This window comes from Cygnus atratus, chromosome 1, assembly GCF_013377495.2.
Source record: "Cygnus atratus isolate AKBS03 ecotype Queensland, Australia chromosome 1, CAtr_DNAZoo_HiC_assembly, whole genome shotgun sequence".
NCBI lineage: Eukaryota > Metazoa > Chordata > Aves > Anseriformes > Anatidae > Cygnus > Cygnus atratus.
The window spans coordinates 89,431,878-89,720,235 of NC_066362.1; the positions used below are offsets into that span (position 1 = coordinate 89,431,878).

At 41.3% G+C, this 288,358-nt stretch overlaps 8 protein-coding genes across 49 annotated transcripts in view; all 8 read right to left on the reverse strand.

The window, feature by feature from the left end:
* Nucleotides 1-4,159: 4,159 nt before the first annotated feature.
* C1H3orf52 (chromosome 1 C3orf52 homolog) lies at nucleotides 4,160-16,550 on the reverse strand. Of its 3 annotated transcripts, none has more exons than XM_035540490.2 (7): nucleotides 15,937-16,165; nucleotides 14,873-15,100; nucleotides 11,742-11,865; nucleotides 11,038-11,171; nucleotides 10,053-10,123; nucleotides 8,061-8,260; nucleotides 4,160-6,965 (listed from the first exon to the last, which is right to left on the reverse strand). In XM_035540490.2, coding segments are annotated over exons 2-7 (708 nt in total). In that variant the 5' UTR covers nucleotides 15,050-15,100; nucleotides 15,937-16,165; the 3' UTR covers nucleotides 4,160-6,963. The 3 variants fall into 3 exon arrangements, with proteins under 3 accessions (XP_035396383.1, XP_035396382.1, XP_050569307.1); XM_035540489.2 differs by lacking the exon at nucleotides 15,937-16,165 and adding an exon at nucleotides 16,365-16,550 and having other exon boundaries at nucleotides 4,562-6,965; XM_050713350.1 differs by lacking the exon at nucleotides 15,937-16,165 and having other exon boundaries at nucleotides 4,562-6,965; nucleotides 14,873-15,876.
* A 1,398-nt stretch (nucleotides 16,551-17,948) lies between these two features.
* Nucleotides 17,949-43,591, reverse strand: LOC118244969 (suppressor of tumorigenicity 14 protein homolog). Its single transcript, XM_050713346.1, has 17 exons — nucleotides 43,498-43,591; nucleotides 43,001-43,166; nucleotides 42,202-42,326; nucleotides 41,215-41,282; nucleotides 40,018-40,199; nucleotides 39,883-39,921; nucleotides 38,912-39,131; nucleotides 36,860-36,999; nucleotides 34,318-34,415; nucleotides 32,922-33,034; nucleotides 31,886-32,019; nucleotides 29,016-29,123; nucleotides 26,917-27,036; nucleotides 26,095-26,305; nucleotides 23,689-23,960; nucleotides 21,959-22,095; nucleotides 17,949-19,626 (listed from the first exon to the last, which is right to left on the reverse strand). The coding sequence occupies exons 1-17, from the start codon at nucleotides 43,576-43,578 to the stop codon at nucleotides 19,468-19,470; spliced, it is 2,373 nt and encodes a 790-aa protein (XP_050569303.1). The 5' UTR covers nucleotides 43,579-43,591; the 3' UTR covers nucleotides 17,949-19,467.
* Nucleotides 43,592-45,408: 1,817 nt separating this feature from the next.
* On the reverse strand, nucleotides 45,409-77,275 carry TMPRSS7 (transmembrane serine protease 7). Its single transcript, XM_035540487.2, has 18 exons — nucleotides 77,225-77,275; nucleotides 73,204-73,396; nucleotides 72,323-72,453; nucleotides 68,372-68,439; nucleotides 67,256-67,449; nucleotides 66,341-66,379; nucleotides 63,744-63,972; nucleotides 62,632-62,762; nucleotides 61,105-61,217; nucleotides 58,969-59,075; nucleotides 54,991-55,127; nucleotides 53,907-54,014; nucleotides 53,172-53,282; nucleotides 51,931-52,047; nucleotides 50,186-50,363; nucleotides 49,712-49,980; nucleotides 47,558-47,694; nucleotides 45,409-45,579 (listed from the first exon to the last, which is right to left on the reverse strand). The coding sequence occupies exons 1-18, from the start codon at nucleotides 77,273-77,275 to the stop codon at nucleotides 45,409-45,411; spliced, it is 2,484 nt and encodes an 827-aa protein (XP_035396380.2).
* Nucleotides 77,276-98,191: 20,916 nt separating this feature from the next.
* Nucleotides 98,192-110,938, reverse strand: TAGLN3 (transgelin 3). Of its 2 annotated transcripts, none has more exons than XM_035540565.2 (6): nucleotides 110,328-110,938; nucleotides 109,118-109,233; nucleotides 108,490-108,671; nucleotides 107,441-107,615; nucleotides 102,490-102,592; nucleotides 98,192-98,333 (listed from the first exon to the last, which is right to left on the reverse strand). In XM_035540565.2, exons 3-6 carry the CDS (start codon nucleotides 108,667-108,669, stop codon nucleotides 98,192-98,194), a joined length of 600 nt encoding a protein of 199 aa, XP_035396458.1. In that variant the 5' UTR covers nucleotides 108,670-108,671; nucleotides 109,118-109,233; nucleotides 110,328-110,938. The 2 variants fall into 2 exon arrangements, with proteins under 2 accessions (XP_035396458.1, XP_035396459.1); XM_035540566.1 differs by lacking the exon at nucleotides 98,192-98,333 and adding an exon at nucleotides 102,249-102,336.
* Nucleotides 110,939-118,034: 7,096 nt separating this feature from the next.
* ABHD10 (abhydrolase domain containing 10, depalmitoylase) lies at nucleotides 118,035-124,581 on the reverse strand. 2 transcript variants are annotated; one of them, XM_035540569.2, is made up of 5 exons: nucleotides 124,427-124,581; nucleotides 121,332-121,515; nucleotides 120,396-120,507; nucleotides 119,325-119,462; nucleotides 118,035-118,884 (listed from the first exon to the last, which is right to left on the reverse strand). In XM_035540569.2, the coding sequence occupies exons 1-5, from the start codon at nucleotides 124,506-124,508 to the stop codon at nucleotides 118,543-118,545; spliced, it is 858 nt and encodes a 285-aa protein (XP_035396462.1). In that variant the 5' UTR covers nucleotides 124,509-124,581; the 3' UTR covers nucleotides 118,035-118,542. The 2 variants fall into 2 exon arrangements, with proteins under 2 accessions (XP_035396462.1, XP_035396463.1); XM_035540570.2 differs by lacking the exon at nucleotides 119,325-119,462 and having other exon boundaries at nucleotides 124,427-124,579.
* A 555-nt stretch (nucleotides 124,582-125,136) lies between these two features.
* PHLDB2 (pleckstrin homology like domain family B member 2) lies at nucleotides 125,137-238,312 on the reverse strand. Of its 38 annotated transcripts, none has more exons than XM_050708324.1 (20): nucleotides 211,999-212,013; nucleotides 206,003-206,150; nucleotides 181,922-182,031; nucleotides 177,298-178,646; nucleotides 169,174-169,557; nucleotides 166,753-166,902; nucleotides 165,753-165,890; nucleotides 155,455-155,583; nucleotides 150,796-150,951; nucleotides 149,926-150,036; nucleotides 149,101-149,190; nucleotides 146,473-146,616; nucleotides 144,681-144,821; nucleotides 143,978-144,077; nucleotides 137,973-138,180; nucleotides 134,603-134,693; nucleotides 134,012-134,158; nucleotides 131,236-131,455; nucleotides 127,809-127,894; nucleotides 125,137-127,090 (listed from the first exon to the last, which is right to left on the reverse strand). In XM_050708324.1, the coding sequence occupies exons 3-20, from the start codon at nucleotides 181,968-181,970 to the stop codon at nucleotides 126,950-126,952; spliced, it is 3,834 nt and encodes a 1,277-aa protein (XP_050564281.1). In that variant the 5' UTR covers nucleotides 181,971-182,031; nucleotides 206,003-206,150; nucleotides 211,999-212,013; the 3' UTR covers nucleotides 125,137-126,949. The 38 variants fall into 38 exon arrangements, with proteins under 38 accessions (XP_050564281.1, XP_035396621.1, XP_035396620.1 ...); XM_035540728.2 differs by lacking the exon at nucleotides 211,999-212,013 and adding an exon at nucleotides 208,780-208,970 and having other exon boundaries at nucleotides 206,003-206,147; XM_035540727.2 differs by lacking the exon at nucleotides 211,999-212,013 and adding an exon at nucleotides 208,780-208,970.
* Nucleotides 238,313-250,422: 12,110 nt separating this feature from the next.
* Nucleotides 250,423-269,313, reverse strand: PLCXD2 (phosphatidylinositol specific phospholipase C X domain containing 2). Its single transcript, XM_035540568.1, has 4 exons — nucleotides 269,163-269,313; nucleotides 254,715-255,175; nucleotides 253,319-253,560; nucleotides 250,423-250,585 (listed from the first exon to the last, which is right to left on the reverse strand). The coding sequence occupies exons 1-4, from the start codon at nucleotides 269,311-269,313 to the stop codon at nucleotides 250,423-250,425; spliced, it is 1,017 nt and encodes a 338-aa protein (XP_035396461.1).
* Nucleotides 269,314-278,654: 9,341 nt separating this feature from the next.
* The window catches only part of CD96 (CD96 molecule), a 22,543-nt gene continuing 12,839 nt past the window's right edge, over nucleotides 278,655-288,358 (reverse strand). Inside the window, exons 7-12 of the mRNA XM_050710911.1 lie at nucleotides 287,396-287,449; nucleotides 283,163-283,237; nucleotides 281,106-281,186; nucleotides 280,345-280,434; nucleotides 279,835-279,958; nucleotides 278,655-278,763 (exon numbers count right to left, since the gene is read on the reverse strand). Of these exons, the coding sequence (XP_050566868.1) occupies nucleotides 278,655-278,763; nucleotides 279,835-279,958; nucleotides 280,345-280,434; nucleotides 281,106-281,186; nucleotides 283,163-283,237; nucleotides 287,396-287,449 (533 nt within the window). The remainder of the gene's footprint in view (nucleotides 278,764-279,834; nucleotides 279,959-280,344; nucleotides 280,435-281,105; nucleotides 281,187-283,162; nucleotides 283,238-287,395; nucleotides 287,450-288,358) is intronic.

A 288,358-nucleotide genomic window follows, 5' to 3' on the forward strand; every position in this document is an offset into this window, starting at 1 on the left:
CCTCAGTTGCCTGCTAGCCAGAGCGACCTCTCTTGCCTGCAGCTGAACCAAAATTGGCATGTTCTCCAAAAGAAAAAAAAAATAATAGTTTCGGTTTCAGCATGACATCTTTTAATAAAAAGCTGTTTATCTGGACTATTGCCAATGCAATTTAGTAACAAAAGAAGTCTTAGGTTGAAAGACTAAGGGAGATTTAATACTTGGAAAGTTAAAAGGCTTTGGTTAATCTTTCCATTGTAAAAAAATAGTGATGAATGGCTAAATCACTGCTGGAACAGAATAAGGTTCCTCTCGCCAATGTCTCCCTGCCTCTAGGAAAAAAGCCTCAAAGCACACACTGTCAAGCTGACCGTTCAGTTTCAGTTTCTTATAAACCAGAAGGGATCAAATGGCTGCACTGTAGGAGAGGGCATGCAGGAAGGACTGGCATGATGCCACATGGCTCAGTCCATCTTGCTTCACCATTCTGGGGTCAGATTCAGGAGCTGTGGTAAGGCACCCTGAGGTAGTTTGAGAGGCAACCGTCCCTTGGTGCATGCCTACTCATCTGCCCAAATTCAGCTCTCTGGAGGCAAAAGGCAGAGGAGCAGCCTCCTGTCAGCTGAGGCACTTGACTGTCTCATGCATTCATGTTTTGGGGGTCATACACCAGGCTCCGAGCACAGCACCTGAGTACCTGTGGTCTGCTACCTCTGCTAAGAAAACAATTAATCTTAGCAGAGGGTAACTGATGTTGTGCCTTAAACCACTGATCATGACCAATCACCAAAAGCCCGGTGTACTGCAGAGCAAAGCGCTGCCATTTAGCAGCCCACCCTATTTTCATACATTAAAAAAAAAAAAATGACAGCACTAAAGCAAAAGTTGTTGCCCTGCAGATACGTGGGTGTTTAACAGAAAATTTTAAGGAGGTGGTTGGGAAAGATGACAGAAAAGAGTGTGATTAAATGAGCTCATCATTTGTGCGAACGTGGGGTGAGCTGTGGGGGCAGAGATGAGGAGGGGTGGAACTCTAATGGGGAACCAGGCAAGGAGCTGTCTCGTTTTGAGACTCCGGCCCCAAGTGAAAGCCACAGAGCAAGGTTTGGAGACAGTCTTGGTAGGGTCTTCAGAACAATACGAAAGTAGTTTCTTCCCTGTTTAAACTCAGTGTGCAGATAGTGAAAGACTCAAACAAAATCCCAGGAGTCTTCACGCTTGCTCCTTCTGCACCATCAGCGCGTGGGACAAATCTCCCCACCTCAGTACTTTGGTCCCCACTGAGAAGAGGTGGGTGACAACAGCCTGTCAAAACACGTAGGCTGGAAGCACTCTGGAAAGTGTAGACACAAGTAAGGCTTGGGTAGCCCAGTGCGTTGGAAAGGACAAGAGGCACCCCAGCCTTCACTTGCTGGATTTGGAGCCACTTAGTCATGAAAATAAAGAGCCTACCTGTTCTCATTTTGCAGGCACGTGAAGAGAAATGCCTGCTGCCCTCCCAGTTCTTTGTAATACTGGCTAGGGGAAGGGAGAGCCTGTCCTCTGCAGGTAGATAGGGAAGATAGGGCCTTTTCTTAAGCAAGTCTTTCATGATTCCTCCACTCTTTAAAACTTCTGTAATTTCTGAATTTCAAAAATTCTATAAAGCCTCAACAATAAACTCAGGAATTATTTTCAAAATGCTGTTTCCTGAAGGTCAGGAAATCTTTCACACCAAGCTGAATCCAAATAGACAACATGATTCATACAAGCTGGGAAAATCTGAGACAGATTCCACAGAAATGATGTCCTAATGACAATTTCTCACTTCTAGGTTTGAAAAACAAAAGATAACCCCTTGGGTTTATTAGCCCATGAAGCAGAGACCTCTGTTCTGCTTAGAGAACATGAAAGGTAGCTGCAAATGTCAACATGAACTCAGCAACCCCCACTTAAAAGTACTGCTATTACTCCAGACAATAGTGGGTGCCACTATAAAGGCAGTATTTACTCACTGTCTTTATTACCCAATTCAAATCAAGAGCATCAGAGCAAGAAACATTTTAACTTCCGGCCCCAAATACTTTATCAGTTCACATCATCCCTTCAGATTTCATGAGCCATCCTACACCCTATTTAGATGCACAGTCACCCAAAGCACATTAGTGAACAAAATGAGGAGGCAAAAGGAGGGATAAGTCTAAACAGAGCTGGGAACGCATTTACTCATGCAATCTTACCTTCTTCTTTGTTAGTGAATGGTTCTTCCTTCTCCTCCTCCTGTTTTCAAGGAGCTTGTCAGATGAGGGCCACCAGGGGTTGGGCAGCCCACACTGCATCTCTGATGTTGCTGCCTTCTGCTCGGCAGGTGCCTGGCTGTATGAGCCATGGTCTCCAACCCCTCCAGGGCAAGCTGGCAGGGGATGGATGAAGGCCTCACGTGTGTTAGGTTTCAGTCAGTCAGTCTGCGTATGTATGGCAAGGTGTCTACAAGCGTGAGATGGAGAGGGCAAGTTCCCAAGGGGAAGCTCACTGTCTCTGAGTATGTCCCTCTCAGCCCACAGCACTACTTCTATAGCCTTCAAATGCAGCCAGCTCTGAAGCACAGCTTGCCTCTTCTTCTGCGCATGGTGACAGAGCACGGTGGCTCAAGGGGAGGTAAAACAAATGCTTTGATTTCTATTTAAAATCAAGAGTCAAAAACAGAAATGCTGGAGCTAGAAACCATCCAGGCCAAAGGAGTTAAAAGTCTCCTTTAAGTGTTAGGGAGCTGCCAAATCCAGCAGGTAAATGGAGGTGACGTCGTTGTGTGTACACGGAATAGTGAGCCCCTCACCCAAGAAAAAGAGTTAGAGATTGAGTTTAAGGAGAAGGCTGGGCAGAACATGTTATTCAGATGCCAGGTATGGCCAGACAAAGGTACTGACCTGTTTACATGTAAGCAGCCCCATTTATCCCCTTATCCACCTATATCCACCATGCTTTTTCCTCCACAAATCCCCCTGCTCTCCCCCCCTTCTGGTTCCTCCCGTGAACACCCCATGACAAGCCTAGCACAGGTCACCAGAAGCTCTTCCCCTCACACACCGATTCCCTCAGGCAGTAGCTCCCTCCTGCAACCCGACCAGCCAGGAGAGCTGGAGCTGCTCCCTTTGACACACTGCGTGGGTGCCACCCCCAGCCCACGGGGCTGGTGGCTTTCCTGGGACAGCCCTGGGAGCAGCCAGGGATGGGGATGATTGGGGATCCCCCCACCTGTGTGGGGTGATGAACTTTTTGTCACATAACCTACTGGCAGCAGTAACAGCCTCGGGACAAGAGCCAGGCCTTGGCCCGCCAGCCACACAGCACAGGTGCTCCTGGCGTGCAGCTACAGCCTACGTAACCAGGGAAATAGCAGGATTTACCAACCCTTCACAATACTATGTGGGTTAACACCACTGCCTGAGCACACAGGCTATGCGGACTGCCAGGTCTGTTCACCATGCAAGCTTCTTCAGCAAGAGAGTATAACGGTGTTGGAGCTGATCTGTCTCTTTTTCTCTCTCTCCCTCTACTAGGAACATTGTGCCAGAAGAGACTCTATGAATGCCAGTGGGCTTTGGTATTCCACTGTCACCCACAGCGTCAAACATGAGTCCTTTGCGACTGACACCAAGAATCAGACAGACTATGATCAGACAGAATATGCAATCGTCAACGTGCCTACGAATAAGCGAAATACCACCTATTCTGAAGAGCACAGTGCATATGATTATGTCCTGATGAACTAGAGAGTGACTCTTTCTGCTCCCAAGAAGGCCTACACAAATATTCACTTGAATATTTAAGCCAGCCTTCCTAGCCATTTCACCTCTCAACTCTTCAAACAAACCAGAGAGCATCTCTCTTAAATTACAAAGCTTTAGGACATGTCTGCCAGTCAGTTCCAATGAGACAAATCTGTCCATGAAAAGGTGATCACAGGAAGAGGCATGGACAGGGTACAGGGCTCAACAAGTGAAACAAGAGGAATCAGCAGTAACTACCATTGTAAAGCAGGGTTCCTCTATAGAAAACTAGGTGCTTCTATACTAGAAGAAACTGAGGCTGCACAATTTCTCTGAATAATTACAGTATTTTAAGGGGTTATAGCAGAACTAATAATGGAAATCTCAAAAATGCAATAATAATTACCCCCCCCCCCCTTTTTTTTTTTTTTATAAATAAATAAAAAGCATAGACTTTGTGTTAGGTGTACTTACTTTTTTTTTTTTTCCAACATTTCTCTGGCCAGCTTGATATAGACCAATATATATACCATGATGCAGCATACAATCTGGATGAAGAACTCATTTCTCAAATTTTCCCCCCTGCCACCCCTTAACAGAATACTCCTTGTCTCAGAGTAAAGTCTTAACAAAGTTGGATGCAATTAAAAAAAAAAAAAAAAAAGGCAAGAAACTGCATACAAAACAACAACAAAGTCCACTCACTGCAAACAACTGCCACCTAGAAGACCATGAAACCTACAAAGACCCCTGTGATGCACAGGTGGTAACTGCACAGCTCTCAGTGGAGAAACCTTCTCCACTCAATGCTTCCAGCTCATTTCTGCTGGAGTCTCGAGTTTGGCTCTCCACAATGCCGGAACATAACCTCCTCATAGCCCATCAACCTGCTGCAAACAATTTTTGGACGTGCACGTAGGACTGAAGCTGGTTATTTGACTGTTCACCAGAGCTCATGAAATGATTGTGTGACCGTGTTCTTCCTTAAGCATTTTTTTTTCTGTATTTTTGTATTAAAACAATTTGAAAGAAAACATTGAGCGGTTTTCCTGATTTTAAATATCCCCTTGTATCTGATCTCTGGCTACAGCCCTAGCTTTATAGCATGGCTCCTTTGCACATCCCACCTGCAGTTTCTGTGCCAGAGGGTCCCACAATGCAAGTGGTTGCACACAGCAGAGGACAGATGTTGCAAGCATGGTGTAGGCACTGCTGCAGTGACAGGCAACTGAATCTGCCCAGAATTCGTGCTTTGCTACACAAGCTGCTTACCATGGGATTTTAAAGGGCTGGCTGTACAGTCCATAAGCTGAATTACCAGAACAATCTTTATTTTCTTTTTTGAACCATAGCTTAGTTTCCTCAGTCATGTCCATGTTATCCACGCTCCTATTAAAATGAACATTATGCATTCTCAAATTACCTAAACAGATAAAATATGTTCTCATACTGCTCTAACCCTAATGGATGAAGTCATAATTATTTTATCTGGCTATCTTCTTTTGCATTATCAATTTACCTCAAAGATATAAAAACAGATATGACTGTCTTTTTTGGACATTTCCTTCAATTAGATTTCAAAGCATGGGTGGAGATGGACTGTAAAGTCAAATGTTTTCTGTTTAAAATAAATGTATAGAAACTATAGCATTAACTATATAATCATAGTGTTTCATCAAATGAGAACTGAGGCATGAAAAGAGAAATTATGGTTTTTATAGTCACTGCTACATCTTACAAATTAAGATGTGGTCAGAATTAGTCACAAATGACAGCCATGTGATACTGTAATTTGGTCTACACTGTTTCAAAAGCTCTCTTAAAATTCAGGCAACAACAAACGTGGTTTTGAGTGTACGTCTTTGTCAGACAGGCAATTTATACTACTCTCAGCAGTTAGAATTCCCATTGTTATTTTTCAACTCAAACTGCTGAAAGACAGGAGCTGCTGAAGAATGAAAACAATCACTTTAAGAGTAAAAATAAATAATTTAATGTACAATATAGTCATCAGATTCCTTAAATAAACATTAGAAAAAAACAATTCATCATATTTCTCCCAGTACAAAAAGTTTCTAAAAATAATTTTTCCTATACAACATTAACATTTATACAGGCTACAAACGTTTCTAAGTGAGAAGTTGTTACGCTTCACTAACATGGTAGTGAAGCTTTCATGTTCCTCAAAAAATTAATGCTTAATTTTTAGTTTTAATATTATAACCAGTTACTGGCTGTAACTTTCATGCCACACTGGCCTACATGATCTGCTTCAGCACCTTTTTCTTGGCATTGGTCTGTCCCATATGCTTTATTGTCAACAACTGTTTGCTGCCTTATTAAGGCAAGAATTTTGCATTTGTTCATTCCTTTTTTTTTCCCCCCACTGCCAGGGGAGGGGGTATTAGAAGGGTGTAGACCCGTTTTCCTTTGAATTTAGAGATGTGGGTCTAATAGGTGTCTTTTCACAAGCACCAGTAGCCAATTACTGAAGTACACAGCTAATTTGACCCTTGAAAGATTTCTGCAGCATTCAGATGCATTAGTGAACAAGTCATGTTTCTTCCTGATGTTTCTTCCTTCTTCATTTTTATTTCACATTACAGAAGAGGAAAAACAGTGCTGATGAGACCTTCTCTAGGAAGAGTATAGAATGAACAAGGGGATGATGAGAGTTCCAGCTTACTTAAGAAGGAAGTGCAAAGGTTTTGCATACAATTAAAGGAAACAAAAGACTATTTAAGTTTTAAGGTTGTTTTGAGAGGAAAGAACACCAGGAAGGATATGTCAGATGAAGTTGGTGGGGGAAAAAAAGTAAAAGACATGAGCATGGGTGAACATGAAAATTAAGGATGAAGTTGTATGGATAATTTTGCATAAGCCAAGAGCAAAAGAGAGGAGACACACAGGACTGTTTTTAAAGCTCGAGCAGGGAATCTAGATTTCATCATAAGACAAATTAGAGTTTTCCAAGTCAGTAGAGCACTTTATCAAGCAAGGTATATGATTTTCACAAGACTGAAATGGGTTACTCATAAGTCAGGACAAAAATGAAGAAGGAGGTAGCAATGTTCTAGGAGTACAATACTGTTAGCAATACACCACATTTTCATTTGAAGAAAACCATCTTTAGAAGTGTTTCAACCTAACGAATAGCTCCCTAACCTGGGATTACCAACAGACAGTAGAAGCCCATCTCTTCTAGAAGGTGAGAAAGATGAGGGGTCCATTATTTCTCTGAAAGTAAAAACAGTACATTATTAACTATAAAATGAAACCTTAATATTTCAGAATATTCTTTCCGGATCTTTTTGTATTTTTTTTTCTATGAATGCTGCCAATATATAAGGAACAAAACAATACTGATATTTAGAACTTTTGACTCGTTAATCTCTTGTCCCTTGTTAAGAGTACCAAGGACATAAAATACAAGTTAAGCACAAATCTTACTTATATACACTGTACTGTGAAGTGTTAGCCTAGGATCATAGGATATCCTGAATTGGGAGGGACCCACAAGGATCACTGAATCCAACTTTTGACTCCACACAGGACTACTTACAAATTAGACCCTATGTCTGAGAGCATTGTCTGAACGCTTTTTGAACTCCAGCAGGCTTGGTTCTGTGATCACTTCAAGGATTATTCTGAAGGCACTTAGCTGTGGAGCTCAGTAAACTGGAGGAGGGGGAAAAGGGGGGAAGCAGCTCCATGCATTGTTTTCAGCAAAACTTCAAAGCTCATATAGCTTTTATACTGACATTTCCATCAAGACAAGCTTAAATGTACTGGAATCACTACCTAGTCACAAGAAAACCTGGAAGTGTGAACGTTTGTTTCGTTTAAAAGGTATCTTGATGCATAATAAATTTTCTCAGAAAACTCTGAAAAGATAAAAATTAGGAGGCTTTTTCAATCCTTGACTGTGAAAACATCAGAAACTCACTCCCTAATTACACAGCCTTTTCACTTGGATTTAAATTGGTGAGGAAAAATAATTTTAATTATTTTGCTCCCTGTTATAGTACACATACACGAGGAGATTTTCTTTTTAACTGTATGCATTAAATCTGGGGATCTGAAAACTCTGGTTGGACTCTGTAGCTCAGCATTATCGTCACTACTCAATCACTCATCACAGGACCAAATAAAGAATTCCAGGTTATAAGTTAAGTATAACCAGACTTTCTTGAAACCTAAATATTTAACAATTTTTTTAATAGAGTTGTGCAAAACATGAACTAATAAATCTCAACATCTTCCCAGAAAGATTTTCCTTTTTTCCTCCCTCCTTTTCCTAGAGAAATAGTTCCTGTAACGTACACCACTTACATGTTGATGTGAGAGAAGCTGGGTCAAGCTTTAACGTGTTACATTCAGATGTCCCAGGATAAAAAGTATCTTCTTCATCATAAATATTCTGACGTAGAATGTTTCTTATAAAATCTGGGTCCATTAAATTTTCCATAAACCCCTCTGCTGATGGCGGTACAGAGAACTCTAGCTGGTAAAATACAGTGGAGCTTTCATTGCTGAAAAACAAAGTCACCACTGAATCTTTCCTTTTTTTGAGACTGACTTTTCACAAAGTTGGCATGGATTATTTATTTTTTAATGTGTTCTAAAGAAAAGCATCAAGAAAGGAAAGAAAAGAAAAACCTGCCATCAAAGATTCTAGTTTCATTTTTCCCTCTCTCTTCTCAGAGCAGCTCTTGACATTAACAGAAACTAGGCACATTACCCGAGACATGTTTTCAAATGCACAAAGGGCAATTAGGCATGTGAGGGTGAGGTTTTCAGCACTCATGCCTAACAAGTACATAAGCGTAGAGGTGCTGCAACATATTGCACATAGCTTAGCTGAGAACCTGCAGAAAGATTTGCTCTCCTGATAGCAGTACCTGGCACAACCCAGCTGTGTTCCTAACCCAAGCTGTGGAGTGGATTAACCAAACCACTGAACCGGAGTCCGTCTCTGGAGATTTCAATATTTGTGATCTACCAAACCCACAATGTACAATGAGACAGCTACATTTTATACAAACAGAATTCAAAGCATCAAAAAATAAGTTGGATGGCAGAGAGAAAAAGGTGGAGAGATGGATCAGCTAGTCAGTACATACAAAATGCAACAGATTTGTACTTGGTCTAAATCGTGATTTATACCTGAAAGGCTAAAGAGCTGCAACTCGCTCCTTGAGCACAGCCAGTGTGCCCAAGGCTGATGGCGAACATTCCCCAGAGTGCCCTCAGGTCTGCCTCTTGCTCCAGGAGGCTCTTCCTCCACCCTTTCTCTCTCAAGAATCTTAGGCTTTTGCTAATCTACTTCCCAAGTTTTTCTCATGTAGTCTTAATCCACTTGTAACGTTGCTTTTTCAGAAATCCTTCACAAGTCCTTTCCGACTGCCCTTGCCAATCTGCTACACCTCCATGACAGGACCACACTACAGCTGATCTTTCCAGCCCACTTCTCCTGCTGATTCTCAGTCTCACTCCTATTTCAGGACTATGTTATCTTCATAGCTTGAAACATTTATGTCTCAAACACAGTGAACTCCTTAGCCCTCCTTCAGTGCCAGTTTCTGCTGACAGTAACATCTTCCCTGTATTCCAGCTTGAAATTTTCTTCTGCCTCTGCAAGGCAGGTCTGGATGCTTTTCTCCTTTCCCCGACACTACTCCCCAGGGCCCATCAGCCTTTGGTGGCTGAGTTTCTCCTTTGTGTGTACCCAGCCATTGCAGGGACTAGCCTACCCTCCGTTATGCTGCCTGCTCTGCCTCTTGCTCCTGCTCCACCAGGCTCTCTAACACGCTGCTGCTTTGAGATTTGCTCCGACTGCCCAAAATAAAATGTGGGGGGAAAATGGTCCAAACAAAGCAGGAACGTGATATTATTGGTTTGGCTCTCACTGATGCTCTTGTTGCCTTTAGCTTTTAGGGGGAACAAAGAAGTTCTTCCTTTCCATAGGCCCCGTTGTATTTATTTAAGGTTATTTAACCCATGTTGTTCTCAGGTGGTCCCAGTAGCTCATTTTCTTCTTAAAACATTTTCTTGAATAAGCTTACTAAGGCCTTCACTTGGGACCAAAGACAACAAAGGAGATACTAAACAGCAACAAAATGCTATTGTCATTGTATATTAGCAGCACTTACCCTTTACATCAGAGAATCCTTCAACCAGTTTCCACTACCTATATTTGTTACTCTCCCCCAAGCATCTTATTTTTCATAGTGCATATTTTTCATTGTGCATATTTACATAGACATGTATGTCTCATCAAAAGTTTGTGAATTTGTGATAATTTTGGTGATAGAAATTGCTTACCTGAAATGAACCACTTGAGCTGACCTAAAGTAGCGTCCTAGAGCTGGAGATGAACTGTAGACATCTGTTAACTTGGAGAGAAAAAAAAAAAAAAAAGGAAAGAAGAAAAAAACATATTTCTTCCATTCACTCTCTCTCTTCCCCATAAAAGAAAGGACAACAAATCATTCTTAAAAAGGCTTTTTAAGGGGCATAAACACAGGTGCTGAAAGTCACTTATCAGCACAGGAAAAAAATACACATTCCCTTTAAGCTTGACAGACAAGTTAATCTGTGTGTTTGAGTGATTACTATATTACCTTAACACATGGGAAGGCATTCAGGGTGAACTAAAAGTATGTGCTCAGGTTGCGCTGTGCAATTTATGTTTGGCTTGGGTTTTTATTAGTGGCAAAAAGCCATTCTATTCTTACTTGGTAGAGGGAAAGATGTCTCTACTGAGACTCCCTTCACACAGTAAGTCTAAATCAGTACTGCCATGCCTGCTGAGCTTACTTCATCCGCAACAAGGAGCGGTGATGGTTCAATGGAAATGGCAGCTATAAACCAAGACTGACATCAGGTACTTACAGGGGAACACAAAACAAAAGCCTTTTAATTGGCATTGGGCTAGAAGTCCCCCATAGATCCTTTCTAAATTAAATCATTCAATGGCTCAATGATAAAGGTGAAAGCTATGTCCCAGTTATTACTCAAATGTAAAGGGTATATATATATATTTTTTTTTTTTAATAAAAGTGTTGTTGTTGCTTTTTCCCCTTCCCTGGATCAATGCAACTGCTTGTGTGCTTAAAATCATCAATTTCTTTGCTTGGATCAGGACTTAAAATTGTACGACAAAAAATACAACTCAGAATTTAGTGAATTACATGGACTTGCAAAGGACTGAGTTGCTACACAGAGCAACAGGAATTTCTTTAAAGGAAAACACTGAATCTATGTAACAAGATGAATCAACTCGGCCAAGAACAGTGTCAACACATACCTTCTTAGTAATGTCATCAGCAAAAAGGTGTGGAAGACCACACATTAACTTGAACTTTCCAGAAAAATTGTGATAATTTCCACTATGTAGTAGTGCATCAGCATCCCAATAGTCATCCTCATCTGTGTAAACATCTAATATTCAAAAGAAAATGGAAAGAGTAGGAAAAGTTCCAGTTAGCAGAAGTATTGGGAAAACAAAACAAAACAACAACCCTTTGGCCTTCTCCAGGGTGGCTTTCTCACAGACTTCCTAGGTAAGGATTGTCTGGGAGTGACAGAAAAGTGGGAGTCACCTGAAGAAAAGCAACAGCGCACAGATGTCAATATCCCACCCCCTCAGTAAGGGTCTGCTGCTCTGGGAGCCTGGCAGACAGTGACACCACACAGGGGGAGATGAGCAATCCATTGCACTTGCTGAGGTGTTACAAGCATCATTTATTTGCACTCTCATTCTTTTTTAGGAACATTTTCTCACTCAGCTACAAGAATTGCCATCTGATCAGGATACAGGTTACCAGTTGCCTGCAAAACTAAAAGCCTTACATCCACTACTCAACACACCACCTTCTGCAGTCGGCATCCCAGTCTCCTCAGCAGTTTACAGAAAGAGTTTAAAGGATTCTACTGTTCAATACGTGTTTTTGTTAGATTGTACATATTGTACACTCTTATTAGAAGATGAACCAAGAGTAAGATACTTACTAGAATATAGAACTAGGCTGATGAGAATGACCAGGAACAATACTACAAAAATTGTAGTTAAAACCATCCATAGTTTACACTTCCAAAAAATGACTTTCCTGCATGATTTCCAGTGATCTCTCTCCTAGATACAAAAAAAAGAGAGAATGATGATTAATAAAATAAGGTGGGAAAAATATTTAAGAATGCCTCTACTGTCACATTTAGAAATACAAAAAACAACACATAAACGAGAGAATGTCTCATTGACAAGCAATGCTCTATTTTAAGGGTTCCCACCCTTGAGTACTGCCAAAAGTGGGAAAGTAAACATGCAGAAGGCAAAGGACATTCAAAGGCAGTCTATTACGCAAGAGATGTAGCATTTCCCATTTGCACAGTCTTCAACTCTTGAATTGCCTAGAAAGCTGAGGTGCTACAAAGGTGCTTTCATTGCCTTTTTTTTTTTTCTTTAACTGCATCAATTTGATTTGCTTGTACCACAAGCTGTCCGTTTGAAGTATGCCATCTCTCCCAGACAGAAATGTGTCTGGAACAACTTCCAGAATCATTCACCTCTGTGATGTTAATGATATCAGCCTGCATAGATCCTGGATGCCAGCAACCAAAGCAAATGGACCACTATTTATTAGATATTGTTGCATTAAAGACCACTAGAGTAATTAGGACTTTTTTAGCTAACTGCATTTTTCTTCAGAAGACTGAATACTGGAAGGCTATTGAGTAAATTTAACAAAGTTTACTACAAATCTCACCTGTTCTATATGACAAGGAAGTAATCTTCAAAAAATATGTGTATGCGTGCATGTTCATGTAGGAGAGAAAAGACAATACCCACCTTTCATTTAACTTTTAATATGATTCAAGATTTGAGGTTATTAGTTAGCCCAGCATTACTAATATTTAAAAAAAAAGGCTTAGGTGACATAGTAAAACACGTGAACAACTCCAACTAATTTCTTCCACAGACAGAAGACCGAATGAAGTACAAGAATACATAAGGAAATAGACCACGTTGCTTTTTTAATTCATCATCCTCCCCACCCACTGTAAACCCAGCTGTAAACTCCATGTCCTTTTTGACTTCAGTACCAGGTGAGGAAAATCACATGCTGTGGGTAGTCTGGGACATGCACGTGCAGGTAGGCAGGAACCAGCTGCTAGCTGGAGGCAATAATCCAGGTTACTTTCCTTTACCTTTTGAACTTTCCAAGAACCTAGCATAATAGAAAACTTTTCACTGTGTTTAAATGACATCCACCAGCTGGCTTAAAGCTTCTTGGGGAGTAGCAGTTGCACAGGGAAAGTGAAGAAACACCCACAGAAAGAGTTTACATGAGTCATTTCTCCAGGAGCAGGGGGCAAACTAATAGAAAGTGTCCTCTACTGACATCCCTGCAATGGGGAACTTCCTTTTGTGGAGAAGGAAGGGCAGCAAGGTTAAAATATTTTCCCTCACACCATGCATTCAAGTTATCATTTATATTTAACAGGTGGGTTATTTTATACATATATATATATATATATATATATATACACACACACACATATATATAATGCATTAGAAGAATGAACCTTCGGTTTAATACCTGACACTGGCATATAATTTTGTATTTGAAAAAAACAAAACAACAACAAAGAAACAGTAACTACTGTCTAGAGTATAATTATGAAATTCGCTTTGTTCTCTCAGTTATAAATATTATAGACAGTTATACATATTCCACGTTTTCAGACTATCACAGAAGTGTAATTGCTAATCAAGCATAGTAAACTGGGATGATCTTGAGCAAACATTCAACTCTGCACCTATTCCTCACTGGTTGGGCCAACACCCTCTGGACATTGCCCATATAACATCACAAGAGCACCAGGAAGGGGCGACAGAGAAAATCTCTCCCCGATGGGCAGAGCAGTTGTGATTAATTTGCTGGCCGAGCAGGAAGCAGAGTATAATAATTTTTCAGCAGTCCCTATAGGATAGGAAGCCAAACACCAGAATCAGCAGAAACAGAGCCCAAACGATAATTCACAGTTCTGGGAAGGGGAAGGCTGAACCGAAACTCACGGGTAAAGTTTCTCAAGGCAGCTCAGCTGATCTAGCTCCCCCCTATCTCTCCTCCACCCTTTCTCCTGTTCCTCTTTGAACCACCCTAGAATTTGTCTGACCCTGCAGCAAGCTGATTCAACTCACAACAGAAGAGAAGTAACTGGCCCCCAGTATAGTATAGGAAATAGGGCTTTTGCCTGTTTAATGGGATAGATCAGCTCACTGAGGTGATGAGTGGGGCTCACACAAGGAAGCAGGCACTGTTGCTTGCCCAGGAGGAGGAAGGCAGAGATGGCATGACTAATGCTGCTGGGCTCCCAGGTGGGCTTGGCCATCCCGGAAGATCTGCCCCCACATAAAAGTGGGAATATTCCTTTTTCTGCCACAGATTTTCCCTCTGCTCTTCAGTGAGTAATGAAAATCTTTGTACCACAGCGACCCATGAGTAAATACTACTCTTCCGTCAGCTTTACACTATCCCATAGCTTTAAGCTAAATGTTAGGTGCTGACTGCCTCAGGATTCACATGCTGGTCTTAACTGAGGCTTTGGGGCACTTTAGTCATACACATTCCTGACTGTTAGCGACTACAAATTGCTCAAAGATAAACAGATGAACAATCCAGCACGCTTTACAAAGTTTGCTGCAAGACATCCTATTCTTGTTTTGGCAGTGCCATTTTCTGATTAATTTGTTCTTAAAGAAAGACTGGTTTTAATATGCATTCCACTATTTCTCCTTTCTAGTTTTGAGCCTAATCCCGCTGGCAGCACATGAAAAGAGAAAGCAAAACTTAGTATACCAAGTACAATTTTTATTTGTTAAACTAAAGTTCACAAACAGCCAGCACCAAAAAATAACAGTGCTCAAAATCTGACTCCAACATTAGAAATCTTCATTAAACAAAATAAAATAAATACACTTAACATGCTTTCAGCCTTTACTTTCACGTGAGTGCTCTTTCCCCCTCCCTCAAACAAATCAATCCCTACAAGATGTTCCTGCAAAGTGTCACTTCTCTTACTGTTTGGTATTTCCCCGAGAGCTCCACAAGCATCAAATGAGCAACTGAAATTCCTACCTTGCTCATCGCAGCTGCTGGAGAATTTAGAGGCTTCTTGTGATCGACTTCGCTTTCTTCTCCATTAACTTGTTGTAATTCAATAACTTCATGCTCCTGATCAGAGCTTTGCCTTTTCATAGCTTCAGTCTCAGTACGAGAACCTCTGTCTATGAAGCAAGCACGGAGCCAACTCATTTCCTTCTGGTTTCAGCTGCAGTTACGGCCAGCGGCAGTTCTGGTATGAAGCTGGAGATGGTAACAGTGAGAGAGCTGGGACAGTTTTCACAGGAGTGATATCAAAACATTGATAAGTAAGGGGAAATCCTTGGAAAGGCAAATATCATCTGAACAAGCCACACAGGAAAGGGAGGGCGAGGAAGCATTGATTCGCCTGTCTCTCAAACTTCAGCCCTCAGCTGTGCAATACCAGGCTTTCCAGTTCATCTGCTTTACCGTGCCGGCCTTTGACAAGAACAAGCAGGTGACTAAACCTTCAGCAATGCTGGCACTTGCTGAGGTGGTTTTGAAAGTAACTGGATTGCTATTCCTGCTGCTTTCAGCTGAAACAGTAAAATGCTTTTGCTGCTATCGGCACAGATAAACAAACGTGTTTCGCGACAGTATAAACCAAGTAAAGGATCACATTGCTTGTGGTTCAGTTGGGATCTGAAGGGAACTTATAATTTCCATCAGTGCTTCTAATTTTAGTCTCCCACTATAGTCTATTAAGAACTGAACGCTGCTGACCTTTGTGCTGGCAATTTGCTCTCTCTAGCTATTCTGTAGTCTGAAATCACGCCTGGTGCTAAAGAAGCATTTATGTCTATTCACATACTATCAAGCGGAAATCTGAATAGTCACTTCCATGTAAAAATGAACAAATCTGAAGAGAGAGGTGGGTGACCTTCAATTTTATCCCATGTTCTCCAGGGTATACTTTCATAAAGCAAACCATCCTGTGAATTGAGATCTGATCTGCACTAGATTGCCACATGAACTCTCCCATGCTACATGAGTCACACAACAGCTTACTGCTGCCGGGGGCTGACTTATCCCCTCCCTCCCAGTATACTTTATCCTACCTCTCATTTCTCTTGTTCTAACTCCATCCTTGGGTTTCTCCTTCCTCCCCGCAGAGCACTTCTTTTAATCCTCTGGATCAAAAGGGTTGGGCCAGTAACTGCACTCCTTCGCATTCTCTTGCCTCAGAAGAGAGGACAGGGAAAAGGAAGCATTAAGAAGGGAACAAAGCCTCCTTCTTCAACTCTCTCCTCTGCTGTATGAACACCCACTCACAGCACTGCTCCTTCTTTTCCCTGCCAAATGCTACAGACGCTTTCCCCCAGATTTCCTCATTGTGCAATTCTTCTGGCTACCGATGCCTAGAGCATTCCCAGCGGGGTCGATTGCTGATGTCCTGTGGTATTCATCCAGGCAAAGGCAATCCATCAGGCTGAGCACAGAGCTTGTTTTCATTCAGCAAATAAAAAAGAAAAAATCCATGCCCCACCTTTTGCTGAATCCTTAAAAGGTTGGAGGACTGAGAACGAAGCTGAGCAGTCATCAAGATCAAAACAGGTGTCCAGATCCACAAGGATTCGCTGGGGACTTCTTGACTAGAGTAGTCTTTACCTGCTTGTTCTCACTACTCCTGCTGGAGATTAAGTTCATTTATTTCATTTCCACTCACATCAAAGACCTCACCTTCCTAGTGAACCGTCTGAAACCAAAACTTTTTTTTAATAAGTCTAACAAGTTAATGATTATGGATCTCACTCCATAAAAGCCAAAGTCCATTTGCTCACCTTTCTTAATGAGCTCTGTACAAACTCTTGAATTTCTGTTGTCTGGGTGATCTAACTTCCATACTTGGTACTTTTCTTGCCTGTGATGCAACTGACCCTTCTGATTCATGGAGCTGCAGAACTCTTAAAAAGGGAAATTGAGAACTGATCTGAACTTTGTGGCCTAGGCTCTTATCTAAAACAGAACAGCAGGAAAACTGCTTTGTTCTGTTGTGAAGACATCTTTGGTTTCAATATCAGGAAAAGAAACGTGACCTTAAATATGTGCTTTAGTACAACAGGCAGGTCTGGCTCAGTTTTATAAGAAGTGTAAACTCCAAGGTACAACTGCAGTTCTGATCACATCTGGGGCTTGCAGTTTCAGAGGCACTGAAAATGAAATGAAACATAGCCACTTAGATTTTTATCATGTGTTTATTGGAAGGGAAAAAGTGAATGGCTGAGTAGCCTTTAAAGATACTAAAACCCCTACAGAATATCATTTGAGCATAGTTTAGGTAGGAAGCAGTGCCAGGCAAGTAGCAGGGGGGAACGCCCAACACTAGTGCAAGGAAGGAGAGGGAAGCCTATCATACACCAGAAACCTACTGTGAAAAAATTACAGTACTAACTCATTGCCGTGTTTTCCCCACAGTTCTAATGCTAAACAAGAATCACATACTTATGTGCAGTAGAAAAAAACATGCTGTGAACAGCAAGGACCGGTACTCAAGTTGCCTGCTTCATCTTTTTATTTTTATTTTTTTTTACCTTAAAGATGAAAGCTAAACACTTTCAAATACTCGGCACAATTTTAAGACCATTTAGAAAGTACAGGTAGACCTTTTATTCAACTAAATACCAGAATTCTTAAGTCTCATAAAGAGCTTTGGAAACTTTAAATCAGCTATACTTGGGCTCATCAACAGGTTATAATTTCTAAGCTAGGTTTACTTCTAGGGTTAAAAGATTGACCTTATGACAGGAGTGTGGCTGTCATTTTCTCCTCTGCTTTCTTTGAGACCAAAAATGCACCCAATCACATAAGTCCCTTTTCCTTTTAAGTCTGTTCCAGTGCAGTGTGGCCATACGGGCACAACCCTTTCTTCTGGCCAGGAAGAGAGACAAAACACAGAACCTGACCTCGAAACTCTGCTCACTGCAGACTAAGGACATCAAAGAAAGCAGCGTGAACCCACAAGAAGCATGCCAAAGTTCACAGAGCACTCTGCAGCCAGACATGAGGAATTCCCTTGTAACACACGGCAAACATTAGGCTCTACAGCTATGTAAAACTAAGTGTAAAGAGACTGGAAGAAAGCGCTAAGTGCTGGGCAAGATGTCCAGGTACATCAAGAAAGTCTCAGAGCTGCAAAATTTTGCTTGTGTTTATGAAAAGACTGGGTTCAACATGAAGGCCTTCCTGACAGAGCAATAATCCTGATACAGACAGCTTGCAGGTGCCCCAGGAGAAATCCCACTGTGCTGTGTTTTACCTAGTCCTGCATACGTGGTACCTTCTCTCTTCAGACAGCAGCAGCAATGTACCCCCTTACTTTAGCCAGGTGTACGTGCAGTTTCTGGCACCCGGTGAAGCCACTGACGCATTGGCTTTCTATCACCCAGGCACCATGCTCATGCTGGTTTGAAGACTGATATACCATAACACAATGCCACTACAATTGCTACACGCTGCTTACAACATGAGAACCAGCTGAGTCCTCAGCTGTTTGGAGGAGGAGAAGAAAAAGAAGAAAAAATAGTCATCTTGAAGTCTGGATACATACAAACTCATGTTCTAGGGTACAGATCTGAGTCCTGTTGAGATATGACTCCCACTTCCTTTTATAAAGGAAATCATTCTGGTTTTGGTGATTTCATCACAATCTAATATCAAAGAAGGCGATTAACTCAAATATACAATATTATCTTGATCAGCTACATCCACAAATATGTCTAATAAAGCCTGTAAAAGTGATAAGAACGGACAGTATTCTAAATCCCTGACATTTTGCTAAGGAACTGGTAGTTTGTGAGGTCTTGTAGGACTTTTTCTTGGGAACTTAATTAAAACATAATTCTCAATGCATTTTGACATGCAGTTTCCTGTTGTTTCATTAGAATTCAGTATTTCTTTCCTCTTTAAATATTATGCCAAGAAAATAAATGATGCTCTTACCGCTTAATAACTTTTATTTTTCATCCTAATGTTGGTGAGCTATACATTTGGTGGTTTTAGTAAAAGCACAGGAGACAGCCTAAAAGTTAGAGCCCAGAAAACAACAGTCATGCAGCATAACTACAGAATGAATTAATCTCAGATTTGTCTACTATGCTTATTATAGTAATTGTATTTTGAAGAAACATGAAATAATTATTCGTGTTTAGAATCCTGTAACATCACTAAGCGAATGTATGTGAGTATTCGTGGCCACATCCCAAATATATCCACATACGTCTATGCAGAGACACATACAGATAGCAGGAGAAATACACGTGCATCTCAGAGATGGAAGGAGGGGAGAAAATCTGCAAAAATGATTTGGCTTTTTTTTTTCTCCTTTCTCCAGATTCTAACCCATTTTATTTGTATTTTTTAAGGCCGTGCTGCTGGGGATAAGGAAGATGAATCCATAAGGAACCTAAAGTTATCTGAAGTTGCTCTGAATCCAAACAGTTCCTGCTAGATGAATAACAAATGATAGTTTCTGCGTTATGAAAGTGCATTCTTTCACAATGAAACAGCCAACTGCATTTTCACGTCCGTGACAGACTACTGTAGGAATCAGCTTTCATAATGGAGATGATCTGCATTTTCTCCTTGGCACATCAGTTTGTATTCTGATGAATCCAGTCATAAAGTGCTGTCACCTTAGTGTATACACCAGGACGATTGCGCCGAGCACATCCTTCACCCCAGCTCACAATGCCAGCAAGGTACCATCTATTTCCCTTTCCTGTGCAGGCCAAGGGACCTCCAGAGTCTCCCTAAAATGAAGGGAGTTCAGCCATTAGCACCAAACATAGAGCACTGTAGCAAAAGTTAGTTATTTAGGGACAGTAAATACCTGTCCCTCTTCTTTCTCAAATTACAGTTTAATATTGGCATCTACTTTCTGGATAGAGTGTACCCGGCTAAAATATCAAATTTACTCATTTTGTTTTAACTTACGGAAGTAACACACCAATTAATACAACAGAAAGGCAAGAAGGTGAAAAATTGCTCATTGCTAATGTCCCATTACAGGATTTAAAGCAAGTGATCACAGACTGAACGGGGAGAGGTAAAGACAGGGATGGAAAAGGGGAATGCTGCTAACATTTGACCATAAACTGTTCAGACTGAAGGCAGAATTCTCTATGAAGTTAAACAGGAACAGAAAGATACCAAGGAAAGGCACATTTAGGTATTAGCAGCTTCATACTCAAGACTGCAGCTACATTCATAGAAGAAGGGGAAGAAAAAAGACTTGAAGGGATATGCAAATAAGAACTGGCTTCTCAAAGGGAACATGCAGATCTGTACAGCAATGTAGAAAAGTAAAAAATCCAATTTAGATCAGTTCAAAGAATCAAAACATATTTGGGCTCAAAAATGATTTGTGACCTTTTCTGTTTTAACTGTCCATGCTTTCAGTGAACAGATCAGTTCACTCTGAAAGGTTTATAAATGCAGCTCATCTCTGCAGATTCTCTTTATGAATACAAGGCAATCAGCAGCCTGGGGTTTGTCTGGTGCCCCCAGTTGGAGCTAAAACATGGAAGCGGTCAGAAGTAAGCCATGTGTTCAGAAGAGCAACAACAGAAAGCCTTCAGTATCCAACCAACCCAAGTTATCTAGCGATAAAAGAGAAGCCAGAACAGTTATTCTCTCTGTCAGGCTGCTGTCATACTGGCATTTTTGATCATCCCAAGAGGCTGATCCTGAGGTGATTTGAGAAAGGAGGCTGGCCAATATTCTGTCCAATTACACAGACTGTTCCGAAAGACTGAAGGGGCTGTATGCAGTGGAAAGAGGAAGGATTCTGAAAAGAGGAACCATGAAAACCCAGCCTAACATGATAACTAAGTCTGAAAGAACACACTATTTCCTCACTGAACTAAGTATCACCATCTAAAGATGAAAGTTGTTTGGAAAATTCACATAAATCGGGAATGTACTGCACAAGTTATATGTCCATAAAAAAATGAAACAAATAAGGATGCCTACAAGGCTTGATCTGTAGTAAAAGGGTTTCCTAAACTGCCAACATCATTATTCTCCAGCATTGCACAGGATATATACTGGAGGCAGAAAAAAAAAAAAAAAAAAGCAAAGATGCTACCCAGACTAAGAAGTTAAAGGTCCAGAGGGCCAGCATACTTGTGCACAAACACAGCATATTCTGATGAAAACTGGATTGACCAGTATGGCATATGGCAAAACTGGTTAAAATGTCCATTTAAAAAAACTTAACAGTACTTTTTAAGCAACACGTATTTTGGAGGAATAACAAGCATTAGGTATATTACAACATGTTTTAAGCAAAACAATTCCAAGGCTTAAGGTTATAAACAAACCACACACAAAACTAGCAAAAATAATACTCCATTGAATTAGAACTTACAGACTACAGGAGGATCCTACAAATAGCCCATTGTGTATAAAGAAGTTTGACCCATTAAGAGCTATGTTCTTGCAAAAATTTTCCCACTACAGTAAAGCACTAAACTTTACATATTACACAAAAGTTCTGTCAAATTACCACAGTCTAAAATCAGTAACATGTTTTTCTCCCTTTACACAGTATCTGGTAAAATGACCATGTTTGTAACTTGGAAAGAGGATATTCATCTTAGAACATTTAAATCATGAAAAAGTGCACAACTAGTTTAACAACTGGGAAGAAAAAAGAAGGCAGAACCAACACAGTTCAAGTGTGTCCAAAGAGCAGTTTCTGATTGCGCATGCAAATAAACTAGGTCATGTAACTCGTGATAGCATGATGTAATCAAAACTCGTCATTATACACATGAATGAACACATGAAACTAAGAGGCAGCACTGCAATTGCATTTACCAAATTTATCTTACCTTTGCATCTTGTATTTCTTTGCAAAGTAACTTTTCTCAAGAAATTCAGATATTATCTGTACCAAATTTCCTTTCTTATTTTTGAGAGCCTTTAATTACCATATTAAATTATCCGTACATTCAAAACATTTCAATCTACTAGTAAGGGGAAGAAAAAAAAACAACAAAAACACTATCCCTAAACTGTGAACAGTTTTCCAATGAAAGCAAACCTTTCTTTGCAGTTGCTTGCCAAGTCCCACATTACCTGGCATGCATCAATGCCACCATTAAGATTCCCAGCACAGAGCATACGTGATGTAATGAGATCATCATAGAGCTTGGTGCAAATACTTTGATTAATTATTCTCACTCTAGCTTCCTGAAGTGTTCTGGCAAGATGACCTAGAAAAATACAAATGTTGCAGAGGTTATGGCAGCTCTACCACAGAGATCGCTTGTCTAAACAAAGAGTGATCTAAATTCAAAATCTACCCAACTGGAAGCAGGAAACTAATTCCCCTCCCTTCAAATGTGGTCTGCATTCAGCTTTAGAACACTGCTGTCTACATGGACAACTCTAGACATAGACAACCCTATGCACCACCACTGTACCTCTTCCATTTCCTCAGCCTTTATTATGAGCTTTTTCTGCCAGAAAGTAGTAAAAAAGAAAAAGCCGTGTACATTATAATACAAGATTACACACAATGTAACTTTTGAATGCCATCTCAAATTGTGTCCAAAGCTTTGTTATTTGCATTATGGGTGTGCTCCAAACATGTTCTAAGTCCTAGTAAATGAAATTTACGTTTTCTCTTACATCTTTTCACTTCTACGTAAGGAACTGAGGAATGAAGCTGAGGGGTTGGGGTGGGGAAATAGAGTCTGTAAGTCACAATTGATACTAAAAGTTTGATTCTGTACTGTAGCATTGTCGTAGGGTGTCATTGTTAACTACATATGCTCAGTCGTGTTTTGACCCAACAGTGAAAATAACCTTTTCAATACCTGGATGATCAGAAGTACTGGGTTTTGGTTTGTTTGTTCATTTGTGGGTGGGATAGAAATGAAATAAGCAAATCAGAAAAATATGTTCTTTCCCTCTCCCCCCCCCATACTTTTAGGTTGATTTTAAATATTACCTGCATTATTTTGTTAAATTACAAGAAGGCATCATTTGAAAAAATCTTTGCACTTTATTAGGCTATTATGTGGTTATCTTAGATTTATTTTTTTAATGCATATTAAGAAAGCCAGTATTACCATATAGATGGCTTCTAATCAAACATGAAGGATTAATGAAGGATTAGGTCTCCATGCAACACTGGGGACTACTGCAATGCTGAGGAGCTGTCTAGGAGGAGCTGCCCAGGTCTCAGAGCTGGCTCCAGTTTGATGCTGAGATAGGGCCAAGATCCTGCATGCTACCCCACCGCCCCCCTCCAACTCTGCTTGCTTTTTTTCTGCCTCCCCACTTCAACATGCTGCTCTGCTCTGAGCTGTGCAGGCAGAACTCTTCATGGGGCATACGTGAAATTACCTTTAGTTGAGACAGAAGGAAAAAAAACACTATATTTTTGCAATTATTTCTGCTCATGGCCCCATATTGTCGACCACAGTCTTAGAAACAAAGTCTCGCTCCTCTGCGATTCCAAGTTCCTGTTTTCTTGACCTGAAGGTTCCTTATAACCTATTCACCAGATAAATTGAACCATGAGGATGAAAGGGGGCTTGTGTTTGTTAATCTATGATCATGTGCTTTTCAACAATCTGTGACACCATCTCTGATCCCCATACAGAGTATGGGTATTTGCACTTTTTACCTAATATACAACCATTCAGAATTTACAGACTAGCTACAGGAACATTTTAAAGCTTTTTATTAACCTACTAAGTTAACCACAGGTATTTTTCTCTTAGGACAATAAATATTTCATTGTTAGAGTATAAAATTAAGCTAAACTTGCAAGAAGTATATCCAGGAAATGAACATACTATTTTCTTTTATGGCTCCCCAGCCAGTTACATAGCAGACAGCTCCATCAAGAAATACTCTAGAGGTGCTTGGTAAACAAATGGGCTGTACCAGCTCGCTGAAGAATACAGGCGTCTCCATTTCCAACAGGGCTATATCATAGTCTGAGATAGATTGGTCATACTGTGGGTGAACAATAATCCTTTTGATTGGTCTCATATCTACATGATTGCTTTTTTCATTAATAGTGCGTAAGCCCATATATGCTCTCCACCCTGAAGGAGCTGAGTATCTGTAAAGAGAGTGTTTTTAGAACAGCCCATTGCAAAGTAATGCAGCGTCAGTTCACTCTGCTTTATATACACTTTGGTATTTGATGAGATTCATCAAAACAGTGAATGGAGTAGAATACCACTTAGGAGGATAGATGTACTATAGTCTGTGTCTCCTAAAACATTAACTAACGGTACAAAATTCTATTTTGAAAATAATAACCTCCTGGAGCTATAAGATCAGTTCCTTGCAATGCAGATTTTTCACCCATCTTTACAGTAAGCAAAGCACTCTGTATACTCCGCAATACTTACAAAGCTGGCTTTCATTCAGGTATAATGAAAATGGAATGGTACATGTTATGTTGTTATCAACCATGCAGTTTCACTCTGTAACAAAGATGACTGTATGGTTTTCTGTTGGCACAGAAACCAACTGCAGCTGATCTACCAGAAGTCCGTTGAGTACAAAGGTCAAATCTTAATCAGGTTTAAAAAAAAAAAAAAAAAAAGAGAGGTACAGATGCACGGGTAGATCATCTGTCTTGACATTGGCCCACGTGCTAGCCAAAGCAGAACCACACCGAGCAATTAGCAACAGGTTTCTTGGTGTTCTGTCATAACTGCATTTAAACTTTCAACTAGAGTTGATGTACCACTTGTCTCAAGTAAGAACCAGTAGTGGTCTTAAGTCAAACCTTTGTCTTAGTAGGCCAAAGTCAACTGTTCTGACATATGAGCCACAAAAGCTCATGTCCATCTCACATTAGCAATGGTTCTTCAGGGTCTTGGTCATACTTGTGCTAAGTAACATGCCTGTTTCAATCATAAAATTACTTTGTGCAGATTGGATAATTAAACTTGAAAGTGGCTGTTCAGATATAGCGATGTTCTATTTCTGCACGTCACTGCAGTCTTCAAATATTTATGGTCCAGAGCACAAGAATCAAAACTGTACTCAAAGTACAAATGGCCAGTTATTCTGAGAATTCTTTAACAGCCATGCTGCCACTTGGTAATGGAGCAAAACTGTTAGGCCTCTGATACCAGGATTCAAGTTAAATAGTGTTGCACCAGGACACACAGAACTGGAAATAAATAGCTTGTTTTTTATCCTACTAGGACATAAACGTTTCTGTCCTCTGGAGAAAAGAGAGGACATCTACTCATTTAAGAATAACTAGGATATATTTACAGCTCAGGAAAATTATGTGTACAAATCCCTCTATGCTGAATAAAAGCTAGATTATATCTCAGACACAAGCTCTGCATTGCTATGTCTCAAATGTATCAACGACCTTTATTCAGTGTAATTACTCTCCTGTAAATGCACATTCTCCCACTGTATGCAACACTAGTGCTAGTGGGTTAGTAACAAGTATTAGCACGAGAGCATTTGTTTTGCCTAGAATGTAAAGCACAGGCATATGACACTTTCTTCATCAACTCAAAAACTTATGTGCAATCATATTACACGTACACATTGCAACAAGAGAACTGTGATGTGCTTGACAAGCAAAAACGTGATCTCAATCTTGTATGAGCATGTGCAAACGTACGATATAATTTAGAGTAATAGATTGTCTTAGACAAAGGCTACAAAATCTTTATGGTAAATGATGTCTAGTGTACTGCCATGAATCCAATCTTAGTCTCAGCAATTGCCTTTTATGTCCAGAATACAGTCAATCGCTGAAATTGAAATGCATGGTTTTCTATGCATTTTGAAACGTAAACACGATGATTTAGAAGCCTTCTCAATTTACACTACGTGAACTGAACACTGGTGAGCTTTACTTGCTCCTTATCAATAAATAGTTCTTTTCTTGTGAGAAAAAGGCCATAGACTCTAAAGGGGAGGAAAAAACAAACAAAACAAAAGAAACACCAAGAACATTTACCCTAAATCAAAAACAAAATAGTGTGTTTTGTCATGCAGGATTCACTATCAATGGAGGCAGAATAATTGCTTCCGATATTTGAGACTTTCAAAGCCTGCATAATATGTCAAGGGTTCATGTACTGATATGTCAGAGTTATATGCTGATTCAATTTATCTACACCTGGAATACCTACTGCAAATTTTTGAATGCAACATTTTGAGGTTATAAACATCAAACTGCAAAACACTATGACAGCATAACCACTCCATACCTTACAGAATCAGAATCCAAGAAGCAATGGGCAGCAGACACGAGCCACCTCTTGGAAATAACAGATGCACCACAAACATGGCCACGTGCTCCCATTTGTAAACTTGCCTGCCAGGGCCACTTTCCAGATCTTGCATCTTCACCTCCAACAATCCTATTTTTCTTAAGCAGGTGTCTTCCACAAGCCAATAGAAAAATAAGAGAATAAATTACTAAAGGAAAATGCGAGGTCATTTTACTTTGTCATGCTTAATACATAAACTAACATTTACCTATACACCACAAAGCCACTGAAAAAGAAAATAAATAAAAAAACAACCAACCAATCAAAAACAAACAAAAACCCATATCTTCTTAGTGTGCAATTGGAACAAAGGTAAGGGTACTTGCCCATTTTCACTCAATGGGTAGGTTAGGAATAAACCGAACATTGCCTATCCTCCCTTACAGATCCCTTAGGAGGTTAGTAACTCAGAAAGACTCAATCCTAAACTGGGTTATTTCCAAAACATTACTTGAATAAGATCTTCTATTCTCTCTCTCCTTACACAGATCCTTAATTATTTCATTCAGCTCAAATGAACGCTAAGACCTACTAATTTAATAACCTGTAAATGTGCATTGCTTGTATTAAGTCATCACAGACAGATCAGTTAGTTTAAAAAAAAAAGGAAGTACAAAATTCAAGACAGACATTTTCATACAGATGTTACCAGCAATTTTTTTTAATTCAGGTCTGATGTTATCAACTTTTACTTGACCATAGCATCAATTCCTTAGTTTCCCACATCATTAACTAATCTTCGAACAAATGTTACCACACCACAGTTCACTTCATCAGATCCATCTGCACAGTCTCTTTTCCCATCACACTCAGGATTTGGTTTCAACAAACATTTACCATTAAGGCATTTGTATGTATAAGGGAAGCAACTTTTGTAGGCTGAAATGAGAGAGAAGACACAGTGTCACATGTTTGAAGCCATGGTTTCAAATGATTAAAAAAAACATGCACATTCAACCTACTCATCTATCGTGAAAGTTGTTCAAAGCCACACATTCCAACGTGCCTGAAGTCATAGTCTGTGCGGGTGTAAACTGATCCCTGTATGGAGTAGGACAGTGGGAACCTTCTACTCAGATTAATGATCGCACTAATTTAAGTCTCCACCATCTCTGAGGAAAGACAGCAGAGCCTTGAGCTCCCCTCATTCCCATTTTATTTAACTCTAAACTGAGTGAACTGGCCTCGTCAGATCTGTTGTTTTATCTTCACCGACAGTACTTGCATTGCAAATTATACATCTATGTAGCAGATGTCATCTAGAAGTCAGCTCTTTGTTTTCAAGAGAAAGTTGAGCACATATCATGGAAGAGCTTTATACCTTCCTCCAAGAAAATTTAGGTTAAGAGTTATCATAGTTTACTACGTAGGAATCCTGACAGATCTCAGCAGTGGGCATCCATTGCTATCATTCTTATTACCAGTTGTTTACAGTGACCTCTAAACAGTGGCAGGGATTTTTCCAGCAAACAAGGACATACTGCTGGCTACTTCAAGGACCTTAGATTCAAAGCAAGGCAAATATTAGAGGCAAAATGCAGCAAGTCCTTAGGGAGGCATTATTAGTACCAGCAATATCAGTAACGGTGGCGTAAAGAACATGCACATGGCAAAAAAGAGCAGAATTCCCCAAATGTATGTCTCTCTCCCTTACATTATTTGGTACTGATCTGGCAGTAGCTGGGGAAAAATTGCTATTTTAACAGGATCACCATCAAGCTGTGGTTAGGTCATCCAAATAAAATCTTTGTTATCCTGGATTTAGCTTTATTAATTTGTCTGGGCTATCCCAAAAACTAGTTATACGCTGCATGTTATGTTTCCTTTATTATGAAACTTGCACTTTGTGCTATGACAAAATACACAGAAATACTAAATTCAGTAATAATGCAGAATCATTTCCATTCACATTCTATGAATAGGCAATGTGAAGTAGGATGACTGTAACAATAGGTCCACATCAGAAGAGAATTGAATTTGAAGTTCTTTTGCAAATTAGATAGTATTGAGAAGGATTCTTAGATAACAATACTGTTATTACATTTAGTCATTGAGTTTGTAGGTCAGAGGACATCTCTAAGGATTCATTTATAACCTCAGTGGATCTCTGTGGTTACACCTTATGTTTCATTTGCACAGGGATCAGTAGTAGAAGATAGATTAAAATAGAACAGGTTTTTACTGCAGCCATAGGTCCTTATCAGGAAGCTGAGCATATCGTTTGTATTAAACAGTGACAACCAGTTGTGACAGCAGCATGAATCATTCCTGCTGCAAAAACAGAGCAGGGAATACTTAGCAGTTAAACCACAGCAGAGTGTAGCTAAAGGTGCATTCTTTCATTAAGTTAGGAAATGAGCTTCTAGATTTTGTGTACTTAATTTTATTATTGATAGGTATTTGGAGATACCATTTGCTTTCCTTGCACTTCTCCAAACTTTTCTTAAGTATGGACAGAAAAACCTGAAGAATTCACTCATGCTTGCACCGTATACTTAGACAAGTAGAACCCACAAAAAGGAAGGGGGAGCCCTTTAAAAATATATATATTTTCTTTTGTAGGAGGAAGAAGATGGTATAGGCTGGCCATCAAAACTAACAATAGCTGCCTGAAGTCTTTTTCAACAAGTTAATGGACATTTACTACAAGAGTACTTCTTGAAAGGGAAAAAAAAGGCTTGGCTTTGTTTCTTATACACAGAATTCAACTCTATTTCTAATCAGCATGTCTACTGGAAGATTCACAAACTTAAAGATACAGTTTATCTGTGAAAAAAATGAAAATGAGCATATTCCTGGTTCTGCCTTGCACCACCTCTCACACAATAACTAAAAATATTATAAAAATATATACTTACAGCAGTTGTTCTCATCACTGTCCTCCCCACAGCTATCATCACCTTCACAGATCTTATACTGATGCTTACATTTCCCATCACCACAGTTCAACTGTTCTGGATCACAACCTGAAGAAGAAAGGTCTGTAAATTCTTTATATTCCTCATATCTGGCTAGTGGCCGTGTGCTGCCTTCCCTGCTACAGGTCAGATTGATGTTACTGTGCCATCTCTGTCAGACATAAATCTACCTTCTTGATAGCTTCAAGGGATGGGAAGATTCACCACATTATTTAACTTGTGCTCTGCTCTCTAACACTGGATTACCTTATAGTCACTTTCTGGAACCTCTTCATTGCTTCCCATCTTCTTTGATGTGCAATTTGGATACAGTACTCTAGCTGAGGCCTTCCCACAGGCAGCTAGGAAGATCCCTTCAAACTTCTGTCTTACATCCTAGTGTGATGCTTTTGTTTTTTGTTTGTTTTAAAGAAAAAAAAGAAAACAACTGTATGACTTTGTGACTCTCAAGTCAGATTTTGAGCCACCTAAGTATTTAATTACCTATTTTCAAACCTATACTTTTTTGAATGTAATATTTTCTCTACGCATGTTGTCCAGCTCATGAGATACATTTAAAAATCCATCCCTCTTCGCATTGTGTGGCACTTTTTCTATTTTCTAGTTTGCTTTCACCTTGGTTCCCTTCCTAAGTTTCTGACATAAGACATTGTCAAAGTACAATTTTTTCTGTATTTACCTTCTCACAGCAGAGAGCTAAAACAGAATCAAAAACTCCATGCTTGCTCTTAACAATTTCTTTGATACATTTTTTCAGTATTTACAAATAGTTTAGTTCAACTACTTGTTGCTTTACTTACTTTTTCTTTTTTCTTTTTTTTTTCTGGAAGCTTAACTTGTAAAGACTGTTATAAAATTCTCATTTTTCCCTGTTCTTCCACTCTTTATAGGGATACATTACATGTCCTCTCCTCCAGACCTTTCAGTTTTCACCCGTATCCTTCATGTCACCTTACAGATAGCCACCAGTATCTTACACATTTCAGTATTTCCTAACTTCATACAACAAACTGATTACAGGACACAAACAAGAAATAATTGCCCTACCACTAATTAATCACTACCATCTGAACAGCCTTTCCAGCCATCAGACTGATTGCTTGAAGAAATGCATATTCCATCTGTACATCTAAATTGTCAAAGACAAGCTAGAAAAACAAGAAATTAATGGCACTAACATGTTGTCACAGACTAAATTCATTAAGGCAGGACTGTGTCATGAAGAAATGTTAAAATGGCTATTAAAAAACAAGGCTAATTCATTTACAAACTCAACTGAAAGTTAAAAGACTAAATACTATGTCACTTGGCATAACCTGCCAAAGATTTTTATTAAGCAGTCTGAATTAAATGGATCAATATTTATTAAATGGATGTAGAAAATTAAATTCATATTAACTTCCTTAAATTAAGATCAACTTTGAGGGTTGAAAGTGATGCAGCAGAGATACATACTACAATTGATAGTAAACATATGTGTTCTTTCACATGTCTTTTTTTTTTTTTTTTTAAGGTAATACATTTGACACACAAGGATCCAAGGAAAACAGTCACAAGTAGGCTTAGCATCACAAATTTCCTAATATTAAAAGGTTTTAGCAATTCATCTCTGTCCCACTACACTCCAAATTTTCTGATGTAAATGCTTTATGGAACACTTTTCAGATCTAGAAATTTCATTATGAAACAGCCTTTCAACTAGAAATTCTTTCACTTTCACTTAAACTAACTAGTAATATCTAGGCAAAGGTATGTCTTGGCAATATATCAAAAATGTTTGTTCTCTTCCACTTCTTCAGACTTGCCACCAAAAAAAAAAAAGTCTTGGGATTTGGCTTCTACACACAGATACACAAATATCTGTAGAAGAATAAGTAGACAAAAAGTTCCTGTTTCTCCCCAGGTCAAGGGGACTTAATTTTTTTCCCCTCTAGCACTAAAGGCAAATTAGCAGCTAAATCAGTTTGAAGGGCCAAACACATTTGTCCCACATTCATCTAATCAATTCCGATCTGGAGTCATTTAGTCCTGTTCAATGCCTAGCACATGATGCTGGCAGGAGGAAAATGCACGCTATTCGGCCAGCACTAGCTCAAAGCAGGAGTCACTCTGCCCTTATTTCTGATGAGATGCAAGAAAAAAATGTATATCAAACATAAATACTTCTACGACAACGACAAACAGAAGTACACTTGGTAAAAGCAAACCGAGGATCTGAGGTTTCACAATCAGATCTTTTGAAGTCACGGTGAACTTAGCTCCCTAGAGGTTAACTGGGAAAAGGAAGTTGGTCTGCTTAGATACAAAGAGAGAGAATGTATCTAGAAATTAGTAAAAAGCAAGCATTTACAAAGAATATACTGCATATACATCTTGTCTAATTAAAAACACAAGTAAATGTTTCCATCTTCTTAAAATCCCTGTTTCAACCTCTGGATGTCTTGAAAAAGAAAAACAACTCACGTTGGCAAAATAGTTGTGCTTAGAGTATCTCTGCCATACTATTTGCAGCTTGGCTATTTTAAGGTGTTGGAAAAATACCAAATAATTAGTTCTACAGAGAGTAAAAAAAATCGTATTTTCACTTTCCATTTTACAGAAATTTTGTGAATAGTTAGAAACTAAAAGCATAATTTACCCAACTTTCTACATCTAGTTGTTCAGTAAAATGCACAATAACATTTTAAGCATTCCTCTTGGAAAATAAATTAAGGAAAAAAAAGGCACGTGGTCTTCTTGTGTGTTGTTTGTCTGTCAAACACGGTTTCTTAAAGCTCCTTAAAAACCCAAATGCATGCTTATTCACTTACGGTCTGTGTGACTGAAAGCTTTGTATTCAATATAAAACCCTTTATGGGTGACCAGTTCATCAGAATGGAAGTTGATTGCAACAGAATAGCCATATTCTCTGTTTCTGATGTCTTCTGAATTATCTTTACAGTATCTGACAGGCAAAAGTGAGAACAATGAATTTCTAATCAAAATGACCATTACCACCCAGTTACTTCTGCTGCTACTGAAGGGTACAAATGCCAAAAAGTAGTAAAGATAAGGTTTTGTTGTAACTTTTTTTTTTTTCTGGGGGGTGGGGGTGGGGGGAGGGTTAAGTGTTAAAAGCTTTTCAGCCCAACAGAAATATTAGAAAGCCTATTTACAAATGCTGTCCACTCCATTCCACCCCACCATACCCACAGCTTTCCTGGGACAGCAAGATAATCAGCTTCAGAATCTACCTTATAAATACCAACCACTTCTCAGCATGCTTGACTTCAGATTTCCCATTTAGGCTAGCAAACTCCAGAAGTTACAAATCCAGCAATGGTATCATACAACCAAACCCAAAAGCTGTTGCCATTTCAGTACATTCCTTCCAAGAGACAAATCACTCCGAATATTCCCCCTTCTCCCTCCTCAACCCTCCCCCCCCCCCCCCCCCACTTCTAATTTGCTTTATTTACTGAAAACAGTTACAATCAGTAAAGAGTAACTGGCAAAGAAAAAGAAATTTCAGATGACAAAAGCGCTTCACCCATGTCAATAGCCAGGAATTCACAGTTCCACTGCAGCTGTATAAAATCCTGGAATTTTCTATGTTGTTGCTCTCAAGCAGAACAACAAAGTAAATATTTACCACTGCAGGAAAAGCAGGATGCTTAAATTATCATAAAGACAAATGCTTAGTGCTAGTGCAGGTTTAAGAATATTATTCTGCTGTAATTCAATGAAAGTATGCCTTTATTTTTTGAAATGTATCTTTCTACACTGATGTTTTTCCTTAAGGTGTCTCATGTTGCATAGAACATCAAAGTACACATTAGTATGTCAGTAAATAGTGTATTTACTCACCTAACTCCTTCAATTTCTAGCCAATCTTTATCACATTTACTGGACCCTGGCGATTTCTCTTGAATTTGTATTACAAGGATTTTTAAGGAGAGCTTGTAGGCTGGCAATGGTGCCTAAAAATCAAAGGAGAAGTATCCCAACATACACAACCATAAACCATAAAAGGCCTAAGCTTCTGAGATAGTAAATCTTGTTTACTAATTATCAAGTAGAAAATATTGCCTTTTTTTCTTCTTTATGATGCACTGCAGCACCTTTGAAGAACCAAAAACTTTCTAATTTAAACATATATAGAGAAACATTTTTAGGCCAACCTTTGGCCATGTCCTGGTTTCAGGTAGGACAGAGTTAATTTTCCTCCTGGTAGCTGGCAGGGTGTTATGTTTTGGATTAGGATGAGAAGAGCGCTGGTAACATGCTGATGTTTTAATTGTTGTAGAGCAATGCTTACACCAAGCCAAGGACTTTTCAGCTTCTCGCTCTGTCCTGCTAGCGAGCAGGCTGGGGGTGCAGCAGGAGCTGGGAGGGGACAGACCCAGGACAGCTGACCCAAACTGGCCAAAGGGGTATTCCATACCATCTGACGTCATGCTGAACAATATATAGGGGTGGCTAGCTGGGGTGGGGGCGCGGCTGCTCGGGGATAGGCTGGGCATCGGTCAACGGGTGGTGAGCAATTGCATTGTGCATCACTTATTTTGTACACATTATTACTATTATTATTATTATTATTATTATTATTATTATTATTTTTCCTGTCTTAATAAACTGTCGTTATCTCAACTCACAGGCTTCACTTTCCCGTTTCTCTCCCCCATCCCGGAGAGGGAGGGGGGAGGGTGAGCGAACGGCTGTGTGGTGTTTGGCTGCCAGACGGGCTAAACCACAACAGGCCAGAATGTGCCAGATAAAGAAGCATAAGCCTTCCTGCAGCCAGCACAAAGGACTATATCTTGAGGTTCATGCTATGTTTGCATTATCATGTGTTCCAGTATGTCAAATAAAATAATTAAGAAGGTCCTGCTTCTACACAATTCAGTGAAATAGTGTTTTGTGTATTATATAAGACATGATTTACATGACCTTATTTTCTTTTTCTGATATAGAAGCAAAGCACGGACTATTAGCCATTTACTCTGGCTGTTACGAATTGTCATCCACCATTTTGCTTTCGTCACTAGTAACACAACCTTTTGGAAGCTGGAAATCTCTCTCTCCCATAGATGGCACTTGTACATAAGAAAGAAAAAACAGGGTACACTACAATAAGTCAGGTTCAGTGGTCTTAGCATGTTCTCCCTTCATTTCGCCCACATTAAAAGACATTTCGGGCAGTTTTATGCTTATATCGCATAAAGCAAAGTCACCACAACTCAGAATAGTTCCCAGTACTTACTCGGATGATCCAGCTGCAGTCAATATTTGGAGGGTAGTAACTCGGGTAATAAGGAGAGCTCAGAGTTCCATTCCAGGATATATAATGACCACCACACACTGGGGGAGAAATACATCAACAATGAACACAGTTAGCTCAAATGGGCTAAACTTGAGAGTCCACTTCACTTGCTAGGATCCTTCTCTATGCAGAGTTGGAATAATGGCTTGTAACATGATTAAACTCAGTTCTTGCCTGTATTAACTGAGAATCATGTAATTTCCACTTCCTCATCGTTCTGAATTTCTCTTTTTTTTTTAATCAAATTACAATTGAGAATATGTATAGAACACCTCTGACTGGAGTATTAAGAAAATATCCTTTGACATTAAATGGAAGAATGAATCAAATGCGTACACAATAGAACATCCCTCCCCCTGCTTCCAGTTTCCTTCTGACCTTTCTGTGGACATTTTCAGAAATTAAAAAGCATTCAATCCAATGAGTGAAATCTCTGATTAACTTCATGTAAACCAGGAAGTTTCAGTGTGTCAGTTCTCGGTCTGAAAATGCATACCACTTCTGAGCACAACCTCTAAGGTTTTAGTTTCTATCAAAAATTCTCCTAGATATCCATCCCCTACTGCTTTTGCTTTTCCTTTAGCTAACAAAAGGAATGCAAACATGTATATTAGTAAAACTAAAGAAATTTTTAAAGTAGCATAATTCTGATGCACAGACTGGGTGTTACATAATTCTGAGCACACATCTTCAGAACAAAGTATTTCTAATTTGCAATGCCCATAGGAAGAGTATTTGATTAAACACCCACAGAAGCATAAGTTCAAATGGATAACCTTCTCAGAAGCTTACAGATGTGCTATCCCCTATGATTTGTTCCACATGTTAAAAAAAATAACTTCTTAATTGTCAAAAACTTTCCTTTGGACTGTATCAAATAACCGTGGGTTAACTTTCACTTGTGAATCTTTTCTATCTCCCATAAAGCATTAGGGCTTACCCAAAATATTTCACTAATCACCCAAAACATCTGCAAAATTCATAGTACTCCATAGGTTTGGAATGTATTTCTTGGGACTTGGATCCACTTTTCTTATACCATCAACTACATTGAAAAGTGCTTCAAAGATCAAAGACTAACATTAGAAATGTTTGCTCTCATTAAAAATGTTTGCTCTCATTTTCCATTTTTCATCAACATACTTCTCCTGAGCTGGGGAGCAGTTAAAAAAAACTCATAAAAGTGCTACTCTGCCACTGGGGCCTTTGTCTAGACATAAAGTGCCTGTAGTGTTGTTATCTGATTGCCTACTCTGCTACCGTTACTTGTGGACAACAGCATTATCTATATAGTGTGAGTAATTTCTGGGAAATATGGCTTGGGTAATAATCAGGAAGAGAAAGTCTTCCATACCAAAGGATACGCATACTAAGTAAATTTACAAATGATACTAAATTAGGGGGAGTTGTCAACTCCCTCAAGGGTAGAGACGTCTTGCAGAGAGTTCTTGACAGATTAGAGGGACAGACAATCATCAACTGTATGAAGTTTAACAAGAGCAAGTGCCAGATTCTGTACCTGGGATGAGGCAACCCTGGCTATACATACAGACTGGGGGACAAGGGGCTGGAGAGCAGTCCTGTGGAAAGAGATCTGGGCGTTCTGGTTGTCAGCAAGTTGAATATAAGTCAACAATATGCCTCTGCAGCCAAAAGGGCTAACCATATCCTGGGGTTCACCAGGCACAGCATCACTACCTGATCAAGAAAAGTGATTGCCCCCACTCTGCTCTGTACTGGTTTGGGTACTCATCTCGAGTACCCTGTGCAGTTTGGAGCACCACAGCATAAGACAAACATAAAACTAATAGAGAGTGTCCAAAGGAGGGCTACAAATATGGTCAAAGGTCTAGAGGACAAGACATATGAGGAGCAGCTGAAGCCACTTGGTTTGTTCAGCCCAGAGCAGAGCAGGCTGAGGGGAGGCCTCATGGCGGCCTGCAGCTCCCTCACGAGGGGAGCGGAGGGGCAGGCGCTGAGCTCTGCTCTCTGGGGACAGCAACAGGACCTGAGGGAACGGCGTGGAGCTGGGACAGGGAAGGGTCAGGCTGGGTGTTAGGTACAGGTTCTGCGCTCAGAGGGTGGTCGGACACTGGGACAGGCTCCTCAGGGCAGTGGTCACAGCACTGAGCCTGCCAGAGCTCAACAAGTGTTTGCACAATGCTCTCAGGTAACGGGTCTGATTTTTGGGTGGTCCTGTGTGGCCTTGGGCTCGATTAACCTTGGGGGTCCCTTCCAGCTTTAGATATTCAGTGATTCTATGATATTCTCTATTCCTTGTTCAGTTTTCAGGTATTTCTTTTAAGTGTTAAGTTTTAAGAATGACAATTGCCTGACTTACATACCAACATTCACTCCCCCAGATACAAGATACATTCAGGCATTCAGGCAATGTCAGCTTTTTTTTTTTTTTTTTTTTTTTTTGGAGATAACTAGGAATAAGTGTGCTTATGTAAGACATTTGTTTGGATTAGTCACTTACTGATTTTAGGGATTGCTTGAAAGTGAGCTTTTAGTATGTTCCTTTCTTCTCTTTTGTCCAGTGAGAAGGTAAGCAACATTACATTACTTGACGAAGTTAAACGTATAACAGGAGGAGTCCAGGCTCCAGATCCACACCACCTGGAATATTACAAAGATTGCATTAAAAACAAACAAACAAAAAATTCTCACATTCCTGTCATCTTTGCTGAGAAACAGGGCAAAAAACACTGATCTGGTCAACTGTGTTTCAGAAGTGTTCCCCTGGCTACCACTTTGCTTTTATTCTTCCACTCCATTGATACTACGTGAAATGCTAGAGTTTCCTTACATCAAGGCTGAGTCACTCAGAGTAAGCATCATGGATATTCTTGCCTAACAGATGCCTTGGATTTTTCAGACCTAAAGAAGTATCAGAAATTATGTTCTAGATTAGGTTACTAATGCTGGATTAATTACTTCAGTAGCAGCAATAGTACTGAAAAGTGGGTAGTGCTGAAAAGGCCACAAGTGCTCAGTGTAGAAGTGTCGTGCAGCACCTATGCAACAGATAACAAGCCCCAAAACTTTTGAACCTATTAGCATTTAGCTTGGTTTCATGTCCCAAGAGCTGTTTCAAGAGATGTGGAGCTCCATGCACAGCAACTATTTCTTTTTGTTCTTCTTCTTTCATTTAAATGATGAAGAGTTAATTTATATCCTGAAGCTTGAATACTTACTATCCCTTTTAAAGTGATATACTATTTACTGCATCTTGAAATTAAATATATTAATTCCATTTTGAAATCTACAGCATATTTTCAATTTTTTTCATTAATTTACAAACCTGTGTGTGAAAGATGTCAAGTAGAAAACTAACAGGCATATGCAAAAATGCAAAATTGTTAGGCTGGCAATAGAAATGCCATAGGGCATTCATCATTTCAGTCACTACATTCTTTTCTCCATTGTTTAAATCCAATTCTTTGATAGGCAGGTATCAATACACGCATTCAGTCTTGAACTTTGTCTTACAACTTATTGCATTGATGTTTTCTGAACACATTGCATCATATACCCGCATTGCTTTTGTTATTTTCCTGGAGCTTTCAGGGATGCAATTGACTTTACATTTCTATTTCCTAAAAAGCTGAGCCACTGCACAATGAAGACGTAATCAGGTAATAACCCATAGTCAGAAGCAGGGCAGATGAAGCCCAGTATCAGACATGGAATTCTCTGTGCTACACTACCTGCATGCAGTGCTGTTCATTTCAAGACACTTTGAGACGAATTCCTTACGAAAGCTCTGTCCTCACCACAAACCTAACAGTCTACCAACGTGGGTGAGCTATAGGACTTGCTGCACAAGGATAGAGATGAAAGTCTGTTAACAGAGCTAAGAGGACTACCTACTCATTTCAAGTAAGCTAAACCACTACTAAGTAGGTACCTTTCAGACACTGCTAACTGAATCTGCATGTGCAGCTAATTTCTACGTAAAGGTTCTTCAAAAAAAAATTTTTTTTTCTTCCTCAAAACCATCCATTTTCAGATTCTAAAACTTGTTAGGTTATTTTATTAATGAAGACAGATTCATGGTGGATAACGTCCATACTTAAAATCATAAAATTAGTCTCTGAAAGAATAGTAACAGTGTGGTAGCTGAAGATTACAAGATCATCTGATATCATTTATGTGAGTGGACTACAAAGGGACTTTGGGGATGAAGTCTTCTGTAGATAAAAGCCTGTTTTGAACAGAGGTTTGCCTGTGACTGGACGTATTTTCTGAAAGTAACAGAAAAAAATAACAAAAAATACCTTTGTATCAATGATTGTATGAAATCAAACACTGTAAAAAAAATAGAATGTAAAAAAAAATGCTGGAGTTATAAATCATTAGGGGGTGGATAACATGGAAGATCTTTTGATTACCTTATTAAAGATTTTTAATTAAGCTGTACTTGGAGGCTTTTACATTTTAGAAGCCTGTTTAACATCAATTTTAAACTCTGCAGTTTCAGAGAATTTCTGTACAGCTCAAAAAACATCTTTGTCCTGTACTACCATACCTTGCAATGATCTTGTTCTGTAGAGGAAGAAGGAAATCATATGCAGATAAGTGGTGTGATGCACAGTTCTCTGGAGCAACACCATGCAAAGTGGTAACTACCAGTCTCACCACATAGTTAGAAGGAACTCGCAACCTCCATTGATAAAAAGACTTCTTGGGATTCATCAGAGTTAGAGTTCTGTTGTTACCTGGCTTGGCATACAGGTCAAAGGATACCGCTACACAAAAGAATTTAGATTAGTGTCTGAAAAACTGTTAAGTTGAAATATAAATTATTGGCAAAAATTTCAGAAGAGGTGGCAATCATCTACCTGTACTTCTTGACTATTCTAATCTCTTTGTCACTTACTTCCACAAATCTACCCCTTTCCCTTCCAGGCTGCTCCCCTGCTCTGAACAAGGAAGCACAGTGCTTCACAACCACCACTGGTTCATCACACACTCAGCAAGGAGGAGGGGACCTGGCTGCAACTGCTGTCATCTCTGATGGAAATCTACTGCTTCCTTTGACATTTCTTCATCCATCTTCATGCAATGCAAACACTAAGTATAGGAAGCTAATCTTGAGGCTTGCTTGGTATGGAAAAATCAGGCAAAGCTAACTGAAGTTCTACAGTATTTGACTGAATGCTAAATATGAATAAACAAAATTATCTAGTCATAAGACAAATAAATTCTGTATAATTTTATGCAGTAGCTTTCTTGAAGATGCCAAGGAGCCACAGCTCACTGCAATTCAAAGGGGACTACTCAACTTCAACCACTCTAGTTAGAACATCAGATTAAAAGCTGTAAGGCATTTTCAAACCAGCCTTTATTTAGAGCAAAAATAGGCCAAGGAAATCCGTACTCTGGTTTGTTTCATAGGCCCTACACCCATATAAGAATAATTGGGAAAATGTCTTTTTCCTTTTACAGGATATATATTTTCCCCCAAAGCGATACTGCTTTGAACTGAAAAATAATTACCTGATTTTAGCATCACATCATATTCTGTGGAATCTGAAACTGAAATTTAATAACTGTCAGCTACACAAGCCAAAGACACAAACTGAAGAAAGCAAAATAGGCAGAATAGATATTAAATGACAAGTACATTGTTACCAAAAAGCTCCATTGTAACAAGATCAAAATCTTCCTCCCCAGAAGTACTGAACATGTGAGGGATTTGTTTACTACTGATTTCTTTTTGTTCCAATGGGGTTAACTTTTTAAGAGAATCAACAATATCTTGTGGTGCCCAGAACATATTCCAGTAGTAAGCTCGAAGTCCATACTCTCCTTCACTGTGTGTGGGGGGGGGGGAAAAAATCATAAATACACTGTAATTAGTATTTTGGACATGCTTTCCACTAGTCTGCATTTCTGGCTTGCATAGTTTTATACTCAGTTGTAACTGCCATGCAAAGGGTTGCAGCTTAACGTGGTGGCAAAAAGCTCTCTTGTTCAACATTTTATTTATTTTTTTTTAATACATTAGAAATACTTGGAAAATATACTGCTTAAACAGTAACACACAGACTGAAAACGACACCTAACAGAAAATCCTTGAAATAGTTATATGGAATTGGATGTTTCCATCCCTGCTGTGTACTTATACACTTTAAAGGTCATATTACAGTTCTAGATGCATTTTACTTGATATATTTTAACTGAGGCTATACACTATACAACAATATAATTTTATGCCCATACTTTGGTTCAACACTTCTTGTTGCACACAATTCTTGTTAAAACAAATAATCTGCATAGGTACAAACGCAAAGTAATGTTCCAGTGATTCAAAGAGACTGTTCATCGCAAACCTCCTTCCAAAATGGCTTACGGACTGACCTTTCAGAAGTTTGCAGAGACTTTTTCAGAGACTTGGGACAGCAATACATCTGCTTAACGTATTTGCATTTCTCAGCAGGAGCTTAAATAGAGTGCCCTGCCCACAATTGCACATTTAAATTTTGTTTGGAGGGGTTAAAAAGGAGCTTCATTTAAATAGACAAAACCAAAATAAGTAGTAGAGAAAAACAAACAAACAACAACACGCCGGACTGTGATTTCAAAAATCAGAAGTAGGTGAATAGGTTACAGAACCATCCATAAACCAAGGCTTCATTTCACTCACCAGTTCTACAGAGATCATAAATCACACTGTTAGTTTAGTTCACATCTTTATTACGTGTCTTTCATTCCCTGTTATAAAGATCTGCATATTATCTCAAAATAACTCATTTAAAATCAACCAAAAAGACAAGAGTAACATAATTAAATATCTCATATGTAAACCACATGCTGGAAAGTACCTACCTGAATGCAGCCACTACAGATTTCAAGTAGTACTTTCCCAAGGTGGAATACTCATAGGATTCTGCAAACTGACAATTAAAAAAAAATTGTAAAAGAAAATGAAGTTACATTTTACTGTTGATATAATCTGTTATGTTACAAAGTATTTATCTTATTTCTTCCTTTACCAAACACCCTACATATGACAGACACTATTCATAATTTTCACAAAACGTGTCAAATAAGGATTGTAAATGTGCATTCATTTTCCATTAAAAAAATAAGCCATCACATTTACAAGAACACTGAGAAAACTCTTGATAATTACCCATGAAAAAGAAGCATTTATAAATACAGCTATGGTTTTTTTTTCAGAGTTTATATAGTTATCTAAAATTTGTGGCAAATTTCTGTCATGCAATCTGGACATGAAAACTTGTACTGGCTATGCACAAAGCAGCTTTGAGACACTCAATTAGCCCTTTTGGAAAATACAGGCTAACAGAGAACTGCTTTGTGTTTAAGCCTTCTGTTTGCAAGTACCAAAGAAACAGCACTGATCTAAAAAATACGAACCTGCATGAGAAATGTCAGAAAGCAAGCATTGTTGTGGGAATAAAGGAAAACAAAACAAAAGGTTATGAATCAAATTCAAGCTATAATAAATAAGTAAATAAGTAACAGATCAAAGAGAAAATAAGTAGCAAGGAAAAGCATTCAACTATACCAAAACAAAACAGACTTCTAGACTTCTTTAAGAATAATTCATCCATAACCTTAAAACCCTCAGATTTTTATTTATTTTTTTTTTTTTTTTTACTATGAGAGACAGATACATCTGTCTAGCTGCATTCCTAAAGCAGTACACCTCCAAGCCACTTGTTTATTTTAAATTTATATACTTTGAAAGAAAAAAAAAATGTGTCAAACTGGAATCTTCTCCTCAATCTCAATTTGATTCTGTAACAAATATTTTTAAATAATTACTATACTTACATGGGAACTTACATAATTTTGGATTGCTTCTGCTTGCAAGAGGAATTTCTGTGATTTTGGATCATTGAGGTCATTTGTGTAAGTCAGATTAGGAATTTCTACACTTCCACCAATATATATAAAAGAGGAAGCTGGAGCTGAGAAAAAAGCATCAAAAATTACCACATCTAATAACATTATGGAAAAGACTCCAGAACAAGAGGCTTGCAGAAACATGTATTTGTCCTAGCATCAACAGGCATTAGTTCTTAAGAGAAACAAATACTAACAGCCAGAGCGCTGAGTCAGTTCCACCACTAGAATAACAGAAAGGATTGAGGTATAGGTTCAGATAAAAGCATTTCCAGCAAAGCTTTCAGACGAGCATTACTACTAAAGCTTTAATTGTTAAACTTCCATTTTTTTGCATTGCAATCCTCCTCGAGGAAGACTATTTTAATGTCTGTAAGTTGAGATTTGGGAAGAACTGTACAAAAATCAGGTATCCATTCTGTCTTGAAAAAGTGAATAGAAGTTAGACAGTTAATTCCTATAGGTTCTTAGAAGAGATGATAGTTATAATAATGATAGTATTCAAAAGCAGAGACCAACAATTAGGAATAAAATATATACCTTCATTATTCTTGTGCAACTATCAACCACTAATTATCATGCATTTTGTTGCCTTAGCAAAGATGTTAAGGAGAAGGGAAAGTCAGTAATTACACACACATTACGTGTCTAGGTACTTAGTGCAGAGCTTTTCGTACTAACTGTTCACACAGTGCAAAACACCCATCCCATTCACACCATGCTAGGCAGTAACACTTACAGAACGAGTAGTGCAGGAATAACACAATTACTGTAACCATTAAAGAAACCGAAGACAATATTCCCAGAAACCATCTTCTCCAGAAACACAGCCTCATCCATTTGAAAAAACAGTATTTCTGACACAAGCCCTCTTGGTAGGACAGGTAGTGAGGAATATATGGATCCTAAAAATAGACACAGGAACGCATCAGTTAGTAGAGCTCTACAAGAAGAGCCACTATATCAATTTTTTTTTAATGTATTTGCTCTTTTAGCTTTTAACAGAGGTTTAAATTAAGATAATGCCTTTCACGTTATCAGTTATGTCACACGTGAAACCCACATATTTATGGGTCACCTTGCAATCATCGTTTCAAATTATAGAAGGGGAGGGAAATTGCTATCACTTCAGTTATAAGCAATTGCATATGAAGAACGGAGGTCAATACACGCCAGAAGCTGGCAGAGAGATCATTAACTATGTTCCTGCTGTAAAGCATAATTGGTATCTCTTACCTGCCCAGCAGTCTGCTCAGAGTGGTATGGAGCTGGTATGTTGTACACAGAAACCTGTCTGGAGGAAAAAGCCCGTATCATGATGCCTTGACAAATACCTTCCAACAAACCTAATAACAAAATCCTAGATGAACCTCATTTCTTAAATATAACCCAGAAGAAAGTACTGCTCTCCCCTCAACACAGACCAGGCTTCTCTCATTTCACCTTTGCCATACTGCTCAAAGCTGGAGCCAGCTGATCTGCAATCAAAGAAGGTGGGGAGGAAAAGTAACCATCACTGTAACTCTTTGTTTTCCTAACTGGCTAGGGTAAGATATGGATCCCATAATTTGAAAACAGACTGGTTACACCCTCCTTCTTTTAGAAATGCAACGGAGTAAGGTAATTTATGTCACAATGCAAAAGATATACAAGCAATTTATATGTAAAAAGTCACAGATCAAAGCAAATGATGTGATTTCTAAACAGCATATGATATAATCCACAGGAATATTTATAAGAAAAAAAAAAAAACCCACAATTTTAAAGACCACCTGAATTTTTCAGTTGTAAATGTGATAGCCTCAAGCCTATACCACAGAACAAACATTAACTGCAGAGCAATTAATTATCATATTACCTGTTTGGAGTTAATAACAGTATCAAGTCCGCAAGCCAACAACTTCAGGGAATTTATATATGTATATATACACGCACCTGTGTATAGAGTAAAGAACAAAACCGGGGCCGTACCACAGAACTGGCCCAAGAAACCTGTCCTCCAGAAAACAAATGGAAACAAAGGAAACACAGGTCACATAGAGACTACAGAAGGGATTTACTGGAAGGCAATCCTCACAGCTCAGGAATGCAAAATACAGCTGTAGACAGACTGCTTTGTTCAAGTCCTCCTCTTTCTTCAATAGCCTGTCTCCACTACACACACAACCTGCTGATTGACTGATACTTTGCCTTCTCCTTTAGGAAAAAGAAACCTACAGGAAAAGCCTAGAGTAAATAAAACCTCTTTCACATCATCTCCAAAAATGAAATCAGGATTTATTCTTTTTTAAAAGGACATATATTCAGAGAACCCAATTTTATAGAGGTTTAAGATACCTCTCAGAAGGTAGAAGCATTGGTTTTGTTTCGGTAAGGGCAAGATCATTGCAATAACACACATCAGCATATTTACTCATCTTGTCAAGGTTGCCTCAGGTAAAGAATTCAAATTCTGAGGTGGATGAAGTATGAACAATCTTGAATAGGGAGAAATTAAGGTAGGGAATAATGAGTTAGCAGCTCCAAACCATGCAGTCAATTAAAAACAGAAAGTGAAGAAGATATACTGCTAATGCTTTGTGTTCCATGCTTATCTGCAGAACTTCTGATCTCCAAAAACATGTGCCCTGCACATTTGAGAGGATTGAGCTCACTTGCTGCAATTCCTTCTCTTCCTCTGTCAGCTGTTCTCACTCTAGGAGGCAGGAAATGTAGGATTAGCAGGAGTACTAATGGTCAATTGCTATTTCACTGTTACTGCTATGTTGAGCCATGCACACCTCAGAGGAGATACCTGTCTCCAGCTGCTAAGTTGACTCTTCCATTTCCTGACAGATGATTGCATGTGTATAATTTGTGCTAACAAAAAGAGTGAAAGTTGCCATACATTCATTATCACTTCTCCTGTGTCAGACACCTGTACAGAACAACCACCACAAGATCAGTCTTCCTCTGATACTTGTTTCACCAAGGTTTGAACTAAGGGTGCTTGTTACTCCCATATGTGTACTCCAAAATTAAATATTGTGTCAGCAGTATTGTGTCTTGTGACATGGAAAGAAACTCCAACACTGAATAGTTTTTAACCAAACATGTTTTAATGAAGATATTCAGTACATATTTTATTTCAGCAAAACAGTTTTCAAGTTACATGACTGAAGGCACATATTTGTGAATCCATGGTGCAAAATTTGACACTCTTGTGTAGACACCAGGGAAATTTGGTCTTCCACATCCATAACCCCAGCTAACAATGCCAGTCAAAAACCATTTTCCATCTCCATTGCTTTGACATGACAATGGTCCACCAGAATCACCCTAAAAAGAAAATATTAAGTTGTATGCAGTTATAATCTGGAAAATAAAAACTGGGACAAAATTCAACGGGAGACATTTTGCACAAATAATTGAAGTAGTGCTTATATTTTCCTCACTCACATACTTCAAACCAGAGTCAATAGTTCTATGGGTTTTCTGTTTGTTTAATTGAAGCAGATGGGATCACACAGTTGTACCAAAGTTTACTCTTTCACATGAGAGAGGACTAGCTGTCATTCTTCAAATGAATTAATATACTACTTTTTGTGAGTTGTATTTCAAAACGACAAATAACTTCGTAGCCTCAAACTAAAAGTTAAACCCCACATCTGCTACTTAATATGTATGTTCATTTAGAGGCTACACACCTGAGGACTCCCAACAGCAAGCTTTTCTAAAAAACTCAAAATTGTTTTAATATTTTTTAATATTAGAATATTTAATAGTCAATACAACTTTCTTCAAATTAAGAGCACATGGAAATGGACTGTGATCCATCAATATTTTTTCTTAAAAAACAAACAAAAACAAACAAACAAAAAAAAAAAACACTGTTGTCCTATAGTAGACACTAGCTAGCAGATAATGCTTAGGGGTACCACAATGCTTTTAGAATCAAGGCAGTTGAAACAAAGTTTGTAATAGACTTCAAAGTTTTATATAGAATAATAATGCTACAGGACAATGCAAACAGTACTCTTCCTTTACAGGGTAATTCTTCTGGAATAATATTGGCAGAAGTTCAAGCAAAAGATTTGGATCACTCTTTTACTTCCTTGTAAGACTCTGTTGTAGACAACTCCTCTGAAACAGCTGTTAGTAAACTGAGCTTTACCAAAGCATTGAATGTAAAAAAAAATATTTACAAAAGCAAAAACTGAGTTGGTAAGATTTAGATGTTTGCAAAGGAAATGCTTTCCTTCTACACATTTTCTGCTATAGCCAGTGAACTATTTTGCTTTAACTTTTATAGGATTGTAGGACATTCCATGATCATCCTGAATTCTCATAAAATTATTAAAGATTAAACATAGATCTTTTTTTCATGTTTGACAATTGACAATTTTGCATTTAGAGTCAAGCATTCAATTTATTCTTTAGTTACTCGGACAAAAAGAAACTGGAACAGCAGCATTTTTCACAAAACAGAAATCTCACAAATCTATCAGCTCTAATAACTGCCAGACATATTCAGACATCATTTTTCCTTACAGAAATGCAGACAAACAACCTCTGAATTATGCCTTTCATTGGCTGTCTTGAGTGCCCAAAAAGACAACTGAAGAAACAGATTCTCCAGTTAATGAAAATGATGCTTGCTGTCAAGTCTCATGAGCTGCTAATAAACAGCCAGTGCATTACACTCTTAGAAAACACTAAGATATTACTTGCCATGAGAACCATTGTGATCCGTCTCACTTTTATATAGAGCAGTGAAAGCTAGAACACCTTGAAGATACCAGATCTCCATTATAAAAAAAAAGACAATTTTACCCAGCAAAACAAACAAGAAGTAAATTCAGAATTTCACATTTATTATCTCAAAGAATTGCCAGATCAGAAGACATATTATACATTTGAAATTTTATGTCTAGTTGTCTGCAACTCATCAGACAGCCCTGTATTTCCACACTAGGGGGGATGAATCCTGAAAAGAGACAAGCTAGCTTCTCAATTTCTTTTTTCAGTTTAGAGACCCTCTTGCCAGAAACAGCCTACCTTCATCATGCTTTTAGGACTTGCAAATCCATTGGACCTTGGCCTGCAATTGAAACTTCACCAAGCCATTCATTCACACAAAACAGGAAATCTCTGAGAATACCCAAATGACAGACTGGCTGTTGAACAGCTCTTTTACATAGTTGTGTTTCAGAACCAAACCGTACATACCACATGGTGGTTTGCCACTAAGTTCTAACATCTCGTCATGCAACAATGAAAGACAAAAACTCTATGTGAGGAGTGATAAGATACATACTTTGCACCCATCTCTTTTTCCAGACATTAGTCCTGCACAAAACATCCTAGCTGTGATAATCCCATATGTGGAATGACATAGTGATTGGTCAATAATTTCTACTTCTGCTTTCTGAAGAATCGCAGCACCTTCCTCCCCTGGAAAACAAAATGAAAGAAGGATGATTCAACAGAGCTTAACATATTACTTGTCTACTGAAGGCAAAACCAAGAAGTCTTCAGAAAATATCCCCACATACTTTTGAACTCCAAGCCGTTTCGTATTGCAAACAACTAACTCCCAAAAGTACAGAAATCTTCTTCCAGCAGGCATTTGTGTAACATGATCATGGTTCCTTGGCCACGCCAAAGGCAATGGCCTAATCATTAAGGTTGTCCAAAAAGCCTTTTGCAATGCCTTTTGCAAAATGTCTCAAGATTTACTAATTTGGGAAGATTCTACTTTAGGAAAAAAAATAGAATCTTATAAAGGTATTTGGATTTTAACAAGACAGATCTGCAGTTAGGGTGGTGTGTTTGAAGAGGCTAGATCCAAAACTAAAATCACAGATCAGTGTTACACATCGGAAATCTCTTTTGGCAGCTTAAAAGTTTAGACATATCTCAAATTCTGCCCTCTCTATCCAAATGTTTTGTTAAAAGACATCTTTTCTGCAAAATATACATTTTTGGTAAAGCAGAATTAAACTGAACTGTTCTGTCTTTTCAGCACAAAAGCTGTAATAATATCATGAGGTCCTCTCAAAAAAGGGTATAGCCAAAGAAATTTCACCAACATAGTCAAATGTGCAAATTTCAGGTTTGTTTCATGTTTAGATAAAGGTAGTGTATACTAAAATATACACTTATTTAAAAGACTGATTTGACAAATTATGTAAACTGATGAAAAAAAGGAAAAAGACGAAAACAAAGAGGGAAATGAAAGAGGAGCAAAGGGAAAAGAACACTTCTTCCTCTCCTTTTTGAGGTATTGAGTTCATTTTTCAAATCATCATGTTTTAAAATTTCATAGATGACTAATCAATAGGTCAAGGAGACATCATACTACACATTTGTATCAAAATCATGACATGGTAGGATGGTTGTACTTGGTTCACAACCATACATTCTCACAGCTACTTGCAGAGCCCAAACGTAATTTGGAAGATGTTGATTCTGGCTGAGAGCATCAAGTCAAAATACTGGAGGCTGCCTCCTTGCTGCTACACTTCACCACGTGTTTGCTTCTCGCACTGTCATCTGAGAGTGGAGGGACAGGATGGAGACAGCCACCCTGAGATGGCAGGCAAAGCCAAGCCAGGGCAGCCCTGGAGGTGCAGGCAAACTGCCTAAGTCAGGTCCATCCCAGCAGACTGGAGGTTTGGAGTGGTGGTGGTGATGTGACTGATGCTGGAAGAAGTGTTCACACCTGCGTTTCCTCATCTGGGGGCATTTCAAAGGCAGATCTTGGCTTTCAGACATAGACTGCCTGGGCTGCCGCCACCACAGAGCCTACCCAACAGCACACAGGTGCTGGCAGCCACTATACCATCACCCAGTCCTTTCCTAAGCCCTGCTTTCTGTTACTGGATGGCTACAACAAGGGACAAAAGGTACTAGCACTTGTGCAAAAGAAAAGGCAGCCTGGGACAAGGTGTGGGAGAGGACCAGCCCACCATTACAGGTGCAGCCATTTTGTCAATAGGGTGTCCATTTTGTCACGCCACACCCTGAGGGTACAGCTGGTGGTGTCTTGCAGGCGGCTCCTGAGGCTGCAGGCCTCAGGGCTCATCCTGAAGAGGTTGAAGGCAGGAGTAGGGAAAATTAGGTTCAATTCCCCTGCAGCAGGCAAGGAAGAGTCTATTTAGGCAGGTTAATGAAACTCTAACAAAGAGGAGAAACATCACTGTATGACATAAGAAAGAGTGCAGCTCCCTGCCAATCTTACCCAACAGAAGCACGGAGTACTTCCAGATCCGCAGGACTGGCAGCTAATTTTCCTAAGTGTATAAAGTTACGTACATATAAGAACCGACTTCCAGAGGAAACTAGATTCAAAACATTACAATTTTCTGCATGCTTCAGGCATGCAAGAACAGCAGGTGTCCTGCACACAAACCTGCAGCTGATCACCTGGGGAAGAAAAAGTTAACTCAACTGATGGTATTAAACTCACCCACTTCCTGCTTTTGGCCCCAACCTGTTATCCAACATTTGTCACCACTGCGGACTTTGTGTGAAAATGGAGGTACGCAGATTGGCTGAATGACGTGGCTCATTGTTTCTGGCCATGGTTTGCTCAGCTGTAGCAATGCAATGTCATAGTCATAGTTCCTGCTGTTGTAGTATTCATGGACGATGATCCGTCTCACTGAAGATACAAACTTTGCACGGCCTTGTGTTTGCATCCCCAAGTGAGCATGCCACGCTCTGGGGTCAGCCAGCCTGGTTGGGAACACAAACACATGCCATCTCTTCAAAAAGTACCCCATAATGCACCACCCTCCCCAACAGTGGGCCAAGGAAATAAGGGCACATCACACCTTAGTACAGTTCAAACTCTGGAAGTTAAAAGTGTTCCAGAACACTAGTGATATTTGGGATAGGGTTGGGGGGGGGGGGGGGGGGGGGGGAGGGGAAGACTGCTTACTTGCTCCCTTGAAAGCAGTGAGCTGCAGATACAAGCCATTCTTTTGATATCACTGATGCCCCACAGTAAGCAGCTCCCATAAAATGGAGGCTGACCTGCCATGGCCATTCGCCTTCCTTTGTATTTGTACCACCTACAATCCGAGAGATGAGATTGCTGCTCTTGCTGCTGCCACAACCTGAAAGGGATATTTCAAGTTACTACCTCTGTCCTGTGTGCTTTCCTTTAGTGAGAGTGCTTCCCACATAGTGCTTGAAAGAATCTTGCACTTTAAAATGTTTTTAAATTCATTTCCTTGCCCTGATCAGAAAACTTGTCTGTCCATCTAGTCTGTTCCTGAAATGAGATGACACCATAAAAAAAGTCACTGGCCTGGGAAATAAAACTTTCTATTGTAGCTCTGCCACAGAAATTGGCCTCTAAATCTTTCTTGCGTCAGAAATGTCAGAGGATCCATTGATTTAACAAGCATCACAATTAATATGTAAAAACAGACAATCCGTCATCTCTTTTTACTACTCATTTCAGTTAGTCCTGAACTGAAAGGAGTGCTTCTGGAGGGAAGGAAGTTCAGGAGCATCTGCATACTTATTTCCAAATTATTGCCAAAAATGAGTATGAGAAAGATACTTATAGCTATGTATGCAGAGTTTGGTCATTTATTACTTCAGAAACCAGGTAATCCAATCACTAATTTGCAATGGAAGCAACTGAAAGTCTGAAAGCATTGTATATTGCTAACTCAGAAGTGAGTAAGTCATGCCTCATCACAAAAAGCTTCACACTATTTTGAAGAAGGATTGTGCTATAGGACCTTGTATCCTTCTCTTACAGGCATATAAAGCCTCGGCTCAGGAGTTTTGGTCCCATGCTCCCATAGACAGGTGCTAACACTTCCCAGCACCCAACCAAAGAGTCAAAAACAGCATTAGCATTTCCGAACTCAAGTAGGCATATAATTCATCTTTTAAGATGTCATACTTAATCCAAGGCAGGTGCTGGCAGGTTTAACATATAGGTAACATTGCAGGAACAGCTGAAGGCCAGACAAAATACCCTAGGACATTCAGTTTAAGCAAATGAATTCTAACCCATTTTTTTAATTCCTACTGCAGTAACAATCGTGTTTATTTATATATGTGTATTTACGCTGTATAATATATATTATTTTACATATATATGTAATGTATTATAATAATATAACACATTCAGATATTATAATGTTATATATATATAACAATATAAAAGAGCCAAAAAAAGTTGTGCAGAGGTTACTTTAGGAAGGTTTAAGATTATAACCTAGACTGATGTTATGGGATGTTGAGATCTTCACCATCAAGAGACAGAAATGAAGCGTGTTTCTCAACGCAGATACAGCACTCCAGCAGTATAAATACTGTCCGACTCCAACTAAAGTACTCAACTCTGCTGGAAACTGTAAGAACACTGCCTTTCCAGCTGGCCAAGTTAATTCTGTAGTTACCCCAGGTTCTCTGTTCCTTAACCTAGCTGCAATAAACATTATAACTAAGACTCCTCATAGCGGTAAGCCCAATCTCCCACAAACACTGCAACCAGACCCGACATAAGCTGGTAGCAGACTGTTATCCTACTATCACTGAGCAGATACAATAAAAACCTCACTACGTGCTGCTGTATGAGTTATACAAGCTCCGAAAGAGGAAGAAATAAAAAGGCTTTCAAGTGTGAAATGTTTGAAGTTCAAACAAGTGGGAGGGACTTACTGCAGCTGCTTTCATCACTTCCATCGGTACAGTCCATGGTCCCATCGCATTTTGCATTTTGTTTCTTAATGCATATGTTGTTCCTGCACTTAAATGTGTGATTGGTGCAAGGAATACCTGAAATAGTTGTGTGGAAAAAAAAGGAAGAATATTGGACCAGGTTTACTTGTCTACACATCTGCATACATGAAATTCATACATGTATCAACAGGCAGTAGGGAATGTAGCAAGAAAGCACTTGGTCTGAGATGGCTTAAGCCAGCCTTTAAGTTGAACAAGCTATTCAAGTAGAGCTGCATCTAAACTAGTGCCTGTATCAAGCTGGCAGAGTTTTTGAACATGGATTTCCTCTCATCTGTTCTCAAAGCACTAGTGAGCATAGGTATACTATCAAAAACTTGCCAGTAGAGTAAGTGCTAGGCAAGAAAGAAAAGAACATCCAGTACTCTGGAAATAAACCCTCTTTATATCTCAGCATTACCTGTGAAACAAAAGATGGCAGTGAAAGCCATCTTACTAATTGTAGCCAGTTAAACTGCATTCCCAAGCCTGGTGTTTTCCTATTTCTCTGTGGCTTGCAATAAAGGATTCCACTGAAAAGCAATCTGTTTTTCTTCTTCACATAAAGAAATATCCTGTAACCATTTACAGACTGTCAAAGTTAAAAAGGTCATACGTATTAACATTTCTTTTAAAACGTTTATTTAAAAACTTGCAGCACTTCTTGGTTGGTCTCCCTCTCACATGCTATGGTGTCCATTGGTTCTAAGTTAAAGAAATGGCAGATTGAAAACTTTCCTGTGCCTACTGCCAGACTTACATTTACATTGCATTTTAAAAGACATTAGCCTTATAAGCCTGAAAACTGTTCCAAAGAAACAGTCCTCTGTCCTCTTTATAGTTATTTTACAGATGGTAAAACAGATCCAGGAAATCATTTGCAAAGATTTTGCTTTAGGGAGATAAAATTTGGGAATCAAACTTTAGGTTTCTAGATCCCCATTTGCGGTAGTATTTCAACAGAAATAGATGTTCATGATCTCCTTGAAAAAAATTAAATCAATAACTCTTTGTTTACAGGCATATCAGAAAACTGAACAGAATTATATATCCTGTGTTAGATTTGATAGTGCCTCTTAGCTCTTTGAATACTGCATCAAGTATTTAAATCAAGATTGAATAAATGATAGAAGGGGGAGGAAGAAAAAAAACACCACCAACAAAAAAAAGAGTAGCCTTACTGTTGGTACAGTTCTGCTCATCGTTTCCATTCTCACAATCACTTACTCCATTGCAGACAAGCAAGTTATCCTGTATCGCAAAGCTGGAGTTACAGTTCCACTCAGGGACAACTTTAAAACATGAATCAAATCAGTTTCAGAAGCATACTTATAATGTTAACACTACTCTTCTGACCATGTCCAGGTATCACTTTCATAGCTCATTGCACTCTACAAGGATGAGTATGAGTGCTGCATTATGCATAGAGAAAATAAAGTGCAAAAAGACTTCAGTAACCCATTCCAGTTCACACATTGCCCCAAGTGGAGTGGCTCATGCTCTTTCAACCATTGACATTTATCATCACTCTCATCTATTCTATCCACAATTTCTCATTTCCTCATGAAAATAATTCATCTCAAAAATAGGATGTAACTTTATAAGCATATATCACAGAAAGAAAACCTGAATTCCAACCTCTTACAATTATTCTTGCACATTAATTCTCTTCCTCTTGCTTTTCTATGTCATACCTTCTTCATTCTTAGTTCTTTCCTGTGCTGATTAATTATGAATTAAACATGCAAGACACCAACTGATAGTCTGAACCTGGAAACTCAAAGAAAGCTAGAAACATCTTCTCTTTTTTCCTCCCCTCTAAAAGTTTCACCTTTTTTTAGCTGCCTTTTAAGACTTCAGACTAGAGAATACATTTAGGGGTTTTGCATCCAGATCTCTAGTAAATAAATACAAACCACAAAAGAGTTCATCACTTTCGTCGAAGCAATTGTTTATCCCATCACAGCGCTGCATCTGCTGGATGCATAAGCCAGTGGAGCACTTGAAATATCCAGGTGGACATGCTGGAGGTTTAACAAAAAGCAAACAAACAAAAAAGCAGCTTAGAATGCCTTCCTCTAAAGGACACTCTCACTATCAATAGCCAGTAAGTTAGTATACTGTATTAAGGTGACTTATGAATTACAGAAATGTTAGCCTTTTAACATAAAGTCATGAAGTTAGCATCTTTTTACATACTCCACAGATATCCAATGCATAAAAGAGCTCTGGTGTGGTAAATAGCTATGGCTAGAAAACACTGTTTCTCTACTGCTTTAACATCAATGTTTATAAGACTAACATAGGAAAAAGTTTCAGTAAATAGTTGTCTGTTTCAGGACTTGAAAAATCTGATAGTTGGAAAACAGTTTTGGAAACTCTTTGAGATGTTTTTTAGCTCAGATTTCTGCTTACACACGAAGCATTTAAACCAATGGAAACGCTGGAATAAGCGGTTGGTTATTCAGTACAGTTCATTATTGTGTTCATTACCTGGAGCTTTTTATGGTAATAGGAAGATTGTTTTCATTGCCAAAGTTTTGTTTGCAAATAGGAATAACAGGCTTCAGTTGACTGACGCACATCATCTGACAGATTCCAGTGTATGACATGAAATTTTTTCAGGTTTTACTAAATAGGAAGTAAATAGCTAGCAGAGCTATTGGCACAGGTAGAAGCTAGTGTGGGGCTTGAGGAGTTCACCAGGCCCATGCATGCTCTGGCCACACAGGAAGCTTTAAGAGCTGTGCAGAAGAGAAAAGACTGTATATGCACAGGAAACCAGAGCATGCTGCACATGCCCACAAACCTTTGCCACATAGCCTTGATGTGCTATAAAAGGCTCTTTTCTAGTCACCTAAAAAAGTAAAATCAGCAAATAAACAACACAACATCACAATTTCCTGCATAAAGATAGTTAAGTCCCACTGAACCTGAAGTGTTCAGCTTTACAGGGCTGAAATACAAAGATGGGTTGAAAAAAATAAAAATCCATCTTACGCTGGCTGATGTTATAGCTGCCATACTCCACCAGAAGTGGCTTCTCTGACACCTTTGAACTGCACTGAAGCTCAACATTAACAGCAGAGCTTGCAATATGAAAGACTGTTTGGTGATCGACATAGTAACCACAGTACCTAAAAGAAATCAAAAGTTCTAAAGCAGCCTTCACATCAGGATTGCCTTACATACAATTTTAACATCAACATTACAATACAGTCAGCTAGCACGCTTTAATTAAGAACCAACATCTAAAACAGTACCCAAGTTCTGAAAAACATTACTCATGATCCACCATTCCTCAGTACAATATCCCACACACGTTCAAGCAGAATGTTTCACCAGAAAGTTGAGAAGACTGTCAAACACGGTACTTTTGTCAACACTGCTGATAATTACCTTCAAAAGATTTGAATTTTGGCAAAGGCAGAAGCAATTTGGTGGGAAGGGAAACATCAGCATAGTTTAGCTGCTCTCATTTTGAGGAGTACTCCTAACAAAGAGCACACAGGGCATTGGTCTGACTGCATTGGAGGCAGAGGGAAAAAGATTTGGGGAAACTAGAAATATTTCTAGGTAGCTACCCAGCTTAATACCATTAAGATCGCAAAGTTTAACCTTTGAAAGACGTCTTCAAATAACTAGTCTAGATGAAAAGATTCCTTGGATGTGCATCTATGTTAAGCAGCCATTTTGGCAAAGAGCTTCCTTGAACTTCTGCCTGGGTGCCACTTAACTTGGAGAAACCTAAAAGAACCTTCATCAGAGATACCAAAGACATTGCAACTGGCATTTATATGCTACTCCAGCTAAGGAAAACCAACAAACAAACTCCAACCTCTTTAAAAGGATACGGTTGCCGTATGATGGTTTGAAAAGTAGAGACCATTTCAAGTGTAGGAAAACTTCGAAGATTGACAGTTTAGGTTGCACAAGAAGTAGAAATAAAAGCCCGTCTCCTCTGCCCCACCAAACCAACCCAAAAACTCAACACTTATAAGGAAGACATGTGGCTTCAAGACTCCTGTCAAGAGAAGTACTTACTAGGCTAAATAGATGTAAGAGCAGAAGCAGCTGTATTGATTCTTGGCACATTTAGCATATACATTTCCTTGACAGCAGTGCAAAGGAACACAGTGCAGTTCAAGTGATCTTGAACAACAAAATGAGTTATTTTATTGTTAAATGTATTACTGCAGTATTATCCTGAGATAAATATTTTTCTCATTTATTTTGGCAACACCAAAAGGATAGCTGAGAATGAAGGGGAGCCATTGCATTGCTTCAGTGCTGCTCTTCATATCAATGAATGCAGGAAAATTGGGCAGTGATTTCCATGGGGATGGATGTTGTCTGATGTCCTGTGCACCCTACTGAAGCATGCCATAGGGAGCGGCCACCCTTGCTCATACATTTTCCCTAAGTGCTTTGTTTCACTCTGCGAAAATGAAACATCCTTTTAACAGGCCTAGGAGGTAACTCCAACAATGTCAAAAAGAAGTGAACATAACAGGAGACCGCTCTCACACATCCTGAAGACAGTGTCAAGGAATGTTTTACAGCTTTCTACTATAATAAAGTTAACTGTCGAGGGAACAACAACAAAATCTGTCAAAGCTGAGAGTGAAGACCTTCCTGCTACAGAAAGTCTTCTTCTCGCTCATTTTAGTGTCTGTCATGTCATCACTGTCCCCAGCCTAAAACAGCCCGCCTAAGCGCATAGCATAAGGTTTGCAAGCCATCTGATTCTCCTTAACTAACCCACAGATGTTTTCTCTTTCTCCTTCTGTCAGTTACATAGACACAACTTCCCTTGACACCCTCTCAAAAAAAAAAAAAAAAAGTCACAGACTGCTTTATGTGGGTGAGAAGCGGTCAATTCAATCTCATCTCACCAGCAATCGAGGAAGCTCCTGACCATCTGTGAAAGAGCTGAGACAGCTAGATGAAGGAAGCTGTGTCCTGTACACAGTAAGAAATGTCATATGCTTTGGAGGGTTGTAGGAGAGCTGCATATCCTTGTGAGCCTTCTACTAATGCTTTACTAGCCCTTTTTCCAGGTCCAGGGCCAATAGAAGTTGCAAAGCACCATCTGTAACTCTGCAGCAGAACTAAAGAAAGAAAATAAAGAAGGTGATCGTGTCCCATACACTGAAGCAGGGAATGGGTTGCCTTTTCAGGGGATGAATAGATGTGTGCACCCTGTTGCAGGGTAAGTGGGACATTGCACCAAGGCATTTAAAAACAAAACAAAACACTGGCTATTTCTTAGCTCCCATACATCTCTAATGTTCTGCTCACAAGGGACTAGCTGATCTCTCTGCCAATGAGAATTTTAGCTAAAGCAGTTACTCAGCTGAAACTCTTCCAACTGGGCAGATCAACACACACCCATCCTCTGGAATAACGACAAGAACAAACTGAATGGTCATGTTCACTGCCTCTGGTTAGATAAAGCTGACCCTAGAAGGTTGAAAAAAACCTTATCTGCACCATATTCATGGTCACAGTCTTAGTGTACAAAAATCAACTTTCTGAATCTTCCTAACCTTTTTGACACAAGGTAGCAGAATGTGCATGCTCTAAGTTGCAATTGCAGGGAGCTGAAAAACTGGTGTGTTCTGCCGTTTGCTTCCCTCCACATCCCAATTTCATTAACCCTTAAAGTTTGGAGGGAAAAATGCAAATATCAAAACATTTCATACTTTGTCATTATTTTCCATGGAAAGTAAGCATAGAAATGAAGATCACTGAGTTCAGTTCTGTGAAAAAGATATTTTCTAAAGAAAATTCATATTGGCCTACTTACATCAGCAGCAACTAGCAACAGAAATTAGAAGCATGCATTCTTCTGCAGTACTTTAAAACTAGCCACAAATGCATTTCAGAAGATCATACTGCAACATTTGATTCTGTGAAATGTTTAATCGGTAAGCTTATTTAAAAGCTGGTCATTCAAAGAGAGAATCTTTGTAATACGAACCCATCATCAGTTTTTTCTTCAGATTTTACCTTTATTTGATGCATCTCTCAGCAACCTCTAACATCTCAAATCCTTCCAATTATGACATAAAAAGAAGACCAAAAGAAACACACAAATGCTCCATGTTGTCTGTTCTGACTGGCTTTTTTCATGCCCATGTTGTCCAGCCACCAATTGCTATCAAGACAATGTTGGTAACATCACGAAAACTGACTTTTCTCTATATATAAGTACAATATAGCTTAGTTTCAGTGACGAGTTCAGAAATTCAGTTTCAAGTCTGATCTTATTGATGTTTCCGTTTGAACAAAATTTTTAAAAATAGAGTCCCACTTCCCAAATCTAGCCTCGCTTCATCATCCAGTGACTGAAAGACGATTTTTAAAATTGCAGAAAAAAATTGGTAGAAAAAAGTATATGAAAAAGCAGCAGTAGCAGCAGTATTTAAATACAAACCACTTAAATATGGTGTGTCTTGGCAATCAATCTGTGCAGCGTCTCTTTCAAGAGCCCATGACTGGAAAACAGAAGCGGTTACTCTTCTACTCCCAATAATCTCATTGTAATACCTTTTCACTGAAAAGTTAATTAGGTTCAGTGTCCTCATTAGCAATCATAGAATTAAGTTACACCTAAAAGTAGTTGTTTTTTTTGTTTGTTTTTTTTGTTTTTTTTTTTTTTTCAGTGATCACAGAAAACCCAAAACTACGTTAGGGTTTACTGGACATCCATTTTCACCCACTCTTCCCATTTCTTTCCCTTAAGAGAGCACCAAGGGCCCTTATTTTCATCTTTTCGGTACTTTTCATTAGAATTTTTTTTTTTATTCTATTTATGAAGATTGAGTTACATTATCAGCCAAAGTGAAACAAGAATTATAAGAGGCACCAGTGAAGTATCTCTGTCTTTGTGTAAACTTTCCAAGTGAACTGCAGTAGTGATGGGAAAGTCTGTTTTGATAATGTTAGTTTAGTAACTCATGCAGAAGTACTTACATGTGTTCGTTAATTTTCCACCATCCTCGTTCACAGCCTTTAATATTCTTCTCACTGATGGTATAGTTATGAAACTTCAGAGCTATACCAAGGTTCTTCTGTGGAGTCTGTTGTGAGTAAGAAGGACAGCGCATGCAGGCTTCCTTTTCCTTTTGTGGATATAGCACATGAAAGTCTTTAGGCTTATCTCAGCAATTATAGTGCTTGGCAGTGCCAAGCTCTGGGAGCTGTGCTGACTTCTCCAGCTCAACAGCCAGCACCTGAGACACCCGCCAGCTATTCAGTCCTCAGCAAAAGGAAAGGTTGGCAAAGGGCCACCACAGCTGCAGGCTCTCTTCCCCTCTGGCCAATAGCCCTTTCATCTTCAAAAAGCCACTGGCTGTAGACAGAAGGCAGCTTTTGTGTCAAGATCAAAGCATTCAGACATATCTAAATTTACTTGTGCAGGGACAGACAGCCCCAGCAGATTGTTAGCTAAGATACTGTACCGAATACCTGTACTGCCTTGGGAATGCGGGGAGTTATTTCTACCACAATATTGTAGTCTTTGCTAGCACCTGTTCAGCCAAGGACTTGCTAGTATTTTACAGAATGTTTTCACTGGCAGTATCTTGAAGATTCATGATCAATTATAGCTTCCTTTATTAAAAGGAACAGAACCTTTTAAAAAGAACATGGCCATGTCTTGCAAAAGCAAGGGCTGATTCAGGGCAAGAATCCAGAAATGAAGACTCTTCTCCTTCTTTCTCACAGGAAATATATAATACGGGAAATGAGGGAAATTTCAACATTGAACTATGGGGAAATTAAACAGTTTTAGGAAATAGTATGGGCAACTTCCAAGACTAAACTGGGCAACCTTTCCCTGAGAAGTCCAGGCTGAATTGAGGACATGAAGTTAAGCAAAAAAAATCATTGACTTAGTTTTCTAAAGGGAGAAAAGGATGTAGGTCCTAGTTAACTAGACTTCATTCAAATTGTTATAATTCTACTTGGGCAACCAGTAACTTAAGAAGGAAAATGGACAAAGAGTAGACTGTATTGTATCCACTGCCTTGTTCTTTAGAGATAAAAACCCTTGGATACCAACCAGGTACCAGAAGAGTTCCCAAAAATATCAATCTTTCAGTTTGTTTTATTTGTTGTTTTGGAGACTGATCATGCTATAAAAGAGGATGTACTAATCAATTTTGTTCAGACACCACACCACACAGGGAAGAAGGGCAACACTTAACAGAAAGAACAAGCTCTTAAGGCCATCCAGAAAACAAAAGAGAGCTAAGGCAGTGCATAAGGTTATGCATTTGAAGGCTGACTGATGAGAAACACTACAATAAATTGTGAGCTTGGGAATTTGAACCAGTAAAGAAGGATAGAGATTTTGTATAGTCAATCACAGTATGACTTTAATGCACTAATATAACTTGACTGTGATGGGGAAACCATAAATCAAAGATCATCAGGTGCTACATTTCTGATAGCAGAAAACCTACTATCAGATTTTCTGGAATAACTGGAAGAGACAACAAGGTGTGACAAAATTAACCAGAAATTTAAATTTATTTAAGATATTTGTTTTCAGGAAAGTACCTGAAAAGACACAGAGAAAGGATACTAGGGAAAAAAAAAAAAAAAGAGACCAAGAAAAAGGTCTGTGGGGTTGTGCTGATTGGACAGACCATCTCTGAAGACAAAAATTCAATTTATTTTGCATAACATAGGAGTTATCAGAGAAGCAGCAGTACTAACTAGGTTAGAGGACAAAAGTTTATTTTTGGTCTCCCCCCCCAAATTTTGGGGGTTGGAAGGAGGGGAAGAAAAAACATTTAAGTCTTGCATTCTCTTCAGTGAAGCAATTCTGTAAGCTGAACATCAAAATGTATTTCATCTCAGCTCTTTACCTTTGTAACAAATAGGACAGCTTAGGAATTATGTTCTGTTTGTTAAGAATAAGGGCAAAGAAAACAAAATAACTGTGCACAACGACTATTCAGCTGTGCTATTTCTATAAAGTACCACATCTATGAGGATGCAGATTACTCCCTACTCAATTGTTCCTTCTATGCGCACAGGCACTGTATGCTCAAAAAAAAAAAAAAAAGTAACAGCGCTTAGAGAGAAAGAAATCTGTATTACCTGGAAGTTCCATGCACAAAGACATTTTGGAGGGTAATAGCTTGGATAATAGGGACTTGTGATTCTCCCTTCATAGCCAATCTTCTCTTTTGTTGCTATTGCTTTTCCACACCCTGGGCGGGGGGGGAAGGAGGCAAGAGTTGGTAAACCTTAATCTATTTCCAACAAAGCTATTCAGTGGTCTAGGCATTCAATTTTATCACAAGTGTTTCACTGTAAAACAGGACAGCTACAGAGTTATGTTTATCTAGGTTAGGGTTGTAATAAATTCACTGTAAATCCAATGCTGCAGACAGATAAGGCTCATAAAAGTCTAGGAACGCTTGCTGAAATACTCTGCTTAGTGTGCCTCTCACAAAACAGAAAGTTCATATTGTCTGTTAGATGCTTTAAGACTGTCAGAAATTACCCTAACCTCTTGTTTCAGCTCAAAGGTTTGGGAATGACAAAATGATTTTTCGTTCTTTAAATAAAGCCCTTTACAGGGCTGTTGACTTTTATTTTGTCTATACAGGACCAGAAGAAAACATTGTCAAGCTTTCTGTCAGCTATTTCACTACAGGCTGTTCTGTGAACAAGTCTTAGTGAGCAGTGTTGCACATCAAGGCATCCGCATCACAGTAGTACATGAGGATCTCTAGTCTTAAAATGCAACCAGTTAGAACAAGAATGGACGTGCTAATCTAATCAGCCTCCCAGAAGCCAAAATGTCTTTTTATTAAGGATTAAGACAACTCATTAAAGCAAACAAAACAAACAGTAAAAATATAGCCCTGAATTTAAAGTTAATTATGATGCAGAATTCATCACATGCTTTTATGAGGGCATTTCAGTGCTTAGTTATTCTCACCTTCTGCTTACCTTATGTAGCACCTTTCTGAGCAGCTTAATTACAGCCTAATTTCCTTGTATTGGATTGTGTTATACTTGTGTCTTTGTGTTGCTAGGGTGACAATCCTTGTACTATTTGTGATTATGATCAAACCATTTCTTAAAGCTTTGAGCAATAAGAAGCAGAAAAGAGACTTGATGACCAAACATCACTGAATCCTATGTGTTAATGAGGCAGAGACCAATAGCAAAAGGCAGACAGAGCTACTGAAGCTTTGTACTCTGAAAGTAGTTTTCAGTGCTAAGCAATTTCCACCTTTAACATCATCACCATGTCCCAAAGTAGGAGAAAGAGCACAGCCACACCTGGAATAACAACTCCATCTACTGGCACATTGGAGTCCTGACCAATTGAATTCAGTCAGGGTTGGTTTCAGCCTTCTATATGTTTGTATTTCATATAGACAGCTAATCCAAACAGCTGAAATTACTCAAGAAGAAGGCAGCCACTTAGTAATGCAGAGAAGTTGAAAAAGAGAGACAGGGATGTGGGAGGAAAAAACAAACAAACAAAAAACCACAGAGATACAGATTTGCAAGGAGTCATTTATCTATAGTTAGGACCATGCTAGCCACGTGGGGCTTTGAGATAGAAACAATACAACAAATGCATTCCCAAACACATTACAAACCTACTTTCTTGTGTAATGACCTCAAAATAGCCATGGAATTCCTTCCGTTCATTTATCTGTGCTGCCTTAAACATTACCAGCATGAGGTTATTTGTGGACACAAGTGACACCAATGAATCGGCTGGCTCGCACGCTCTGAGGAGGAATAATGGAGAGTACATATCTAAGCCATTTGTATCAACAATACATTGCTCTCATTCTTTGCTTTCCACTGCTACAGTACTCATGTACTTCAAAGCCTAGTGGGGGGAAAAAACAAAAAGCCATGCTCTTATGCACTGGCCTTTTAAGAAAAAGGCCAGTTAGAAACACCTGAAACCTCTACAGGTACTAGTAAGTGAATGTCATCTGCTGCTTTACAGAGAAGTCAGTGAATGTTTCAGGTCACTGGAGAACAGATCTCTAAGATGACTGGAAGGCTCTCTTTTGAGGCTTATATACACACCGACAGGCCAGAGAAAAGGCTTTCAATGGTCAAAACACTGAGCTCTTCATCCACTTGATGGAGATGCTCCCCTCACCTTTCAGTCTGACAGAGTCCTATGGAATTAGTTACCAGGAATTTCATTCAAAAATTCCCAAACAAAAATTCTAGATCATAAAAGATAAAAATAAGTAGTAGTTCACATGCCTTGATACATCAGTTTCAACTCTAGATTTTAATAACAGTCTGAACAACTCAAATAAAGCAGCTTAAAAAGGCACTAAAGAAAAAAATAAAGTATACAAAGAATCAGGATACTTAGTTTTACAACTTCAGTCTTCCTAAGAACACTAGTCTTCATAGGGAAGTAAAGTTCACTTATAGGATGGAATTTTGACTATTTGTTTTAGTTAACATGTTTCCTGACAAGAAAAATTCCACCCACCAATGTATGAACTTTTCATATTTTGATATGTAGGTGAGGATACGGTCTATCTGAAGAATAACAAAGCATCTGAAGAATATTTAGCTATCTCTTTAATTACTTTTCCACTTTTTGGGGGGAAGTAATTTTGGTGTTCTGTATATAACATGAAGATGAGAGTACTTTAAGCAAAGCAAAAAAAAAAACAGATGACAAATCTTCAGGAAAAAAAGAATGTCAATGACTTCTCAATTAAAATTTTACTCACCGGTACAGTATCTTATGTTTGATTGGCATCAGAGAGTCATAAATGGTTAGCGAGTCAGTGATGCAGTTATCTGCTCCAATCTGAAGGGATACTATTGAAAGACGAATAAGATGACCCACTAATGCAATCAGTTTAAGATAGCAGATCGTTCCCCCTGAGGTAGCATGGATATCCAAAGGAAAGTGCTCATGTAGACGATCAGCATGCAGATCGTACATACAATTTGTTCCTGTGAAACATATTTCCAACACTGAACACCTGCTCTGAAACTGGTAAATCCATTTATGGGAGTACAAAAAAATCCTATATATAATTATGAAGTAAAGCAACCTACAAAAGCATATCCAAACAGAAAAAACAAAGTAGCCTATGCTGCTCACTGTTTTCATCTCAGTTACAAGTCTCTGGTCAAGGAAATGTCTATTCATAAAGCTGCAGAGCTTGGCAAACAGCACTGTAAATAAAAACTTGTAGGGGTACTGGTACCAAAGCACTCCCATTTTGTACAACACACATTTGCTGTTAACAAATCTCTGTGGAACCTCCAGAGGATAAATGACTTAAACAGTTGTTTCCTGGGAAACATTCATCTACTGTCAGGATAGAAATCAGCTGCTCTCCTCTACAAGTATTTGGATATTTATTTAAAAAATATAAACATACATTTTCATACTACTCTAGGTTTTATAGATTAGTGCTCAAAAATCAAGCTACTCAATGTTTTATGTGAAATGAGCTGGACATGCTACAACAGATTCACCTATTAATTCAGGTTGTAAGGGATGCTAGGACCTTCGTTGTTCAACTTCCTACTCAAAGCAAGGTCAAAAGGAATTTGAACCAGGATTTTCTTATGTCAGATCCTGAAAACTTTTGCAGCATTAGAAGTCACTGATAGAAATGGAAGTACTGTGAAATATACGCAGTACAGACTAGCCTACACAACCTAGTTTTACTAAAAAAATAAGAAGTAAAATAAAATCAAAATCCCATTTGTGTCATAACTTAGACAAGAGTCACCAGAAAATTACCCTACTTCCATCCAATTTTCTAATTAAGCTAATACAATTGTGGCTTTCAAGTCAAATATATTAACGTCTTTGTTTCAATTTGATGTTCCAGTTCCCATTCAACAAAAAGCTTAGGGATTTTTTTTGTTTGGTCATACTTAGAGCTCTTAACATAGCTCTTTGAAAGGTGAGAAGAAACAAAAGAACAAATTAGGGACAATAAGACCCACAGTGAATATTTGCATGAATCTCTGCCTATTACAGAAACAAGTCTCTGAAATAGTTACCGTAGTGGAACATCAGTTAGAGCACTGTGGAATTTTGCCATCAATTGTTAACTAGCAGTTAAAAGGCCAACGTTTACTTTGAGTCAACCAAGACAGGAAATAGCAGGCTTTGTCTGACTTCCACTTCTAATTTATAGCCTTCAAACAAACGTTATAAATGCTTATGAACAGTTTGTAAGAGTCACATGCTCTCCGAGTTCAGTTACGGTTATAACTATTTAAAGCTTTGGTTGACCCATTGTTCTTCCTTCTTCTTTTGTATCTTCCCTGTAATTTTTTTTTCTTTTAATAATAGTTTTTTGCTGCTTGTTTACTCAGCCTTAACGAAGCCAGTTTTGATCATATGAAACTCTGTAGAATTATGTGACTGCCTTTATTGCTACTACGCAATTAACAATGTGACTAGCTTGCTGCTGGTGAAGCATGGTGCATTTAAGTCAGAGCTAACCCTAAATCAAGGAGCAATGTAAGCATACCAGTTTGAAACCGAAGCTAGGTACAATCATTATCCAAAGAGACCCTGCTCAGCCATACAGCGTGGCAATGCAAGTCAGTTGCACCAGCTGAATCTGTACAAGTCCTTTATCCAACCCATCCTTTAAGAAACCTCCATCCCAGTACTGAGTCTAAACCAATTACTAGCTACATCTTCATTAAAAAGTTACTCTATTGCCCTCAAAATACAACACAGTGATCTATTCCACATAGTGGTGAACACAACTGGGATGTACTTTTAGACTGTGCATGTCTTCTTGTAAAGTCTCTGCACACCACCGAAGAACCCCACTGGGAGATGTAGAACACAAAACCAAGGAGGTATATGAATAGTGTCTCCCATTACCCTGGAAAAATTGAACTACTTAGACTAACTTCTGCTAGGGAACCCATTCAAAAGAAAAACACAACATTAATCTTGGAGAAAAGGGAGTAAAGGAGGATAAAGGATGGATAAAAGTATTACTGTTGTTTAGGGTGAAACCCAAAAAATAAATTCAAATTCAGTGCTGCCCAGGTTAGCAAAAGTTAGAGTGAATAGCAAAAAAGTGAGTGAATGAATTTATTTCTTACCCTGCCACGAGGTACAGCCAAAGTTTACCAGTCAAAATAAAGGCAGATAGTTTATGTATTTGCCAAAAGCAGGACTCTTGGTCCCTCTTACAGCAAGTCAGGACATAAATACCAAGGCTGAATTTAACCCTTTTAAATTAACACTAAGCAATATCTTTGAGTCTGAAGACATGAATGAGAAGCTTCATTGTCCACCATTCTTCTGCCACAAAGCTGCCAAGTGGTGAATTACCTGTTCCCGTTGTTGACCAATAATCTGACCGAAGACCTGCTGCATAGAAAAAAAGGTTTTGAGAGTCTTCTAATATGCACAACATCAAGAATTCAGTGTTTGATTCAATCATGTTTCCTTAATCTTATCACTAAGCACACAGAATAAAACAGCTCTCGATGCAGGAGACTGCCCAAGCCCACACCTTCTCCACAAATTCTGCTACCATCCTTGGAAGCAGCAGTCATGTCCCCAGGCAGAACCTCAGTGCCTGAGGGATGAGGGGACTGCTGGTCAATTAAGCAGTCCAATTCAATTGAAGGCCTGAGGCAGAGGGACCCAGGGAGTGATTTCCCCACCCTTGGCCACAAACTCTTTTTCAGCTTTCAGCTGGGCAGAGCTGTTCAAATGAAGCTTGTTCCATCCTTTGTTCGTAGAGCTGAAAATCATACACTACTTTGTAACTAGTTAGATTAAACAGGTTCTTGAACCTGTCTTGCTAATTTCTTCCACAGACAGCACAGGATATAGAAATTGTTTAATGAATAGGCAGCTTTATGTTTTTTGTTTTTTTGTTTTAATCTAACAAATGTAACAACAATCCCATTTTCCATGGAAATGCTGAAGTTTGGTCCTTGTATAGAATAAAACGCTTCATCTTTTGATAAATTTTATAATGCAGCCTAACCCAAATCTGGGCTGGCTATGAGTTGTCAGGCTTAGTTCCTGAGTTAGAACATAAGCTTTGCATCAGTGACAAGGCCATTTTGTACCTTAATGTGACCTCCAGTCTGTTCCTTTCTTTTCTTCCACCAGACCCACCACTAGAGGCATGGGATAAAGATTTTGGTATATCTATGAAGTCTGCTACTCCAAGATAAAGACTTGTTCTTAATAAGTGTTTCTTCAATGGTAAGGGCACATGCTTTTACTAACCACTTAGTACAATCGAGTCCATGTCAACCGCGAGGCCCTGAAGACTTCCCACTGAGGTGCGGTTAATGACACTTGTCTGAATGGAGTCCTTTAAAATGGCAGCCACACAGTCGTCACACAGCACTTGGCCTTTTGGCTGTGGTACCACGAATACGATCCAGAAGTGAATAAGAAGGCCTCCATTATTGTTGTTACTGAAATAAAAAAAGATCCCACAGGTTACCATCACTCGGAAAGCTTTCTGAAGACTAGACTCTTAACACAAGCATCTGAAACACAAATTTAGAATAACATGGCTCATTTACATCTTGCCCCGTTTCTTTGACATACTTAATACTCATGCCTAGCACCCAGTTGGGGATCTTCACTGTCTGTGAAAATCATCCTATCTACTTGAGTTAGAGCTGGACTACCTCCTAAAGATGAGATAGTAATTCTAACAGAAATGGTAGAATTACTATCTCCAGAAATGGAGAAAAAAAAAAAAAAAAGCATCTCGCTGCATCTCACCCTGCACAATGCACTGCAATATGCAAGAACCAATTTCTAGACTGTTTAGGTAACATATCAGAAACTGAATATGGTCACCCAATCTTTGTCTTCCTGGTGGGGAGAAAGACCTTTCTATCAGACATAATCCATAAACTTCTGTTCCAAAACTTTATTTTTTTCATGAAAATTGGGATATTTGATCCTCTAACATCAATTGCATGCTTAATACTAAAACAAACGTACTTTATTGCAGCACAGAGATCTCCCTTCCCCTATGTAAAGACCCCTATTGGTATAAAACAGTTATATCAGTAACATTATCTATAAAATATATCCAATGCTGACAATAGTATAGAGCTGTGCTCTAGCAGCATGCTAAAGTGGCTAAATTTATTACTTCTGTTTACCTTAAATTTACCTTAATTTCTGTTTATCTGACAAAGAACTGCTTATATGACTTTAGTTTGCCCTTACTTACACGAAAGGAATTGGGACAGGTTACAGGTGGACTTTGCTATCAGTACATACCAAAGAGATCAAATCCTAACCACAAAAACGTGCTTCTCCTGTGGGCTCGTTACACTATCCAGCAAAAACACAGACACGTTAACCACAGGTTTTTACCTGACTTCTGAAACAGTGGCCTGCTTATAAAACTTGGAGAAAGAGGAGGTTCTGTAAACCAAGTTCATCTGAAAGAGAAAGTATAGAGCTGGTGAAGACTAAGCACTGTTGAAAATCAGGCATACTTTGAGATATCCCGTGCCTGGGATGTCCCAGGAACATGCTCTCTTGCACCAGGAGGAAGCCATGAACCCACCTGTCCAGACAGACAGCAGACACGATGGGGCCAGCTCTGCCACACACCCCTACCGGCTCCAGTACCCCCAGCAAACACCAAGCCTTCTGCATGGGGCCAGCTGATGTGTACAGCGAACGCTGCTCCCAAATAAATGAGTTTTGGAAAGGGTGCGCGTTCTTCTTCCAGAAAATCTCAAATGCAGGGGCCTGCCCTCTTTCAGTGCCAAACCTTCTGAGCCAGTCTTCGGGAAAAGACGACGAGCCCCTGATGTGCCATGCAGTGACTGCCACTAAGGTGCAGGTAAGGGCACATCCGAGCTCTTCTGCAAAGCCATGGCATGACTGGGGCTGGAGGGGGCCTCTGGAAATCCAAAACACTGACCCCTCCTCTCAGAGTGACAAGGGACAGCTACAGCTCCCAGAGGGGGCCGCAGCCAGGTGGTTGCATGGGGTTGGGCTTGCTTTGCCATTTTTTTTTTTAACTTTTGTTGCTAATTTTGTTGTTGTTTTGGTTTTGTTTTATTTCTGTTTTGTGTGTATTTTTGTAGTTTGTGTGTGTGTGTGTGTGTTCTTTATTATTTTCTTTTAACTTTTTGAGGGTGTTATTCTTTGGGGATGCTTTTTTATTTATTGTTTTTTTTTAATGCTCTGCTTTTTTTTTGCCTTTCTTTGTTTTTCTTTTCCCTGTTTCTTTCTTATATTGTCTTTCATTTGTTTCTTTCATTTATTGACAGTATTTTTCTGTGTTTTTTTTTCTCCCCCCCCCGCCCTCCTTAGGAGGGGCTCTTTTTTGTTTAAGATTTTCTTGTTTCTTGGGAAGGTTGTGAGGTTTTTTTTTTGTAGGTTTATTAATTTATTTTTATTATTATTTTTTAGCTTGGGGAGTTGATCATGTTTTCTTGTTCTATTTTTATGGGGTTATGTATTTTGTCTTTTTTTAAAAAATTTTCTGTATTTTTATTTTATTTTACGTTGGAGCATTGTTAGGCTATTTTTTGTTGCTTTTTAGCTTTCTTTAATTTAGTTATTTTCTTTTGATAGGATGGAGATTTTTAGGGGGTTGTCCTGTTTTTCTGAGGGAGTTTTAAAGGTTTTTAAGATTCTTTTCTTCTTTTTATTTGTTCTGGTTTTTGCCTTCTCTTGTTTTTGGAAGAGATGGGGATTTTGTTTGCTTTGTCTTTTTTTTTTTTGTTCTGTGTCTTGTCATTTTGTACTGTTTTATGTGTATTTTTTTTGTCACTATAATTTGGGATTTGTTTCTATTTTATTCTGAGGGGTGTTTTGACTTTTTTTCTTTCTTGTTTTGTGTTTTATGGATTTTTCTTTTGTTCTTCCCCCCCCTTTTCTGTTTTTGTTTTGTTTTTACTTTCTTCTGTTTTTTGTTATTTTTTCTTTACTGTCTTTTTTGTAGTTGGATTTTTTGATTTTATTTGTTGGTTTGATGATTTAATTTGCCTCTTTTTTTTTTTTTTTGCTTTTGAGGCAGTTGTTTTTATTGCTTCTGTTTTTTGGGGGAAATTCTTTGTTCTTTTTGTTGTGTTTTTCTTTTTTTGCAATTTTGATTATTTTTTGTATATTTTTATTTTGCTTTCTTGTTTTCAGGTTATTTTATTATTTTGGGGGGGTGTTTTTTTTGATATCTTTTCTTCACTTTGTTTTTTATTTTTATGCTCTTTTTTCTGTTTTGTTTTTTTTTTCATTTTCTATTTGATTTTTGATGTTTTTTTCTTTGTTTTTTGTTTTGTTTTCTTGTGGGGCTTTTGCTTTTCTTTGTTTAGGGGTGTGTTTGTTTTTTCGCTTTTGGGAGTTGTTTTGGGGAGGTTTGCTTTGTTCTCTTCTGTTTTTTGCATGTTTTTGTTTTGGGGGTTTTCTATTTCTTGCTTCTGTTTTGTTGGGGGGCTGAGTTTTTTTGTTTTTGATGTTTTTTTGATGTCCTCGTGCTTTTTTTTTTTCTTTTGGGGGGTTTGTTTTTTTGAGGGTGTCTTTTTTGTTTAGTTTTGGAGGATGTTTTTGCATGCCTTTTTTTTTTTGAGGGGGCACTTTTGGGTTGCTTTAAGGGGCGTGGTTTTTTGCTTGTTGGGGGGGGGGGGGAGCTGTTTTTCGGGGGCTTATGTATGTTTTAGGTTTTTGTTTTCCTCCAATGTTTATGAGGAATTTCCTGCCTTTTCATTCTATTTGTGTCTATTTTTTTCCCCAGTAGCAGCTTAGCATTAATATATTTATTTCCAATACACAGTATAAAATATGTGGAGAGGGGAAAACCCTGCCCCTTTCTTGACGTGGGACAGCCTTTGGGGAAAGCATGCTCCCAATTTCACCAGTTCTTTAGATAAGCACACAATGGTAACCTTCCTTATTCTTGTTGAAGGAGGCACACCACTAGCACCACCAGGTGGCACGTACCTCAAGCTGTTCAGACCCCCCTCTTGCTGCTTAATTAATGCCCAAGGGACTGTAACTGGGATTCTTTTGAAGCCAAGGCTGTGAAAGTCATATGGATGTTAGTCCGTAACTTTAATCATTTGACACAAAATTGAAACAATCAGTTTAAGGGCCTAAATAAAATGAGCAGAGCTCAATCTGTCTCCAGATTAGGCTATGAGGGATTCTATCTATATATTGCTTTTACTGTCAAAGGGGGAATGAGTCTATCTTGAGAGGTTCTTCAGCTACTGTTCTGGAGACCTCTGAGACAGAAGTCATGAACAAAAGAGTTTTACTGAGAAAAAAAAAAAAAAAAAAAGAGAGACAAAAACCTCACAAACCCAGATCCCCAACATTCCTGCTAGCCTTTTTAGCCAATAGTCATGTAATCAAGATGCACATTATCAGCAGTGCGAAATCTATTGGTGAGAATTGGCTGAGTTTAGAGAAAAAATCATTTCCAAGTTATGTCCAAGTAGAAGACGGTGGCACTGGCACTTCACATGTTCTTGTCTGTCACCTCTCTCTGCTGTGCAAGAAGATGGCAGGATACTCTGGGACAAGAACAAGACAAATGGCCCACAGCAGGTTGAAGCTGCTCCCTGGTAAATTGGGAGGGACAATACCTGCACTGCTCCCACCCCTTGCCTGAAAGCACTTCAGGTCATCAGGAAATCTTCCCTCTGATCAAAGAGCTGGTAAACAGGAGCATGAGTTCATGCTATAAGATGACCAAAACTTAGTAATTGTTCAAGAATCTCTGGTTGCATTGAGACAGCCACCTCTGCCTGCTGTAGAGCAGCCGTATCTGCCTACGACTGAATGCTGTTTCTGCTGTGACTGTTGCAAGGTGTTTGGGAGGAATAATGGTCTTCGGAATATCTGGCATCAGAAGGAAACGTAAGTGTAAAAGCATATGAGAGCTCTAGTGTAATTATAGATGCTCTAAGGCATAAGACTGGCAGCAGATACCACTTTGAATGCAAAAGATTTCATCAATGTCTCAAAAATGGCAATTATATTTTGAAGGGTTTTTGTAGAGCTCTATTCATAGACTGGTTTGTGGGGGAAAACATGTAAAATTTTAGTCAATGTATATGTCAAACAGACCTTTCCAAAATTTAGTTTGTGGTTAACAAACTAAAAGCACCCAGTTCCTTCCTGCCTTCAGCTAGCCACCCTTTGCACAGTCTTCTGAAAGGGAATGAGGAAAATAAAAACAGCAGAATGCCACAGGAGACTCGATGGCACCTGAAATTCACACTTATTGATCACAGCTCTGTTTTTTTTTTTTTTTTTTTTGCTACTTTTTACTTTTTTTTTGTTAACCAAGCAGCCCACTCATCTTACCACATGCTGCACATTCTGCGCCACAGAGAGAAATTCTTTCGATTCCTTCTGCCTATATTCTGGGAGAAATTCTATGTTGGCAACACGAAACAGCCCAACGAAGTACAACACATCTTTGTTTTCTGCCTGAACTGCAAGAAACAAAGACAGACCCCAATTATTTTTAAGTAACAACGAAATGTTTTTTTCTGATCAAATTTTAAACCAAGTTAATCTATTCAACCTTGAAGTGGCGAAGGCTACCAAATCAACCTTATATATTCACAGACATTTTTTTCTGGATGAGTACCAGAATATGAAGGTTCATCAAGCACCTGCTTCCTACACACAACCTAAGATACTACAGTAGAAACGAACTGTAGCAAAAGTAATGTCAACATCCAAATTCGAGAATATCCCTAAGGAATCTTAGGCAGTACTTTTTTTCCCTCCTTTTTTATTTTTTATAAAGAGACTACAGATAAAGTATTTGCCTTCTATATTTTACTCCCCTTCAGCCTTTTTAAATCTATTCTGCCTAAGGCACAAAAATCTTACCCAGCCTCTAGCAGGCCAAGAAATGCAGTGGAGGTCAGAATTTGCGTGGAATCAAGTTATAGGAATTGTCTACAAAATTAACTAGCACACAAGAAAATGCTTTGCATAAGTCTTGGGGGGGGGGGGGGGAAATCACACTTCCTAAAACAGCAGTTGTGCCTGCTGTTATAATTCCTTGTTCATTGAACCCTGTGAAGTGTAACAAAGGTATTCCAGGTTTTATGCTTATCTTAGAAAGAGCCTTCAGGACAAGTGAGATCCTACAAACAACTGCTACCTACATAAAACAAAGTGCTACTAGGAATAGTGATATTTTAAATTGGTATGTGCTTTCAGCAACTCACCAATGAAGAGCCAGAGTAAAGTCCAGGTTACAACTCCTAAAATAAATAGAATGAGGGAAAAAATAATTATTTTGTTTTGAAAATTCCACAGCAATTTCTCTTTTTTCTTCAATTTGCCATGTTTTTTCCTTGCCAGAATCCTCTTTGCCAACTTATCTTCTGCGGATACCATTTGGACCGAGATGTTGGCTACCTAAAACAAGGTAAAAGACAACAAGCAGATGTGGAACTTAGCAAACAGCAGCTGACTGACCAACAGCTAGAACAGAATCCCACATGTTTTTCTGTTATTGACATAGAAAACTATTGTTAATGCAGTAGCAGTTTAAAACTGCAGACATGAAGTAAGGTCCAGACACTTGCAGGTACAAAACAGAGCCAAACCCCAAGGCACAGGGATGTAAAAGCACAGCGTACTCACGGAGAACAGCTCACCATGCAACAGCAATATAACATTAACTATCATAACAAATACTTATATCCTTGGGCATCTTTCATTAGCATAAATTACCCCTATTTTGTACAAAGGGCAGGTAGCCTTGAATTACCTTGCACTGGCTGCAGCTGAGATGTATGTACACACACAAGTGCTGCAGAACAGCAACTTTTCACTGGTGGCTTGCTGACATGACTCAGCAAGCCATCTCACTACCCAAACATTTACTGTTTTGATGCAAGTTTGGTGCACAGGCAGACACATGTCCAGTCAGTCATTCCTCTGTTTGTGTGAAGCTGGAGGAAGGTGATAGTATGATATTCAAATAGTCAATCCTTTTCCATATATAATGGCTTGTCCTTTCTCTGCGAAGTAACTAGGAAACACGTGGATGCACACTATTCATACTTCTTCCCAGCCCATGGTCAAAACATGACTGCTGTTCCAAAAATAAAACCACTTTCTCCTCAGGCCATGGCTGTCCCAATAGTATCGTACTCAGCTTCCTTCCAGGAAGGGGAGCAGTGGGTATGAACAGCCTCCTCCTGTGTGTCCAGCTCTCTTTAATAAACTCCCTCTGTTGAACACGAAGACATCACAACTCTTGCTGGGATTAGATCTGGACAAGGTCTACTTTGAACTACAGTCTCAGATTGTCTAAAAACACTCAAAAATATTACCTGACTGTCTTAACTAGGTACAAAAGACTACTAAGTGACCATTTCTGCATTTGTAGGAGAAGCTTTTACTTCCTGTAAGCAACTTACCTGTTCAGTTTTGTCTGTTTTGCAGATGAAAATGCCTGGGAGAGTCTCTGATACAAACAAATACCCAGCTATACCAGAACTATGACCACAAGAAAAAGTTACGTTTCCTTCTTGTACCAAAACCACTTCTTTTTGGTTTTGGTCTTAGGGACAGCTTAATTCATTTTAATGACATTTTCAACGTGGATCTCACCTGTGGGCTGGGACCTACTCAGAGCTACATCATCTCCCAGGAACACAAAACAGAAGTCTTTGACACAGCCTGGTGATAACCAGTGCATTGTTTGTTCAAGGTGCAGGTGGGCTCACTCTGCTGAGGGACAGACTCCTGCCCCATCATCCCGCCACTTCAGTGCTCAGACAGAAACACATGGAAGAGCTCACAACCAGAAGAGAACAGATGCACATACAACAGCACAGGGCTCATCTAGGGCAGATCTGGCTGTTCCCTGTGATGAACAGGCCTCTTTAGCATCTACAGAGCTACAAGGGGTAGACAGTGAGGAGGCAGACTACAACAAGTTGCCAGGCTATTTGCCAGCATCTTGTCTTCAAAGCCTCTCAGAAGGTACACTGCAAGAACATGTGGCCTGCTGTAGAACATAAGATGTGAGCACAAGACTCATTCTTCATCCCTGTTTTTCACTGGAGGAGGGAGAACACTATGAAACTCAGGAAGCACCTAGCTAAGAAATGTGCTCTGAATTACCAATGTGGGATGGTACGTTAATTCACTGACTATAAAAAAATGCCTGGAGCTTGACACCCAGGAAATGCCAGGCATAAGTACTAGTCATTTGCCAAAGCAGTGCTGTGAAATCATCTGAAATAAGCTGTTGTTTCCTCCTGCCCAGCACTATTGGAGCCACTTCTGAAATACTGCGTCCAGTTTTGAGCCTATCAGTACAACAGAGACATTGATAAACTGGAGTGATTCCAAGGAACAGCCACTGAGAAGTGAGGGGGTAGGGTATGTATTGCACAGTGAGAAGCTGAGCACTCCAGGGATGTTTAGCTGGAGTTGAGAAGGCAAAATCAACGTAGTAAAGCTAGTCATAGATTTCCCTGCTTACTGTGGGTTATGGAGAACACAGAGCCATGCTTTTCTCTGATACACAGTGAAGAGAAAGCTACAACATTCACATGTGGGAGCAAGGGAAATTCCATCCGGGCACATAGAAAATAAAGTATTTCACCACGAGGGCCATGCACCTGGGCTATACCCAGAGAGGTCAGGGAATCTGCGTCCCTACAGATACAAAAAACTCAGTGGGACAAGGCCCCAGGAGATCTTGTCTGACCTTGATGTTAGCTCCGTTTGGAACAAAAGTGTTTGGTAGATCCCCTTCAGAAGCTTCCACTAGCCTAAGTTTTTCTATGATTCTCTAATATTATGCCCTAGTAATGCTTTTGGTAAGAGAGCTCTGTATATCCTCCCAGAGAGGACATAAGCTCCATCATCAAAGATCCTCCTGCAAGGCCCATAGTCAAAAACAACAGATAGCAACCTTTCGCTTCAGTGTTGAGAGTGTACAAAGGTGAGTTGAAGAATGAGTAAGTTGAATACTAGAATAATAAGATGCAGTAGAACACTTCACAATTTCCTCAAACTAAATGGGAGAATACACAACTGAAAGATTCCAGACTCATATCTTCTGTCTAGGTAACTACCAGCACTTATTTTCCATAAGTGCTCTGAAAAAGGACTAAGTTTGCGTGTCTTCCAAATTTTTTTTTTTTTTAACCTTAAGTACAATTCTGTGTAAGGATCAAAACCAAATTGCCTGTTTGTTTAAAGCTATAATGTGTCCTGTTAAGTTCCTCTATACTCTCAGGTGTTCACTAGAGCAACTTGAGACAGCTTGATGAGCTCTCAGCTCTGACATCTGAGCTTAGGGCTGCTTTATGGATCAGTGGGGACACTTGCTGCTTTTATCAAGATTCACCCAAGAATAACATATTTAAGTCGTTATATGTCATTCTCATTGATGTCTGTAGAGCTAACCAGACAGATTTATTCTTAAAAATTAGGTACAGAGATCTCTGTCAAGGATCAATAAAGACTGCTCAGGATTGACACCACTGGAATATAAATGTATGCTGGGAACAGTTAATATCTTCATTTCATCTACTGCAACTGTAATCTTTTGAAAAAATGCACTTCATGTATCAAAGCTTGCAAAGTAGACTTCTCTGCTACATGGGATTCAGAGCAATACTGAATGTTGTGCTCCACATTATAAATATTTCCCCAAGTTAGTAAACACTTTGTATTAAGGAAAACAATAGCAAAGTTATGCTGTTCCCTTCCCTGAATAAAGATCACAATTCTTAATTCAGTTTTCTCTCTGCTGCAATTTATTTCCTGTATTCTAGAAGTGGTTTCCAGCTAAAATTGCAATTTGACTATCACTAAATACTAAATTATTTAACAACTTTGTTGTCGTGAGTTAACAGTCATGCAGTAATCCTCTTCTGTGTCTTTTCAGGGATAAACAAAACACTTCACCTACTCTAATGTTGACTTTCTTGCCTAGAAATTGATTTCTTTTTGGAAAAAAACATGCTGCCATGACACCAACATTACCCTTTCATATTGTCACTCTGGCAATCCCATTATTTCAGCCTGAAAATACATGTCATTAGAAATCTGAAGATACACTAACAAGCATTGACATTTTCAGATTGAGCTGTAAAATAGAAAGGTATAACAAATCCAACTGGAATGTCAAAGTTAATACTTGGTAATTAGATCATAGAAGATCTAATAGGGTGAAGAAGTGTATGAAATCAAGAACGCCTAAGCCAGCCTACTTACACTTAGTTCATCTTCAGGTTTAGCTGCTGGGTGATCATTTTTTTCATCCATTCTAGCAGAATTAATTTTACTGCTTGTCCCAGGAAAAAAAAAAAAAAAAGTCTTACACTTTTCCCCCAGGCACTGCTCCTGCTTCTGAAGCTGAAAACAGCTAACAGCAAAGACCAGGACCAAAAGAAGCATCAATTTACTTTGATGAGTTTCCAATTGTAATCTCATCTGCCCTGTTGCTCATTTGTGAATATTAGAAGATGCTATCAAGTAACTTTAGACATCAAAGTCAGTCTGAATAAAATAGGCTTTTCATAGTCTTTTCTTTTAAGCTGAAATAGACTCCAGCTTGTTAACACATCAAATCACAGTGCTAAAATCTATGTATCATTAAAACCCAATCAAATTAGTTGCCATGAACAAGAAAAAAGTAGCAAGTAAAAGAAATAGAACAAAATTATACAACTATAAAGAAGGAAAATAAATGTAAGCATCTTGAGCAAGAGTGCTGCAAGTAGCAAACGACCATTTCAAACAAAAATAGCATTTTGACTCTTATATGATTTTGTGAGGTACCTTTTGAAAACTCAAATTTGGTTATCACAACCTAGAAATAAGCTGCTCCAGACAACGTATTTTGAGTTGTTAAAATAGAACAGGCTTTCAACTGAGACTCCTTTTTGCAACCAAATGGAGGAAGTCACTTGTACCATAACAGTCCCATCCTACTTTCTTTGGTAATTAAATATTTATAGAGGATGTAAAACAGTACTTTCCTCAATGGATGCTAACTTTAGAGCTGTCTTTACTTTGAAGTGATTAACAATTTCAATTACTTCCTTGGGACAAGTTCAGAAGTGGCACTGGAAAAAGGCCAAGTTTTTATTATTAAAAATGTGCACATCCTGAGTTTATCTTCAAAGATACCAAACCTAGACTAAAAACCTTAACAAATTTAGCAACATAATAATGCAGAGGTATAGAATAGAAAAGATGCTTGGAACTCACCTGTTATAGGTCTGGCTGCAAGACCTATGCTCCATAGGCATAACCAGCAATAGAATTTTTTGACTATGGGGCAAAGAAATCCTAGAGTTACATAACGTACTTATAAACTAAGATACTTCTTGTCTGCATGTTTGTCTTTGGCTTATGCCCTGAAGCACCTCAGTCATTTTTTATTATTTCTGCTAGAACTACAAAGTATTTTATCCATATAGCATGATACCATAAGCTCTGGGCCTTTTTTAACTCTTTAGTACTGTAAGAGGGGAAAAAAATACCACTACTGACTTATCCTACATTACTATAAGTCTTTCATCTCCCAGTTAAAAACAAAACAAAACAAAAAAAAAAAGCACACCACTTTATTTTGCCAGAACTAAAATAGAAGAACAGAATGTAGTTGCAGAAAGCAGCGCTCTGAGCACTCTGTTCTCCAGACTGGACAGCCCAAGTGCCCTCAGCCTCTCTTCACAGGACATGCCTTCCTCTTGCCAACTCCATTGCCCTCTGGAGGCCTTCAAGGACCTTAACATCCTTTTTATATTTTGGAGACCAGAACAGCACACAGTATTCAAAGTGAGACTGCACCAACACTATATACAGTGAGAGAACCATCTCTTTTGGCCAGCTGACTATGTTTCATGAATCCTAAAATGTGGTTTGCCCTCTTGGCTGCCAGGGAACACTGCTGGCTCATGTTAAGCCTGCTGCTGACCAGCACCCTCAAATCCCTTTCTGCTGAGCTGCTCTCCAGTCGCTCACCTCCCAGTGCGTACATGTGTCCAACATTACTTCGCCCCAAATGCAGAACCAGGCATTTTCCTTTATTGAATTTCACACTGTTGATTATTGCCCTATGCTCCAATCTATTTGGATAGATTCCCTCTGCAAGTTCTATTGTAGCCCCAAGAGAGCAAACAGCACCTCCCAGTTTAGTATCATCAGCAAACTTGATGGGGATGCACTCCACTCATGCATCCAGACCATTGATAAAAAACATTGAACAGAACCATCCCTAAAACTGAGCCCTGGGAAACACTGCTAGTGACCAGCTGCACGTAGCCCCATTTACTACAACCCTTTGAGCTCCGCCATCAAGCCAGTTCATCACCCAGCATAGTGTGAACCTGCTTATCTCGTAGCTGGACAATTTACCCAGAAGGATGCCATGAGGGATAGTATTAACAGCCCCATTGAAATCCAGAAAGATTACATCCACTGCCTTCTCTTCATCCACCTTATCATAGAAGGAGATCAAATTACTAAGGCAGGAGTCACCCTTCATGAGCCTGCGTTGACTATGCCTGGTAATAGCTTCGTTCTTTAAATATCTTTCAATATCTTCCAGGACAATCTTCTCCACAACTTTTCCAGGACTGAGGTTATACTAACAGGCCTGTAGTTTCCTTGGTCTTCTCTCATGCCTCATTTGTGGGCAGATATAATATTGGCTTTCCATCAGCAAGGACCTCCCCAGACTACCATGATCTTCAGTAAATTGCTTATAGGGGTTCAGCTATAACATCTGCTAATTCCTTCAGCACTCTGTGGTGAACTCCATCAGGCCCCATGGACTTGTGAATGTTGAGCTGATACAGCTGGTTACTCACAGAGAGAGACACTGCTCCCCAGTCACGGTCCTCCAATTCTGAGGTCCAGGTAACCCGTGATCTGTCATTACTGTTAAATACAAAGCAAAGAAGCATTAAATGCCTCTGCCTTTTCCTTCTCCCCGTATCAGCCCAATGTTTTCCTTTGACCTCTTCTTGCTGTCGGCGTACTTGAAAAAGCCTTTTTGTTGTCTGACACCACACTGGTCAGCGTCAACACAAGTTGGACTTTGGCTTTTCTCCCTGCAGCTCTGTATTCTCCCTGTGAAGCAAGGCCTTGCTTCCAGAGGTCACATATATTCTTGTTCTGCCCTAGTTCCAGGCGGAGTTACTATTCAATCAGGCTGGTCTTCCGCCCTGCTTGCCTGACTTGCAGCACAACGGATTGCTGCAACTGCTCCTGGGCTTTCTGCAACTGCTCCTGGGCTTTTGACAGGTGGGTCTAGAGAAGCAACCAGCTCTTATGGACCCCTAAACCCCTAGAGCAGATCCCAGGGGATGCTGCTAACTAGCTCCCTGAGAAGCTTAAAATCTGCTGTCTGAAAGTCCAGAGTGGCAACTCTGCTGACCTTTTTTCTCCTTACACCAAAAATCTTGAACTCAGCTTATTCATGATCACTGTAGCCAAGACACTTACTGTCACCTCTCTCACAAGGCCTTCCCCTGTTCTCAAACAACAGATCCAGGAGGTCTCCTTCCCTTGATGACTTCCTGTCACAAGTACAGGAGTGAGCCAACTTCAACATGCTTTGGAACTTTCCCAGCCTTACTTGCCACAGCAGTATGATAACCCCAGTTTATGTCTGGGAAGTTGAAGTCTCCCATTATCAAGAGGGCAACCAATGCCAAGATTTTCCCCTGTTGCCCATAGAATAGCTCATCTATGCCATTGTCTCTCCCCATTATGGGGGGGGGGGGGGGGGATTGAGGAAAACATTATCTGGGCTCCCGAGTCTTTTAGATTTCTCCCCAGGGCCCTGAAATCTGTCACAAGACCAACACAAGGCATCAGGACTCAGAAGCCCCCCTCAGACAACTCACAAGCCTTACACTCCTCTCAGCACACAACAACTGCCGCTGCCACCACTGCCACTCAGACATCACAGTAGCCACCTGTAAGAGTGTTCACCTAATGCTGAAAACCTTCCACTAAACTGAGCACAGGGAGTTACTACCATACAAACAATATTTCAGAAGCTGATCCACAGATTAATAGTGTTGTACAGATAAACCCTTTACCTTTGTCAGCATCAGTGTCTTCTGCATGATTATTCTGTAAGTTTATATGCTCTGGAGAAGTACAAATATGATCCCCAGATTTCACTGTGCCTTATGTGATTTAACTTCAAATATTTTTTCCCTGAGAAGATAAAAATAACCGTGATGCTTGTTATCAAGTTAGCAATAAAAATCGATCAAAAGCTATAGTGCTAAATGTATGCTTTAAATCTGGTAAGAAAATTAGATGCTATTTTCTCCAGATGACAAAGACAAGCTCAGGTAAAAATTATTCCCCTTCCTTCACAGAGGTAAATAACATTGTAATGCACCTTCCACATACCTGAGCTGTATCTGAGCCAGCTCTATGAAATAAATGAAGCATAAAATAGAATTTATCCCTAACCACATCTAATTGAATGTTTGTATTGGGTGTAGGAGGCAGGTTGTTGGCTGTAGGGAGCTGCAGGGATGGTCTCTAAAAAAAACACAAGCACTGCACCATGCTGAATAAAGCCAGTGCCAGCTGGCTCCAGTGTACCCACACAGGACACAGCTGAGCCCATCAGCCAAGCTTGTGGCACCAAGCCCATCAGCCAAGCCAGTGACTTGGTGTGTAAATATGTTGGAAAACATATTTAAGAAAGGGCAAAAACAACTAATGAAGAGAAGATGAGGAAACAAAAGGAACAAGAAACAATCGAGGGAAAACCAAGGTCAGAAGAGGATAAAGAGGTATTCCAGGTGCTGGAGCATATATCCATGACAAAGCCCACAGAGACGACTATGCCAAAGCGGATGGATTTTCCTGAAGGACTGCAGCCTGTGCAGAGCCTACATTGGAAAAGGAAGGAGTGGCAGAGGAAAATTATAACCCCCCATCCCCACTGAACTGCTCAGGGCTGTGGGGGAAGTAACAAGTAGATAAGTCAGGAGTGAAGATGAACCTGGGAAGCGGGTTGAGGGGAAGGTGTTGTTTCCAAGTTTGTCTTTTTGTTTCCCACTACCCAAATTAGTAGCTGTGTTTTTAATTGTCAACAAATTAAATCAATTTTCCCCAAGTAGAATCTGTTTTGCCTGAAAATGATCTAATTGTCTTCATCTCAACCCACAAACTTTTTCCTCTTTCCTATTCTTCCTGTTTTCTCTCCACTTCCAGTTGAGGAGGGGAGTGAGTGAGTGGCTGAGTAGTAATCCACCTGTTAGCCAAGACTAGCCCAAATCATTGCTGTGTTGCATGGTATTTTCCTTCCCCTCCTCTTTTTAAAAATCAAAAGCAGGGTTTGAGGGCTCCCTCCCCCAGGATAAGTGTATTCTGTTTCCAATTAACAGAGGTTAGCAAATATATGTCATAAAACACATGAGAAATAAAATTGTTTTATGAAACGGAGTATCACTGCTTTTTCAAATTCATTAGCCATTAAATGCATGTTCCCTATATAAGAAAGTCTGAAGGTTTAACAAAAAAATATCTTAACACAACAAAAATGATAGCTTTACTTTCGGGTTTCCTTGAGAGGTACCCCAGATTCCAGGTCAGCAAAGGTTAATGAGACAATTACTCCACTTCTGAACTCTGTGGAGAAATGTACTTTCGCATATGTCCACCAGAAGTGACCATTGGCTCTGAGCCATCACTTTGCATGCATGAACTGCTTTTAAGCAGCTTCATCTCCTTCAAGTAACGTGTTAAAACATGCATGTTACTTCTTTCTGACCCAAGTTAACATAATACCTACATTGATTAGTTTCAGGACATTCTATTTCTTGCCCTTGCCATGGCTTTCAGACCAGTTCCACCTTCTCATTTTTCCCACTACTACAAAAACCACTGTCACAAATCACAGCCTTCTCCATTTATTGACAAACTGTCTGTGACACTTGGTTTTACTCACATCATTGTCTCTCAGGGCTGTGGCTTCCTCTTGCACATTTGTTTGACAGCCTAACTTTGCTTCCCCTCTCTCCAAGACCCTCACAAAACCAGGGGCAGCCCAACCTTATCTATGACACCTCCCTCTTATCCCCCCACCCCAGCCCACTGGATCTCAGATTAATGGAAAGACTGCAGAAGATGTACACAACAGCCTCAAGTCACAGCTGAGCTGCTTACCTCTATTACAGAGATTGCATGGAGAAAGACAAGATACCAGCAATTCAGCTTCCTGGAAAAAAATGAAAATAAAAAATCATGTTGTACCACACAAACCTAATGCTAAGCTAGATGAGAGGTAGGGAATAGCTTACTTACTTCAGGCTGCCTAAAAGTTAGGCATATAAAACCAACCTTATTTTCCAGACTTAGACTATAATCAACAATGAAAGAAAAGCATTCAACACAGAAGATGAATCATAATTTCACCTTTGACTACGGACAGGAGAGAGGCAATTATTTTAGATTTGAACAATCTTCTACAAAATCCTCTTTATAACAGAAATCTTTCCTTTCTGACCATGATCAGTTCAGAACCAATCTCTCTTCCTTCTTTAACTGATAGGATCCTAGATGCAACTTGCAATTATCAGCCCACTGACTTATTAGGTTGTTCTAGAGAGCTACAAACCTCAACATGTCTCCCCCCTCAACTGAAAATAAAAACTGACACCGTTTGCCCTTATTTCAGGATCCCCCTTTACTAACAAACACCTAACAAACTGCACAAAAACACAGAAGAAATAAGAATCCACACACAAAGCAAGGTTAGTTCTACTAAAACCTGTTTTTGGTACCTATAAGAGTTCTCTTGCATGCTGCTTTTAACTACTTTTCTTTAAATCAAAACCCATGCAAAACAAAGTCTTAATATGTCTGCAAAGATTAAAGAATGGTTTAAATGATTTATGATAACACTTGAGAAGGCAGTCATAAAGCTTCTTGAATCAATTTTCATCAGAGCTGATACGGACTAACACCGTAAAATTGCACATTTTGTCCTTTGAATAATTTCTTCAAATTACAGCCAAGATTACCTCCAAGAGAAGAAAACATTTTGACTGTCCTTTTAAATTTCTGATTCAACTTCAGTTATTCAGCTAGGCTTGAACCTAGAGAATGTCTAATACCTATGCTTTCGATAAACATGTACTGATAATAACTAGTATGGTATTTGTACTCTACAAAGATCTGCATACACACAGGTGAATCATTAACATTTTGGATAGATCTCTTCCCTCACAGGAGAGGGAACATGCACAGATGTCTCTTGAATGTTCTGGGAAGTTTAAATTGTGAGCAAGTTGAAATTAAGCTTTTACAAAAGTACGGAAGTGGATGACAATTGCTTACTAAATAGTAAGTGATTAATAGTCATCTGCTAACTTATGTTTTAGCATCATCTTTGCACCTCCTTCACTGAATGAAAACCATGCTGCTTACTTGTGACATCTTGGCCATCCAGACATGCACATTCAAATCATAATGCTCATACTTATTTTTCTTCTCCTTGAACTTTTCCTTAATTTCTCATTCTTACCAACGCTCAACTATGCACTAGAGGCCTCTGATGTAACAAAAATAGTTTCCAACAGACAAAATCATCTTGGAAATCAGAGGCAATTGAACTCTCCCTTCAAAGATCCAGACACAATACATAATCGCCATTGACAGAGCATATAATCTGAAAGGAAGCAGCTGACTGCCTTGCATATCAGCTTCCCTGAGCACTAATAGAGCTCTTTTGCCTCGCCTGTGCAGTCTGAGAACAGCTCAGTTATTCATATCTCCATCAATTTCAATTAAAGCAAAAAGGCTAAGTGAGCATATCTTTCAGCCACAGCATCCATTTATCAGTCTGTGGCATTTTAAGGACTGACAAGCCATGCTATTCCATCAGTTAATGGTCTTGCACCACTCGCCTCTTCCTGGGGCCACCAGCTAATTTTACTCTCAATTTCTCTTTTGCTTGCATGAGACTGGACAGCGAAGTGTGGCAGGGAGCAAGACAAGGAACATTGATGCAGAATACATCATTCTACTAGATTACCCTAGTGCTAGAATATGTTGTCCCTCTAAAAAATAAAACCATGGGATTTCTCCAATATTAAGGTTAACCTGGTACACCTAGAGCCGAAGCCAGTGATAGCACCTTCTACAGAAGTCAAGCTGTGGCAGCACTTCAGCCAAGCACAAACAACATTTGTAGCTTGGAGGTGATGGTATGTGCTGATGTGCAAGCTCCCATCTATCCGAGTGCTCAGTCTCATGTTCTTGTATAGGCCAGGACTGAGGAGAATTTGACTGGTGAAGTCAAAGTACCATCATCAAAACCTATGTGCCACATGAAAGGTAAGTATCACTCTTCCCAGACTTTTATAGCTAGCAGTCAGTTGCCTTAATGCATGCCCAGCTGAAAAGAGGTAATTGTTTAGTGTAAGAGAATGAAAGAAGTATCACTTACTAGGACTGCAGCATCTCCCCCAGTGAGCACTAGGCCCAAAGCCTCCACAATCCTCCTGCCAGCCTAGTTACCCGTTAGCCACAAATCAAGTTCGCCATTAAATGGCAATGTAACCTGCTGTTGTGCCTTTCCACAGTTGTGTTTTCCTTGCAATTAAGCAGGGAATATATTCGATGACCCATAAGAAAAACACAGCATGAGAAATTTAACTCATCTTCCTCCGTCTTTCAGAAACATGTCCAAGCCCCTTGCTTTCAGTCTTGGCCTTTCACCTCGTTTCTATTTCTCTGATTATATTACAAATAGGAGGATGGAACAAAACGGGGGGTGACTTTTTCTGGCTCCATTTTTTCCACCTAAAAGAATTCAGCATGGCATTTGGGTTACCTACACCACCTTTTCTCCCCACTCTATCTGGTCTCAGTGTCTTGTGACACTTATCATCCAGACAGTAACAGCCTACAGCAAGCACTTGCTATTTTAAGCCGTTTTGGTTTTAAAGCAACTAACGCAAATTTACCTGCTATTAAACAGATTTTCTCTTCCAAGTTTTAAACAAGCAATTTCACTCAGTTTCAACCTCTTTATTCAGGGATTATGGGGCAGCTCAACTTACAGCCCCTTAGAAGTGACTCGGGGGTCACTGACACTGCTGGTGTCATCCCTCATCCACCAGAGGTTTGATAGCTATCATTACTTATCAAAGAGACCTACTGAGGTTAAGTATGTTTTTCAGTCCTTTAGTTAATAGGGATGGACACCAGGAAGTTGGCATCATCAATTTGGCTAGGAAAAGTTTAGGCAAAGGTGGTTTTAGTGTTTGATTTGTACCTAACCAAGAATTGCACCGACTCCAATTCACTAAATCACGCATTCTAGGTTCAAACTTGTTTTTTCCCCAGAGATGTTCCTGATGTTCTATCTAGATCAGTGCAATCCCCCCTGACCTTGACATCTTTGAGTACTTGCAGGCAACAGCTCTGAGCTGCAGGAGCAGTAATCTTCATTAAGGGCTCTTAAACTCACCAGCTTGGCTGACTGCAGTGTGATAACAGGCAGAAGTTAAGAGGATCTGGACTAATACAAACAAAAATGCAAGTCTAAATACCAAACTTGTTACTGAGATCCCTATGAGCTGTATTTGTTTCTCCTCCGTCTGCTTCTAGGTTCTACATTATAGAGAAGACCATTGGTACGTTGCTTACAGCAGAAAGGATTCAAAACATCAGATTTGGTCATGACCTACCTATGACAGTGTCCTTAGGCACTCATGGTTGAATGACAAAGTTGCAAGAATTGAAGAGCTGTTTGCACAAGGGAGAGCTACAGCCCTGTTGGCTCTGTTTGAGATGCCATCACATTCCTGCCTAAAAACTGATACCATGTTTTGAACTACAGCTCTGGGCTTTTTTGTTTTGTTTTTACCTTTAGAGCCTGCTGTGTGGAAGTTTAGGAGAGAGAAGGCCTTGGGCTTCCATACAGCCTAAACTCAAGGTAGCTGCGTGCCTTCCTCCAGCACTGTTGATTGATGGAGCTGTGTAACACAACGTCTCTCAGCAACGCTGCTTGAGACAGCGCTGTGGACAGAAGGTCTACCTGAAGTTAAAACACTTCGTATTTCCTTTTCCGAAGCAATCCCTACTCCGTATTCCATCTTCTTTCAGATAAAGAGCCTGAGGTTCAGCCCTGTCAGTATTAGAGCTGATACATCACAAAAGGTAAAGTGGAGCTATAGAAGACCATTAGGGAAACAAGTCTGATCAGCAGTTTGCCAAACTGGGGGAGCCACCTGAAATTTCTTTAAGGATCAGTACTTGAGGATCAAAAGGTTAACCACAAAACAGACATAAATCATGTGTCTATGAGCACAGTGCCTAGTTGGTCACAAACTACATTTGCCTGCTGCAGCAAAATTTCATTGTTTTTTGCTGTCTGAAAAGCAAAGGTCCCCATGTTGAATCCTTTGTGTACTATAATACACAAACCCAACGAGACTCTGGTGTTCCTACCTTGCTACAGAACAGATTTGAGCTTCTGTGCTTTGGCCTCCAGACACAGGGAGCATCTTATACACACTTCCAGGTTGATTAGTCATCTTCCTACTTTTTGTCTCTCCAAATCTGTAGGGGATTTATTTTAACAGGCAAGATAGATTCCTCGTGCTGTTTTATGAAGTCAAAAGAAAGGGAGAAACAATTTAGGATCATCTGAGATGCTGAGAGAGCCACCCTCCTAACAGCTTTTACTGCCATGGCCACATAACAACCCAAGTAAGGCAAGAAGTGCATATGCTTTTACATGGACAGCCTTGACCCATCCTTGCAGAGCTTAAGAGCTTGCATAGCCTAATGGCACCTCGTCTCTCAGTCTTGTCAGTAAGAAGTAACATGTAGGGCTGTCCAAAGATCCTCCTGCAGAACCGTTACCAGAAGGCAGCTGTAAGGGCCCCACTACACTCGCATGCCTATGCTGAAGTGATTGTTTTATTGGTTTCATGTTCAAGAGACCATATGTCTGAATTTGTCCTGGACTTTCCTTCATATCCACAAATGCTCCATATCCACATGTTTTAAGAAGAAAAGATTTAGACTCCAATTTCCCTGCGTTTCTTGGGGGAGATTGGGGAAATTTTCATTTTGTTGGAAAAATGAAGGTTTTTTTTTCTTCAAAAAAAATCTTCATAATACATTTCATTTTCTCCTCCTAATGATTTTAAAGGACTCCCAGACACCACAGTGCATCTCAGAAGTGACTTCCATTTTTAAAGAATCCCAAAGGAGAAAACACAATTCATTCTGTAAAACACCAAGCAATAGCCACAACCTTTATCTCAAAGGAGAAAGTGTAGTTACAAGCACCCAGCTCATAAGTAATGTTCTATAAGGAGCTATTTTTGGAGTTAATTTTCCTCACCTCAAGGAGCAAAATGGTTTCAGGGAAGAAAAAAAAGACAACCCCACACTGTTCTTTTGGAGGTTCTGGTTTCCTTTTGATTGATAGACACTCATGAATGAGGTAAATCTCAGAATAAAGACGCTCTGATGGGCTCTTGCTGTCTGCTGTTTCTTCAGATCAGTAGCTCCCACCAAACATGGGGACAGCTCACACAGCAGAGCAGCTTTGCCTGCACAGAGGTGAGGCTCTGGAAAGAGCACATTCATTTTGCTGTGCTTTCAGTCTTATTTTTAGACAGCCAAGTAAACAAACAAGTGCCAGTTCTCTTCAAGCAAGGTACATTACCGGTCTCTGCTATGAGCAACTTCCCACTAATGCACACCAAGATCCGCCCTCCCTCATTGCCAGCCAAGATGACAGAACCTTCACCCTCACTTGCTAAACATAGGCTTAAATCAGCAATATTAACTGGAAATATACAAGCGTTGGCCAAAGGGACAAATCAAATTCAAGACCCTTGATGATCTGCAATGACAGAAGGAGTGGTATTGACGACATTAAGTCTGACTGTTTTATGTTTCCATCTGCAGAGGTCATTCATCTCCACCTCGCAAAGGTGAGGATCCTCCTTTTTTCATAAAGGGCATCTGGTTCCCGCTCCTAGCAATCCCCTCCACTCTAGTCTTATTTCCCCTGAAACATATTTTCCTCTGCCCATCTTTCCCTGTATTTCAAAGTCTCTTTCAAGCCTCCTCACTGGAAAGGTAAATTTAAATCCATCTGTTCTTCTAATTAATTTACTTTCTAATTTGACTTTTTTTTTTTTCTTCTTCCTCTTCCCAAAAAAGCCCCAACGCTTATAAAACAGGCATTTCAGTAGCAGGTATGAAGTGTTTGCTTTCAGGTTTTTCTTTCCTGTCAGACCATTCTCCCCATTGCCCTTTTCAAATCTAAAACAAGGAGTCTAGGAATCAAAATAATGCCTTGGTTTTATTTGCCCATTATGGGGTGTTGCATGCGTCACCCCTCATATATGGGAGTCACAACCACTGCAGTCCATGCTCTGCCATCCACAGTGTTTTCCTTGGGGTTCACAGCTCACCTTGTCACTGCAAGCAAAGAAATCCAGCTGTTCCCATCCTCCATTTTCAGATTCTGAGACTCCAAAAATAGCACTGCAAAGAAAGGTTTTTAAGCTTAAAGCATGCTAATGGCTCTCAGATGGCTTCAACTGTGAATCTTATACCTAGAGTACAGATGAAACTAGCAATATCATTTTAAGAAAATTGTCCTAAAATACAAGAACAAATCACTGCTTTTATTTTAAAATTACTATGAAGTAGCTAACATTTGCCAAAACTGTCTTCGAAACTAAAGATTGATTCTAGATGAACCCTAAGGTTTATGATTCATCCCATTACAGCTAGCACACAGCCACTTAAAGAAAGCAGAAAACATTCAAAACTGAAACCTCCTTCCTCCATACCTCCCACTTTTATAGAGGACAGTGTTTGCACTCAGTTGAAGGACACAAACATCATCATTCCTCCAATTAAGTGTTCCCTGGGCCCATTTATCTCCTTGTAATAATCCAATTTGGCTAGATGTACTTGACTCTGGTGGGAGAGCAAATTCACAAAGCAACTGCAGAAGGTAGTTCTTAAGGGACTCATCATGTTACACAGAGGCAGACATTTTAAATACAGAACACATTCTGCTAAAGTGAAGTTCACATATGCAGCCTGCTCCAGTGACACTGCAGTCCTATGGCTTGCTTTTATTTTACAACTCCCACTTCAAAAAAAGCAAACAACACAGAAACAGTTTAATCATTCACGGCTTCATTTTACAGGACACAGACACTGCTGAATTTTATTGTCAACATTATTTTTCTTGTTTTTTTGTCCTCATCCTACACCAAGTAGATAAAGGAAAAAGGAGTAGTATAAAAAGAAAAATAGCCACTTACTACAAATGCATTACTTTTTTTTTTCCCCTCTTCTGACTTCTAGTCAACTGGTAACATGTGGGGGTATCCAGAAAACATAGAAACCTACCCCAACAGTCACCTTCATATAATACTTCTCTTTGTTTGCAGAAAGGTTATAGCAATAAGTTGACTTATTAATACAAAAAGAAAAAATTCTCTCTGTTTTCATTGTACTTGGCACCTCACCACAAAACAGCTCAGACTACGGTAACAGGTCCGGGGGAACGATGAAAATAGCTAAACATTTCACAGCAGGAAAGTAACGTGTTTTATACAAAAAATAACTTTTATTTTCAAGTAAGACCTCCAGAGCTACACAAATCACTTCCAAAACACGCACTAGGATTTCAGTTTCAAGCAAAAACACTTCTTAGTTACATTAAAAATATCTTAAAGAATAGATCCCTTTGATACAAATGATAGGGACCTAGACTGAACACATAGGCACCTGAAAAATAATTGCTGTGACTTAGGAACCACAGATCTGTTCCTTAAAACTCACTCTGCTGACCTTGATGGTGGCAGTCAGCACACCCTGGTGCGAGCCTTGCCCCAGGGACCAGCTGTCCTCTGCCACCAGCAGTTCCCACAAGGACCAGAGGAACTCAGGAGACAGATGTCTACACACAGGCTCACTCCTACTTGCTTCATTTTCAGCAGCAGCCATGCTGCTCCTGGTTAATAGCTATTCCATCAACTTCCAGCAATAAAATGCACTTAATAACAAACAGCCAAGAAGGATTAGCAGCTGCTTTGCTGCATTCCCAGCAGCTCCTGCCCGTGCTGTGCCACCCAAGGAAAACTGTCTTTACACTACAGGAAAAAAGAAATACAGTTCAGGAGATGCACAAGACCCTGAATGTTACTTACCTTGCCTTATCTTTGTTAAGATGAGGCCTAAACCTTTCACTGTATTTTCTTCATATGATCTAGCAAGCAACTCCACCAAACTACAGATTTTTTTAAACTCTGACTTTTCACCAGCTAAACCTTCTCCAGCTGCTACTAATGTGGGGGCCCAGCTGTAGACAGTTTTCCCAAATACACATCTGAGGCAGGTGGGAATACAAGAAATGCTGCTTTGATTTAATACTACCGCCGCAATAGTAACATACTGTTTGATTTATCTGTTCTGTTGTGGCAGTTGAGGGGAAAAGGTCTCTCCAGAGGGTATCAGGAAATGACAATCACTCCCGGCACACAGACAATATTTGACATCCCTCTTATGCCTTCCAAGGCTCTACCTGAAGTACTGATTTTCTATTTGTCTCAAAACAGAGGCTGCACTAGCATCCAAGCACTTTAATGCCAGACCTGTATGGATGTGACACTTCCCCAAAAGATGGAGAGGTGTTCTTGTCCCCTTAAACCAAGGGCTGAACCCACAAAGACTGGTCAGATGCTCAGCAACCCTTTGCAGTTAAGGCACATCCATGGAGCGAGGCGCGTGAGCGTCTTTAAGAACTGATCGCATCTACAGGGATGTGTGTTGGAAGGAACTGGAAGTGGCAGAGCTACCTTTTATCTGTTATGTGTGGGAGCTAATACAAAGATACTCAGCACGAAACGTTGACTCATAATAACACTAATGCAAAACCTGCTCCTATCAACAATCACTGCACATGTTTTTCCTTCTCTCTTTCTGTGCCTTCATAAAAAAAATGAGAGAAATGAAATATTTAGATGATTGTGCAAACACACAAGCTCTCATGCACCTGGCATCTTTATTGACAAGACAAAAACACATACCCTTTATTAAAATTGGGTTTGGAGATGTCCATTTTTCTGTCTCTGACAGGCTGCAGCCAGGTACCTGGCCATGCCTGCTTACTCTTCCAGTGCTGCCTCCTTGGGCCAGGGCAGAGCGGGGCACTCACTTGTGATGCTGAGCATCGCTCCTGAGCCTGGGCACATGCTTCAGCCCCGCCACGCAGGCTGCAGAGCACCGACCCACTGGGGCATGGGATTTAGTCATGCCAAATAACCGAGTAACGTTTCTAGCAAAGTGAGCCATTTCATAGAAATTTCATTAGGGAGAAAGGTCACCACTCTAATTTCCTTTATAAATCCAGCAGGACCACAGATAAATTTATTTCTGTATCCGAGAAACAGCATTATATCTTCACTTGAATGTCACAGCATCATGCGCTCTGTTGTCACATGAGCACTGCAGGATGAGAGCAGAAGAATTACCTCCCATCCAAGGCTGTGATTTTCCCCCACTGTAATAGTTAATACTTTCCTCCCATTTTACCTCATGAATTTCTATTGCTCGGGCTTAGTCACAGAGCTGTAGTGTTTTTATTTGAGATTTGGGTGGGAGGAACGATCTCAGTGAAGTTTAAGTAGTTAAATGTACTTTTTCGAGTGGGGAGAGCTGGTCACTGTGCTTCTTTCCTTAATAATCACCTGTGCTGTCCTTGTGGCCATATAACTGGCCTTTTCTGCAGAGCAGCAAGACCCACTGAGAGGCAAACCACAGGTTTCCTGTCAAAAACATACAGATTTCCAGAGATAAATGCCAACAGGATTGCCAATTCCTCTCCCTGTGTGTTTGGGGATGGGGGTTTGGGGATTTGCTTTGCCCACCCGGAGACCCTCACTGCCTGCCTCAGGAAACACCACGGCAGCCACAGGGTGGGCTCGGTGCAAGTGGCTGAACTTCTTTCATCACTCAAGGTGCTCACTGCCCTTCTCAGCACATATAAAGCTCGTTTCTGTTAGGATATACTTGCGTACCACCGATCCTGTTAGTGCCTGAGCTGCTCAGAGCGTCAGCATTAAGTGCTTTCATACAAGAGAGGCCCAGGCAGCGACTTCAGACAGTGCAGCTGGAGCCAAACGCAATCGATTACAGCCATGGAAATGAAACTGATGCACTGAGCCCTTGTCCTTCCTTCCTGGTGGCTCTGTTTTAGCTTCAGCAGCCAGGAAGGCAAGTGGCCTTCACCTGGACTGGCGGTGGACAGACTGTGAACCCCTGGCGAGGGCAGCTGCCTGCTGGCAGCCAGTTCTCCTCACGGAGCACGGGGGTGCTGCTCAGCACAGGCACGTGCAAAGCAATGCCACGGGCAGGTTTACTGAAAAGTCTCTTCATGCCATTCACCCTCACTGGTTTCTATTTAAAACATGCCACATTGTGTTAGCCTAATAGTCCTCAAGCTCCAGCTTAATTGAGCCAACTGAACTTAATATTGACTTTATTTGTTGCATTTTCTTTCTGCTCTCATTCCAAATGGGGATAAACTTGGATTCCACACTCAGGTGTGTGGCTTTCCTCACTCACATGCCTGTGGAGCATTCTTTCAGGAGGCCATTAGATGCCACCTTAACATTAAAAAGAAATTACCGAGCAATTGTCTTTAATGAGGTCACAGTCATGAAACCTTCATGAAGGCAGATAAATGCCTAAAGCACAGAGGCAGCAATGCTTCAGGTGTTACTGGTCCTGCCTGCTGCTGGGGGGGGATGACATTTAAAGCACTTGCTCACAAAAATATTTTGTGTTTCTTTTAACCGGGGTAGCTGTTCAAGATACAGCCAGGCTTCACAAAGGGTTATAGGCAGTGTGTGAGAGGGTCTACCTTTGCTCATACTTGCTGTTAAATTGAGTACACAGCCTGAAGTGAGGTGTTGCTCGGCTGATATATAACAGAGCTAAACACACACCCCCAGGCACACCGTCACACCGCTCCCTTCAGTACATGCTCAAAGCTCTTGCTCTTCTTTTCCTCCCTTTGTGAAACCAAGTTCACATTTCATTCACATTTCAGCCCCCCGCCCCATACCATGCCGTCTGAGAGCTTTCAGTTCTCTGTGATTTATGAATTGCTGAACATGAGCATAATTATAACCAGTGCGTGTGCAGCATTTGACATTTCTTGAGTGCATCTCTACCACTGACAACATGAATGCATTGCTAATGCATATGCAGGCTTTTAGTAGGAATAATGCAGAAGGTTGTCATAGAGACTAATTAGGCTTGTGGGAGACCCGCCTAAGTGTTTTTGATGCAATAGAAGCAAGCTTACAGTGATTTATTGTTAATATAAGAAAAGCCATAATGTTTCCTGTCATCTTTGTTACTAAACTAGCCTTGTGCTATATTAATTTACTTCTTAGCTTAAGATGTTCGTAAACTTGGTGGCAAGGATGTTTTACTAGGGAGACATAAAATCCAGACCATGTTAATATTTAATTAATAATAATGTTAGTATTTCTGTATCGTCATATGGGAACATGGAAAGATAAGGTTAACCTTCGGAGCACCTCCTGCCAGATATTAATAGCTAGATAGCCAGATTAGTTTGATGGTTTTAGGTGATGAAAGTGGTTGTTGTGAGCTGGGGTAAAGGCCAGATTCCAGGTATCACTCGATAGCATTGTTCCCATACTAAACAGGTCCTGTGTGTGCAGCCACAGCTTGCAGATTTTCTTTCCTGGAGCCCTAGTTCTTGTTGCTTATATGGGGTGTTAAACTTGCTGTCTTTTCACTGTGCAAGCATACAATGTTTTCTATAACCTCAGTGAGGCCATCAGACTGCCAAACCTAATGAAAGCACATTTAATTAGGGAACATAGCTTTGATGACAGGACATTTCATTGGTGCACGGTCTTTCTTTTGCTGGGCCGTGCCTTATTGCAACAACTGCAGATGCAGATGGAGAGCAAAGGACAGTGGCCAGAGAAAGCAGCCGGGCTTCAGCGATCTCTCTAAGTAGCCTCTGTTTTTGCCACTGCCAGAGGCAGAGCACTGGGATAAGTTGTCTGCTGCTCTGCCAGGAGGTCTGCCTGCTGTGTTGAGGTGGGAGCTGCATTTGGTCCCATCCCCTCTGCTGGCTGCGAGCTCAGGAAGAAAATCTGACAAAGAAGAGCCAACCAGGGATGCCATAGTGTGGTGTCAGGAAGGCAGAAAGCCAGTGGTGTGCCCTTGTGAATGCAATTGGCACGTGACACTTAAAATGGTGCTTCCAGAGAGAAGGACATACAGGATGACAATTCTTTAGCCAAATGGAGGGGAGGGACCCAAGCTGGCAAACTCAAAGATGGCTTCTGCAGGTTGTGTTCCCTGTGGGGATGGTGTGGGGCAGAGGGGTCAGGCTGTGAGCCTCTCTTACCCACATGGCAAGTCTTCCAGCTCCTCTCATCCATCTGATGACAATACAGCCGTTTTGTCTGTCACAGCTGTGACTTTCTAGTCTCTGTGAGGGGAGGATAGCTGCTTTTCATGTTTGCGTTCTCCAAGGTGAGGTTGTCTTGTCAGCCTAGAGAAGTTCAGTGAATTTTGTTTTTTCTTAATCATTTTATTTGCTTTCAGTAAGAAAATTTTTATCCTATTCACATTACACCTAAAGTAGTATATAGGGAGAACGTACGTGTTATACTTTGTGCTGAGCTAACCTCCCACCACAGCTGCAGGGTGAGCTCCTAGCCCCAGATACATTATCTCAGGTTGTCATCTGCTCCTGGACTGAGCTAATTCACCTCAGTAACAGAAAAGTAGCCCTAAGCCAGTAGCAAACGTCCAAAAACGTGCTTGACAAGAGCACAGTGGAAAAGCCAAGATGCCCTAGCAGGTTTAAGAGGAGGTACAAGTGTGGGCAGGGCCTTTTCATAAGCAGCTGCTATAGATTAGCTTGGCCCCAAGCACATGATGTGACCTTTACATCACTTCTCACTTGCTATGCTCCATAGTGCATCAAAGCTTGCATTAAGTGGGTAGGTATTAATCCCACGCTCCTGACAGGGAGACCAGAGCTTAATCTGAGATAGGAGAATGAAGTCTTCAGTTTATGTGCTGGTAGAAACTTTTGAAGTCATGTCAATCTGTGTGTCATCAGCTCCAGGACTGCTTAGTGGACAACTAGATATCACTGTGTGCCACTAGGTTCAGACCTAAGGCAGCAACAAATGGGCAGAAGTCACCCCTATGTATGCACTTAGGCACTCAGATAGCGGTCAGAACAAATGCCCGTTCATTTGTTATCTTTCCAGAGATTGTGCCTTCAGGCCTTCTTGGAATTCTGTTATGAGTAAAAAATCCCACAAAGTTTGATTATCATATTTCCTTTCCTACTTGCCTGGAGGGAAGAAGTGATAGGACTTTGCAAGTGAAGCTGACAGAGATAGTTATCAATAGGAAAAAAAAAACTACAGAGAAAATATTGTGTCCCCTGAGTATATGTGTCATGTACCTGCAAGGCAACCTGCACTAATGAGCAGGTGAACTTCTCTGGTGAGCTCCTGTGGCCAGATGACCATGCCAGAAAGCAGTCCCTACTGGTTCTCCAGCAAACTGCCCCAAAATGAATGACCAGACAAATTTACAACAGGTGAGCACACCAAACTCTTTGAATTTGAACTACAAATGACTTTAAAGTCTGAAGCCTTCTGGCACATCTCTTCTGTTTCTTCCTTTGTGTTTAAAACACTCCTTAGTTTGCAGCATTTTGTTTGATACAACATCAATTACCACAAAGTAAAATCTGTTCTCACCTCCAACAGAGTTTCCTTTCAGAGTGAAGAACTCGCCGGGGATTGCGTTGCATTCATGAAGACTCATCTGTTGCTGGCTGAACCAGCTCTGTCTGGGACGGAGTTGACGTTCTTCGCAGCAGCCCTTATGGTGGTGTGTTTGGGATTGGTGACTAAAACAGTGTTGATAACACACCTGTGCTTTGGCTGTTGTTGAACAGTGCTTGTACAATGTCAAGTACAAGTGCCTCTTTCTCTTTTTCTTATTCTACTCCCACAGCTGGGGATGGACAAGTAGTTGGGATGGGACACAGGTAGGACAGCAGACCCAACTTGGCCGAGGGGATTTTCTGTATCAAAAGGTCCTGTGCTCAGCAACAAAAGCTCAGGAAAAGGAGGAGGAAGTGGGGATGTCTGTAGTTATAGCATCTGTCTTTCCAAATAACCGTCACATGTTCTGAGGGCCAACTTTCCAGGAAGTGGCTAAATAGCTGCCTGCTGATGGGAAGTAGTGAATAAAATTCTTATTTTGCTTTGCTTTCACACTCAGAATCAGTTTAATAGGGGAAGAAAAAGCTAGCTTGATTCACCAGTTTTCTTGCCTTTTATTTTCTCCCCATCCTGCGGGAAAGGGGTCTGGGTGTGCTTGGCTGCTGGCTGGAGTCAACCCATCACTCTAGGTGAAGGTAAATCCAAGCTAAATTGGGAGGGACTACACGTTTCAGACTCAACAGGTAATATATCTTTTTTGTGAGCGTTTCTAGGAAAACATAGTGGGTGTGCCTTTAGATAAACACCAGATTGAACATATAACAGATTGTAAACGCATAGCAAGGAGTCACACAGAGAAGGTATTTGGTTAGCGGCAAGACACACTGAGCAATCAAAACATTTAACTTCTCAGCACTGTACCACGTGGTGGTTGGTTTGCATTGCTTTTACTTCCTTTAAAGAACGAGTCTGAGATGTGTTTTAATGTCTTTATTCTTAGGTCAAACAATATCATCACTGAATTGAAGAACGAGGTTACTGGTTGAGATACAAGAGTGGTGTGAGACAAACATGGAAGATAACACTGCAAATAAATTAATACAGAATAATTGTCTTTGCATAGTTCAGAAGTGAAAAGTAGGAGGCAGCAGTGCGCACGTGCTGTGAACTGACACACAACACCACGAAAACTCAAGTTCCTAGATGAACTCTTGCGGCTGCAAATAAAACAAACCAAACCAAAAATACCTCAAATCTTAGAGAGCGTTAAATATGAAAAACCAGGCAGAAAGAGAACTAATGAGCTTTTTTTTTTCTCTTTTTTTTTTCTTTTTTGTTTTTCTGTTAAACAGACCATGCTGCAGAAGGAGTGTTTTCTCTACAGACAGAGGTGCTTTTAGATAATCTGCCTTGGCATGCCATAGCCTGTCATACCCGACTGTGAAGCTCCTTTGTTGCTGCCCATCTGAAGGCCTATTACGTTCTGTCCCTGACGAAGCTGCTCTTCTGAAAATCCTCGTCGATTCTGCTGTGCTTTCCTGTCCAGATGCACACAAAAAAGCAACACACACACACATGCGGTCATTCTGCAGATGCCCAGATGATCGTGAAAAGCAATCTGAAATTGGCTCGTGTTAACAGATGTTCCCCTTGTAATGCAATACTTCATTTGCACCATCCCACAGGGCAGACAATACTGGCTGCGCTAATTGCTTTCCTGCAGTTAGAAGCAATACTCTAGTCAAACCCACACTACTTCAGAATTTCACTGTACCTCTTACTCAAGACCCCCAGGGTTATAGCTTCCCCAGCAGCTGTGACAGGTAAAATATTTATGTAATGCTGTATAAAACACTCATAATAGGCTTAAGTTTGTGTTATGCCCTGTTGCTCTTAAAAGCTGTGGTCTGTGGGATCTGATCACTGAGACACTTATCTGTGCAGTAATACAGTCTGATATCCATCCAGAGCAACAGTATACATTGGCATAATTCACTTCAGTGCAGTAAATGCGAGCTGGATGTACACAAAGAAACAATGGGGCAGACAAGTGACTTGCTCATTTTCACAAGAGTGGATGATGGTTGCCTGCAGGACAGAACAATTGCCCTGTTGCCATTTCCAGATCTCTCTCCTCTAAAGACTTTGGCCTTTGCACCTGTGTCTTAACTGTATGCCAGTCCTTTATCTTCTGTCAAAATGCACTGACCACATTTGTTTGGTCCTAGTGGTCTCAAAAGCCTTTTAGATCAATGAACATTTGTTGGACCTTAAAAGGAGTCTCTTTTCCCTCAAAATAGTTCTGGGGACAGAAGTGGCTGTCAAGCCTCTGTTAAGCACAAAAGTTTGTACTTGATTAATCTTTCTTTTAAGCAAGGTGGGGAAAACAAGCCACTTAGACAAGAGGAGGATCAGTCTGTTGCTGCGGCCGAGGCCCAAAGGGAGGGAGGCTTTCAGTCAGCTCCCACCCAGGTACAATCTGTCTGCCTGCTGTGTCTGTTTATCTTGGGATCACCTTGCCCCGCAATACGGCATTGCATTGCAATTCCCCTCCTCTCCCCACCCCATCACTAGATGGGAATGCTAGATTAGGTGTCTGCTGTGATTGCAAGCCATCAACGCCATCCTCCGTGAGGGTCTGTCCAGTACTGTGCTGAGCGCCATGGCTTGTGTCCAGAAGAGCACTTAAGCTCTCTGCTGGGCTCAGGGCGTTCAGGACATCGCAGGAGAGGAACCCACGTTCATGAAAGCAAAGCAGAAAGTTAAGGAACAGCCACAGACAACCAGCCAACTGGTTGTTGTTCTTCATTGCATCTCTGATGTTAATGCACAGACTAATACGAGGGTTTATAGAGGCCCACCACAGGATCTCAGGCCCAGAGCTCTTCCCAGAAAGCATGCCACTCTGGAGAGAGGCATGCAGGACTTGGTGCACCTCAGAAAGCCACCCTGTCTCCCTGCTGCTAAATGTCTTTTCCAGAATCCTTACACAGGCAGTGAAGCACTGCCAGGATCTCCGAGAGAGGATGTTTTTGGAACTACTCCTATGACTTAACTCAATCTCAGGTTTGCTGCGTCTGCCTTTATTTAATTAAAATCCCAGGAACACTTTCTATTTTTTTTCCCCTCACAGACTTTTCAGCTGTGCCAAGGAGTAATTCCCCAGAAAGTTGATATGTAACTATCTATGATCAGGAAATGAGAATTGCAAATAAGATATCAGAGAGAGAGAGAGAACCAAAAGGAAGTCTGGATAGGCTAATAAAAGATGATTATTTGTACAGTTTGTATCATCTAGTGTTATTTTTATGATCATAAGCACCACCCTTAGTCTACTATGACCTTACAGATAACAACATGTACTTAATATTTGCTTTTAAGTTAATAGAAATGGCCTTAAATGACACTGTAGAAAAGCAGGTGAGGGCAAGCCTACTCCCCTCAAAGCCTCACACTACTACAAGCTGTGTTTGGCCTCTCTGCCGTCACCCTTACCACCACGTGAGCACATGATACCACCACACAGACTTGTTAACTTCTTATGCCAGCTTTGCATCAGCGCTCAAGGCTGCCAACCCACAAGATAAACAGCTGTGGATCCACAAAGCTCACCAGGACACACAAGGAAAGGACAACCAGGCCCAATGGAAGTGGGCATGAGAGACACTGGCAATGGAAATTTAAAAGCTTAGCCCAAGTGTGGGGGTATCTTGATCACTGCAGATTCATGCGTGGATATTCTTATTTCACTTCATCTTGACATCTTTCAATTCAGTTTAAGGTGATTAAGGATCAGCCTGACAGCCCTGACTCATGACTAACACTGGGTGGTAGTGAGGGTCTTGGTCTGCCTGAAGGGGTGGTTAAGCTACTCAGAAAACAGCTCCTGACCTGCCATATGTTATTTCCTTATAGAAATAACACCAGTTTTCCTGAAGGCAGCAGCTACAAAACAGTCTTTCAGGGACTGCAGTACATATGCGTTGGTTATCCATACAGCACAGGCAGGGCAGACAGCTAGGGGAGGAGGGAGGTGATCGTGTCTCCAATTACGCCAAAAAAAACTCTTCCCACCCACAATTAAGAGCCCAGATTAAAATTAATTTTTCCATGTAGGAATTTGTTGTAGTTACATAAAACAAATAAGCCTGTCTGGGTCATAGTGATTTCACGTCTGGTTTATATTAAAGCTTGTAACTGGATTTGAATTTTAAAACCAATTATATTCAGTAAATACAAATCTTTGTGGACTGTATTATGTAAATTTAAACTAATTTCATATGAAGAATGTATAGGAGTTTTCACTTGTTCACCTAAAATTCAAGTTTCCTTTAGCCTCAATTGAACCAGCTCAAGCTTCAAGACAAAGTGAAGTTTGTTTTGTTTTTGCTGATCCTCACCTAGACATTAGAAAATTCAAAGAAAACGATGACCAGGAGGCAGCACTTCTTTTGCTAATATGCTTCAGTCATTTCAGTATTAGAAATACTCTTGGATGGAGGAATCTCATTTCAATACCATGCCTGTGGGGCAGGAGGGCTAACTGTGGGAAGATTTCCTTTTCTTCCTGTCCTTCTTCTCAGCCTTCCGAGCCAAACTAAATGGCGCTTTAGAGCAAATAAACATCTTAGCCAAGACAGAGAATTCTTCCCAGATAAGTGCTACTCCACAAGATTAAAAGTGACCAGGGAAGGAAATCAATTTAGGTTTGAAGAAAAAATGGAAAGAGGCTCCTTGTCTGCTCTTTGCTAGGTTAAGGGTTATGTTCTCAGCATGTCTCTCCATGTGGGGGTTTGCTGACATATAAGACAGCCTTCTCTTCATGAGGCTTTATGTTATCTGATGTGGGGCAAAATGTCACCTTTCCTGCCAGCTACTCTTAGGACACACACATCTGCACAGCTGCTGCCACTTTAATTCCCTTTTCTTCATAAATGGATATAGAAGATTAGCTGAAGCTGCTAAACAGATGAATGTCATCGAAACTGGTGGCTGAATTTCCTAAGTTTTATTGCTCTCATTCTAAGGACTAAGAGGCAGGGATAATGTCAGGGGATAAGAAAATTTTGCCTCTTCAGCGATCAGTGTCGGCACCTCGCACAGCAAGACGGATGTGCTGCAAATATCCCCAAAGTGGGATGCTGCACTCCTCCCTGTGTGCAGTCCCAGTAGGGTCCCCATGTGTGCACACAGACATCCATGCCAACACAGCCTCCTAGCAGCCTCGATATAAAGGGCTGCCTCCAGGAGGAACCCAGAGCTGGAGCCATAGGCGAGGAGCTCCATAGTCCTGGTACCAAAAGTGCTTTCCCAGCCCCAGGGCAGGAGGGACACAAAAGGTGGGATGAAGACGGCTACCTGAGAAAAGGCAGCAGCATGGACGCACTGCACTGCTCCCACAAGGCTCCTCCCCAGCAGCCCTAGCATAACTTCAGGCCGACGAGGTATGGTTAGGCATGGTCCTGACAGTGGTGTTGATAAGCTGGGAATCAGTGAAAGGCAGAAAATGCTGCTGCCTGGTTGGGTATTTGTTTTCCTCATCTAGAGTCCAGAGAGAAAATCTCTGAATTACAAGGAAATGGTGGAAAGATTCTTCCTTTCCTTCCCCAGTAAATTTCTTCATAGTCTAAAGATAGAGAGCATTACCATCTTCCCATGGAAGACAGCTCTGGGAAGCTGTGCTTTGGGTGTTACCTGTGAAACCAGGATGGATCCCCTTTGTAGCATCCATCATCCTTGGTGACCGCCAAACTGCCTAGGGCCATTAAGGTTCTCTGCACTGCTGCCATATCCTTCCCTGGAGAGCCAAACAGTGAAAACAATATAAGAAATCCTTGCACAACAAATAGCTTGGCACACTGACAAACAATATCATCCAATGTATTAACTATTTCCCTCGGCTCCCCTGAACAACAACATTAACAGCATTATAAATGCTATTTTAGAGTTGCTCAAATGAAGGTGCTGACGTGCAAAAGCTTGTTAAAAGTCAGAGGGATCATGCTAGAGCAAAACTTAACTATTCAGGCATTGCCAGGCTTCCAGGCTATTTAAATGCCTTCCCCCATGTTGTTTTAAGTCCTTCTAGATAATTGCATTGGCAGAAATTTTGTCTTTAGAAGAGGTCACTTTGGCATACAGGGAATGGTAATACACTCAGTAAAACGTGGCTGAAGGAGAGCTATGTGGCAAATAACTGTTCTGTGCCTCAGTTTCTCCACCTGTAAACCAATCCCACTATCTAGCCACCAGCAATTCCAGACTGTCCCTCTGCTGACAGAATTCCTGGCAGTCCTGGAGAGGTCCTGTGCAGATAACTTGAATCAGCCCTTCCCAAATTACTCCTCAAATCACTCCCCAAATCCTCCCTACTGGCTTCCTTTCACAGGCTGCCAAAAGTCGATGCTCTGCACTTATGTACCTTCAGTTCCTGACTTCCAGTCCTGACTTTCACTATCCTTCCACATTCTCCCACCTTACCTAATCCCACTTCATTCCTCATTTTGAGAAGTCAGGGCTCACCCCATCTTTAGCCAAGTAAAAGTTCCATGTCTGGTCTCCACTAGTTGTTCGGGTTCCCCCAAAAAACAGTGGAGAGAGAAAAACTTCTCAGGGGATAATTTCCCATCTATAGTGGGAGGGGTGAACTTGCCTATCATTTGGTTAGATGCATGCTTTCCAAATACCCTAAAATTCACCAAGTTTCCAAGATGGCTCCTTGAAATGTATTTTCAAAAGAGGTTGCTATTCCCACTGCCAACATTTTTTTTTCATTTTAAAAAATTGTATCCACGCCTCCTGTCCCTCCTTCCAAAATAAAGATAAAAAATAAACTTTCCTTTTGCATCAGTATCTTCTGTTGATTCCTCCAATTAATTAAAAAAGTGATTTTTTTAAAAATGAAGATTTTTCCTATTTTCTTGGTTCTTCTCCCGCATTTTGCCACTTGGTGAGAAAAGGACAGAGAACATAAAACAGCAAATAAAACCAGGCAGACTCTAACTCATTACTCAGTCCAAACAGGGTAACTTCTGGAAAACTTTCTAGCAAAAATGAACAACTCAGCTTCACTAGGAGTTGACTTATGTCTATCCAATGGTGACGGGTGATAAGTTATCGGAACTTGTCTCATACATCTTTTGCATCTCCCTTCTTCTGAAATGCCTCCTTTACTGTTTCCACGACTCCCCTCCCTTCCTTTCTTTTTCAGTTCTTCCTCTTTCCTGAAATCACATTTCTAGTTAACGGATCTGATGTTGAGTGCAAGTTCTTCACATAAGGAAATGAGTTACTCCCAAAAACACACAAACCACGTGATACTCAAGACATGACTATGACAACAGACTTCGGAAATACCTCCAGTGGATGGATATTAATGAAGAGCATCGTAGACTAGCTGGAGCACACAGGAAAGTGACTATGTGTTTATGGCACACATAGCCCTGATTGTGGGCAGATGAATCTCAGGGCTCCATTTCACACAAACCTAAGTGTGTACAGCACTGGCTGAGGTGACGGAGGCACCCTAAAGCTGAAAACGTCTAGCAGCTTCCAACCGCGGCAGTCATACAGCCTATTAAAGTTTACAGGAATCCTCTCCGCGGGGGACCATGTGTGCAGAAAACAAATTGTCAGCCATCCAGAGTCCTTGCTTTGCTGTGTTTGTCAATGCAGACTGTGTCGGATGGGGTCCCTGCTTCAGAGAGGGCCGCCGGAGAGCCCGATATCTCGCACGTATGCAGGCACACACGGAACAGCGTGAGGCGGGGACTCAGAGCTGCCCGAAGCAGGGGATGTACCATATGCTGTAACAGATGCCACACATAACGTCCTCGGGATGCCTCCCGTGTAATGAGGAGCATGGTAACTGACTGGGATGAAAAAGGATGTAGAAAAAGGATTTGAAAGTGAATGAGCTGAATAATGATGGCGAACACACAGAGACAAAAAAAAAAAAAAAAAGAGAAACAAAAGACGGGTAGCAAAACATCACGATCAGCCCGGCGGAGCCATCTGGCAGCCTCCCCCACGCTCCACGCTCCACTTTATCTGTCAGCAGCGAGGGGGAGACGCAGCAGGGGAAAAAGGGCCCGAGCAGGAGCCTGGTGCCACGTGACGAAACAAAGCAGCGGCCGAGGCCCCGCTTCGCAGGGCCCCCGCGATGCGTGTGACAGATGCTGCGGGCGAGGAACGACCCCGAGTCTCTGTCGTCTTGTGACATTCACCATCCCGTCCTTCGTGGTGTGCTCTGAATGGCACAGCCTCATACAGGGTCTTGTAGAGGAGGAGGGGGCCTCCGGTCACTTCTTTCTTGGGGTGCCCTCTCTCTCTGGGGGAAACCTGGCCTGAAGGCCTTCCTCTCCAGGCACACAAAGGGAAAGGCCCGGACCCACAGAGGCAGAACTGTTCTGCTCTGTATCCCCGAAATGCTGCTTTGTGCAGGCTGGGCAAGCATCCAGAGTTACATCTGCCTCTTACCCATGTGGAAACATACCTGGGAGGTGTTTGTAAAAAACAGCGAACATCCTTCTCTTGGGCATGGACTAGGGAAAGCTGCTCAGCCCGGTACGTTTAAGAAAGGATCAAAAGAGGTGACAGCTCTCTTGGACCGAGAAGTCACAGAGGTGAAGAAAAATACAACAGACGGACCGAGTGAGTTTGAAACAGCCAACAGCAGACTGCATACTAAAACATTTTCATTAATCATTACTAAGAATCTCAAAGCAAAAGATCTCAGAAAACAATCAGTGCCAGAGAGAAACTGTTTTGTCAGACACACGTAATTTCCTTTCCCTATAAACATACACTGATGTCCCCTCTCTTTTTAAACAGGTTGTGGCCTGGAAATATTTTATGAAGCGTAGAAGTACTGTAATTATGAAACAGTGAAAAAGATACCATCCTCTCTGTCTAGCTAATGCAGCCAGGTTCAGCTGCTCCAGCCCCGAGGCAGCACAGATGCTAGAGGTCAGAGCTATGGTTAGACGCAAGAAGCTCGCACGGACTCACTCCTGGAGAGACATGCTGTTTCATCTCAGCACTGAAATGAGCAGCGGGAGGGATACAAAGAGAATGGGGAAGCGAGGAGACGCACATTGGTTTTGGGAAGTCCTAAAACAACATTGGAGAAAAGTCCTGTATGTCTCACTCCTGGGTTTTGAGTTGTGTTTTGACTTTCTGGCATCTGGAAGTTACCGGTTTTTTCCCTTACATCTGCTGAAGAAAGGTGATGAGGGAAAGCAAGAAAATGAGATGAGAGCTACCACCTTGAGGAGTTTTTTCTCTTAAAAGCAAGTGCTTTTCATCATAAAGATCAGCATATTGTTCTTTCATTTTCATTGTGCAAAGCCATTACAAGATGCAGATGACAGCAAAGGAAAATCTCTGAAATGAGCTGTTATCATCCTTCACGAGATAGATGGAGTTTCCCTTTCAACAGCCTGCCAGGCTGGGGAGAAGGGTGTTACTCCAGGGAAGTAAAAATCCCTTCATTTAAAGGTGGATTGGATGAAACACAAAACACTGACCTGGAAGAAACAATCCAGCCCTTGTGCCCAAGGTGGGACCTGCCAAGTAAATCCGGTACCCTGAGAACATCACAGATCCCAGCAATGCCAGCTGTCAGCATATCCTTCCCCTCTAACTCATCTGCACAGAGCTCCCTTGTCCTTTGTGCCTTGAGCTGTCCTTCAGAGGAGTGATCTTTCCACATATCCCAACAGCCTGTGGAAACAGAACCCACTCTTTTCGCTCCACATACATTCCTGCACTAACTATACTGACCAGCTTTCTCCATGGATTGTTCTCCTCCTTTCACCATTTCATTTTCTTGGCAGATTTCTCCCCCTTTCACTTCTCTGCATACCTGCTTTTCTCTGCCCTGGTGCTGTCTTTGCTCTGAGCCCTTACACGAAGCATTTTGCATCACCTTACCCAGAGAGATGCAGGATACAGCGTGTATTTAGCTAGAGCACCAGGAAGGGGTGCATCGCAACAGAAGTGACTCAGCTCTCCTGCAGCTGGAACACACTCCGCGCATGGGATGGAGAGAACCTTCACCTGGCTTTCTACAAAGCTACAGGGGCACTCTAGATTTTTTGCTGTTGCCATAGTGACCTTTCTAGAAAGATTGTACTGTTGCAGAGAGATGCTCAGCTAACATGATGATAGCAGTGGTTTCTGCTTCTCGCTAGTCATAGATGAGCCCTCATTATCTCTACAGAGACATATCTGCTCCTGGCAATGCATTTTATAGCTCTAATTTGAGCTTTGCTTATAATTTGAAAACTGCAGTAAAAGCTTGTCGTCACAAAATAACGGTTTTCCGTACTTGCTATTAGAAGTTATTTACTTGGAAATAATTAGCACAGAGAGCATTTGTTTTATTAGGTCTGCAGATGTCTGTCAGAATGATGGGCCTTTGGATAACACATGAGCTTGGAAAAGCTCCATTATGCCCTCAGGGTAATATAAATCTCTCAGAGGAGATAATGCACCACCGGAAGAACACGGTAATGAGATAAGGCAAACAGAAACAAAAGATAATTATATTAGAGAATATGCCTTAGACAAAATGCACCATTACAACACATCAAAGCAAAGTAAAATGAAGGTTGCAAACTGACTTCCAGTTTATTATTTTTACCTTCCCACAAATCCACCGTCTGGAAAATATCTGTTGTTCTTACTCCGTAGATTTCAGCAGCTTTTAAGAACTGGGAAATTTGTTCCATCTGCTTGAAAGCCATTTTTGATTCAGAGATCTTTGCAATGGGCTCATTTCCCTTTGGATGTAAACTGTTTATTAACTTGCATAACAGCTGAGAGAGAAACACAGAAACAGAAGTAGGAAGAAGTCACCAAAGTAGAAGGCAATTTCTGCACATGAAACGATGCTGCAAAATGTTTTTGACCTGGCCGGTTTCTGTCAGGGACATAATTTCTTTGATCAAAAACAAAGAAGAGAATTGATAATAATTAAAGTATATTAGAAATGCATTAGAGATTTCATTAACTGATGGCAATAGCCTGACCAAATAAATCCTAATCTGCTAGAGACAACAAAGCAATCACTGGTAAAGGTTATATAATGACTGAGAAGAAACCACATGCCTGAGCCAAAAAAATAAGCCATGTCAATTGAAATACTGTTACAGTCACTTTGGCAGAGATTCAATGATTAGCGTATTCCTACAGCCCACTGCAAACAGCAGCATCTGCCTGTTGTTCAGTAAACCAACAGAATACGACGTTTTAGCTACAGAATGATTCCCAAACAAGAAAACAGTTATGACATAAACCAGTCCATCAAATTTTCTACATCCGCTTTTTTATGTCGACAATGATTATTTCTTGAAGACAAAATTGTACATCTGATTTTAAAAACAGATCTCATTTAACTGCATGAGAAAAGGCTCTGAAGGAATGAGTCATACTCATATATAATGTGCATGACTCACAGGAATCATAAGCACTGTACTAATCCCAGTACACTGGTAGAATAATTATTTTCCCAGATTAAGATGCCCAGTCAAAAGGGCATCACTCAGATGCTAAGATACACATTTCTGCACTGGCCATGAGCACAGACCAGTTTAGCCAAGATGAACACTGAAAATAAGGACACATGATAATAAATACAAATTCACTGTGCACATAAAGTCATGGAGATGCAGAATTAGACAGGACGCTTACCGTTCCATCCATCAACCAGGTCTGAAAATGCTGCCTTCCAGGAGGAGGGTGCTCTATCTGTTCTCCACACTGTACAATAATCCAGTTCACCAGCCTGGACTCTAATTCCGGGTCATATTTTTGTTCAATCTTTTCCTGAACTTCTCGGCTTAAGCCATAGCTTGGTCCTCTGTTAGCCATCTCTGGAACCAAAGTGGAACTTAGTTAGCGGGTAAGATCCTGGTCTGCAGCTTTGAAGAAGGCACCGGAAAATTAAAGAATGAAAGAGTGAACAGCCTGCCCTATAGGTTAGGCAGTCGAACAGTTGTTCATTGACACTGAAGGTAATCGTATGGCACCTCTTATAGCTGTTCTGCAGAACAGGGGAGGGACCAAGGGGGGGAATATCCTTTTCCAAAAGCACACATCAGCCACAACATTAAAAAAAAGAGAGAGGAAAAAAAAAAAAGGAAAAAAACAGAAATACACTCCCCTAGCCCAACCACAAACACAGAAGATGAAAAGGAAGATTTAAAGCAGGGAAGGTTTTAGAGAGAGGCTTGCACTCTGATTACAGAGAATACAATAGGGTTCTCGGATCAATGTTAAAAGCTGCCTGCAAATCCAGAAGCACTTGAAAATCGCCTACCTAATGTTTGCCAATAAGGAGGAGGTTATACATGGGAGCCCGAGGAATCCTTTCAGAGATGCAGTCAGGTTCGTCTTCAGCAGTGATGCAGGGATGGATATTCAGAGATCGGCGAGCTGAAAGGCGACAACGAATTTAAGAGACGAAGACTGCCACAATGCCCTGCTGCTGCTGCAGCATCGTGGTTTGAAGACGGGTGTATTGATTTGATTTCCCTCACATATGAGGAGGGTCAGAGCAGGGGCGTTGCTAAGAGCCATAAAGAGGCCTGCCTACTCAGTCACAGCCAGGGGAGCCTGTTTATCTTGCCCATCTGCAGCCCGCTCTCAGGCGTGTTTTCTCAGCCTTGAGCTGTTCAGACTCAGTTTCACTCCACCTAGTCTGTATCAAACCAAACTACATCGAGCATCCCAGTGCCTGATAGATAGCAGTACAAACAGAGGGACTTCACCAGATGCTCTGTTAAGCAAAGGCAACAGAAATTTGTACACATCTCATGGATTTTTAATCACAAAGCAGAAGCAAACCCTTTTTCTCCCTGTTCTGCATCAAGATGCTAACAAGCTTAGCATATGAAAAAAAATTTCTCCTCTTCCCTGCTCAAGTGCTCATAAAAAGTTTCAACAAGAGGATAATAGGATTGAAAGTCAAGGAAGAGAAAGCTTGCAGTAGAATATTACCATCACTCTATCACTTTTTAGGCTATTAAATAGCATCCCAAGAAAACAAGTTAAACCATTAAAACCAAAGGAGAATCACTAAAAAACAGCAAACATTCTGCAAAGCACAAGGTTCATATTTTCTGCTGATATGAGTCAGCATACCTACAGTGATAGCGAGGGAGCTCTGGCCATGTAGGGATGTTTAAATTTTGGTTATACCACTGCAGTGCCGGGAGGGGAGGGAAGGAAAGGGTTAAGACAAGAGACTTCTTTTCAGGTCCCATTTATGCAGATTTATTCTTTATTAAACAAAATCATTTTGCTCCTCTCTGAGTTGCACCAGGCTGTCAAATGTCTTTCATCCACATCAGCCCAGCTACGAAATGGCTCCTATTTGGCAAATGAATCATGTTCAGCTGGGTATGAAAGGAGATCGATAAACCCAAGGTGGATTCACAGTCAGCTTTGCCAACAAAATGCCTGCTGCTGCCTTAAAAAAAAAAAAAAAAAAAAAAGGAGGAAAGAGGTACAGCTCCTTGTATATCTACCTCATAATGGTCTCCTCATCCATTACTTCTTCATTTTAAGACCATGAATTCTCAGATTTACACTGCTTGGGGTGCTCCTGAGCTTGAGAACACTCAAGAGATGAAATATTTAATAGATGTCCTAATTCATTGTTGTCTTCCACAGGCATTTCATTTAGTGCTTTCTCCTCTGTGCACCGGCAGTTTTAAGCCCCTGTGAAGCACTTGATTACATAACTTGGAGCATGTTACGTGACGAGGCCATTACTTGAGCGCTTTCTGTCCCAGAGCATGCACTGCTGGAAGCTCAGCAAATGCACAGGGACCAAGAGGGCAAACCAGGCCTGAAGATGGGAGAAGGAATAAACCACAGCTGCAACAGTAAACAAAAACACGTGAATTTGCTGGCCTTCCCCTTCAAGCAATGGTTAAGGGCCTAGTGCTCTTTGGCCATCCCACAAAGAACAAGAAACTACATTTTGTAATTTCAAGTCTTTTTGCATTCTTCTGTTTAAAAGGGAGCTACCAAGATGGCTTGTCTCTTTCTGGTCACATCGGGGTGCTTGGTGCTCACCAGCAATGAGATTTCATGAAAGTCATGCCCCTTTGCATGAGCCTCTGCCCCCCTTTCTGATTTGGGGACAGGGGTGGGTAATTTAACTCTCCTAAGCTGCAGAGCAAAGGTCTCCCCCTTCACAGATGTTGGCTACGCAACCTGTTCTCGAGGGATTGTTCCGTACCGTGGCAGCTGAAAAGCCATCTTGGCCATCAATATCAATTTTTAATAAGGCTCTGAAAACCAGGAAAGCTGCAGAGGGTTGGAGAAACGCCAGTCCCGTACCAATATTTTCAAAGTATAAGTAATCAAATCATAAGCCTGTTATTGTGTCATCAACCCTGGGAAAAACAATGGAACGAGTTTGGTTTTAAAAGAGACGGTGCTGACACAATTTACTAAAAGCTCTGCAGTGCGTCGCACTTGGTTACTGCCTGACACGTCGATTTGGGAACTAAACTGATTCTGAAGCAACGTGACACAGTAAAGAGATTAAAAGCTGGCTAACTAGTAGGTCCTATAATACAACTGCAAATTAGAAATCTTGTATATTTTCATTCAGTTTGTACAGGATGTGTTCCCATGCCTGAACTATTTAATGTTAATTAGCAGTCACAAAAAAAGCCCAGATTCTAAGTAATGTCCCAGCTCATGCAGGCTTTGATGAGTAAACAATGAAAATAAGGAAAACTCCTCCACAGATGACAATAAGGATCAATATGAACTCAGTGCAAAAGCAGGGCCTTTTCAGAGAGCTGCAAGGACAGAGAAGTTTTCTGGAGACTCCTGGTTTCATTCATGGCCTTGCTCTGGCATAAGATACCTGGATATGTCATACAGAAGAATGAGACTGGAGGAAAAAAAGAAGCTATTAGAATATCACCATCTTTTTAACTGTGCAAACTGGGTGGCAGAGATATCAGAATTGGGGGACACCATGAATTTAAAATAAAAAAAATAATAATAAAAAATAAATAAATAAAACGAATAGAACTTTACCATTCATTTGAAATCCAAAATCTAGAGAGCATCAAAGACTCAACATGCTGGCTAACTTCAGCAAGTATCTTTGCTTTCATCTGCAAAAGAACTTCGACAGCTCCGAAGGCAAGTCTCTGAAGCATAGTTTGAATAGCTCAAATTTGGGATGAAAAGCAAAATAATTCAGGAAGGACCTCCCTATTTGTGAGACAGAACAGAATGCATTGACGCTTCGATTTGCAGAACAAGGCATCTTCTCAGGCTGCCATGACCAGAAGTGGTTACCACTTACCACTGGCAACCAGCTCCTGTGGATGCAATTGCTAACATTTTCAATTTAGGTGACCTTAGAGGCAAATTGTTGATTTTAATTCTCAGGATCTTTTAAGTCTTGCAGTGGATCGACATAATCCTTGAAAGAAGATCAACACAGTTCATCGTATCATCTTTTTATTTGCCCCCAGCAAAACCAGTACCTTCTGACAATTACCTTAGTTTGAAAATTACACATTGCCATACACACACAGAAGAAATCCCCTGAAAACATGCTCTGTTCTTATTATTAGAGATTTCAGGGACTTCTAGAATTGGTATCCAAAGACTAGCACGTTCTGGCACGCCTTCTGCCAGGCAAGCCCTACTCCGAACAGGAGCAAAGAAGAGGACTCTCCTGAGGCCCAGCTGATCCTGGACAGCCGGTGTCCTTCAGGGATTGCTCTCCCAGGACCACAGTCCGGCCAGGCCATTCACATCGCTCCAACCTCCAGGCGTGCTGCTGCTCAGCATACCTTTGCCACAGACACCGGCACCTGCTTCCACCCCGACGGGCAGCAGTGACCTTCTCACGTTGCCCCGTGGGAGGCAAGTGGACAACTTCGGGCAGGTCAGAAGGCCCAAAAAAAGCACAACCTTTTAAGTGCCAGCCGAAAAACATTTTAAATCTGTAGTTTAGTTTCAGAACCAAGTGACTGGAAGTTTCAGCAGCTGTCATTTGCTTTTCATTCCAAATATAAATGCAGAGCTAGCCAGATCCCCTTGCCAAACACAAGACACTGCAGCAGGCTGCGAATGTGCCTATTCCTCACAACCCTGGGAGGAGATCACAAGCTACGATTGCTGCATTTCTCCCGTTTCTCTTTAATGAGGTAGAAGCACTAGAGCGTATACCATACATATGCAGGGCCTTGAAGAGAAATACAAGGTCGAGTTTGCCACTACACTGTAATAGGGCCTGTAGTTAGATTTATGCCTAACACATCCAAGGCTATAATTAACGTTCTTGTTCTAGGCAAACATACTGCGGAGAGATGAGGTCCTACAGCAGCAAAGTAAATCTGTGTTATAGGAGCTGACCTAGGAGCAGTAAATCTGTGAGCAGTATATTTTTGTCCTTCATCTCCGTCTCTTCCCAGCCATCAGTCTCTTCCCCCAGCAAACACGGTGGCATTAAAGCAATGTAGGTGGCAACCTGCCTGCTGTCAGACAGAATAGCGAGTTCCCTCCACCTTAGCTGTCGGAGCTGGGCTTGAGAACAAAGGCAGAACGAGGAGATGGCGCTCTGATTTTTAGCATTTGTGTACGTGTCCATTACAGCTGTTGAATTTGCACAGAGCTTTAGTGAAATTCTACATTCTTACACATCTGACCAAATTTCTACATCAGCCCAAACCAGAGACTGCTTATCTTAGAGACAGTTCAAACACACAATCCTCTTTTCTTTCCAGGGAAACCGTCATCTTTAAACACATAGCTTTAACATATATATATATTTTTTTGTTGATAATTCTGAAGGGTGCCTGTTTCTAACAGCACAACTGAGTAACACTTAAAAATCAAGTTCAAATCCTACTATTCCTTATGGCTTTTTTTTTTTTCCTCCACTCTTGCATTGGTTCAGAAAACCTTTTAACAGCATATTGCAGTCTCACTCGAGCACTGAAAATGTTTGAGCAGCTGCAGACATGGCTACTTGAAAGTTTCTCTCTAGCACATTTTTATTTGCTAAGAAAAGCAGGGTATCATAAATCTCTTTGCTCCATTGAGTAATTGTGTTCAGGAGAAAGCATGTAATCAAAATTAACATAAAAATGAAACAGCAGGAGGCAGTTCCTCCGAGGCCTACCCAGCCAGGACTTTTTGTGAGCATTGCTTTGTTGATATTCAGGGTTGATGCAAGACAAGATAAACTGCCTAAACTGAAACTACATGGAACATGTTACCATTTAATTCACACACACACACACACACACACACAAAAGCTGCTGCATTGCACTACAAAGCGAAATGAAGTAACACACAGAACAAGCCAAATACATGACAAGATAAAAATACATGCATACAAAGTTGCATTAGCACAGCCCAATATATACAGACACCAAAAGCACTTGCTTATTAGGAAAGTAGTTTAATAAGCTTTATAGACTCTTTCAATACATACCGGTCTATTGCAGTTTAATTCCAAATACATGCAAAAGAATGCCTCGCCATTTTCTTCCCGTCAGAAGGCAAAATAAAACTTTGACAACTTTGAAGTAGTTTCACAGATTTTGCAACAGATCTGAAAAAAAAATGGTGCTAAGGGCTAAAGTCCAGGGACAGTTGAATGTCAGCTGATACTTTTTTTTTTTAAATTAAATATAGCACTTGCATCTTTGGTATTATAGGGTAACCAACATTCTGTGCCTAACTGTAAAGGATTGGTTTTTTACTCATGAAACTTGAATGACTATAATTAACTCCTCAGCAGGAGTTTGAGCTTTACGTGTAAGAAAAACACCTCCAGGTGCTTATTCAACTAGTATTGTTTGATCAAAATCAACAACAGAAGCAGCTGTGCTGCTCAGTTGGTGTCTAGAGCTTCCACGTGCTGTGAGAGCAGTGTCAGTCCCAACATGTCTGTACGACACTCAGTGACAGGTGAGCCCAGAAGTCATTTTCAGACCTACCAAAAGTGCAAGACAATGAAAGTGCTAACAACTTAAGCTAAGTGTAGTAATGAAAATGATTAAGAACTGTAGATTAAGGTACGCACAGAAAACCAGTCCCCCAAGAACCACAAGGTAGAATCACTTATACTGGGAAATTTGAAAGCATGAAGGACTCCAATCATTCTATGCAAACACAGATTATTGCTGATTGCATGTTACATATTCATAAAATATACTTTGTATGTGGCAGCAAATCAGATGTCCATTAAAAATAAAACCAATAAACCCAGAGCATAATTCATTTCAAAGGCTTCTAATAATTTGCACTATGCAAAACTTTCCAAATATGTAACACCCAAGTTTAATACAGCATTTCCACAAAAGAGAGACATACTTATTTTTAAACATGACTATCATTGAAAAGAATTCACTATGCAGGCATCTAATGGCAAAAATGAAGGAGTTGCCACAGGCAGTAACTCGGGTGACAAACATAGTACCAAACAGGATCAGAACAACACCCTAACCTGTGAATATTACTTTACCCAAGACTGTTAAGACTTCCTGATAGGTCAAGAGCTGGTCACAAGTAGGATGTGAAACCCTGTGGTTTCAGGAGTGCTATAGCAAGAAAGCTGTGCCATAACATCAGTTTTCTTCAGACTTTCTGTTATTGCAATTAGCTTTTGCAACATCAGCACAGAAACAGAGAACGTGTTGGAGCACACCGGTTATCATCTATCCCTTCTTACAGGCATTTGAGCACAGTAAGTTGGCAGTGACCAAAATGCTCGCAGTTTCCAGCACGAACACGAGGAAAATGCTGTGCCTGCAACTCAAGTACCAATACTTTGTAAATATGAAGAGGTGGCTTCGAGGCAGACCTTATGTAGACGTACTTCTTCCTGTCAATTTGCCTAGTAGTTCTAGTGGTACTTCTGGTTGCAGGCACAGCCATTTTCCTCATGTTCACATTGGAAATTGTCAGCATTTGGATCAGATACTGAATTTATTAAGCGGTGAGCACAAAGAAGGGCACTAGCACTCACTGAATCTCAATATACCACCTCAAATACTGTTGTAATTAAGAAAGTATAATCAGCCTTCGCATTTATGCTGTACGTAGCAAATTTTGTCTGTAACTGTAATGTAAATGTTATCACTCATCTCCATTTAGCAAGCAGAAAAGTAAGGAAAACAGAGATCTACAATACAACTAGCACAACAAAACCAAACCAAGCAGCCTAAGATTAAGCTTTGGTAATGCTGAGGTTTAAGCAACTGATGCTTTAGTTTTGTATCCTCAACAATTGGGTCAACCCAGTCAGGCTGCTTTTCCCAACCTAAATGCTGTTACAGCAGAACAACAACAACAAAAAGAAAAAAAAATACAACTCCAAACCCCTCACACAACTGCTCCACTTCGTTTTCAGCTATCTTGCTCTAAGGCACTGCCAACAGAAAGGCCCCACCCATGAAATATGAATTATTTAATAAATGCTAAAGTGAAGCTTTGAAAGATTACAATGCAATTATTTCAAGAAAGTTACATAATGCCAAATTATGCAGACATATAAAGACTTTTCCCTGCCTGAACTACTATAGTTAAATTGAACATTTATAGGTATAAGACCCAATTCAGAAAAAAAAAAAAAAAGGCTCAAAACTTTTCAGTTACTAAGTTTTTTAAAAATAAATATGAACAAAAATACATCTATCACAACTGGTAACTTTAGGCCTTCATTGATAGCAATTATGCCTGAATTACCGCATCCCACTTTTTTCAACTTTTTCTTCCCTAAAGAGACATCTAAGAGATGTGACAGAAATTAGTTTAAAAAAATGTCATAGGTAAGCTATGAGCAGAAAATTTTGAAATAAACTAATTCTGATTTACCTGTGTCTTTTAAAACTCACAAAAATCTACTTCTCAGATTTTATTATAAGCAACAGTTGAATGACTACATATAAATACAGCTCAATCTTCAGGAATGGAAGCGGATGAGCAATTTGCTTAAGTTATAATTTTTTTTCTAAATAATTTCTTCAAGAGGTTTTAAAGCTTCAAAGTTTAAGAAAGTTGTGAACTGCATATTCATACAGGCAGAAAAAAAGGTCTAGTCCCCTCAGAAACAGAAATACTTGGAAACAAAATTTCATGGAACGTTATAATTCCTCAGTCAAGTAACCTGAGCTAGATAACCTAAGTTAGGGAATTGTTACACTGGAATTATTATTATCATTATTAACATCACAGCTTCTTTTTTTTTGTTGTTGTTGTTTTTCTTTTCAGTGTTGAAGCCTAAATAAAACTGTCATAGGAAGTCATCTGAAATTCAGTTTTTATCTTTTTTAAAAAAAAAAAAAACCAACAAAAAAAACAGTAACCCATCAAATGCTCTATACAGTGTACTTCTGCTGCCAATAATAACACCGAAAAATACAAACCCTGTAGAAATACCTTGCCCGTGGGAGCCATAGTCTTATAAAGTAGCAATAGTGCCATCACTTCCTACTTGAAATAGCAAAGCCAGAAACTACTAAATACTTCTGACTGATGTTTCACCTAAAGGCCAGCCTGAACTAATTCCAGTCTCTCACGTACGTAAGCTCCTCACTCGCTCTTCCTAAGGTATGAGTGACACCGTATTTTTGGACAAAAACAGCTAATCATCACATTTGCAATTCAATTTGTATACTATGTAATCCAAAGCGATTTATGGTAAAAGAGTTATCCAGCTATCAAGTTTCAGCTGCAAGATGCTCAGGCTTGCAATTGTGCTCCTCAAACTTCCAACTCAGGAAGACACTGTTCCTAACAACTTTCAGTCCTCAGGTCATAGAAAAGAGGCAGTGATGATCTACCGTCCTGTACAACCCACTTTCGAGAAGCTACTGAAGGAGTAAATGACTCATTATAGTGATCCAATTTCACTTGACTTTACACCAAGAGAACATATTATTCCTTCAGTATTAGTCCCACAAATTAAGTGTTACAAAAATCCTGCAGAAGAGGACATAAACACTACCGATGAGCATATTTAAGAGAGTTCTACCTGTACTTTGAGGCCCTGTGTTCTCAGGCTCTTAAAACACTAACAATGGGATTCCTGTCTATGCAGGCAACCCCATAAGAGGAGCGTGGACATTCATCTTCGTAAAATTTAGTCTTAATCCAACTCTAAAGTAATCCAAAATTAATTTATTCCTTATGTAGTACCCCCAAAACACAATCAGGGTGTGCCTTTTACAATTTTAACACTATTTAAGAACAGTATAATCATTTATTGGAAATCTGTTTGCTATGCTTCATGTTGTTTGCTATTTCTACTAACAATAACATTAGCAGACACTTGTGTTTTGCCTCGCACAGATGGTTTCAGACAAAACACAAGGAAGTTACAGCAAAAGGACATTATTGAGAAGGCATCAGACATGGGAAACCGAAGCTGTACTGTACAGACCAATAGTAACAAAAAACGAACGAACGTTTCAGTACAAAAGGGTAGGAAATCTGTGAAAAAAGGTTTCAGTGGTAAAGTAGAGGTTCCGAACCCAACAGCAGCACTTCCTCACACTTTGGACTATCTGTGCAAAAGCAGCATTAATAAAACACCTGTATTTACATAACAGAGGTAAGGAAACAGCAGGTAAAGCTCAGTTCCTACTGTGATTGTCACAGCCCTAGCATCATCTCGTTACGAACAGGGTTTTCTGCTACTCATGGAAAAGAGTCAGGCGTAGAGTTCGTGTCTTTATGCTACTCTGCAGCTTATACTAGTGTTGACAACTTGTCGATTAAATCATCAACGGTATTCACAAGAAGTTTGGTATCTTCCTTCTCACTCATTCGATGCTGGCCAGTTTTGCGGAGGATGACATCCACATCTTTGCTCAGGATGCGATCAGCGACTTGCATAGAGATCTGCCAGGGGACATCACTATCCTTCATGCCGTGAATGAGCCGGACAGGACACGTTATAGGAATGGGACTACTCAACAAACAGTGATTTTCTGCTTCCTTAATGAAGTCGTATGTCACGGAGTAATATCCTTCCTCATTATACTTTGTTGGAAACTTCCATTCACCTTTTTCTTCTATTTCTTTTTGTGTCTACAAAAAAAAGAGAGCAAAGTATACACGACTGATGTTACGAGCTTTTAGAGTTCCTCAATTTATTTCTGTTCTAAATTCACTTAAATCTTCCTCCTTGAAAGCACAAGCCTATTCAGATTACTGAATGTAAGCTGAAGAGGATTCAAACCCATTTTAAAACTAATGAAGATATTCTAACACTGAAATCTAACAGACTGCAGAACAACACGGATCTGACTTCATGCCTTACATGCCACATTCACATTCTAGTATTCACACCAGCTCCATCCTAGAAGCACTGGATTTTGCAGACACTTCAATTGACGTACATTTTCAACTTGCCTCCCCTACAAACACAAAATACTGGGATACTGCAATAAACGGACAGCTCAAACAACAGAATTTCTTATATGCTTGACCGATTTTTAGATTGCACAAAACACAACCATCAGCTTTACCTCAATGGGAAGCCTCTTAAAGGTTGTTACAACATAGTCTGCTGCTACAGCTACTCCAACTAGAGCAGCTACTTTATCTGGGCGTGCTATCGCGGCATGAAGCATCAGCCATCCACCTAAGCTGGAGCCCACCAGAATCTTAAGAGAGAAAAAATAAGATGTTATTTTATAGGAAAAAGCCTTTTTTTCCCCTTTTACAAAACATCAGCTTTCAGTTTAACTACTTAAACCTTGGGCATAATCCTGCTGTCCTTACCCAGGCAGAACTGCTGTCACCTCCAGCGGAAATTTTGCCTGAGTAAGCACCACAGAATCTGGAATTTTACTATTCTTTTTGTTTGACATGGCTGGTTATTGCTCTCTGAGACTGAAACACTGTAAACAAAATGAGAGTTGAAACAATTCAGTATCACAAGCATGCTTAGTTTCTTTCTTAAAATAAAGGCATATCGTAAAGGTTCAGTGCAGTGACAGAGGTCAACAAAAGCAATTCATAAACAAAATGCTTTTAAACACAATACTAGGTTTTCCCAGGTTGCAGAAGATTAGGTTTCTTACAATCATTTCTGAAGTAACTGAAGAAGCCAAATGCTGCTTTTGCTGATTTTTTAAGCTATTTTATCATACAGAGTACCTTAACTTTTAACAGTCCTGTAAACCTTTCAGTTAATGCATCAGCACTGGGACAAAGCCACGCTTCTCCATGAGGAGGGCTGCGCAGCACGGGAATGGTTCCTTGCTGCCTGTTAGTTGGAATCTTCACCACAAACCCTTCCCAAACCTCCTGGGAGAAAGCCAGGGCTGACGTAACCCATTGTCAGTGACAGCCCTGCTCCAACAGCCAGCCTCCGTGAGGTCCTGGCAACCCACCTTCCCATGATGCTGTCATCAACCTGTTTGCAAAAGAGGCCCCATGAACATGACATTTCAAATGAATCAGCTTGGAAGTGACCAGGTGGAAGCTGTTAAAGAGGTGCTACTCTTCCCTAGACCTACTATAGCCTCTTTTTGATTATATGTCATTCCATCTCGAGGAACTAAAACGTTTTATATTTAAAAACAAAACATAACCTGTGGTCCATCTGTAAGTTCATCCAGTATAGACAGAACATCTTTTCTCCACTTCCCAATTGTACACTCCTCAAAGTTACCACTTGAACTTCCACATCCTGTATAATCAAATCTGAAAAAGTAAGCATCAAAATGAAAGTCGTAGTACTGTCTACAGCAGCACGGAGGCTAAAACTGAACAGTGTTGTTTAATAAAAATTAAACACAGGACAACATACTGCACTGAGTATTTTCTTACTTGGTCCTGCGTATCACTAAATATCACCAGAAACCACATGAAAAGAGGTTTAGATACACCTATGCAACAAGGAGAACGTTTCATGTAACAATATTCAAATTTACCAGGGTATTTCCCATACTATGAATTTGATAAGCTCTCTGTAAGCCAAAAAGCAACATACTTCAGCTTAGAAGTATAAAATCTCTTCCAAATGCTGTATCAAATTGGGAAGACTTATGAAGCTTAGCATGCAAACTAGCCTATCTAAGCAGAATATCAGCAAGCACATCCGTGTTCTTCTATAGGCACAGAAGGCACTGAACAGCTTAGTAATATTTGGTAATTAAAAAGCATGCTTTATAATGATAGTTTAGAAGGAAAAACAGAATTCTGGGCGCTACAACTAACATTTCTAAAGGTTTTCTTTCTTTTTCAGTGTTGTGTCTGTAGCTTTAATGTAATACACAGTGCTGGCTAGAATACAGAAATTTATCACAGAATCTTCTGAATTTCTTTCAAAATACATTCTCGTGATTTATCTCAGTTCCTCAACTGACAGAAAGCCTATGTCTGAAATGCAAAAAAGACACTCATTAGCTTGTGTACAGCACAGCACGCATTCCAACCCAAACACCAGTCTACATGTTTTTGTTAACCCCCCCTCTCCCAACCTATGACAGTTGTTTCATTTCCTCGAGAACAACACTTTAATGTACCTGACGAAGGCATGACCTAGAGAGCTGCAGAAATCCTCAAGGGCAGTTGCTTTCTGACCATTCATATTGGAATTAAAGCCTGGAAGGAAAATAACCCCTGGATTCCTGCCTTTTAGTCTATGGTAAGCTAGATTTGGTCGATCTGGTCGAGTCAAAAAGCTGACTGATGACTTCTGCCTGCAAACTAATAAAAACATTTGTTTTAGTATAATCGTCAAGATAACGCTGGCAGAAATGCTAACATTTTATAAAATTAGAATTCAGGAACTGTGTACATATGTGAAATTAAGATGCTTAGGCTCAAGAGGAAAGAAAAATAAAAGTGCCTCCTACACTTTTCAATGACTATAACTTAATGACTTGAGGTTGCTCAGTACTAAAGCCAACCATGCAAGGAGTCCACTCAGGAATTAGCAAAGTGGCCAACAGAAGACAAATGCTAAGATTTGCTATACTTCATTTGACCCCATGTTCTACACCATCTTGAATATTTCCTCATCTCACATGAAGTAGCAGCCTTCTCATCCACTTAAACTTTTTATTTTTCCTTTTTTTGTTTTTCAAGAGTGAATTTCAAGAAGATTAATTTTGCACCCAAAGTACTGTGTGCGATGGTAAGTTTACAAGTACACGAGATGTCAAATTTTCATTAAAATCGCAACTGCAGGTCAAAACTTCAACTGCATCAAAACCCTAGACCCACCAGATCTATGCGGGAGCCATACAGCGGGGAAATCCCAAAGTGGGAATTTGGAAAGAAGCTTCTGATTTTACCTTTTCCAAGGTGAACATTAGCTTTGTTCAGAAACAAATAAAGTAAATAACATGCAGCCTTTCTCATCATACCATCCACAGACATTTCTGCCTAAGTTAAAAGATTATTGCTAGTAACACTGAAAATAAACAGGGTGATAAGCTCCAAGTCAAGTTACTTAACACTGCCATCTAAACAGCAGTCTTTTCCTCAGACATGAAACATAGAAAATTAAAAAAAAAAAAGTATGTTTTAATGTGTGTATTTAAACGTATGTAAATACAAAATAATACATTAAACACACACCATAAGGAGAAAGAGTGGACCACTATAGATCTATGATTTTCTTATACATCTCCTAAAGAGGCACAGATATCCCGTCACGTGGATTTGTTCATTCCTGCTGGAGGGGATAAATTATACCAGTATTCAGATTGTTCTACAGTTATCCAGAATGAAATACCACTCTGAGAACCTAATATTTTGGAAATATTTAATAAAATGCAAGATCATTTAGTTCAACTTCTGTCAAAGTGACCTGCAACGTATTATTAGACCCACAATAATAAGCATTTTTCCCATCGGTGTACTGGGAACTTAAAATTGCTTTGTTTTGGTTCAAGATAACAAACCAGACATATCTGAAAAGAAAACACTAGGCTGGGCTGTTATTCACATTAATAACCATCCAAAAATATAGTTTCCACCAAGAAAAAGAGATTAACAAAGGAAACACTACCAAACGAACACGATGCTGAATCTCAGTGGCTGCTACAGTATTCAATCTAATCTTAGCAGTAAGTTGTATCTCTACTATGGGTGAAGGTAAGTGGTTTATAGAGAGGTGTTAAGAGGAATTAATCCACTCTATTATCTCACTCAGCAAGATTAATTTGTTAAACTGAAAGCTTGGTCTAGACTTCTGATAAGACTTTGACACTCTTAATTCTTGGGTTAGAAGAGGCCTGGTTCTTGAATGCTGCTAATCAACAGTGGGGTACAGAGCCTGCACAGCCCCAAATGGTATACCAGGCCTTCCTGGCGGTATAAACATTGGGTAAAACACTGCAAAAACAGGCCTTGACAGCATCACACCACTTCACTGTTCTGCTGCTTTCTCTCACTATCAGATATATTATATTCAAGCTTTTTTTTTTTTCCTCCATTGCACATGCATGAGTAAAGGTACGTGCAGAAAAGACACAGAATACAGCGAGCATTTGGTGTTCTACTCTAATAGAAATTATCCCATTTGAACTAGAGATTAAAACCACTAAATCTCATGAAAAGATGGGACAGTTCTTTATTCTACCAATGCACTGATTATTATGAAGGGGAATAAACACCACAAGAGAAGTATATTTATTTAGATGCATTCACCCTACAACCTCTGGTTCGTGTGTGTTTCTGTAAGTACGCCAGTCACTTCTTCACCTGTCAGTAAGAGGTACACCAAGAATTGCTACACCTCATAGAAAAAAAGGGTTAGGAGTATTGGTCCCTCCCTTAAGCCTTGATTACCATCTTGGAAGTGATTAGGTACAACAGGCCAGCATCCTGCAGCCCTCTGGAGGTGTCCTCAAATTGACACTGGGCAGGGTTTAAACCGAGCTACAAACACAGCTGCTGTCCAAACTATCTTGTGAACTAGTCTCGTGCACTTGACAAGTTACTCTAAGTGCATTGGCAGTAATGCTAAGCCGAATAATCCAAACACCTAAAGCAACCTCCTCAGCCAGCCCACCAGAGAGCCCACTTCACTGGGGTCGCACTCTCTTTGGAGTCGAAGCCATCAATAACTGAAGAGCTATCCAGTAATTTCTCCTCCTGATTTCAGTGAAAGACCTCGGGAAGAGCAGGGGAGCACTTGTGCAGGGTGCATGGTGGTGTCTAGTACCAAAAGCCATGTATGGACAGCAGACGTTAACTAGAGGAAGGCATAGGATACCTGCCCGATGCTATGAAACTCTATTCCTTCCAAAAACCCTGCAATTTAATTGAGTTACAACTCGCAGCAGCCACGACTGACAGCACAGCCACCCATCAAAGCCGAAGAAATCCCCAAACACCCTGCGGAACGCCCCGGCACTACCACGTAGGCAGGGCCTGGAGCAGCAGCGGGTGAACGCAGCTCCGTCGGGCAGGGGGCTGCCGGCTGACCCCAGCCCGCTTTGCCCCTCACGATCCCCCCTGGCACTCCCCGCCATCTCGGGGGCGGCAGCGCCCGCCCGCCCCTCAGCGCACACCCCGAGCCGCCACGACGAGGCAACCCCCGGCCCTCCCGCCTCCGTGCCCACCCAGGGCCGCGGCCAGGGGGGCTGCCCAGGGGCTTGTGCCTTACCAGCGAGCCCCGGGGCCGCCCGCAGCGGCTGCCACAAGCCGCCGGCCCCCCGCAGCCCCCGCGCCGCGCCCATGGCCGCCATGGCGCAGGAGCGCGCATGCGGCGGCGGCCAGCAAATGGCGGCTGCGTGACGGGCCTGCCGCCCGGCCCCGCGGCTCCTGGCAGCCGCTGCGGGGCGGAACGTGCCCGCCCGGCCCGGAGGGACGGCAGGGCAGGGCAGGACGGTGCGAGGCCCCCGGGCCTCCTCGCTTCGGCTCTCCTGCGCCGACAGGGGGTGGGCTCGGGGAGCAGGTGCCCTCTCTGGGGAACGATCGGGCCCGAGGCAGGGGAGGAGTCAAAAAGCGCCGGGCTTCCACGGTGGGGTGGTGGCTACTTGCCGTCGAGTCACCTCCTAGCCAGATATTAGGGAAAGAGGGAGGCCCCTGAGCAATTCTTGCTTTATATCTAAATAAATGCCGCAGCCAAGGCTGGTGATATGTTTCTCAAACGGGGCGGTCATAAAAATGAGGAGTGTGTTATATAATACACGTATGTACACCCCAATCCCCACTCATAATTTCACTGCCATCTAAAAGTTGTTTTCCGTACCTCTTCTACGGGGAAACACATGGAATGGTAACATTTTTACTGAGAAACACAGACATGCTTGTTCAAATGTATACAACATTATTTGAAAGACGAGCACAAACACACCAGGATAAAGAATCGAGTGAATGTTTAAAACAAGTTTATTTTTAAAAATGTTTATTGAAATGCCTTCATCGCATCATGCAGGATACAAAAATCATGATTAGAAAACCTTTATAACCATACTTAGAATTAAAATCAAGATACATCGGGAAAAAAATAATAATTATATAAAACAAAGCAGTTCATTTCTGATAGTGTTTTAAATCATTAGATTACAAGCTGTGATCTGCACAGATGATACCAATTACCTTGCAGTAACCCTTCCTTCTTTTGTGATTCAAGTCAAAACTGCCATGTCATGCTAGAGCAACCATATCACCTGTGTATGCCACAAAGAAGAATTCATCCCATGTGTTACAGATACAGGGTTTAAATAGGATAACAAAAATATTTTGCCAGCATACTTCTATTCTGCTTAACAGTTTTTAATTTGCTCCATCAAAAGCCACTAACTTTCCATCAAGAAAAAAAGCCTAATGTGCTTTTTTTTTATTACACAAACCACATGGCACAAGTTTTGATTACTGAAATAGAACCTCTTTAAAGTCAGAGCATAAGAGACTTCCTTGACGTTCAGTTCAATTAAATAATTGAGGTTTTGCAATATTACTCAAGGACTTGGATGTGATTCTTGATTCTAAAATGGGAGACCACCATACCCTCCATATTTTCATCGTTTTAGGAGTCCCTAAACCCCTGCTACTTAATAGTTTCAGGGTTTTTATTCATACACTGCTTAGTGTAAACTCTTAAGAGTTTGTCAGATTCTATCTGCAGCATTATTCTGTGCAGATATGCTTTTAAAAAATCTCCTGAGCTGGAAACTTGGCTTCAAAGAATTTAGATACTTTGATGCTGGCTTCATGGGGACCAAAGTTTGCAAGGTTTCAATAGAGCATTCACTTGGCACAGAGTAAGATTAGAACCACATTAGATGGGACCTGACCACACAAAATAAAATTGCTGCAGGATCCAGAATCAGCTCATTCTATTCGATGTGGAGGATTAAAAAACAAAAGTCCTCCTGATGACAAAATTAATACATGTGTTTCCGTTTCATAGCCTTGTGGATAAATCCCATCTTAATAAAGCTGTCCTCTTTTTTCTTGAGCTCCATAAATACAGACTTGAAACACACAGTTTGTGTCACTGTGTGATTAAACACACAGAATATTGTAAAATTTAATTACTTTAAAAATCATGAAGAGTTTTGGCACTGTCTCCTTACAGAAAGTTAAGTACAACGAACACTTCGAAACATTACAGTAAGGGAGTCATGTAACTCTTTGGCTCTGTTGTAATACTTAGCTACTAAGGCATGAATTGTGTGTACCTTAGGGCTGCTTTTTATTTATATTTTTATAAAATACTTGACTAAAAGTTTTAAAAAGTTACCTAATCATCTATAAATGTCAAATGCTGCATATTAAAATATATGCTATTACACTTTTTTGTTCCATTACTAGGATTTTTGCATACTGATGAGAACACACACATTTGTAAACTTTATGTAGACGTTCTCTACATAAGAGAATTTGTACAAAATTATCATTGAATCAAGACGTAATTTAAGTTGCCTGATTATTCATTTTGGAGCACTATGATTTTCTCAACAGCCTTAGCTCTTTTGCTTCGATAAAGATCAATTAAAATAAGTAAAAGGTCCCCCTTTTCAATGCATTTATAAAACTTTCATTCTCAGGTTTTGGGTGCATATCATAAGGAGGCTATTTCAGAGTATTCACTGGTATTTTACGCAGCTTTTCAGATTTTACTACATATGGCTAACTTCATATGTTCTGTTATTGCAGTATGCCCTATTGCCCCATTTTGTTATAACATGAAGTGGGTGTAGCCTTCTGCGCCTGTAACAATAACATCCATCCATATCCTCATGGCTTCTGGCGTAGGAGCAACCATATAGTATATCCGGTCGTGTGTCTTAACACTGAAAGTGAGTAGTGGGTTGGGACTCTAAAATAAAGCAAAAAAGAAGCAGAAAGAAGGTTATCAAAAGAATGAAAAATCAAAGCCATTTATTAGAACCAGAAATATCATTGCTTACAGGGAGATTCAGGACAGGGTTAGGGAGAAATATAAGAATGCAAAATTTGGAAGCACTGCATCCAACATTGCAGCACTGGGGACAGAGATGCATTTAAAGTATTTGCATCCAGAATCAACACTTTTAATGACTTATTTTCAGTAGACTATTACACAACCATTGCCTCCAAACTGTTGCTTCATGCCCAAACAATTAACTCCCCTTGAGCAGGTATTATGTCCAGCAGTCAAAACCACTTCAGCTTTCACAGATCCATGTGCCAAGGATATATTCAGGTCATCTCCGTTATATGTGCGGCAGGGGCTGCCATCAGCTGCAAGTAGCAGCTAACTCCCTCCCTGTGACAGATGCATACAGCCATCTCTTGATTTACCAAAGCCACTGTTTTCAGTGATCTTGCCCATGGACTAAGGAACTCCTCACAGCAAATGCCACGGGGAACCGTCTCTGCTTTCATCAGTATAAAAGAACAGTGTTAACAGCTACTCTGGCTTCATCTTCCTTTTCTTCCACCCTGTTTTTGTTTTGTTTGTTTGTTTTAAATAATGTTAGCTCTCCCGTTAATTTTACAGCAGCTAGCATACTTTGGGTACTGCCATATAATACTCAGGTAAAAAGAAAGTTTACCTTATATGCATTCTTTAGATGATCATAATAGACTTCTTCAATAGCTTGAAAATAAATTACACCTTTTAATTTAGTTTCATGTTTGTCTGAAATGGAAAAGAGAAAGTTACATTTTAAAACTGAAATGAACAACACTTGAAGAAGCAAAAGGCTAATTTGCATTTCTACATATGTTCAGCAGATTAAGTTACTAGATTAACACTTCTGCTTGTGAAATCCCCCCAGAAATTTTCAGCATCTCACCAGTTGGATGGTTGAGTTAAAAGAGATGTATTTCCTACTTTAATTTGCCTTCTTCACTGCCTTGTTTCCAAGGAAATAAGGCTTTTGCAGTTTTCTCATCTGTTTTTAAGTCAGTCCCTCACTGAAGCATTTAAACCTTTTGTCCAGTATTAGCCACAGGGGGAAGAGATGTCTCTGAGATAAATCCAATCTTCCAATTACATGAAAACCAGCCAGACTTCAGATATTGCTAAAGTACTACATCATAGCTAACAGATTAAGACCCACAGTTTTTCTTCAAAGAAAATTATGAAAAACAATTTTGAAATACAGTTTGATAGCAAAAGCTTTACATTAGAATATCATTTGTGCTTATACTTATTTACAAATGTTTCCTCCTGTTCTTAATAATCTCCCATAGTCTCTAGCTAACACTTAGTATTCAAATATAAGGTTACCAGGTCAGGGGCAAGTTTCTGTGAGCTCTGAGACATGAAAAAGTGTACAAGGTCAGAGTTCCTGTGCACCGGCCTCAGCATTGTAATTGTCTGTGAACATTTTCCTACTCTGCGACACCCAAGGTAAAAGCCAAATTAATTAGCCATAGTTTGCCCCGTTTGCCAGAGACCCTTCCAAAGCAAAAGACCCTCTGAAGAAAAGAAGCGCCAGAGGTAATAATGACTGAATGGATAGTTAGTTGAGGGAGGCCATTCATAAGAAGTAGCTTGTACCCAATGGAACAGTGTTTGTGGCACCAATGTCCCACTGCAGCAAAGCTGAAATAAAGGCTGGGAATCTTCTCACTTAAGTTCTGATATCTGCACTGGAGACGCAGCTGACAATCTCCCTTGAAAGGAAATGGAAAGAAGTGGACACATGCAGGTTGTCGATTCTAAACTATTTTAGGTATCTACTTGCAAGAAATCTCACATGTGAAGTTCCAGCCTAAGAATCCAAAAAAAGTTTCAAGTCATCTGTAGCTCTTACTAGGACATTTTAAAAAGAAAAAGTTTAAGAAGGTTGATTTTCCATATGGCCCGCACACGGCCTCTTATTTGCCATTTATTTTTTATATGTAGACCCAATCAGGAAAGACAAAATATTACCGCGTGTTGTATCTAGAAAGGAGGATGAGTTAAAAAAGAATTTGAAGTCTGGCTTTACATGTAAGTGGTGCCTTAATGCATGACAGAGAACAGTCCATGGCGTATGGGCCAACAGAGCACACTATGCTTGTCTTCTGACCCAGCATCAGCTAGTGATTCACTGGGGCAAGGAGAATACAGACCATAAACTTAGCACTCAACTATAACATTCCACAGGAAAAAGGAACAAAGACAGATAAGCATCTCAAATATCCTCCGCTTTCCTGCAGTGTTAAATAATCCCAGCGGTTGTTAAGGAAAATCAGAACTGCATGTGATACTGAAGGGCAAACTTCCTCCAGTACTCTTGTATTTGGGGAATATAATGCCTTTCTCCCCAAGTTAGTATCGCCTCGACGGTGGATAGTCATCTAAACAGACATCTTAGACAAACAGAACATCTTAGTCTCATGACAGATTCTGCTGTCGTTTTCAATTCTCATGACCTCAGCTTACATCCCATCAGTAGATGCCGTCAGTTTCCAAAGTGTCAGATGATGGCGAAAAGAAATTCCATAGATGAAATGATGTTGTGTTGGGAAACTCCCTGCCACCCCATAGGGGACCAGTAGAGGTATAAGATTACTACATTACAGCATATGCTATACAGAGCTGAATACAATACTATACAGCAAAGTATACTGTCTGTGTACTAGATTTTCAGATTTTAGCTTAAGTTCTTCAGTTTAGTAGACTTGCGGAACTAAAGCAATATACCAGTATATTCAACTTAGAGTTTAATTTTTCTGAACGCACAGTACCAAAATTTATTTTGGAAGTTACTATATATTTAAAGATCTGGAGAAATACTCACTCATGCAGGCAGCTGCATTTTTGCTCAGCTCTTAACAGAATTCTCATGAAACTGTTTTTTGGCTGGAGTCCTTGAGACATTATGAAAAGTTTTCTGTGGTAATTAAAACGCATTATGGAAGCTGTACTGCACTCAAAACCAAAACTGTTAACTAGCAACACAACTACTTTAAAAAAAAAAATCAGTACCAGATGAGGACACTACTGTATGTTACAGGCCTTGCTAACCAATATACCAGATGTTAAGAACAAAGTAAAAAAGAACGTTTGCTTCTCACATTCTTGACAATGTTATTGCAAACTAGTAAGAAACAGTCATTTTATACGTAATGAACTCAAATAATGTATTTTAAAAAAGATGGACCTAGCAATGCCCCCCATCAATTTTAAGTTCCTCATAACTTTCTGGAAAGCAGTAATGTCATAAAAAGAAAGGGAACAGTTTGGGCTTTTGGTACCAGTTGTTTTCTTCTGCTTCTTAGCAATTACCATTTCACTTATGCCCCTGTCCAGCCTCTCCTAACAATAAAAATTCACAATGCAAAATCATTTTTCTGGCTTCCTCTGAAACTTGAAAATCAAACTATGTATAGATTTGCACAGCTATCTGTAAGACATACAAATTTTTAAATTTCTAATTTCTGGTTTTGACCTGAGATAACAGCATATTGCTTCTAATGGCTCCATATATCACATTATAACACACTTCAGTCTACAGAAAACTCTTGAGTATTACATGTTGTCCATTTTGAAATTCCTTAGACTCTCAAAATATGGCAAATGCAAAAAATCTACTTCTCTGTATTAAATATTCTGAAATACTTTTTGGTACATCAAGTGATGGGACTACAGAAGCATTCCATTTAATGTTTATGATAAGTATCATAAATTTTACTCTTTTATGATAGGTACAAGAAATCGTTCCGTCACTGACGGAAGTATATCGTATTTAAGAATGAATTAGGTGGAGCCATTATTCTATGTACTAGAAATGTTGTGATTTTTTTCTTTTCCTTTCCTTTTCCTTGTCCACATCTCCCTTCATCAGTTATGCACTGTTGTGTCCTTTCTGACATTAGGATTAAACAGTAGGGAAGAGACTGCATCAATCCTGAGGGTATATGTAAAATACAAAATAAAATGGAACTGTAAGCTTTATTTGGGACTCGCTACATCTTCATAACTCAACCAAGTTGACAGGAAAATAAGAGGGACAGATATAGCCTAACAGCGATCCTACAACCTACCTGCATAGTATGTAAAAGTTCTCTTGTTTCTGTCAAAAACAAACCATCGTTTTTTCCATGTCTTAATTTTCCCTCCCATCTTAATCAGAAAGCCTCGGCAGGTCTTCTCTGTGAGGGAGACGTGGTAACAGGTCTCTATGTTGTGACCAGCTGTTTCAATGTGACTTCGTAGATCAAAGTCTTCCTTTCTAATGGGCAAATAGCGAGTCAAGGGACGAGCCTGCAATGAAGAAAATAAAATCATTATTTTAACATAAATCTTAACTTCTCTTTCACTCCTTCTGCTACAAGGTCATAATTGCAAACAGCCCACAGATTCTAAAATTATGGTAACAAAAAATAAACAAGTTTTGCTGCAGCCATTGTTTTCTTTAAAGATCCTGAAAAATTACTTTTACAAAGTGTATGCACCTTAGTAAAAATGAAATTAGAGCATAGGAGTTTCTTGAAATCATCAGTTGATGAGCTGGCAAAACAGGGGCCACAGCACAGAAAGGTTGTTTTGTTGTTTTAGAACTAAAACATGAATTGAACATGAAAGGTGTGTTGCTGCTTCAGATGAAGCATAAGGACTTGTATGGTGTGATGTTAAGCAAACCCTTTACTTTTCTGGGCTAGATACTAACTACGCATATCTAACACTAATATTTTATTGTTACATGTATCTTAATGAAAAATATAAATAATAAAAACATGCTATTAACCGAAAATTAGGAAGAAAGAGTGAACTGTAACCCTTATTTTGTTTTACAAAGGTTGTTGTAAACGAAATAGAATTCCTTATGAACTAAATTAAACATGGTATCTGGTTCATAATCAGCAATGCAGCACAGAGAGCTGAAGCACATCCCTCTGCAAGAGACAGCTAAGCAGCACAGGAAACGGTGCCTCATTCTTGATACCAGTTCAGGACTAAGTCTGCATCAAGCCAAATAGGATAACTTGGGAGAACAAGTAGGAGTGATTTCGGACCTCTGCCAGCTAAAGGGAGCATGCCTGTTTTCTGTGCCTGAGGGGATCTAGGCACAAAACCTCATTTTAAATGTAGAAAACAGGTCTCCCAAGGCTACTGCTGCAGCCAGGGCAGACAGAGGCTACAACACAGGGCTATTCAGAACAGAAGCCTAATTTAGGTGGCTCTGAATGACTTGTGAAAGGAGCATCTCCTTCCTCCGTTTCTTTTTTTCCTGTCTCTCTCTACACTGACTTCAGAGAACCTGGAGAATCTAATCTGCCCCTGCACCATGCCTAAAGTTAGCCTTCTAAATACCACTGTGAGTCACAAATCTAAGGGACTTTCTCTCATTGCATTCTCAAGAATCTCTTCGTGCAAAGGGAGCTATGTTGCCTGCAAGAGCTCTTAACACCCTTCTAAAATTATGCAGTCCTGTATGATACAAGCTGGAACTAGCCTTGGCAAGTGCAAAGATGGAGTTACTTCCTCTAGTTGACATTTCTTAGTGTCAGGAAGTGCTGGGGAAAAAAAAGTCTTGAAATTGGGTCTAACAATACAAAGGAAAGAAAAAAGTTAATAAAAAAATTGTTTTTTTTCTGAAAGGTATGTTTTGTCTTCCTGCCAATTCAGTCTTTAGCCTCTGCTAAGTCTGCCAACTAGCAGTAACTGATAGGGCATTTTGTTACAACACATCCACGCTCCAATTTCACATAAGGATATAAGCATGGCATTGTTGTTTATGCCATATTTGAGTTGTCATTAAAATTTCATAGACACAAAGAAGGTATTCAACTGAAGTATACATACCATTTAACATTTGGTTATTTCACTTTATTATGAAAACAAAGGAATAAACATGCTTAGGGAGAAACAGCCTGAAGTTCCACTGAGGTTGCCCTAGTGTTATCAATTAAAAAGGCCCATAATGTAGGAGTTTTTATATTTATATATATATATATATATATATATATATATATAAAAACATAATAGTAATTCATGAAACAAAGATTTAGCAGAAGTAGCACAGATAGAAGCAGATATATATTCAAATGAGATATGGAATCTTCTGCATTCATATACATGTAACTAAGATGGAGGTCTTACTATACCAACTTACTGTCTTACTATACTAACAATAAAATGACTGCCTAGTCTATCTGCTGTACCATGTAGATCTCATTAGTTGTGGTGGAATAAGAAGTAGGTAAGACCTCTAAACCCAAAGAAAGCTCAAGATACATCCTAACAGGAAACAAAGATGATGTCAGAGGTAATACGGTTTAACTAAATAATGCTTCCCATGTTGTATAGTCCCCGTAACAACAGAGAAAATATTGTTTCCTCTCCAGAGTAGATATGGAGATGAAAACGTTTCTTTATCTGTTGGTCATTTTTTTTGTTCAGTCAAATATTTGGGAGGTGAATATTCACATTCCAAAATACTGTATGTATTAAAAGAAAGAAGAAACAACACTGTTTATAAAATTAACACTCTCACAAATTTCTGTTGTTCAGGCTATAAAAAAAACAAAAACACCTGCTCTGCCCCTACTCAGTAACAAACCTTAAAGGATTAACATTTATACTTTAGGTATAAAATGCTGAATAGACCTAGACTATCATTTAGATCTAAATAAACACCCAGACATCAAAGTTTCCTAGAGCCCAAACATGCTTTTGGTGACACAGTTACACCTCAGAAATACTAAATCCGTCCATTTAACTGGAAGTACCTCTGTTTATCATTTGCAGAAATAGACTTGCTTCCTCAATCAATAAGGAGTCTAGCACCAAAAATAATTTCATGTCAATGCATCTCACCTGTGCTCTTTGTTTCTCACGTATCTTGACTTCTTTTTCAATTAGTTTTTGCCTCTGGCTAGTTTCTTCTTCCAATCTTTTTTCCAGTTGCTCTCTGCGGCGTTTCTCTTCTTCCAGAGCACGTTTTTTAGCTTCCATCTCCCGTTCCTAAACACCACAGCACACGAAGGGCAATTATGTGTGAAACTATAGTTGATACGTAATTTCTAGCTAGGACTAAATCTCTTTTTGCCTCTTTGGCAGGCAGAAATATATATGCAGCACAGTGGATTGAGAATTGTAATCAGAATTGCAAATACTACCACTCTAGAAATGAAGGTTCTTCATAAGTAACTCTCACAGTAGTTGTAGGAGCAATGCTGATTAGCTTCTGATGGGATTTTGCCCTCAACTCACCCACTGAAATAGCAGTCACCACATATGGGCTCCAAGATGTACCATGAGAGTGAAACCAGACCAAACTCCGGAGGGAGAGGCAAATTCTTAAGTCTCAATTAGATGTAAACTATTTAGGGTCCAATATTGCATTTAGGAGGGTATTACCTAACTTACATGCCCACTCTTATTTTTACTCATAAAATTATGTTTTACCCTGGATTCAAGCAGCCTAGTCTTTTCAGCATGTGCTTGTTTCAGAAGTCTCTCCATCTCTTCTATTCTTGCAACATTTGAAGTGCTAGCACTGTACAAAACAAACAAAAAACAATGAAACAGTTATTTAAAAGAATACTTGATATTTAAAGCCATATTTTATAGTCCAGCATTAGACAGTTTAAGAGTGGAGTTGATACTGTTCCGATCCAATTCGGTGCAGTAGCCTCATGTCATAAAAACGAGGCAAAATACATGATACACTGAACGTATATGCTTGCCATGCAGAGTTGTGAAAAATTCAGACTCAGGTACCTAAAAATGCATCTTATCAATCCCCTATGATCCATCATCATCTCTCAGATAACAGAATATGGAGGCAGTTACCATGTCCTAGCAGAACACACCACTGATTCTGAGAGGTGGCATAAGTAGTCATCTAAATACACCATTTAGGCCTTTCTGGCCACAGACCATCTCTGTTTAGATGGAGGATTTAGATGGAGGATTAAGAAGTATCTGTAAAAAACATTCATTCAGTCACAGAGCAGCGTCAAATAATGCCTACTAGTTAAGATAACTGGCAAGCCAAGGAAACCAGTGATGACAAAGTGATAGATCCTGGCCCACCACAACGCAGCTGTCACACCACTGCCTGTCTTTTTGGTTCTATTTTGCAACAGAAGGGTACTCGGATGACACTTCTTCACTTTCAGCTAGCTATCAGAGGTGGTGTCATTTCTGCATCTTGGACCCAAACACTCTGCAGTGGTAAGTATCTCATTCTCACAGTGAGGGGCAGAGCAGAAGGATCCTAACATGTAGTTGATAAACAGGTTTACAGTGCGCTAAACAGACCTACTGTGTTTCTGGCTGCATTTGATGGGAGATTTCTCAAAAAAAAATTTATTTATTTATTTATTTATTTTTTTTAGAGATTTACTGTACCCACTGCTGTACAATGCTCCAACTTAACGTAATAATCAATTGTTCCTTTAAGCAAACTTACATGTGCCTCAAAGTGTGATAGACACCTGGTGTGGATAACATCTTTTATGCCCTTTGCCCTTCACAGCGATGTTTTGCTTCTAGTATAGGCATCTTAACCTTTAAGGATTTGACAACACTCTTGTAATTACTAATCCAGACAAGCCCATAACGAAGGGGTGATTTTCTGCCTCATATGATCTGTCAGAATTTTAATCTGTTGAGTACACTCCCACATGCCTTGGCAGATACTCATTACATAATACGGAGGTCACTCTTCGTACATTCTGAGAAGGTGCTACCATCTCACCCCTAGTTTCCATAACAAGATACCTAACTGGGAGAGGAAGTATTCTCTTAAGATACTCTGCTAACACTCCAGTTATTATTGAAAAGCTCTGCCAAATTGCATTCTTTCTCTTGCACAGGGCATTTGCTGTCTGGTGCCTGATAGGCAGCCAACAAGCAATACCACATTTCTTGCTTCCAATACAGTTTCTTTGTTTCATCTCAATTTAACAGTCATTTCAACTGAGGTATTTTCATGCTATTTTATGTTTCATCTCACACTGTTGAGGAAGAAAAGTTAAGCTGTACTACCATTACTGATGCTACTAGACAACACGAGGAAATTGAATGGGTTCAAATGTTCAGGGCAGAGAGAAACTTGACCAAGGATTATTCTGAAAATACTAACTGATCACTCGAGTGGAAGTTGGTGTTAGGTGGCAGGTTTATTCCTGCTACTCAATAGCACACAGACCAACTGTGAAGGGAGTGTGGCAGAATGGAAGTAGTTCAAGCGTGTGTCCTGGGCAAGGGAAAAAAAAACAAACAAGACCAACAACGCTAGCTTTCTGAATATGCCTCTGATGGTCTATAAGACTGGGAGTTTTGTCAGAAGTATGAAGTCCTCAGAAGACATTTCTCTGTCTGATACTGAGGATGTGTATTGTGAGACGATACAGTACAATACAAAATACCTCCCTTAACCCAAGCGGCAGAGGAAGTATAATCCATCTGAAACCTAAGCTGTAAAAAAGCTTGTCATCTCTGAAAATAAATGAAGCCACTGACTTGGATACCTAAGCCTAAGTTTGGCTAAAGTATGTTTAGTTGATGTGCCTAGAAAATTGGGGTCAAAAAACTTCCATAAAAGCAACATGGCCATACTTAAGTCATTTGAGCAACCTGGAATTTGGTTAATTGCAGTAGGTTTTCCCATATAAAACCAGTTAATACTTCAGCTTAGTTAAATTCTTTCATCCTTGATTTGCTTATGCAGAGATGAGTTAACTGATGAGATAGCCTGTGTCCAGCTATCAGAAACTAGCTATGTATCTAAAACGAAACTACTCAGAACCTGAGTCCTAATGTTTTATACTTAAACTAACAAACAAATAAAAACTGACAGTCCCATACCAACACCACTGGTATTTTCTAAAATCCTTGACATTGCAGCGATAAACACTACAAGAGGAAATTAGAGGACTGGTAACCTGTTACAGGAAACAGATGTTGAATAAAACACAACATGCTACCCAAAAAAGCTGTCCTTGCATTCAACAAGAGGTTCTTAATCCCTTAATCATGCTGTATTTAATTATCAGCCTCTGCTAATGCTTGTGAACCTACTGGGGCAGGACTATGCACAGAAGTGAAATCACCATTATTAAAACCAGATTGTCAGTAGAAAATTGTTTGCACACAATTTTAAGACTTAGCTGGACTTTTTTTTTTTTAAAAACAGGTCACTGATGTTTGTTTTAATTGTAGTTTGAGCTGACAGTCTCTGAACAGAAGAAAAGCAGCTGAGGGCTCTAAGCCTTTTAGAATCATCTCTTCATTTCTACTGACCCAGAAAAGGGAGGGGAAAGGGCAAAAAGGATTGCCAGAGAACTCCTAAGCATTTCAGCATTAAGTATCAGCATTATTTCAGCATTAAGCATAAGCATTAAATATCTAGCAAGTTAACATGCTGGACACACATAATGAATGCACTTAATCACCAGCAGGTATCTTAAGAGACATTTTGTATCACAGGAAACCTGTAACAACTAGGGAAGGAAGCTCAGGAATTATCCCACTCAGAAAAGAGCATCATAATTTCAGTTCAGGACTGACGTTGATTTCTATGTGGCCTTCAGCATACCATTTAGCCTCTCCATATTTTTATTTTCCATCTTTATTTAAACAGATGAGATGATAGTCAAACATGATGATGAAGGGCTACACAAAGTACCATATATTATACCTGTCTAATGGTCTTACATTTTCTTAACCAGTTAGCAGCGTTCACATTACCATAGCATCAACATTCACATGTTCCCTTTGTTGTTATAACCCTACAACCATTACAACATCAGAAATGAAGGTTATTTACCTGGAAATGTTATCTGGTGAACATGCTGATATGCTTGTCTCCATACTGTCAGAACTGTCCAAGCTTAATGTATCAAAGGCATGGTCCTTGTAGCTACGATCTGGGTAATGGAAGCTATTCAAATACACGTTAGATTCGGATGCTGTTCTGCTGTAGAATTCAGGAGATTTCTGCCTTTGGTTTTCACATATACGTTGATGATTATACCCTACGGAGTACAGAGGAAACATCTATTTTACACAGAAATTCTGTGACTTGAGCATAATGTGTTCACAGCACGAGCATTTTGATTACCAGCTCAGACTTAACTGCTCTGTGACCATGGTACTAGAAAATTAATTTAATAAATGAATCATAACTGAACACCTTTAAATACCTGTTTTATCTATGATGGACACGAATATATGCAGATTAGTATGACTGCCTTTTCACATATATTATTGTACACGTATTATGAAAATTTAACACACACAAATTAGACCTATTGCCAAAAGTACCATAGCTGAATTCAGGAATCTAAGAATAATTAAACAAAACACAACAGTCCTGATTATCAGAGGTCTCAAGTACTTGTTTGGTTGTTTTTACTGAACATGGATTATTTCTTGTCTGTTTGAGGAACACTGGCTTTCAGTAAAGTGCAGGCTGAGCTTGCCTGATGAAGAGGAGAGTATAAAAGACAGTTGGAATTTTAATTGCTGAAGTAATTGTACAACACATTTTAAGGTTTGTTTAATCTATGTGATTATGAATGCAGCTTCATTGCTCATTTTTCCTTGAATCCATGCAAGAAGTGACACTTCCTCACAGCTTTGATGCTCAGTCAAGTTTATAATACTCTCTGTACAATCCTGACCCAAAATGTGAGCTGGTGGCAAAGTTGGAGACTAGAGCAACTGTTACACTAAACCAAAATCTCCCTTTCAGACAGGAAACCAGACATTTAAGATAATACACAAACATGGGAAAAGTATTGACAAACATACCAAGTTCACACAAAATTTTGACTAGACACCATCAAGACACTGTTGTTAGGAAAACTCACTAGAAGTGGGAATACACTCCTGCCTTATTCTCTACCTGCATTTATATGGCTACTGTCTGGTATTGGATATGTCAGAGTCGGGAGAATTTCATTTCAGGGAGTCAACTACTGCAGCTCTACCTTAGAAAGGCTATACTATTCTCCAAAAGGTGTATGAAAAGCATGACTAAGGCTGCATAATTAGAGCATATTATTAAGGATCAAGCCCTCCAAGCATCTCCAAGGCAGATAAATTGTTTCCTGTCCCCTCCATTTCACTTCCCTCTGCACAATACAAAGACTTCTTTGTAGACAATTAATGCTGGTTTCCAAGGAACTAATAAAATCATACTTGCCATTTGAGAGAACACTACATTTCAAGAGAAGTTCAATTGCTCTGATTAGTAAAGGAGACAAAAAGGATACAGATGCACTTCAGCATTTACAGATAATAGCATCACACAACACAGATGTTACTGATTTACATGTGCAGTCTGTTTTCTTCCCTTTATTATGGCAAATGCTGCTGTTATTGTAGATATAAATTACCTTTCATGCTCGAACCTTTGGAATGACTAATTGCTCCTGCGAAATGGTTTTCAATTATTCATTATGGAAAAAGAGAAAAAAAAAATTACTGAAAGAAACTGCATTTAAATGAATGTTTTTCTATGGAGCCCTTTGCAAAAGCTGGGCTACTCAGAAATGTTAGTTTCATATCTTGTACTTGACTGAAAAATAAACCCATCTAAAAGGTACAGAGGAACATATCAGTTTTACGAATACTTTCCAAAAGGAAAGTCAACTTTTTATGAAGATAAAGAATGCGTTTTTAAGTAAAACATTTGTCAGTTAAATTTATGCAATCATGCAAATGTAACTAAACACTGCAAGGCATGTCTCTCTCTCTATTTATATTACAGCAGTTTGGCTGCAAAATTACTTGCATTTGCAGAAGCAAAGCATAATGTGATGCTCTCATTTGCTCCTCGTGCCTTAGGCAACAGGCAGTTCACAGCTCAGGATCGGCTGTATACCAACACCAAGATGCCTCTCAAGCAACACATTTCCATTCCCAATTCACACATCACACAGGGAAAATCAATTTGTTAAAGTATTATTAACTGCTCAGGTACCTATTCACAGCACATGCAATTATAAAAAATTAAACTCCTTGTAAGATCCACTAAAAGTTTCCCACAAGCCAACAACACAAGTCTAAGCTAATACAGGAGCTAAAATGTTTCCCACTGCATTGGTTTGTATTCTCTTTAGTAAAATAAACTTAACTGTTAACAGACAGACTGTTCAGCAAAATATTACAATATCCATAAAGCCACAGCATCCAAAAAATCCAAAGGAGTTGTCACAGAATCCCAAAAAAAACAAATGTATCACCACAAAATTATAGAGAGGTCAGAGTTATAGGTGAAAAGTTGTTATTAAAAGCAGCACTGTCAAGCATGTCAAGAACCAGTACTTCATAAAAAAAAAAGTCTTGGTATAACATTTTCTTTAATTTCTACTCTTACTTTTTTTTCTTGAATGTAGAAATTAACATGTCAAAATACATTTTTTTTTGTATGAAAACATGCCAAACTAGAAAGCCCATGTCTACTTTGTCATTGTCACCCACAGATCTGCAAAGACTTCCAAATTTTCTGCTCTACTTGTTTGGCTATGAGCAAAGAAGCAAAAAAAAAAAATAGGCCTGCACAAAGCTGCAGCTCTGCAGTTATTAGCATTAACCAGAAGTTTTGTTGTGACAGTTTGACAGCAGGAACAAGAATTTTTGAAGTACTATCATTATTTTACAATTATTTTTTAAAAAATCCAAGATTTCAGAAACTACTTGACAGTGCTGATGAAACCAGTACTTTTGCCAAAAAACAATGACAGACGCAGCCAGGTAAAGAGATGTTTTCATACCTTTTCTAGCTTTTCCTGAGTTTTATAAGAGAGTAAAAAGAAAAAGAAAAGCAAACCACTTTGAAAAGCTTATAGTTGGTCTTCACATATATATGTTGCACTCAGCACACTGTTTTTCGGTACAGCTTAAGAAGCGTATGATTAATCGTCTTGTTGGTACCTAACATCTCTGTCTCGACAGTACTGTTCCCTGAATTGTGGCTTGTCTTACGCTGTAGCTCTCAGCTAGCCATCCCCTCCCTTGTGGGGGCTAGCCCACAGTCCAGGGGGCCCCCCTCCTACCTCTCCTTGCACAGGCTCCTCATACCCAGCACCCCATGGGAACTTCTTGGGCCAGTTTTCACCTGTGCAGACTGGTCTCTGGATTGTATCAAACGTTTTTTAAATTCTGTTTTTTTTTTTTTTTTTTTTTTTTTTTCCCCTTAGTTTGCTTAGAAAGGCTTCTCCACAGGAGCTGAATCTATAAATACAGTTCTTCAAAAACACCTCTTGAATAGTTGCTGAGAAATACTTTTTCCATTAATATTTATATCAAAGATGTCTCCTCTTAAGAGCAACTTATAAAATGCTTAACTCAGGCAATGATTACTGACAGCCACTATTCATTTCTTTCAAGGAAAATTTATGAAAGTGTTTCCTGCTGGGTCTCTACTGGATTTGGTCTAAAATTTATTCATAGACATTTCTAGTTTCTGCACAAAGAAATCCATGTTTGAACTCAAGTGGCTGTTCTTTGTTTCCTGACTTCATTTTTAACTCTGATTTTTTTGTCTCGGACTTTTATATTTACCTTCTTGGACAAAAATGAGAAAAAGGCGGAGAAAACAAATTGAGGAAAACTCGAACCGTTATTAATTTAGTAATTCTCACATAACACTTCTAAACTAGTTGGGCGACCACTTCCTCCAAGAACTGCTGAAGACTCTCTCTTCAGATTTATACAAACACAGCAAAAATGTCCGGCCTAGAAGTCGACTCAACACTTTTAAGCCCTGAGGAATGTGCTGAGCCCCTACCACTGCTTCAGGAACGCATCATCCTCTTTGTCCAGCAGTCCCTGTGACCACATTGCGGCCTGTGCTCTGAAGGGACTAGGATGTGACTAGCCGCCTGACCGTGACATCCATCTTATTCTGGGTTCTGCACTATAACGGGATGCCCACAGAAAGAGTGGTGCAGAGACTTTTGTGATGTGTTACTGAGACTAAGGAGCTTTCCCCAGCCCAGAACCACAGTGCTTTAACAAGAGAAAGCAGTTACGCTCTTCAAGTTCCTCTGACACAAGTAAATTCAGGGCCCTCTACTGTTGAACACAAAGGGGATAAGCCCTTTGTTAATTACTTAGAGGCAGTCAAACCACAAACAGTCCTTGTATTCCAGTATCCTTCGTGTTTGGACTGTTTCTCTGTGTAAACTCTGTGAGAGTTCAAATAAAGCTCCTGTCAGCAATGTTATTTCCCTTACACAAAGCTGATGTGTCAGAACAGGCTGTCTAGAACCAGTCGCTTTTCTAGTACAAATTACTCCCCTAAGGCTCTCTTCATAATTCACTATTTCCATTCAAACTGTTGGATCATATAAAGAATAATCATCTTCTAGTATGTCAGGCAAAAAAAACCTGCCTATATTCATATAATTTTCTGAGTTACTTAGTGACAAACAGAACATAAAAATCAATTGACCCTTTTTAAAAACGTCTTTGCCTGTATTAAATTTGTTAACACTTCATAATTATGTTTTAGGTCACACATACTCTTCTACAATCATATTATAGAAACAGTTCCATTTTAACACACATTTCTTGCCATCACAATTTAGCCCGGCTGCCCTTATTGATCTTCAAACTGAAAGTGCTTCCTGCACAATAGCATAATGATGAGTCTCAATGTACTTGCTGGCTATTCCACCCATGTAAACGCATTACATAAAAGAAGCTTTCCACACTGAGTAAGAAGCTCCTTTTGTACTGCATCTGAAATATGTCAAGCTAAGTTAGCCACAATACAGTAGGTTTGTGGAGGGCCTGCTGCACAAATAAAGAACAAAAAGAACACATCACAACTGGATCAGTTCTACGAAGCAAATATAGTAAGTCATGAACCCTTCTAAACAAATTCGTTCCATCAATGCATTTAGTCATCCTGGTGCGTATGGATGACTTCAGCCGTGCTTTTTGACTTTTAATACCTGCTATCTCTGACAAGTCCTATAAAAACAGGATGGATCCTGTCTCAGCTCAAGCTTAGTCAGTACTATATAAGGTCCTCTTGCACTAACTTTTGCGATGATGCAGATACCAGAAAGAAAAGAAACTGACAGATGGCACTAAGGAGCAATTCTTTTTGAAGATAGGACAGTAACGAATAAATGATTTCGTTAAAGCAGAAATTAAGTGTATCACTTCAAGCAGACAAACAGCAGCCACAGAATCTCATAGTTTATGAGATCATGTTTCAAAGATAAGTAACTTTTGCATCCAGAACCGTTGTGCTCCTATTCCAAGAGTGCACCTATTTACTCAACATGAAACATCTCTTCTTTCCTATGTTGTAGCCCAAATATTTAAAATATTTGAGATGGGTTACAACACTGCAGTTCTAAGTCATGATATTAAATGCATGTCTCGGGAATTACTTGGTCCAAGCAAAAATATATGCCTCTGAAAGAAAATATTTTGAGATTGCACCATGAAAAGATTTGGGAGGGGTAAAGGGTGTGGGGGGTGCAACATGTAATATCTTTAATATCTTCCTTCAAAATCACTCAAGTTACCCATTTAACCCAATGTGTATTTTTCAACGTACTTTTAGTGTTTAATGAGGTATATTTGATAACCATGTACTTCAACGCTACATGCATGCCTATGCCATAATCTTAGTATCTTATTTTACCTATACCTGCAAATGGCATTTAGAGCTTGTTTTTCTTCACCAAGGAGGAAATTTTTATTTGACAGCCCTGTAGTCTATAGCAACACCAGTTTCAGATTTATTTTCTGAAAGAACAAATGTTGACTTTTAATAGAAATTAATCAAATAAAAAAAGGTCTTACCTTTGTGCATCCTTCTTGATTCTGACTCTTTGGTCATGGTTGCCAAGCAGTGAGGAAGCACACTGCCACAGCTGTTGCTCTGTCCTAATGGTAAATGTCCCTGTAGGAAATTTGTAAATATTTGCTTAAAACGATACTTTTAAGACTTTTTGTATTTTTTTTTTTTGTATTAGCAACTAATGATAAAATAACTTGATTTGGCATCAATATCATTGTGACATCAATCAACCACAGGTATTTTGGTTGTGCAGAGTCTCTATTAAATGAAAATGTTTGCAAAGTACTATCTCTACCTTGCTGCTGTTTGTTGATATACCATGTCACAAATAAGGAATATCGTCACTTTATATACGACCTTATCCTTACCATCTAGAAGCCTTAGGTAGAAAGGAAAACAGTCTGTCGAGCCTCTAGAATCAAGTTAAACTAACCTGTAAACAAAATTCTTGAGATATACTAATCATAAATGTGTGATTACTATTACAGCACCACATTTTCAGAGGGCAATATAAAGGCTGGAAGCATGGAAGGTTTCACATATTTTCCTACACGTTAATAAACATGGATTTCTTTCAAAGCCAACATCAGGTGTGAATTTGAGTGAAGGATTACATAACACTACAATAGAGTAGCAGGTAACCTTACCCATAAACATGGTTTTATATAAAAATTGGAAGGCTATTAATAGCATGCCACTACGCACTTTAGATGTAACGCTTCGTCCAAGAGTAGCGCTGTTGAAGTGTGGTGATACAGTCGGAGCTGTTTTCTTGCGAGGCAAAGTATCACTCATGTACATGCATTCCCTGTGCTGCTTCTTTCGCTCTTCCAGATTTCTGAAATGCTTCAAACGGAATTTGTTAAACAGTTTTGACAGAAAGAATTGACCTACTTGCTCAGCTATGCTCTATACAGAATATAGTGAAGGCAATAATCTGGGTACTTCATGGGACAGAATGAAATCTTACAGTACCTCCTGCTTCACAGTGTTACATAGGATTTCTATAAATACCATAATAAAAAGCATGTTAAGAAAATGCATCAAATTCATGTATACTTTCTGTGTATGTGTCCCTGTACCTAAATTATTTTTCTTAAAACTCAAGTCTAGTGTACAAGTGGAATTCAATTAAAAGAGGAAAAACATGCATTTACAAGTTAATCTAATGAATTGGTAACAAAATAATAATGCCTTTGAGAGGCATTGTTCAAACGTATAGGAAAAAATAATTTAAGATTTCAAATGAAGCCACTTGAACTTCATTGTTGCAAGTCTTCTGACAGTTACAATGGCTTCTAAATATTAACATTTGCCTCTGGATTATTCATATAAGGAGAATTTTTGCTTATTATTGTTCTATAATGCATTGTGTTTATTTTTAAATGACCAGTGTTCTTAACTATTACACTCAGCAATAAGATCTACCATGTCACTCTAAAAACTCTGCATGTAAATCAACTTCATGGCCACCATAACAATAAATAAATCCCAAGTTATCAGCTTTGAGTCTGTTACCTGTTGTTGCCTGCGGTGTTTCTTAGCTGGCAGAGGAGGAGGTGTATCAGATAAAGGAATAGGATCTACATGAGTAGCCATGACCGCAGGCCAATGGACTGATGGAAGTTGAGCAATAGAGCGAGGAGAAAGAGAGTGAGGAAATACAAATCCAGAACAGAGAGGTGATCTTAGCTTTATAGAAAAAAGAGAAATTACACACAGAGTTTTCTTTTTGGAATTGCTCAAAAGATACGGCACATACAAGCTGCAGTTTTAGCACTGTGTTTTTTGGAGCATTTAGCAGGAAAGGAAATTTGTTGTATTGGAGCTCTTAAGGGATATCTAACTACAAGAAGCAGCACAGAAATGCCAAATTTTAAACTAGTTGCTGCCTCCTTGCCACACAAAGGTAGGTGTGTTTACATTCATAAGATTATTCCATTCTTTTAAAAGTGGATTTATTACAAATTTGCTATGGTCGTTAGAAATTCAAAAACATCACAAAGAATGAGAAAAAGGAAGAGTAAACTAGAGACAGACTGGACAGACTCTGTGGAATAGCTAACATAAGTAGAAGCTACCCATCTCCCCCAGATATTCAAGATATATTACTTCTATCACCTCACAGGAAGAAAAAGTTATAAAACATACAAAATGAACACCTAAGCACCTCTGAATGAGTAATTAAATGTGTCCACAGACTGTTTCTCCACAGGTGCATTACATTATAGCATTTGACAGGCAAAGATTGTCACTTATTGCTGCTTGGGTCATAATGATTCAGGTTTTTTAGCCTCTGAAGTCCCATCTACACAACTTCAACTGGACCGTTTCTTCAGCTTCACTATTAAACCATTATCTGACTTGGTAACTGGCAGATGAGAGTTTGCCTTTGGGACAATTTGTTACATGTTGAATGACAAAATAAATAAATGAGTAAATAAAAATCAGCCATGAAAGAACAATGCAAACAAAGGGGAATGTCTCCCAAACAAACCTCTTTATTTTGTGGCTGGCTCGTCAGCACAGCCGTGGAAGGCTCAGTGGAAACTGCGTCAGCATCTGTGGGGGGCTGAGTGGAAGGGGATATATTCGTGGAATTGCCATACAGCTCACTAATTTCACTTACACTGATATAGCCCTAAAAGGAGGAATTCAGAAGTTAAAAGAAGCAAAAGCCAAAAGACGTGCAAGAGTATTAATGTATCTAGTACGATGAAAGTTAGTTTTGAGCGATACAGCCAGATATTTGTTACCATTGAAATACTTCATCATAAATAAAGAAAAATTATCATCAGGCTTTTCAAATGTTGAATATTCGGATTCTGAAAACTGTTCTTCATTTAATTCCGAATACATTTATGTGATCAAAAGGCAAATGTACATTAAGTGACCAGGAGATTTCAATAAAATGTAAATACCCCTCAGAAATTGCTATGCAGCCCTTTCTTGGGAAAGCAAATGTACCAGCATGTTGACATGTCAGTATGTATGACAATTCACATATTTCTTCTTTTCAAAAATGCATAAATTCAGCAATGATTATGGAAGGCAGGTTGAAAAAAAATACAAGTCTTTTTATCTATCAGTAAAATTTTAAATTTATTTAATCATTCTGGAAAATTAACTATCATACAGTGAATACTGCACTCTAGAAATAGGAGATAAATCTCAATTCAGGCACCATTTTATGAACTATTAAATGAGAAGGAAGCTGGGTAAACTACTCATGTTCCCCTCTAAAAACATGTGGCCATATTACAGTAAAACAGAATCCAGTATGAATAAACGTAAACCCTGCTTAGCCATATTGTAGCACCAGTATATTGGTCACCAGAACTTGGCAAATCTGTGAATGCAATATTGCGTTATTTGTTATAGATGATAAAAGCACTTTCACCACTAGATGAAAAAATAGTCATTTCAAACTCACAATTCCAATGAGGATTCCCACTGTGGTTAAAAAACAAAAAACAACAACAACAAAATAATAGCAAATATAAAATAGCAAATGACTTCATAGTGTGTTAGCTCAGGCCTTATTATTAAATTACAGAAACTGTTTAAAGTCAGACTAGAAATCCAATTCATTTTGTCAACACTGAACTTTTAAATGGCATTGATTTTTTTACTTTCTTATTTAAGTATTGGGATAAGCGTCCTGCTGTTCCTTCTTTCATTTACCTTACAGTAAGTCCTAATTGATTTCACTGCAGTGAACAGAATGACACTGCTTGATAATCCACTTCAATAAAAAAGAGTGTCAGGTTCACTTAATGTAGTTGCATTTTGAAAAATCTGTAATTAAACAAACCATTATGTGGATATGAAGATAAAATCAGAGATAGTGCCCACTTTCTAGTGAGAAAACAATCAGATCCATCATAAAAGAACAAAAATGAGGCTTGGACTTGCCAAATGTCCTGGTGGGAGATGAGATGTCCAGATCAGAGTGCAACCTAGGACACTGCAAGTGCAAACATCTGCAACATGGCTCACGGTGAGGAAGGATGCTCAACCCCACTGGCATATTCTGCAGACCATCCTGGTTCACCAGGAGCTTCGAGGCCAAATAAGCAAGATCACATTTCCCAAGTGGTAGGAGGATGCATGGTTGCTTTAGACTTCAAGAGCCCACCTTCCCATTGTGACACCTACATCATTAGATGGGGCAGACCGTGTTCTGGGCTTCAATACAAACAGATCGACTGAGTCCAGTCAGACCTCTTAAGCAGAAGGTAATGAAGCATCCATGGACACCTACCTGTCTGCCTATTTGAAACACTAGTTTTTCTGCTTCTCCTATTGTGACAACAATGAATCTCCAAATTGCAGATAAACAAGTCAAACCAAGAGGATAAACATGAGAACTTAATGCCAATATTTTATGTGCTGAATCTTTGTAATAGGCTATGGCTTACCTTACACTGACCTTATTCACAGACCTCGAGTGAGAGGCTTAACGAAGTATCCTCCAAGCTATGAAGTCTTGACAGGGGCAGGTAAACTCTGAGCCTCAACAGGTATTACCCAAACTAACTCAAATTTTCAGCAAAAATATTTGGCACTTTTATTCTAACTATTCACAGTAATTATGTAAATAGCTCAATAGGTTTCTTACAACCACAATAGCTTCAGGTCTTTAATTCAATGCTTTTTTAAAAGATCAAAACATACACTTATCATGCATTTCTGCAGAGCCTTAAAATAAAAAGGGGAAAAATAAAAAGGTGGAAAGGCCTCTTTGTAAAATCTACAGTTCTAAAAGATGACTAAAACATGTTAGTACTTGAACAGAGTTATTCCTGGACCTCATTCTTCTTCGTTTCAATGAGGTTTAATTGTCTATTTGAGAAAATTAAGATACTCCACACACCCACACATAAAAACGATTGTTCTTCCAGGGCAAGAGTTTAAAGCAATACCAGTCACATCTGGGAAAATGTCAGAGCAGCTATTTTTGTTCTGCCATGCATTTAGACTTTTATGAATAGCTTTACTAAGTCATTTCATCATCTCCAAAAAAAACTATATGAATAGGACTTGACTAAAAACTAAAGTGCTTTTGCATGAAGAGTTATTAAAAGATACTTACAGTAAAGTAAAAAGCAACAAAACTATTTACCTCTTTTAGACTATTGGGACTTACAGGAAATCCCTTTCCTCCAGAAAGCATGGAATATTTCTTTTCCAGATTACAGAGATTCTCTTTTTCCTGTTAACAGCAAACAGAGTTTACATTAAATACCAACAGTAACGTAGTGAAAATAAATGCTAGCGATTTTCTCAAAAGCATAAAGAAACATGCTGGGATTGAAGGCTAGAAGCTGCAAAGCTGAGCTCCAACTTCATTCATTACAGCAGAACCAAACAAAAAATGGAGGTACAGAACAAAAAGCTAGTGAAAGATTTTGTTGAATATTGAATAATCACAACCAAAAAGGTCCTCCTCCAGCACTCTGAAAATGCTGATTCGTCTTAATGAACTGAAGTTGATTTTCCTCATGGTTAACAAGAAAACAAACTAGACATGAAAGGTTCATGCCAGCTTCTTATTAACAAGATGTTAACTGATATAAGTAGTTCATCTTCTAGTCCAGTACAAGCTATTACAAGTCAAAAATCAGAGCTCTTTGTGCAGAGTTTCAGAAATCCTTTGCTGTGTTCTCTGCAAGCATTACGTCTCAGAATCTTAAGAGTACATGCCAGGTTTTGTTTACTGGGTCTTCCACTTAATTTTAGGACACAAGGTCCAAGCAGACTTTAGCACAAGGACCAAGTAGACTTTTAGCTTTCATGTCCTCTGTGGTCCTCAGGAAGTTCAGTAACCACTCAGAAGCACAGGCTTCTTCTAGCTTCAGCACCCGAGGAGATGACTGTTTAAATCCTCTGAAATGGTAATGCCTCAAAACCTCTCTACCAAAAAATGCCACTAATGTTAAAAACTTACCCTTTGCAGCATCATTATTAGGTTATTTTTCTCTTTTACAAAATGATCTTGTTCTCTTTGTGCTTGTTGGACAATATGATTAGCTTGTTTTTTTAGAGCAGAAATCTTTTCCTAATAGGAAAAAAAAAACACAACAATAAATCACCTTTTACATGTTTTATTTTCAAAGCACAAGACAATGAGCAGCAAGGATCCTATTCATGAGACCTCACTCATTCATAAGAGTTAAACAGTAGGAAAATAAGTTTTTACATGACACCTCACTGCTCTGAAGGAAATAATTAAACAAGATTTAGACAGTAAAAAGAATTTCTTCAACAGACAAAACACCAGTTGCATATATTCTTGGATAATATGGTGACTAACACCCATACACTGAAAATGGTAGTTCAGAGATGCAATTTCTGATCTCTGAAAAAAATTGTATTTAATTGTTTCAAATAGAACCATTACAACTGATTTTAAAAATTAAGATAATTTTCTTAATTTGACATTCTATTATTATTTTAACAAACTCATTTAACATCAATCATCAGCATATAATAACTGCAGTTTTGACCACGGCATGTGAATCTCCTTGCTTAATGAAGGAAAAATGCTTTGGTACTTTCTGTAGCAAATTTAATGGTTTAATTCTCTTATGCAAATACGCATATATTAATTTTATTCATTTGTTTGCTTTCACAGAAACACACAATTCGATATGTTTGCAATGTTATTAGGCCATCATCTTCACTCTGCTGCAAAAGCTTTTTCAAAAGGAAAAATTTTGCATAATTTCTTGCAGATGGGCAGGCAGGTTGTAGATCTATTTCATCTCCTTTATGCTCAGCAACAAAGAACAAACAGATTGAGTGTTACTGCTTTTACCTTTCTACTGACAATGCTACGCTGATATTCAGCTACTTCACGCAGGAGCTGTTGTGTCAGATTTTCTTTCTCTTCATCTAATCTGCTTTCATGTTCAAGCTGCTGAAATTCCAAATCTTCAAAGTGTTTGCTTTCTATGTCCAATAGATCAGCATCCTTAAGCAAAAAAAGAATAAAAGGATCTTGCATTTACTGAACCAGAGTAGAGATACTTACAAACACACATAAAAAATAATCAGTCTAAAATGGTACTTATGTACCTCATACAACATGTTCAGAAGCTCAATGCTTTTAATTATGTAGTGTCGTAAGAGAGCAAATAAGGCTAATGGTTACTTTGATGTTGCTTTCTCCATCACTCCTAGCATCCCCCCTGCTGATAAAGACATCCTCTGCATCGTAAGGGAGTTGCTTTTCAGCGTTCAGAGCAGGCTGGAGCCTCTGAAGCACCGAGCACTTCCTGGCTAGACAGATCCGTACCATGCTGTAGCCTGGCTACAACTCAACCTGAGCGCAAATCAATTTGGTGAGGCTGCCGCATGCCAAACTGGCATGGCACCTGCTCACCAACTGAAAAAGTATAGAAAGTATCATTGCAGTAACTCTAGAGAACCACAGGCTGAACAAACTACTTATGGGAACACACACTCAAATGAAGGAGCACTTAATTTCTTCAAGTCTATCCCGAGACGTAGTGCTGTTTATAGCAGCAGCCGTGCAGCCAAATAAGAGGAAGGATGCGTGGAGCTGTGTGTCCTCTGCACAACACCATCCTCTGCGCAGCGCTGCCCAGCCATGCCAGATGTGCAGCCAGGGGCTGCACAGGGACCCTCAGATTGGGACAGAGAATTGCTCCCTATGCAAATACACAATGAAGGACACTACTCATCCACACAGAGACGTTAGTCAGTAGGTGTATTGCTTCACAAATGGCATCAAAACCATTTTGTGTGTTCCAGATTTCTTCAGGAGAAAAAGTTGAATGCTGCAGTAGGGACCCAAGAAATAAGAATGCATCTGCCTTCCACTTACAGATAGTGAGATAAAACTTACTGTACTTTTCAGCATAACAACTGAAAACTAATCTTTCTCCTGAAATATTTGTATATTCATAACATAAATCCCTACTTAAAACTTCCAGTTTTCTGAAGAAAAATGGATTTTTAGTAATCATTGTATTATTAAATATTAAAGGTTTCTAAAATAGGTTTATTACATAATTTGTTATGTTTTACATAGCTTGCTATGTAAGAAAACCCTATATCCTGTAAGCAATGTATTACTTTGGTGAAATAAAAGTTCAGTCCTTCTCTTATTTTGACCTAAGGCAAAGATTTGTGGCTGATGATATCCACAAAGGTTTTCGTAAAAACATTCAAAACTAGCTTCCAACAAACTAGGGAAAGACATGGGATGCAAAAGCTGAAGAATCCAAGTTACTATACAAAATATCAACATCTTCCCATTGTTCTCCAAAGACGTGCCTTTCACCTGCAGTAGACAGTAAGGAGATCCAACGCAAAGACATGGGCTAAAATGACAAGAAAGAGGTTACCTCCAGTACAAAACCAGTACAGCAGCAAAGGATATGTAGAATAATCATTTTTGTTGTAGGTAATGACTTCCTGAACCAAGTAGAAAGTACCTCCCCCTTTAACTAAAGCAATTGACATCAAAACACTAACTTAAAAACTCTTAAACAACAGGCATGATGTTTCCATATTCGACTCTCAAATCATTGATTTCTCCAACATCTCCATTAGTTCTGTAATGGCACTGGACAAAACTGAATGGGAGAGAACCTAGCCCTTCCATCGGGATGTGGTGGGAGCTCCAAAGTCCCATTTGTAAAAAACGTAAAAACATCTGTAAGAATCAGATTTTTATCTGAATAGTTAGGTATTTCCTAGCAGTGGACAGTATCTGGGAGTACCCTGGGAGTACTGGTTGATAGGCAGCTGAATATGAGCCAGCAGTGTGCCCAGGTGGCCAAGAAGGCCAACAGCATCCTGGCTTGCATAAGCAGCAGTGTGGCCAGCAGGTCTAGGGAGGTGATTGTCCCCCTGTACTCGGCTCTGGTGAGGCCACACCTCGAGTACTGTGTTCAGTTTTGGGACCCACGCTACAAGAAGGATGTCGAGGTGCTCGAGAGAGTCCAGAGAAGGGCAACGAAGCTGGTGAGGGGTCTGGAGAGCAAGTCTTACGAGGAGCGGCTGAGGGAGCTGGGGTTGTTTAGCCTGGAGAAGAGGAGGCTCAGGGGAGACCTCATCGCTCTCTACAGGTACCTTAAAGGAGGCTGTAGAGAGGTGGGGGTTGGTCTATTCTCCCACGTGCCTGGTGACAGGACGAGGGGGAATGGGCTAAAGTTGCGCCAGGGGAGGTTTAGGTTGGACATTAGGAAGAACTTCTTTACTGAAAGGGTTGTTAGGCATTGGAATGGGCTGCCCAGGGAAGTGGTTGAGTCACCATCCCTGGAGGTCTTTAAGAGATGTTTAGATGTTGAGCTTAGTGATATGGTTTAGTGGAGGACTTGTTAGTGTTAGGTCAGAGGTTGGACTAGGTGATCTTGGAGGTCTCTTCCAACCTACACGATTCTGTGATCTTTTCAGATTTCTGCCAGAGTCCAGGCATTTACTCTCACATTCTGTTTATGTGTATCTCTATAAACCCACACATGAGAACAAACGAACTTTGGTGTTAATAAGCTTCAAATACGCCATCAGAAAAATTAATGCTTTCCCTGAATACCTTCTACAAGCCCTCAGATGTCACTGGACTTTAACTGAAATGGTCTCCCTGCCCAACAGGAAACGTGTGCTCGCTACAGGCACTGGAGAGCAGCCATCTGTCAACAATCCACACAAACAATGCCACCTGCCCACTTCCATCCCAACCCAGACTCCAAACCCACACTGTAGTCAGATGCTACAGCAAAATTCAGTGCTTGCACCCTGGGCACAAAGCACTAAGTGACTCAAGTCTCAGAGCTGAAGCAATAAGGGAATTCACCACCTTCACACCTACCACATCAGCAGTAAAGTAGCACGACGTAACCTGCTTCAAGCAAAGGTATTTAATCCTACACGGGGCTTAGTTTCAGGGAAGAATAATATTTTTCTATTTTGAATAGCATGCTTATGTTGAAGCCATAACTTTTCTCACACTTTATATCCATTTAAGAGGTACTGTGCACTATTTTAGTGGCAACTTCTACTACTCCAACCACAGTAGCCACAGTGAACTACCACTCCAACTGGCCTGGAATAATATGCAATAGAAGCACACGTTACATTTAATGGCACACCCACATTTGTCCCATTTTCAAATCCAAAACTGTTATTAAGCCAGCTTGAAAGGAAAAAATATACATGTAAATATTTAACCAAATAGAATTCTAGAAGCCTCTTGGTAGTCAATAGTGAAAAAGGATTTACTACCACCCCACAGCAACAAGTTTGTAATTTCTCATGAATTAATACCTTCAAGTACATGACTGCACAGGAAAGGCTTCCTTTCCTTTTAATACTTTTGGGATATTATTGCTTTTTGCTTGTTTGTGGTTTGTTTTTTTGGTAACTTACAAAAATCCTTAAATGTCTCAAAAACACCAAACAACTGTTAGTTACTACAGAATAATTTAACATTGTTATTTCCAAAGTTGGACTTCTTCTCTTTTTGCTTCGTGAAAAACAAATCAGAATTCTGCAAATAAAATGTAATCTGATTATTATATATTAAGAAAAAAGTATTAAGACTACTTCCTATAAAATGAAAGATTAAAAATCTTAGTACTGATATAAAAAGTCTCAAGGCGTGAAAAAAAATTTAAGTTTCTCTTTCACCTGTCATCTGGAGCTTGCAATACTGAAGCTTTGAAAATGATTTTACCCCCATTAAAGTTAGCTCTATGTGCTGTATAGATGACATAACATTAATTGATACTAAAATCTTCCACAGAAAACAGATATACTTTAACTGACAATAAAGTAGCTTTTTGGTTACAAATAATACATAATAAAATTGAATTGCAATTAGACTTTATGCAAAGATTGATAAAAACCACTAATGTCCAACCGTTGAAAATGTAGGAAAAATAAAGTAGTTAAAGTAAGTGATATAATGTTCAAAATGAAATATTCACAACACAGTTCAGGCTAACAGTTATGTTATGTACTGAAGAAAAGACGTTATACATGACCTCACTGAGACAGCAATTTAGAGCATTGCAAAGGATGAATACGTCAAACAGGATTAAAAAATAATGGGAGTCAAGTGCTAAAACGGCTGATCCCACTATCCAAAGCTCAATATTATCTGCGTGAGCAAAGATTAGAAGAGTGATGCACTACTGTCCATCTAAACATCACAATTCCAACAGCCTCCATGCAGTCCAGCAGGCTGAAGGTGCTAATTATGGTTAAGTAGCTTTTAAAAACATTCAACACAAAATGATTTCTAATCCACCCATTTGGGCTCTACTTCTTTGCCACTATGAAGAATATTTATTACAAGCATTCCACCAGAAGGTAACCCTCATGACAATTGTAAGTGTCAAATATGTTCAAGCACTCTGTTGGATACTTCAAGCAGAATATGTTACACTTAACTCTAAAATCAACACAAAAAAAAGTAAATGCAATCTTGAAACTTGCTACTGACCCTCTTCAGCTGCTGCTGTAATTGTTCCCTCATGGACTCAGGGCAATTATCAAGCTGCGTCTTCTGCTCGGAGTAAAGCTCCTGAAGCCTCTCTAGTTTTTCCCTCTCAGCATCAAGTTTTAATTTTTCCTGAAGCATGAACCAGAAAATAAACAGAATTACCTTCAAACTCAAGCAGGTGTTAGTGACTATGACAGTGTGAGGCAAAAACTTAATGAAACAGTTGAAGCACATAGGTCATAGACAGAAACAACTTGTTAGTTGAAATGCAATGATGGGATTGCAAAACAAAAATAAAACATTAATCATTTTAGTAGGGTAATTAACTCTCTCCCTCGTCACTGTGTTTTGTTCCCACTTCTGGATGTACCTTTAATGCCCACTGCTCAAATGCTTATCTCACCTAATGAGAAAAAACGTGGAAATGGTATCCATGTTAGTCAGGTAACTGATGAAGGAGAGAGAAAACAGTGGTTTTTAGAAAGCAAAATGGATGGAAAATGACTGTAGTCTGGCAGTGAGGGGAAAATGGATTTTCTCAAGAGAATGAATTACATGCTTATGTGCTTCTAGACAGATAAGTACCCTTCGCAAGCGGTGAAAACACAGAATGAGACAGAGCTTTATGAAGAAATAACTGGTCCAGGAAATCCTGTTGCAGCAGAAACATGAAATGATTTAACAAATAGATTCGTTGGCTTCAGGATACAGGAACTGTAAACTGCTCTCTGGGGTCAAAGGGGATGCTCTACAAGAGACTCCCCATTCTCTTGTAACTAGCTCAGCTTTCTTCTCATTCCACTAGAGCAGCAGCACTCAAAACACTACTTATCACCATCAAAAGCCTTTACCTTTTAAAGCTTTAATAAAACACCACTTGTTTTGTGTGCAGCATTACTCTGAAGACTGGCTGCAGATCGCTTAAAGCTACCTTGTAAACTACTATTTGTTGATGGACCCAAATTTGGCAACCAAGTACAGACAATTCTTTCATTACCTTTTACCTGCATCTACACTGGCCAGCACAGCAAATGCATTTCCGTCAACTGAGCAATTAATAACCTGAAAAAACAGCATGCCTAATATGCCATAAAAACTGAAGGGATCAAGTAAGTCTCTGGAGCCCCAACTCCCTACTACCCCGTAAAGTCACAATGTACAGCTCCTTTTACCTGCTTTTTGTTCTGTACTTTGGTATCTCTTTTCAGATGGTCTCTAACTCTCCTCAATAATCTAAATTTCAGTGCCAACCCAAATATTCCAGCTTTGTCTTCTGGATGCTCCAAGAACAGCTGAATTCTGCCATGGCACCCACTCATTAGTCCTCTTTCCAGTCCCAACCATTAAAGTCTATATAGCACCTGCTGAGCCATGCATTTATCAGCTTAGCCGCACCCTTACGATGTCTGCCATAGAAAATAATATTATTTTAGCCTGCAACACTTGCTATTTCAAACTGTGGGATGGTCTTTTCCCAAAATCTTCTCTTTGCTGTTCCTGACAAGGTTCTCAAACTCTCATGCACGGTGGAGACACAATAACAAACTTATATGAGCTTTCTGCTTTATAGTTGTATCTCTAAATCTGAGTGGGGTCAGTAGATAGGATTTCCTTTTCCCAGTATTTAAAAAACAACAACAACAGGAAACATTCACATTCAGTCCCAATGTGAACTAAATTCCCAGCTCTGCTGTTTTCATTTACATGCGCAGCTTCTCAGCCCATATAATTAGATAAACAGAATGCTGAATGCAACAGTTGGTTGGGTTTTGTTCTTAAGCCTGTAAAAATGAGCAACTAAGCCAGCATATTCGATTACCTGCCCTTCCTGTGCTAGCTTCTTGCAGCAGCAGAAGCAGGGCTCAGAAATTCAGAGGATGAAACACATGCAAGCTGCACAGCGAGGGAGAAGCATTCAACTCTAGAGATGCCACCTCTAGACCTCTGTCCCCAAGGAACCCCGTTTGCTGAATCATCCTTACTGCCAGCACAGAAGGGAATTATGAATAAATCAGTAGTTACCCTCCTCACAAACTTTCCTGTTCATTTAATGTTCAGCCTACAGTCTGCCACATTGCTAGGCAGGCGTAAAGGGGAGGACAGAAACAAACCAAAAGCTGCAAGGACCACTGTGACCTTAGCTACGGTATCGTTCCTCTGAAGCTATTAATAACTCCCTAAATGCCTATGTGCTGCAACAAGCACACTCATTCATTAACAAGCAAGTCAACCCTCGAGTGTGAAGAGACATCATCAGCCAGAATAAAACTCACTGAGAACCATGCCAGAGATACTATTACTTCCCTCAAGAAACTAGGAATGTATTCCTTTGAGATTGAAAGCGATACTCATCTGTCCTATTTATAGCATAGGAAGTATTCACATCGCAACAAACTAGCTCCCTCAAAACATACAGGAAATATCATTTTCAGCAGCGAGGGGCATTATACGTTTTGCAGCTGTGGAGTTCAGTTCACCAACATCTCTCTTTTTGCTTTGGTAAAGTTCATTTAATTCACAAAACTAATTTGATAAATAAATGAATAATCAGATTAATTTTTTTTAAAGAATCTCTTCTATGAAGGTATCCAGGTGAGCTCTTTCAGAAGGGAAGCAGCATTTAAGGACTGTAAGGTAGGTGCAGGACCCAGCTGCAGGCCCAGGGCTGGCACTGCATTGAGCTGTTTGCTCAACAACAGGCAGGGGCACAGTGTGAAGAGAGCCCACATGCTCCAGCTGCACATCCTCACCTTAACCACCTAGGCTCACACTCTTAAAGGTTTTTCTGCAGACAGCTGCCTCCCAGTGTCCATTCTAGAGCCACACTATATGTAGTCTGAATTCTTGAGGCCCTGCTTCCACAGAAGGGAAGTAGAGCTCAGTAAAGCACAACACCTGGTCTTAGCCTGTGCTACGTGCTGCCTCTAGATGCAGGTTACATGAACTTGGGGTCAGCCAGGACACACAGCAGGACTGTACAGTGTTTTTGTGATGCGGGGGCACAGCTTGGATCAGTTTTGGGGGGGATATCTGGATACTGTGAAGGACAGCAGCAGAAAGCAGCAAGGTATAATGCTGTCATCCCTCAAAAGCAGAGACAGGATGGCAACAGAGCTCCCATGATATGAACACAGACCCTGAGTGATTAACATGGACCACAACAGGATTTCAACCTCTAGATCTGGTAGAACTGATTTTAGGGGGGAAAAAAAGAGAGAGAGCAAATAACATATATCTAGCGCACATAAAACATCTCATAGATAATGAAGACACAAAGGAGATGGGGTGAAAGCATTAAAGATGATCATAGCCCCTACAGGAATGGAAGAAAAAGAAGGAAAAGAGACAAACTGCTTCAGTGGTATCGCCTGTGGTTAAGGATGCCGTATGTCTGATCAACACCACTACTTAAAATCCCAGCAAGTCCCCATGCTCCTTCTGCAGAGAAGTCTCACTTTTCAATCTGTCACACAACCCGTTCTGCTACTGCACGCAGGCAGGCTAAAATTGTAGAGCAGCATGTGTCTGCGTGCCCATGTGCCTTCTGAACTAACCTTCCTTCCTGAGCTGGTAGGCTCTGCAGAAACGAGTCGGAGCAAACACGGATGGAGCTGAGAAAACTTCTCAAAAATTCAGACAGAAGTGTAAAAACAAAGCAAGAAACCAACATTTATACTAACTCACCTGAAATGGATTGTATGGCTGGGTGAATAGCACTCATTCAAAATAAAACCCCTCTCATCAAAAACTAAAACCAAAAAAACATGGTATGTATTATTTTCTGAGAGGAAAAGGAACTGCAAAGAAATGCCTTTCCACCCAGCGGGCTCTTCTACTTTAAACGTTCCAGCCTGAAATAGTCCAGGATCTCCCTCAGTCCAACTCATCTGCAACTCATCACGTTTTAAGGTAGCAAGGCCTCATGACCCACACCCAGATTCATGCATGCTGTCTCCCAGTCTGGAATAAGCTAGTCTCACAGGTTTCTCGGAAGTAAGGAGAAACATATGCAGCTCTTTGTTCTGAAAAGCTTCTCCGTATCATCCTCATGTTTTCACCTCAAGCCAAACTTTCTTCTTTTACACTCCCAAAGAACATTCCTCCCTACTTTCCCAAAACCTACACCAAAGAGAAGGACCGCAAATGCTAGAAGTGGAGGAGGAAAGAATACAGAAATAATTCCTTTCCAACTGAAGCAGTATCATGCTACAAAGTTTGTCAATTCAATAAAATATTTTGGAGAAGAAGCAGCAGACGACCAAGAAAATTTGACCTTATCAACTCACAGATAAAACTGGTCTAATTATTGCCATGAATTTGTAAGAAAATAGTCTTACAGAAACAGAAAGCAGGCTTGGAAACCTTATCTGCTCTTCAGTGGTTACTCACTGAAAGGGGCAAACAGTGTGTTTGGGGAAAGTGTTAAATTTGAGGTCTACCAACCCTTTATGTACTGCAAATTGAAATCATTTCCAATGCTATGGCTGATAAAAATCAGACCACATACATCTCTGATTAAAAAAAAAAAAAAAATCTGTTGAAATGAAACAGATCCTCTGGTACACAACCTGCACATGCTCCTCTATTTTTAGACTATTCTTTCCTGCATTCTTTGGTCTCTTTCAGAAAAGATGTATAAAACTTGTCATGACTTGGCTATTTGTCAATAAATCCCCATGGGCATCATGAAAGAAGCCTTTTAAAGAATAAAAAGAATGTATGCCAGGCATATAAAAAGAAGCATAATATGATGGAAGAAGGTATTTCTCAACAGTTCTTTTTACTGTACAAGGAATAACTAATTTATTACATACATCGTAACAGTGATGGAGTCTATATGAGAGATCTGAATGGTTTTGTTCCACAGCAAGTATAAAGCTAGTGTTTAGAAGAATTTTACATCAGAGTGAGGCATGACTGTGCTTGAAGTAAATAGTCACAACAGCAGCACATATGAACTTGATCCTAAGACAATTCAAGGCTTTTTCTGAATGTCTAAGCTCATCCTCTGACTGTTGCAATGTGCTGTCTTATTGAAGAGATGAGGACATAAAATAAAACCTCTAATTTTAGAGCACTGCTCCTTTATAACCATAGATGAGGAGGAAATAATCATCCAAACCAGAAGAAAAAAATAAATTGGATTGAGAAAATTAAAATCCTGTATATACACATAAGTAATAACAAGAGAATTTCCTCATGACTGTTTTTAAAAGGAGCTTGACAAATCGATTTCTCTCCCAGACTCTTTGTAATCATCATCTTCCTCATTAGAGTCTTCTCTACAGGATATTTTCATATGAATAGCCAGAGGATGCCTGAATATTCTTCAGAATACTTAATCTTATATATCTCAATTTAAGGACGTTAATAAACACAATGTTAGAGGCATAACATGATTAATAATCAATAATGTTATAGGCAAGGTAACTCATCCATTTAAGAAGCTTGCTTACATCTAGCTGAACTGGAATCTGAACAGGAAGGATTTAAGATGCTATGTCATGGCTCATAAATTTGTCAGATTGATCAGGATTAAAAAAAAGAGCAAGAATTTCAAATCCAGAAGAGAAAGGATTCATGACAGATCACCAGAAACTTTAACTTTCATTGCTGGTATATCCCCTCATATGAATTACCAGACAGCTGTTTTTTCCCCTGGTTTCATTCATGCATGTCTTCACAGTACTAGTTCAGCAAAGAGGCTGAGCTTCTAACGCTTCTGGCATCTCTGGGACATTCTGCTAATGACTGAAAAATATTTCCACAAAAGCATGCAGACAAAATTTAATGTATTCCAAACAAAGATGAGTTATCCAATGCTGACTGCTCCTGATTTTTGCCCTTGAAAAGGGAAAGGAAAACCCAGTGTGACAGAAGCGTTCGAGTACGCATCTCCACCATGACATAAGGCAAAGGTCCTCCGGAAGAAGAGGAATAACCTCCCTCTCCTAAAACACAGTCTAAACCTAGATAATTGTTTGCAACTCTCTGACAAAACTGCCGTTTAACTATGATTACCTCCCACAGCACTTCTGCTGCATTCATTAATCATTTTCAGCTATCCCTCTTTATTCATTAATCCACTCCTTCTGACTGCTATGTTGTTACTTTCCAGCTTTGAGACATCGGGCACAACAGATCATTAAGTAACCTTCCCCACACAAGCTAGACTGCACATTTTAAAATTATTCAGGCTAAGGAGGAGTTGTATGGGAAAAAAAAAAAAAAAAAAGGTAGTTTGCAAATCTAAGTAACGTCAAGTTGGGTAAATACAATTTTCTCCGACTTCCTTATAGACAAATGTCAATTCTGAACAAAGTCTCATGAGCAAAGAATCAACATGAGGAAGTTGTGACTGGGAACAGCACCTCAGCCCCACGGTGCTATTTATTCAGGAACCACAGCGTTGTTATGGTACACCTACAGTAGAGCGGCATGCTGGGTCAGGATGGAAGGCTGACAGGCTCATCTGTTTATTTGCTTCTGAAGATTGTTCAGCAATCTCTCTCCAAAGCAGGCAGAACTCAAAGAAATTTTGTCAATATTTGTAGCAAATCTCCTTCCTGGAGAGCTTCTAGGTACATGCGTGAAATTGCGTTACTACTGACTTATTAGGATTGTTCCTGTGTAACTGGAGCCTGCAATTAATAGTGTAAATGCTTCTATTCAGACACATCGTTGGCGATCTTCTGTGGATAAAACCAATTACGTAGTACATTGTAGTTTAAAAAGAAAAACAAAAAGAAGAAAAGAAAAAGAAAGAATGAGGCAAAGCCACATCTCCCTTCATACACTAACACAATTTCCAGCACAGCTGAGAGCACAGACAGCAGAGAGCACAGGCCATGCCTAACAGTGATCCCGTTCCCCAGCACTGGAAGCAGCTATCCCAGCCAGGACAAGCGAGTCCCATCAGCACTTGCATCCGGCACAAACACACCATAGCCAGAATTACACTAAATCCTGTAGTGGTAATGAAAGGCTCTGTTGTCTTCTTTGCAAAATGGCAACTGCTCATAGCTCTTCTTTTCCAAAACCTAAGTAAATAGATGCTAACTGCTTTGTTCCTTACACGTATGGTGGCATACTCACAAAAGCAAGGGCAATGCTCTGAACTCACCAAAGGGAGTGCACTACATCATCTTCCTCACCAACTCATCCATTCTTCATCACCATTAGTCCTGCCATGCGTTCAGGCAGGGCCGAACACAGGCCTTGAATAAGATGAAAATGCAACGTAGCATATAATATACAAGCACATTTGCAAAGATGTTGGGACACAAAGACATTGTACTGCAGCAAAGAGCTTACTGGCACAGCCAGGAACTAAAATCCGAAGTCTCTTTGTCTTCTGACTTCAAGTACATTTTCCAACTGATGCTCTTGCCTTGAAAGCACTGCCCCTGTTATCACACTTCTTTTTGAACTATGACTTTAAGTGCAAAGTTTGGCAAAATTTTGTGTTCTCATCTAAATGAATTGTGCACAAAGCATAAAAATAGGCACAGACGGGTAGAAAGTTAACACAAAAGATTCCACCCGCAATCTACTTCAAGTACCTAACATGGCCCAGCACCTACTTTGTACTTTATGATCTCTCTTTTTAAGAATTTCACAAGTTTTTCAAGCAGGTGCATCAGTAAGGATGAAATACAAGCAGGCAGAGGTTTCCTGTCAAACAGGTGCTGAGATCCGTGGCAAATTCCAAGAGATACTCAAGTCACTCCAGAGACAAGTGCCATCATGCACAGTGCTTATGCCACAGCATCGCTTCATGAATGAAATCAACTATTTATTTCACCTCAAGAAGGAACCATACAGCATATTCAGATACCATTCCCTTACCCTAACAAAAAAGTCCATCCAAGCAGATGGACACAACAACTTCTTTCCAGGATACACCATCCACACTGAGACCACCGGTATTATGCTGGGTGAAATATTCAGGCAACTAGAAGAAACTGTGACCACCGGACACACTGGAGCACTTGATCTTCCAAAAAACAATGCAGAAGTAATACCAGAAGAATGGCAACTACCAGCCTGAAACTGAGCCTTAACTCTGTTAAGGAGCTCATAAGTTTCAAATTATTTCAGCAAAAAGTTCCGCCTAGCACTTCTGCCTGAGCAGGAACTCCTTTCCTGGAGGAGTTTAGTTCTTCACTACTAAAAAGCCAAGATTTTTCCTATCTTGGATCAGATCTGCAGGGGCTGCAACCTTAAACATACAGACACACAAATCAAGCTTTAAAAAAACATTGTTGTCTAAAGTCAGCCAGAACTTGTGTTTATTGACATGATGAGTGCCATCTGCTTTGCTGGCTGACACTAGTTTCTCCAGAACATTTCAGCTGTCACTTTAAGGTATTTTGCTTAAGTTTTTTTTTAGCTGTTTTTAAGTTTTCGTTTTTATGTAACGCTTTCAGATGTCTTCCAGAACAAGCCTGTGCTCTAATAGGACTAGTTTATTCCTACAAAGATACTTAGAGCATTAACTGAGCCATGGCTCTAAGTCTAATGCAAACACTCCCATCTGTTTGTTTTTTTAAAGAACACAGGAGAAAAGGCTACTAAAACATATAAACTGATCTGACCAGTGGTATGCATCATACTTGGTAAATTCACTCAAAATATATATATTTTTTTCTTTTAAATAACCCACGTGCTTTTTCTAGGTTGCTTCCCATGTTTTAGTTCAACTGAAAATTTGAACTAGACAGCAATTTAATCTTCAGATTGTGACACAGTAGTGCAAAGATGTTATCTGCTCCTTCACATGATTGCATGGAAACGTAAACAATCATTTAGAATAATTTCCATGACTTTTGTTGAACTTTGAGTCTACTAGAGAACAACTACAAAAGATCTCCTGAATTTCTGGATATGTTATTTGTTACCAACCAGACCGAACAAAACTCACTCTGCAAAAGGATGCTGCTGTATCTGCTTGCACCACCCTACCTGCTGTTATCAACTTTAGATTCCTCTTCACCCTAAAAATCAAGTATGAAACATACAGACAGTTTAAAGCGTAACCACAGGCATCACTGAAAGCTGAAGAACTGCAGACTACATGCAAACAAGGAGAAGAGCAAGCAGGAAAGTCCGTGAAAGTTTAAGCTTAAATTGGATGTGTACTGGCAATTCGCAGAGCAAAGAGGTGGGAGCACCCTTGTCCTCCTCACACAGAGGTTTCATGAGTGCAGCTGCAAAACAGCGTTCAGGTTCATGACAGGGTAGACATAAATTGAAGACAACAAACTCAGGATAAAACAATGCAAGCTGTTAAGGCTTGAATTAAACAGGAAGACAGAGAGCTAAAAACGTGCAACTTGTCTAAACAAGAGCAAATAATGCAGAGTCTTTCAGATATTTCTGGAAAGCTTAAAAAAAGGGGGAGAGACTAGCTCGAGTACTTCCGTAAGTGACAGGCTTAAATTATGAGAGAGAGGATGAAATTTAAAAATGAAACATTACTGGCTTATAGTCCTGCAAAAAAAAAAAAAATCCTGACCTTGAGATATTACTGGCTGTGGCACATCCCCTGTGGAGAAACGAACTGCTGGCCTGGATCGCCAGCAGAGAGCGTGCTGGAGGAGACAAGCCCTCTCTGGTTTGAGAGGGACAGGTTCATCTCACAGGCCTCTTCTCTTTCTGTGCTTAACTCGTACTGTGGTGCTATTTTGCAAATATAGCTGCATATTTGAGAGCAATTAAGTATGTGACTGTATAGAAGAACTACATAATTCCTTTCACTTAATCCCAGAGAGAATATTCTACAGTACTAAAACTGTTAGTCAACAAACCATATAAACCAATACAGTTTCTTTTAAACACTATTTTACAGATGTCTTATGCATCAATCTGTATAATATTAGCTAAAGCCATCTTCTGAAACGGTGGCCTTTTTTCTTACCACTCCTTTGCTGAGAAAGGATTAATTAAATAATAAAATAAAATCAAAATATATAACCTATAATGGAAAGCTGAAGAACAGGTCAGTTAATACTGTTCTTTCAAACAACAGATAACCCAAGTCCAAGCCCGATATGGATTCTTTATCAATCAAAAATCAAAAATCAGAGTAGGTGAGGTCTTTTCACTTAAGCGTGCTTTATTTTGCTTGTCAAGTATATCTTGGGAAACAAGACTATTTCTTTCTTCCATAATTATCAAAAAAATTTACTTAGAGACACTACTTTATAAAACAACCTCCATCAATATGTTAATAACATAAATGCGTTCTGAAGATTAAGAGGAACAGAGCACACAGCCAGCTAAGATAAGTTGATTACCTTTGTCTTTTCACCAATAACATTTCTCTCCAGCTCAGCTATCTTTCTGTTTAGATGATCCAATATTTCCTTCTCTTTCAGCAGCTCTGTTGTTTCAGATTTCTGTTCCCCATCCAAAAGGGCACATTCCATATCCAACTAGGAATACAAAACATTTTTCAGAAGCTGTCCAAACTAAGAAGAAATCTTGATATACATTATTTTCTGGGGGAAGGGGAGTGAGTTGTTGATAATTTACAACAGAGAAATATTTTTAAAAGGAAAAAAAAAAAAACTATTTTACTCCCACAACGTTAAAAAGAGATCACAAAACTGAGAAAAAGTAAAACTGCAACATAAAATATTGCAAAATAAAGTCCAAACCAACTTTAGCTTGAAGATTCTGTTTTGGAGGTTTTTTTTTGTTTTCTAACTCTTCTCCTCTGTGCTTCCTCCTGTTATGATACTATACCAAGTATCTGTGCCCAGGCTCTGTAGGAAACCCTTTTCGAACAGCTGTTTCTTTCCTGTTGCTGATAATTGGAATAAGCACAATCCAAATGCCTGACCAGCTTAGTCTGTAACTGTGAGATTCCAGAAGTCAAGAGACTGCCACATAACCTTGCCACCATAAAGACAAGGAGGCTTAACAGGAAGTTATCTCACTTCCTTTCTCTTTAAAGGGTCACATGAGATACCGCTATAAAACACCCAAGTGACACAAGGTATTTAGATCAATTGAGTGACCATTCAGCAAGCAAGATTGTTCTAATTCCACTTAGGAGTATAATGGTTACAGCTGGGAAAGGCTACTCTGAGCATGACAATCATTCCCCTGCTAGAGAAAAATAACCTTCACAGTAGAAGACTACCACGTCCTCATTGTGCCTTACTCTGGTGAAGAAGCACTGAATACAAAGGCTATATAGGTGCATGAGTTCCTGGTGTACTCACCATCCTATCTGCGGCATGTAGGCATACCTAAGAAGCAAGATATTTAAAACCGAAACGTATCTCATACCTCTCTCGAGGATTCATCCATCTGGTCATTTAAATCTTTGATCTTCTGTTCAAGTTCTTCCAAGTTATTTAGTATTACTATGCGCTCCTCCTCCAGTCGAGTGAGCTCCTGCCCTCTTTGCTCATCACTTGTGCATTCTGGTATCTGCAGCTGCACATCACAAGAGGTTTATCAGAAAGACGAACACTGTGTTTCCTTCCCTCTTTCATATTGTAGTCATTTTAGACAAGTACTGTGTTGCTGGTTTTGAACCTGCTAGGTATTTCCTATCTACTATATTGCTACCTCTATATTTAGAAGGCGTAGAAGAGAAACAAACATGACACTTTACATCCAAGCTCTGGAAGTAAATACTATACTGAGCAGAAATACTATTCATACTATATGAATTATTAATATCTAACCTTTGAGAACTCTTTACATGCTGTGCTATTTAGCTTGTAAAAATCTGATTTACCTCTTAAAAGAGATAGATAGATGATACTTTTTATGGAGATGGCAGCTGTTCATATAATAAAAACCAGGGTGTAAAATAGAACATTTCTGTTGCCAGCCATCAAGAAGGGCAGTTTCTGTGAAACAAGGATAAGACTCAGTCCTGTGCCCCTGCGTAGCCATCAGGAGTCAGTACCCTTTTACATGGTTCTTCTCATTGCCATTAACTTACTAGATAACTGTGCCAAGAATTAAAAAACATTATTAAGAAAAATACCAGTGATCTCATTAGAGCAGCAGAGGCTAGATCAAAGAGTATTGAGTTTCCAAAGTATTCTTCATGTTCACCTGACCCCAGGGGCTCGCGATCAAATTGCTTTTGTAAGGCTGCTCACTCATTGTCTCCAGCCTGAATTAGAAGCGGGCTGCGCACAGGGCTTTGCATTAACCACTGGACCACACAGCTTTGCTCTAAAGAGGCTCAGGCCAGCTACTGAATGGCTATTCTGAGAGCAGGCACAGCCAAATTATCGTGGACAAATCTGATCTCAACATTTTAAAACAATGAGCTGTGTACCATTATCACAGTTGCTCATTTACTGCTTTGCTCAGGACTTAGCAGGGCACCCTTTACAATGAACGAATGGCATTCCTTGATCAGCAGCAGTAATCCTAGCAGGAAAGCCTCTTTTTGTCCGGTATCCTGCTCGGATAATGCTGACATAACATCTTCAATTTCAACCTCCTAATAAGGATTTAAAATAGCCTCTGACTTGTAGGAAGAAAGAAACAAATGGGAAAGAAATGCAAGACCACAGGAACTTGTAAGTGAAATGTTTCACTACCTTTCAAACATGGAAAGACCTGGTAAGACCAAGTAAAACCTTAATGCTATGTTTCTGTTCAATATAATTTCAAATTTGGACGACAGATTTCCAACGAGATACCCCTGTATAAGATGAAATGTTTTTCTATCACACTTCTATTGACTATAGCAATGTATAGAAGTTAAGCAAGTGAAATACAATTCATGTTAGACACGTAAAAGGGAAGAGACAAAAAATATTTGTCATACTTAACATAGCATGACTATGTTAAACAGAAACCTGCTTTTATGGCTCCTGTTGGTCTTACTAAGCTCTTCACTCTAATTATTGGAAATACTTATCAAGCATATCGGCACACTGTCTTTCCCCAGAAATGGCTGCACTGCTCATCTGGCACAAGAGAGCCCGGGCACTGACCCAGAAGGGACGAGAGGCTGTTTCCCCACCCTGGACATTGCTGCTGCTCTCCTGGCTGAAGGAGATTGCTAGGAATGCCATTAGCTCATTTTTTAAAGGACAACTCCCATTCATGAACGAAACAGCAAGATGAAGGAGAGGGGGAAGAAGCTGCATCATAGCAAGCCTAGGAGCTGCGTTCGTTCCTTCGTGTGCCAGGAGGCAAGCTGCCACTGCACGCCACATGAGAGGCAGCAGCTGATTTGACAAGCGGCTCGGATCCAGCCCAGGCAGAGTCAACAGGAAAGCAAACTCAGCTCAGGCGAATCCTCTCCACCGCCTCTGCAGCTGTTCTGGTTTCCCAATGAGAAAATACCTTCCTCTTAGAGGAAACAGGAGCCTCAGTCTAGGAGAGAATGGTAGCATTTACCTTATTTCCTCTGTCTCAGCACAGCTCTAAGCAGGACTCCTGAAACCTTGCTTATTTAAGTAGCCTTAAATTGTTCAGACAAGTCATTCTTCCTTAGAAAATGCTGAAGTCCCCCCGAATCCTACATTCCTCAGAAGAATACTTCCAGTACCGTCAGCTTTCACAGGAAATGAAACAATCAGTCACTGGGTGCTAAGCTATATGAGCTCTGAGATGAATTCTTCTACCTAAACCATCCCAACTGTGATGCTTGCTGTGAAAACCAACTTCCAGAGAAGGAGGATTTCAAGCTATCTACCTGAGGCTGTACTATTTCTTCCTACCCAGCGTTACCTTTGGTGTGATACTTAGGTACGAAGATTCAGTGGAATCCTTCAGGAAGCCAGGAGCAGCTAAAGGAGGAGACTTCATGTTTTCGTTGAAGTGCTCGTCAGCTCTCAGCCCTCGGGAGGAAAGGAAAGCAGTGGTGCTGCGACTGTGGTTACTTGGTTCCGAGAAATCTGAATCACTTGCAGATGATTTCAAGTGGTTTCTAAACCTCGTTTCCAGATTCATCTGCGAGTCTTCGAACACTGAGTCCTCATCTGATAGCTGAAGCTTTTCAAGTTCTTTGTTAATTTTTTGAACATCGGCAACTGTCGTAGTTGCAGCGGCATCGCTGTCAGATTTGGAGTATTCTGCACACAAATTGAGGATCGTCTCCAGCCGCTGTCGTTCCTAGTTTAAGGAAAGATAACAGCACTGAGCTTCACATGTGAGCTAAAGTAAAGATGAAGTTAAAAAAAATATATATGTGCTGCTTATTTTTAGAGTGATGGATTAAAGTCATCCAATTCCACTTACACCTTTAACATTCAGAGATAGTAAACAGATCTACGCATATAAATTGCGGTTTAGGACAAAGAACCAACATGGAAAAACACTTAAAAAATAAAGTGCATTTCACAGAAATGAATATCTACTTAAATTAAGACACCTGCTTCTCTTTCCAATGTAGAAAAATAATATTAATATTGTACATTCTGGTTGCTGTAATCATACCCAATTTCTGTGTATATGTGTCCAGCAAGCTTCACCTACTACTCTGTTTTGCACTTATGCTATATGCCTGTCATGCTGCAAAATATAGCAGATTTTCCACACATTCATCAATTCCTGACTTTTTTAGATTTTCTGTTATGTTAACATTGATTCCCCTTTTTGTGAGAGAATTAGTCCACCTTCTGAAACACACCATTTTAGGAGCATGTACAAAATCACGAGGCATCACATCCAAAATACAACCGATGTCCAATGCACAGAAATGGGGGGAATCTTTATTTACCAGTTTCCCCAAACTCCAAACAGATTCACATTAACATTTCAAACTTGACACTCTGCATAGCTGTGCCAGTTTGACCTGACACGCTTCAAGTTGCTATAAACATAAATTCCTGGAAGACTTCTAGATCTCTAGGATACTTTATAAAAAGTATCAGAAAGCTGCATTTGCTTTATTTTACTGTATGCATAGACTCACGTAATTTCTATTTCAGATGAAAGTGTTTGACCTTTTCATTTTTAAGAGGTGCTGCTTTTATGCTATTTCACGTTCCTTTTGCTAAAGAAGTAAAGTAACGTAAATAAAAAAATTGCTTACCATAAGTCTATTGAAAATTCTGCCAGGGAAAAAACACCACCGTGAAAGTTTCGTGCTTGGCATTAATCCCTGCACTACTGACCCCATTTCTTATTTCTAGGAAACCCTTCTTTTACCCATATTCAGAAAGAAAGCCACAACACCGAAATCCTCAGCCTCCCTCACCAAGAAGCACTGCAGATGTACGCAGCGTCTGCGCTCTACCTGTCGCTACATTTGCGAGCGGGCTTTGCAAAGCAGCCACTTCTGGTGGTCCTAACGCTCCCCGTGCACAGCAAGTGATACAAGACAAGCGGAGCAGCGAGGGCACTGCGTTGCTTTTGCTCTCCCTGCGGCAAGCCACTGGAATTTCACGAGAACGTAACACCACTTCACAGGCACACGGCTTCTCGGAGAGGCACAAGAAGATTAGGTGGCTGTACGCACCACACGCTCCCCGGAATCACTTGCAGTTAGCTGCCGAGCTACGTCTCCGTCCTTCGGGAAGAGCCCGGGCCCACACGTCTCCAATCCCTACCCAACCCAGAGCTTCTGCCTTCGGGTGGGTTTCGTGCCCCTTCCCCCGCAGCCCCCGGCGGTGGCAACAGCAGAGCCGAGCTGCCCACGGCGCGGAGCCCTGCAAGCTCAGACTTTCCACCGAGCGGGCCCAGCAGATTCCGCAGCCGGCCCTCAACCCCAAACGACCGACATAATTATAACCCCGCCGAGCCCTGCTCCCTCTCTGCGACTCCTGCCAGACCCTCAGCCTGCTCCCTCAGCCCGCCAAAGCCGTGGCCCTCCCTCGTGGTAAGCCTTTTGGCCACGAGACCCAATTCCTAAAGCGCTGTGCAAGCGCTGGCCAGCGATGGTGTGACAGCACCAGGCCTGGCCCCTCGCTACGATCCTGATGGTTATGGACGGGAAGCACAGCATTAGGATATGAAGTGCCGTCCCTCCCTGCCACAACAGGTTACATCGCATTACCCCAGGCCAGCCCCCCATCCCTCCAACAATGACGGCAAACGGCAGGTTTAGGTTTTCAGGCACAGCTGCTGCTCATCCCAGCCCGGGCACCAGGTAAGGAGCTCTCCCTGCAAACCTCTCTTTTGAGAGCAGCCCCGCGGAGGGATCCTTCCTTCCCCAAGTCCCACGTGGTCAGCAAAACTCTAAAATCGCAGGAAAACCTCTGCCAGGCTTCAAAAAAGTCCTGCTGAACTTCCAGACGCATGACCGAAATGCCGCTACCTCTCACTTCTATTTTGACATGTACCGAGAGGCTTACGGACAGGAAGCTGGGTGGCTATTTTATACACCCTATTCTCATCGGTTCGTCTCAGCCAGCTCGCTCCAGCTCCAGCACACCTGCATTTAACTGTTCCAGCATACATTTCCGAGTCAAGCGGCTAGCTAGGAAACCACCCCTGTAACGCAAGAGAAATGTGAGAGCAGGAGAACACGAAAAGTTTGGGTGATAATTTTTGTGATTTTAATTGTGACGCCAAACACGGTAGAGAAAGAAAAGGCGTTCCAAATGAAACAGCTTGGTTTAAAATTGGTTCTGCTGCGAGGAAGGGCTGTTGAATTAAGCCTTTTGAGTCCGCTTTTGGTATGTTTCCCCGTAAAACGCCCTTTCTAACAGACTAAAACATCTTTGTGTACTTTTGCTGGATCTTTTACCTGCTGTGAAAAGGGGCAGACAGGTCTTGTGCTCTTGCTACCTTAGCAGTTTCGTCACTATGGGCTTCGACAAAGCTACGTACCGCATCTGAATGGCTGAAAATTTAGGTGCTGAAGGAGGATGGGACAAAGGGATAACAACTCTCCTCTGCTACTGCTTAACAATGACATTAAGACACACCCCTGGTACCCTGTGAAGAAAAATATTCTGAAATAGAGGAGATAAGTAACTCCCACTCTTTCAAAGACAGCTACGTCAGCGGCTCCAGGATTTGTTCATCCACTGCATGTCACATGTTGTATGGATTTTACAAATGCGTGGAGGTCGGTCCTATCTAGGTATCAAGGCAGGATGGGGTTAGTCAGCTGTGGCAAGCAGGAAGCTTTTCAGCTAAGTGCCATTAGCAACTGTATAACCCGAGATCTCATTAAAAATACATGTACAGCCTGTCCTTTGTGACTGGAGCTAACAAGGTTTGTGGCTACTCAGCAGCTCCCTTTGTCTGAAGAGGAGGCTGCTGCCCTTCCCAGCTCCCATTGCTCTTTAAAAGCCTCAGGGGCAGGCAAACACCTGGCTCCAACACAAAACGTCTGAGCAGCAGCAAGTCAAAAAGGATGGGGGAAATAAGGCAGCAGGAGCAGAGCAGCAAAGTCCACAGACTTTCTTACTTACCACCATGTTCGGCACCCGGTGGGCAAGGGGCAGGAGGAAGGCTTCTCTTTCCTGCCTGGGTTTTTAAGGAAGTGGTGATTGCACACCTGCCTCAGATTTGGAGACAGAAGCTTGTTTCCAAGCCAGACTGCTACCCGGGGCTGAGAGCAGCTCTCCCGCTGTTGTGTCCCTTCCCTCTCTAACCTGTGCCACTTCCTCACTTCAGCCTCATTTATTCTACCATTAAGTCCTTGTTCTGCTATGTTTAGTCTTCTGGCTACAAGGCTATCAGGAGCAGCACCAAATTCGGAGAAAGCACTTGTGTTTCACATTCGTTTCTCCCGGCAGATGCCCAGGGAGCCTTTCCCAGCAGGGACCCATAAGGAGGAGAGCTGCAGAAGGAAAGCCGTGGCCCCGAGGAGCAACACGCCTGATCCTTGCCTCCCTGTTACAGGTACAAGAGAAATGGAGGGACAAAAGTCAAACAGTTCAGGGGCACAGCCCAGAGCCAGCCTCTGGACAGGAACTTTACGGAGGAGCTTTTGCAGAACCCAGTTCCCCAGTTACACTGAGGACAGGAGCTGTAGAGCACTGCTCAACTTCTGTAATTAAAAGCAGGTCTACTGAAATTCATCTCTTCCCTTCTTCCTATATATAGCTCCTTTTAATGAAACACAGAGCTGCACAAATTAAGTACACTAAATCCACACTCTGGATTATTAAAGATTCCACAGAAAAGTTCTGGAATAATTAAAGAAAAAATTTACCGAGTTATCAGTGTTAATTATATCCTGCAGGGGATTTGGTTGTTTGTTTTATCCTATTATATGGCACTTGTTCATTTATTAAACTAAACTGTTGTTAAGTAGCTATTCTATAACACTGCAGAGAGCGTCCAACACTAGCTGTAGGAAAAATTATCTCAACCCAGCCTTTATCCGCTTGGCTGGGGTTCCTCTAAGAGGCAAGTCAAGTCACTTACACTTTTAAATACAGCTTAGGTGCTTTACGTTTAAAGGATCTATAAAAAGACAGTGCCAAAATAAATTTATTAAATATGTATATGAGATTTTTCCAAGCTATATGGAGATTTACATGAGCTCTACCAACCATAGTTTTAAAGCAGTACCACCTTGATCGTTCCCAAATATTTCCATTTAATTTTCCCCTCACACGAGGGCATCTTACTAAATTGCAATGAATGAATGCAAAGTGCTTTCCTGACTCGGGGTGATTCTGTATTACTTCCTACTTATTGAATAAACTTAATGAAATTCAGTGCTCTTCCGAATGTGCAGACTGTGGAGTAAGCTCTCCTAATTCTATTATTGCTTGTTAGGTCATTGGTCACATAAGCCGAAATCCCTCCCAGCACGATTCCTGCATCCCATAAAACTCCATTTACGAGCATATGCTTTAGATCCACACCGGCAGCTGGGCTACGAAAGGTATCCTGCACACGCTGAGCAGGTCGTTTCTGGGTAGCTACCTCCATCTAGGGGAAAGGCAGCGTACTGCCTGAAAGCCAGCAGTAGAAAACCAAGGCTGGTGCTATTCATACCGGAGGTCATCAAACAAAACAGATGGCATTAATATCTCTCTGGCTCTGCTGGCCGTGCCAGTCCACCGCCGACCTCCTCACGGGCTGGGGAGAACAACCGCCTTTCAGTTCCAGCAGCTACAACAATTTGCCTTTTATCTCAGACAGGGGAAAAAAAAGAATAAAGATTTCCTCTTTGAACAAGAAATAAAAAACACGAATTCAATAGCTGACTGAATCTCATTGCCTATTCTTAGATCCCAGTGTTAACTCTTTTCCTTGTTTACGAGGCTCGCGGGCCATCCTCAGCAATAGCTCACTGTTGCATCTACTTGTGTAAAACTTGGATCAACATCCGCCCGGAGAGATGTGGCACCCGGCCAGCCCGGACACAGAGCCAGCAGGAGCAGGAGCAAAGGCGGCCCCAGTGTTCAGCTGGTTTTGGTAGAAGGCACATGGAAAGGAACCTTGAGGGGGCAACAGCAAATGCTATGCGACTATGTACGTGTCTTCTCTCTTTGGTGCATAGGGACACATTGCAACGCAGGTGTTTTAATCACTCCAAAAAACTGCAAGGAGCATTTTCACTATTTGCACAATTTTTTACAATTCTATGTATATTTGTCTGGGTGATGACAGCAGACCACTCCGTTTTGTATGCAGACAGTAGCAGCAACTCAAAATGCAAACCTCCTGAGGGGCCTCTGTCACTTAAAAAGCAAACTAAGCACAAGTAAAACTCACAGAATAATTTATATGGGGGAAAAAAAGCAACAACAAAAGGAGTAAAAATAAAGGGAAGAGACAGAGGGCAGACACCAGGGCAAACTCTAATGTGCACATGGGCTTTGCCAAAAAATTCAGAGGTGAACAGCAGCTGGCAAACACGAGGCCCAAGCCAGCCCTGTGCCAGCAGGGTGGCCGCAGGGGCAGCGCTGGTGCCAGCTGCGCTGCTCTCCGCTCGGCATCTGGCTTGCGGAGTGGCCTCATCCTTCTGAGGAGCCTCCAAGCAGTCCTACATTTTCCTTCTGCCTGCCTTGCTTCAAAGACACAGCGCATTAGAGTCTAATATTTATGCTTAAAAGGACTGGGCTTCCCCCACCGTTCACCCACCAGACACTCAGTCTGGACTTTTACCCATCTCTGAGAATGCAAAGCATGCAGTTTTTGCTATCCAAAGGCACTTATTTGGTGGTTGTGGGTTTTCGTTTATCCCACACACACCCTGCTCGCCAAAACAGGCCTGAGCAGACCTGGATCTCCAACCTTCATCCGTGCCACCTGCCATAAAATCAGACAAAGCTGTGCTTTGGAAACTCAGGCTGGATACATGAGGACCCTGTTTGGACACACTCATGCCTCCAACCACTTTAAAGACAAAAATAAAACAGGACAGGTCCTAACGTACAACAGGCCGATGGGCAGTTTGTGGAGGAACATTAAGAGATTTGGCTTTCTTTTTTCTTTCCAACCAAACATATTCCTCCTCTTAGAGGTCTGAAAACCTATTTGTGGGGTTACTCAGACCCTCAAACCACTGGAAGGAGGCACTCTCCTGCTATGCAACCCTTCAACCAGGTACTCAAAAATGGGGAAAAAAACAGTACTGAGAAATACTCACTACTGAACAGGACTGAGAAATACGTTGCCATTACATCCAGATATAAAACGAGAACAATTTTTAGCATTACTGAATAGAGAAACAACCCCATATCTCCAGTGCCTCACCGCAAAAAATGCTGTTCTCTTTGAAATATAAATACACTCCCTGTGTTGTCTTTCACGACTGATCACCGCTCAAGTTTTACATTGCTGCTGTCTGGAAAGCCCTCTGATAACACGACAATGCCACTTGGCACACACAAAACATCATGACTGGCAACAGCGAGGAGATTTCAACATGGAGCAGGAAAGCAGCAGGGAGAGAGGAGGAAATAAGCCATGAGCACTTCTGCTGATGATTTCTCCTCGTGCGTGCAAAAGCGTAACCCTTTGGGGGGTCTGTAACCCCTGCTCCCTGCAGCAGGCCTCCTCACCCTCTGTCCTGGGGCCACAGCCTGTCTTCGCAAGAGCCCAAACCTATCAAAGATGGAGTGAAAGCACACATCCAAAGTTAAGGGTGAAGACTCGATAATACACGTTGGCCCTGTAATGACATAGGTTGGTGCCTAAGTGGACAATAAAATCAGTACAGTATGAATGCATGTTAGTAGGGCCAAGGCAGTCGCTGCAAAACCTTTCAAGAACTCCCTCTGACTATCCTGAAGATTTTTTTTTCTTTTACCTAACAGTTGTTTCAATAACACGTTGAAGTTGTGCCTTACTATCAAGTGTAATTCAGGGCTGAGGCTTTATGCGGTTTTTTGTTGACGAGAGTTTTGCAGCTACTGCACAAAGACAGAAGCTCTGTCCCCTTCTGCTACTTCTCCAAGGGAGAAACAAAAATGCCTGTATTTTAATGCAAATTCTCAGGAGGTAAAACCACAACCAAGCGGAGAGAACTCCGATGACGTCCGTCAAACCAACCCCAACGCCTACCTGACTCCACAGCACAGCAGACAGGACTCCGAGCAGCTTGCAGTGGAGACAAATTCATTTTACCCACTCACCATCAAACACTGCCGTCAACTGAAGCAGAAGCGTTGGAACCCTGCAGTGCAAATTGTGGGGTTTCTGCACACAGACCTTTTAGCAAAGCCCACAGGATGAACGAACACAATTCATGTGGGTTACAACGTATTTTTTAGGATGGTTGAACAGCACTGTCCATCTGAGCTGTTACAGCTGCATGCCACTTAATCATTAGCTTCATGGACTGCAGTAATAAACACTGCATCTGACGTCAGTGAAATTTGAATTTCAAAAGACAACAGCTTATGTTTTGCTATACCCTCCCGATGGCTAGATCTGGAAAAGACATTTTGCAAACACCAGCTGCCACGAAAAGCTCAAAGGAAAAGAAAAAATTACCAGGCGTTCCATCTCCTGCTCCCGAAGCCGCTCCTCCCTCTGCCTCCTGTGGTAGTCCATGAGGTCTTCTCTCCCCGAAATGGAGCTGATGCTGTTCTTCCGCTCTCTCACAGAAGTCTGCAGCGAGTTTGGCGTCTGTCTGTAACTTTCCAAATCAGTGTCATCAAATTCCATGGAACTGGTGGAGAGGTTTCTTCTGACAGAGAACGATCTGTCAAAATCCACAGGGGAGAACGAACTACTGGGACTTGTTCCTGAGAGTCCAAGTCTATCAAAATCATCTGGAATAAACGAGGAAGAAGATGCTAAAAGCATTTTTTTAGCGATTCGAGGGCTTGCAGGAACACTAAGAGTCGAACTAACATAGGGATTATTCCCAGAAACAGAACTTGCATGTGGTGAAACCCCTGAGCTGCACGAAGAAAAATTCAGGTAATTGTCAGCATCTAAAGCATTCTGAGGTAGATCCTTTTCTCCAAGTTTTTTCCTTTTAGTATTACCCAGAGAGTTTCTTGGGGGCAAACTTAATGGCATCAGCTGGCTTTCTGTTGATTTATGAAGCCTGGGTAGGGAACGGCTGTACATTCCCATATGACTTAGAGATCCACCAGAGTATTTCCTAGGTCGCGAACCCAGAGTCTCCATCATCACATCCTTGTGTTTAACTGGCTTTGCATGAAGGGCTAGGCCGTCTTCAATATTCATCCTCCTGCCTTGCTTTGGGCTTGAAGGCATGCTGGCTGCCCCTGAATTGCTAACAGGGGAAAGCATCAGCTCGCTCCCTGAGCTGCCATTCCACATTGTGAGAAGAGAGCCCGAGATCTTCTTCGTGTCCAGCATTCCTGGGAAGTAGACATTGTCATATGATTTGTTTTTCTGGCTATACTTTGAGTAGTAAAACTTATCCATGTGCCCAAGAGATTTTTCATTTTCTCTGTTGGCATGAATATCAAAGTCTGTCCTTCCTAAACTGTACCCACTGAGGGATGGAGATGTGCCCGATACAGAGCTCAAATGCTTTACAGAGAAGCTTTTATCTGGAAGATATGGGCTTTCGCAAGGGAACAGCTTGCCTCCCTGAATTTTGGTAACAGAGTGCGTGTTTTTAACACTGGTGGAAGGATTGGGTTTAACTGCCACAGGTTGTGAAAGGGTTAAATAAGAACCAGCATAGTCCCCGTTTGTTTTAAATTTGAGACTTGATGAATATTTCTTCGTGTTGAGGTTTTCCATAATATCCTGGAGACCATTTTCAAGGGAATTCGCCACAGAACCCTTTCCCAAACTAGTATTTTGTAATTCCATCTGGTTTTGTGTGTGGCTATACTCTGCCATAATCTTACTGGAATCTGTAGGGAAGAGAAAACAAGAAGAAAAAGTTCTTAGCAAACAAGTTACGAGCTTCTTGCATACACATGCCTGCATACTGTCTTCAAAAGAACACATTCAAATCATTAGCACGCTTGTTATAAATGTGTCTCAGATCATTAGACAAAGTGGGGTATAAGCAATCTTCCAATCTCTGGTTTTGCTAAAATTGTAGAGTGACAGGAAAAAAAAAGGGTTGACAGACATCACCAAATTCACATTACAAACCAGCAACACAGTTAGGAAGAGACTTGACTTTTTGTTGTCCTATCCATTGCTGGACTCTGTGGCTCGCAGTCTTTATAAGCCTGAGCCTCCTAAGATGTCCACGTGGTAAGAAAGCATTACTGTCCTGTGTTATATTTATTTATTTATTACAGCCAAGGAATTAAGGTAGAGAGAGAAGATACAAAGCCAACAGCAGAGAAAAGAATTGAATGCAACTCTTTCAGGGCTCAGGATACAGGTACTGTTCTGGGTCACCTTTTCTTTTAACCCATGCAACTAATTCATTTGAGCCCCAAAATACTAGTAAGTTCACTAAGAGTTTGTTACCGTTGTGCTTACTCTGTGAATTGTCATGCAGAGCTTCATGGAAGAGTACAAAACTGAGGCCCATTTCTCAAGGTGTTTCAGCTCAGTGCGTAACGTTCTTAAAATAGAAAGTCATGTAACTACATCTGCAAAGAGCATTTTAGTTAAAAGATAACCCCAAGGAAGTATAACGCTAGGCTCTACGACTTCATTCAAAACAACAGCAGCAATCACATGGCCATTAAAAACACTAACAGGGGTTTCAGTTTCCAGGTCCCTAACATAAGTTCAGAATGGTAACATATTCTGAGGAAGGACAGAGACCCTTTGTTGTGCTGGACGGTACTGTTCACTGACATGCCAAGCTCCAGCCTACAGCTCTGAGTCCCACTTTGCAGAAAGCAGAGGAAAGAATTCAGCTCCTGACAGCATCAGTCACTGCAGGAGACAAACACACCCCGAGCAGGCTTTCCCTTGATGTAGAAACGGCACCATAAACATTTCCAGCAGCTCTCTGGATGTGCTAGACTGTGCTTTGAACTAATAAGGCAACCACTCCTCAGTGTCGGTTCCTGCAGTGCCACTGAGCACTGCCTCTGGGACCACGGGTCAAACCTGGGATTTACTCTTGGCTCAGTCACTTTCCACTTGTGATTTCAAGCCACCGCGTGAGAAACCTAATCCCAGTTTGCCACTCTGCATGAAAACCTAACATCCTAGCATGCAAAGTGCTTTTAAAATCCTCTGAGGTGATACTTTAATCCTCTTCTGAGTACCACTTCAAACAATTATATGAACCCAGACACACAATCTGGATTCCCGCCCCACACCGCAGCTGCAGAGCAGAACTGAGATGATCCAGTTTCATTGGGGTTCAAACATCTGGTAGAAGGTGGCAATGCGTACTTTGAGTGGGTCCCTGTTTCTTGGACCTTTGTTGCTGACAAGGCAAAAAAAAAAATGTATTACTGTCCAGGGCATCATTCAATATCCATCTGTTCCAAAAGCTTCTGGAAACGAGCTCTCACTCCACACCAACTATGGTGAGTCTAAATGCCTAACAAAATGTTCTCCTCAATCGGTAGGGAACAAACCTATAAGTTTAAGAACAAAGGTAACCGTCATTAATATATAGTGAATATATATAAGTGAATATATAAGTGAATATGCAAAAGATAAAATAAGTTGGCATTATGAAACAAAAAAAAAAAGTCTTCTTGAGCATATCTGGCTAAGAATGTGTCAATTACAAGCTCTACTAGTGGCAGAAAACATCATCTTCCAGCTTCAGACCCAAGTCTCAGGTTTACCACTAAGCAGAATTTAGTACTTTTTTATGCTGTCCGTCATTTAATTTGCTGTAATTTTAACGCATTCATTATTGACGATCCAACTAAGTTGCCTTTGAACCAGTAAGTTCACAGGACTCCCTATCAGACCATCACTGCTGGGAGTCACTTTCTTATAATGTGACATTTTTACTTGACATTTCTAACTACTTTCACAAGTTTTGATGATCAGCAATGATGAAGTTCAGATACAAAAAAGGAGGAATGTGACCCATGTTCAACAAAACTCTGTCAAGACAAAGTCATCAGAAAAAGATCAAGCTCTCATCATGTTAATGGTGTTATAAGAACAAGATGTAAGAGCTATTTGAGAGCACAGATACAGCGCATGATGTATGCGCCTTGACTCTGATATTAAAAATGTACTGTCCAAAACATTAGTTCAACACAGCTGAAGTTCAACTGGTTTTGCATAAATTCCACTGACTCCTATATAAATAGCTTAGCAGACACATTAATGGGACATTAATAATTGTTTATTACTCCCTTGCAACACCAGTAGGGCACATTTAATCCTGCGAAGACTAACTGCTTTTGCCAAAAAACAAGTTAGCTCATGGAAACTTTCAGGCCTGTTCACCACAGCAATGAAGGATTCATTGTACTTTAAATCCAAACAAGTACAGTAAAAGAGGTCACAATACCTTCATGCAGCCACTTGGATTCAACTTTTCTTGACGATACCTCACGCCAATTCCTCTGAGCTCTCAGTTCCAACACCACAGTGCCCGCAATCATAAGGTTAAACCCCAACTGGACTAGAGCACATGTTTAACTGAACCTTAACTTCTTCCCACAAGCCAGATCTTGTTTGGTTTGTTTATTTTTAGGGCAATGCTTGCGATGAGGCTTTATGAATAAGCCCTGATTCGTTACATATTCTGGCTGATGCTGCCTTCACATGCAGTCACAGCAACTGGGGCAGAGAGTTCCAGCATGTGGCACGTACAGGATCCATCCTGCCCCAAGGTCAGCCTGAGCTTTCACTTGGTAACCTTCAGCACACAGTGCAAGGCTCCTCTGCTTAGCAAAGTATTTACTGCCTGGAGCTACACAGGAGGAAATTCTTCTCTTTTTTTTTTTTTCTTTTCTTTTCTTTTTTTCCTCATTCCTTTCCATTTCTGTGCTTCCCAAGTTCTTTAGCTGGGGGTCACTGATATCTAGTCCAGCCAGACATTAAACTGATGGTAAAGGGTTGGCTGTCTGCAGTGTGTCTGTCCAGCTGTGGCCCTGTTTTGGCTGGTGAAATGAGTTAGATACAGAAGAAGAACAGAGCACTGATTATGTACAGAATTAAAGGACCAAAATCAGTAATAAATCCTGAAAGATCTCAGTAAATTTACAAACAAACTCAAATTGTACTAATTGATTACCTGATCCAACATTCTGAAAGGAGGAGATGTTACTTCTGTTTGGCATCATATTTGTCTTCTACACGATGGTTAAATCAAAGCTAATTTAAGTGAACCAGATAAATTTTGACCTGCAAATAAAGTAACAAAAGAATAAAAATATTGCTTTAAGAAATGTACTCTGAGAACACGTTTCAAGTGCACTGTACAGACCAAAATTGACTTTTCTTAAGGTAAAATTTCCAGACACAACTGAAAAAGAAACATGTTAAAAGACATTTGGAAAGTGCAACTCATGTTTAATGTGGAGGCTGTGGAAAAAAAAAAACTGACTGGAGTTGTTTTATCAGTTTAAAAGTCCATATAATTTGATTTGATAATCTGCCGTTATCTATGATTCTGACTCCGTGCAGGCAGTTACTAGTCACAGCTCCTGAGTTCTGTTTGCATTCCTGTGGTTTCCTTAAGAAATCATTAAGAAGGTTGGACTTTTCAGCAGAAGATTTTATTTTTGAAAGCCCTGTAGCCCAAATTCAGCCCACACAATGCCAGCATCCTGCAATCACGATGAAACCTGTGTAAAAACAGGTATGTAATTCAAAACGCAGAAAATATTTTGGCATGATGTGATTTCTGAGGCTCCAAGTGAGACAGGCTAGGAATGCAGAGATCCTTTAGAGTTTATTTTAAAAATAAACAAATAAATTGATAGGGCTACAAGAGAGACCTGGCTTAATTAAAATGCCAAAATTGTATCCCAGCCACTGAAGACTAAAATTAAACCTAAAACCAAATAGAAGATCTCTAGTGGGTTGCTCTAAAAAAGATGTATTTTAAACATGCACATCTGTTTTAAAAGGTTGACAAAAATGCTTTAAAAAAAATTGCTTCAAGTGACAAAATTAATGGTGACCATCTGTAGGTCCTCTGTGCTTTAATTCTAGATGAGCAAATAGAAACATGAAGAATGGAGACAGATGCCTCGAGCTGCCTACAGCTGAGCCACCTATTTAACCTCAGTGGTCACATCCTCGACACTCCGGGTCTCCACTGCACGCAATCTCCTTGCCAGGCCTTTTCACATCATCCTCCCAGGAGGACAGCCCTAAAACAAGAGCTAACTGCTAACTCCCTATGGAGAGAGGCTTCCTTGCAGTGCCCTATGGCTTTTCTCTCACCCTGCTGCTTCCTCTCCCTGCCGTGCCAGCAAGGCCCGTTCCCTCCTGTCTCTTACTCCTCAAAGCATGTCTGCGCTGATCTCACTTTATAACACTTTTTCTCTCTACAGAGGTCACTCCTCACTCCTGAGGAGAGGTTTCCACTCCATGGGGCATCTCTCCTCACGGCAAGAGGTAGGCCTCGCCCTGACAGCGCTCTCCAAATTTTGGTTCCCTGAAAGCAGCACCCCTGTCCTCTCAAGACTTTGGGCCTGCTTCCCAGCCAGGACCAGCCTGCCTCTCATCGGCCAACAAAACATCAAGCAACAGGACAGAAATGCCATTAAAATGGCTGCCAGGGTACCATCTTGGCATAGTGTTTGTGTGCAAGGCACTACTAAAGATAACAAGCGCCCAGCCCTGTACTCCCCAAAAATAGAGATGAACGCCCAGCTTCTCGGGACACGGTTAACGTTGCACAGAAAACTAGTGGCTTGTAGTGTTTCACACTATTCTGTAGTTGTGCTTTCTGTTACATCATTGACCAAAAAATTAAAATGTGGACAACTTGGAATGACAAGACGGAAGAAAGGGTCGCTTTAAAAGGAAGAATGAGAAGTAATTACATTTTTTGCATTTCTAGCATTGCTGCTTTTTGATTAGGATGATTGGTAAGATCACTAAAATATAAAAAAAAAAAAACCTTCCCTTCTATCTTGTACAATGACGGCTACCACTTAATCAACATGACTAATATTAAAGAGCGAACAGCTGAGAGGGAAGGATTTCTACGTATTTCAATATTCAATCTTCAGTTCAGTTTGGTGAATACCTGATTTTGCTAATAGCCAGAGGGAAGAATGTCTTTTTTAAGGTTAAATATTTATACGGTTCCAGCTCAAGTTTGAGAACTCATTACATGTCTCTCTCCTTAGAGAATGAGAGATCAGAGAGGTCATCACCTAACTGTAATTGGATTTTTGGGGAGAGCTACTACCTAAAATTTTCTACTGTGAAGATAAGCTGCAGACAATTAATGAATTAGGGAGTTAAACAAGTGAACAGCTCAAACCCAACAGTTTATCTGCTCACATGCAATCGTATTTTTTCAGGTCAGGACTATGCATGGCCTCATGCAGAAACCAGCGAGGCTGGGTCTCGTTACAGAGCACATGCTGCACTCAGCCTTGTCTGGAATGAAGCAAAGTGACTTCATCTGGGATTTATAAAGTCATCTGAAGTGAATGTATACAGCATTACCAATCATGTTTCATCTGTGCGGTGCCCAGGCCAAATTAAGTTTTGTTTTACTAACGACCAGAAGAAACAGTGATTCATGACTCAAACAGGCTGCGAGTCAAACAAAGGATTCCAGTTTTAAGATATTATAACGCAGGGTCGCTTTATTCCAAAACACCCATCCACTCAGCTGAGTGGGACAGAGCTGCACCTCTACAAAACACAGGTACAGCTCTGCCCCGTTTTTGTTCCAGAGATTTAGGTTGGAAATAGGAGACGTTTCTTCTCAGAAAGAGCAGTCAGGTGTTGGAACGGGTTGCCCAGGGAGGTGGTGCCGTCACCGTCCCTTGGGGGTGTTTAAGGAGAGGTTGGACCTGGCACTTAGGAACATGGTTTGGTGGGTGACATTGGTGGTAGGGTGATAGTTGGACCAGATGATCTTGGCGGCCTCTTCCAACCCTAATGACTCTATGATTTTCTCACCAGGTGGGCTCTCTCCCCTTCCATCGCTTCAGCCTTGGCTGACACCTCCCTTTGGGAGAGGCTGCCATGGTATGCCTGTTGCTGTTGTGTTACCAACCAAGACCCTTGAAACGCCTCAGAAACAGATACTGAATTCCTCTGACCAAAAACAAACAGTCATTTTTAAACAAAGTTCTTAAAAATGACCATCTGCCCTTTAAGGCTTCTCTGCACTTCATTGTTTCTTCATTTTTGGTTTCTCAAGCAACATTACAAGCAGTTCCCGGCAGCTCCTGTCCCCTCTCATGTGTCTGACATTTCTCTTCAGAAATTCCCACAGCAGTGTACAGCCACCCATGGAAAATAGATGAAATTCCATTGTGTTCTGGAGACAGGAAAACCTAGACTTTTCCAACCCAAACAAAATTTGGCAAATGAGAGAGGGCTGATGGCTTCAGTGCCTGGAGACGCAAGTTTCCCACGGTATAGCACACCTGTAACCAAAAATGGGTTGCTCCACTGCCAAGATTTCCTTTTTCCCCAATAATCTTAGGACAGTGAACTTGCTCCTGAGTAAAGCAAGGCTGTTTCTTTTTTTCTCAGACCTTGTTTGTTGATGAAAGAGTCCTGATAGGCTCACACGGATAGGAAAGTAAACCTCACAAGGCTCTGTAGTCTACCTCCAAAAAATACTCAAGTGTAAATCAGCCTTTCCCCAAGCCCTCAAAGCCTACTGCCAAACCAAAGAAATACATTCACACAAGACACCTGCATAGTTTGATCACGATGCTATACCCATGGCCTAGGGAATGCGCACATTCTTAAGAGAGACCACAGACATCTGTGCCCAAAACCGGGGAACTCAGCAAAGCTGTTATCAAAGAGTCCACTTAAACATCCTCTCCATTTCCTCCTCCTCCTCCTCCACAATACAAGATACCAGACCTTAAGCTACAGCTAATTTCCTGCCAGCACAGCCCTGAAAAGCTTTTGGTTCCTCACTTTTCATGGTACATGTCCTGCAGTACACCGGTCTCCATGGTGCAAGCGACCACAAGGTCTGGCTACAGGCACGGGGAGCTTTAGTTCCCAAAGCTCACGCTTTGGCACGTTCACCAGCACTGAAAGTCAAATATCTGTGAATCAGATTTGACAAAGTCCCTTCCTTGTAAGCCTGCAGGTTTCCGATGTGGAAAAAGGAGTGGCAGAGGAAGTCACTCTTACACCTTATCTCTTCCTCTGAGAAATTATCGTGCTGGATATTGGAGAAGGAGCAGAAAAAGGACAATGCAGCAACAACAGAAAACACCCTGCACAGCTTTACTCCCATAGTAAAGTATTTTTTTGGAATAACTACCCCAAAAATTCCAAAAATTGCACCTAAATACAAGATTTGTATTTTTTCTGTCCTACTGCAGAAGCACGATTCTCTCCTACTTCATAAGGACAAATGTTGTAAATGTCAAATCAATTGCTCTTTCCAGTAGACTGAAACCACATATTACTTTAATCAGGTCATGAAAACTGACAATTTCAAATACCCATCAAGAAGGAAAACATTCATTACCATGTAAATACTGGTTTGGTGATTACAAGTAGAGATTTTAAAACATTTACATAGGAGATAGACTGCTGAGCGTGTCCAAACGAAAATTTCAGTGCAAATGGTGAAGCTTTACAGCTTCTGCGCCATAACAGCTACTCTAACCTGAAATTGAAACTATTAAAGTACACATTTCAGTCAATCTCATCTCAGACCTAGGCAGCTGGTAGGACAAGATATTAAACCACTTACTCAAATGGCATTATTTTAGCAGACATCCTCACCTCCTCCTTATTTCGCAGTCACACAAACCACGTTTCATCTGGACTACTTCACTGAGGTAAGCTGAGGTTAGGATTGCTTTTCTAAAAGGCAAGTTCATTGTTTTCTGCCAAACAAAATCCACCAAGAGGTAGAAATGCTTTAGAAGAGATTTCTGTTAAAACAATGAACTCCTTTCTTTGTGCTGAAAAACAGGGCTGGCAGAGGACAAGCCAGCCTCAGGGCGCCGTCTTCTTTTCTCTCTTGGTACCTCTCTGGTAGCTACTCCATTATCCAGCCCGCACCAGTTATCATCTCACACCAGCAGCAAGGAGCTCCCAGGAATTATTCTAACACTTTTTCATTAACTCCTTTCTTATTAAAAAAATGAGCATGCTCATGATTTGCAAACCAACATGTGAAAATTCACACAGACGTGACGAAGAGAAAGCTCTGTTGGTGGCCTATGGCTGCTTTTATCTATCTAATCGCGCAGACTAACAACAAACAAAGCAAACAACATTTTGTGTATTGGCAAAAGTGCATAAATATGCTCAGTTTTCATTTCTGAATCCCAGGAAATGCAGACCTTCTTGATCTAAAGTTGAGTGAAAAAACAATCATGAATTCCAGCTTGTGCACCGTACAGGAGCAGAAAGACCTTAAAGAAAAGTTCCTCCTTTCCCATCCCACCTGACACAATAAACTTGCCTTTAGGATGCCCCTAGCCCATTCAACGAGAGCTTTGCTACACACAACAGGTAAGTAAGTCCCAGAAAATCTAAGAAGCTAGAAAATCTACTCAGAACAGATCATAAGATGATTTTTTTTTTTTTTTTTTGGGGGGGGGAAGTAGGGGGGTGTTAACGGGGAAAGAAGAAATGTGAAGGAGATTCTTGGACATCCTTACCATGTCCCCCTATCCGCCTATTACATTTTCCCACTCTCCCAGGCAACCTTTGCCCATGATCTGCTTCCCTCTGTGCTGACTTCTTTCACTGCCACTTTGTGCCTGTCAGTTCCTTTGTTAATCAGCTGCCTTCAGTGCCCTCTTGCTCTGACAGTTTCTGTCTCTCTTATTTCGTCCGTCCATTTCTCCTCAATTTGTCTCCTTCCTTAGACATTTGCCCCATAGTTCCAAATGTCCCCCCTAGCTCTTTAGCACGTCTTCTCTTTCCAGCTCTCAGGGCAGCGTGTTATCCCTAGGGACTACAAGCAGAGAAGCCCCCAAACTAAATGCTTCACATCACAAGTGCTTGGCAAACCACATCACTGCAGCAGCAGCCTAAGTGGCTCCAAATCAGCAGGACAGTGCCCAGTGTGGCTCTTGTGCTACAAAACCACCGGCCAGCTTGCCTACACAAGTGCACCACAGCATTTATCAGCGAGCCCCAGGATTTTGTTCCCTTGAGCAAGAAATATGAGGTGCTAGACATGCAGGTAGAGCATTTAATATAACCAAGGCAGTTAAATAAAATAGTGCGTTGACAATCCCATCCTGCATGCATGAGACTTGGAAAATAACAGGCCTGGTCACATTTACAGATTTCACTCCTGTACAGAGGTCTGCAGAGGACCTTCTACACGGGAAGACTTCCAGACTCCCTTGGATGCGCCCCAGTGGTCCCAAACAAAACCTGCGTGGCCAGCATCTGCTCTGGGCGCCCTGAACAGGGCATCCTCTCACAGCTGTTCAGTTAGTGCCAGGGGAAGCACCCTGTGCTACACTGGCAGTTGCTACGTATCACAATTAGCTGTTTGCTTTAATAAATGAAGACGGAGAGAACACGCCACAAGCACGGTGAACACAGCATTAACTCCTTCATAAGCAATCAGCACTTTTCCCCCCCCACTTCCATTATTACAACTTTTCCTGGAATCTTCAAGTGGTAAAGACAGACCAGACCTTCCCGTCCAAAATCCTTCTGTCCTTTGCATTCAACTCCAACCCCACAGGGGATCTGCAATCTCCATCTGACCCTTCCCCTGCTTCGTGCCTAAAAAACCACTCCACATCTTTCCTTTACTCCTTCCCAGTAACGACCAACTGGTATCTCTGCATACTTTCACGAAACCAGTCACTAATGGTATCTGATAAACACAGATAAAAACTGATTTGGAAAAAATGACTGCCCTTTCCGTCCTGGTTACTGTCGGAGATTTCCATTCCCTCAGTGCGAACGTGGGCACACAAAAGGGTTCATTTAGCATTCGACAGAAGGGAAGGGGAAGAAATTCCCGGCGCGGAAAAGAAACCATTTAAAGCAACCATAAAAAGGTATTAGCGGCTGTGCAAAGGGTAAGGTGTTATCGTTTGAATACTCCGAAAGTTAATACCTCCTCTGTCACTCTCCTAGCTCAGCCTCTCCCTCCCTTTGACAGGGCAGGTAAGCACTCCTACACGTTCTTCTGATAACTTCTTTTCCTCCCGCATCGCTTCCTCTTGCTGTGGGAGAGCAAGGCTGTCCTCTTGTTTGCCATCCCGCTCGGCTCCACCACACCTTTCCCCTGTTAACACCTTACCTCTGGGGACCCACTGGGATTTAGGGAAGGAAACAAGCCGAGGAGCTCAGCAGAGAGGAGACCCGGCAAAACCGGGAGAGAGGGACCGTGCACCCCGAAGATGAAGGGTTCACCCCAAAGATGAAGCGTGCACCCCAAAAACAAGGGGTGCTCCCTGGTGCCCGGGGATGCCGAGGGCTGTCCGGGCGGGCGTGGTGCCGGTGACACGGGGACCAGAGGAGCACTCGGTGCCGAGGGACCATCCCTTAGGGCTTTGTGCGAGCACCGCCCGTCTGCCCACGGGGGGGAAAAATAAAACCCCGGGCAGCTCCGAGGCGTGGGGAGAAGCCGAGGGACCGCGGGCAGGGCCGGGCACGGCAGCTGCCGCTGCTGCCAACAAAGCGGCACAGACAAAGACCCCGTCCTCCTCCTCCCTCCCTCCATCCCCTCCGCCAGGTACCTCACCCCCAGGGGCAAAGGGAAACGGGATCAAACGGAGCCACCTCCCCGGTGCCCCGCAGCCGCTTTGTTCGCCGCCGGGGGACAGCGGGACAAAGCGCCGAGCCCCCCGCACCCCACAGCAGCCGCGGGGCTCCCCTCCCTCCGAGGGCAGCCCGGCAAGGGGGGGCAAAACCCTCTCCCCATCCCCGTCCCGCACTCACCGCCGCTGCCCACCAGCATCCCCGCTGCTGCGAGCCCCGGCCCGGCCCCGCCGCCGCCTCCCGGAGCCGCCCCCCCTGCGCCGGAGCCAGCGCCGCCCCCGGCGGGGCTCGGCCGCGGGGCACCCCCGCGGGAGGAATGGTTCGCTCCCCGCAGGCTGGGGGCGCGGGAGCGGGGCGGGCCGAGAGGACCCTGGATGGGGGGGGAAAGGCGACGGGGGAGAGAAAGGGGGAAACAGCGAGGGGGGACATAGGGCGAGGGATGGGCGAGGGACGGACGGGGGGACAGCGGGGCAAGACCCTGCTGCTTGGTCCCCTCGCCCCGCTCCACGCCCGTCCCGCTGGGGGAGGCAGCGTGGTGCGAGGGGCAGCGGCCGGCCCCGCGAGCCATAGCTGTGAATCGTGAGGCAATTTCCTGCCCCGCAGATTAGCTGAGTAAACAGGGCGGCTGCTGGCAGGGCGAGGGCCCGCTTTTCTTCGCCTGGGGCTGGGGCTGCGCTCACCTGTGAGGCGAGGCGGCTCCCTGAGCCCCAGCAGCGGAGTCAGGCTGCCCCCCAGGGCCGCTCAATGCAGCCTGCCCTCGTGCAGCCAGCCCCTACCTGAAAAAATAAACACAACACACCAAAAAAGAACACAACACACCAAAAACACGTGTGCATGAGTATACATACAACCCCCAAAAGAGGCCCATCGAGGCCCCAGCGAAGGACATAGGCTGGTGGTGGCTGTCACCATGGGTGCTTGGCCCCACTGACTGTCCCCTAGCAGGGAGACATGGCTGGGGAACACAGCCAGGCCCAGCAGGCTGAGCCCAGGGCCACTGCCAGGAACCGGTGGACTTACAGACCCAGTAGGGTGTGTTTGCCAAAGTGGCATGCCTGGCCTGTGCTGTGTTTGTCACACAGGCTGGGGACACCAGCCCAGGTGGCTGCAGAGGTGCTGGAGGCTAATAAGTGACAGAAGCTGCGAGGCTGACCACTGGGTTGCAGCTGTCAGCAGGGCAAACAAAAAGACAAAGAGGCCCCGGAGAGGGGTCCCATCCTTCAGGAGACAAGTAGGAGTCAAGTATACAACCAAGCATCGCTCCCTGAGCACGCGTAGCACCCTCAGCTTCGTGAGGAAAGCCCCAGCAATGGGAGATGTGAGCTTGTCTGCTGGACAGTGCAGGGGCAGCAAGCTGGAGCACCCCAGATAACCATTTTGTTCAGTGTGGTGTGGCCTTGTCACCCTGCCTTTATCCCTTCTTCCCAGCGAGCAAGAGGGGACTGCAGCACGCACCTACTGTACAGGGGGCCTGGGCAGCTAGCATAGCTCACACAGCACCCCATAGACCTGAAACACTGCAGAAACCACTAACTGTTCATGTTCAGGGGCAGTTTGGATCTAGTTCATGCCTCACATTTTCCAGGGGATATTTTACTTGGCTAAAACCATTAGTTTACCACAGTATAAACTTCATAATCACTCCTTAAAATCTGGAATGTATGTAGTAACACCCACAGGCCCAGAGGACATGAAAGAAGAAATGGCCTTGGCTGTCCTGGTATCTACTGTAGTTTACATACAAAACGACAAGCTTTTGAGCTGAGTTATTCTGATAGGCCAGAACCTGGCTGAGCTCTTCTGGGATGTCCGAGAGCTTCATTTATTGCTGGTGTTAAAGTTGGCTCATGTGCTTTGCTCACCAAACAAACAAGAGGTCCATGCACTTAAACAAATAAAGCCATGTACACGTAAGGAATGCAAAGTTTAGGATGTGCTCACAGCTGGAAGAAGTGAGAATGACTTTTAAACCTGCCTGCAGTCAGAGCCAAAAGCAGCCAGCCTCCCCATCATCTCACGGGATCTTTCTTTTGTTATTATGAGTGGGAAAACCATAAGTAAAAGTCTGCAAAAATCTCTCCCTAGGGAAAATGAAGCTTAACAGTATGGAAAGGAGTAACTTGGCACTCGCAGACAAACCATTCCTCTGAAAAAATTTAGAAATGCCAGTTGAATTGTTCCTGTGCTTAGCTCCTATCCATTAGGTGAGGTGTCAGCAAAGTTGGATGAGGCCAAGCATGCATTTCCCCTCATATATCTATGGGAAAACATTACCTGAGTCAATGTCATCTGTTTCTTGGCATCAAAGGAGAGAAAGAGAAGGAATAAAGCTTATTTCCAAAGTAAGAAGAGGAACTGAAAAAACAGCCATAGGTGTGGCCATAAGTTAGAATGTCTAACAAGCAAGACTTCGTCAACTTCTAAAAAAATATTCATTTGGACCTTTTATGTTTAGGAAATAGTTAAAAATGATCAAACAAGTAAAACTCCAAAAACTAAAGAGCTGAATACTGTCTGCTCTCCTTGGAACAAAGGCAACAACAGACCTCTTAAGGACAGTCAGGGAAAAAAAAAGATATGGAAACTTGCATGTGAGCTGGGAGTCTCAGATGGGTTCAACAGTCCACCTAGCTAGCTTGAACCATCCTTGTGGCAGTTGCGCTGCTACAACACCTGTATTGCATATCATAGAGGCATTCAAAATTCCTCCCCACCCCTGAGTATGCAAGCATGCCCAATAAAGGTTTAGTAGTTTCCATGGTAATTCATATAAGTAAAAAATCAAATGTTGGAAAGCTTGCACAAAGTATATTTTAATCAGGAGTGCTGAAAACGGTAATAAAAATACCTCACTGGCATGCTTCTGTAACAGGGAAGGAGAAATCTATTCAGCTGGGTCAGAACTGAAGTCACCTGTGAGCAGGCATCCACAATCACCATCTCTCCATTACCTGGTCCCTCAGCATTACCTATTTTATCCGCATCAGGTGTGGCCATGACTGCATTTCTGTCAAATGAGCCAGAGCCCACAGCTGGGAGTTGGTTCAGGTTTTATGTTACCTGCAGGAGGAGACAATACCCAGCCTGACAAAGTCAGTCGAGATAAAGCTGTCCATTGATGACTTTCGGCATAGTTATACTTTTTTTTTTTTCTCCCCTTTGGTGGTAAAACTGGTCTGGTTTCTTCCCTTTCCTGCCTTAAGTATTCATTTAGGTTCCCAGTCTATAGTCTGTGGCCTTCTTGGGTGGGCTGATGCAATTACTGGTGAAAACCCGATCAAGAAAATGATCCAGGTGACAACTTCCTTCCCTGCCCCCTCCTTCTGAAAAAGATCCAACACTTAGTTGCACTAGAGTGCCTAAGAAGCAGAGGAACCACAGCCCAACACAAATCTGAGCTGCTCTGCTGGAGACCAAGCCTACATTTCTTGAACCCACATGACCAATACACCAATGGATTATTGAATTGCAGCCTTTTTGAGCAAGCATGTGGCAACAAATGAGGTTGTAATGACTCAGTGCTTTGCAGCATGTAACAAGAGCATTTTGTACCACTGCCTTGGTAAAGAAACCCAGCTGTTGTTTGCCATTGCAGAATAATATTAACACAGTTGCTTGTAACTCGAAAAATAATAAAGATTGTCACAACCAGAACTTCTGGTGAAACTTCAAAGCAAGCAGTGATTCTTCTGCTCTAACTCTATCAAAGACATTTTCAGGCAGTGTAACAGGCTGGATCCTAGGTACTGAAGGAAACAATTTTTAAGGCTCATGGGGAATCTCTGCTAAATTAAAAGGCAACCTGGAGCATGACCACATTCATCAGTACCATTCCAGTGGGGGAAAAAAAAAAAAAAAAAAAACACACCCAATAGTTACACTTGCCATTCAAGATCAAAATCTAAAAATCTGTTAATGCACCACACAATACAGAGGTATATCAAACAATAAGAAAAATAAAGCAAGCTGATGTTCAGCCAGTGGTGTTCTTGTGACTTGGCCTGAAACTTTCTTGAATTGTCACACAAGAGCTATCAACAAAAACTGCTTCAGGAAAATAAGTTACATGAGTAATCAAATTTCATGCTCCAGGGCACAAGTCAATTGCTGGAAGGGTCAGGAAAGGAATTTCCTCACTCTCTTCCTTTGCACAGTTGTACACAATTAACTAGGTTGTAATTGCAAGGCAAGAAAGTGGTTAGGCTTTGCATTCCTCTGAATCATCAAGTGCTGGCTGCTTTTGCAGCCGAATTCTGAGCTTAAAGGACCGGCCTAGCAAGACTTGTTCTTCACCACACTTTGGTGAGGCATTGCTGGGATTTGCAGTGCAGTTGTAGCGTCTGCTCTTCTTGTCATGCTACCTTTGCAGCTCAGAGTAGGGCTGTTTCAGAACTACCATTGAAGTGGGGACCTGGATAATTCAGGCAGTTAGTTTTCTGTTAATGAGTTGTCACCATAAAGGGTCTCTACCTGTAAATGGCACAACTCATAATGACTCATGCAAGTAGTAGCCGTGTTGTAGCCATAATGACCTGAAGATATAAGCAAAAGATTTGTTGGAAAAGTAAGCACTTTTATTAAAGCAACTATACCATTTGGTGTAATAAAAGATCATGCTATTTCTTATTTAAGTAGCACGTTTTAATAATCCAATGGATTTTTGCTAACACACGCCAGACATGACTCTAAATCGCAAGAGTGCAACCCTAAGCTTGCGCATGGCTGTCTGTCTTTGGAGCTGATTAATTGCTTCCCTTTGCTAGAATCAGCACACATCTGTGAATGAGGGTAGCTTATAACTTAATTATTCAACTCTGATACTGCAGCTAAGTTTTAGAAGTTTTTCTGTACACAAATACATTTTTGATGCACAACAGGCAGTTAGTTCTGCGAGCAAACACACTGCACTTCACACACAGGGTCTACAGGCAGCACCTTCTCAGTGCTCCTTAGAGATATTAAATCGGTAGGCAAATGGTGGACACAAGACGGTGTGGTACAAATACAATAGTTAGTGTTTTGTGATTACAATCACAGATTAAGCAACGATTCATTTTGTACTCCATGGTTGGATACAAGGCTATCTATGCCCTGTGGTTGCCCTTTGAGCAAGCAATAAGCTTATGAATATACTCCTATACACACCTTAGTCAGGGGCTGTGTGACTTGTCTCTGATGCCAAACCAGTGAAATTCTCTGTTCCTGCTTGGTCCATATCTGTCATTATCAAATCTGGATGCACAAAGCTTTTATCTATTTATCTAACACAGTGGGTCATGTGAGTAAGGTAGTACTTTCTTTAGTAGGAAACTAGAAATCTAAAAGCATTTAAGCTAGTTGACCAAGGCTACACACAAAACCTCAGCTAGAACAAAACAATGAGTGGAAAACCCAAGATACTCCTTTAATTTTATAGTTAATCTGTGTAGAGACAGAACTCCATGTTCAAATAAATACTCATTTGGGTCCTTCCTTCTGCAAAAGCATTCTTCCCCTTCAGGTGAAATTGAGTTAATTAGTACAGAGACAGAAGAGGTAGAAGAATGCATTGCTACTAGAAGGGAAGACTGTTGCCAAAACTTACTTCATTCTCTTCAGAGTAATCGGGGCCAGAATTGATGTAGTGGCTTTCATTAAGGAAAAAGCTACACCTAATAAAGTTTAGATAAAATACATCCTCACAACTGATTCATGGGGCTGCCTTTGCTGAGAGGTTTTATATGTGCATTGAGGAGGGTTGTAGAGAGGGTTTTTCTTGGCAGATAGCCTCCAAATGTGAAATTAACTCCCATTAGCAACACAAAGGATGACACAATATCACTACTGCTTTCTTGCACTAATAGGGGCAGAATAAGACGCAGACACATTTCAGCCTTAGTTTTCCATGATTTTTCTCCAAATAGGGACAGGATTAAAAGCAATGTGAAAAATAATAATAATTATAACTATTTTCTCCCCATGTATTTGTTACTCAAAGCAGCTTATGTGCTTAGACAAATAAAATATGCAAAACCCAAAGCTAAACATCCTGGAAAATCACTAATGCCCAATGCAAACTCAGCCTAAAGCAGAATAGTAGTCCAGCAACAACCAGGCATCTAACCTCCTGACTGTATGTGTCCCTCTTTAACAAAATGCTAAAAATATAGCAGGGGAGAGGGTTGCAGAGCCAAATGCATTCGGAAAATGCATTCATGTGGCAGAAAGGGGAAGATGGACCAATGATTTTTGGGGGGTTTGATGCTGCACTTATTTTTAAAACTCATCTCTGCTGTAGAAAACCAGCTCCTATAGCCAGGACAGCTATAACCAAGCATCTTGTTTTAACCAGAGGCTTTATGAGGCAACACCACAGCCAGTGGCATGATGGTAAACCAAAAAAAAAATATAAATACACTCGGTTACTTGGAAACTATGAGAAGCTTGGAAAGGCCATTTTACAGGAGTTACACTGTGCAAAGACTGCTGCTTCAGGTGTGTATCCTTGCCTACTGCTGCTCACCTCACCTCCAAGCATGGGTCCCTGTCCCGCAGCACCACGCACCAGCAGCCTGTGCTGCCTGTTTGCAGAGCCATCTCGTGCCCGCTCCTCTGCCTGGGTCTGTGCTGCTGCTGTGACCACGACCCCACACACTCCCAATGAAGTTCACACCGCCTGATGGAGGATTAGACCCACAGGAAGCAATAAAATAAGCTTGCTGATCCCAGAATATCACAGGAAATTAACATATGACAATCTTTAACACGTTGTTTTAATAAATTATAATTTTGTGCTGTAGCTTCAAGACCACTGTGATATCTGAGATAGGACGCTGGGGGTGGTCTCTCCTCCGTTTCATAATGCCTTGTTTGCACGTTGCATGTTTTTCCCCTTCTTCTTTGTACTACCAAAACCTTAAAGCATTTGCAACAGCATCCCAGCATTCGTGAGCAGCAGCCATTTGGGTTGCAAGCTCCCAGGTCTGTCCGGTAAACTTATCTGAAAAACCCTTTACAACCAAGAAGAGAAACACGCTATCTTAACTATACACTTCACTAACAGGACATAAATTAGGTAACAACATGAAAAAGGGACACTAAAGCAGCCAGCCAACAAACACAGAGAGGAAAGGGTTGATGCTGGATCCTCATTAGGCTTCTAAGTAGTTTGTCATTAGCTGGCTTGTAAAACCTCAGAGATTTAATGAGAGAAAAATGTTTCTTTATGCTGAATGCCTCAGATCTCTTCTTTGGCGAGTGAAGTTTTAGGTTCCCCCTCCCCCCTTCGTTTCTCGAGAGGCTGCCAAGTTTTCCGAGGGCTAAAAGCAACAACTTTGTGTGCAACGTTACTTCATACTTCTGGTATTAATCTAATAGAAGGCTAGATAGGGAGGAGGGGGAAGGAGCAATGAAAGCTGGTTTCCTGCCATGCAGTGGGAAATCCATAGAAAATTCACATCTAGCACTGATTTTAACAGCTGGATGGCTGTGTTGGCTTTTCCCTGCCATAGGAACATGTAACTACATACTTTTTTGTTATAAAAATGAAACAGACATCAAGCAAAAGGAAAAATAAAAAGATGATTTGCAGTTGTAAATACCCCAATTAAACCGCCCTCTTCAAATAGTCAGGCTAAAAGCATCAACACCTTTTGCAAATCACCTTTTATTTTCATTAACATTGCGAAAAAGAGTGTTCACAGAAACTATAGGAGGAAGTCATCTTGCTGATAAATACCTCAAAAAACATTTGCACGGGAAGTGCTCCAGCGACCTGTTTAAAAAGAGGGTTTTAAGAATCACACCATCAGGACATTGAAATAAAACTCTGCAACAGAGATGAAAAATCATAGCAAAAATAGCATGTCACAAATAATTGCCATGGAAGTCAGAGAGAACCATCCTGTAGCAACTCAAGGCTGTATATAATATACCCCAAATAATTGTTAGTAGCACCTTCCTAAAGGACACAGCATACCAGTTGATAACTCCTTGTATTCAGCCCACATTCGCTGTTAATTTCTTTATTGGGAAGGGCTCGCCTATTTATTCTGACAATAATTGCTGGGAGGGTGATGGTCACAAGTGCAATTCTTTATCCTGATTATATTTAAAATGTTTTTTTTCCTCCTTCCATTCTTTTTGCTCAGGCTTTGCTCCACCTGTTTCTCACGCACCATATGGTTTGAATCATGGCATATTGCAGAAGTCAGGATTTTTTGATGCTAATGCAAAGAAAGCTTAATATGGTACACATGCTGAAAAGGAACCCTGTTTTGTAGATAAAACAGGGCTGTAGCATGTTCATGTGTGCTACATCTACTAGGTAGGATCCATACTGCAGGGTCTGATTTCTCCATTTTAGCAAATTATCTTGATTCTAATGCTTTATCTGCCCACTGGTGCGTGAGATCAACAGAGTGAACATGACAGCTGGTTTTTATGTCACTAGCTGCAGCCAGCCGTTATACTGAAAGTGTTAATAACCATTTTCATCGCTCCCAGGCTTGGATTAAGCAAACTGCAAGACTCAAAAGACTCTCAGGGGTAGTGATGGCAGAAAAAAAACAGAAGCTAACACCCAAAATACTGAGTAGAAGCTACGCAATATGAGCAGAGAGGCTTCTCTCGGGGCAGATAAGCACAGGGCTGGAACACTTGATAGCTATAGCTTGAAGTACGGATGGGCAGGAGAGAGCAAAAAAAAAACAGCCTTGAAGAGAAGTGAGAGAATGAGAAAAGTTGCAGTGGATATGACATTAGAAAGAAGTTTAAAAAGACTGAGCTTCCTAGGGGTTAGTGCTACTGAAAAGGCAGAGATGTCTCAGCAGAAAATTGTTTCCAGTTTCTTTATTCCATGTTCATAAAAAAACAGCATTTTGTGCGCATTTGTGTAAGTCAACAGGACCATTGCCATCGCTCCCTCTGTACTCCAAAAATTCCAGCTGGTATCAGGTTTTCCTTGTAATGGAAACAAGCTGGCAGAACTTCAAAACCTTGATAACAGCTTACACAAAGAAAGGACAACAATAGCCAGTTATACTTCAATATTAAAATGTTGTTCTCACCTCTTTTTTTTTGAAAAAAAAAGAGAAGTTGGATAGAATTTGGCAATGCGTAAACTGGTGCCACTCGAACCCAGCAGCAGCTCAGGAAGAGAACGCGAAGATGCAGCTGTACTGGAATTTGGTCAGGGAAGGGTATCTAACAGCTCAACTTTCGTCAAATGTGCCGTGGCCAGGGGATAGCAGCACCGTGAAATCCCTGAGCAGCTCAGTTAGACAGCTTTGAAACAACTGAGAAACTGAAATACGAGTTTTGAAAACTATGGTTTTATGAACATCTTATTTATTTCTTTATCAGAAGGCACAGAAATCACCCAGCCCCAATAACATTTTCTTAAGAGCACAAACTCTCTGAAGAACCTAGGAAACTGAGGGAAAAATTGTTAAATGAGTGGAAATAACCTTTGCTGGACAAATCCACTCCAAGCAATTCTCTCTTGGGCTTAATGTTGCATCTTTCCTTTTCTTCTTTTCTTTTTCCTTTTTTTTTTCCTTCCCTTTTTGACCACAGTAGGATTTTAGGTTCAGTTTAAAAACTATCCTCACTTCCCATGGCCTTTGTACTATGTTAAAGCCATGTGATCTGTGCCATTTCACATAGATTTAAGAATTACGCCGGGGTTTACAAGAGCCAGAAGCTATATAAATGAGACATTTTCACTCCTCTGAAAAAAAAAATGTTCCTCTTTTAAAAGTATTACAGTCCCTCATTTTTCCTTCCCTTTTCCTTCTTTTCCTGACCATATGCAAGTGAAGAAATGGCCTTTGTTAGTTTTTCTGGGCTGGCACGAAGCCCAAAGACCCAGCTGACAAAAACTTCAAGTCAGCAAATGCAATGGGAGGAACGTCCCTTTCAGAGCCCCCATTTCACAGCCTCGCTGTCACCGAGCATCTCAGTAGCTCCACACAGCAGAGCCTTGCAGGGCCCTTTGTTACAAGGTGAATCACTCTTTCTCTGCTCCTCGTGCTGAAGCAATTAGCTCTCCTTACCCACCGCAGGCGCAGCTGCCCAGAGTTTGAGTCCTGAGCTCTGGGGGAAGCTGATGGGATGGCAATGGCCCGAAATGAAGCTGCTATCAGTGGATTTGAGGGGTGACAACAAAGCTCGTTCGGCTCCTGTCTTTCCCACCCATGTCAGGCCTTTAACGTGCCATCACATATTCAGAGCACAGCAGCTTCACAAGGCTGCGTTAGCCTGGACAATGTATATCCAGCAAAAGGTCCCTGTTTTGAATACTTGGGTGCTGCTATTAATGCTAGCCCACTACTGGATCACTGAGTTTATACCAAAATTTCTGACAGAGCTGTCAAGTACCTCACAGAAGCTGGTTCCCAGTGGTCACTTAGTCAGAAAAACAGGTGCTGTGAACAGACTTAAGCGTCTCTCTTATTTATTGGTTGGATAAGATGAATTGTGTAATGTTTCCCCCCGAAAGTAATGCAGTAATTCATTTTCTTTTTGAGAAAATCAGGGATTCACCAGGTGGCACGGTGATTGCACTATAGCTTCACTGCAGAGAAGCGATTCATTCTGCAGTCAGAGCACTTCACAAAATGTAGGAATAAACACTGATTTCTCACATGCTTTTTTCTTTCCCTAGCCTACACAACAAGCGAACACTGTTCTTTCTGATCCTCCCCTTCCCTCAGCGGTCCTTTGGTATTTACCTCCTCTTATTTTGGATTTCCTGTCTGCACTCCAGGGAAAGGATTTTCCTGTGAGAAACAAATGTCACACTGCTGATTTATTTGGACGTCAACAGACAAAGTCTATCCTTCATGTGAAGCAAGTTCTCATCTACCTGTTACCAGAAGAGTACTAAGATTTTTTTATCCTTAGCCATTTTATTTGGTAATAGCTTTAGAGAATTAACTTTCTGGTCTCTAGCAGAGCTGCTATTTCTATGTATTAAACTGAGAAGGATGCAGCTGTTTCAGGTAATTGAAGGTAATTGAACTTAAGCTGAACTTAAAATTAAAACCAAACATCAAACATTTTGAAAGCATACCTACTTTCTGTAGGGTCCTCCGTAGCACGTGTCTTTTAGGTTACCCTATTTGATATTTTGCTCTGATAGGGGAAGAAAAACAAGTCTGAATCCTCCATATCTGTGCATGTGTACAGGGAACAGGGCATGGCCACTCAGCCAGAAGCACCCAGATACGGTGATACCGAACATACGCAGCAGCTTCTGAAATTTCAGAAGGTGGTTTTTCACAAGGGGCAATCTTCTTGGCAATTCACATGTAATTATTAATGGCAATGAAGGCTGTCAGTGGAACACGGGAGGAAAACGAGCTCACAGATGTAAGGATTTAAGACTTGCATCTGAGCAGTGAAAGCCCCAGGAGATGCACCTGCTCAGATGGTTGGAACCCCAAACTTGCTTCATCTCAAGCACAGATGAGAAGTTTTATCTTTCCCCAGCAACTAAAGAGACCAGTAAACTCCTAGCTTCCAAGCTGGACCTTTGTGAAGGCAGCCAAGCCCCCAGGCTGCTTGCTGGCAGGGTTTTGAGTTGCTGACAAAGGACAGAGGTGCCGTCTCTGGCTCTCCAGAGTCCGGAAGACACACCACCATTGTGCCGTAAAGATTAAAAAGTCATTTCCAAAATGTCACAGGGAAAGGTGTTCATGTGTGTGTATGCTCAAATGAAAGGTGTGCACGTAATGTTGAAACCTTTTCTTTGAATCTACGTAAGAGCAGCAGAGTGCAAAAGTCTAACTGAAGGATGTGATAGGATGTATTGCTTACTGCTTGTGTGATGAGATATATTGCTTGCATTTTATTTGAGAGCTTTTCAGTGTGTTTAGTACTTAAGACACTGAAAATGCCTCAGATGTCTTTGCTAGCCTCTTGTGGTACATTATAGGAGATGGTAGATGCTGGCTGCCATGATTGCAGCAGCACGACTGTGGCACACACCAGTTTGTGGCTTTGAATGGGTTGTACTATATGTCTGCAAGCCGTTATGGAGCATTGGGGACTATTTTGTGGCTTGTGGTATATGCAGAATGGGTGATTTGTAGACCTTTTGGGTCTAACCAGCTATTACCTCAGTGCTTGTGAGGCACCAGATTGGATGAGCCAGGAGGCTTGTTTCATCTACGATCTGTGGTATCTTATGCTGTTCACTATTTTTTTGCGGAAAAATAATAATTACCTTCATTGTATTCTCACTTTGAAAGCTAAAAACGTCTTTCTTACATATAAGAAAATCTTGTCTTACAAAAGTTTAGACGTTTAATTCTGGGTAATGCATGCTAGAAAGCTCTGAAAAGTCAGTACCCTGGCTGGTGCATCACCAGAGAGCTAGCTGAGGTTCAGAGGAATGCAATAAAATGATGTACAGCATAACTTCAAGTTTTGCCTTAAGCCCATTTGCTTTTCATTTTCTGCAACCTAAGTGTAAGAAGAATCTAAATCAACACTTAGCGATCACTCATGGGACTAATGCAAGTCAGACTCAGACAGCGCTTTAATAGAAGTCAGACTTGGTTGTACAGGAAATTATGTGGAGCCTGCAGACACTTTAAAGCCGGAGGAACTATCTATGGCAGGTGCTGTTTTAAGTGTTCTTTAACTTTGTCTCAGTTAGAACCCAAACCCAAACATTAGAAATTTCTTAATATTATGTTTATAAATAGGCTGCCAGAAGTCTTTTTTGAATAAAGCTGTAAGGGACGACCTTTCTGTCACAGACAGGCAACCTATTCACATGGTCAATCTAGTCAACAAAGCATACACTGTGCATAAAATCTGGACTCTTTTAGGTGACAAGATAGGTCTCTAGTTCAAGAGAGAGCATGTGAGACGCTGTAGTAATCAGAAAGATGTGTAAAGGTGAACAGTGGTCAAACTGACTGTGCGATCAAGTGAAAATGCAAACCTCCAAACCTAGCTGCAAGTCTCACTTCGCCAAATTCAGCTCTGGAACAAGTAAATACTCCTACATGGAAAGTGAGAGTAGGCTAGCTGGGCCTGGTTCTCATTTTATTCTGACCTAGCCTTTCCCTTCAACTTGCTGTTTGTTTATTTATATTTTCTGCACTGAAATCTGCAGTGGCATTCCTTAGAACAGATTGACTTGCCTAGCTACAGCTAGAAGCAGAGATCCCTGTTTCTTTGCCACTGCAGTAATGGGGAGATCCATCTGAGCGTTGCCACATTCTGAGCTGAGCATTGCCCAATAGCTCTGCATCACTGCTCTCTGGCAGATGGACAGGTGTTGGAACCTGGCATTGTTATTTTTCTAAAACAAAACCTTTTTATTTCAGAGCAGCTCCATAACACCCATTTCCTTGTACCTGGAGCAGGTAGCACTTCGCTTGCTTGCTTGCTTTGAGCTCCAGGTGCCTGACTCTTGTAAAGTCTCTCAGCTTTTATTCAATCAGGCAGCAAGTATTTCTTTTGTTGGGACTTTCTTGACGTGTGCTGCTCCGATGTTTTTTCTGGTTTCTCTCCTATGTGAACAATATTCAGCCACCTGCACCTTAACGCAGCCTGTTATCAAACCCTCCGCCCATGCCACATGCATTCTTAAACAGCTCTGCATGTACCCTTATTGTTGGGGTGGTGGCTCCCATTGTTCGAGCTATCTATTCCGTAAAGCCTAATTGCACTTTGCACTTGACTCAAATGAAGGGTGGTTGTTACACCCACTACCTTCAGCAAGACTTCATGCAACTGCCAGCATCACAACGTGTGTGTTTTTAGTACCCGGACAAACCATTGCAAGTATGTCCCGCAGAAGTGCTCAAGAGGACACTAACCACTGACAACAACTTTTGTGTGTGTTCCTATAAGACTTCTGGAGCTGCTGACCTTCTTCTATCTTCCTATAGTAACGAAGCCCATATTTAAATGCACCAGCTCCTTTTTCCTTGGCAAAGGTAGTACCATCTCTTCCACTCTTCCTCTTGCCCTTTAAATCACATTCCTCTCCCCAGCTAATTCTCTCCTCCAGTTAAATCCACCCATGTGCTGTTCTTTTTGCTGGAAGAGCTGAATTTTCTATAACTGTAGGTGCAAAACTTTGTGAAACACAGCTCTACACATTTCAAATTTAACTGGTATTGCCGGCTAGCCTTAATGTGGTAAGAAAATGTACCCAGTGTATTTAGGTGGGATTTTTTTGTTTGTTTGTTTTACCTTTCAGTCAAAACCATCATTTTTGTCACTGAGTGGAAGCTGTTTTCATACTGGAGAGGTCTTGGCCATCGGACACCTGTGTTCAAGTTCCTCCCCTATCCATCTGAGAGGGTCTGGGGTTAAAACACTCTGCTCTAAGTTAAACACAATTAGCACTGTAAGATGGGATGCATCCTGTGTCAGGCAGTGTCTGATACCACAAAACAAACGTTCTCAAATTAAAACATCCCATTAGAGTCCAAATAGTAACAATAGGGTTGACAAGAAAAATATGTATGTAAAAATCAGTAGCATTTCAAACAGTTCTCCTTTCACTCCAGAAAGAAGTAAACAAATTTTAAAACCTCCAGATCTTCTAAGGAGCGAGCATTGTACTCCAGTAGTAACAGAATTGCAGCACTAACAGCAACAGGATGCTCACGATAGCATCCTGGCCTAGAACAGAGATGTCCTTTCTCTGACACAGGAAATTTATCAGCTTTGGAGCTTTTCCACTTAAAACAGAGAGACTTGCGTGAACGCTGCTTGCCAAAACCTGCTCCATGGAGCACACAAAGGAACAGTGTGTCATGGAAATAAATGAGCCGCTTCCTTGCACAAGGGTAGAGGTATTCCTTCAGCCCGGCAGTCATGCCCTGGCAGGAACCTCACCTGGCACCTATTTTTGTCAGCCAACAGGTCATAACCCTGAGGCAGCTCAGAGAAGACTCGAGGCAGCTGTTCCCAGTAACAACGTACAGTGAATGCAGAGGCAGGCTTTGGAAATCCCATGGAAGGTTCCTCTGATGAGTGATGAGCCGATTACAAAAGTGTTCAAGTACTTCTGGGAAGTAGCAGATCCCACAACTGGTCCATCCCAGGAAATTGCCTCATCGTTGGGCAAAACAGTTTTGCTCCCTCTTGCTTTATCTGCCCTTGGCTTGATGAGTCTGCCTTCCTTTCCTGGCCAGATCATGACTCCACGTCAACAGGTGAGGCAGAGGGTGTCTCCGTGCCAGCTTGTACCCTGGATAAACCAATTACCCAGCACACGCAGAGTAAATTTGAACTGCCTCAGGCAGGGGAGGAAACTCACGCTGCACTGATACCCCTCACTTCCTGGATGAGAGGTGGGCATTGCCACAACTCAGATGAGAACAGCAAATCCCCTGTGTACAAAAAGACAACGTAGGTGCCTGAGCCCAAGTCACGAATCCTGATTGCAAATCATTCCTTATTTCAAAGCCGTGAGCATGCACTAGGCATAGGAGAGCCCAGGAACTTTTGTCATGTTCATGTCAACTGCTTTTCCTTGGCCATTTGCGCTCTCCGGTAGACTATGAAGCACCTATTTGGACACCTGGACCAGGACTGTGACATCCAGTATTTGCACTGGGTAATCAAAAGTTAGGCATATTGTAACTCTGTGCTCCCATGTACAAGCTGCCGTAACAGCTTGCGCTGCAGTGCAGGTCTGCAAAGGATTTGCACAGGTGACTGCCAGCTGGGAACTTTCTAAATTTCAAGTGCTCAGTTCTCTTTTAACAAGATTTTTTAAAATACACCTTGATATATTTCTAACAGAAAGTTCAAAGAAGTATGGAAATGATATCACAAGGAAGTTTCAGAATTTAGCAGAGAGCTCTGATCCCTGGGGTTAATGATGAGAAATGCTCATGAGCCATTGTCACATCTCTGCTTTAAGCAGGAGGTACCAGTGCTTCCTTCTGAAAAGGCTCAAAGATTTTGTGCCACAAGCATGTATGTTTCCGACCCTATGTTCAATAGCCTTTGGTGAAACGTTTGGTGAATTCAGCCCGCAGCAAGCGTCCCATTTGCTGAAAAAAATGATCCTCAACTTCTGAAGTTTATCAAATACTAAACAAATGGAGAACTAAAGCAGCTTCAAAGGCCAGGGGGAGTGAGAGCAGCGTGGTGGAGGTGAGCTACCTGACAGTGTGAAACCATCCCAGTATTTGTACCTGCTCTTTCTGTAACAACATAGCGCTCCTCAAGGAATAACTGACAGTGCAGGAATGTTCACTAAGCTTTAAAAAGAGGACAGAAAATTGAGCAGAGGGAGCTTTTGCCATTCAATCACACACGAGCCAGCAGAAGAGAGGAGGTAAAAGAACTGGCTGCTTTACCTCATCAACACATCATCCCTGTAATTATCCATGCCCTCTGCAACCTCTTACTACACCAGCTGGCCCGAGAAACATCAGCATCTCCTTAAAGCTGGAACACAGAGAGTCCCCATCAACAAACGGTGTGAGCTCACCTTCACAGCACCACGGTAATCCTTCACGCAAGTGACCTGCGCTGCTCCAGTTCAGCCGTCAGTTTCCGAAAGCTGGGGCCAGGATTCGGGACTTGGTAGATGAAGACATTACTGAATCTCCTCCGGCTCAGAGCACACACTGAAGCTGCTGGAAGGCAGAATAATCACAGAGAGGGAGCCAAGTCACAGATATTGTATGGAGTCTATTTGGAGGCTTGGCCTCAATTAGCATATAAATGAAGTGATACACGCAGCCGCGGCTTGCCAGAAAATGAGACAGAATAATCTCCCCAATTTGGCAGCTCTCTAGAGCATTTAGTTTGTGAATGAAGAGCCAGGCACTCTTTGAAGCCAAGCTGGGCCCACAGCTTACAGCCAATTGACTTTACATGGCAAAAACAGGTTTTGGAAAGCACTGAGGCACACCAGCACTTTTTTTTTTCTGCTCTTAAACTAAGTTTCTATTATAGGAGAGTGACTTTGAAGTTACTCATCACAGTTCCACGAGACCGATAGCATTTCACCTCTTGCATGCACAGGCCCCGAGGAGATGTGGTACGGACTTCCTGCTGCAGAGTCCTGGCCATTAACAGAGTGCTTGATTTTATTCCAAGTGAAGGAGAAGGAACTGAAAGTTCACAGGAAAAATGATATGGAGGAGATGTGACCACGTAGCTGCTGAGCTTAGACAGACAGAAAACTTACTTACTTACAGATCTTTATTTGGATAAAGAGTGAGGAGACAAAAATAGAAACAAAGACTTTCAAAACTAGCGCACGAGCATAGAGGGAATGAGTAGTTGTATTTATCAGTATAGCATATGCAATCCTTTTAAGGTTTTTCTATTAAGACCGAGGGAAGGCGGCTTGTATTTTTGTGCAAATGCCTTTCACATTCACTAGAGTTTAGTTTTGCTTCTTTAAATATTTTCAATTGTCAGGGGCTCAGCTCAGACGCAAAAGCAAGGAAATGTAAGCACAAAGGCATGCAGATTTTTCCAAGAGCAGTGCAGTCTTGCTTCTATAGCTACATAATCTACTTTGGGGAGGATCACATTTCTAGGAGAGAAAGCAAAACAGATTTAAACATAGGTAAAATGTAAAAGGAAATCAGTACCAGGCTAAGATGGTCTTGTTTTTCTTTCTTTCGACATTTTAAATCTACTCTGGGTTAAGTACACTGACTTGAAAAAATAAATCAATTTCTCCATTTGCATTAGCAGCCACAGTCAAGCCTACACGTAGCTGTATCTTCTGTTTTCCATCCTGGGATGAAGGTTTCTCTTCATTAAAAGCTTGGAGTTACAGAAACATCTTACAGATCTCAAGGAGGTTTTTGAATTAAAAAACTCTTTACATCCCTCAGCTAGCCTGTGTCTCCTTTATGCACTGAGTTAGTCCCTACCCCTCATTCTTAAGCTCCAATTTAGTGTTTTGCTACGATGCTGTAGCAGCTGCAGCCTGGCACTGTGCAGGTGGCTTGTTCTCTGCAGATGCTCTGGGCTGGCTCCTCAGCACGTGTGGGTGAGGTACTTCACTCCTGTGCTCGTGCCCAGTTTGCCTTTTAGGCATCTGAACACACAGGTTCCTGTAAAAATCCGCAGTCAGCACCTTGTCCCAGAGTTGCTTCAACAGTCAGCCAGGTAAGGTCCTGTCTGCTGTTCACAGATAGGAGAGCCATGAGCTGAATAACTCTTTCTACCACGTGAAATAGTCAAACAGCTTCAGCAGAAAGCAGGAATGAGTCTCGTCTACTGCTTGAGCAAGAGCTGGGAATTTTAATGACTTGGTTCAAAGAAATATGCGACATCCGACTTCATTCAGTGAGGAAAATTTTGACTGATGTCACAAGAGAAGGAAGATCGAAATATAGTCTTCAAAAAGCCCCCCCTTGCCCATTTCGTTAATGTTCCCCACCCCCAGGCAATCTGCTTTCCTGGTGAGGCATTTCTGGCACAGCTATTGTGCGAAGGGTGGTTTCTGAGATTGCATCCTGGAAAATATCCCATTCAAGTTTCAACAGGGGAGAAGTATTTCATTGAGGAATTAGTGTTTAACCCTCCCTAACAAACAAGGAGCAAAGTGGTTCATCAAAAATGAATATAGCAGAATGAAATAATCCCATGACTCAGGGTTGAACCAGAGTTATGATGCGAATCTGCTAATGACTCCAACTTGCATCTGTTTAAATTAAAGGGCAAAACTGCTCTAATCTTGTTGGGTCTTGCATATTCTGACAACAAGACCTGAACTGGAAGGGCAACATAATTTTCCAGTTGTCTCCACACTTTGCTTTCTTGTGGTCAGCACCTAAGAGTGGCTCTGGCAAAATTGAGGACTGCTTCCCCAAATTTTTGCTTTGTAAATGTATTTCTTGCCAGTGCTTCTAGGCATAAAACATCACCTTCAAAAATCATGAACTTGTTATGACCATGACCCATAGTTTGGAAATTACAGCTTATTATGAACTGAAGATACCAGCTTTGTCCTGAACTCACAAAACATCCTGCACAAATCTTGTCTCTCCCTTTTTTTTTTCCTCTCCCCCCTTGAACTCAAAAATCTAAAAAGCAAAGCAACAGAGGTTAATAGAGTAGGAATAATGGCAATCCATGGAGCTTTGCTTTGGTTTGTGTCATCTCAGCACTTGGAGGCCCCAGCTCCCTTCACAGGTCAGGAGTGCTCCAGGGACTGGCTCTGTTCAGCCAAACCCTTCTCTGTGCCTGCAGCAGAACGGGACCGAGCAGCACAAGCATCATTTTACAGGCTTAACCTACCTGCCCCGAATGATGTAAGTAACAAGCCACAAAGGAAGGCCAGTAGGGAGCCTGGTACTCCTCATGGGCTCCATTACCGAGCACGTGGCCGATGACCTTGACCGCTGTAGACGTAGCCTGGGGATGCGCACGCCTCACTGTTGTTACGCCGTGGCCGAGTGCCACCAAGCCTCTCTCGTCTGACGTGATTTCCAGCCTCTGGCTCACCCCGCTTGTAATTGCTTGCTCTGCTCCGCAAGGGCAGGGAAGCAGCAGAGGCATGCTAGCAGGATTCACGCCACCTTCCCGGGAACCTCTGCTGTGGTGTTTTTAATGAGCCTCCCCGTACCTAACACTTGTAGAAATGAGTTTGGAGAAAGATCAGGAATAAGGCTGATTTCTCCTTCAGAAGGAATAAATGCACAAAACCTAAGATCTCAGCTAAGCTAACAACCTTCCGCGAGGTTCCGCATACAATGCAGAGACCAGCTGCAAAATAACAGTTGGATTTCAGCTATAAACAGCCTGAGGTTTACAGAGGGTTTATATATCTATTTTGGTGAAGTTATTTATCCTACAGGAAAAATGCTATTTGTAAGTCACAGTGGGGAGGGGAGGAGAGGAGGAAAGGAAGTCCTTGCTTGTGTTGTTAGAAAAAGCTTCGCTTCTAGATTGGGACAGGGACTCTAAAATTAACATTTTGCAAAGCCACAAGTTTGGACAGTGTCCAGGGAGATCATGCCTTTTTTTTTTTTTTCTTTTAAATAAAAGATCTTACAGCCATCAAGATACTTAAAGCTACTTTCCTGCGTTTTAAAAGCACACCCTGTTTTTAGCTTCCTGGCTGGGGGTGGGGGGAAAAAGACACAAACTACAACCCAAGGTAAATAAGAATAGCATGTGTTTTAAGGTCTGTATGAGGCAGTGAGGCAAACGGAGTGAAAAATGGAATATAAAGAAGAGAAAAAAACAGACTGCCCTGGTGGAAGACTGAGAAGATTCATATTAAAAGCTGTTAAGAAAGAAAAATCTACAAAAAGCTGTAATATTTGTGCAGCCTGAATACAAACTGCATACTTTACATGACTGAATTTCACAACTGAAGCTGCTGTGTACGGGTGAAGTAGACACTGAAACAAGAGTGGCTCTAATGGAAAGCGACTTCCAAATGAAAACAAGTGATATCTGTCATCTTTATCTGCTGTAAAACAAACAAATACTAAAAACATGTTATTTCTTCACGCTATCCTATTTCGTTCCTCAAAGAAGTCCAGCAGACTCTTTTGGTTTCTATAAAAACATTTCAAGTGAAAACCAAAAGATGATGGAGCACTTGTTTTTTGTTCCGAGATTTCTCCCAAACACGAACATCGACAAAGCGGTCTGGAAACCTAATCATGAGTTACAGGCGCCCTCACAACACCAAAACAGGAAACATTTCCAGAAGCCCTCAAGCCTGCAGGATCCAGGGTAACTAGCACAGCTCCACTGAAGGACCTTATTCACCCCTTACAGAGATGGCATTTGGGGCTCCAGGAGCCATAAATTTAAAGTTTTAGACTATGCCAACCATTGACTTTGTCAGTTACCTCATTTCCTCTCCCACCCATTCCATACTCATCTACTTTTTCTAATATTTTCAGTCAGATTCAACAGTAACACAATAGTAGTGAGGCAGTAATAATGAAAAAATAGAGTATCCTTTGCTCAACATATCCTGAAAAGATGCTGTCACCTCAGCCAGACAAAAAAGCCAACCATCTATCCACAACAGAGGATGCAGATACCAGTAAGTATGTATTCCCCCTTCTGTAAGGTGTTGTGAATCACCACATTATAAACATATACGTCGTCCCCAGGCAAAATTATACCACAATTAAAACTATCAGCATGTCTTATACTTCACCTTGGACCTTAATGAGGAACACCAAGATGTATTTCTTCCTCATACCGTAGAGCTTTGCATGGTAATTATAGAATTTAATTTGCAGTGTGCAGATGTTCAAGTTTAAGTAGCACGTTTTGGCTTTATGACAGCCAGTGACCGATAAAAGTCCTGTAGGGTTTTTGCTCCCAGATCCCAAACAGCAGGCGGGACAGCCTCTCTGCCAGAGGCAGGGATGCTCAGAGGAACTCTGGCTCACAGGAGTTCTCCACTCAGTGAGTTCCCCAGCTCGGCACCACAACAAGAGGCCAAAACAAAATCACAGAGGTTGTGTTTTTGCAATGAAGGTATAAAGAGCTTCACTGGCCAAGTAAGGCTTTTCCCCTATCTTATCCATTACTCAGTATTGTCATTTCTTTTGCACATTTAGATTCCTTTTCTTCAGAAGCTGTTAATCTACAGTGCATTTTCTACTTTTGAAGTGCCCACGCAAAGGTAGGCATGTAGTTTTACTGTTTGAGGAATTCAGCTGGGGGACTGCTGAGCAAGAGCTCTAAGCCTTCTGCTTTGCAAGATAACATTTTAATGTTGAATTTGTATCTTTGATTTTTGGGAATGATCTAAGAGATAAGATTTGCATCTCAAGAACTCAATATTCCTTTAACATTAGCTTACACTAAAATTGAAAATCTAATCTTGTGTCCTTTTTCCTTTCAATTCCAGATATTATTTGCTCCTGTATTTAGTCACAAGTGAACTATTTTATGTATTAAACAATAAATATCATATATATAGATTTCTTTGCCTTGCTATTTCTGTCATTAGTATTATACACCATAATTAATAATTTAACCCTGGAGCACAGTCTGCACTCCTACTTCATGAAATCTGATGCACAAAAAAATCTTTTCTTACTCATTTCTATTGCTAATATTGAACATTAGTGTAAAAGAGCAACAAATTTATTTACAGAAATTAACAGGTATGTGGGAACTAAAAGCACAAATTCAGATTAAATTCAACAAACCATTTTAGTCCCAATACAAAAGAGCACAAAACTCAAATCAACTACTGAATCAGTTTTTTTCTTTTTTTCCGCCCCTTAGAGAATAAACTTAAATAGGTGGTTTGAAAATTTTAAAAGAAAACATTTTCTTCACCATTAACACAGTATTTTGCTCGTTCATCTTGATGGACTTTGAACGAATGTTAGCGGAGTATCGAAACAAAGGCAAACCGTGCAAGTTTTTAGATTCACTTTCCAGAAGGCAAATTAATGACTTTAACAGTGCCTGGGTCATTCAGAGTCCATCAGAGTCACATTTGAGGAGGATGCAGTTCCATGTCAGTCTCACCTGCAGCAAACTTCTCCGATTTTTACTGTCTGTAGGCAGGAACCCCTCGGACAACCAGCTGGATCGGACACTCAGGGAAGGGCGATGACCATGCAGGGACTGTGCAGTGGAGTTTTGGCCCCAGAGAAAAGTCAACATGGACGAGTTGTGTTCAGTTTGCAGGATCTGACATTGCATGTGGTTTAGCTGAATGTCAAATGTTATCTTTTATCTCCAAACATGAGCTCAAAGCGTATCCTGCCGGGTCTGGAAAACTTGGTAAAGCAATAGGACATGCAATCAGGGATTTATCTGATACAGACAACTCCCATTTTCTAGACATGGCTGCAAGGATTGTACACGGAGAAACATCCGGCTTTTTCTTTTTCTTTTTCTTTTCTAAAAGAGTAGCAAGTTTTCTACTTCTCGTTGTCCTTTTAGAGGTTAATCAAAAAATTAGACTTCACCATTACAATTTTCATGTAAAGTCTTTCTTTTCATTGGTTAGCATTTCTAATGCTCCATGCCTGAAGTTAGGTTGTTAAAACAAATTTAGTTCATGGATTATGATATATCCACATATCTTTTAAATATAAGTTTCTACTTATTGTTAAATTTCAGAAAATATTTTAGCAGGATGTAACCAGTATCAAAACATGACTTGATTTTTCCACAGACTGCTCTGTACTTTCTTTCAATTTGAAATAATGAATGAGTAAATGTACATGTTAAAACTAATGTAAACCTTTTAAAAGCTTAATCTCAGGTGATTTGTCTGAGAGAACTGCAAGCTTTCAAAGTTGTGGTAACAACCTGGGCAATATTCAGCTCCCTTGCCTGAACAGCAGTGTAAATATGAACTAGATATTGATTTAAGAATTATTATGGATCTGTACCAGTCTGAGTATGGAACTCAACCCTTATCATCAGTGTAATAGAATAGAGTCAGAATAATGTTCTTTCTCTTCACAAAATATTTTCTTATTCTGTTTAGATTTTGGCAATTAACAAAATGTATTTTAATTTGTCTGGAACATTTTTGATATCTTGGTAGGAAGCCAAAAGTCTTTTCTGTGAACATCTGGCCCTCAAGTGTAACATCTGGAAAAGCTAGCATTTTAAAGTCTTGCTACACTTCACTTTGTCTTTCATTTGTGGTAAGTAAGAAACAATCTAGATTTGCAGAAAAAAATTGCATAAAATCACCATTTAACCGAACTTCTAATTTTGATACCCAAAACAAAAGCAAAGGCTAGAATTTTCTCTCAATTCAGCCAGAATAAACAAGTCATTCAAAAAGGCTGAGATTTTCTTTGTGTTGTAAGAGTTGAAAGCATTATAATGCTCCCATTACTACAGCACCCACAGTGACAGTAATGAAATTCAAAGACTGACAATTTCTATGTCAGCAGTGATGTCAACAGAATTATTCCCAGAAACTAAAAGATGAAGAATTGGATTTGAAATATTCCAGTCAGTATGTTCTAAACTAACTGTGGGCTTGGACCTCTGAATCTGCGTATTCAACACACAGAACTGCTCAGAAGGCTTTGGTTTTTAGACTGCCTTGAGTACTTCCCTCTGAAAACCCAGATCCTGCGTGGTGTCTGAAAAGTGGGAAGACAACACGAGTCAATCACTTCACTAAACTGTGCCGTGCAACGTCAGCCTGAGCCTGCTGGAAGGGCTGTGTTGAGGGTCACTCATGATCCACATGCAGGTTTAGGCCACGGTACTCTAAATTTTAAACAGCTGTTTCCATTGCCAAGGGAAGGATGGGGTAGCTGCACCAACCTGGGGACCTACCGCAGGAGGATACCTTCCTTGGGGGATCAGTTTCCTCATGTGCCCCCTTAGCCTTTCACATCATGTACCTATAAGCCAACTGTGACACCAATAAGCCTTTGGAGAAGGGAGAACAGAGTATTTGGGAGCTATGTCACGATAAACCTTTTTGTTTCCTTCCTGAGCTGTTAGACACACATCCCCCCAGCCCATGCCACAGGGCAAACCTGGCCCAAGAGGGCTTTTAATTCCCTGAGTGGAAGTGGCAACATGAGGTGGCTCCAGGCTGCTGCGGGCCCTGGCAACCTATGCCATGAATGGGCTGTGGAGGAGGCCCGAACCCTACATATGGGATTAGTGGGTGCTGAGAGACCCCAACCACCTGCTGCAGTGACTGCGCTGCTGTGGCATTAGCCAGCACTTCTGCAAAGAAGGGAACGGCCGAGTCCTTCACCAAAGCAGTGCTCCTGCTCCAGGCTGCTTGCCCGGGGAAAGCCTTTCCCTGCCTTCCCGGCCACTTAGGTGGGCAGGGTGCCCCAGGCACTCAGACAGACCATAAAAATCCCCGGCAGACATCCTGTGGAAGCCTTGGGTTTTCTGGCCAGCTGGCATGGAGACACAGAGAAGGTAAGGAGATGGAGTGAGAAGCTATGTTAGAAATATCAGTGTTTTAAGATACCTAAAAGGAAGAATTAATTTTAAAATGAAAACCAGGTCTTGCGTAAGCTAAGAACTGTTCCTACGCAAAAATCATCTGTCAGCAGAAATAGCCTCAGAAATGTTTCTATTGATTAACATCCTAAATTGGCTGCAGGCCTTATGCAGGTTTATCCTAAATTCTTATCAAATTGAAAAAACTCTTTAATGGTCATACATATATATGTTTAAATCAACACAGAAGCTGACATTCCTAGAGGTTGAGAGGTTTCAGGCAAAGGTTCTGCTTGCAGACGCTGGGGATCTCGATTTTTGTTTGGCACCAGAGAAGCCTAAGCTAAACTCCATGAGCAGACAATTCCATGCAGTGCCAGACCAAATTCAGGCATCCCAGAGTCCATCCTCAATCTTTTCTTAATCTTGCTTTATTACTGAAGAAAGGTAACAGATTAAACACTCTCCTTCAGTCTGCTAACTCCCTGTGCTGGTCACAGGACTGTTTAAATTCACAAACCAAATCGTCTCAGAAACCCTCCTCAAATTTTACCTAATGAAGTAAAATAATCACATACCTATGCCAGATGAGTCAGCACATACACATAATCCTTTCCAAGCAGATGTAGTGGCTTGCCAAAAAGACATGCTCTGTTTTAGGTAAACTTTACTGCTTATTACAGACAGGCACATACATAATTATCAAAACTGATGACATTGGAAAGATGAGCTGGTGATGTAATTACTTCTGGATACAAGTTACTCTGCGAGGGATGGAAGATTACTTTTTTCCCCCATGCCATTACTTTCTCCTCAACCACATCATACACCCTCTTGGAAAGACTGCTACAGCCTATATATTCCCTTGGCCGATTTACCACCTGTGGCTGCAGCAGCATTCCGGCATGAAGCAGCAGCACTTCAAGCCATGCGTTCAATGGATCATCATAATTTGTTTTCAACACGACCTATTAAAACAAAGCATTGCTTTACAAGAATCGCATCACATGCTTCATTGCCTTCTCTGAAACAAGCCGAGGTAATTGCAAAGTATCTTGCATTGATGACTACTCAACACGTAGGTCTGAAAGGAGAAACGAGTCTGAGATGTATTCAGGACGGAAATACAGAGAGCAGCGGCTGTGTAATCAGAGCTGTTTTTCTTATATGAAAAAAAGATTACTCAACCAGTGCTGACTGTTTAAGAAGCAAAAAAGAACTTCCAGGAGCAAATGAGCAATACATTCAGCTGCACATTGTTGCACTCCAGTGGTGAGGAGTGAAGTTTTTACTACTAATTGCCTAATTATGCAATTTGCCCCTCAAGTATAGCAAACCATTTGCAAGGACAATTCAGAGATGGAGCCATTTCCCTACAGCTGAGACACAGCAGGAGATTTATTATGCTCTTGTACATCAGACATTTCCACAACGTTGTGTGAAGTTGTACATACATCCAAGAGGTCTCAACTAGGGTAGCGTCATTTTTTTTGCCTGATATTATAAAGCTGCATATTCCTCCTTGAGTTAGCGGACTAACAGCAATGCAAGTTTTGATTTCCAAAGGTTACTAAAGGACTTAGTTATATATTCTGTTTAGCCTGTATTTCAAATAATTAACCCCGATCTTTAAAAGCCACACCAAGCTACAAAACGAATAGCCCAAGAACCTACACAGTTAAAACTCTTGCAAATTTTTGAGCCTGCACCTCTTTGCTGTCTACTCCACTCTTAAAATATCCTTTGATGGTCATTAGATCCACTGCTTGCATGCCAGGAAGAGATGTGCAAGACAGATGTCACTTGTTTCTTAATGTTTTTTCAAGGGCTTAGGAAAAGCAGAGAATATTTTGAGTTTTGGCATAAAGAGCGAGAGCTCACAGCTGAGACTCTAGGGCTAGATTTGACATCTCCAAGTCTTCACAACCAGCCACAGAAGAGCAACGCTGCAGGACTTGACTGGTCTTAATTAGGGTTTCCCAGACAAGTTGCATGCTTCAAATATTACCAGTACACAGACTGTGCCAACGACCATCTCTTTCTGCTTGTGCATGAAGCACAGAGCCCAGAGCTGCTGCCGTTACCAGTGGCAATACTGAAGTACGTTGGTTTTGGGGACCCTGCTTCCCAGTGAGGATCTAGCATCAGCGATGAAGAGTGCTGAGGTGGGGGAGTGCAGGTGGAGCTCCAGCGGGAAGGCACAGGATGTACGTGGGATGGTGGTGCTGGCTGATAACTGGTGTAAGAGCTACCTGGAAGCACCAAGCCAGGGGTTTCCTGCGCTTCATGCACCAGCACCGTAAGAGCAACTGCAGGTGACAGAAAGTTCATTCCTTGCACCGGATCAACATAATAACAACAAGAAAGTAAATACCAGCAAAGCAATTGTGAGCAAAGCTTTGATTATGGCAGAGAACGTTGGAGCTGTGCATTGTGCAGCAATACAGTAAGAGCACTCCCTGCCTGTGAACCCAAAGGCTTTTCACTTCCCATGCAAAATAATGACAGCCTGTGACAAAGGCCAACACCTTTGGCTAGCTGCAATTTTGTCCAACAGAGTAGCATGGGAACAAAGAAGAAAGCTAAAAATAAAGCACAACATTAAAAAAAAAAAAAAAAGAGGAATTTAAACCTGTAACTTAGTTTGTGTTCATTTACCAGATCAGAATATTAATTATTTTCAAATATTTGGAGACTGCCAAGTATTTGTAGGAGCATTTGTGGCTCCTAAAACACTAATATCAACAGGATTATTAAATCTGGAATGCCCAGTTAAGTTCATTTATTTTCTTCCCCTAATGTTCTCTGCAGAGTGTTTCAGTCATGGAGTGGGGGGATAGAAATAGCAGCATCAGGATTACTAAGCCAAGTCCTGAGAAAGAATAGCAAATAATCCAAAAAAATACTAAGCAAACTATGCATACCAGATAGAAATGACTAATGCCACGTGCATCTGGAGGAAATGAGAGTTAATTTGAAATAATGAGATAGCCAAGCAGGGCCAACTTCACAGTCAGTATTTGCGGTGGCCAGCACTCAGAGCAGTCAGAAGATATGTCCATATTTGTGTGCTCGATTTTTCGGCTGTCGCTGCAGCCCTGCATAATTAATCCTATCACATCCCCGCTCCTCCAGACGCATTGCCTAATATGTAAATACAAATTGCTGCATTTCTTCTCGTCTCTTCCCCATCCAAACCACAGATATCTCCTTCATGCAGTGTATTATTAAAACTTCTATGAAGGCAAAAGTTAATAACTAGTTTCTCCACGGGAAAACATTTTGTGCCACAAAGGGATTTATTATCTGAAGTCAGACAGGCTGCGAAGTTTGCTGATGAGAAACAAGCCCTCTGCCACATTCAACTGTTTTGACAACTGTTAAATGCAAGCAAAGACACACTTGAAATACCTAGTCTGAAACAAGATAAGATGAATACTTTACATTAGAAGATTTCTTGTACTAACAGCTTTTTTTGTTGTTGTTCGCCTGTATTAGTGACAGCAGCAGAACAGCATTTGATACAGATGAAAGTTGAATTGGAGTTTTAACCTTTAACTTGAGTCAGACGTGATTCATAGCTCAAACTATGTCATTCCTATCTGTACTTGCTTACTTGATAATAAATAATGGACCCCTTAAATAATGCCTAACCAGAGTGGGATTCACAGCCTTTTGGTTACGTGCTGTCAGTGCAAACCTAGGACACGGCATGGACAAAAAAAGCTGTCAGTGCTGAATGAGGAGGGGTCATTAAGCACACCACAGAGCGCCAGCCAAATTCACAGCAGGACAAACACACAAGTCTGCGCTCAGCAACAGGGGCATCTCTCCTGGCTTCCAGCCTGAAGCCACCCCCATTTTCCTCCACGGCTTTTTCCTTTTGGGCAGCAACATGGCCGGATTGGCCCGAGGAGGCAGGCTGGAGGCTCAAAGCCCGCTTCAGCTCGTGCATGGAAACCCCAGCAGCGAGACTCACCCAATGTGATGACAGCTCTCCAGAACCCCTCCAGATGTTCCTCAAGGAGGCAGCAGACTGGGAAAGAAGCTCGAGAACATCTCAGTGCACAGACTCATCATACAACCCTTGTAAATATAATAACGCCCTAGGAACGTGATAGGAAAGGATGATACACAACCAGAACGGAACCTCTTTGTAGGCAGCTTGCCAATAACCTACACGATAGCTTGTGCAAGGTGAATAGTGAAAAGAGGAAAAATACATTTGTTTTTAAAGGCCGGGAGCAAGTCTTTGGGAAAGAATAATACTAATGAGAAGCATCTATTTTAACGTATTATACAGCATTTTATAGATGGGCGGAGAACACCATTCCATCCTCAGATAAACCCATGGCATAACAGCAATCCACCAGACTAAAGTTGAGATGTACCTTTTTTTTTTTTTTTCTTTTTACTGTGTCGATTTCTTTAAATCTGGCTTCCAGGCTTAGCTGGCCAAATGGGCATATTTCCTTGATACTGACCTCTGATATCTCCTGAATATAATTACATGTTCAAGCCCAAGCAATTGCAAGCAGAGTCAAGCACTTGCAAGCAGTCAGTTACAGCAAACAGAGCTGTGAATGTCTGTGTTTATGCGATTTGTCTCTCTAAAGGCGATGGTAGGATGCCAGTACACTAAGATGAAAACACACTGTTAAAACCAAAACATTTAACTCAGCTGCTTCCAGAGCCAGACAACAATTCTTCTCAGTGTAGAGAGCCACCATAACTGGTTAGATAACCATGGAAACGGTCTAGAAAGCAAATGCAAGTGAAGAAGCAACAGTAAATTTCCAATTTGTATTTCAATGACAAGAACCACTAGCTTTAAGCTGTTCCTATGTACACGCTTTAACTTGAAAGGCACACAATTTGGTGAATACCATGGCTTCTGTGTGAAGCTAACAGTGCAAATGGCAGCACAGGCTCAAAAGAAAGGTTATCTGACTGCAAAGTGAATTTGCCTGCCTCCTACCACGAAAAATACCAGCGTCAGAGCAACAGCAAAGCACGCCGGATTTTCCACTGATTGCCGCTAGAAACCTTTCGGGGCAGGGCAGGGGACGGTGCTCCCAGCGAGGGCTTTGCAAACCGAAGCCCCCGCCAATACTATTTTCTATGCCTCTGTAGACACGCCTGTAGCAGTTTCAGGTGGACATGTAGTAAAATACAGAGGCATTAGGACCTGGTAAACTACTACTTCTTTGGGGCAAAGTTGACACCTCTTTGTCAGTTCAAAGCAATGCCATAAGGCTTCCCCATCTCTGCTGTAGGACAGGCGGGATGGGGGCAGTCTCCACTCTCCGTACAGAGCCTGGCGCTGCCTAAATGTTCATTTCCAAGTGGCTTTTTTCCCGTCCCCCCAAGAACTGGTTACCAGTTTGTGGGGAAAGACCAGGATGTCACTCATTTGTCCCCCATAGCAGCTCTCGTCCATACCTAAGACCCACACGACACTCTTCCTGGCAGAATTTTCACACTTTTATTTCATCATACTAAAATTCCAGCTCATAAGTGACAGAGCTACGTCTCCCCTGCTTCACAGAGACATGCAGAAGCAGCTCCCAGGCTTGGTGCCTGTTGTCCCCTCCCTCACACAAGTCAGATCGCTGAGCCTTTCCTCACAGTCCCCTAATTCAAACACTGGACAAGGGTAATCACATTTCATGCTTCATGGTTTAAAATGATCACCACGTGGATTAGGAAAGAAACTTGCTCTCTTCACTGCATATACAGCTATCACACCATCTCACAGATCAGTTTGGGGGATTTCTTTGCTGCAGTCTCAAGAACTGGATAGCTGACACTGCTGGAGATGTGGACACTGGATGCACCCATCTACCCCTTGCTGCTTGGTTCACTTGTTCCCTATTTTTGAAACTGGTCACATCACATGAAGACAGTTTTGTTGCTCTGAGCTGAGCATAATTTTGTAGGTATTTAACACATTGCACGTTCATAATTGCATATTGCTAGGAAATTCCCTTGCTGTACTGGTTAGAGTGCACCAGAGGAGTGGCTTTGATCTTCCACAGAGCTATTCTCCGGCACGCAGCTTTTGAGGCAGCTTTACTATTTCAGATTAAGTTTTAACGAAGTCCCCATTAAGACCTTCAGCCCCGTGGTTTTTGTGTTTTTTTCTAAGCACAAATTTTCCACTAAAAGAAATATTTAGGGAAATCCCAAATTCTATTTTACGAAAACTTCCACTGAGGGCCCCCGGCAGCGTGCCTGCCCAGGTGGCCATCCTCAGCAGCTCCGAGGGCAGCACGGGGTGGAACACCTGGGGACCTCAACAAGTCCCACAGTTTTGATGGGGAGCGTAACTACTGATTTCAAGGCCTGGGTCACCCTTCAGGAGATGGCATATCCTCAGCTGCTGCCAGGCTGCAGCAGAAACAGCAGCAAAGCGCTTGGAAACACGGCAGATATGAATAATTAGGCAGGGCTTCTCCCCGCCAGCCCTGAGAGCGGATTTGGCAGGCACATTCCTCAGAGGCACGCAGCAGAGCAGAGAAATGGAAGAGGAAAAGGGCTTGTGGCCCATTTCAAGCAGCTGCATATTCTTCAGTGCTTGGAAGGGAATCACTCCTCCTCGTGCCCGGTATCCTGAGCCCCTCTATCTCACCCTCTCCGCTGCAGTTACTGTTCCTTTCCTCTCACATCACACCCTCCAGTGCCATCTCCCCTTTTCCTTGCACACTGGCTCCTTCGGCCCCCGAGTTTTTGCTCCCTTCAGGAGGGCTGCATGTGTATTTCGCATAACAGGCTCCATCTCCAGGACGCCGCGTGCTGCCTGCACCGGGAAGAGCTCTCCGTCTGCCACGTAACTCCTTCCACGTAATCGATTTCCATGCCAACATTTCTGGGCCACGGCAAGCCCTCCTGCTCTGAGGAGCCTTTCATAAGCAAATGACTTCAGATCGCTCTGCTCTGAATAATCTGTTCTGACAATAGGCATGGCTTATGCTTGAAGCTCCAGTCAAGACTGGAGGCCCACTGATGCCAGATAAACAGGCAGGTAAACACAGCCCGTGCCTGAAAAAACTTGCTCTTTAACTTATGTCAGCTAGCAGCTAGAGCAGAGAAAAGGTGTCCAGGTCCAGGAATTGGAAGCACGGGGTTGAAGAAAGGCTGAAGAAAACGCTGGTCAAGACAATGCATCACCACAGATTAAGGTGCCCCCCTCCTCGTTTGAATAGGGACCAGATAGGACCTCAGGAATGGACACCACACTATCCTATCCTGCTGTTGTAAAGAAAGAGTCAAAAGAATTCCCTTAATAGAGCATGGACAGAAAACGTGTGTCAAAACACCTTCAGCTGGCATGGGTTTACCAAGGGGAGGTGGCAGTGACAAGTGCCTCCTGTCATCTCTGAAGATGCGGCCACTTTTTGGCCTCCCTTCCAAAACCCGATCCCCTAACGTGACCCAAGCTGTCCCCAGAGCAAATCAGGTTAGCCATTGCTCAGCCTTCCCCCTTGCCTCAAAGAACAAGCCCAGAGATGTTCTCCAAGAGGACAAGAGAGGTTTGACTTGCTGCGACGTGTAACAAAAGCTCTTTTCCCCTGCCCGAGGGCTGTTAGGTGAATACAGAAACACAGTACAGCTTAACTTGGAAAACATCAGCTGGTAGTGCTGGCGATCAGCATGGTCTGCACACGTTCAGTTTCATCCCCCATTCATTTCCAAGGGGATCCAACAGCATGATGAAGCCAGAGACCTGAGAAGCCTGGACCTAAAATGAGTGTTACACACACACGAAAAACCCACCTCCTCCATCTCAGAGAATTTTGAAGTCTGGGTTTCTACAACTGCTAAATTAAATCCTTTTGCAGCACAATTCTGTTTTACGGCTCACAGTTGCATTGTTTTCTTCTGCACTCAAACGCTGTATTGGGGAAACAGCTCCTTGTTGAGCCTGGTAGCACTGCTCCTCATTAACACTGGTCAGGGCATCTTTCACTTGGAAGACCAAAGCAGGCGTGGCCATGGTTCACATGTAAAACATGGGGCTCTGCCTTCACAATGCACTTAGAGCTGCCAGTCAAGAGAGGCCCCTCGTCATAGCGAGAACCTCTAGAACACTACAATTGCCTTCAAATAGATTTAAAGCTTGCCTCGTGCAATTCCCTGTCATTTTTTCCTTTATAAACCATAGTATTTCATAAATCTTGCTATTTTGCTCAAGCTAAAATTTAACACTGCTACATATTGCTCCATAAAATAATATGGCCAGCACACCACTTCCCCAGTATACGAAATGATCCGTAAAGCTGTAACTCGGTCTTTATGAGGATTTTTTAAGAGAGCACAGCTTTTCCACAATGAAAACTGTCAGCAGCAAAACTGCCATTTCCATCGTAGTGCTGCTTTAGCAGGATTTCCTGCCACAGCAGAATATTCCTTTATTATTTTTTTTTGGCCATCATCACGCATATGCAAGCTCAGCTTGCCAAAGAACAGGCTTCACGCTATTTCATAGCTCAGCCACCGTGGCGTGGGATGCTCATTTCCCTCTTGTTGAGCACTGTCCCAGCACTGCCACATCCCAGCCTCACACAGGGTAGGACACTTTCGATGCTATGGGATGCTTTGAAGCAGGTTTCTTCCTCTTCCTCATGGCTGACCTTTCCCAAGCAGGGAAGTACCAACGCCAGCCTCATCAGCCAACACTGAGCCCGCACCACACAAACCACCACATGAATTATTTTCCACTCCTTATGAACATTTGCCCTCCTACTGAAAATCTCCAGCCACGCATAGCACCTGAAAGCAAACACATCCGATCCCCGTGGCAAATTGAAACGTGTGCTCTGGGACCGAGCACTGCAGGGAGCTCCTTGAGAGCTTTTGGAGATAGGAAGGACCTCTGAACTGCACCTCTCCTGCACTGGTGCAGCAAGCTCCTCCACCAGCTAGCACTGGGAAAGCTGTGCTAGGGAGAGCCTGCAAAAGTGTGTTAATACTCACACCTGTGAAATGCAACCTGGTCAAAGGCGTATTGTCTTTTTTTCCCCATCTTCTTCCTTTCCATTTCCACTCATTCACAGGATTTTTCAAGACAGAGGTAGCTTTATGCCTAGCCTCTTCGCTAGAACGTGGGACACATAACTAGCAATGAGATTCATTAACTTAATGTTTATACAAAAACTCTTTCTGAAGACGCAGACAGGTGTGTCTAATTGTGGACAGCCAGCAGTGGACAGTCCAGCAGGCTCTCTGCAATTTAATAACCACTGCATGCCCAGATGGAACAATCCCCAGAGCAGGGATTTACACTTCTTGACTTCACACTTGTTGCTGGAGGCACAATTTTCCTCCCCTCCCACATCACTGATCACAGCTCAGACAACTGGGCCACCTTAGCTCATAGTATTTGAGGTATGTAATACTTCTGGGCTTGCACAGAGGGGACATGATGGCAATTGCCACCACGATGGCCACAGCCTACCATAGCCTTGCATCTCCATTCTCAAACCCAAGAGGGTTCTGCACTGCACATCCCTGTGTGACCATGACACCAGCTACAACTTCCCACTCTGAGTATTTTCTGTACGTATGCTGGAAGAGAAAGGCACGGGCCTTGTCCCAAGGCAGAAATAACTGGCTTCCTCTCTCCCCCCCGCTCAGTAGGGTGACAAGATGGTGGCAACTGCATGGAGCCACCAGCCCTGGGCACACAGGAGGTAGGGAGGGATCATGATGGCCTCTGACTACACAGATGCAGCTAACGCAGCTACTTGCTTTAGAATTGTTTTTTTTTTATTATTTGCTTTTTATTGCTTCTTTTAAGATCTCTCCCCCCCCCCCCCCCCCCAATCCTATAGCTTCTTTCTGCTTGCTTTTACAAAGCTCCACAGCATCTCTCTAACATACCAAATACCTCCTGTGCTCCTCTCTTACCACACAGAGACTTCTTAGTTATGCTACAAGTGGCTCCCGAGGCAGCAGGGGCTCACAAAGCCTGCTGGAGGGACAGCATGCTCCCAGGGAGCTTTTCCTGCAGCAGCAGCAGCATTCACAAGGGTTCTCCCTGCCTGGATTCCCTGGTGCCTATGAGGATTGCAATCACCTGTGAGCTCTCCCTGAGGGACAGCAATGCCTTCTCTACCCCGCTGTTGGCTGTCTGCTTTCCCAAGCCTCAGCAGAACTTCATTTTGTTGAGTACCTTTCTCCCTCTATCATGCTTAACTGAAGTTGGACAACAGATGCAAATTTTTTCAGGCAGAAAAGACCCCGTAGCAGGCCTGATCAAACAGCCTGCTTCCTTAGGAGATCATATTATTTTTCCCTTGGATTAACCCTCTTTATGCTGCTAGCTTACCTTTTAAATTTCACTGTCATTGGTCTCTTCTCCATACAGCCTTTCCTATTTCTAGGTACAATGTAGGAATCTGCCTGATTTACATCAGTTTATAATGCCAAAACATGTTTGAAAATAAGTACTAAAACATTTCCTTTTACATTGAGCTTATAATCCCTCCTTCCCATTTTGAAGTTAAACCTAAATTTCAGATGTAAGCAGCTCTAAGTCATGTTTACAGAAGGCTGGTACACATAAAATATGCAACATTGGCTGCAACTGGCTACAGACTGGTGCCAGTTCAGAATTTTTATGCAGGACAAGAATAGACGGAGGGAAATAGCTCTCCAGCCCCAGTGAGGAATATGCCCTTTCCCAGGCCCTGTGTTTTGCTTACCACTCAGCCCATAATCACTTTCCAGCTGCTGGAGGCCAGTGGCCCAGCTGTTGGGGAGGGGGCCTCTGACAACTTCTTTTGAAGCAGGATGCATGGGGCAGGAATTTCTCCTTCCCACTCCCTACTTGCTCACTCACTCTTCATTTCCCATCAGAATACATACTTTTGAATCTTTTCATCTCATGTGGTTTTCCACCCAGTCCTGGTATCCTCACAGACCGCTATGGCATAAAAGAGCAGCATCCTTGTTATCCTGCCTCTGCTTCAGAGGAGAATGGGTGTATCCAGTAGGCAAAGAGGTGTCTTAAGGTGATGACTTGTAAGTATGTTCCCTGATGGTGCAGGAAGCTACTCAGGAAAGCCCTGTTCACAGTCATCCCTCCTCCCCAGCAACACCCTTAGCAGATGCTTGCATTGTTCCCCTGAGGATCAGCTCTGGAAAAGACTGGAAAAGACTCTCCATCAGGGATGGAAAAGACTCTCCATCAGGGATGCTGCTCCCGCCACTTCCAGGAGCATGATGTGCACGAAACACATGATGTGAAAACATCGTGAAAGCACGAAACACATGCACGAAACAGGCATGATGTGCCTGAAACAACAGCTGTACCCAGCATGAGCCACGCCATTAGGTATGTACACAGGTGCCTTGTAGTGATAGTAATAATTTAGCTATCAACCTGATCTGAATGTCCTTTTTACACAGAAGAGGAGAAAAGGCAGTCACAGTCCCGCAGGGTCTCCTGTGCGTGGCATTTCAGTGAGGCAGCACCAACAGCCACCGCCTTCCTTCTTGCTCTCTTTTGTGCTCACATCAGTCAGGCTTAAGACACGTAAGCTGTGTGCACCAGATGAGATGCCCAGGACAGGCAAACATCATTACAGTCATGCTGTACTGACAGAGAGCCACCTGTGTCCACCTCTTTTGGATTACCAACGTGGACAGGGGGGTTTGAGCCTGCACACCTTGCCCGCACTTCACATTTTTCCTTCCTGGGAAGCAAAGCTGTGGTGCACTGGGTGACACCAGGCTGTTCATGTCTCCTCCTTGCCACATTCAGTGGTAAACTCTTGGCTTAACACTGCGACTAGAAAGGGGAATGCTAACTGAGGTTTAGAAGTTAGCCTAAACGAAAATTAAAAGACTAGCGTGCTGAAGGCTCTTTAGCAGTTAGGTCAATATTGGATTAAAAACTTTATTGTAGGTAAGTCAGCCAAGAATCAGTTTCTGTTCTTGGAAAACATTACATTTAAAAATAATTCAGTCTTCACAAGAAAGGCTGAAAAGCTCCCAATTTTAAGTTAAGAGCATTAAAACATCTCCCTTAGAAGCAAACTGCTGATTTCAATAAAGGGAAACATTGTCTCAAACACTTTCTTTCAAATGCATCTTAAAATATCAAATTCAGTTTGGTTTAAACATACTCTTCAACAAGTCAGATGAAACAATACCCTCCCAAAACATGATGGATTTGGTGGAATGTTTTATTTCAAAATCATCTATTCTGATTTTTCTTTCAGCTGAAGTCAAGTAGAGGAAATTAACGTCTACGATTTTTGCCAAATAATTCTTTTTCCCAAGGCTCACAGTTTCACAGCAAGTACTTGAATTTTGGTAAATTTTCATCAAAACTTTCCCAAGCATCTCTAGCAGCAGCACCAGAAAAGCCTTCCACTTGAAAAGGGGGCTGCTGCTGGGCCTTGTCCTATCCACAGCCGCTACTCACACCTCACACAGTGAGTACGGGTGCTCGCAGGGAGTGCTGTGATTTTGATCTTCAGCTGTCTGCACACTCAGGGCAGATGGCTATTGTGCTTGCATCAGTACAGCTACCATCTGATAGCCCAAATCCCCCATTGTTTCCAAAGGAAAAGCATGCTTCCCTTCTTTCTTCTTGTTTCCTGGAAAATAAATCCCTAATTCAAGAGTCAACGTTTATCCATGGAGCTGTTTCACAACAACTATTCTGCTTGGAGCTCATGTTCTACCTCACCACTGCATGATATTTTTATAATTATTATTTTTTAATGGTGGGCAAGCCCCTGTGTTCCCTCAGTCTACTTCTCATCCCTCAGGACTCCCCTGTGATGGCAGCAGTTCCACGTGACCCTCTGCTCCTCTGGGTCCCGCTTGCAGTTAGGACTGTCTGAAGAGCAAACCTCTGGTTCAAGCTCAGATATTCCCCTCGAATGCCACGCTTGGGCTGATGAGGCTGTCACCAGTCAAGGCACATCGTCTCCGCTCACCTCGGGGAGATGGAGCTGTGCCCAGCTTCCCAAAGAGGAAGCCGGAAGGGTAAGAGAGGTTATTAACAATGACTGCCTTGTAATTAGCAGCAGTGCAATTTCCCACACAAAACACTGTCTTTGAGGGCGCTACACGGCTCCTGATGAACTTGTGTACCTAGCTTTGATGCGCTGTGCTTATTAATGTCATACAACAGGCAGTAGAGCAGCCTCAGTGTTATAGGGAGCACTGACAACACGTCATTCAGCAACTTCGGGCTCTGCACTTAAAGCCACCCATCCATGAAGCAACATGCCAAGGGCAGCTTCTCAGCACAGGTCAGACACATTCCACCCCGCAGACATTCAGATCGCCCCTAATTCACTTATCAGAGGCCACGAGGGCCCTCAGGTCCGCCTGTGCCTCCTCCAGGCGGGCGGGAGGTGGGAGTGGGTTTGTGGCTATGCGCCAGGCATGCCAGGCATGCATCCCAGCCTCGTCCCAGCCTACCTCGGTACGTGGGCACCGCCGCCGGCACGGAGGAAGGAAGCCTTGCCAATGGTCTCCACGCGCTGAGGACGTGGGCGGTGCTCGGAGACAAAACAGAAGCAGCATGCACAGCGATAGCATGAGTATTGCAGCAATCTGGTAGCTCTGCTAATGAAGCTCGCTAAAAAGCCCATGGGGGGTGCAGAAGCAGCTCCGTTTCTGTGGCACGCTTTGCCCAGGTCTTTGCCCTGTGAAGCACCATAACCCTTCAGCATCACCACCTCTGTATAGATACGAAGTCTGTTGACAGTTTCAGACTGCATGAGAAGATGCAGCTGACCAAAACCCTTTAGCTTGTCTTTAGGTGTGATGCAGAAGATAGTCACAGACCCTGGTCTTGGGTATTGGCTATAGAGAGCAAAACAAGCCACCGTTTTGAGGGAACTTGGATCACATTCAGCTCTCAGTCCTCCACTCAAGCATTCTGAGACACCCCTGGGCCTCAGTCTAGGGCAGGCTCCTGAGCAGATCACACATCCCAAGTTAAAACTGTCATAGGGCCAAGGGAAATCAGTCCTCAGCAGTCACCTTCTGCTAATATGGCTCATCCTCATGCAAAGGCAGTGTAAAAGCAGCACCAGCTGTGATGACAAGTTACAGCACAACTTCCAGAACAAAAAAAGTCTCTAATCCTGTTGTAGAGCCCTGGGCATAACTTGAGACAGCCCTGAAACATCTGCAGCTCCAGCTGAAACCATTCACTCCTACCAACACTGTTCAGGTACAAAGCTGGGCACTGAAAACCAAAAAGATCAGTGGGCAGTAAAGTTGTTGCCCTTGGACACACAAGTGCATTCCAGCAGGAATGCCAGCATATGGCTTTTTGTTGAGATCTTTGCTCTGGCTTCCAAAACATTTCAAAAATGACTGAGAACGTCATTCACATCAAAAATAACAGAGGTTTTGTAACACTGCACATGTTCAAAGCGCTGTCAAGACTTGAATCCACACAATGCTTCTGGGAACCAACATCCTCATCCTCCATCCCACCACAAAGTACAAATATTCACAGGAAGTCTGAAGGCAAAACTCCTTAACTTTCAAAATCTTCTCCTCTTTTCATGGAAAATATTTTGTACAGAGACAGAAAACCCCAAAATAACTTTCCAGGATGATAACTGTCTGGGATGAGTTTTCCATTTTCGTGTGAAGCTTATTTTTCAGTAAAATCCTTTTCTGGTGAGACTCTTCTCACAAGAAAATTTCAGCCACCTCTACTTGAAACATTTGTACAGTCCAGGTGGTAATATTTAAGCACGTGAGGACTGGTAATTTCCACGTGACTTTCTGAAGAACAGATATTGAGACAGGGCTGCAGCCATTGTGTAATTGATCCCCATCTGCTTCTACTCATGATGCAGCTGCATCTACACGCACCGTGTCATCAGCATGCCTGCAAGCTCTTGGGGCCGACTTAACTTTTCAACATATCTGAAAAGCATTTGACTATTCACAAGTGCAAAAGCTTGTGAGGCAACTGAGCTCAAGATGTGATGTGTTCCTAATCAACATCTCACTGGGACCTGCTGTCTCAGCCTTTCCTTGATGTTTCACCTGAAGTCATGTTCAATAGAAGAATTTAGAGAAAACAACAGAATTTCCTTTGTGAGCAGAGAGCCTGAGTAACACATCTATTAGGAGTTGGGCCTGTAATAGTTTCTGACGAGCTCAATCTCTGTTAACTAGCACGGGGATCTAGCTTGTACTGTCACATCAGAGCAAATACAGCATTTTAAACAAAGAAACCCTAATTTTGTGGTTATACAATTAATGTTTTATACAACATCCTTGTATAAGTCTCTGCTTTTTCATTACTGTCCCTGTCAAGCTCTCCACCTCAGCCCTAGTAAGTGCCAGTTTTCAAGCTTACAGCACTGAGGGGCAGTATTTTAGTCACAACTCTTGTAAATACGGAAATAAAAGGTGAGCTTGCAGAGGTTTTGTAGCCTGATACTTCTCCGTTTGTCAGTTACATTTTATAAGGCACACCCCAATTGTAACACTCAACCAATATCAGATCCTAAGTCAATATTTATTCCCTAAAGCTATGCGTATTATTTGGCTACCTCGTATTGCCTACTTGTATTTTTCAGATTGAGGATAGTTGTTCACAGAAAAGGACTAAAAAAGGAAAATATAACAAAAAAGGAAGACAACAACATACGGTCTCAGCTCACAGAAATACCCATCTCTAATCCTCTGGCCTGCTTAGTTTAATTTTAAGTCTTTATTATATGTAAGCCGAGATATTATGTACCCAAACTTTTTCTCACTGAAATCAAAGCACATTTCATCACTGTCAGTGTTAGCATATCCCTCCAGTACCCCACAGCTTTTAATTCAGTCTCTGTCAAAGGTACCGAGCTTGATGCTGAAGTGCTGCTGTGAGTTTGCCTTTTTAACTCGAGGGACGTCGGGGAGCTGTAACTCTGCCAGAAAGCAGCCTCATTCGTTATTAACAAAACCCATATTTAGCAATGTGTCTCTGAAGTAAAAAGGCACATACCTTCATCTTAACAAAGCCCCATTGCTGTACAGTTGGGTCCCCAGGGACCTCTGGATCCCATTTTGCATGGCCAAATAAGGTAAAGCAAGAATTTGAAAAATGCAAACCTGGCCTGAAATCCTAAAGTTGCCCACAGCTTTGAGGAGCTATTTTTAGGATTTGTTAACCTTTTGTTAAACATCAGAGGATGCTGCAAGGCCTTCTTTTTGTTACTTCTCCCTGAATACTTAACTTCCAAAAAATATTTTAGAACACAAGTGAGCTTAAAGGAGATGAAGTGGTGAGGCAGTTGGAGACCAGGGCTGAGAGCAACAATGAAAAGCAATATTAAAAACAGTGTTAAAGCTCCACCTGATCAAAATGGTGCGATTTGCCAACAGATACTGAAAAGAAGTTCTCCAGATTAGAAGCAAGCCACGTAGCACTGTTATGAAGTATGCATCAGAGGGAAGCCACCAGGCTGTATAAGATACTAAGTTTGCTTGAGGCTTTTAGTTCTAGCCTATCACTGTTGAACTCCACAACTTTCCTTGCGAACAGGTAGCTGGAGAAGTCTGTCTCTCCAAAAACTCAACTATTAGCCACATGCGGGATAAAAGATCCAATGAATATTCTGTGATTGCATGTGAAACACTTCTTTGGCAAAGATTTCCTACAAAGGAACTCTGACTCGATCTTCCTCTAGGCCTTTTAACCACAAATACATTACCTCTTGTCCTCCAGCACTGTCTATACCTCATGACTTGCTATGTCTGAAAAGCATGCACCTGTTTCATGGGAACCCAGAGATCAAAATCCCCATTATAAATGTGCATTAAAACCACAGGCATCTGGGACATGGGAAAAGCAAGCAGCTGCCTACTGTTCTAGTAGAAGTATGCATACACCAGAGTTACTTAGCATCACATACAGCAAGTGCAAGAAAACCACCAAGGAGACTATGAATATATGATCAAATCATCATTCAAGGGGGTGGAGAAGGCACAAGTTTCTCAACAAGGTGGAAGGGAAAGCAGAAACTCAAAAATATTATTTTTTTTTCTAATTTAGTAAGGAATTTGGAGAAGTCACTAGGCATCCTGGGCATCCTGTGACTGAGAAGCTTTTCTTGGTTTCCCTGAGAAGTGAAAATACGGTCAAAAAAATGTTTCATAGCATGACCGTCTCTGGTAGTCTCCCATAAGATCACCTTAACACAACTGTTTCTCAGCTGGTTGCTAATTTCTGTGGAAGCACCATACTATTTCAGTTATCTTAGCACACTGCTTGCCAGTCTCACACAGATATTGAGGAAATACCTTGTATCCATGCAGAACAAGCAGCTGAAGGTCATTAGGGAAAAGGAGTTTTTCACATCCAAAAAAAAAAAAACATGTTCTACAGGAGATTAGCAACTGAAGCTGTTAATGTGCTAGCTAATCCATTCCAGCATTGTCATATTAGCAGTACTCAGTCCACTTGCCTGGACTGGTGGAAGGTGAAAGAAACAACAGCTTTAAAGGATTCTCTTTACCTTTCCCAGGAAATAATTAAGAAAATTTAGCATAGAGGAAAACCAACAAGCTTAGAAGTGAGAAGGACATACCCTTTTGCCACACAGCACACAAGACAACGGGGCATAGGTCAGATTTATCCTGGGTTACAGGGTTCAAACACCCAAAACCGGGGACTTCATCATACAGTGTTGTCGCTGAAGCCAAGTTTGTGGCCCACAGCAAGGCACTAGTCGGCTACATTGACACAGCAGGACCATCCAGACTTCAAATGATTATAAGGCTGAAGAGGGAACTCTTGTCCAAACTCATGAATTTTGCATATGTCAATGCAAGAGGAATTTGGAAGTATCTTCCTCCACAGGCAAATTATAGTGCATGTCACATGGTCCCACTTGCTTGACTCCTGTTGGTTGTACTAATGCAAGAGCTTTGGATGAGGCTAAAAACCTAATAGATTGAAGAAGCCTGAGAGATTTTTTTTAGTAGTCACAACTGTGAAAACAGAGAAAGGCCTCTATCTGAATACTCCCTGAATTTTGGTGTCTTACTTTGCCAGAACACAGCCCTCAATTTGCAGACTACTGTAATAATTTTAACACCGCTATGAGCCTGAATGCCCATTCTGGGAGCTGGAGGGCTTGGAGCTAACTTGGCAGCAGACTTTGGCTCTCTTGTCACCATAGGATTAGGAGGCAGAGACAGGGACAGAAATCCCCCCCCCATCCAACCAATCCAACATTTTAAAACCCTAAATAAGTTCCCAGAGCCAACGCAGGCTACAGTACTCCCAGGACCCATCCTGTGTGCTGGAGACACCTTCCCTCTGAGCTGACTATGGTGTGACACCCCAGGTCCCAGTGGCCACAGAGACACAGACCACCTAGAGACCCCATCCCTGCTTCTGGGAGCTATGCGTCTTGGCCTGCTCCATCCTTACCCTGCAGCCAAGGAGAGCCACAGGGTGCCAAACTGGCCGGGCCTGTAGGAAATATGGGCTCTCAGGAAAACCACAGTGGCTGTGGATCTCCGGCCCATGGCCAACCTGGTGACCTGCAGAGAGCAGGGCTACATGAGGAGGCCTGACAGCTGCACCCCTGCCACCTGGCTCATGGCCGAGCAGCTCCCTCCTTCAACCAAAGCAAGGAGATACTACGGACCCTCTAGCCAGAGCCTGAAATTAAGTTAAAAGCCATAGATGCTTCCTACTGTTTTTTTCACCACACAGTTTTAAAACTGAGCAAGGTCCTGTAAGACCCCTAAAACTCCTCAAATCAGCTGGGTGAAGTTTTTACACCTTTGCCTCTCATGTAGCACAGCTCAGAATGAAATAAAGTTTAGCTAATTATTTCCTTCATTTAGGTTTAGACTCCCCTGCACCAAGACATTTCTTGAGAACTGAAGCCCCCAAAGGTGTCAAAGGTTCAGCCACAGCCAACTCATTCTGGAAGCATTTGTTTTCTGAGTCAACCTGAGGAAGACAGTCATACCATAAACAAGGCCTCTTAACATAACCAACAGTTGTCTCCCTCTTCAGTATAATTCAAGATTTAAAAAGGTCACACGGAATTCTATAAATAGTCTATCTATAGATTATCTATCTACATTTTGTTTATATATACAGACCTCTAGCTCAGGAGCCAGGACAGGAAAAGTAGATTGTACATATCTGGATATCAGCAAATCATAGACTGATTAATTGATTAAAGTTGAAAAGACCTCCAAGATCATCTGGTCCAACCATCCCCCTACCACCAATGTCACCCACTAAACCATGTCCCTAAGCACCACATCCAACCTTTCCTTAAACACTCCCAGGGACAGTGACCGTATTACTTTCCTGGGCAACCCATTCCAGTGCCTGACCGCTCTTTCTGGGAGGAAACGTCTCCTAATTTCCAACCTGAACCTCCCCTGGTGCAACTTGAGACCATTCCCTCTAGTCCTATCACTAGTTACCTGTGAGAAAAGGCTGACCCCCAGCTCCCCACACCTTCCTTTCAGGTAGCTGGAGAGAGCAATAAGGTCTCCCCTGAGCCTCCTCTTCTCCAGACTAAACAACCCCAGTTCCCTCAGCCACTCCCAATAGGACTTGTGGTCCAGGTCCTTCACCAGCTTCATAGCCCCTCTCTGGACACACTCCAGGGCCTCAATGTCTTTCTTGTAGTGAGTTGTAGTGAGGGGCCCAAAGCTGAACACAGTACTTGAGGTGCGGCCTCACTACAGCAGAGTACAGGGGAACGATCACCTCCCTGCTCCTGCTGGCTACAGTATTCCTGAAACAAACACACTAATCCTGATATCATGTCAAGTTTGAGGGTCCAGGACAGAGGTGGCCAAGGTCTCCAGCAGAACTAGGCTCCAGCAGGTACAATCATGAGGTGATGCACTGGAAGCAGGCTTAAAGAGGAAGTGGGGCATGGAAAGCATTTGGGCAAGAGGCAGTAGAAATACCTTCCTATAGTCAGTTGCATCAGGAACCTCACCAGGTATGTGGCACCAGCAGTCCTACTGGATATCCACAGAAAACTTACGAGTCCAATTCTTTGGCTCACATTACTCACACTACCACATCACATACAATCCCCCCCAAGGAAAACCACATCAGAACAGAACAAGAAAAACAAAACACCAGTGCTAGTCCTATTTCTGCTAGCTGAAGCGAATGAAATTAAATAGGTCTGTGTATATTTCATGTCTGTCTGCTTGGATACCTCAGTACAGAACAAAAGGAAACTTTATGCCTAAAACATTTGCTATAAACTGTTCTCTTCATTGGGATGAAGCACAAGACTGAGGACACATTTTCAAATACTGTATGAGTCTAGGGCTACACACATGCTTAAAGTTAAGGGTGTGCTTATATGACAGGCTTGGGTTGTAGATTGATGAGCCTGACTTCTTCCTCATATTCAGGCAGGTTAATGCTCTTTGTGCTTGGCAAGGGCCTGAAGAACACTGTCCAAGTGCGCGTCTTAAGTTACCCAGTCAAAGCAAGCAGATTTGGGCTTTGGCTGAATGCAGAGTCCAGGCTGAATTTCAGCTGGCTTTTCTCTAGGCCCATCTCTGCTTTCTATTGCTCTCTAAATTCAGCCCTCAGCCTCACTTACAGAACCAGTGCTCTGCTCTTCACTTACTTCCTCCATCTTCAACATTTGGAATTCCCAGTGGGTGCCCTGTGTAGACTTCCTTCTTGTACAGCTAATTACAGTACAATTGTCCAGAAACAGAACTGCTTTAAAAAAAGAAAAAAGCATAGATAGTCTTCTACCCATCCACCACAAAGCAGCTGCATGGAGAAACAAATCAATCCAAAGAAAGTAGTAACACTAGCCAAAAAGTATTGAGGATAGGTAAGAAAAACAGGGAAACAAGGGAGACAAAAAGGGAAAAAAAATAGCACAGTTGTGTAATTTCTGAAAGCATGTTTCTGGAAGAAAATCTTTACTTTTGAGCTTGGAGTACATAATTGGCAACTCTAAGTTTGCACACAAAGGGTTCTTTGGGTTGGGGTTCTCATAGTCAGGGGAATACAAGAACTGGTGGAACTGTGGTGGTGCCTAGAGACTACACCACAGTTGTGGGGTTGGGAATTCAAAGCTCTATGAAAAGGGATAACCCTAGGAAAAGCTGAGGACTGAAGGTGTTTGCTTGCCCAAGAAGTTTGGGAAGCAGGGCTGGAGCTTGCTCCTTCTGAGCAGGAGACTAGCATGCTTTAGTGTGCTGAGCTTACTAGATGAGTTGCAGTAACGTACATGCCAGTTTATAGGCAGAGGAAATCCTCCTTTTATGGTTTCCATCCCCCCGACTTGTTCCTCCTCCCTAGAAATTTTCATCCTCCCAGTTGTGCCAAGCATCAAATGAGTTGCATGTGTAGTTATGCTCTGAGAGGGCAGGAACTCTGGGGAAGCAGATGGGGTGGGGAATCTGATCATCACCTTTTCTTTCTCAAAAGACTCTGTTGCAGGCTATTTTAACACGTCAAATTAGCAGCTACTTACAATTCACAGCAATTTTGAAGTAAAAAAAAAAAAGTGTTAAAAATCAAAATAAGTACTTTCACATTCAACTGCAAAGATTAAAGGGTAGTTCTTTGCTGGTCACCTGAATCTGTTTTACGAAGACATCTGAAAGGCATTTTTATCAACCACTGAGCAGTATTTACTCATGAAGCTGTTCTAATTGCTTTGGAATGTGCACCCTGGCTGCTGGAACAGCTCAGTCCTGCTGATACGCTAAACAAAGTAATGCTGGCTCATAGGACATGCCACTTTATATTCCTCATTCTGAAGGTAAACAGCATGAAATTTAAAAAAAATAATAAAGCAAAGACTGCACATATGATGACTTTCACAAAGCTGCCCTAGGTGCTCACAAGAGCGCACATCAGCAAAAACAAACAAGCAAAACAAAAAAAACCACCATGACTGAAACCCTCGCAGATCAGTAATTTAGTACTCAACCTATTCTGCAGGTAGAAATTGCATAGATTAAAATGTATTCCTGGCTCCCCACTAAATCAGCATTTGAATCAGCATTTGGGATGCAAGCAATCATGTGCCCTGCCTACAAGTCAGCCCTGCCATTAGCATGCTGCCTTGCCCTCTCTTCAGAGAGAAACAGCTGAGATATTGGTAGATCAAAGATGATCTCCTCAGTCTCGCCTTAATCTCCTAAAACTGAAGCAGAGCTCTGGTCTGTGTTACACATGCCCAGGCTCACTAACATTCTACCAAAAAAACTGGAAATAGCTTTATCTGCCTTCAAGATGTAGCAGACCCAAATACTGAATAACAAGCTGGGAAGTGCGGTGGTTTTAAAGGCACTTGCTCTTTTTATTTCGACGTCCCAGTTGTACTTTCCCAGACAGTACTAGAAAGGCACAGCCTTTGCTATTTTACATGTCAATGTATGAAGTGTGGAAAATAAAGGACAAATCAGCTTGATCCTCCTAGCATCTATGCACAGAGAATCCCCACACAGATTCCCTTTGACACACATGTAAGAACAGCCAAGCCAGTCCTATAGGCCTGGACCATGCTTTGAGCTGGTTTCATAGGAGGAAGGGGCGTCACCCCCACAGAGCCTGAGCTAACAGTCCTTGGAACAACCTGCTGCAGACAAACACAGGCCAGACTTGGGATAAACAGCCTTAGTTAGCCACTGCTCAGAGCCTGCAGACCTGGCCATGCCTGCCCTCCTTCTGTAGCCAGTTGCCACATGTAAGAAAAACTCCAGCAGGCATGGCAGTAACCTAGAATTATCCGCAGTAGGAAGCACCTCACCTGCCTTAAAATCTGTGCTGGACACAAGGGTTATGGCTTTTTAAGAGCAAGTTGTTTGCTAAGATGACAGGTAGGTACCAGCTTCAGTGCAGGCAGAGTTTGGAAAACAGCAAGGCAGGCTTAGAGGCTCTCAGCTGGGAGGAGAGGGCTCTTCTCATTCCCGACTCATGCAACAGGAAAGCTTCTTACGTTTTCTACCTGGTATCCCAACAGTGACCCAGGTCTCCCTGGCTCTGTAGGCAGCTCTCTATGGATCTCTTTGCCAAACCCTGGCTGTACAGGTGGGTCCTCAGGCTCCTTGACTGTTGCTGCACCTTTCCCCTCACACTGAGGGCCCACAGTCTGCCCCTCCTGCAGGCCAAAGCAACAGCAAAAGAGGGAAAGATTTTAACTACCTAGTTTATTGCCATAAACAGCCCCAATCAATTTTCAGTACTAGATGTATTGGCTTGTTTTCTTACTGGAAAGCAGCATGTGTTCCTCCTGCTGTGAAGGGACCTGACCTGGAGGAGAAAGCTTTGAGGCTGCAGAAGGGATCTCCCCACATGACCTTTTTAATCCTTGGCCTCCACTGCTTCAGTCAACATCGCAAGTGCCTTCCAGTATGACAGTCACCATTTGTTGCTTAGGAATTAAACATTGACTAAACATATCATTCTGCATAGGCCATTGAACTGGAAGAATGTTTGGTGAGCTCAGCAGCTAGAGCTTTATTAACTGTCTCTAGTGACCTTCTCCTCCAGCAAAGCAAATGCAATGCAGTGGCTTGATTTCAAATCCTTTCCAAGTGCTCCTTCTGTAACCTACAATACCCCTAAATCTCTAATACCACCCTCCCACCCCCCATAAGAAGCCCATTCAGCAGGTAGATCCTAACTTACCTATCCCACTGGAGCATCAAGCTGCCACGGTTCCACACTGTGTCATTGCCAGGGCTCTCCGGACTGGTTTAGGTGTTCTGAACAGCACCACATGCATCTACTACTACTCCTTTTGCCATGCTGCTAAGTTTAAGTGCTGCAGTTCTGTTTCAAAGGAAGACTGTTACACTTAGTATGTCTGCAATGTTTAAGAACACTCCAGGCACGGGTCAGCTAAAGGTGTGTTGAAACAGAACAGCCAACAGATAAGACAACAAATGGAGTTTTACAAACACCAGCAAGTCCACTCATCGGGCAGGATGATAACAGGACTCCAAAAATGTCTCCAGGGAAGGATACTCCCTCGCCAAATAGCAAAACAAGCACGAAATGCATCTTGGAGTAATTATATTCTGAATACATGTCTGGAAATGCTGCTATGAGCTTCTCACTCTTAGGCACTTAACAGAAAGAAAACACGATGTGAGAATTCTTGGCATTTTCTGCATTCTCCTTTTCCTTTACTTCACAAACACCTTTGTACACTGAATGCAGTGCCAACAAAAGAGAAGATCACAAAAAAAGTACATATTTCCCTCAAATTCAGTTCTAATATTTCCTGCTGTCACCTGATCAGGATGGCAAAAGCTTTGAATCTTAGGTGGTCATCTTGGTTGTTATTCAAAAGGACAGAAAAAGAAAGCAAGAACACCTCTATCACCCCGCTGGACCTGGACTATGTTCTATTTGGTGGCATTTTGCCAATGCTAACAATTTAGTAGGGTGGTTAAGTGCTTTTGAAACTAAAAGGCAGCTTTCTGCACTAGTCCTAGACCCATCAGCTCTGAAAAAAAAAAAAAAAAGTCAGTCTGAACACTGTCTCAACCTGGAGCCAGAAAGCCATACCTAATCTAATTAAGTTCTCTTGGGGAATACAACTACATGCGCCAGCTACCTCTGAGCTAGGAAAACAATAGCACCAGCATTAATAATGAGAATCACTGGGCAGAGCAGACATGTCCTCACTGATGAGAATCCAGCAAGACAGGAACAAAAGAAGTCTGGGTATGGACTTGAGGTTCCTAGCATAAGACACTACCCATTTGCTCTCTCTCCTGTCTTACCACATGTAGGATTCTTCAAGAAAAGAGTAAGGTGTGGCACACTGAAGTCTTAAAGATGGTATCTTGGAGCATATGCTTGAGCCTAGCTTTGACCTCAGGGTCAGCATTCCCCAGGGAGGTGTGTCTCACTTGCACCTGCAGGAAAAGCGAGGTAGCACATGCACCCACCGCACTTAGCAGAAGTCATTTTCATATTCATACATGGGTTCGGTTTCAGTCTGCTTACCCTAGAGTCTATGTAGATCTACATCTTTGCAGTCCTTGGTACCATGGCAGGAACATTTGTCAAGCATTAATGAAAGCAGTGCAACACCTTTGATCTGGGCAGGTATAATGATCACCATCATAATTTTCAGAATATTAGAAGGAAATCATTTTTTTCTCCTAAAGATGACAATGTGATTTCAGTTTGCCACTTTCATACCTTTTCATGATTTTCTGGCAAGGCTTGAGACACCCACAAAGAGAATCTCAGCTGTCACTTCCAGGATTATCTTAGGTCTGTGAATACTACTAAAACCATGGAGACCCAAAGCAAGATCCTGGGAACAGGGCAGGACAGCTGCCCCTCTCTAACAATGAGAAGAGATGTGGTAGGTAGAGACCTGGTATACCATGCTGGAGAGCCTCTGCATCTACTGACCTGTGCCCCTTGGGAGGTGGGGGACAGCAGCCATGTTCAGTGGACATATATGTACATTTCAGGGAGTATAAAACAGTAGAAAGGATTGTCATTGTTAGTTTTCCCAAAGTGCCCTAACTAAGCCTCATATCCAGCATAGCAGGAAAATAAGGGTTTCAAGTTGACTGCTTGTTAGCCTTCTACGCATATAGTTTTAGTGGAAGCTCCAGTGTCCTCTGGAGGCTCAATTTCAAGCTTATTTCTCATTCTCTGAGAACATCATAGCTGCAACAGTTTCTACAGCCTTTTCTGCGCTGAGAGAGCTGGAATGCAGTAACAGCATAGACCCAATTCACTGGCCAAGCTTATTTCATTTTTGGGTAAACAGAATTTCACTATAATCATGATCTTGAGAAGCTCATTCTTTGATGGGTGTTATTAACACTGCCTGCATTATCCTTCAGCCCTGGAAAGGAAACAGCCTAGCCCCAAGACAGGAGGAAGGAACTAACTGCAGAAGGGAAATTAAACTACTCAGAAGTCCTTGTTCTTGGCAATAAGCACAAGAAGGAAAGACTTGAATTATCTCATTTATTGCCATAAGCAAGCACTTTCTTAGTGGTCTAATTTTCAGTATTTCTTTCCAAGAGATAGTCTAATAAACATTTGAGAAAGCAGTCCCCCTTGTGTATAAAATCCAAGTGGCACCACCAAACCTTTCCAGACATAGTACAATGAAAAGAAACTATTACCTGTAAGGAGTTGTTAGAAGCTTCTAAATACATTAAGCTTTTGCTAGTGTAAACCACTGTTGCAGCAGCCTTCTTTTCCCTTTGTGAAGCTATCATTTTTAGCAAGTCTACACTGAGTTTTGGATTTGTCTCGAAACTTACAGCCTCAAAAAATCTGTCTGGTTTCAAGCATTATCAATGCTGTGTATGGCTACACACTGAACATATCCAGCATGCAGGGGGGTGAAAATTCTTGAGAAATACCAGCTCACCACTCTGAACACATCTGTCATGTGCAACAAAGGCAGCAACATGGTGAGACAGCTTGCAGCATTCATCGTCAGACAATCTTGTTATCAAAGGTAGTTTTCAAGAAAGATTTATGGAGGACCAGAAAAGGATTATCTTTGCAATGCACACTTACTTTTGTTTTGGCAATGACCAAAGCACATTTTTTTTTCCCCCAGAAATCGGCACCATCTCACAGATGAGATGTCTGTCTCTAATGCTTCAGTGTTTAGTGTTATGACTCCTCTAAGAAATGCAAAATTATAGGAAAAAAACTCTGGCAAGCAATATTTAGACTGAAATACTAGTGATTGTTATTTTTCCTCTGAAGAAATGTCTGGCAAATTGTATTTTATTTGCTGCCAGGGTAGTCTTTCAAAGGATATGATCAAATCCAATTCAGCACTTTTATAAACGTGGAACTGCATTTAACTTATCAGATGAACTTTGTACTGGATGTGATTCAAAGGGTGAATTTCATGTAATAATTTGTTCTCAAGAAACCCCCAAACTGAAAAAGGCTTAATTATCTGTTTCAAAGGGAAAACTGCAGCACGATCTCTGCTACGTACCTTTCAGCATGTTTCCTCCTTTCTTTCCACTGCTCCAGCCTCTAAGAGAGTTTCCACAAGTGTTTCCTTTTCACTTGTGAGTTTAGGCTTGCTAATGTCAAGCTGGAAGACAACGCAGGAATACCCAAACCCAACCCTTGGCTGAGTTGCTATGAGCAAAGACAGAAGTGAATGCTCAGTAGCAGAAAGTTCAAGGAAAATATTTTTTATCATCTTCAATTCTTATTTACAGACCTCACCAAACAAACAACGTATGTTTTTCTCCACCCAGGCTGCCAGATGATGACTTTGATGCAGGGAAGAACACTCCCTCAGGCAGTCTTTTATTTCCCTTTTCTTAAAGCAGATTTGCAAGAAGCAACATGTTAAAAAAAAACAGTTCTCTCTTTCTTCTGTACTGTAGATAACCAAATTTTTGACCCAGGAGGAATTGGTCTTAGGGGTACAAAAAGACAGGAAAGGCCAAGGGACTGTTTGCAGTACACAGCAGGGGGCTGAGGGCATGGCTTGTCCTGCCGTTTGCCTGCCTCTCTGCTCAGCAGCCCCGAGCACATTTCCACAAACATTATCAAAACATCCTCGTGATCATAACAAATGAAATACCAGAGATCTCGACAACCCTCAGCATCTGAGCAAACACAGAAATTACCCTTTCAAAGCTAAGCAAAAGATACCATCTGTGCTTTGCATGCACTGTTCAAGATTTTAAGCCATTTCAGCAAACTTGCAAGCCTTCACATGAAGATCCAATCTCTGTTCAGCATCTCCTGATTCACCAGGACTCTTCCAAAGGTTCATCCAGCAGCTAAGGTGCCGGCTTCTCCTGCTGAGTGACCTTCTGCAATGACAGTGCCATACAGCTTCCACTCAATGCAACTACCGCCTAGCTACCTCAACGCACCAGTGATGAAGGTACTGCCATGAGCTTCCCCTCTCCCCTGGGGGGACTGCTTATCACAGGCATGTACAACAGCACAAGAATGCTCCTCTGCTGCTTCTGCTTCTCAGTTAGAATCCCTTCTTGAGCAGTTTTATCTTGCAACAAACAGCTTTGTTTTGTTTTGTAGTACTCATACCCAAAATGAACAGAAAAATTAAAAAAACAAAACAGACAATTTAAAGAGTATTCACCTCTGTCAACTAGTAACTCTCAGCAATCCATAATTTCATCCATAATTTCAGCCAATACCTAATTATGCTGAAAACTTTTGAATTGCCATGATCAGCAACATGAACAGTTCTGCCCCAGGAGGATTTTCTCCCTCGCTGCTGGAAGGAAGGGTGCCTGCTCTTTTGGCACCTGTGACAGAAGCTGTGCACCCATGCATCTGGCAGTATCTTCTGTCAAGCAGACAGACCTACATCATTCTGCAGGTCTCCCTCTGCAGACCTGCATATTTCTACTGCAGATACAGAAGTACAAAAGAGTGCAAAAATACCATTCTCTAAACAGCCTATAATACTGTTTGTAATTTAAAGAAAGTCTCTAAATTGATACAAAGTTGATTTCCAGCATAATTCGCTTAACGTTTTATCACACAGCAAGTTACCTGTTATTATCCAGGCCAGTCACTGCCTTTCCCAGAAGACCCCCATCTCAGCTTCAGGAGGAAGCACTGCTATCAACTGCATGGAGCAGAACAAGCCCGAGTTGCAGTTGATCCCCCAAGAGCAGCAGCTCAGCTTACTAAACAGCAGATCAAAGAAATCTGTTCTTCTTCCACTATTTGCCCACTTAAGAACTTGACCAATTTCCACATTTAAGCTGTAGATGGGATTTTTGGTCAAATGCAAAACTTCACCTCAAACACAAATGGTTATTTTGTCACTTAACCGGTGGGAAACATACACAATTATAACCACTACTCAGCTCCAGAGCCTACCTGCATTCTGCTTACCTTCCAGCTACACCTGCAATTAGAGCAGCTGGCAGCACACACCAGGTTTCACCTGGCACCTTCAGACAGTGTGGAAGAGTTCACACTCTCCCTGGCTAAAAATCTGCCTGCAAGTTCACTGGCACCTCCTAAGATGCAAATGCTAAGCCACGTGCAACTCAGGAATGATTCTATTCAGAGCTAATCACAGGTTTATGCCAACAGTGGAACTCTGCATAAAGGGTATGCATAAATTTGTCACAGAGCACAGGTCTAGTTTCTGCAGTCTCATTATATGCTTTGTAAAGAGTGTCTTCCATGTGCACGTGTGTGTATATGCACGTGTACCTTGGTACAACATTGCTGAAAGGCACCAGACTGAAGCACCGACACCAAGAGCTATTTAACCTACTAGGGAAGCAACGCCATGAAATCATACTAACTCTTGCACCCAAAGTCCCCTGGAAAGTATGTGATTCCTGACCTGGAAAGACAAAATCCGAAGTTAAAGAGTCACACAGCAAGCTAGTTACCATCAGTAGTTTTTATTTTTTATTTTTTAAAATACATAAAATGGCAACTTAACACTGTTCACATTAGACTTGCACTGGATATGTAGATATTCATTAAAAACAAGTGGCACACCCCCTTCCTATAGGATGCTTCAGACAGATTATTACAAAATGCTGGGCTAGCTATGGACTTGAGTCACTGTTAATCCAGTCTGGTTTGCAGCTACTCACCTGTAGTCTCAGACCCCACAGTATGAACAGTGATGATTAGGCCCTGAGCTCCTATCTCTACCTTTAGGATTTTAAGACCTACAAACACAGCACCTATCAGTTACTATTCAACTGCCCAAAGACAAGGAAATCGGGCTCACCCATTCCCCCCCTTCACATTCTTGAAACAGATGAGCTGGAAGTAACCCAAAATTAAGGTCTTACTGATCTCCCTGGCTGACCAGCATTTAATATTCATCCAGTCTTTGGGGATAGTTATCAATATTTCAATTCCTGATGGAGTGTTACCATGGATCTTCATCACCTTCATTATGGGCAATAAATGCTACGTGAAAATATCTGTCCTTCAACATAAAACTTGATCCATGCAACAGCATGCTTTTACCCCTGTTCATGCAGGCATGTACAAGCATATCATTTCCCAGTCACTTTGCACTACTACTTTGAGAAGTTCCCAGCACAGTGTGTTCCCAATGAGCGTGTTGCCTAGGTCTGACTTCTTGGGGGCATGACTGCAGGAAGGTACGGCACCTCTCAAAAACCCTAGAGCTTAGAGATTGGTGAGCTCAATGGTACCATTCTGCAGAAAGTGAGCTCAGTCAAAACAACTAACTAGCAATGTAATTTTCATTTATCAGAACAGTCAACAGTACAGAACACACAACAGAATGATTTTTCTCACATTAGTTTTTTTTATTTTCAGGATTAAAAACCCCAATGATACAGATGCAGAGTAAAGTAGAAGGAAACAGATGTCAAATCCACATTTGTCTGCAGTTCAAATGAGGCATCCTGGTATCACAACACTGAATTGTACAGATGGGCAAAGCATGGATGGCCAAAAGAAAGAAGAGACTGCATGAAATATAAATTAACAAGTAACTCTTCTTCACCTGGCTCCCTCCACCCCCCTTCAAAGGTATACACACAACTAAAAAACCATTTGCAAGATACATTTGACATTGAGCAAAATTAAAGAACCATCAAAATTATTTTGATATAGAGTTTACTTTTTTTTTTTAATACATTGCAGTTCAATTTAAGAGACACAGGCAGGAAATTATCACAGATTTACAAAGGATATGAGCAGCACTGTATCAATGAACAACACAAAACACACAAATGTTCAGAAACACAAAATATCATTAGATTCAGCAATTAAGTTAACATTCCTATTCCAGGCCCTACAAAAAAGACTTAAAGCTTCTTTACAGGATTAAAGCCTTGAAGAGAAATAAATATGCATACACATGCACACAATTCTTCAATGAGACTGACATATTCAGTGGGACTGACTGCGTTAAATCGGTTCCTTACATTTAAAAACAATCTAAACCAAAGGACTAATAGGATTATCACACATTTACTCATGACAAGTAGATAGATCACTATGCTCTTACCCCCATTAGCCCAACATACACGCTGTTAGCATAAAATTTACTCTTCAGCACGTACTCAGGCTCTTCTACGAGCCTGAGCCAAAACAAAGCTCATCAGCGTGCTCTGCTGCACAGGGGTCATAGGCAAGGTCTCTGACCACCACCTCTTCCTTTGCCTTGGGAAAGGTGCAAGCCCTGCACAGCACATAAGCCTCCCAGTGATGGCAGGAGCAGCGTTCCACTACTTCAGTAGAGCTTTTCAAGTCTTTATTCAAGCAACACCGACCTGAGTTTGCAAACATTTCAATTGAGCAAGATTTGTGTGCTTTGACAAAATGCTTGAGTGCACATTTCTCTGGGTCTAATCATAACCTTCTTTTTAAAAGCAGCTCTTTGTCAATTAACTAGTAAACACAGGCCTGTTCAAATACTGTGGACTTCTACCACAAAGCAAACTGAACTGGGACTCTTACAAGCATCAGCACCCTGCAGATCTCCACTGTTTCTTCAGTATATGCTCTGGCTACTGGACGTAACCTGAAGAAGTGGTAGACCTTAATTTCTTTCAGACACCCAGGAAAGCAAAAATCTTCTTTTTCACTGCTAAAAGGACTACACCTTGACATGGGTTGAATTTTGAATCAAGTTTTGGGTTAGTTCTGGTCTCCACATTAGACAATTCCTCTGTGCTCAAAGCAACCACTGAAAAATTTGCCTGAAGTTTTGTTCTAAGTAGTTGTGATAGAAGAGCTTATTGGGGATATGCTAAAAGTCTTACTGAAAGTGCATATGAACTCTGTAATAAATATTAAATATTCAAGTAATCCTCAAGTCACACGCTCTGTCAACTGACTTGCGTGCGTAATCTATTTTAAACCAAAACAGCCATGTCCTGTAAAGCTCCAAAGGCAGACCTATTATTATACAAGAATGAACTCTGACACCTGAGACAGGTACACAACGAAAATATTTCTAAACACTTAAGAGATCAGAATAGATAAGCATCTTGGACAATGCCCTATTCTGAACCAAAATCCCTGCTCTAAAAGCTTCATCATCTTTACAACACAGATACCTCCTCAACTCTATCAAATTATTTCAGTATTAGCACAGCAGAAAACAAATGTCAGAAGCAAAGATACCATTTTCTTTGCCCTTTCATAATCAGCATTTCTGTTCCAAACACTCCCAGTCTGACATATGTCACTGACCACAGCACCTCGAAAGGTGCCTTGCCAGCACTGTGTCCAGTGGGATTCTCACCACCACAGCAAAGCACCTGCAAGCTGGTAGCCCTTCAGCTCTTGTGAAACTTGGGACAGCAGGAATTTGTGTTTTGTTCACCAAAAGAGAGAGGTTACAACTCCCAGCTCCACAACTGTTAAATATAATAGGACTGTAGCTTCTCAAAAAAAGAGCTAAGAGATTGATAGTCCGCAAAACCTATTTACAACTCCTCTTAGTTTTCACCTACAAACACACTGTAAGACATCAGGTCACATACGCTTCCTAACACTCTCCTCCCTGCTGCTCCCCATCAGGATATGTACTGAGGTCTGCTGTGCCTCAGGCACGCCAGGAAAACAGCAACAGCACCAGTGAGCTCAGCATTCAGCAACTGCACATTAGGAAGAGAAGTGACAGTCAAACAGCATATAAGTAAACTGAATCTGTAATAACAAACCATATGAATACAAATAATTATTCAAGAACACACATTTCAAGTATTTTGCTTCAAGTAGCTATTAGTTTACCCGCTTTTCCTCTCCCACTATCTACAGAAAGACCTCAGAACAATTCTCCTGGGAGGGTTTTTCACCAAAACTATTTACAAGTGACTTCTACTGCTTTAGGAAGACACAAGCAAGACTAAGATGATATGCAACAGACAATGGTCTGCATCAGCCACACGGAACCCTTAGCCTTCTCCTGCATTAGTGCCTGTCTTCATTTTCCTTGAACTTGCAGGCGCACGACCATGTGGGCTGCTAGCTGTTCCATGTGAGCCAGCTGCAGCTCACTCAGAGGCCACACTCCCAGCCAAGTCACTCAGAACGAGCCGTGCCCACTGCCATCCCCGCTCCACGCCGCTGTCCCACACCTTGAACGTGGGTACTGGATGCAAACCCACCACCCTTCCCTGATCCTCACTTCCTGCCCAGCTCACCTTCTTATTTTCCAGCATTATACAACTAATAAGAGGTCATAGCTCCAAGCCCAGATCCAAGATGAGCTCAGTTTCACAAAGTGGGAGGGAATCTGAATGTGTCGTGGGGCCGTGCCAGAGAAATACATGCCCATTATACGAGCAGCTTTGTTGTGGGCCATGCTGTGTAACAGGAGAAAGGCAGTTCATGTTACTTCAGACAGTTTTAAACTACCCTAAAATCAAATCTAAACATCTGCATTAACATCACCCAGAGTATCTGCAGGAGATATCCTGTAGCAAGCAACCATACCTGCCAATTGCCCTCTTTGCTGCTGAGACTGTCAGGTTCCTCAGAGAGGCAGAACACCAAGCACTGCTCTCCACCAACACAGGAATCTCTTTGGATGGGCCAAACTCACAGACCTGTTCTTCCTCCTACTCCATTAATCCTAAAGTTAAGTTCCATTTCTTGTCCTTCTGCTAATACTCTCAGCACCTAGCACTCCTTTGTCCTATTTCAAGAGGCAAGAGCGAGCAGCAAATATCTAAAGGAAATTTGAGTTCAAGAAACTTGAGTTCATACTCAAACATACCTAACCAAAGCCCTGAGTTACAATCACCACATCTCTACTCAAACAAATAGAACAGAAGGACTGACAACACAGTCATTCTGCACACATAATATAAATATTTGTTAAGCCTGAATAGATCTCTTTTGAGGTAGATATATACAGTACAAAATATATTCAGGGTCAGATGCAAACATCATACATATTTCATCTTCTCATCTTGTCCCCTGCAGGAAACTTTGCAAATACATTATTTCTGCCTCAGAGGCATTCAATGCAAGTTGCTCTGAGGTCTGAGCTCTAGGACAATCTGTAGCTAAAAGACCACTGAAACCCTATCTGTACATTTAATACTATTATGGAGTTCCAGTTTTGGCCATGCAAGAAGTACATGAACAAGATCCAGCTATGGAAAAAACAGGTGTGTTAATTTTGCAAACAAAATAGCACTGGTCAAACCAAATTCCAACAGCTTAATCAACATGGTACAATCCAAATCCTCTGCTAGTGTTTTCCAAGTTCTACATTAGAAAGTAGATCTTGACTTCCCAAAAACTGCTTTGCATGACTTGTCCCCTCTTGCTGAAACACAGGAGGAAAGGAGAAAGACTGACAGACAGACCCCTTTCCACCCTCCCCAGAAAAAAAAAAGTATGCTGTTTAAAAGAAATGTGAAGAACTCATGAAAACCCTGCACCAAACAGATAAATCAGCTCAGTCTGCTCAGAACTTGGCCAAGGTTTATCTAAAGGTTTATCTAAAGGTTTGCAAACCTTTAGGTAAACTTGTCCTGAGCTCAGAGTTGTGACAAACAAGCAAAATGGTTTTGGATTTTTGTGCTGTCATACCACGATGGCAGACACAGGATAGGATAACAAGTAATAAATCCAGAGAATTGTTTCTCTTTTGAATAAACCATCCCTAATGATGATCCATTCTCTTACAAATAGCTCAAAGATTAATACAAGTTAATAACCACTGAACAATTATCACACCAACAGTTGCTTTATGAAGATGATCAAGAAGTATCTGTTAGCTGATCACTTTTTTCTTTTAAATCCAATATAAGCAGACTGTAGGGCTGCTATCAGCTGGTCAATTAAGTGCTCAGAAGTACCAACATATGACTGCATTGGCTCAAGCATGTGGTTATGTTTTGTTGTGAATCAACACAAAACTGAGTATGACTACACAAAGAGTTAGCTGATGCCTGCTCACCCACGTGAGTACTGCTTACTTTCTTTCAAGTGGTCAAAGGCTGGGGAAATTCCTCCCCTGTAGCTGTGTGGGTTCTGACTGCAAACATAACATTTGGGTCCGATTTAGAAATTCACTGTATGTGGCCAAAATCAGATTCATTATTTAGGTTTTGAGCAGTCCCCTATCAGTTCTGATTTTTTGAGTACCAAGCAAACTCCCACATGGCCACATCTGTCCACATAAGGAGCATCTGGGTGAGAAGCTTTCCCCACAGATCTTGATGGATGAAATAAGTGACCAGCAAATGAAAGAAAAGCTTAAGGTATGTCTCACAACATGAATTCAGACTGAGTTATGATCCTCATAATCTGAGGTCTGAATATCATCCAGATTTCCAAATTAATACCAGAAGAGATACACATTAATACTTCAACGCAACCATGTTTAAAAATAAAATAAAGATGTCCAGAAGGAGAGTTTGGAGCCCAAAGAGAAAGTATATGCCAAGCCTTTGTATCTCAGGCCCAAAGGACAGTGAGGATATTCACAGTGTAAAACAACTTCCCCCTGAACAACAATATCATGTCTTTTTTCCTCCAAGTCAATCAGAGGTAGTGTCTAAAACAGTGTAATGAATACAACAGCAGCATCCAGCTGAGACCAGCTATGCCTGAGGTGGCCAAAGAACAAAAAGGTCTCGGCTGCCCTGGTAAAACTGCTACAAAAGGATCAGCAAGGATCCTCAGTTTGAGTCCTTGAGTTGAGAAATAAGCAGGATGCATACAGGAAGACACGGTGAGTCTAGTCACCAGGGAGACACATACAATAATTGGGTACATCTGCTTCAGAGGCCAGCCTCTTGTTGGCAGGGAAACAACACTCTGTACTGCAGCAGATGTGTGCATAACTTAGTCAAACATGTAGCCACAAAAAGCCATGCAGCAGCACTCAGACAGTACTCTGTGTTCCACTCAGATCCACACACCCCCCGAGAGAAGCAAACCTTCTGTGTATGATTTTTAACCACAACTCCTCTACAAAACTTTGTTTGAAATCAAGATTACAGTAGGTTTCACTTAATGTTTAGCATAGCTCAAAGACGTTCACTGAGGAGTACAAGTGGGACACATCAGGATTTAGATGTAGATTCATCCTCTTCTAGAAGAAGGTCATTTAATGCAATAACTGTAGCAGCAAAGTCAACCAGCTCCACAAAGTCCGATGTAATTATGTTCACACCCATAACACCTGGCTTCTGTGCTTTCACCCAATTCAAAATCATGGGCAGGTTCCTGAAGAAAATAAAAGAGAAGATTAAACATTGAGACATTCTCCTTTATAAACACTTTACTTATTTTGTATACAGCATGCTGTTTGCAAGTTATGTTATCTCACATTTGTGATTGGGTCTTCACTTCCACCCAAAAACATAATCAGGATGATGAGAAAAGTGTTTAACATAGTGCACTGTCATTAGCTGTGCAATAGGAATATTGGTCAGTCATCAATCCAAACTATCAGGTAGACAAAATAAAGTTTGTCAGCTTCATTTTCACCTTGCAGACTGTGCTTCAGGAGTTAATGCTGCACTACAATGGTTTCAATCCTAGTTTGTTTGTCCTTGCAATTCGCACCAGAAGCTTATTATCTTAGACTTCAGGATGGCACAAGACAAAGCTCTCTGTGGCCCAAGGTGTCCCCATGCCCACCTTTGCCTTAGGGCATGCAGGAAAGAAGCTGTTGGGGGCAGCACACAGGGCATGTCTACCGAACACCTTTCAGCCTCCAGACCCACCCAGAACAACAGGATGACGGAAAACAAAGCTGAGTCCAGCCCTCTGGAGCTCAGCTCCAGCTGAGCATCCCACCACACATTATTGCAACTGTGGAAGGGCAAAACGTGCCAGGAATTGTTTCAGCTCTGCAGTGGAGAGAAATTTCAGTTATTTCTTGGACAGAGTGCAAGTCAGGAGTCTGCGCAAGTTCTTTTGTACTCTAATATTCAAACCCCAGGGTTTTCAGCACAAAGACAAATGACTAAGTATAACAATTATTTAAATCAGTGCTGTAATATGCATACATTAAACAGGAAAACAGCAGGCACAAGGATTAGCTAACAGCACAGGGATAAAACTGAAACACCTCACAGCTCTTGCTCCAGAAAAAAACAAACAACAACTTCTCAAGAACCAAAAGAAGAAGGAAAAGTAAAGGAAGAGCTGCTGCTTGTACTAAGTGGCAATACAGACTTTTGTCAGCCGAATGCCAATGTTGCACATTTCTCCTTTAGAAAGAGCTCAGGAACACTTCAATATTTATACTTGGGCAAAGTTTCTGTATGAGAAAGCAGATATCTACATAATTGCCAAGGCAGATGAGCGCACACAAATTAGCCTCCATGGATAAATGCACAGCAGAAATCATGCTTTAGCAGACCATGGCCTCCATTTTAAGCTTTCAGTTTTAAAGTGGTAACAAGCGGATGGGATGGGAAAGGAAGGGATCGAGCTAAGCAAGGCTTCCAGCTTCTCAGTGGCTAAAAGTCTAGGTTGGTGCCAAAAGAAAACCACTTGAAACAATACTGCTCACTCATTCCATTAAATTAGATTCTTTACCAGTTTAAAAATAGAAAATTCAGTGTGATCTTGCTGACTTTTAGTCATGAGACAGCAGTACATTAAGCACACAGCTCCTAGGTAATAAGATATCTATAGTCTCTGTTAAGTATTCCCACGAACCACATGTATTTACATTTGTGCAACTTGTGGCAGCAAGCACCAGTCTGAAAGCACCTGAGCACCATCTAGCGTTTAATGCTGAACACACTGGTATGAGCCAAGAACAAGCCGAAGAGGGTACCTGAATATATTGTGGCAAATACCTTGCACATTTAATTATCTCTCTAGACTCATGTCTCTAAACAGGAAGGAGACTGAAACCTCCATGACTTATGCTTTGCGTGGAATTTCCTTATTTTTGTCAGCAGCTTGTGTGATTGTAAATCCACAATACTTGCTCTTTTTAGAAAGAATTTTTAAGAAAAGCAGTGACACTGACTTTTGTCTCAAAACAACCATACTGTAATTGCTGCTAAAATGAACAATAATTCACCCAAAAAGGCAACATGAACTGGCTGCTATAGACATGGGTGGGTGTTTATCTCAGTGCTTTCTATGAAGCTCAGTTGCCAAGATAATTACAATGACAGTCACAACAGAGCCCATTAAGGCGGTTGTGCCCACCTACACAAGTGTAATTTAGAACTTAATATCATTGTTGGAAGATAATTTGCTAGTGACATCAAAACAGGCACTATTAAACACCAAGACAGGAGACTGGATCCTACCAGGACTGTTAGAGTTTTGCTAAGTTTTGGCCAACAGGCTACAAGGTAATACGGTAAAGAGAAACCACATAGACCCTGTCCTGTTTATGCTGTTAACGCTATCAAAAGTTACTGGCACTCTGCACTACATACAGCCAAACTCTTTTCTAATTATCTTACTAATAAGGAAGTTGTACAATGGTCAATGGTAAAAGCCAAGTCAAACTGTTCATTTAATTTTTGGTAAAACCCCTGAGATAAATTACTGCCCCATGTCAAACAACTTGGGTCATGATAGGAATCGGACTTGTACAGACGAATGCAAAACTGAGCCTGCAAGAGACATGCATTTTCTCCTGTAGTACAATTTCCTCCCCCAAGCCCCAAATTCAAGTTTTAAGTTGGAAACACCAGGTGCAGTCCACATTTTATGGAATAACACTCAAAAAGCTCCAGTTACCAAAAAGCAAACCTGTGCTTACAATATATATATGCGCATTTAAATTTCTATTTTTTTTTTAATATGTCATGATTTTTAATGACTGCAGATATCTGACCCCCGCAATGGTAATGAAGCACAACTGCATGCTCTCTAGAAGGCCAGCAAATCTTACTTTTAGGCAAACATTACAGTTTCCTCAGTGCCACTTCAACATGAAATGTTTTAAGTAAAGAACAAACAATCAAGGCAAGTCCTTACCTATGAACAAGTGTGTTCTTCAGACCACGGATTAGATGTCGTGCAATAGTTTTCACTCGAGGAGTAAGAATTGCTTGAGAAACGTGGAAAGTCCCGTAACGACTTCGTTCTTCAAGAGTGGTCTCCAGGAACTGTAGGAGTTTGTGCACGTTGGTTGTATTAGCCCATGGTGCTGGCATTTTATTCCCTGGCCATAGAAAGGGAAATTCCCGACACAAAGGGTAGTGGTAGAAAATAAGAACCTAACAGAAACAAGAAAAAGTAGAGAAGATGGTTATCGAAAGACAGTTCTTAACTATTTTATTTATAAACAGCATGGAGCATTGGTTAATGCTTATGCGTTACTACTAGAACTAGCATAGCAGTAAAACGAGGATTAAGCAAAAAAAAAAAAAGTAATTCCTCCTGAGTCATGACTGCCAAGAAATTTACCAACAAGGGATGGAGATCATTTGGATTAGCTATGAGGACAGGATTGCTTCGGGCTTTACAGGTCATCGGCTTAAAATGAAAGAGTGGCCAGGAGCATAGTGTCATGTCATTCCAAGCATCTCACTTGAAAGCATGTCTAAGCACTGTCAGAGACCATAACCATCGAAGTTAACGACTTTAGCTATCTTGCTGTCTCCTACATCACTCCTAAATGGCTAAAGCACACCAGGCCATCCAGCATTTTACTCTCACTTACTGTTATTGAAGTCAGCCTTTCTTTCAGCAAAGCCTCCTCTAAATCAGAGGTCAGTATTTTATACTGTCTAAGGTGGTTCTCTATAGGTCAGCACAAAGGTGCAACACTTACCAACCAACCTTACAAGTGATTCTTTTTTGGACCCTAGCAGACTTGTGAGGCAAATCACTAAGCAGACGGCACCAATTCAGAGGAATTCCTCAAATTGCCACCTATTTTATAGTATAAGAATTGTGCTGTCACTGAAATCCTGTTTTCTTAGTCTTCATGTACACGTGAGCAGTTACCATAGAGAATAATCTGTGATAAGAGTCCTGCCACTATAGATTTGGATGACCATAAAGAAGGTAGGAAGTTCTATAGCCTCTCCTAGTCATGATAGAGCTTACATGCTTTAAATTCACAAAGACGACAGTTTATCATATCCTTAACTAAAGTCAGCACAAGTTCCTTCAGAAAAGAAAACCATTGATAAGGAGCACAAGACCCCAAGAGCACTGTCATTGAATTATTTAAGGAACGTGCTTAGAAGCAGGACACAATCTAACTATACCATGCACATAGATGCTACATCAAGGAGTCTCTAGAAGGCTTTAAATTAGCCACCAGCAGTGTCCTTGGGCCAATACCACTGAGAGGGAACCCCACTCAGCCTATTTCACTCAACCTTTCGGGTTTGAAAAACATGATAGATCATCCTTCACCCACCTGATGCTTCTTCTCCCACATGTACTGTAACGTCACATATTCTACACACTCAACGGAACAAAGTTTGGATCCAAATGCTGAGCGGATCCTGTTGATCAAGAAGAAGTGATGGCCGTCATCCATGGCATAGAAGTGGTTGAAATCCAAGAAGATGACTTCCTTGGGGTGCTGGTCAAGAAAGGTGTTAATCTCCATCAGTCCATCCCCCACTTTGATGCCAAACAAACCATGTATGAAGTAGATCTCATGGCCTATTTCCCCAGGTTTGGAAGATACGCGAAGATCGAAGTAACGGATCCCACCTTCCAGCTGCTCTTTGAAAGTCAGATTCTGAGTCACTGACCATTTCTTCATAATCTTTTTAACCAAAGAAATTTTGGCCAAGCGTTTGATGGCTGTGGCTTGGTCTGGTCCCACAGGAGATTTCTCATCTACCCAGTAGCTGAAAGAATCATGTGACCCTGGAAGAAGCAGCGAAAAATAGTGAGTTTTAGAAAAAACTTGGACTCTCCAACAGACTCACCCCTTGTAAAGTGAAAGAGGTCATAACTGCATGACAAGGCCACAGAAGAACTGTGGGTCTTCAGACTATCCTTTCGCGCTTCAGTTTTCCCCAACTGAACAAAAACAATGCTTAAGGTTCTCAGAGTTTGAACTGTGTTCTTGTGTGAATAGCAAACGCAAAAGCACTCTGAAAATCATAACCATAAATATCAGTGATAAAGGCACATTTGCTTCCAAACTCCCTTCTCCATTTATAAGCCGTCAAGCTGCCTCCAGGGATCTACCAGACTCTGGGAAAGCTTTGGTTTAAGATGGGACTCCAACTTCACTGAAAGAAAGCTGAAATAGACGCTCTGACTTAATTTTCATTCTGCCTGGTATATCCAATCATGACCTAATACAAGTACAGAGGGATACGTACACATGTGCTTCACCATGCCTCAGTTTAGCACCAAGACAGTAAATGAACAGTAGTCTGAGTGCCCAAAGACTGGTTTAACTTAGAGGTCAAGCAACTGAGTACAAGGTAATACCAGTTACTGTGTTGTTAGACACCACACAGGTTGATCAAGCTCATGAACTTCTGTTCAACCTGGCAGTGCCTTGCAGTGACCACATATGATGAATAGAAAATTTATCAAAAAGGAAACCAATGATTCAATTTGTCAGTGCCTGGAACACAACTTGCAGCCTGGCAAAGAAACTGCACCTGCAGTATAAAATTTGTGCTTACTAGGAAAACCCCTCCAACTCAAAAATCAATAGTGATTAAAAAACAAAGCTGACAAGTATCAAACCCCTCCAAAATAAGAGCTTCAGAGACAAAGAAATATCCCTAGCTGAGTCAAGTCAGTGACAGAGTAAAGACTGCCCAGTTAGTTTGCTTTGCATCAGGGCAGCCAAAAGCAAATGATGGGCAGAGGCTGAGCTACCCCAGACTGGTGTTGACCAGGGATTTCTAACCGTTTACTCCAGGCACCATTCTGGCCAAGAAGCTGCAACTGGTCCAGGTGTGAGTTTTCTGTGAAGCCTCAGCCAGAAAAAAAATATACAGGATCTCTAACACCCTTGCTTCCCCTTTTATCTTCAGGACAGCAGCTAACAGCTTTCCCATGGAGCCAAACCCCACCTGCTCCCTGCATGCCCACTTGGCTGCAGTGCCGGGAACGCATCTTCACCCCCTGCTGCCACAATCAACTCCTCTTCCAGCTGCCTCAGGGCTACAGTAGCACTACACCATGCTGCCTGCAACCTCCTGTCCTGCATGGACCAGGGCTCTTGTCCCTGCTCCTGTGAACGTATTTTTCCAGAATTTCCTCCTCTACCTCAGTCTGCAACTCTGGAAAAAATCCTAATGACAGTTTTAGATTAAGACAACAGTTGGTGCCTTCATAGACTCCTTTACCTAAACCTTTTGCTTGTGGCACAAGTGTCCACCTGAAGACTGATGCATTTTCTGCTATGCAAGGTCAGAGCTGTAAATAAGATTATGATCTCAATTGGATTACCTTGACTGGATTTTTTAATCCAGGTAGTGGAGGAGACTAGGGGCAAACCAAACATCAGTTCACTACAAGCTGAAATGCGCTCTTTCTGCATGAATTTCAACTAGTTTGAAAGTTCTCAAAAGGAACTGTGAAGTTTAGTTTTCAGGCTTTACAATGAATACTTAAAAAATAATTCCTAATTGACTCCTCATGTATTATTCCCAGTCTGTAAAAGCATATTTCTTACGTGGCTTTCCATTCAGCCATAAAGAAACAAGTGACAAGTAACAGAAAAGCTGTTTTAAAAAGGTGTCAGCTGAAACTATTTAGGTACCTGTCACAATAAACCACATCAAAAGGTAGCTGTCAGTTTTCAAGTGCCAGTTTTTTACACCCCCAAATGCGTAACAGAACAAAAACTACGCTACTAATACAGGATTAGGCATCTAACGAAGACATTTCAGAAGATGCCATATAAAGGCTTACTTATAGTGGAAGCTGCAATTCACAGACGTTCGTGTTTCATATACCCCCCTGCACAGCAGAACGAGCCTTTCAGTCTTCTGCAGCATTTGAAAAATAGACTTCATTTGCACAGGGCATAATTGCATTATGCCTCTGACTAAATCACTTGGCACTTTTCTTATTTCAAGTTCTTAATTCATTTTAATTTCTTCCTTTACTTAAGTCCCTGTAGAAATTTGCTTACTATGTTACAACGAAAAGAAAGCGTTTCTTACAGCTCTTTTCTAAGTGAGACTCTACAACAGCCTCCAGAGGATTCTGGCTGGAGAAGTCACTCACTGCTCTGCCCCCTCTGCCACTGTCACTGTCTGATAGATATGCCTTATGAAGGAAAGGAATGACAATTTTACATGACATCAAATATGTTGTTGTCGTCAACTCTTACAGAGTTGTCTAAGCAAATCTCAGCAAAGAAACAGTTTGTTTTCTGAAGTCTGATCATATATTCTTATAGCTACAAAAGCTTCTTTCCATTGCAGATTGCCACACTTAAGTCACATTTAAAGATACAAAAAGCAAATTCCTCCTTGCGCTATTGCATACCATTCTATTTATATTCTACTTATAACCGTAAAAAGCAACAAAAAAGAGCCAATTGCACAGTGCAGCTTTTTCAACACTACTTTAAGAACTGAGCTCCTCAGTACTGCAGCTATTTGAGAACTTGAACTATGTGACATGCTGCTCGTTTGAGAAGATCCTTAAATCTCCTGCACTGAAGCTCCTCAAAAAAAATAATAATCCAGTAAATAGGACTTATTTACAGTGAAGTCAAGACACATACACAAATAACCAAGTTAGAACCTGAGGTGGAGCATCTAACAAACAAGCTGTCCTTCTGGATAGAGGACCACCTCCTGAGCAGCACAGGGCAGCACCATCTATCTTGAGGCTGGGAAGACACGGCAGGAGTTCAGGTTCTTCAGTCGCCATTTAGAGGAGGCTAGCCACCGACTGTGAGAAGTATCTAGGCCAGGCATGAAGCATTTTTAGTTCAGTTACAGAAAAGTGTGAACTGAAAACCTGAAGCGACAGTACTGGATACTGGTTGGGATGAGAAGTAAGCAGGGATTCACATCATCTGCCAGGCCCTTCTTTAATTTAAGATCATTGGGTTATGTTACCAGCTGAGCCACTGGCTTTTAATATAGCTTAGCTGTAGCGTTAAACTACATGCTAAGCTAATCATATCATAATGTCAAATTAATCCCTGCTCTCCTTCTCTCTACACCTGAGCTCCAGGGGGCACCGAACCATTCTGTAGCCATGCCATGAGCCAGGCTGCTTGCTGTTCCAGCATCATTTCTCCCTGAAAAAGCATAGTGTAAAAACACCAATCCTAAACAATTTAAAAGGCAAAGCCTACACCAGAAACACAGAGCACAACACCTCCATTTTGTAAGGAGCTCAGTTTCGTTAGAGCTGCTAACCACATTCTCAACTAAGGTCTACTCCAAGGATATAATAAGATGTCCCGATGCTGTAATTTGTACAACATCAAAGGGGATGTCAGATGTTGAGCAGAGCAAGAATCGAGCTCTTACTGTGGCATGCAGACAACTCTTCTCTATGCACAAGAAGTCTTTTGTAGTCTACGTTCTGCCCACACGGTGTGTATCTCTCCAAATTATACTGACCACTTCAAGAAAGCTTGAGAAGTCACATCAGCAAAGCATTTCAGATGATAGCCGAGATATTAAATATACATTACACCCTGTTATTGATTCAATAAATCCATTCCTTAAAACTGCTGATTGTGAGATTGTGAACAAAGCAACCAACAAACCCAGGTGCTCCCTACTTCCGTCTTAGACCAATAAATCAGAAAACAAAGAAGAGTCAAGAAACATGTCTACAGCTGTCGTTTAGGTGGACAGACACCAAATCCCCCACTCCAAATTGCTTCAAAGGCCAACTTCTTGCACATGCAGCATGCTGAAGTCACTCAAGGGGAGTCACTGTACGTGACGATGGATTAGCGTTCGGACTGAAGCAGCTCAGGAAGGTTTGCAGTGATACAGCACCAATCTTGTGCTCACCTTCCAGAAACCAAGCTAAGCACAGGTAGTAAATAAGGGATGATTTCCCATTTTGCTTCTAACAGGCCAAAGATGTGCAGCACACAGAAGCAAGCTTACCAACCAATACATTAAATTTAAGCATTAAAGTGTCTGTACATTCAAAACAGGAACAAAAAAAAAAAGAACTGCAAGTCCGCTGGCAGCTCCTACAACAGGGTAAGAGAGCTGCTGCTCTGTTTGGGTTTAATTTATTCTATCTGACAAAGACTGGAAGCTTCAAGAAAAGCAGTCACATCAGATACCCATCTATTTAACTATCAAAGGCTATGACATGGTTAGAATAGTATTAAAGAGGTATCTTCCAGACACCAGATTGTTAAAATGATGGATAGCCCTCTTAGTTTTATCCTAGCAAGTGCAACTGTGGATTAACTTCTATGCATATCTTTAAATCCCTTTTTATTCTCCTTACACTAATTTCCCAAGTTAATTGTATGTTAAACAGATAGCTACTCAATTCAATTTGTATGTTAAATAGATTGTATTTCAGTGTTCAGGATGACTTTTCTGCTGAAGTGTTTGTGCTAATTGTTAGAAAGCAGTCTTTCATCATCGCATCTGTAGCCAAGCCTAACTTCCCAGTGTCTATTTGTCATGCTACTTGGCCACAGATAGTCTAATTAACCCATGGTGTAGCTCAAACAAGTGACATTAATCAACAAGATGTCATTAAGCCTTGAATTTCAACAGTTACTAGCTATATTTCTACATTATCTTCTTCCGTTTCCACATCAGTACTTTCTCCACATACACTTGCAGTGCAGGGATAGGATTCAGCAGCACATCACCAACCCATGGCATCCTTTTACAAGCTTTTAACATGCCTTAAAGGTAAATTTACAAGTATGAATACATGACACACAAAATGCAGAGACCTTCCAGAAAAGGATATACTACTTGCACGCTGCCAGTTACTTGAAAACAAGACAAAAAACACTGTTTATTTTAAACCATATTGACAATTTTAACACTAGTTTCCCTGGTTGCAAGCCTGTGGACTAGTAATGATGCTGCAGTTGAAGACACTTACTGCAAAAATCTGGCCAGGGAAGAAACAATAATGAAAGCAAAAGAGCAGGAGAATGCATTGTCAGAGTTTAACTGGACTGGGGTAATTTGTTTTGATCTTCACATCAATGAAATATTAACATGATGAAAAACGCCAGAAAACCTCCCGTGTAATGTTAAACATTCCTAAGCAGCAAGGTCAACTTACTGTACCAACCCATTAGAAGCATTACAGGGTCATTTATGGGCAAAGAATCACCCTAGCTGTAGCTGATGCCAGACTTCTTAAAGCAAGCTTTGCTGTCTCCCTCTACAAAGTACATTCCCCATATATTACAAAACACCACAGATGACATAGAATAGCAAACATTACGTAGCCAAGACACTTAAAAGCAAGGCAATCAAGTTCCAAAAAACACAGGATGAAAACACTAGCAAGCTAAGGCCCACAAATGTTCTTATAAACCAGATGTCCTACGTGTGCCAGAATTGAGGGAAAATGGGATGAAGAGAAGTGCCTCACAGAGCCCAGAAGTCCTCGGGATTCAGGTCATTAACAATCCAGATTTTCTAATCAAAAGATTAACATCTTAACAGCTCTTCGCTAATGAAAAACAAATTGAACAGTTCACTTTAACTTGCCCAGCAAAAGGAGAAGAGGCAGGAATAACAAGCATCCTATTGATAATTAGTAATCTAACACTACTTAGATAAGTATATTTATATTTGAACAGAATCCTAGAATCCTTTAGATATTATTAACGTGGTCTCAGAGAGGACAAAGCACAGTACAGACCAAATCCTCTTAGGAAAACTTCCTCTCCCTGTCAAAGGATTACTGTCACTTCCTCCAACCCCAGCCCTTTCAGGCTGGGAGGCAGAGCTGGGCAGGGAGCAGAAGGTGTAAGAGAAACTGCTTAAGGCCATCCCAAAAGCACTATTGCATGTTTGTTTGCTTTTCCGGCAAGCCAGAAAAAAATCCATTTGGCACTGATTTGACTTATCTTCCTTACGTTTTGTGCAATTTAGCAATGACTTCCCATTTATCACTGGTAACCTCAACTGTCTGTATTGGGAAAGCAGAAAGGGACAGTACCTTTCTACCATCTCAAAGCCTCAACAGACACTCCTGCTCTGAACAGAAAGAGCTCAATTAGATTCCTATATTCCTCTTTTGTGACTACACAGTAATGTGTAGATCAAGGGCTGCCATTCTCCCCAGAGAAGGCTCTCTGGAAATTTTTTCTTGTTTTCATCACACAGTAATTTCTTCCTCTTTTTAAATCTTTTCTGGAACAGCAGGCAAACTGGAACTTCCACACAATATTGAAGGAGAGCAACAAACATTTATATTGACTTTGAAATTGATCTTCTGTTTGAAATAAAACTTGAGCATGGTCTGCATTCATTTGCCAAGCAGCGAAGTCACTCTCTAGGGAATAAATGTCAATAAAAAAAAAGTTGGCTTACAAAAGAAACAACCACAAGCTTTATATGCTGTCTGGGGAAAAAAAAAAAGCATGCAGAACAATTTGGTTTGGGCTAAGCAGACAACCATGGTCCACTAAGAGGAAAAACCTAAGACCCCAGACTTGCTTTTTAGCAGAACTTATGTATAGGTTCAGGACAGTTATTTCACCATATGCCACACCAATTCTTTAACTAGGGATGTGCAAGGGAAGACTTGGTTACTTGAAAATAACAGAATAACTTCTCATGTTCTCATTAGTACAGTGGTCCAGAGAGATGAATAGCCTCTCTACTAACAGCTGGAACTAGCTTCTACAATGATTTAAAAGACCAACATAAGGAAGTCACTTGTCATTTCAAGACAGGTTCATTCTGAAAATCCTGTATTTATAAATCATAGCCATGCAGATGTTTTCTTCGAATGGTTATGTCCTCATTGATGGACAAGTGCCAATTAAACTGAAAATGAAAATAAAGCTTGGTGAATCAGAACATTAACCTCCCATTTCCTCTTTGAGCTTTAATCCAACAGATGGCCAGTTCAGCTGATTCAATGATCCCTTTAATTAGGGCTCCAAAGGAGTACTGTTTGGAAAGGGGATGCAGTCTCAAGCTCACCACTGCTTCTCCCCTCAGGAGGCATGTCCACATCACACACCAGTAGAGGAACAAAGATACAACATGACCAAAGCATTAGCAAGTTCAGCAGCTTGCCTCAGGGTCATGCAGGCAAAGAGAAAAAGAGATCATGTCTCTTAATATGGCCAGTTTTAAATTAGAAAGGGCTGTTGCTTCATTTTCTTCTATGAATCACTAATTCAGCTTGGCCAGCTAAAGGCAGGCTGCCCACAGGACTTTCAGTAACCACTTGGGACAGTGGAGCTGGCCTGCGCCAGTGGGTGAGGTGATGGCAGCAACCACACAGGGCCCCACCATCTCAGGTACTCCTTACATGCCCAGCACATGAGCACAGCAAGGCCCCGGCACCCTGGTGGCTGTGCTGTGGCACAACAGGGTCACCCCCAGCAGCTTGTCACTATGGGGAGCAGGCCAGGATGGATCTCATCAGCACACCCACCATGCAGCCTGCGACTCGTTGGGACTGAGCTGCAGGCTCAGCCTGTCAGGCCACTCGCCATCAAGGCTGCCAGCTGGCTGTGACCATGAAGCTCCCTTCTCCAGGGCTGATCATTTTGTAGGGCTTTGATCATTCCCATCAAAAGCATCAGGTTTCTGCCTCAGGATTCTGGGGGTGACCTTTCGACAGAAGGTGGAAACAGGCATGTTGTTGTACCAAAAGCTTTAGCCACACTTGTACTGACACACCCAGGAAATAACTATGGAAGTTTATTCAATTAGAAGGTGCTAGAAAGGTATTTAATTAAAGAAGCACATGTTGTAGAGAGGATCAAGCAGCTTCACTAGTGCTACAACTTGGAGCAACAAACTGAGGTTTACCATTCCAGGTAAGGAGTAAGGAGGCCAAGGACACATCTCTCCCCAGATATCAGCAAGGAACAAAGACATTTCAACAATTGTTTCAACTCCCCAGTTGAAGTTGTTTTAGCCACATTTGAGCCAAGGTTATTTTGTGTTAAAAAAAACACTTTGGAAATTTAAAACTCAGCTCTTCAGTCAGCTCTACCTACCCACAGCCTAGCATCCTTGGGGCAATTCTCCACCCATCAGCCAGCGTGATGCAGGCATGAACTGAGCCACGCTGTAATTGCTCTGCATTGCTCTGAAATGACATCCTGGCTATCCTCTCGCAGGCATTCACAGGAAGGGCTAATATACCAGCTGGGATCCCTGTGAGATGACAAAAAAGGCTCTGTGCACTGCCGAAAGCAATTACTGAAGAGCTGCTCTATTTCTCCCCTGAGAGGCAGACTACTTGCACGCCCCAATCCTGCAGCACACCCTGTCTACCATTACATACAGCTCTGTACAAATTTGTATCTCAAAAACTGACTTTTGGTGGCAAAAGCTTTTATATATCTAAGGTTGATTTGAAACACTGAAGTTTTACCTACAACACTGAAGCATTCTATTTCAAGAATGACAAAATCTTAGTGTAGGACAAGAACATTGGTGTGAACTGACTTTTTCTATCCCACATTTTGAAGTGCTGAAGTGTTTTACTTTTTTCTATTTTTTTCCTCCTATTTCTATTCTCCAGAGGTTCAAATTGAAATTACTTCAGATTCAAGTAGGTTCCTAGGCTTAATTTTTCCTCAATAGCAGGTGTCTCACCAAAGTTACATGAAAGAAAACTGTTACCTATGCTTTCTAGATGCAGCCACTGAACCTGTTCTTTTCCTGCTTATATCTGTAGCACCATGACATATCAGGTTCTCCTCATTACCTCATGACAGCTGCATGCTCCAGCACTTGCCCCAGGGTTTGTCTAACCACAGGAGCAGCTGTCCTGGAAAGCTTTTCTGGCAGGAACCAGGTCCTCCAAAAAAATCCCCCCAAACCATCATCACCATCAATACAGACAAGTTTTTCCATCAGGCTGGCTTTCTGAAGGCACTCATTCACACTGTCTAAACACATACCAATGGAAAGAAGTAAGCCAAAATGAGTCCTGTTTTTTTTTTTTTTTTTTAAAGGAGGTGGACAGGACATGGAAGGAGCATAAGAATGAAGGCAGGGGAGAAGAGAAGCATTTGGCTGCCTTGGCTAGATTATGAAACAGTCCCCATAATTATTCTTGGTGCTCCTGCAAGAAAGGGCTTGCCTACTCTTACATACACGCGTAGATCCCTACCATAAATTTCCTCTAGAAGATAAGGGAAAGAAGATCAGAACTGGGTGGGAAAAAAAAACCCACAGCTAATCACCTTGACCAGAATGAGCAATTAATCCCCATTAATATACTTTGAACAAAAATTCCAAGTATGCCTACTTGGTATGACATTGCTCTTGATTATTTGAACACTGAATAAACCAGACAGGATTAAGTAAATACATTACCACCAATGCCTAAAGGAAAATAGAATGGCTACTACTCTGCTCATCATCTTCATCCAGAACATCCAAGGCTGGACTAACAGAAGACTCAATGAATGCTGCTAACATCAGGTAGATTGCTTCGCTGTCTAAAGAAAACAGCATATCATGGTCTCAGAAGGCAGATCTTGACACACAAAATGTGTTTTACCTCTTCTAATACAGGTGGCCACATAAAAGCATGATGAAACTGGAAGGCTGTGCTGCATCTATCAGTAGCAGAGACTCCTCCAGCTCTAACAGTAGTTGGTTATGATGGTGCAAAAATTGCTTAGAAAGTCAAGTACTCAAAACAAAACAGTACAAATAGATCATGCCACAGTTCAGTGAATTACTAGCATGCAAGAACAAGCAAGAAACAAGTTGGGCTTCCCCAGCAAATTCTTTAAAGAGCTAGTTTACTTAGAAAACAGACCACTGGCAGTATCACAGTTTTCTCTTATCCCATTTCTTAGACAGAGAATAGGAAAATGAACAGATTAAGGGATGACCAAGCAAAACAATGAATGTCAGAGTTTTGCACTATTTTATAAGTTTGTTTAAAGCAAACTAGCTTGAAATTAAACAAATGCTATACATATACAATAGTACACATCCTGCCAAGGGTCACATTTACCATCAAGATGTTGAAGAGTTTGTTTTTAAATCTACATTCAAAGAAGATTAATCTGGATATAATTAAGAAAAAAAACCTCTTGAATTTCACATATGGTCACAACTTGTTAAAGGCAGGTAATTTTGTTGAATACACTGTATACATACAATTTGACGACATTTCAGTTATTTGATATTTGCCAATTTTTCATTGCAGAAGATTTCTTCCCTTCTCACACTGCATATGAAACCTCATCTTTTTTTTCCTGGATCATACTGTGCTGGTTTAGAATTTAGTCTATAGTTTTTTCCAGAGGAAACAATAGAGAAGTCCAAACACATAAGCGCTGGAGGAAGACTCCAAATTTTTCAATATTTCTGTTTTGAGCACAGAATTAAATCAGTATGTAAGCACCAAACTGGTGGACATAATAAAATATACATCTTAAACACACCTTGTTAGCAGCTGGATCTAAGGATTGTGCAAATAACACATAATGGCTTTCTCTGTCCTCAGGTAGCATGTTTTACAACATTCTCAATGACTGTGGGAAACAGATTAATTTAGGTTGAAAAGGACTCCCAGAGGTTGCAGCTACCTTTAAAACCAACAAAAAACCAACAGCTCCAAGGACAGAACAGTTGGCAACAAGTAAAAAAGTAGAATTCCATACAAGACACCCTTAACTTCCTACAAGAGAGTTACTTAAGACTGTATTGTTTGTGATGCCATAGACTGATTTAAAACTATGCAATTTCTTTTCTGTGTATACGACCAATTCTTTCATTTCAAAGAGTCTCATCCTGTACTTTATCCCTTAAAAAAAAAAAGATTTCGTTATCTCCAAATACTGCATTTATCCAGAGTGTAATAAGGTAAAAATACCAGACAATTGTTTTAGGGTTTTCATAACTGACTTTATTTAAAGTTAAAGCAATGTTTAGGGATTCAACAGCTCCAGTGCCTTCAGAAGAATTGCATTTCTACTCCTATATACGAAAAGGGATTGCAAGGAGAGAAGGAAATGAAAATCCAGAAACAGTTGAGTCCATCACTCCTGTGGTAAAAACAAATGCATCCAGACATGGACAAAAGCAGGCCATGTCTGTCAGACGCACACACAGGTATTAAGCACATATGAACATGCTTCTCATCTGCGCAGAAGCCTACCTTTCACTTCTCTTGAAGATACTATTGGCCTTCATTGCTATTCAGCATCTATAAACAGATGGCTGAGCTGCAACCTGTTCTGTACAACCCTTCCCTTGCATGCTGCTAGTAACATCACCTTGGATCCCATAAAGGCTGCTTTCTCAAACACATCAAAAACGCATTTCAGCGAAAGAATCACTGAACTATAATTAATAAATACAAAATCCTGAAGTGTCTACTCATTACACGTTCTCCATCCTGCTCACAGCTTACAGGAGGCTACGCAGAAAAGGGATAGAAATGCACCGACTTTGACTAACAATGAAGCCACACTGAAAGGTTTTCCAAAGAACACTACTGATTTTAAAATCAGCATGGCATTCCTGAAGCAATAACTCATTTTCTTGGTTCCTCTGCTACAAGCTTCATGCAACCAGTACTGTACAAACACTGCTACTGTCCATCACTTAACCTTCTGCAAAGTTACACAGCCCTTAAGCTGCTCTAGCAACAAAAAAGTTCAACTATTCACTAAAACTGAGGGTGACTCCACTGCCAGAAGCTTCAAAATCTGCAGCCAGACTGAAATTGATATGAACACTGAACTTCCTTTCTGTCCCCCTCACTGTTCAAACATACAGGGCTACAAGAAGTGTGTTTGCTACTGTCAGGTGGGAAAAAGGTGTTGCATTTTATTAAAACAAGGCCTTTTGAACTGTTCTAGTCCAGGAAATACAGTAGATGCTGCAGCATGTAACAACAGAAACATATCCCTTCCTCTAAATGCTTCAATACCATTTGCCTATCTCCACCGGAGCAGAGAAAGTCACTGTTTCTGAGAATACACCTCCCCATGTCCTCTACAAACGTACCTAAAGGCTTTTGACAAGTTAAAACACTAATATCAAAATCAAGCCTCTTCCACTAGCGACCAGAATCCAACATCCAGCACCAGAACGAACTGCCTACAGTAGTCACACCTAGGATTTTCCCTGCTGACATCTACAAGCAACACTCAGTTCCTTTTTGCCACTTCAACCAGAGTTCAGCCATACTCCTAGGTAACTTCAGAAGCATCTGTTGTGCTCAATTGTCAGTTGATCTGTCTAAACTGAAAGTGATGATACTTGCCAATTTCTTAAACTAGAAGCCCTGTGCAGCAACTAGGAGTTATTTTAAGTTCAGCTGGCAAAGGGGACAGATCAGTAATTCAGATGTAAGTAAATCAGAAGTAAGTAATTACAATGCTTTAGTGTCTTCAGTGTAACATCATACATAGGCATACTTGATGGCCATGCTGTATTTTTTCCTTGGACAAGCCATACATGGGCTCTATTGTAAGAGACATTTTCAATGATGAATTATAACCTGAATCATTTTCATGCTAGTCATTAGAACCTCCAGCTATTAGATTCAATATAAACAACATTGCCCCCTCACTTGCATTTAAGCTTTGCTTGACAACCTGAGAAACCTTAAGAGAAACTTTAAAAAGAACCTCTTAAGGTCACAGCCAACTTCATTTTTATTTATTTATTTTTTTAAGGCCAATGAAAAGAAGCAGGTCAAAGGATTGGAGACCCACAGCTGTTCTTACAAAAGATTAAGTTCTTCCTCCTTTCTTGCAACAGATTGAGTTCACACTAGTCCTAACTCACAAATAACTGCTCGAAAATCAAACCAAACCTGAACAGCATCTTGGCAAACGTCTTCCATAATTCTTGAATAAATGGGTATTGCATTTTTCCAAGAAAAGCTTCCCAGGCAATGCACAATTCTTAATTATCTTCAGAAGAGCAAAAGCATCAAGTCATAGTTTAGGGATTAATTGAAGGAAGGGCTATTCAGGGATAAACCTAGCATTAACACACTTAATCCCAAAGCCAACTGCCCCATTCCACTTGGAAATTGCACTACAGAGGAAACAAGGCGCAAACTCCTCAAAACAGGCCTTTTGTATGTTTATTACAGTTCATGCTAACAGGCACAGGAAACCCAAGCACAAGCAAACACCTCAGCCATGCCTAAAGTGAGAGCACAGAGCACAACACCAAAAAGATTTGGCCCAAATACCTGCAAAACCTTCACTAAGGCGCAGTAGGAACATATAGGTGACTTTGCCATGTCTTCTGCTCAATCTCTGCAACATGGGCCAACACATGAAGGAACCAGCAAGTTTCTAGGTAGTTCCTAGTAGGTAGATCTAGTGGATTTCTACTGTTTTACCTGCTACACCTGCAAGCACCAGCTGCAAGCTACTTGGGAACAACAGTTAACTTCAGGCAGACAAGCAACTCCAGATACCAGATTGGGCAACCCCCTTCCCAGATGGAGCAAGTATTAAATGGACGAGAAATAAAGCCAGCATTTCCACACACCGCCCTCCTACACAAGGCCGGAATGCTCAAACCCGAGCCCCAGGGGAGAAAGAAAACCCAGCAGAGGGTCGGGAGATCCAGCACCCACGTCCGCCTGGGAGGCCAGGTCAACCCCGCCGCGGGACGCCAAGTCAACCCGGCGGCACCGAGCAGCCGGCACCCCCCGGCCCGTCCGTCAGCCCCACCGCGGGGGACCCGCGAAACCACAACCGGTGTCCGTCCCGCCGCCCGACCTGGGATGGCCAGGTTGGAGAGCGGGCAGGTGCGCAGCGCCGCCGGCAGCGAGCCCATCCAGTCCGCGTTGCTCTCCGCCATGGCTCCCGGCGCGGCCGCCCGGCGCCTCCGCCGCCGCCGGGCGCCCTCCTTGCCGGCCGCCGGGCTCATCCCCGGCCGCTGCCGCCCCGAAACGCCGCCGGGCAGCCCGCGGCCCGGCCGGGCCGCAGCGGCGAGGGGCGGCCGGGGAGAGGGCGCGGAGCCGCCGCCGGGCCCCTTATGTAACAGGTGCGGCCCGGCACGGCCCAGCACGGCCCGGCACACGCCGTCACAGCCGCCCCGAGCCGGCCATTGGCCGCCCGCAGCCCGCCCCGCCCCTGCACGGCACGGCACGGCACGGCAAGGAGCGGCACGGCCCCGCTCCGCTGGCAGCGCGCTGAGGGGAAGGGTGACCGCCTCGGCACGGCGCCGGGCTGTCCTGGGAAGTTGGGAGTGAAAGTTAACCCGTGCCTGCCAGGGACACGGCCCCGGGAACGCTTCCCGCAGCACGCCTGCCACTCTGAATGTCCTGAGCTGGCAGGGACTCACAAGGGTCACCGACCCCATCTCCTGGCGCCACACAGGAGCACCCAAAAATCAGCCCCTGCATCTGAGAGCGTTGTCCAAACACTTCTTGAACTCCCTCAGGCTCGGTGCTGTGACCACTGCCCTGAGGAGCCTGTCCCAGTGCCCGACCACCCTCTGGGTGCAGAACCTTTCCCTAACACCCAGCCTGACCCTTCCCTGTCCCAGCTCCACGCCGTTCCCTCGGGTCCTGTCGCTGTCCCCAGAGAGCAGAGCTCAGCGCCTGCCCCTCCGCTCCCCTCGTGAGGGAGCTGCAGGCCGCCATGAGGCCTCCCCTCAGCCTGCTGTGCTCTGGGCTGAGCAAACCCAGTGAAATAACTGTCACCATTGCTTTTCTTCTCTTTCTGCACCACCAAGCCAGTGAAACCAGCGCAGTGCTTGCCCATGTCAGAGGACAGGGGAGATAAACGGTGCAGCCTGGGACTGGAGATCATGTCATGTCAGCTGAGGTCTGAATGTCATCTTGCTGCAGGCGACACCACAGGGGGGTTCCACGTTGGCAGCCGCACAAAGTTTCAACTCCTCTGAGCCAGCTGGCTCGCCTTGCCTTGTTGACTGCACCAGCTGTGCGTTTTTGCAGATACCCAAGGCTTTCTCTAACCACACTGCGCGGTGATACACTGCTGTGCGCCTGCTCACCTGCTCAGTGTGTGTTCACAAGTGGCTACCCTACCTGTACAAGGAAAAGGCCGTGAGCCTGAATTTGGATAGCCACTCTGCTGTAGCACCAGAAAAGCTACCCCCAACACTGAGGGCCAGTGCTGTTTTTACAATGTCCACTGGTTAATAAAAGTATTAGCAGGAGCAATTTGCTTACTGCGCCTGGCAGGAGTCAAGGCTGCAGCAGCAAATCTAGGCAGTAGGATGCAGCAGCCTCCTTCCCTTCAGCCGCCCCCTCAGCTGTTCTGCTCCCCTGGCGTCCTCATGTGTGCACACTCTGCCTGACATTTCTTTCAGCTGTCAGGTGAAGCATTTCGTCCACAACAATTTCTGTGTTTGCTTTGCTACATGAGATGGATCCTCGGAAATATTTTTTTTCTCCATAGCATTATTACATGTCTTTGAAGGATAACATTTTGTGAGCAAATTCTCTTTGTAACTACTTCTTACAAATATGTGCAAACATATTATTTCCATACTCTTCACTCAGGATGTAGAGGTGACTAGGTATGTACAGCACTGAAGTCTACTCCATCATATGCCAGTGAAAAACAATTCTTGCTCTAAAAGATACTTTTTCACTGTCAAATGACTAAAGGCTGAACACCAAGGGTATGCATTTCAGAAGTCTTTTGTCTGTACTTTTTATAAAGAATAGGAATTTCTTATTTGGCTGAAAAAGTTCACCAGTTATTCACAGAATGCTTTCATTAACATGTGGTACAACTGCTAATTAAACCATGTATGTTATGTATATATGAAATTAATGTATCTGTAAATACTTATATAAGTATGTATTTTCACATAACACAACCAGAATCTACATATTTTCATAAATCTGCATTTTTCTTTTTGAGGAAACTAACAAGGGTGTTTTGCTTTTAGAGCTTTGACATTTAACAATCTTTAAAATAGGGCAATTTCAGTAATGGGTTTTCTGAAAGCATTCCTGTCCTGGGACTCCTTGGACACAAGAATCATAGAATCACAAAATCATTAAGGTTGGAAAAGACCTCCAAGATCATCTGGTCCAACCATCCCCCTACCACCAATGTCACCCACTAAACCATGTCCCTAAGCACCACATCCAACCTCTCCTTGAACACCCCCAGGGACAATGACTCCACCACCTCCTTGGGCAACCCGTCCCAGTGCCTGACTGCTCTTTCTGAGAAGAAATGTCTCCTAATTTCCAACCTGAACCTCCTCTGGCACAGCTTGAGGCCATTCCCTCTAGTCCTATCACTAGTCATCTGAAGGAACATCAACAGTGGGTTTGCCATGCATTCAGCTGTCTTGCAGGCCAGCTTTCACTTCCAGTTAAGACCATCTAGTGTACTTGCCTCTGATGTGGGAAAGAACAGGCCACACTATTCAAACCCATAGATTTTGGGTCCGAGACATTTTGCCTCGTAATGAAGTTCATATTTTGAACTGAAGGGTTTGCTGTTTGGGAGCTTCAGCATTTTCCATTAGTTACACTTATGGTCTGTATCCCTGGAAGCCTGTTCTCTCTGAATCCCTGCTTTGCTGTAATGCACTCTGTTTCTCACATTCCCACCATCACAGCTTGGGACCTCCCAGCAAACCAGCATGTGTGAATTCCTTAAACACATTTGGCAACCACGTCTGTTTTACAGCTTTGTCTTTCAGGATGGGGAAGTTCTGCGGCACAGCAGAAGGGGCAGCCACTTTACCATGGCTAGTATGCTCTAGAGGACACCTTTCCCCACCCTGGGGCAGTACTTCACTGTGGTTAGTAAAGCCGTAAAAACAGAAGTTGTCGTCTAGAGCCAAAATGATTAGGGCCGACTGCTGACACGGCACCCTTGGTGTTCTTCCAGGCCCCACCCTGCATTTCCCACCCTGCAGATGATGTGACAAGGATGGGGTGTGTATGACAGACAGCGGAGTCTGGAGAGGAGCAGGTAGGGAAAAGGATTCTCATTGGCATTGCTTTGTGCTTTAATCTCTACTGCAAGAGCAGCTCTTGGGGGTCTTTGGCCATAAGATCAGCTAGAAAAGAGGGTGGCGGAGAGAGAGTCTCTAATCTGCCGCCTTGACAGCCTCCCAAGAGGTTCTGGCCCTTTGCCACCGAGCTTTAATAGTGCAGGGGCATATGATAGCATCAGTACTTTGGTGCTGCCACCGCCCAGTGACCTCATTTGTTCTCAGCCCGTTTCAGCATCTCCACACTGTGACATACAGCATGAGAACTCCCTGGCTCTCGTGGTTAGGATTGTTTCTAGACCTCCAAGCTGCAAAAAGACATTTAGACTGTGCGGGACGCCAGCAGCTCGCAACCAGAGTGGTGCAGGAAGGGGATGCATCCATTCAGCTCTGCAGGGTGAAACTTCAGCTGTGAGCATCAGATGCGATGCACAGATACTTGCTGGCAGTAACCACTAGAAGAATTTTCTTATGGTCCAAAAGTCCTTCTCATGCTCTTTTAGAGATGAAGTGCATTAAATTGCATGGTCCCTTCCCTGAAACCTCAGCTTTTTTCCGTCTCCACAAAACTCCATAATTTGTTTCTGTAATCAGTTCCAAACCCTACAATGATGTACATTAATAATAAAGGGATGGAAGAAATGTAAATTAATAATACTTTTTTTTTTTTTTTTTCCACAGACTAAGCCCCCAAATTATCCAAGGTCTCATCACCTGAGACTCTTCAAAAACTCCACTTCAAGCATGTGTTTAAGTGGCTGCAGAAATGAATGCCTAAGCAGACAGGAAAAACATCTTATTAACTACGTTTTTTAATTCTATATCAAGGTCAGTATGAAGTTGTATTTTTCCACGTTCCTGGTGTATTCACATATGAATTGCATTCAGTGATCAGTGAGGATGATGTGGCTAAAGCTTTACTCTCCATTTTCCCACTTATTGTACAACCATACTTATGCAGTATATAGATTTACTGAATGGGCTCGTCTATTCCCTTGTGCTTCAGCGCAGAGCACAATCCAATGTCACGGACAGCCCAGGCAATCTAGCAGCTCAAATCCCATTCCCACACCCCTAACCCTCCCATTTTCAAATACCTAGTAAAAAGATTAGCTGTGCGGATCAGGCTGATGCTCCTTAAGCACTAAGAAGCATGTTTTTTGCTGTTAGCTAATTCCAAACACACAAACGTCTTTTATTGCAATTTTAACATGTGGCTCTGGGGTTGCTGTACACAGAATACAAAGGCAGAACAATGAACTTTTCAAAGTGCTTTAAAGCAACAGATAACAAGTTGATGATATCAAGTGCTGCAGTAACCTTAGCCTCATTCTCTTTGTTCCATGGAATAACACGTCTCATAATTCAACAGGATGCACTGCTGCTATTAAAAAGCTCTTAGTTAGGGCTTTTCAAAATCTTCCATTTTAGTCCCAAATCTACTGTGCCATGTAAATTCCAAATCCTTACACACAATTTATCAGCAGACAATAGATCAAAATAGTTATTGAAACAGCTTCTGTGTCATCCGCATATTTTAAAGGTCACTTTGCTACTGATGAGAAGAGAACTGCAGGATTCACTCGCACAGAGAGAATCTAATTGCTCAACATTTCATGTCAGTATACTCAGACTCTTCCAAGCTGTTCATTACCATTTTTACCCTAACTCTAATGGAATTATTTAACATTTAAAACCATCAGACACACTCAATCTCAAAGCTCTGCAGACATTACTGCACTGAAAATATCACTTCTTCAAGTGCGGTAGACCAAATAACGGTGTACATTTTCCATTTTATATCAAGTCAGGAAAACGCTGTGACTACAACTGCACTTTTTATATTTCCTCAGATCTCTGCAAAGACTTAGATAGCTATCGAATAATACATATTTTTTAATATTCACTTCCCCCACTTTTTCTGCCTACCATTTGTACTCTCAGTGTCAGCTCGTATCAATATAATATCTGCCTCTCTCTCGCCTTTGTTTGCATGTTTCTCTTCGCCAAGCCCTGGCATCTGTGAGTCATCTGTTTGACAATAGCAAGCTATTCACTACTTCATGTACACCACATGAGGGTGTTTCAAACTGTGAAGGATGCCAGAGTTAATTTGGAAGTCCTCCTGTTTGGAAAGGAACCAACAGGCAAACAGCTACATTTTTTCCACTGATTAAAATCTTACTGGGGCAACCTGGCACTTTTCAAAGCAAGAGATGAAACATCATACACTAGAAAACAGATGGAAGAGGCATTTTAAATACATAATCCGATGTTCCTTGAAATCAAGTAATCTTTGGGGGGGCTTCCCTGTGCTTTGTCTTGTCCTTGAGGAATCATTTTAAATATAATATGATTTTGTATTATTTCCATTAAAATCTCCTTAGATGGGATTAACTAATCATTATTCCCTTGCAGAGCTTTTTAGAAGATTTCGTTGGCTTATTGCTGAAAGTTAATTGCAAAGTCAGGAAGAATTACCTGCTAACATAAACAATAAATAAAACTAAATTTCTCCTTCATACACTGCTTCTTCTGGAGTTTTAGTGTACACACATTTTTCTAACGTTTGCCTGCTCTGTAAGCGATGGCTTAAAATCCAACAAAGATGACATAAGGTAATTAATACCCTGTTCTAGTTAGCAAGTGTAATTTCTGTACACAGCTTTTTAAAACAAACACATAAATTAAAATGAAGCTGGAGCACTTGACAAGGCTTTCTACACAGCTGGAGCAAGGGAAAGATCTACCTAAAAGAGAAAACCCTGTGGGTCCATATCAAGACGGGCTATATCCCCGGGATATCCCAAACCTATGATCAGCAATTAGAAACTAACGAGCCCAGCCCTGGGACTGTCCCCAGCCTGCTCCCAGGCACCCCACATCCTCACCAGCCCTGGCCTGACTCGAGCACACTGCGCATGCAGCAGGGGGGGCTTCTTAAACAAGCCAAGCTTAATTAATTTACAGGACAAAAAAGTGTCTTGTATGAAGTTTAAAAAGGATGCATGGTGCTGAGGGAGGCAGAAGGTCTGCAGGAGGATCGGTGCTTGGTGGGGTGGCCCTTGGGCATGCTGATGCCACGCCATCCGCTCTGTCCCCGCTGCCATCAGGGGGTGGCAGGTGGGCAAAGGCTTAGGACAGGCCCCCTGCCCCATGCACAGCCTCCCCCATTCCCCACTTATCGAGGGCCCAACAGTGCGCTTTTAACACCTTGCTCTTCTGGAAAAGCTTTTATCTGGCACTCGTGTAGCCACCTTCAGGCATCTGAGAACTTAAACTTTGGTGGGTGCTGGGCTGTTTATGGTCCTCCAGAGTTAACAGAAGCCATGTCCAATCTGAATGATTTAAACCCACATACTGGGGCAGCTGGTGACAAAAAAAAAAAAAAAAAAAGTGTTTTTTTTTTCTCTTTTAAAGAAGGGATACATTTGGAATGTAATCATTATCCTTGAGTAACTAAGTGTACATGCTTATCCTGGTAAAGATGAGATGAAGTCAAACAGGACTAACAACTATTCTGAGCTCATTTTAGAGGTGGAAAAAAAATGAAAAAAAAAAAAAGTGAAGCTGTCAGGCAGGTTCGTTTCTCCTCTTTTCTTCTCTTTTCTCTACTTTTCCTTTCTTTTATCTTCTCTCCTTTTTCTCCTCTTTTCTCTCCTTTTCTCCTCTCCTCTTTTTTCTTTCCCTCTTCTTTTCTCTCCTCTCTCTCCTCTCCTGTCCTGTCCTCCTCTTTTTTCTCCTTCCCTCTTCTCTTCTTTTCTCTCCTTTTTCTCTTTTCTTTTTTTTTCCTTTTCCTTTTCCTTTTCCTTTTCCTTTTCCTTTTCCTTTTCCTTTTCCTCTCCTTTCTCTTTCCATTTCCTTTTTTCTTTTTTCTTTTCCTTTCCCTTTCTCCCTTTCCCTTAAGAAATAACAGTTCTGTAGGAAGGGACCCCCGACGACCACCTACCCGAGGTGCAGTTCCCCCTCCTCCACACCCCCCCCCGTACCCCCCTTCGCCGGGGCGCGGCGCCGAGCCCCCGCTTTCGGTCCCGGCGGTGAAGGCGGCGGCCGCGGGCGCCACCTGCTGGGGCCGGCTCAGGGCCGTTTGCATCCCTCCCGGTGCTTCGGGGTCCGGGGGGTGGGATGGGGCTGCCTCTGGGGAAAGACCCCCTGGAGATGCCGTGAGCAGCGCCTGGCAGCGGGCGGCAGCGTCCCTTGGCGGCGGATGCATCAGCTCTGCTCTTTGGGATCTGGCCCTGCTACGGCACACGCCGAGAAAACACTAGCCCCAAGCCTTAGGGTCACGCTAGCCTTGGGAATGCAGCCCAAGGCACCCTGCAAAACCTTAGTGCCAGAGGGAGCACCTCTGCCGTCAAGCAATTAGGATGATTAAAATATCTATAACGCGAAAAGAACCCCTCGTTGACTGGTATACTGTAGACGGTCATCCTCAGCTGATGACAAGGAAGAAAGTCGAGGCTCTCCACAGCCCTTGGAATATGGCTATCTAGCTTTTTCCCGTATATATAGGAAATATATAAATATATACAGGAATAAAAAGCTGCCTGCTTTTGCAGTGACTGATGGTATGACAAAAGTTAAACTGCTTTGTTTCCACAAACCCATACACACAAGAAATGCTCAGATTAGTAAAGTCCTCTGCACGTTCAAAGTCTGTATAATTTGGAAGAAGGAAAGTGTTTTCTATTGAGCACAGATATTACCTTAACGATGAACTCAGAACTCCTTGTGCTAGAAGGTAAATAACACTATAAAACACTTTAAAATGTCTGTCAGATTGTTCTTTCCAGTAAGTCATGGAAAGTAATTCATGTGAAGTCACAGTAATTCATGTAAAGTCACAAGAAATACAGTGCTCCGAGCCCTGATACTCATTGGCCAGTGTTTAGCAGTAAATAATGCAAATCCCATTCCTAAATCAGAATACCAATTTTGTTTGACATGATTTAATTTTAGTTGATTTGCCTTAATTACAAAAAGACCATTGTGGTAACAATAAATTTTCAAACAAGCTTGCAGGGACAATTTCTTGGCTTGCTTAAGTCGATGTAAGAGCACAATGCTGCCAAAAGCAGTGCTCCTGCTGCATCTCTTGCACTTTGCATTGGTAATCACACAACTGCTGACCCGAATGACATCCATTCAGTGCGCTGATGTGACCCAACCCCCAGCATGATCATTTAATCATTAGTGTCAATGCAAGGAAATACGCAGCCTGGGCAGGATAGGGTAAATCTTCCCTTCCCTTCCTGCCCCTTCCACAGACTTAAGACACCTGGGACACTTTCTCCAAGGTCCTGAAAAATCTGAAGATAGCAAATGACAAAAACCAATGAAGAACAAGTAAAAATAAAAGGATTATATTCCTTTCTCTTCTCACGTATACCATAAATATAATACTCAGAAAAGCAGACTCAAGGGCAATTATCGTTTCAAAGGCACGACTCTTCCAAAAGGACTGTCACATTCCACTATCCTTGGGGTCCGTATTCACTTCAGTCCTTAAGTCTCTGGTCGATTGATTACTTGTAAATGAGCCCTCACCTGACTCTTCCTTGTGACTTCACCAAAGGCATCTGCATCTTCTTTGCCAACAGGTCCACTGGGCCTGCATGGTACTCTTTATGTCATATCAGCCTCTCCCAGTGCTCTTGTGCTGAAAACCCCTGGTGACAAATGCAGACTATTTTCTTTCAATGTAAGCTACTGATTTCTGCTTCGGTGTTTTCTCTCTTTCTGTCTTCTTGGTTTGGCTTTACAGTGATAGGATGTGTTGGGTCATATTAGCTGATACTTGCAGAGTAAAAAAAAAAAAAAAAAAAAGTAATTGCAATAACTGCTCCTGTAGGTCTCAAAAAGCTGGTGTTAAGCCAAGGTTTTCCCATGTAATCATGGTGTCCATACAGCAGAGCTGTCATCTCTATACACTCAGTAAAACAGAAAGCTTCAGCACTCTTTAGGCAGGCTTATGGAATGATGTGTTAATCTACTCCCATTAACAAGACAGCAAATTCCCAGTTGATTACCCAATTCAAATTAAGCACATGTAATCTCTCTGTGACACTCACAATGGTGTTAGTGTAATGCATACAGAGAGAGAAGGGATGAAGTCAGTGTGCTCAGGAGTGCTCAGCTGCCAACATTAATGTCATTTAGGCACTCTGAATTTTAATATGGGTCATTAACACCAAACTCCTGTAATCACTGCTTTAAAGACAGAGCTTCTTAACTGTGTCAGTCTTCCACTGTGCACTACAGAAGCAGTGCAGGCGATGTTACAGGTTTTCCAGTTCGTGGTAGGATGGGGGAGTCCCATCAGACTCTACCATGGACGTGTACTTTATGGGAGGTGGCGGTGGCTTGAAAGATGGAGGTCTGTTCATACTGCAATGGAAGAGACAAAATATGGTATAACACAAAAGCCACATGAAAGACCATTGTAAAATGTTCACAAGAGGAAGTAGACGGACACTAAGCAGAGAGTATGTTGTAACAGCACCTGGCATTGGCTCTTAGACATTTTTATTTCCCTGTTCCTCTTTTACAGCCCCAATGCACCTCCTGGTGCCCATGCGGCTTTCTGAGCTCCCACCTCACAGTTTTATTTTATTCATGTTTTAAAAAAAGATCATGGCCCTGGTGAACCACTCAAAGCCATCACAGGGAACTTCTGCTCCTGCTGCTCTTTGAAGTTATATTTAAAGACTCATAACTTCTTTCTTTTGCCAATTTATAGGCCAAGATAAAGTAAGGTCCTGTCCCAAATCAGTGATAAAAATCCACTCCATTTTTACCTTCGATATATAGGGTTTGCTGTTATGTTTCGAAAGGATTTTCTAGGACAGCAAATGATTCATGATCTCCATGATTTTTCAAACATTTTAGTAATGGTAGGAAGATTAAAAATAATTGGCTTTTAGATACCACTTTCATCAGAGGGTCTCTGAATGCTTTACTAAGGAATTAAACTTTGGCCGTAATTACAAACTCAGTGCATCTCTGACTGGGATTGTGTATCAGGTAGCCTACTTTCACATATATTATCCACAACTCCTGTAGTACCCTAGAAGTACAGTTACATTAAAGTATGTCCTCAAGTAACCATGCAAAATGAGAGAGCAAAGGCAGCTGGCAGGGAGGCTAATACAAGTGGGATGCTCTGGGGAAAAAAAATTACTTGCACTCTTCCCTCATACCCCACAGCATGCACCAAAGCTGCACCACAGCTCCTTTTAAGGTTTATTTCAGAGAGAATCTACAGAATGGATGAGAGGACTGAGACCACTCTACACTGCATACCCCTGTATAAAAAGGTGGCATTAGTGATCCACATACTTAAAGGCCTTGTACACTATGGAGAGTTTCAGGTGGAAACACTTAAGTCCAAACAGCAGAGACTGGAGTTTGTGCTGTATTATACCTCCCACCCATTCTGTTCCCCTTGCTGATACTTACATCTCTTTTTGGTACTGACACCATTTCCTGATGCCTAACACTATCAGAAAGCTGCAGAAGAGGAGCATGACCGCTACCACGGTTGGCCAGGGGAAGCGACTGGCTACTGTATTCTTCACATTGCCTGCAAGGGACACAGTAATGAACCAAACCTGGTCAGAGGGAGAGATGTTTGTGCCTGCTGCCTTTGGCTTCCCGATCCTCCCCAGCCCTGCAGACAAAGCAGCCTCAGCCCAATACAGGATGGCCAGGTTTCCAGGCTGAGCACTGTAAAACCTGAACATCACTGCTCCAATTCATGGACTTGTGTTCTGGCTGGGTTTGCAGGCTGATTTCAGCCACGCACCAGTGGCTGAATGAGGTTATTTAGGCACAGCTGGACAAGCACTGCATCAGAAAACCACTGGTGTTCTCTGTTCCCCCATGAGCTTCTCCACAGAGAGGCAGCATGTCTCAGCACACCCCCAGCACTCATTCCCACTGCTTAGGATTTGTAGGATCATGTCTCACCAGTACTCTTGACCAGTGGGATGGTGGTAAAGAAACCTTTCCATCTGGTAGCCGAAACAGGCTGGTCTGTTATGCTGAAGGACACGTCACCTGCAAAGATATGGGTACAGAACATTTTTAGTAGCTTACTTGTTCTTTGTTTTGTTTTATTATTATTTATTTTAACAAATAATATGTCCAAACCATTCTATGATTCTGTGTTTAGAAGCCACCATCATTTACCCTGCTGAGGACTGGAAATCAAATTCCAGAGTCTGTGTGTCAAAGTTCACTTTGTGGGACAATTGTGTTTTTGGCCTACAAGCTACTGCTAGGCAAAGAAATTTGCTTTTATCAAATAAAAGAACATTAGAAGAAACAGGGAACACTGGTAAATACCTATTGAGATATTCCAGCAAGCCAGCACTGAGCTGCACAGCAGTCTGGGAGAATGATAAGATTTTTGCTTCTTTGATGGTAATGAAAAAGCTAAAGATACTAAGTGGCTTAGCAGCAACACAGAGTCTGCTTCTGCCATGACTGCGTGAAACCTCAGTGTCCTGTATCAAGAGCTGTGTCTGAACCACAAAAATAATATTTGTTTGTAGACAGACATTTTCCCTTTCCTAATACAGTTAAGCTACCAACCTTTAAGATCAGTGCTGCCTAAGGACACATGCCTGTTTTCTCGAGCTGTCTTTCTGTTCATGTGCTCCAAAACAATAGCTAAAATATGCAGCTAGACAACTATACGGTATTTGCAGAACCGTCACAGCACTTACTATGCACAGGGGTTGTATCCTCAGATGAGCGCGTTGCATTCTTGAGGCTCTTTGGGGATTCAGTGGTAGAATCATTCAAATCTGTATAAAAGCAGTAATAACCTTAAATGATTGTAACAGCCTGTACGTGACTGCTTCATTAGGCTTAACTGTGGCTATTTTATATCATCATTTTTCCCCGATGCAAACAACAAATGGAATAACAGAGATACCTGAGAGTCTTTCATGTAATTGCTGGTTTATAGATCCAAGGAAAAAAATCCCACTGTTTAAATGATGTAGATGAGTAACCAGACTGAGCCAGGAAAATCTAGCTTTCTCATGAGATGCTGGTTCTGACTGAGAGTAAGCAGTCAAACATACGTATATATATATACAGAGAGAAGTTTTTTAAAAATACATATATGTGTGCATATATACATATAAAGATACATATTTTAAAAACACAACTACAAATACATTTAATAAAAACCCCTACCATATATATATGTATGTTTATATATATATGTACTCAAGCATATATGAATGCTCAATTACAATCAGAAAAAAATCAATCCACTTTTAGGGCACTCTAAAAATTCACTAAGAGTTTTTGATGTTAATTCAATTTAGTGTTGTTTTTTCCTTGTTTATCAGACATTAAATTCTACAGGGGCAAGCATGGTAGACGTGCCATTTAGAAGAGGACAAAAGAAAAAAAAAAAGGACATACACTTAGAAATCTCATAGCACTGTGCTCTATACAGCATGCCAATGAAAGCTATGTATTATTATTTACATAATGGCTTGTGTTACAGCCTCAGAGAATTTAGCTAATAGTGACAATCCCCACTGCAGGAGCCCCGTGGCTCTGGGAGGACGTACTGGAACACATTGGTATGCCTCAGCAAGCACACCGGTGCTTGTGTGCTCTGAAATTGTTCTCAGTTATAGCTGCCTCACGGAAGACCCTTCAAGCTCATGCCTCAGCTAGCTGTCAGGCAGACGTGGCTGTATGGAAGACAGTGGGTGGTGCTGTACCTCTCTTAAGTAAAACGTGGTTCAGTTTGCTTTTTAACAAAACTGCAACGGGCAAGCTGTGCAAGAGTGGGATCGCAAGGCAAGCGGAGTTGTCACAAGGTTTCAGTCTAAATGTGTGGTTGTGGGTTATATGTCGGTATATAACCACCAGTGTGCTGCAAAAATATATTCAGAATAAAGAAGGTGGCTGTTGTATTTGTGCTTCAGCCAGAAGATGACTGCCATACAAATACAATAGCGCACTGACAGGTCCTGCCTGTCCTGAAAGCACAAAGCAAGATGTAAAAAAATCAAGTAATTTCTCACATTCTGCTACCAAACAAAGGTTTTCTGAAGGGAAAGATTTGAGAAAAAATGTCCACCCCCACCTTTTTTTCATTCATTGGTCTTTAATGAAGCTGCCTTCCAATGTTCTATTAGCCAGCCTTTATAGCCCCACATTAGCTCACAATTTCATTGCTGCTCTGTGATTTTATTTAGCTTCTCCAGTAATTTATTTTGTCTATAAACTGCCCTCAATACTCACTGCATTTGCCTAGTAACCCTCCTAATTTTAATATTATTAAATTAAATACATCTAATAAAAACAGTATACGGAAACATTTTTCATTCCTCTTTCACTGCTGCAAATCCTTAAGGCTTGGAAGACTTGAGCCTTTGTCTTCTAACTCAGTGCAATTCAGCAGAGGAATGCTTCTGTGGAGCATTAAAAAGCTAGTACAGATGACACCACTTGATGTTTGTTCTCTGTTTGGACACTACTTTTCCATGTTTAGTAATGATTTTTGGATGGCAGCATGATGAATATCAAGTGACAACTGAACATAAGCACCACAGATGTCATGGGCTTGGCAAAGGCATTGCAAACTGAGGGCCACATAGAGTACCTGCTGCTGCACTTTTTGCCAGAGACTCCAGACCACCACAGATGTGCAGCCTAAGTCTGTACCACATTTGCACTTTGCAGCACCTCTTATTAGCTTCATAACATCCCTGCTACAGTCCTATCAAGCAAAGGAGATGTATCATCTACTCACATGCTGTTGTCACATTCTCTCTGAATGCTGTGATGCTGGTATAGCTTTTTGTCTCTGGGGCAGAAATCAGCTCTCCTGTTGAAAAACACACACATGCTTGCAAAAATTACTGTTGAGGACCCCATCGTTTGTTCTTCATTTTTTCCTCTTTCTTCCCTAAATGTCACATAGTTGTAAACTATCATCTGAAATTTTGGCTTCCCCCAGACACCACCAGAAAATCCTGTGTCTGGTTTTAAAGGTCTGTCACAAGCTAGAAACTTAAGAGGAGCTTAGTGAGCTGTATGAATAAACTGAGAAAACATGGGGTATTTAGGCCTGAATTTTTGGCTTTCAGCTGAAAATCAGAACCTGTGAGTGTACTGGCTTGTTTCAACCTGAAATCAATGGAGAGTGTTGAAAAAATGTACGTAAACTTGAATTTAGACAGGGTTTTACCAGGTCCAATGGGATGAAACTGTGTTTCCAACAAGCAAAGAGAAGTTTTAAGGAAGTTAGTACAGGGGATTCACACCTACAATGGCTGGTGCCAAATACCAACTTCTTTAACATTTTTCTTGAATCTTCTTTTGAAGCAGTAAGTGTTCTGGAGATGAACTAGCTATTTATCTGATGTTCAGACACAGACAGATGGTGGTTAGCAAGTAGACCTCTATCTGTCCATGAGGAATATTTCACATTTACTAAAAAGAGACCATCTTTCCTTACACCTGTCTCATTTTTGGAAAAGTGCCATTCTGCCATCTGAACAAACCTGAGAAAGAGAAATGCAGCTATAACTTAACAGTCAAAGCCTGGGGATTTCTGGGATCAGAGATGGAGGTTAAGGAAAGACCAGGCTGTGGATTTAAGAGCCTTAGTTTTGCCTCCCCTCCTCCTTCTCCCATCTATTTCTGTGTACTATACTACTATACTTTTGTATTAATTCCCATCTGTCTCTTGGGTTTTCATTTTAACAACTTGCAAAATAAGGAGAACTGAAACACCACCCCCATCCCTGCCACGTTTTTTTTTTGTTTGTTTTTTTTTTTAAGTGTCAGGCTTGGATTTAGCATCCTGACTCAGCTGCAGCCTTAAAGGTCTGACCAAAAACGCCATGGTGGGACTGGTGTGGGAACCAGAAGCAAGCCAGAGATGTGCAGCACAAACTCATGCTCAGGACAGTGCTCCTGCCACACACTGGGGACACTGGTTAAAAGGCAGTCGTTCCCTGGGCTATTTACAGGAGAGAAATGGCTCAGCTTTGGCTTGCACTACGACTTCGACATTGTACCTCCCCAAGCAGTTATGATATACAACCCAGTGAGGGGAATCCTCTCTATTCACATTGTATATTTATAGCCTTTCAGTCAAAATTATTCCCCCTTAGTGCCCTGCTGCCATCCAGGTCTCTGCTTCAAAGGGTGGGGAGGGCAGCCCAAGAAGAGGCCAGATTTAATTTCACTGCTGCTGCAATCTCTGTTCCTGCCCTGGCATACATATATATAACCTCCTCTTTGCCCCAGGCTTCATATGAATGTATTCACCTCCGAAACAGTGCACTGCTGGGTCAGAATCAATCCTTTTGCTCAGCCTTTTCTTACAGTACTGCTTCACATGTCACCAATTGCATTGCTCGCTCACACCTGGGTAAATATTGCTGTAGTATAATGGTGGTTGCTTTAAGTGAAGTTTGCAGGGTTGAATCACACAGATGAAGGAGGACACTTAACACCTGACAGGCTCACGAAAGTCAGCCTGTTGTAAGGCATTTTGTTTTGTCTGGAAAATAAGACTGCTGCAGACTCCATGGATTGTATTCATTCTTGCTATGGCTACTGTGCTGCTAGGGAGGGGAAGGCAGTGGTTCAGCACTGCTGAGCTGCATGGCCTCTTCCTCATGCTGCCTGTGCTGCCATTTTGTACATGCCATTTGAATCCAAAATGGGAGTTTCACATGCTGTGGTTCATGCTGAAGCAATACGGAAATCATTTTGGCCAAATTCATTACCTTGTGTTGTGGAAGCGTGAGACAAACTTGCTCGAGTTGTGAAATCTGGGGAGGCCGAAGATGTAAACTGATGCTCTAAAGAAACACAGATTAAACAGTATCCCATTTAGTTGGTAGAATGTTTAAAAATTAAAATTAAGAAATTATAGAACAACACAGATGAGTATAGAACAAAGAACTTGCAGCAAGCATTGGGTAAACACAGACTATGTGACAGGGGCCTACAGTTGAGGTTGTAGGTTAAATGCTCAGGACACGTCCCATCTATTCAGCAGGCAATCAGTAAAAGTCAAGGTGATTAAAGCAAAGCCTTTCACATGGGCTAGCTGTTATTTAATTGTGCTTTTATACATAGGGCTCAGTTTAATGGCCATGGGGTAGATTATGCATGTGCCAGTGGTGCTCCTTGGCCTAGCTGGGGCCTGTCTAGATGTGGGCCTCGCAACATGTCACAACTGTATAGGCCTGGGTGATCACATGCTTTTTTGGGTTTTACTATCAATTACAGAAGATAGTTTAACGTGGTTATCCATATGCTTCCTCTTGTAAAGCAGTGACACTTATCCCATATCATTAAAGAATAAGGATAATATGCTACTGTCAGGTCAAGATAAAAATGGGGATTTAAACTTCTTTTCTGTCACAAGCACCTCTCCATCATAACAGGATAAATTTATTTATGGTTTTATAGGATTTCTATTCCATTTTATAAAAGGCATAAGAATAATATTTGGTATTCATCATGCCATTTTACATGCTGTTCTAATGTGACAGAGCTTTAGTAGGATTTGTGTTAGCTCTCTTCCTGGTTGACTTTGCAGCTCACAAATTCCCATCCAAGAGCATTACAGGTACTGCCAGTGTCAGGGCACGCTGACCTCTCACTGACATTCTTCTGGCTCTGTGTACATGGCATTTAAGAAAAGGTCAAGCAAAGATCATACATCTATTGACTGAGTAATAAGGAAAGCTTTTTTAATTTTTCCTTACCTGAGGTAGTCATGACAGCCGATGTAAGTGCTGAATTTCCAAGGTCTGTAACAAATCAAAGCAAACACCTTTACTAAAGATGAAAAGGGTATTTATTCTGCTTTGGAAAAGAGGGTCACTCAAGGGCTCAAGAGTGAGAGAAACTGCATCACACTTAATTTCCAAATAATCCTTCAATGCACAACCTAGCCAAGTGGTCCAGCAAGAAACAAGAAGCACCTGAGGGAACTATGACGTGTAACCCCTAGGGAAAGCAAAGGTTTGGGGGCCAAAGGGTCTGGAACCCCTACCACCTCCAATCTGCACCTCACTCAAAAATCAGAAGTGAGTTGCATAGTTTTAACCCATGTAGGCAGATGTGTCTTATTAGCATGCAGGTTGAAATAACGTATGTGACCTGGTGAGGGCACCTGCATGGCTCCACCCATGAGGCATTTCAGAAGCTGCAACTCTGGCAGGAAATATCAGGAATACTACCCTGAAAAGTGCTCACCAAGTCCTCAAAGAAGTGGAGAGAGAGGGATTTATTCCTTGCAATTGAAGGGCTGTTAACCATCTGGCCTAGCACAACAGAGACATCGTCCTGCCCAAGCAGCATTTACATCCCAAGTAAGAGGAAGCTTATGTAGAAAAACACACCTCTTTCCTTGCCATTTATCTACAGCATTTCTCTGACACAAGCACATAATCTACTGCTGAGACACAACTGGCTCCTGTACAGAGCAAAGCAAGCTATCCAAGGAGAGGCATCTCCAAAGCACTTCAGCTGATGTGAGGGGAGAACAATTTGTCTATCTGCGATAAGCTGACAATAAGACAAACTTGCAGGGGAAGAGCACAAATTTTCCAAATTTACACAAATTAAGAAACATTCCATCAGTTCCTTAATTAGGCAAAAGTGTTGAGGATCTTGGCTGTGTACTTAAGCAGAATGTCGAACCATTAGTAGGGAAGTTATTTTTAATTACCAGCTCAGTGCTGAAAGAACTATATTCAAATGCTAGCTGAAGCATCAGAAAGAACATTAAGTGCCCTTCAAGGCCAGAGTTTAATTACGTTTGAGTTTAACTATGATGGATTACATCACCAAAATATCTGTGCATTGTATTTGATCTGAAGTCATAGCTGCAGAAAAGGATACCTTACTATTCACCCAGAAGCAAGTCTGCAAAACCGTCTCTCCAATAGCTTTAAGAATTTATAGATGCATCCCTAACATAACCCAGGTTATTTTGTCTTCTAATTTATCCTACCTTCTGAAGCCATGTTGGTAAATGCTTGGGATGAGGCTTCATTAGATGTATTGTCTGTGAGGGGGAAAAAAAAAAACAAAGATGAAAGCAGTTCCTAAAAGAAGTTAGGCTTTTGTTTTATAGGTTGAAAATTTAGTCTGGAGTTTGTGCCATTAGTATGGCACCTTCACAGAACATTGCCAAGAATTAATTTAATTTTCCTCCTTTTTGTCACATCTAAATACATTAACATTTTTATACAGAGTGGATCTATCTTAGTGTTAGTATAGCCCACAGGCAAAAATGTAGACTTCTTTAATTGACATCTCTCTGATTTGAATACATTTCTACAACACTGCAAATTGGGTGAAATGAGTCATTTTGAAGAAAAAATGATCATTCATCTCCCCTCCTTCCAAAGCTATATTTTAAGGGACTAAGCTTTGGGTTTTGATGTAGTCTTTGTTGAAAAAATACCAATAATGTATCCAGAGCCGAAAGCTAATACAGGTGCAAGTAGTTACCACGGTACACATGAAGGCTGCCCCAGGGCCAGCAGTTCTGTTATATTATCTGTGCAACAAGGAACATACATAGTAGAAAAAAAAAAAAAAAAAAAAGGTGTAACTGTGCATTTGCACCTGAAGACAAGGTGTGCACAAGAGGGTGCTAAAGGAAGTCTATCTTGCCAGCCACTCTGCAGGACTGCTCAGTGAGAAATATGTGGTTGTAACAGCTCACTGGTGCTGTCTAGCTAAGTTAGTGTACTTTTGGGTATGGGAATTGCAGCAAGATACTGCCTAACAAATACCAAACATCTTATGTTTGTGTAGGAGTTTCTTTTCTCAACTTGATGAGTTTACTCAGGCGTTTTTGTCAGGTTTCTTGGCTCATTTAGAGACTTGAGCTAAGAAACCTGCCAGAAAGCTCAAGCTGTGTGATGAATGTGTTTAACAAAACTTCCATACACTTCCCATTTCTTCT

Bases quoted from the DNA above. Each gene is read 5' to 3' on its own strand.
- ABHD10 (XM_035540569.2), bottom strand. From the start codon at position 124,508: ATGGCGGCCATGGGCGCGGCGCGGGGGCTGCGGGGGGCCGGCGGCTTG. The intron at 121,516-124,426 runs GTAAGGCACAAG...TGTTTTTATTAG, and splicing joins GGCGGCCCCGGGGCTCGCTG to TTTGCAGGCAGAAGTCATCA. The intron at 119,463-120,395 runs GTTATGTTTTGT...TTCTCTCTTAAG, and splicing joins AACTTACAGATGGACCACAG to ATTCTGGTGGGCTCCAGCTT.
- C1H3orf52 (XM_035540490.2), bottom strand. From the start codon at position 15,049: ATGAGTTGGCTCCGTGCTTGCTTCATAGACAGAGGTTCTCGTACTGAG. The intron at 10,124-11,037 runs GTATGTGTTGAC...TTTCTCTCCAAG, and splicing joins CTGATGACATTACTAAGAAG to TTAACAGATGTCTACAGTTC. The intron at 8,261-10,052 runs GTAAGCAATTTC...TTTGTTTTTCAG, and splicing joins GCTCAAGTGGTTCATTTCAG to CAATGAAAGCTCCACTGTAT.
- TAGLN3 (XM_035540565.2), bottom strand. From the start codon at position 108,669: ATGGCTAACAGAGGACCAAGCTATGGCTTAAGCCGAGAAGTTCAGGAA. The intron at 107,616-108,489 runs GTAAGCGTCCTG...TTTCTCTCTCAG, and splicing joins CCTGGTTGATGGATGGAACG to CTGTTATGCAAGTTAATAAA. The intron at 102,593-107,440 runs GTAAAAATAATA...TTGGCTCTCCAG, and splicing joins GACGGTGGATTTGTGGGAAG to GGAAGGATATGGCAGCAGTG.
- TMPRSS7 (XM_035540487.2), bottom strand. From the start codon at position 77,275: ATGGATGAAAAAAATGATCACCCAGCAGCTAAACCTGAAGATGAACTA. The intron at 53,283-53,906 runs GTTTGTATTTAT...CATGTTTTAAAG, and splicing joins AAGTGATGAACTCTTTTGTG to TTGTCCCTGAGTGGAACTGT. The intron at 52,048-53,171 runs GTAAGGCTACTC...CAACTATTTCAG, and splicing joins TGAGCAGAACTGTACCAACA to GTATTCCTTGCACCAATCAC.
- LOC118244969 (XM_050713346.1), bottom strand. From the start codon at position 43,578: ATGATACGGGCTTTTTCCTCCAGACAGGTTTCTGTGTACAACATACCA. The intron at 39,922-40,017 runs GTAACAATGTAC...ATTAAATTTCAG, and splicing joins TGTTACAATGGAGCTTTTTG to TTTCAGATTCCACAGAATAT. The intron at 34,416-36,859 runs GTAAGTGACTAA...TTTCTCCCCCAG, and splicing joins TCAAGCAATCCCTAAAATCA to TGTGTGGTGGTCATTATATA.
- PHLDB2 (XM_035540724.2), bottom strand. From the start codon at position 179,284: ATGGGCCTCAGTTTTGTACTCTTCCATGAAGCTCTGCATGACAATTCA. The intron at 166,903-169,173 runs GTAACGCTGGGT...TGTGATGTGCAG, and splicing joins ACCTAAGTATCACACCAAAG to CTGCAGATACCAGAATGCAC. The intron at 131,456-134,011 runs GTGAGATGCATT...TCTTCATTGCAG, and splicing joins GTGAGAAACAAAGAGCACAG to GCTCGTCCCTTGACTCGCTA.
- PLCXD2 (XM_035540568.1), bottom strand. From the start codon at position 269,313: ATGAGCCCGGCGGCCGGCAAGGAGGGCGCCCGGCGGCGGCGGAGGCGC. The intron at 253,561-254,714 runs GTGGGTGAAGGA...TGTTTCTGTTAG, and splicing joins TGTGGGAGAAGAAGCATCAG to GTTCTTATTTTCTACCACTA. The intron at 250,586-253,318 runs GTAAGGACTTGC...TATTTTCTTCAG, and splicing joins AAGAACACACTTGTTCATAG to GAACCTGCCCATGATTTTGA.